Consider the following 243,793-nt stretch of genomic DNA (forward strand, 5'->3'; position numbering starts at 1 on the left):
TTCAATCTAAAGCACTGCCTTATTCTAGAATACAACTTCTATCTAAAGCACTGCTTCAATCTAGAATACAGATTCAATCTAAAGCACTGCCTTATTCTAAAATATGGCTTCAAACTAAATCACTGATTCTTTCTAGAGCACTGCTTCATTCAAGAACACGGTTCAAGAGCACTGCTCTTTTCTAAAACAAGGCTTTATTCTGGACCTCTCTTTTTTAGAACACATCTTCCTTTTGGAACACATCTTAACTCTAGACCATAGCTTCATTCTAAAACTTTACTAGAACCTTTTTTCTAGAATGCAGCTTCCTTTTGGCTGGCTTCACCCTAGAGAACTATCCGGTTTTAAATGCTGATTCGTTCTAGAACACAGCTTATTCTTGACTTATTCTAGAACTCTGCTTTATTGTAGAACATTGCTTTGGTATCCACATCTGGTCAGCTTCTCATGGTAGGACTTCCAACTGGCATTGTTCAGCAGGATAATGCTCACCCACACACAGCAAAGGAATACAGGATCTCCACTATCTATTTCCTGCCGGGTCTTCAGAGTCATCACCAATCCAGGGGACTCTACAACCTACGAGTGTAGAGCTACAGGATGTACAGGTCCAGCTGCAGCATCATCTGTGGGTTAATGAATGGAACTATATAATGTATATAATCTTTATATACACACTCAAAGTTTTATTCTATTCCATCACTTTTTTGTGTGTCTGGTTGTTGAAGGAGACTGCAGAACTGCAGTAGGTGGTCTCTTGGCCTGTTCTGTTGGCGGCGTGTCCGACATCCTTAAGTGGGCGTTTATAAATATCAAGCGTTCCCTAAAGCACAGAGTGTTAGAAATCAGCTGTGCTCAGCCTCAGGGCAGGAGAGCAGAGTGTAAAACTCTACACAGGATTATTTCTACATCTCGTACAGAGTTATTCTGTAGGAATGCCCTCAGGACAGCGCTCTCGCTCTGCAGGCTTACTACTAGATTTCATAGCATTGCTCTGAGGATTTCATTGCATTCAGTAACAGAACATGTGTTTGCTTATAACTGTGTAGTTACATGTTAACAATCATGTAGTAACATTGTAACATGCTGGTGAAGTTTGCGTCTATTTAAATTAAACAGGTTCTGTAATTACACAAACATATCTGTGTCAGTCAGAATATTTTATGTTTCCATGATCAAATCTGAATTATGATTTTTAGCAATCAAAAACAATCACAGATCTAAAACAAAAGTTTACAATAAAGTGGAGTTTCCATGTTCTCCCAGTGTCTGCGTGGGTTTCCTCCGGGGACTCCAGTTTCCTCCCACAGTCCAAAAACATGGAGATCAGGTAAATTGGATACTCTAAATTGCCCCGAAAAATGTAATACTCTAAATTGATCTGGTGTGTATGTGTAAAAAGTGTGTGGTATGTATGTAAGTTGTGTGTGTGTAAGTGTGTGTGTAAATGTGTGTATGATTATGCACAGATATGTTGGCACTCTGTCCTGGGTAAATGCTGTAGTGCTCGATGCAGTCCTCCAGGTGGACGGTTGTTTCCGGTTGAGAGTATGCTGTGCTCTATTGGCTGCCGCTTCTCACCGGTGTGTGGATGTAATGTGCTTGTGTGTAAAAATATGGAAATTGTAAAAGCGTCCTTGGGTTTCTAGAAAGGCGCTATATAAGTTGAACTCTACTTCACTAAAGTAATTACACACTATTCCTAAATTTCTTTCAGGATAAATAAAGTATCTATCTATCTATCTATCTATCTATCTATCTATCTATCTATCTATCTATCTATCTATCTATCTATCTATCTATCTATCTATCTATCTATCTATCTATCTATCTATCTATCTATCTATCTATACTATGACACATTAAAATATACTCACCTTATTAAACACTGGTCAAAATAGATGTTAATGCATGTGCAATGACTAAACCACTACATCTGTACCAAAGTGCAAGGTTACTAAAGACAATTATTATAAAGTGGGACCATTGGTTCCTTCTAGAACTTTATCTAGAACAATGCTTCCCTTGCTGCATCCACATGTGCACAACTTGCAGTAGCTTAAAGCAATTGCAGCACATATGAATATCTGAGCATGAGTGCCAAACGATCTTCATGAGTAAAGGTTGTAGATTGACTGATGTCCAAAAGAACATAATAATAGAGTACTAGGTGAAGGGTGGGAGCATCTAGGAAACTTCTAAGTTGGGTCTAGTGGAATCTTCTAGAGCTGCAGTAGTAAAAGCTATACTATTAATGGACCTAACAGCCTAACAATGGCACACCATGAGTCATTAACCCTATCCGGACGGGAATATTTTCTCAGGAGGAGGTCTGTGAACAATATTTAACACTTCTACTCAGTGATAAAACTCCTGCATCTGGACAAGAGATGAAAGAGTTAAAAAAAGGACCAGAGTGAGTTTTTTTGGCTTTCTCATGATATCATGTTCAGTAGCTCCTCCATTTCCACTCGCTGTTGTGTTTTTAACATGGATCTCCGTGGAAACAGAGCACGCCCAAAGTGTAATTACAGTGTGTGGCAGTGGACAAATAGCTATTTTATTAAGCAGGAAGTGATAAAACTCAGAGATGTGGATCCGGACGGGACTAAAATTACCGGAGTTCAGCGAAAAACAGTAGATAAATCAGCCTGTAATTTTGTCTGACAAAAACATGTACATGGTCGTTCTGGACGGGAATAAAATCACAGAGGATAAAAAGCCCCTATAAAAGAGAAAATTACCCCAGAACCCCCAGAGAAAGTAATCCTGTCCGAAAAGGGCTAATGATGCTAGAGGATCCGGTGCTCAGAGTAATGGCAGGTCCTTCAACTGGCATTTTTTTCTTTCAGCAGGATAATGCTCACCATCACACAGCAAGAGTTTACCTTGAATTAGCTGCTTTTTAGCTGGGAAAGGGAAAAGAAGGGAACAATCAGTGGAGTTGGGTCCTGAAACTCTAATTCCCAGAATCCCTGGCGGTAATCAGTGACAACCAGCAACACCTGTGCAGCGCTCTATATGAACCCCATTCAAACCACACATTCTGTCGCACCTTTGTAGAGGAGTTAACGGTAACAGAACAGAAGCTATAAGACAAGGAAAGAAAAGAAAAGAAAAGCAACTCATAAGTGTAGAGTTACAGGATCTACAGGCCCAGCTGGAACAACACCTTTGGGTAAATGTGCTGCCATTGAAAGCCATTCAAAACCTCTTTTAGAACATCTAAAACACTTGAAAGTCCATGCACGAATCAAGGTCCAACAGATTTGTTCCGCAGTGACATATTGAACTGAGCTAAACACACAAACACACACACATACACACACACTCCGTAGATCAAAGGCATTCCGCTCAACAGAAATGGAAAAGCAGGTAAATGGATAAATGTCAGTGCCTTCATGCTCACTCGACACCTAAGGGCATAATAAACATGTTTACACCACTTACAGAAGCAGAGTGCAGGTACAACACTCAACATATCCACAAACCAGCCAATCACAGCCCTCACAGCGGATTCATGCTTTCATCTAGCGCAAATAATACCTCTGAAACCAGGAACTAGTGCTGAAAGATATGATTAAAAAGCTCAATATCTCAATATGCTCATGAAAAATGGTGATAAAATGTATTAAACTCTTCAATAAATTGAAAATCGGCTCTAGTTTAGATACTGTTGGAGGTTCTAGCCTGTATATAAGATAAAATTGAGACGGTTGGGTATGGTGGAGGTTCTACAGGTTCTGTATGGATCCTGCAGAACATTTAACCACAGATGTTGTTGTTACAGCTGGGCCTGTAGATCTTGTAGCTCTACACTCGTAGGTTGAAGCAAAAGCTAGTACTGGATTGGTGATAAATGACTTGTAGATATCCAGTATTCAGTACATTGCATTTTAGATACATACTAAAATGCATCTCTCTATATAAACACCAGTCAAACCATACATTCTGTCGCACCTTTGTAGAGGGGTGATCAGTAACAGAGGGTATAAGATATAAAAAGAAAAGAAAAGAGAAGAAAAGTAACCTACGAGTGTAGAGCAGGTACTTTTAATGCATTTTGTTGATAACCAGTATTGAGTACTGTAATATTTTTAGATATTAAGTATTTAATACATAGTATTTCTTAGATACTGAGTATTTAAAACATAGTAATGCATAGATACCCCTTATTAAATACACATTGTTTTTAGATATATACTAATAAGTACTGTACACAGTATTTTGTAGATACCCAGTATTTAGCACATAGTATTAGTGCATTAGTGCAAACTCATATTTTATATAGATGTATTAAACAGAGTGATCTATTTTAGGCGTTTATTTATTTTTTATTGTTGATGATTATGGCTTACAGCCAATAAAAAACAAAAATCAGTGTTTCAGAAAATTTAAATATTATATTTAAGACCAATTTTTACTTTTGGAAGTGTGTGCAGTGTGCCAAGTCCTGCTGGAAAATGAAATCCGCATCTCCATAAAAGTTGATACCTGAAAAGTTGGACCAACGCTCAGTGGTCCCTTGATTCACAAATGAAATGTAAAATTTACTGATGATCAGTGATGGTTTGGAGAGACATGTCATCTGCTGGTGTTGATCCACTGTGTTTTATTATCAAGTCTAAAGTCAGTGCAGTTTTGTTTTCCCACAAAATCTTACAGCACTTCATGCTGAACCTCTGCTACTGACAACTTTTATAGAGATGTGGATTTCATTTTCCAGCAGGACTTGGCACACTGCCCACATTACCAAAAGTATCAATTGGTCTTATAATATATATAATATTCAAATTTTCTGAGACACTGATTTTTGGGTTTATATATAATATATGAGTTTCACATTTTAAACTGAATTACTGAAATAAAGTAACTTTTTTTAAATGATATTAAAATTTTTGAGATGCACCAGCATATACTAGGCCTTAGTAACCATTAAAAGTCATTTAATGCTTTATGAATGCAGTGCAAGCTGTTAATATGGGAAGTGCTAGCAAAAAAAAAACTGAAATATGCCTTTCATTATTTATATAACCAGATAACAGTATTTTAATTCCTAATTTCTTTTTATCTTTGTTTATACGCTCTTAAAAACCTTTTCATCACTCCGTCACCCCCTCTTTTCCTTCTCACGCATCACTCACTCTTTATTCCTCTGTCTTTTGTGCTCTGGGTGAAGTGAGTGGACGGAGGACAGCCCGTGGCTCTGGCTGTTTGTGGACGGGTTTGATAAGTGCTCAGACAAATCGGCTGGCGAAAGACCAGGACTAGAAAAAGCCCCCCTTTATTCTGCAGAGATTTTGTTAATTAGCCTCCATTAAAAGGGTTTTAATTACATGCAAATGCATTTACTGTAAATGAAAGCTGAAGTCCTGCAAACACATCACTGAATCACTGTGTCAAACTCCAGATCACATGATGCGTTTCAGTGGTTTGACTCATTAAGGAAGTGTGCAGCTTGATTTAGGGTGGGTGAGTGTGTCTTTGCTGTCATAACGATGGGAAAAGTAAAGAATGGAAATAAATTGATTATTTCGTCTTCTAGTAAAATTGTCCTTATTCCACTGGAGCAATGCAGCATAAGCCCACACTGTTAGCCTGGATAAGTTGAATTTATTTAAAACAATTTGAGGAAACCGGTTGCTTTAAAAAAGTTAAAAAAGTAATGGGTAATGAAAACTTGAGTTAGCATAACTTAAAACATCAAGTTATTACAACTAAAGGGGAAGTTGATTTATTTATAAGGGAGCCCAGGGGGGGAATCACTACACACTGATGGTGAGTGTTAGTCAGAAACTGTTGGACACACCCAGTATGCAAATAGATTGTGACAAAAGCCAATGGAAAAGAAGCTGTTCATGACAACATACTAAACTCAGTTATTATAAGTTGATTCAACTCAAAGATCTCAGTTTGAATGTATATGTGCCCACAAATTTTCAACTCAAAATATACCCAAAATTTTTGAGTATTGTTTAGAAATATCTAATTTTATGTAAAACAGACTTAAGTAATTTGAGTTCAAACAATGCATGGGTTTACAGTGCAAAGCCTGATCCACCCACCCCCATGTTTAACAGATGGGGAAATTTTCTATTTAAGAAACCAACACTCTCTTATTGTTCTTATTGTAAATCCTATCCGGATGGGATTAGTTTCTCAGGGGGTTCTGAGGTAATTTTCCCTTTAATGGGAGGGGGTCCTCTGTGATTTTATTCCCGTCCAGAACGGCCATTTATGTGTTTTTTTTCTCAGGCATCCTCTGAGAAAATGATCATTATCTACTGTTTTTCTCTGAACTCTGTGGTCCTCCAGTAAAAAAGACGCAGAGCTTTCAGACCTCAAATAATGCAAAGAAAACAAGTTCATATTCATAAAGTTTTAAGAGTTCAGAAATCAATATTTGGTTTTTAAACACGGTTTTCATGCATCTTGGCATCATGTTCTCCTAACTTTATGCTGCTTCACTCCTGCTGCAAAAATTCAAGCAGTTCAGTTTGGTGGTTTGATGACTTGTGATCATCCATCTTCCTCCTGATTATATTCCAGAGGTTTTCAATTTAGTAAAATCAAAGAAACTCATCATTTTTAAATGCTCTCTTAATTTTTGTAGAGCTGTAGAATAGCAGCAGCTGCTGAATTATTTCTTTTAATATTTTTTTTTTCTTTCCAGACTTTCCATATTATCTCAGATCTGGTCGTGTCACACCTTCAGCTGTCAGAGAAGCTGAAGGGTCTGAACACACTCACCTCCTACAGAGTCTGAATCTCCAGACTTTACTCTTTAATGAAGGTGTTCACACTGCTGTACCATTCAGCACTGACAGCCTGCAGGGCTCACAGACTCACAATATTAATACATCCCATAATAACCCCACCACCTCAGTCTATACCGTACTAACCTCTACATCTGTTCACATAATTAAAAGGTATTACTGTTACTTAAAGTAAATAAGCCAAACTTTGTCCCCAATATTTCATTGTTTAGTTGAATATTAATTAAGCAGAGAGCAAATAACAAAAAAATAATGTTTTAGACGAATCAGGACTCGACGAGACCTCCTCCAGTATCCAGCAGCCTGTACTGTCTATACACTGACTGCACTGAGGATGCACTTCACTCGTATGTGCTGAGTTATTGAGTTATAGAGTGGACTTTCAGTAGTATCTGAATTGTTTTATTGATCAGGTGTAATGTATTATTTAGCAAAGCAACAGAAACAGCTTAAACAATGTTAAACAGTAGGACACGCCCCCTCAGATGAGTACACGCCCATGAGTATAGCTGAGATTTTAATGGGTTAGGCTAGAGTCGTAACCAAGACTGCTAGAGCCGAGTCGGAGTCAATACCAAGACTTTTAATATTCGAGTCAGAGTCAAGACCAAGACCGAGACATTTTAAAAATAAAAACATTAAAGTATCTTCTCTATTTATCAAAATTACACCTAAATCAATCACATTTCCCCTCAAACAGCTCGTCACTAAGGTTAGCTAACTCATTGCTAGCTTTAATTCACTCCCTGGTAACCTTAGTATTTTAGCTAACTTGTAACTAAGGTTAGCTAACTCATTGCTAGCTTTAGGTCACTCCCTGGTAACATTAGTATTTTAGCTAACCTGTCACTAAGGTTAGCTAGCTTGTCGCTAAGTTTAGCTAACTCATTGCTAGCTTTAATTCACTCCCTGGTAACATTAGTATTTTAGCTAACTCATCACTAAGGATAGCTAGCTCTTCACTAGCTTTAGTTCTCTCCCTGGTAACATTAGTATTTTAGCTAACTCGTCACTAAGGATAGCTAGCTCTTCACTAGCTTTAGTTCTCTCCCTGGTAACATTAGTATTTTAGCTAACTTGACACTAAGGTTAGCTAGCTCTTCACTAGCTTTAGTTCTCTCCCTGGTAACATTAGTATTTTAGCTAACTTGTAACTAAGGTTAGCTAGCTCATTGCTAGCTTTAGTTCACTCCCTGGTAACATTAGTATTTTAGCTAACTCAACATTAAGGATAGCTAGCTCTTCACTAGCTTTAGTTCTCTCCCTGGCAACATTAGTATTTTAGCTAACTCGACATTAAGGATAGCTAGCTCTTCACTAGCTTTAGTTCTCTCCCTGATAACCTTAATATTTTAGCTAACTCGTTACTAAGGTTAGTTAGCTTGTCGCTAAGGTTAGCTAACTCATTGCTAGCTTTAGTTCTCTCCCTGGTAACATTAGTATTTTAGCTAACTCTTCACTAAAGTTAGCTAGCTTGTTGCTAAGGTTAGCTAACTCATTGCTAGCTTTAGTTCTCTCCCTGGTAACATTAGTATTTTAGCTAACTCGTCACTAAGGTTAGTTAGCTCTTCACTAGCTTAAGTTCTCTCCCTGGCAACATTAGTATTTTAGCTAACTCGGCATTAAGGTTAGCTAGCTCATTGCTAGCTTTAGTTCTCTCCCTGATAACCTTAGTATTTTAGCTAACTTGTCACTAAGGTTAGTTAGCTTGTCGCTAAGGTTAGCTAGCTCTTCACTAGCTTAAGTTCTCTCCCTGGTAACATTAGTATTTTAGCTAACTCGTCACTTAAGTTAGCTAGCTTGTCGCTAAGGTTAGCTAACTCATTGCTAGCTTTAGTTCACTCCCTGGTAACATTAGTATTTTAGCTAACTTGTCACTAAGGTTAGCTATTTCTTCACTAGCTTTAGTTCTCTCCCCGATAACCTTAGTATTTTAGCTAACTTGTCGCTAAGGTTAGCTAGCTTGTCGCTAAGTTTAGCTAGCTTGTCGCTAAGTTTAGCTAGCTCTTCACTAGCTTAAGTTCTCTCCTTGGTAACATTAGTATTTTAGCTAACTTGTCACTAAGGTTAGCTAGCTTGTCGCTAAGGTTAGCTAGCTCTTCAGTAGCTTTAGTTCACTCCCTGGTAACATTAGTATTTTAGCTAACTCGTCGCTAAGGTTAGCTAGCTTGTTGCTGAGACAAGACGATTCCAAACAAGGATGAGTCCGAGACGAAACCGAGACCGCTAGAATAGGGTCTTGAGACCCGACTCGAGTACTAAAACACTAGGTTAGGCCTTTTTTTATTTATTACGCCTTGAGATCCACCAGTGAAGGTCTAAGTACTTCATTATAACATCTTATAACTGTCTTATTACATGTATTATAGTGATGTAATTACATATAAATTGTAGGCTTTAGATTATATTATAGGCTTCTGCTGTGTTAAAGTTTTACCTATTTATGTAATAATTGAACCCCGTCTGTAAAGTTATGAAGCAGTGAATTCGTGCTGAAGTCTGGAGATCGGAGTCAGGATCTGCACGTTATTTTGGAAGCTCACCTGCTGAGCATTTCTGAGAACTGCGGTGGAGGTGAGGCTCCCCGGGACGCGCCGGTGATACGGTGTGTGTTCATCCGCTGGATCAAATTACTGTGAAGCACGCGAGGCCTTTCCCCACCACCCCACACCTCACAGAGAACACAGGGATCCCCCAACACCATTTTAAATAGGTTTCAGGAAGGTTAGCCTGTAACGTTACAGTAGTAATAATGTTGCAGGAAGCTTGTGTGATATAATAAGTGACATTACCAGGACTTTTGTTTAATAAAATGTTAAACAAAAACATCCAAAAAACTTTCAGAAATCTTTCAGAAAATGTTCAGAAAACTATACATATTCAGCTCTGGAAAAAAATAAGAGAGCACTTAAAAATGATACATTTCTTTGATTTTACCAAATTAAAAATAATAATATAGATAGAATAGAATATAATATAATCAAGAGGAAGATGGATGATCACAAACCATCAAACCACCAAACTGAACTGCTTGAATTTTTGCACCAGGAGTAAAGCAGCATAAAGTTATTCAAAAGCAGTGTGTAAGACTGGTGGAGGAGAACATGATGCCAAGATGCATGAAAACTGTGATTAAAAACCACCAGGGTTATTCCATCAAATATTGATTTCTGAACTCTTAAAACTTTATTTATAAACTAATACACACAGCTCTGCTTCTCTCCACGTATCCAGTATGATTCACAATTTAAATTTACCTTGAGATATTCATACTGGATTAAAGTCAGACTTTAAGGATTACACACACTGCAGACTCATAACTGATCACATTCATACTGTAAGGATTACACACACACTAAAGATTCATACTGGATTATAATTAGTCCACTCTTATTATTGTCAGACTGTACAAACAACTCATACTGGATTAATATTGCATTGTAAGGTATATGTAAGTGCATACACCTGCAATTATTATTATTAGAGTCACTCCAAAGTTCAGATTCATACTGGATTAAAGTCCGACTTTAAGTATTGCACACACTGCTACACACACTGCAAATTCTTACTGGATCAAATTAACACTGTGCAGATTACTGTTAGACTGTAAAACCTACACGCACTTCAGATTCATACCGGATTCAAATCATTCTACAGTTTTTAGTCTAAGACTGTCAAACTGCTCACACTGCAGATTCATACTGGATTGAAGTCCAACTTTAAGGATTGCACACACTGCTATACACATTGCAAATTCATACTGGATCAAATTAATACTGTGAGGACTTTTATGATTACTGTCGGACTGTATAACCTACACACACTACAGATTCATACTGGATTGAAATCATTCTACAGTTTTTAATCTAAGACTGTAAATCTGCACACACTGCAGATTCATACTGGATTATTATTGCATTGTAAGGTTTGCAAGCACCTGCAATTTATACTAGATTAGTACACTAGACTCCACAGTAATTACTTTTCTATCAACAGAGTAATTCCAACTTCATAACTGTAAAAATACATATGTACAGTTGTTATTGTAAACTGTAAAAACACAATGTAAATTCATACTGGATTACAATTACTCTATAACTCTATATACTCTATAACTGTGGATTGTGGACAGTCGAAAATAGCTTTTCCAATGTGGGATTTCTGCTATGAGCAGAGAAAAAAAAGAGTACCTGTGACAGTCATACAAGCCCAAGCCATGATGCCCCCACCACCATGTTTCACAGATGAGGTAATAAGTCCACAAGGCCTTTTTCTTCAATGTGGGTTTTTAGTGAAACTTCTGCTATGAGCAGATTACAATTACTTTATAGCTATAATCGGGCAACTAAAAATAACACACAGTCCCGATTCATAAAAATCACAATGTTTATTACTGTTTAATTGCAGATTCATACTGGATCATTTTACTCTAGAGTTGAGCACAACTGTTAGACTATAAAAAACTACACCCTGCTGTTGCTTCTTTATTTATAGGTTAGAGTTTACAGGAAATGGAGGCTTATCTCCTCCAATTATCCCAAAATAAAGACACTCACACACACACACACACACACACTCAAATCCCTGTTTCCTGACCTCTAGCCTCTAAAGTGAGTGGATGAGGTCTCTGGTGTCTTGGTTTAAATTTATGATGGCTATTTTGAGGATGTCATGAAGAATAAACAGCCTGAAAACTCAGATTATTAAACATCGAGTCCTGAAGCTCTTCAGTGAAGAACACACTGTGAAACCCTGCGTGATGTAGCCGTGAGTCGGTACGGTGAATATAATCACTTCATCAGATCCCCGTTGCAGCCTCTGCTCATTAGCGTTAGCATTAGCGGTGATTTCATTTGAATATGGACGAAAAACAGACAGAATCACAATAGCTGCTTCCTGTAGGATCTGAGAGGATGGAGTTACATTATCAACAAGCCCAAGCCATGATACCCCCACCACCATGTTTCACAGATGAGTTGGTAAACTGTGGATTATGACCAATTCACAAGGCCTTTTTTCCAATGTAAGTTTTCAATGAAATTTCTTCCTTGACAGTGAAAAAACAGTACCTTTTGCAGCCATACAAGCACAAGCCATGATGCTCCCACCACCACGTTTCACAGATGAGGTGGTAAGCTGTGGATTGTGGACAGTTGAAAATATATTTTTCCAATGTGTGTTTTTAGTGAAAGTTTTGCTATGAGCATTGAAAATACAGTACCTGTGGTAGTCATACGAGCCCAAGTCATGATGCCCCCACCACCATGTTTCACAGATGAGGTGGTAAACTGTGGATTGTGGACAGTCGAACATATATTTTTCATTGTGTTTTTTTTTTATGAAACTTCTGCTTTAAACAGTGAAAAAAAACTGTACTTGTTGCAGCCATTCAAGCCCAAGCCATGATACCCCCACCACCATGTTTCACAGATGAGGTGGTAAACTGTGGATTGTGGACAGTCGAACATATATTTTTCATTGTGTTTTTTTTTTATGAAACTTCTGCTTTAAACAGTGAAAAAAAACTGTACTTGTTGCAGCCATTCAAGCCCAAGCCATGATACCCCCACCACCATGTTTCACAGATGAGGTGGTAAACTGTGGATTGTGGACAGTCGAACATATATTTTTCATTGTGTTTTTTTTTTATGAAACTTCTGCTTTAAACAGTGAAAAAAAACTGTACTTGTTGCAGCCATTCAAGCCCAAGCCATGATACCCCCACCACCATGTTTCACAGATGAGGTGGTAAGCTGTGGATTGTGGACAGTCAAAAATATATTTTTCCAATGTGGGTTTTCAATTAAACTTCTGCATTAAACAGTGAAAAAAATAGTACTTGTTGCAGCCATACAGGCCCAAGCTATAATACACCCACCACCATGTTTCACAGATGAGGTGGTATGCTATGGATTGTGGACAATCCATGTGGTCTTTTTGGAATGTGGGTTTTTCATTGAAACTTCTGCTATAGCAGAGGTTAATGAGTTCACCAGTGCGTGGTTTCTTCCACACAGTTCCCATGGTTTGGCCAATGTTCTCTATGGGTTCTTGTTTTTCAGCCTCACAATAGCTTTTTCGATTTTCACCAGCACAGATCTTGTTCTCAGGTTGAACAAAGGCAGACTACAGACTCCAGACCTGTTTGAAAGCTTAGAAGGAAGCTTGGGTTTCTTATTCCTGCACTAATCACTCAATGGAGAACGTCTGAGTCATTTCACTAAGTGTCTCAACCTTTATGGTGGCCTGATATAAGAAAGGCTTCACTCACACAGCAGGTATTAGCAGAGCGAATCACAGAGCATCTCATGATATGATATTATCACAATCAATTGTCTAAGATAATGATATCACGATACTGTGATTATGTGAAATTGTCACGGTTGCATCAAGGAATGAGAACGGGAGGACGTAAATGCAAGTAATTTTAAAAAGAAAACTGAAAACAAACACAAACAAATCCAGAATACAAAACAAGAGAAACTGACTGACTTAACTAACAAGAGACAAAAAAAAAACAAAAGGAATAAACTGAGACAGAGAACAAGCTGAGAGCAACAATAAACCGGCATTACACACACATGACCAGACAAAAGAAAGGCTGGAATAAAGTGTGTATTCTCTATACACACAGACAAGAAACACCTGGGGAAGATAACAAAGGGACTGGGTGGGGCTAGAGGCGGAGACTATTGAGATTAAAAGAGAAAAAAAAAAATAAATGTATATATATATATATATATATATATATATATATATATATATATATATATATATATATATATATAGAGAGAGAGAGAGAGAGAGAGGCTGACAGAGAAAGATATTGAAAGAGAGAGATTGAGATTGATATTGAGAGAAAGAGATAGACAGATTGAAAGAGAGATTGACAGAGAAAGATATTGAGAGAGAGAGAGAGAGGCTGACAGAGAAAGATATTGAAAGAGAGAGATTGAGACAGATTGATATTGAGAGAAAGAGATACATATTGAAAGAGAGATTGACAGAGAAAGATATTGAGAGAGAGAGAGAGATTGAGACCGAAAGAGAGAAATACAGAAATAGAGAGATTAAGAGAAAGAGAGATTGAGAAAGAGATAGAGATTAAGAGAGAAAGAGACAGAGAACAATTGAGCTTGAAAGAGAGAGATTGAGAAAGACATTGAGAGACTGAGATTGACAGAGAACGAGACAGATATTGAAATAGAAAGATTGAGATTGAGAGAGGGATTGAGAGAGATTGAGAGAGAGAAAGAGAGAGTTGAGAGAGAAATATTAAAAAAGAGAGATTGAGAGAGACTGAGAAAGAGATTGAGAGACAGAGAGTTTAAGAGAGAGATATTGAAAGAGAGATTGAGATTTAGAGAGGAATTGAGAGAGATTGAGACTGAGAGAGGGATTGAGAGAGGGATTGAGAGAGGGATTGAGAGAGATTGAGATTAAGAGAGGGATTGAGTACGAGATTGAGAGAGGGACTGAAACAGATTGAGATTGAGAGACAGAGAGAGGGATTGAGAAAGATTGAGAGAGAAAGATTGAAAAGAGGGATTGAGAAGGAGAGAGAGAGCGATAGAGAGAAAGAGAGTAAAAGAGAGAGTGAAAGAACGGAGGGGTGTTCTGTATTTATAATCTCTCTGAGGTTCAGACTGAACAAGTTGACCATCAAATTGCAGAAATCAATCAGGCAGAAGAGCCGAGCTAATTACCATCCTCTCTACAGCCGCAAATCATGTTTTCCTTCAAACGGAGGAGAGAGAGAAAACAGAGCGAGAGAGAAAAGAAATGAAATCATCTCGTTTCAGACATCAGAGTAATTTCCATGACAACCTGCCGGCGATAACAGCCCCCAGAACTAATCCGCTCAGACGGACGGGGGAAGAATAGAAATTAAACCCGGAGAGAGAGAGAGAGACAGAGAGAGAGAGAGAGAGAGAGAGAGAGAGAGAGAGAGGGAGGGAGGGAGGGAGGTGTGGAGATCAGTGCAGGTCAGCGCAGGGTACTTTCGGGTAATATAGATATAGTGTACATGTTAGTCAGCGAGCGAAGAGTCAGTTCTCTAAGAAGATTCAATCTTTCAGCAGGATAAAAACGACAAGGGCGTTTTCACACCAGCACTATTGGTCCGGTTCAAACAGACTCTGGTTGGTTTGTACCCTTAATGCGGTTTGATTGAGCAGATGTGAAAACAACAAACAAACTAAAAAACAACCAAATTGTTGTTGCGAAACAAACTAGAAAAAAAAAAAAAACCCTGGCTTGGTTCGCTTGTGGTGAGAACGAGATCCCGTCTCAATCCGACACAGCTATCAAACATACTTCTTTTATTTGAGCTTAACTACTGATAAGCCACAGTTTAATCCGATATATTAACCATATAATGCTATTTACCACAGCTATAAACAAACGCTGTCTCTGCTGCTGCTCCATGCTGTTTACACACTCTGTGTGTGCTGCGTTCACTGCTCTCAATGCATTAATCAGACCAATCTCTGACCAATCAGAGGAGACGATGTGATGGCGTAGTTTATTGGTGCATATTTTGGTGCGTTTAGGTTTTTGTGCCTGTGTGAAAACAAACCAAACAGAGGAAGAAAAGCTCCAAATAAACAAACTCATCAACAAAAAATTATTGCATTTTACACTTCTTACATTCAATTTTTATTTACATTAAAATATTATTTTTAAAACTTTAGTCACAGAATATTGTTGTGATTAAAAAGATAACACCACTATTAAAAATGTTAAAAACATTTAAAGAACATCCAGAAAACTTGACAGACTGAATGCGATAACAGTGTTAATTATAACATTCAGAAAAAAATTGTTATCTAAGCAAACAGTTTGCATTCATAGATTGAACAACTGAGACACACTAGACAAGGTAAAATCTACCCAACATTACTTAGAACATCACACAAAAAAATATTTCTTTCCTATTGGCCCCTGGCAATATCAGCTGTTTGCATATTGAGTGAGTGTCCCAACCCTTACTGACCATCAGTGTGTAGTCTTTTCCTCCAGGACTATCTTTCTTTGGGTATTCAGTTATATTTTGTATATAATTGTTCTGGACACAGTGTTGTAGGTCATAAGAGCAAGTTACCATTTTCCAAAGATAAACCGGTCTGAACCATAGAAACTTTTAAAACTACAGGTGTGAAAAACGCCCTCAGAAACTGATGTTCTCGACAAAGCCTGGGTCAGAACATCTCCAGAACATGAGGCAGCTCTGGATGCTGGGTGTTCCCGGTACGCGGTGGTCAGTATCAGTATCAGAAAGGGGTTTGTTTGATGTGGGTTCAGCCCGGTTTGTTCCATGTGTTCCTCTCTGAGGTTCCGAGTTAAAAGAGAATTCTGCAGCTGTTAGAGAAGATGAGTCCGGAGAGACAGATGCGCGGCACTGACTCTTCCCTCAGCACTTCAAAGCGAGGCAGCAGGTAGAGCAGCGGGCCGGCGGACTGTGCTGGATCTGACGGATCTTTAAGGCTGTGATTGGAGGAGGAGATTTACTCAGACTCGTTCTGGCTCTCTGTTCCGGGCTGCGGGTGGACGTCTCGTTCCCTGCTGAGATCCGTACCGGACCTGAGGGAACGTACTGGTTCTGGTTCCGTACTGTTTTTTTTTTATTTTGTTTATGTTACTGCAGTTCACTATCCTGAAATTTTGCTTCACACTCCAGCTCAGTAGGTGGCAGGAATGCACCTAAAGTTGGTCTGCGAACCAACATTAAAACCTGAAAGAAGAAGAAGAAGAGGTAGAAGAGAGCTGACCTACAGGGACATGTATTTTTTTTGGTAACCTTCTTTTTGGGAAATTATGGGTCACAATGCTTATGCTTATGCTATGCTAACGCTATGCTAATGAGCTAATGTTATTGCTAGAATGGCTATGAGCTTAATGTTGATTTTAGTATGCTATTACTGACATGCTAATGCTATGCTAATATTAAAATGCTAATGTTAATACTAGAATGCTTATGTGCGTTATGTTGGTTTCATTATACTAACATGCTAATTCTAAAAGGCTAGTATGCTAATGCTAATCTGCTAATCTCTGCAGTGGTTTGTTTTGTTATTTGGTGTTATTCATTCTCCTTTTTTGGATGGATATTTTTCCAAAAACGACCATTTCTACAACCCTCCTCCCCGCCCAAGTCGGTCTAATGAGTTCAGATCAACTTCCAGTAAAGTGTTACTTTAACTATATAGTCTCTATGGACAGAAAGCGGAATTTGTTGTGTAAGCGGTTGCTATGGTATCCGAAGTGGTTGCTATGGTGTATAGAAAATCAGGTGGTTCAGGTGGTTTCAGGTGGTTTCTGTGGTGTAGCTTAGAAAAATGGCGAGAAAGAAAGAAAGAGAAAATAATAACTAAAGAGAGAGTGTTTTTAAAAAGGTCTAAATCTACTTTTAAGGAAACTTCAACGTCTTGGCGTTTATCCCGGAGTTTCGCTCGTCAGAATCGCTGTAAATAAGTCAAGGTGTTTTTTTTTTTTTTTGGAAGTCAGGAACCTTCAGGAAACAGAATGAGGCTGTTTCATCAACCCAGCGACGGCTGAGGGAAGCCAGTGTTTACTCTGAAGCAGATGCTGTAGAGGACGAGTAAAGCCGGCCCCTGGTAATGCAATACCCTCGACATACTGATGAGCTTTACCGCTCAACAACTGTCACACATTCGTAGCGCCTGTCGCTCGCTTGTAATGGTTTTTTAACTGCCGAGGTGATTTGTATCTTTTATGAGCTGCTCCCAGATCAGCCGTGATGGCTCCTAACAGACTTTCCAAACTGGCGCTCAGCCCTTCTCCATCGCCGGAGCTGCCAGGGGAGCTTTGGCACGCTCTCTTGTTGTCTATTTCTGAGACAAGATAATTGATAATTCCTGCTTTGCTATGGATGAGCAGAATTTTAAGAACAATTATAAGAAGACAAGGCCAAAGCAAACGTATCAAATGACGATCATGAATAATGATGATCCATCTGGGCAAACACATGTTCTTTTTTAGCTTGCCTTAAAGCTGTACTGCCTAAATGACCAATAGAAAATAGGCTACTCTTGAGTTTCTGTCATGTTTTTGTTGTGTCCATAATTAAGCAATAGACACCAGAGGGAGTGTGTTATCACGAATAACATCACGGCTGTGATTCGGTCGTAGGCACAAGCTGTAGGCACGACCTATGTTCTATTGCTTTTATACAAGTTTTTTTTTTTTTTTTTACAAAATTAATTTTGTTTTTATAGCAATACATTTCCTGAGATCAAAATATACTGTTTTACTCCAGTAATCAATGGCACAATTTACCCCAATGTATTTTCTCTAAGTTGTGCTACTTTTTTTCTTTCAAAAAGCTGTATTTCCTAAATATTATATTTCAGATCTAAAGTGACTGTTTCCAGGGAAGCACCACATCCTGAAGTATATGTACAGTATATTAGTCGGAAGCATTACTGTTATGGTCTCGCTTTAAAGTCACTTTAAGTAAAAACTGGCACAAATCACCCCACTCTCCCCTACTAATTAGTTAGCTGGGTAGCTACTATGTACTATGTACACGTCCTGTGAAATGCAAGAACACGCCAAAGCATTGTTTATCATCTAGCATCATTATATCAACCACCAAGCAATCAACACCATAGCAACCTGTAGCAACATTATAGAAACCACCAAGCGATCAACACCATAGCAACCTGTAGCAACATTATAGAAACCACCAAGCGATCAACACCATAGCAACCTGTAGCAACATTATAGAAACCAAACAATCAACACCATAGCAACCTGTAGCAACATTATAGAAACCAAACAATCAACACCATAGCAACCTGTAGCAAAATTATATCAACCACCAAGCAATCAACACCATAGCAACCTGTAGCGACATTATATCAACCACCAAGCAATCAACACCATAGTAACCTGTAGCAACATTATATCAACCACCAAGCGATCAACACCATAGCAACCTGTAGCAACATTATAGAAACCAAACAATCAACACCATAGCAACCTGTAGCAAAATTATATCAACCACCAAGCAATCAACACCATAGCAACCTGTAGCGACATTATATCAACCACCAAGCAATCAACACCATAGTAACCTGTAGCAACATTATATCAACCACCAAGCAATCAACACCATAGCAACCACCTGAAACACCACAGCATCCGTTTAGCAAAAGTTGAGCAACTGCCTGGAATGACTAATATAATTAGTCATACATATTCTGGTGCTCTCTCTCTCTTTTCTCTTGTTTTCTCTTCATTTCCTCTGTTTCTCTCTATCTGTTTTATCTACTGGCTAAAGGTGAAGTTCTCCTCAGTCCTCAGATGTTGTAATACTGAATCTGAGTGTAAGCAGGTGTGAGGATCTTCAGAACGCTCTCAGAAGTGGTGTAGAAGTTTTAAAAGTGGAGGATAAGGTGATGCTCTTGTCCTTCAGGTTCCTGCAGTTTTTTACCGGGTCTACTCCCATCCAGCTGCTGATATGTGCTGTGGGCTCTCAGCGCCCCCAGAGCAGTCATTAGCCGTAAACGCTAAACCCAGGCCTGGTTGGAAACATCAGAGACGTCCTTGTTGTGTCTGGTGAGGGTTTTATGCAGATGGAAATGGATTCAGGGACGCTGTAGAGATTTACTCGGCTCAGGGAGTCGTCTGTATCCAGTACAGAACACCAGTTTTACAGCTTTTAATTAGAGCTCTGAGTTTAGCCTGCAGGGTGAACCTGAACAATCTGAATTTACACACATATTAGTTTCCAATGTGACAAAACCAAACCAGTCAGTACACTCCAGTAATACAGCATTAATGCAGAAAAGTACACTGAGTTATTAGAGCAGCATGTGCTGCCTTCATGACCACATCTTTTATAGATAGATAGATAGATAGATAGATAGATAGATAGATAGATAGACAGATAAAATGCTTCTCTGGTGAGCTTTTGTTTACATTCCTCCCCTGTCTGTCTCTCTGTTGCACTCGGAGTGACTTTAATTTTCGTTTACTTTTCGTGACTTTAATCCCGTTTTGTTTTTTTTCACCCGTTCTTGGGCTCCCTATCTCCTTATAAGGCAGTTTTTTTCCCGGCCGTGTCCCAATTTAATACCTGGGGCAGAGGTAGTGTATTGGGCTGCGGCCCTGATGATATGGGTTGGATCCCGCGTGAGGAGCGATGTGTTTATTTATTAATTAATTTATTCCTTTCTTATTGGGTTTACCTGTTTTGAGATAAACTGTTCTGCAATTGGGTTCAACAACCCTCTGTGCTGGAGAGCTACTAGTCTGTAGCACTCCATCCCATTACACTCCATTTTCCAAAATAGATTTTTTTTGGTGGCCACGTAATGGCTTGGAAAATATCTGGCCCGCAGCCAAACTTAATTGCAGACCAATGTAGTACACTCATTCTTTTTTGTACTCTTTTGTACTCTTTACCTCTTTACTCTTTAGTTGACTTTACTAAAAAAAAATTGTGTGGGAACCCGTTGGCAGGTGGTGCAACAATTAATTATTATTGTTCATTTCTTAATTTATCTGTGATGGGGAGCTGAAATTAGCTTTTAATAACTTTGATTTTATTTTATTTTACCGTTCCACCTTAAATGCTGCCGTCTTTGCTATCTGTTGCACCATTTAAGTTAGCTAACAAGCTACTGAAACAATCTTATGAAGTGGCCATAAAACATTGAAAATGCATTACATCAAACTTTGGTAACTGATTTTTATAACTTTTAACCAGAAAAATACTTTTTTTTTTTTATCTGTGGGCTTTCTTTTTAGTGATTCTTGCAACGCTCTGTTTTGTGTGCCTTACCTGTATGTGGTGGAGTAATACATGGAGAGCTTCAGTTACAGTGCATTACTGGCTGATAACGGTACTCACAGAACACCTCTCAGCCAATCACATTGCAGGGTCAGAACTAACAGTGGTATAAAACACATTATAGCACTCCCTTTTGTGTATTAGTGCTTAGATATATCATAATCAATTTATATGCTCACGCAAATCTGGATAATTGGATTCTGGAGTGTAAACAGGTTTAAAATGCACCACATTTTTCAAGGATCCTTTCATAATATAAAATTTAAACCACCGAACAACAACTCCTCGTTTTTGGAGCACTGTTTTGGAGCCTCTGGACACTGAGTGACCCTGTGCATTCATTTATTCATCCAGCCTGCTTTAAATTCAGGAGGAGAAGAAGAATAATAAAGGAAAAATAAAGGGGAAAAAAAGATCATGGTCATGAACAGTGGGGTTCCTCTGGGTTCTCATGCTGGGGCTTCAAGCTGGGGGGACGTGGCGCTGCTACTACACCAAAAATTAGCATGCTTTCCAACACATTTCCTGCCTTATCTCACTAACAGAGGCTCTGAATTCCTGTCCGCCTGGCATACATTTGGGGTTGAGAGTCAGCCTGGGAAAAAATGCTCCTTCTGGGACTCATAAGTGCGGAACTGCTCAGTCCGTGTTCAGGCGAATCGTCTCACGTTGTGAATCTGACTGATTCGGTTCCATCGGTGGTTGGAGCTCCAGTGTGGACTGGTGGGAAAATCGTGTTAAACTCCAGAGGAACTGGGAAATCTTCCCGTCACTCGTCGGAGTTTATACCCGAGGCGGCCCTGCGGGTGACCTGTAAATAAACGAGACTGTCCTGTTCACTTATGGCTACAAGCTTTCAGCATGTCCCTCAAGAGTTCTGCTGCTGTTCTGCTGAGAAGAACCAGCGGAAGAGAGAAAGATGAAGAGATGGAGGGAAAAGGGGGGCAGTGGGAAAAAAAACAAGAGCGAGAGAAACTATGGCTCAGTACGTCTCATTCCGCTTCAGTGAACACAAATTAACAAACTATTCAAGCATCCGAATAGTTGGCCCGAAATCAAGTTTAGGAAATCACAGATCCCTCTTAAACCTGACGTATACAATCAGAAAACAGTCCAAAATAAATGGGTTGATTTAAAAAAATATATTTCAAATTTCTCTCCATGTATTACTCTGCCACATACAGGTAATCTAGCAACAATGCAGCGCTTACAAGCCAAACAGCACAGGTACAAAGTGTTTATAACCAAACAGATCGTCAGATTTTCTCAGCACAGCAGTGACAATATTTAAGCAGTAATACATGAGAGGGAGTGCTATAACATGTAATATTTGCACTGCTGTATTATTGCGAGTACGCCACAGTTCCTGGTATGTCGCTGTTTATTGAAAGATTTTAAGTTAAAGAGTTACAATAGTTCCATTGCTGCTCTGTTTGTAGCTGCGCTGTTTGGTTTGTAAGCGCTGCATCATTGCTAGGTTACCTGTATGTGGCAGAGTAATACATGGAGAGTTTCGATTACAGTGCATTACCAGCTGATAACGGTACTCATAGAACGCCTTTTCCCATTATCCCATTTTTTCCCCAATTTCCAAGTCCAATTACTTTTTTTTTAATTGCTGCTGATGCAGCATTACCGAGTATCATCACAGCGCTAACGCTCGGAGGAAAGCACAGCGACTCTGTTTTGACACATTAGCTCACAGACGCAGCCTTATGCTGACCCACATCACCCTAAGAGTGATGAGGAGATGAGATCAGAAAGAGCGCCATCTACTGTACCCACCCAGAGAGAGAGAGCAAGACCAATTATGCTCTCTCAGGGCTCTTGCAGCAGATGGCAAGCTGCATGACCAGGATTCGAACCAGCAATCTGTCAATCATAGTGGCAGCGCTTTAGTCTGCTGGACCACCTGGAGCGCCAAATGGTTTTACTAAAGCGCAGTCACATCAAAGACTGTTAAAAACGTTATAATGATGAAACTGGCATTCATCAGGACTAAGGTTAAATTCATCAGAGTTACCAGCCTCAGAAACCACTAAAACTTAAGACATTTTGGTTTGTTTAACACTGTTTTTAAGTTACTATATGATTCCTTATGTGTTCCTTTATAGTCTGATAGATCACTTCACTATTCATTTACTATGTAGGAAAAAAAAAAACATAAATTAAAACATTGAATGAGGAGGTGTGTCCAGACTTTTAACTGGTATATTTGGGCAGTTTTGGGATTTTTTTTCCCCTTTAAGAAAGTCTGCTGGGCATGGTTGAGTTGTTAAACAAGAAAATAAATCAGTGGTGATTCAGGAAGAGCTTCAGATATCGACGTGTTTTTGACGCTGTGGGTTTTGTTTCTTCTCAAATCTCCAATTTTAAAAGCTAAAACATCTCCCAGTCCGAGCGAGACACCGCGGTTCAGCCTTCCACTTCATTACTGAAGCTCTGAATTCTTAAACTCCCAGCAGCTGCTCTCAGCCTCGGGTCTTCACGGCCTTAAAAACCTCACGGTTCCTGCAATCCAGCAGCAACAGGAGCAGCAGCGGAACAAGGAACTGTCACGACTGTTCGTGCAGAAATTACAGCACCATGCGGTCCGGCCTGGCTTCAGATTGGACTTCTTTTTCCATCATCCAGCAGAGGGTTTTGAAAAACACTTGTACAATAATATATTGTACCACAGCGAGGCTGTACGAGCATAGACATCATATACATAGCACCCAAACATCCCTTTCAGACAGCTTCCTCTTACAGCGTCCACAGTTAATCCTGTTGGATGTGGTTGGTCCTTCTTGGTGGTATGCTGACATTACCCTGGATACCGTGGCTCTTGATACATCACAAAGACTTGCTGTCTTGGTCACAGATGCGCCAGCAAGACGTGCACCAACAATTTGTCCTCTTTTGAACTCTGGTATTTCTCCCATAATGTTGTGTGCATTGCAATATTTAGAGCAGAACTGTGCTCTTACCCTGCTAATTGAACCTTCACACTCTGCTCTTACTGGTGCAATAATGTGCAATTAATGAAGATTGAACACCAGGCTGCTCCAATTTATCCATGAAACCTCCCACACTAAAATGATGACAGGTGTTTCAGTTTCATTGTCCAACCCCTGTAAATAGTATATATTTGTCTTTTCTTGTTAAAGAGCATACTATAAAGCAGGGGTGTCCAAACTACGGCCCGCGGGCCATTTGCGGCCCGTTTCCTTTTTTGGAGCGGCCCGCGAGGTATTTTAGAAATAGAATGAAAGTTGGCCCGCTGTTAAGCAGGTTTTTATAATGTGAGATTCAAAGTTTAAACACTAGGTGTCAGAAACGGGCCAAAGAGTCTAAAAGCAGAGAGAGTGCGCATTTCTAGCGCAGAAAAACGGGCCAAAGAGTCTAAAAGTTGCCGTAATTAAGAGTTTAATATTAAGAGACATCATGAAATTAAACATCAATTTGAAAAATCTTAGTTTACACAACACTGTCAAAGATAAAGATAGTAAGTCAAGTAACATGGTGTGCAAATGAAATAATTAGGAAAAAAGTATTATTTTAAGTGGTATATTTCATTATTTGTTCTATTACAGAGTCTGTGGCCCGTGACTTCAAATATATTTCTCCTTCTGGCCCCCAACAAAAAAAATTTGGACACGCCTGCTATAAAGTATTTCAGTATGAAAGCACATATTTGTAATGTGTAACAGCGTCCTGAATCATTACTACATCTCTGCTGTTTGTATCAAACCAAACCGTGTGAAAATTGTGTATAAATTGGTAGAGTTGTGATTGTTATACTCCTACAACAGCGTCTATGTGTGCGAGCCCCTACACAGTGGGCTGCTGGGAGACCTGCTCTGAATGCTGAATGCTAAATGCTAATCGGGTTTCACAGCGTGCTCGTTAAAACCGCATTACAGCGAAACGATGGAAAGGAAAAACCCAACGCTGAACCCAAACACTGATTTGTTTGGTCAATTTTATTTAATTTAAACTTTATGCAGATCCAGTTGCTCCTTATTACAGTCAGTGATTTATGAGCAGCGCTAATTACTGTCAAACCAAAGCATGGAAAACATGATCATCATGAGAAGAATGTGTACACACACTCTCAGACATGCTCATACTTCACACACACACACACTTACTGGGGACTGATTACGTGAGTAAGAAGTAAAATAAACACAGATTAATGTAGTAATGTATTGTTATTTTTAGTAGTGTCAATTAATAAAAACATTCAGTCAGATTAATCACAGTAATATTCTGTTATTAACTGCGATTATTTGCATTTGTTCTTAAGATGCTTAAAACATTTTTTATAGCATGTATTTAAAAGTAAATAAAAGAATCGATATAATAATTGTAAAATATTATATGATATTTTTATTATTGGTGTCTAAAATTAAAATACTATTATATACTTGTATGTTTGAGGGCAGATAAAGCCAACGTGAGGCACCGGAATAAAGAATGCATGAAATTAAATTAGACTGAAGTTGTGAGGATTTCTAAATTAGATCTTAATCTGTTGATTATAAAAGAACGTCTTCACACCTGTAGTTGTGAAAGTTTCTATGATCCGGATCAGTTGATATGTTTGTTTATTTGAATCAGAGACTGTAAAAAAGATGGACGCCGTGTCGCCGTTCCCATTTATTCAATGAAAATGAAGCCAAAATCTTCCTCCATGTTGGCGATCCTGAAACCTTAGTCTGCGCAGTAGAGACCAGAGGAGGGAGATAGACTGTGGAGAGACAGCCTACTCATTTAAATAACCCCGCCCCTGAGAGCTGCCTCGAGGTCACAGGCTGCGGAGCGGAGCTGACGGTCTGGTTTTGTTCCCGCCCATAACCAGCCCTTTTACAATAACCACACCTTTTTTAACAGAGCTGAATAACGTTTTTAAAAAACGAATTCTGTGGGGATATAAAAATTTAACAATATAAGCAGAGGTTACACTAGCTGCTGCATTTAAATAAAGGAAGTAGAATTACAGTATATTAGAAAAAAACGTGATTGAGAGTTGTCTGTTTTGCCATTGAAACCTATGGGGGTGGGTGGGGTTACACAGCTTTCTGAAACCGAACAGCAGGGGGCGCCCGACCTGTGGTGGCTTCACTTTTGAGAGACGATGCTCTGTCCAGCTATATACAGTCTATGATTTGAAACATTTTTTCTCCCTCAGTTTGGTTTGTTTTCACTCAGGCACAAAAACCTAAACTCACCAAATTTTTCACCAATAAACCACGTGAGAACATTCTCTCGTCTGATTGGTCAGAGCTGACTGGCACTCTGGAGCAAGAAAGTAAATATATTGAGAATATTCTGTGTTTCAGTGCGTATATCTGTATATCAGTGCAGTTTGAAGATGATTTAAACACAGTGGTTTTAATGAGGTGAGAGCAGTGAACGCAGCACATTACTGCACATGTAAACAGCATGGAGCAGCACTAGAAACAGTGTTTGTTTATAACAGTATATTATCTGGCTAATATACGAGATTAAACTGAGCCTTATCAGCAGATTAGTTAAATTAAAAAGCAGGATCAGATCAAGACTAGATTGCGTTCTCACCACAAGCGAACGGGTCCATAAAAACAAATCTCAATTATTTTCGTAAAATTTGTCCTTTCAGCAATTTATGTAAAATATGAGCTGCTATACAAAAATATTATTATTATCTCCTATTGTATTTGAGCATAACTGGGCTACACACACACACACACACACACACACACACATAAATCTCTGAAAAAATGACACCTTTTTTTATTTAAATTAACCTCTGGAATATAATCAAGAGGAAGATGGATGATCAAGTTATCAAACCACCAAGAGGAACTGCTTTAATTTTTGCACCAGGAGTAAAGCAGCATAAAGTTAACTAAAAGCAGTGTGTAAGACTGGTGGAGGAGAACATGATGCCAAGATGCATGAAAAAAACTGTGATTAAAAACCACCAGGGTTATTCCACCAAATATTGATTTCTGAACTCTTAAAACTTTATGAATATGAACTTGTTTTTTCTTTGCATTATTTATGTTATTTCAGACATTTCTCATTTTCTGTAAATAAATGCTCTAAATTATGATATTTGTATTTGGGAGAAATGTTGTCTGTAGTTTATAGAATAAAACAAAAATGTTCATTTTACTCAAACATAAACCTATAAATAGCAAAATCAGAGAAACAGCACACACACAGTAGATGACAGTAAAGATGGGCTACAGAAGTAGATGATCCCTGTGTTTGGGGGTGATTACAGTCTGCAGCAGGTGAGGAGAATAGAGAAGATTACTGAGGGTCTCCAGTGGTGCTCAGTGTTCTCTGACCTTCACACAGCAGCAGTGTTCCAGTCTGGAGATGAGCTCTATACTTCAGGAGGCGGGAGGGGAGTGATGGGAGTGGTGGGAGGGATGGGGGTCCGGACAGGCTGTAGTCTCTATAAGAGCTCTCACAGTGCTCTCTATCTCTCAGACTCTCTAATATCTCTCGCATGAACGATTTTTAGAAACCAGAAAATGTTGGGACACTACCCCTCCTGTTATGTTCTGGGTCAAATTGACCCGTTTTAAAGTTTGAAGATCTTGGAAAAATAGTTAAAAGTATTTTTTTTTGCATGAAACTTCTTCTGCTTTCCTTAATTATTTTAATCAACATATTATATGAAAATGGTTAATCTCACATAATTGCAACCAACCACCCCCTGCAAAAACTAAAACTAAAACAAAACTACAATGTTATGTAGAACTGATGTGTTTAATATGTTGGTCTTTTAACATTAAAAAAGTTGGAACATGTATGTATGTAATTTTTCTATGAAAAATAATGAATAAGGCAAGAAACACCACTGCACTAAATACTGATAGAATAATGCCAAACACGCCATCATTCAGGAAGAGAAATACGAAGGGGAAGAAAAACTCTGAACACTGATTTGGAGAAACCTTTTGGGCTGGAGTTCAGGCAGCTTCAGCTCGTCATAGAAAGCGTGTCCCCCTCTTATATAAGTCAAGAAGAGATGGGGCGGTGGAGGGTTGTGAAAACTTCATGTTTTCAGGCATGTTCCTCCTCTTCATAGCAACCTCTTTTAGTTCTGCTAACCATATATTTCTAGTAGTCCAGTCCAATGTCCAGAAAAAAAGAGAGAAACCAAATTTAACAATAAATCTGGAGTGGGAATGAGTATCTTTATTTCAGTTTATTAATCAACTTTTTACGATGTAAAATTAACATTATTACTAAATGTTGGTCACTGTAGTTATTTTTTCTCCTACCTTGCTAAAACAAAAATCAGGTGTTCTCCAGAAATATTAGCTAGTACTGTTATGTGTGAATCCTGCACATTTGCTTTCAAGAATCAGCTCTGGAAAAAAAAAGAGAGCACTTAAAAATGATGAGTTTCTTTGATTTTACCAAATTAAAAAAACTCTGGAATATAATCAAGAGGAAGATGGATGATCACAAACCATCAAACCAAACTGAACTGCTTGAAAGAATTTTTGCACCAGGAGTAAAGCAGCATAAAGTTATCCAAAAGCAGTGTGTAAGACTGGTGGAGGAGAACATGATGCCAAGATGCATAAAAACTGTTTTAAAAACAGGGTTATTCCACCAAATATTGATTTCTGAACTTTATGAATATGAAATTGTTTTCTTTGTATTATTTGAGGTCTGAAAGCTCTGCATCTTTTTTGTTATTTCAGTCATTTCTCATTTTCTGCAAATAAATGCTCTAAATGACTAAAATATTTTTATTTGGAATTTGGGAGAAATGTTGTCTGTAGTTTATAGAATAAAACAACAATGTTCATTTTACTCAAACATAAACCTATAAATAGCAAAATCAGAAAAACTGATCCTTTCTTTTTTGTTCAGAGCTGTATATTTGTATTGTATTGTTGGTTTGACATCATGAGGTCACATTTTGAGAAAGTTTAATAGAGTTATTCATTACTTGTTTTGTATGGCACTTCTCTACGGTCCCTAAAGTGCAGTTCATGGTTAAGATGCAGTGTTCTGTTGGATTTTGAGTCCTAAAAAGGTTTTTCACAGGATGAAAGGTTAAGAACTCCTGCTTTAGCAGAACAAACACCAAAATCCACCAATCAGAGCGTCTCCTGAGCTGCTGGGTCTGCTGTGAGTGTTGGTGTTGAGTGGGTGATTGAAGACCCCCCTGTTGAGCAGTTTGTTTAGTCTGCGGTTTAGAGGGAGAGTAACCTCATCGTAATGTTCTCTCCGTCTTTCTTCACCTCCGTCCCTTCTCCTCTTTATCGATCGGATGGATCTGTCGTTCTGTCACATGTCTGATGGGTATCTGAAGGCTCTCGTGATGCCTACACACATCTCTCACTGGTGACACCAGCGACACCGAAGACTGACGACAGCGAGGACGAGAGAGCGGCGGCGTCTGGACACGGCCTGGAGCTCTCGCGCTGAACAGACACTGAGCGAAAGCTTCATCGCAATGTGTGTTTGTGTGTGTATCGACTGTTTTCAGACGCCGGGGGTTTTTGTTTGGACCTTTCATTCTCTGGCCTGTTACACCGAGGACCCGGGTGAGAGAGAGAGAGAGAGAGAGAGAGAGAGAGAGAGAGAGAGAGAGAGAGAGAGAGAGAGAGAGAGAGAGAGAGAGAGAGCGACAGAAGGAAATGAAAAAGATGAAAAAAACGATCTGCAGTTCAGAGATCGATACCAAAACATGCGCTCTGTCTTTCATTCTCTTTTTTCTGACTCTGAATCCCAACTGTGCACAACATAATAATAATTATGAAGACCAGGAACAATAATAAACGATTAAACATTTAAACTGATACAGATAATATTTATTGATCTACAGCACTGTGCAAAAAATTTTAGGCACCAAAGAAAATGACACTAATCCATTTATCTCAGCAATATGAGTGTTTTTACCTGAGAAAAAGGCCACATATGATTTAAAAAGATGCAAACAAAGATTAATACAGTAAAACGTAACAAGGAATTCTCATTTTTAACTAAGTAAGTGTGTTATATCCTGTAAGCCTGTGAAGCTGAAGAACAAAGTGTAGTTTTCAATATTATGTTCAGTTATATGATAAGAACTAGAAATTAAACTCTATTAAACTCAGATTAAGAGATTAGATGTTTTAAGTACTCGTCGGCTCCCAAATTATTTAAATTAATATTAATTATTTAAATAATCAAAGATTACCAATTATTTTAATGATTATTATAGCTCAGAATTATATTTTAGAATGAGTGTCTTAGATTTTAGCTGTAGGATTAATTTTAGGAACAGGATTTTAGATTTTATCTTAGAATTATCTTTAGACTAATATACCCAGCAGCACGTTTGGTCTTCAACCAGCCAAAACGGGCACATGTCACTCCGCTGCTCATTGAGCTCCACTGGCTACCGGTTGCTGCTCGCATCAAATTCAAAGCGCTTACAATCGCCTACAAGGTGATGTCAGAACAGGCTCCTTCCTACCTGCACTCGCTCCTGAAGGCTTACGCTACCTCCCGGCCGCTGCGCTCCTGCAATGAACGTCGCCTCACTTTGCCAAACACTCACACAAAGCAATCCAGACTGTTCTCATACAGAGTTCCCCAATGGTGGAACAAACTACCTTCCACTACCAGATCAGGAGAATCTCTCACTATCTTTAATAAACTCCTGAAGACAGAGCTCTTCAAAGAGCACTTACTCTCCTAACACCTCTAACAAACTAACTAATTCTAACCTCACCTCCTTCTTCCTCTTCTCTACTCCTCTATCCCATTATTTCCCTCTGACCTCCTTAAGGCCCTATCTATAGATGTTTTATTTTTAACTTCTATTATTTTTGTACTTAACCTCTTCTATTATTTGCACTTCAATATTGTAAGTCATTTGGACAAAAGCGTCCGCCAAATGTAATGTAATGTAATGTACCCCTTTTTTTCTCTTTTAGAACTACACTGTGAGTAATATATTTACACCCTTAAACAGACATTAACCTTTTATAGTTTGCTTGTAAAATAAAATACCACCTTAAATTAAATATGTGAGCCCACTTTAAATAATACACTCAAACACTCAAATTCGCAAAGAAATGAACAAAACTAAATGATACAGGCCTGGTTCGGAGCTGGCGCGCACTGTGGCCTAAAACTTAATGGCGGCTTCACTCTAAAACGAGCCAAAATAAGAGTTTCAGATTTACCTCAGAGACCGTGAATCTGAAGAGGAGCAGAGCGCTGGGTCCCGCAGCACGGAGCGCTTTCCCTCAGAGGAACTCTGTCGGAGCGGCGCTGCAGCGGAGAGTTCACGGCTAGCGCAGAGCAGCTAATACACGAGGCTAAACCCAGCTAGCCGACCTGGCTAAGCTAACAGTGCTAACAGAACTAGCTTAGAGAGATTTTCCCAGCTTTATCCACCAGCACACTGTCAGTACGGATTTCAGTGTCCTTAAAAATTACCGGTTGAGCAATTTATACTGATTATTAGTGAATTTAGCTCACCCTTAGTTCACTCCCGCATCTCCGCCGTTCTCTCTCTCTCTCTCAGCCCGTGGGCGGGCCACTTCCAATCCGGTACTCCACCCTTCACCTGTGCACTTCTCCCTGAGTAGCTCCCTTAATCACTTTTAAGTGACCTTCTTGCAAAAACACAGAAAATAAATGTATTATGTACTCCTTTTTAAAACTATTTACACCAACACACAATACATATTTTGAGCCTGTTAGTACTTTATTTTAAACCATCACTATGAATTTGTATTAATTTATTTATTACTGTATTTATTAGTGTATCTATTTAAGAACTAGGGAGTTTTACATTTTTTTGCCAGGGCTAGTGGAGAAACAATGTCAGTGGTGTAACAGTTTAGAGTATGTTACAGGTCAGTGTGTTTACGCGTTACTATGTCCAATCCAGTAATCAGATTAAAGTTACTCATTCAAGTCACTGTGCGTTACTCTCTCTCTCCACCTCACACACTCACACACACCACACCTTCCCTATCCCCCCTCCGCTCTCCCCCAATCACACGCGTCTCGCTTTCTCCCCTGTCTCTCTCTCTCGCGCTCTGTGTCTTTAGTTTCTGCCCGTTCTCATATTTCCACCAGTTCTCGGGCTCCCTATCTCTTTATAAAGGCGTTTTTTCCCGGCCGCGTCTCAATTCACTAGCCAGGGCAGCGGTCTGCACAGATCTGATTGGCAGGAGAGGAGAGCTGAGAGCGTTTGAAGATTTTACACCACACGTGATTGGTCTGTGAGTTTCCTGTGCCGCAGAGCGCGTATACCATAAAGACAAGAAAAGTTCCGGTGCTTTAAATGAACCCTGTCAGAATTAAATCCTTCTCAGTAGTTTATGGGTTTGGGTCCGTATTGGACAACGTCTGGGTCCAGACCCAATACAGTCCGCGTATATGTGATCCCTGGTCTAGACCATATACACGGTTCTGTTTTATAAAACCACTCCCTGCTGCCCTGCAGAGAACAACAAGGTCAATGTTCAGATTTACAGTGTTAAATATTTCAGGTCAAGAAAGACTTTCTTTGTTTTATTTTTTTATAAAAACAAATATTTTATTTTTATAAAATAAAAATTATGTTAAGTTAATTCAATAGAAATGGTCTTTTATTTTTATAAAAAACGTATTTTTTCAGGAAAAAGTTCAACTTTAAATGTTTAGAGATACATTGTTGCTGTTAAAAATGCATGTTCCAATAAAGGGAGTTTTGGTAAAACTGGTTATAATGTTTATGTTAAGGCGGCGGGAGGTGGTGTCTGCAGCTGCTGAAAGTAACTAATAATGTAACTTGTAAAGTAACTTAGTTACTTTTAAAATCAAGTAATCCATAAAGTTACTTTTTAAAGGAGTAATCAGTAATGGGATTGCTTTTTCAAAGTAACTTTACCATCACTGGTGAAGTGTAACAGTGTCAGTGGTGTAACAGTGTCAGTGGTGTAACAGTGTCAGTGGTGTAACAGTGTCAGTGGTGTAACAGTGTAGAGTATATTATAGGTTGAAGTTGAATGTAAACCTGCTCTTGTCTTTGGCCAGACTGCCACTAGTCACAAGTCTGTACTCACTTTCTTTTTCTTTATTTTCCTTAACAATTCATTTATCTCTCTCTCTGTCTCTCTCTCTCTCTCTGTCTCTCTCTCTCTTTCTCTCTCTCTCTCTCTCAGCAGGCCGGGGGAATGTGTTTATGTGATTATTGTGAGATGGGATGATAAAGGGTAAAGTGACGGTTCTGACGGATGAACATTAATCAAACTCCACAGCACTCCATCAACATCCAACCAGCACACACACACACACACACACACACACACACACACACACACACACACACACACACACACACACACACACACACACACACACACAGCCTCTGAAGGAGCTTCTCCACATCCACTTATTTATTGATTCTGCTTTTAAAGAAAATGATGATGATTTCTGGCAGCAGAGTGGAAATCTGAGTTATAATCATCTTTATTTATTTAATATCTTCATTAATAAGTTATTAATCAGTGATGTTTTTTTCCTGCATTAAATCTTTTTTGTTTTTTGTTTTTTAGGTATTTAATATAATAATACACGGACATTCCAAAAGTCACGGGACAACAAGATGTAAACGGATCATGAAGTATTTAGGTAAATGGGTCTGCATTCTGTGCTTCTTTTAGTATGAGAATTTTTATGAGTCTTTTATTTAGAATTACTCCATGTCTCACTGCAAGAGACTCCAAAATATCACCAGCATTCATTCAGAGATTAAAGTAAAAAGAAATAGAAAACAGTTATCTTTCCATTTTCTTACTGAAGATTAGCTTTGGATTAAAGGTTTAAAGGCTTTGATGTAAAATTCAGTTTCTTCATGGGCATTAATTTACAGAACAGCAAGCTTTATTATTCTCTGACTATGACTTAATTATCCCTTTCCCATTACTATTATTTAAGAAGTTGTGGCCACAACTTAATTATCTCATTCTCAAGCCTTAATTATCTCATTCCTATACCTTAAATATCTCATTTCCATGCATTAGGATCACCTCATTATCTCGGACTCCCCAACTCAACCCATACTAAAGTATTGGATGGAGCTTCACCATCATTTCAGACAGCGGTGCAACTACACACTTTTTGAGGTGTATGCAAACATACTATCGGCCTCCCTAAAATTATTTCTAGATGCAGAATATCAGTTATGTAATATAAAAAAACTGGTCCGTTATATTGCAAATACAGCACCTGTCCTGCACGTGCGTCACGATGGGGAAAAAAAACATGCCTGATTAGTGCTCGTTTTTGTTTTTTGCTGTGTATTATCAGGGGCGTTACCTGGGTATGTAAAAATCCAGGGCTCAGCCCAGTTTATTACAGTAGTTTATTAGCTGATCAGTTTGATCTGGTGGAAAACATACAATTTTAGGGCAAAGATCAGAGTAAAGAAACTCATTTGAACTAAGTATAGAACTAAATTCTGGCTATCCACAACATCCAGCTTCTAGCTAACTGCTTAGCGTACAGTAATCCTACAATCCTAAATTAATATCAGGTACATCAGGGCAAGTTAAACATATATAGTTTTATTTTCTCAAACCTTGATCTGTGTGTGCTGATTCAGAGACAAGTTTTTTTTAACCAGTTAACAGTTTACATGGTTAGTTCAGTTACATTTCTTTTAGAAAAATCGCAGTATATCCAGACGGAGAGATTTTCCATTCACAGCGGACAGTGGCCTGTCTCCTCACTAATAATCAGAGGTGGAAAAAGTACTAAAAAATTGTAATTAAGTAAAAGGTAGCATAACTCGACAGAACACCAGTTTCCCCAAGCGCAGCTGATCCACACAGCTTCTCTCCCGCTAACCGTAATAATAAACACTGCTGGGAAAAGTTCAGCTGCGCTGCCATGGAGAACAAAACTCAATTTTGTTTTTTATTCAGACAATTATCCCCCCCCAGCATTTAATTATTTACTCAGTAATGGGGAGTTTTCCAGTGTAGTTAAGTAAATTACTTGTGTCAAAATGGACTTGAGTAAAAACTTACAATATACTCAAAAATCTACTCAATTACAGTAATTTGAGTAAATGTAATTCATTACTTTCCACCTCTGCTAATAATACAGCTGAGATGAGTGAAACGATTCGGGGCTACTGGAAAATTATTCGGGGCTAAAGCCCCAGAAGCCCTGGAAGCCCAGGCATCGATTTGGCACCCCCTCTATAGCAGCGCCCCCTATGCGTCGCATACACTGCATACCCCCTTTTTACGCCACTGATTCCAGAGAACACACTTCCTCCACTGATCCACAGCTCAATACTGTCATTGGTTGGCATGGTGCCAGTAGGTTGATGGTTATTTATCAGCTCCAGAGAGTGCTCTTCTATAGATGATTGAGAAGCTGGAGGGCATCATGTGTTCTGTGCTGGAATGCTGCTGAGATCAGGTGAGGGATGGGTGGTGGATCTGATAAGGTAAACTTGTGAACAAACAGGTTCTGCAACCATTACAGCTCTCGGCCTGACACCTGTCTGACGGAGGAGTGATGAAAGAGTGCTGGAAGAATCGTAAAGAGGCGTTAAACCTGTCCTTAACTTTTCACCTCGTCTACACACACACACACACACACACATACACACACACACACACACACACACACTTACTGTACAAGAAGCTCACAATGTTTTACCTTTTACCCTTTTTAAGTAACCTTTGCTATCGTAGACATGGGAAAAGTACACCTTGCGCGACTCAAAACGAACTAAAGGCACATACTTATTCTCTTAATGAATCATGGGTGTGGTTAATGTTGGGCGTAACATAAAATAAACCAATCAGTGTGTCTTTTGCAGCTCATCATTCTCTTTAAGAGCCAGGTGAGCTCTGACTTTGGCAGATTGCTGACTTTAGGGAGTGCTGTTGTTGCCGAATGCAATCCAATCCTCACAGCAGTTCTGTTCCAAAATCTATTAGAAGGAATGTAAAGATAGTTACTCCAACAAAAGCAGCATAAACTCTTTTAAATACTCTTCATTTTAGAAGAAACACTAAATAATCAAGTGTGCCAATTCTTTTGTACATAATGTTTATCGTGTATTAAAAGCAGTATTAAGTGTAAAACTAAATAATTCAACTAATATTTTATTGTGTGTTTTTGATAATCAGTGTCGACAGCTTTAGATCCAACATTTTTCTCTCTCTCTCTCTCTCTCTCTCTCTCTCTCTCTCTCTCACACACTCTCACACACACACACACACACACACAGCACGCATTAACTTGTTTCTCTTGTTGACACAAAGTTTAAATCCTCTAATCCCCAATTAAACTCCTGTTTTCATCAAAAGTGCAAAAGCTGTGTGTGTGTGTGTGTGTGTGTGTGTGTGTGACTGTGTTTAACATCCTTACGTCTGTCTGCTCACTGTCTCCTCTTTCTTTCCACTCTTTCTTTCTTTGTAGTGTGGAAGGATGAACAGAGTGAAGTTAGATGAATATATGAGTGAAAAACAATGAATGATAGTGACGGAATGATGGATAATAATTAAGGATGGATGGATGATAATTATTGATGGATGATGGACGAATATGGGTAAATAATAACGGATGATGGAATGATGGATGGTGATAGTAATGGGTGGATAACCAGATGGTAATGATGGATGGATGGATGGATGGATGGTAATTATGAATGGATGGTGAGGATGGATGGATGGATGGATGATAATTATTGATGGATGAAGGATGAATATATGGGTAAATAATAATGAATGATGGAGTGATGGATGATGATAATAATGGATGGATAATGATAATGGATGGATGGTAATTATGGATGGATAAATACTGTAATTATGAGTCAATGGTGAATTAAGGGTGATGGATGATGGATGGATGTATGGATGAATGGTATTTATGGATGGATAGATGATAATGATGATGGATGGATGGATAGATGGATAGTAATTATGGATGATAGATGAATGGATGGTAATTATGCATGGATTGATGGATGGATGGATGGATGGATGGATGGTAATTATGGATGGATGATAATTACTGATGGATGAAGAATTAATATATGGGTAAATAATAATGGATGATGTAATAATGGATTATGATAATAATGGATGGATGGATGAATGGATGGTAATGATGGATGTATGAATGGATTAATTGATGGATGATGATAATGGATGGTTGGATGGATGGTAATTGTGGATGGATAAATAATTATGGTCAATGGCGAATTAAGGGTGAATGATGATGCTGGATGTATGGATGACAATGATGATGGATGGCTGTATGGATGGATGGTATTTATGGATGGATAGATGATAATAATTTATGGATGGATGGGTGAATGATAATGATGGACGGATGGAAAATAAAGATTAACAGAAGGAGAAATGATTGATGGATGATAATAGCTATAGATCAGTAAATGAGAGGTACTGCCTGGGTGAGAGAGAGAGAGAGAGAGAGAGAGAGAGAGAGAGAGAGAGAGAGAGAGAAAAAGAGAGAGAGAGACAGAGAGAGTAATAATAGATCAGACACTAGTCTCACACTCACACACACACACACACACATATGGCGGTGTTAATGTAATATTAGTATGTAAAATCACTGTATTTTGAGAGCTGAATTAATTTTTCCAGTCTGACTTTCTGCCCTCAACCATATTACTATTCTCCCACACTTCCTCTCTCTCTTTCTCTCTCTACATATATATATACAGCTCTGGAAAAAATAAAGAGACCACTTGATGAGTTTCTTTGATTTTACCAAATTAAAAACCTCTGGAATATAATCAACAGGAAGATGGATGATCACAAACCATCAAACCAAACTGAACTGCTTGAACCTTTACACCAGGAGTAAAGGCACAAAGTTATCCAAAAGCAGTGTGTAAGACTGGTGGAGGAGAACATGATGCCAAGATGCATGAAAAAACTGTGATTAAAAACCAGGGTTCAAATAGGCTCCACAAATGAATGTTTCTGACCTTGCCAGGGGGGCTCACCTCACCTGTAGAGCATTTTGGTCATCAATAAACGGTTCAGAAGAGCCGGGAGGTGGTTGACAGGCTGTACAGGACAGTTTTAAAAAGTGCTGATGGCTTTTATGGCTGTTCAGTCATTCTGTTGTGTCTTTCAGAGGAAGCTCACTCAGTTAACAATGGAAACTTGCACAGTTTAGAGGACTTTGAACCTCCGGAGGGTCTTTTAAATTCAGCTCAGGCCGGCGGTGTGGTCTTTATGTGGGATAAACTTCACTAGCTCCAGCAGAGAGCTCCGTACCTACTGAGAGAGGAGAGCCAAACCGGACTTTATACACTTTCTGGTCCATCGTTTCAACAGAAATTTTTTATATAAGTCTGTATAAATGCTGTCTGAAGACACTTGGTGTCTGGTTTAAAGGATTGGGAATAGAGGGAAGAGACATTTTATTGTGAACTGAGGTCCTTCGTTTTGTGGAAAAGTTTTTAAAGTATGGCTTTTCTTAATATGGAGAAGTAGAATCGTGAAATTTCCGTTTTCTGGCTTCTGCAGAATCCAAGGGTCCATGGGGCCTAATGGGTTCCTAATGGAAAGGATGATCCCAAACTTCTCAGAAGGGTTCAAGTAGATCAGACTCATTGATTGCCACTTTTCCACTGAAGGACTAATAGGATTACTTTGGTTGTTCTTGACCCTTCTGTACATTTTAGACTGGTTATGGTTTCGTTTTCTGCCATTTTTGGTTCTTGAAATAAAAAGCCCAAGTATGGTTTGTAAGTGTTTTTTGATGAACCTTTCCATGAGAAAAAGTGGCAATCAATGAGTCTGAGCTACTTGAACCCCTCTGAGAAGTTTGGGATCCACAAATATTCCAAATTCCACATGAAATACGATAAGTAGGATTGCTTTGGCTGTTCTTGACCCTTCTGCACTTGTTAGACTGGCTATGTTTTTTTCTGCCATTTTCAGCTCTGGAAATAAAAAAACCTGGACCTTGAAGCCAGAGATGGGGACTCGAATTTGCGACTCGAGTCGAATGGTTCTATGGTCCCAAGTGTGGTTGGTAAGGGTTTCATATCAAAGTAGACCTGACCTGACAAAGATTTACTTACTTAATATTAATCAAAGACTTCACACGCCTTGTGCAGGGTATAAGATAGGGCCAAAAGTATGGTTTGTAAGTGTTTCATGTGGAAATTTGGAATATTGTGGATCCCAGACTTCTCAGAAGGGTTCAAGTAGGTCAGACTCATTGATTTTTTTGCTACTTTTCCACTGCAGGACTAATAGGTTTACTTTGGCTGTTCTTTACCCTTCTGCATGTTTTAGACTGATTATGGTTTCATTTTCTGCCATTTTTGGTTTTTGAAATAAAAAGAAAACCTGGATCTTGAAGCCCAGTATGGTTTGTAAGTGTCCTGTAATGAACTGTTCCATGTGGAAAGCTAGTAGAATGGTTACCCTACAGATGGTAATACCAATTAGAAGATCCATACAGCGTTCAACGTCCACACCATATGGTTCTGTGATCACAAGTATAATTGGTAAGGGTTCCATACCAAGACCTGGCCTGACAAAGATGTACTTACTTCTAATCAAAGACTTCACACGCCTTGTGCAGAGAGTACAATAGGGCCAAAATTATGGTTTGTAAGTCTTCTGTGATGAACTTTTCCACGTTGGAAAGCTACTGGAATGGTCACCCTACAGAATGTAATGCTGTGCAGAAGGGTCAAGTACAGCCAAAGTAATCCTATTAGTCCTTCAGTGGAAAAGTGGCAATCAATGAGTCTGGGCTCATGAGTCTTGAACTCCTCTAGTAGGCTTGGGATCATCCCTTCCATTAGAAACAACTGAGCCCCATGGAATATCAGCTCCAAAGGCTTACTTTTAAGCCACTGATACGTGCACACAGAAGTATAAACGCCCTTCACTGCGTAGAGCCCTCTCAGTGTATACACTGTGAACCCATACGTTGTTTGAACTCAAATGATTTAAGTCTGTTTTACATAAAATTGGATATTTCTAAACAATACTCAACTATTTTGAGTTAGTTGAACATTTGTGGGCACATAAACATTCCAACAGAGATCTTTGAGTTGAACCAACTTATAATAACTGAGTTTAGTCTGTTGCCATTGGCAGCCTCTTTTCCATTGGCTTCTGTCACAATCTATTTGCATACTGAGTGTGTCCAACAGTTTCTGACTAACACTCACCATCAGTGTGTAGTGTTTCCCCCTGGGCTGCCTTACAAATAATTCAGCTTCCCTTTTAGTTGTAATAACTTGATGTTTTTATTTATGCTAACTCAAGTTTTTATTCCCCATTACTTAAAACATTTGAGTAAACCGGCTGCCTTAAAAAACGTAAGTAAACTCAACTAGTCCGTTCTTACAGTATAACAAAAATAAAAAAGTTAAATCAACTTCCCTTTTAGTTGTAATAACATGATGTTTTAATTTATGCTAACTCAAGTTTTCATTCCCCATTACTTAACTTTTTTAAGGCAACTGGATTCCTCAATTTTTTTAAGTAAATTCAACTTATCCGGCTAACAGTGTACGCATAAGCTGTGGCATAGTTTCGACGCAAAAGTGAAAATTGGCCTTTACTTCCATATTGCATAATAGCAACACATAGTCATTAGGGTATGGGTGCCAGATAACTCACCTTCAACTCCTGTAAACAGCCTGTTGTATAAAGGGGTTAGCCAGTAGAAGTACCCTCAGGATCAGGGGTCGGCAATAGGCGTTTCTCTGGTGAGGTTTTGTTTACATTCCTCTCCTACTCTCTCTGTCGAGCTCGGCGTGACTTTAGTTTCTGTCCGTTCTCATTTTTCCACCCGTTCTTGGGCTCCCTATCTCCTCATAACTTCGTTTTTTCACTAGCCAGGGTAGCGATAGTGTATTGGAGCATGACCCTGAAGACATGGGTTTGATCCCGCGTAAGAAACGATGTGTTTATTTTTTTTATTTCTTTCTTCTTGGGTTTACCTGCTTTAAGATAAACTGTTCTGCAATTGGGTTCAACAACCCTCTGGGCTGGAGAGCTACTAGTCTGTAGAGCTCCATCCCATTACACTTCATTTTACTAAACACATTTTTTTGTGGCCTGCAACGTAATGGCTTGGAAAATATGTGGCCTGCGGGCTAACCATATTGCCGACCCCTTGCGTAGGGTTTTTAATCTGGGGCCCCCAAATGTCTTGGAATGGCCCTGGACGCTACTGTCTGGATATTTCTGGTTGTTGATCTATTCTCATATACAGGTACATAACTAGAGTCTGTAATTTATTAATCTATATCTACAGAGTGCTCCTATGTTCTGCCTGCAGATTAACTGTAAATGATGATTAGAGCTCTGGTGCTGTGAGGAAGCGCTGCGCCGCTTTCAGCTCCAGCAGATTAAATGCAGCCATTTGTCTTAATTAAAGAGAATTAATCAGGAGTTAATAACACGACAGGAATAAAAACCAGAGTTAAAGAGATTTAATGGAATCTAGAAAGCGCTCAACAGAAGACATCTCCAGTAATTGAACACTGATGAAGAGTTTCAGAGTGTGTGTGTGTGTGTGTGTGTGTGTGTGTGAGAGGTCTAAAGTTCGCTTAGGTTTATTAGTCACTTCACACAATTGTGCACAACATCTGCACAACATCAAAACTCATTTTTGTAAAGTGCTATACACTCTGGTCCCTATTTAAAACACTGCATAAGGTGCATTGAGATGCTCTTGCTATCTTACACCCCACCAACAGACTGTTTTCACGCCTCCAGTCTGCATCGTTTAAGTATAGCAACAGTGCTTCTGAATATATCTACACTGATGGGCGTGTGTTCAGGTAAATTTCTGGTGTATTGCTGGTGTATCTTGACAACAGAAAACACAGGAGCTCCGCTGACTGAGTACAACCTAGACTACAGTCCTCAGTCAGATGTTTATTGCTATCTTGCTATAACACATGAATACGTGAACGAGCAGGTCAGTTTCCTCTTTCTGCTGAGATGCGTCGGACACGTCCAGGTAGCTGCGCTGTTAAAATAGCAATCTGCCAAAGTCAGAGCTTACCTGACTCTTAAAGGTAATGATGAGCAAGTGACTCTCTGATTGGTTTCACGTTACGCCCAAAATTAACCACAACCATGATTATTAATTAGGAGAATTAATACATGATTTTTTGTGTGTTGTCATGATCCCAAAGACAACCTTTTTACAAAGCAAATATCAAATATTAACTCACACCAATGGACTGAATGAATGAAACCCAAGGATGCTCTACATTCACATTTTACATGCAACCATTTACACACACAGCAGCCAATCACACAGAACTCTGAATTCAACACACACACATACCTGCATAAAAGGAAATTGGGGACGTATGACATATATGCCACTTTTGGGGACACTGCTTTCGAAAGGGTTTAGAAAGATAATGTTAACTGATCTGTATTTAATGTAAAACAAATAAAAAGAAAATAACTGCAAAATTTTGATATATGCATTATTTATAAATCTGAAATTTTTACTATATTTATTTGGGGACAAATATTATGAAGATCATAAATGAGGACATACACAAAGTGCAGACTTTACAGGACCTGTACAGGACTGGAAACCATCGATCACCTGGAGGACTGCATTTAGCGCAGATTAGCACAGAGCGCTAATCCAAATCTGAGCATCCAGTCATAACATATTAATAAACAGGGCAATTTAGAGTATCTAATTTACCTGATCTTTGTGTTTTTGAGCTGTAGGAGGAAACTGTTGTCCCCAGAGGAAACACATGCGGCCACAAAGAGAACATAGAGACTCTATCCAGATACAGTGGAGGACTTGAACCCAAGACCCCAGCACTGGTAGTTGAGTGTGCTAACCACTAATCCACCATTGGCTGGAAAGAAGAAGAGTTACTGTGTCAATTTATCAATCAATCAATCAACCTTTCTTTTTACTTGGTAAATATATTGAGGGTAAACCTCATCTTCAATGTAGCCGAGCGTACATAAAGTTACAGGGATTGAAAATTAAGTTTAAATAATAAAAACAAGCAAACAGTGTCAGATTTAATTAAGAAAACACAAAATATTTCGAAATAAAAGGATACAGAATGCAAACAGACTAAAATGTAGAGCAATAAAACAAAGAGATAAATACGTAGAATAATACAATTTAAGCCCAGTTAAAAAATATATAATAATTAAATTAAATTAAATAAAGGACTAAAATAAAAATAACCACAATTATGAAAATGTAAATGATGGAACTAAAATAAATAATAATAATAATAATAAGCAAAAAAAAAAAATAATAATAAATAAAAGGAAGAAAATAAATTAAATTAAAATGTAAAGGTCAAAAGTAAAGGTGGTAAAAAACAAATAAAAAGATGAAATGAATAAAATAAATAAAATAAAAGGGCTAAATGGTAAAACATAAAATTACAACAAAATTAAAAACTAAATTATTAAATAAATAACAAGGTAAAATAAAAACTCAACTAAAACAGTTACAGGCTGTCTGAAGGTGGTTAGATATTAAAAGTTTAAAATGTTTATTAACTTCGGCGCATGGAGAACACACCTGAACTGTTCACAGATCATCACCAGAGTGGGAATTGAACCCGTAACCCCAGAGGCTTCAGAGGTTTGGAGTCCAGGAGTGACACCTGCACTGATTCCACCAGGTAACCCAACCAATCAGCTTCAGCCTGGAGTTTTACCTGTTATTTAGAGACTGACTCTTTATATAAGAGCTCGTTAAACCTGGAGAAGACCCACATGACCTCTGAATTTAACACATACACACTTACACACACACACACATACAAACACACAAACACACACACACACACACTTACACACATTTACACACACATCTGGCAGCAGACACAAAGGATTTGTCCAGCTCTTTGTCTTGGGCTTCACTCCTGCGACTCTGGGATTTCTGGGCGTGAGTTTAATATAATTTCTCATCAAATCCGTGCCAAGAAATTAGCATATAGTAATGAAGGCCCGGCTCTGGCACTAACGAGTGACTTTTAATGACTGTTAACGAGAAGAAGAGGAACGAGGAACTGAAGAAACTGTGTGGAATAAAGCTTTAATAAACACATACGATCCTGCTGAATATTATAAATAATAATAATAATGATGATGTAATACTGCAGTATGAGGTGAACAGAAGCAGTAAATTCACTGTCGATAATCATTTCTTCTTATTTTCTATATATTTCTGTGATTTCTCTCTGTGTGAACTCATCACTCCGGTCCTGAGCTGTATCATAAAGCACTTATAGAGTCTCACAGAGAACAATATAAACACACAGATATTAATAAAATATTTATAAAATATATTCAGCTATAGATGAGAAAACATTCCACTCTACTGTTTGATTTAAATCTTTTTTTGTTTTTTTTTCTCTCTCTTTTCTCCTTTTGTCCCCTGTCCCTCCCACTTCCAGTCTTACAGTTTTTACCCTTTTCTCCATTGGACTCCATTTCTCTTTTTTCCATTTGTCCCCACCCCCTCCCTTTCTCCCTCTTTTCTTTGTTTGTCCCTATTCTTTTCTCCCTTCTCTTCATTTGTCCCATCCCTTTCTTCCTCTTTTCTTTCTTTGTCCCTGTCCCTTTTCTCTCATTTCCCAATTTGTCCCCATCACTTTCTCTGTCTTTTTTCATTTGTCCCTATTCCTCTTTCTCTTATTTCTCTATTTGTCCCTATCCATTTCACTCTCTTTTCTTCATTTGTCTTCATCCCTTTCTCACGTTTTGCTTCATTTGTCCACTTCCCTTTCTTCATCCTTTCTTCATTTGTCCCATTACTCTTTCTCTCATTTCTCCATCTGTCCCCAACCCCTTTTGCCTCTTTTCTTAATTTTTCCCAATCCCTTTGCCACTCTTTTCTTCATTTGTTGCTATCCCTTTCTCCCTCTTTTTTGTTTGACTCTATCCCTTTCTCCCTCTGTTTTGTCCTCATTCCCTTTTTCCTTCTTTTCTTCATTTGTCCCCATCCCTCTTTCTCTCTTCTGTCTGTTTTCCCTCTAGGTTTTCTCCATTTGTCCCTTTCTCTTTCTTTATTTGTCCATCTTTCTTTTCTCTCTATTTCCCATTTACCCATTTCTCACTTTGTTTATCTTTCCTTCGTTTGTCCATCACTCTTTTCTCTGTTCTTCATCTCTCTCCATTACCTTTTATTATTTTATTTTCTTTAATTTCTCCCTCTTTTTGGTCCCTTTCTCTTTTTAATCTCTTCTCTGTTTTGTCTCTGTTTTCTTCATTTGTCACTTTCCCTTCTCTCTTCTCTTCTTTCTTACTCCGCTCTGTTTGTTTCTCTCCTGTTTTATTCTGTACGTTTTCTCTCTCCTGTTTTATTCTGTACGTTTTTCTCTCTTCTGTTTTATTCTGTACGTTTTCTCTCTTCTGTTTTATTCTGTACGTTTTTCTCTTTCCTGTTTTATTCTGTACGTTTTCTCTTTCCTGTTTTATTCTGTACGTTTTTCTCTCTCCTGTTTTATTCTGTACGTTTTTCTCTCTCCTGTTTTATTCTGTACGTTTTCTCTCTCCTGTTTTATTCTGTACATTTTTCTCTCTCCTGTTTTATTCTGTACGTTTTCTCTCTCCTGTTTTATTCTGTACGTTTTTCTCTCTTCTGTTTTATTCTGTACGTTTTCTCTCTCCTGTTTTATTCTGTACGTTTTTCTCTCTTCTGTTTTATTCTGTACGTTTTCTCTCTCCTGTTTTATTCTGTACGTTTTCTCTCTTCTGTTTTATTCTGTACGTTTTCTCTCTCCTGTTTTATTCTGTACGTTTTCTCTCTCCTGTTTTATTCTGTACGTTTTCTCTCTCCTGTTTTATTCTGTACGTTTTTCTCTCTCCTGTTTTATTCTGTACGTTTTCTCTCTCCTGTTTTATTCTGTACGTTTTTCTCTCTTCTGTTTTATTCTGTACGTTTTCTCTCTCCTGTTTTATTCTGTACGTTTTCTCTCTCCTGTTTTATTCTGTACGTTTTCTCTCTCCTGTTTTATTCTGTACGTTTTCTCTCTCCTGTTTTATTCTGTACGTTTTCTCTCTCCTGTTTTATTCTGTACGTTTTCTCTCTCCTGTTTTATTCTGTACGTTTTCTCTCTCCTGTTTTATTCTGTACGTTTTCTCTCTCCTGTTTTATTCTGTAAGTTTTCTCTCTCCTGTTTTATTGTAGGTTTTCTCTCAGCGGGTGATTTAGAGATCTTGGCAGATCCGTCTCTGTGTTTTGCTATTAGAGCTCCGTTTTTGTCGGTTCCAGATTTATATCCTCATATTTATGGAGAATTATTCTGCAGAACACAAAGAGAGAGAGAGAGAGAGAGAGAGAGAGAGAGAGAGTTATCCATAAACAAAAGAGAGGGAATAAATAGCTCCCTCGCCCTTTCTTTTTCTCTACAAAACAATCAGGGTTTATTATAAGGAGCTTATTAAGGAAACAAATAGCCAGTGGGTTAGATGGGGGGGGGGGGGGGTGTGTAATGAGTGAAGGGGGTGTAGTGAGTGAGATGGGGTGTAATAGGTGTGTGTAATGGGGGGTTATGGGTAAAGGGAAGGGTTGTCACCCGAATGTAAAGATGATACGAGAAGATTGACCTGAGAGGACCTTCTTCACCCAGTTATGGATTAATAATAATATATGTGAATATAATCATTATATACTGTATATGAGTGATACATAAACAATATTAGAGTAATATAATATGTTTATTGGGAAAAACTTAGCTCTAGAAGATACAGGTTCCGTATAGCATCCTTAATCAGTTAGAAATTCACATTGCTACCTTACACCCAACCAACAGTCTATTTTCACACCTTCTCTTTCCATTGTTTAAAAAGCAATGGTGCTTCTGAATATATCTACATCACTGATGGGCGTGGTGGTCTGGAAATTAGGTGTTTTCAGGTTCATTTCTGGCGTATTGCTTGGCGTATCTTGCCAATAGAAAACACAGGTGCTCCACTGACTGATTTAAACCCTGACAACAGTCAACAGTCAGGCCTTTATTGCTATCTTGGCAACAATCTTGACTCGCCGCAGAATATAATACAATAACACAACATTGCTGTTCCTGTAGATGAGCTGATCACACACCTTTACAGTGTGAACGAGCAGATCAGTATCCTCTTCTGAGACGTGTAGAAGCGCTGCGCCAATAAAATAGCAATCCACCTTACTTCTATCTAATTTTAGAGAATCAGATTCTCTCTGGATCCAAACTGAAATAATCCCTGGCTGTCAAACTATAATGAGAGTCTGTGAATCTGCAGTCAAGAGACTGGCTGTTGGAACTTGGGAAGGTAGCAGCTTATGAAACCCTTTTGTTCAAATTAATGAACAGATTGGACCAATACTCTGGTAAATGAGGGAAATTCCTAGACTAGTTTAAAGTGATGGATAGTACTTAAATTTTAAATTAAGAGGAGGAAGCCTCTATCTTACTAGGATGATGAACCAGTGGACAATGTATAAATATTATAGATATTATTAGGAGTTAATGTCAATTATATAAAAAAAATAACAATCTGCCAAAGTCAGAGCTCACCTGGCTCTTAATGGCAATGGCAAGTGACGCACTGATTGGTTTATTTCATGTTACGCCCAAAATTAACCACACCATGATTAATTAAGAGAATAAGTTCATTAGTACGTGCCTTTTGCACGTTTTGAGTTACACTTTGAGTTACACTTTTTTTAAGGTGTACTTTTCCCGTCGTTACGATAGCAAAGACACACTGACGCCTTAAATCAAGCTGCACAGTGCACGGTTGATGGCTCCCGTATAGATCCTTTTGAAACTGACCATCATCGGATAATAAATAGAACCTGGAGAACATATTCTACAGGTCAGTATAGTGTTCTTTAGCTTCCATGAGACATGGCAAAAGTCATGGGACACTTAATATTAATTTCTGTCCTAGAACATTTGGCATGCTAATGTTAAAATGGGATGCGATAAAAGTTCCTGTAGATGTAAAGTGTAGGTTTCTTAGTACTTTCCTCAATATAAGTGTATATGCGCATCAACACAAACACACACACACACACATACGCACACTCTATACCTTGTTCTTTATTGCCGTATCCTGTCCAATACCTCCTGTCAATCAAACACACACCGCAATTTCTGCCCACGTTAATGATCTGCTTCCTCCGGACTCTCGGCGCAGTCTGAGTGGGCGCCGCGGCAGTGCATCGGAAATGTCACGGCTAATGAAAAAACAGATGAACGTCTCTACTTCCGTACCTGTCTTCCCTCTATCTCTCTTATTGTCTTTAATGCACACCTGTCCTTCCATCCTCACTGTGATCACAATAAACACAGCTGCATATAGTGTCATACAGCGTAACACACACAAACACACAAAGAAACACACACACACACACACACACTTGTTTAACCTTGAAGAAAATAATAATCTGTTTGAAATATACAGTTCATTATGTGCACACTCATTCATAGTGTCTTTTGAAATTAAGCATATTCAGACATCGCTAGTTGCAAAAATTCACTTCAGGAAGCTACCCCCCCAGAACTGGATTTGGACTCAAGTATATAATCATTTATTCCCCAGTGGATAATTCTTAAATCACTATTACAAACTGTACAGCAGGCTAAACTTTCACTCTTTTTTACTTTTACTAGACATGGATATACTTTAGAGCAGGTGTCGGCAATTAAGGCCACAAAAAAAAATCAGTTTTGGAAAATAAAATGTAATGGGATGGAGTGCTGCTACAGACTAGTAGCTCTCCAGCCCAGAAGGTTGTTGAACCCAATTGCAGAACAGTTGATCTAAAAGCAGGTAAACCCAAGAAAAAAGGAATACAAAAAATAAATAATTAAACACATCACTCCTCACGCAGGATCAAACCAGTGTCGTCAGGGTCTTGGTCCAATACACTACCACTGCCCCAGCTAGTGAATTGGGACATGGCCGGGAAAAAACGCCATTATAAGGAGATAGGGTGCCCAAGAACGTGCGGAAAAACAAGAACGAGCGGAAACTAAAGTCACGTCGAGCTCAACAAAGAGAGAGACAGGGGAGGAATATAAACAAAAGCTTGCCATAGAAGCATTTTATTTTATTGTTTCTCATTATTGTTCATTATAGTTCAAACAACCTCACAGGCCTATTGCTTTAGAGTAGTCAATGGTGAAACAAGTTTTGCTGGGAGCCATGATGCTCCTGAACGCATCCCAAAAACACCCACACTAAAAACTGATTGGCTGATTCACAGATTCTTTGCAGAGAACAGGCCAATCAGAACCCTCTCTGTTTTGCATGTGCTTCATGAATATGCAGATGAGGGAAGTGCTCTCTCTGTGTCTGTGTCACCATTGGTTCTAGATTCCAGAAGATTCTATCTGACTTGTGGGCATCAGGGAGCCGTTATTGATATGCAGTGGAGTCCCGCAACTTCCAGGAGACTTGCCAAGAGTGTATCCTGCTTTTGTTGCAGTAACTGTCTCTACGATTGCCCGGGAAAGAAAAATATCTACTGGATAATTACAGCATTGCTGTGAAGATTTGATTGCATTCAATGGCAAGACGAGCATTTGTGATGGTCAGGGTGTTGGATGATCACCACCCAACCTCTGAATCCTTTCCTAAAGTACTTTGGGTTTTCCACTGTTCCACAGCTCAATACACTCACACAAAGCAATCCAGACTGTTCTCATACAGAGTTCCCCAATGGTGGAACAAACTACCTTCCACTACCAGATCAGGAGAATCTCTCGCTATCTTTAATAAACTCCTGAAGACAGAGCTCTTCAAAGAGCACTTACTCTCCTAACACCTCTAACTAACTACCTTCTACTACCAGATCAGGAGAATCTCTCACTATCTTTAATAAACTCCTGAAGACAGAGCTCTTCAAAGAGCACTTACTCTCCTAACACCTCTAACAAACTAATTCTAACCTCATCTCCTTCTTCCTCTTCTCTACTCCTCTATCCCATTATTTCCCTCTGACCTCCTTAAGGCCCTGTCTATAGATGCTTTATTTTTAACTTCTATTATTTTTGTACTTAACCTCTTCTATTATTTGCACTTCAATATTGTAAGTCGCTTTGGACAAAAGTGTCTGCCAAATGTAATGTAATGTAATGTAATGAGTGGTTAGCAGCAGCCTATAGGCCAATAATACACACCTCTGAACTGCGAAAGAGCTAATATGCAAAATGCTAATACTGCTAATGCTGCTCCAGCCTTAGTGCTGGAGAAACTTCAATTAAAACTCACCCTTATAACGCTGTACTTCAGCAGAGTGGCTTTACTGCTCCCTAATACCTGACTGGTAGAATTCATACATAAGGTGCACTGATGATTTTTCTGAAAATGTAAGAATTTTAAAGCATTTTAAGTGCACCTTATAGTCCAAAAAATACGGTAAATTGAAGGTACAGCTGAAAACAGCTCCTCTGTTGAACCTGTTAGAACCAGAAGCTGCAGGTTGAGGCTCTCAGGTTGAGTTTAATTGACCCTGGCAGTGCCAGAGGCAGGCGGGAAGCTGCCTCAGCTCCTGCCCCGCCACCTGCCACCGACCTGCCACCACGTCCTTAAGCTAAACACCAAACTCCCTCCTTCATCTTCCTCCTGCTGCGGCTGCAGAACGCTGACCTGGACTGAACTCACTCAGAATTCATCCTGGATACAGACGACTGTCCCTCAGAATACACACTGCCTCCCATTCAGCCCGGTTCCATAAGCAGCTCCAGCGGGAATAAGAAATCCAGTGTGGGTTATCTGCCACACAAAGCCCCACCTGCCACTCAGAACATGACTGGCAGCAGGAGGCTTTGGCATGGATCGAGTGATTTACAGCCATTTAAAAAAAAAAAAAACCTCTCAGAGTTTTCTACATTCTGCAGGCTTTATATTATAATTCCTGAGCTCCTAAAGTGAAGGTTTGTGTGGGTTTTTCTATCAAAAAAGTCAAAACTCATCATTTTCTTCAGTAACGAGTTCCTAGCAACTTCCAGCACCGAGCTGAAGCTCTACAACACAGTTAAAGCACAGTCTGAGTGCTTTGTTTAGCTTCTCCTGCCACCCAGTGGTCAATCCTACACAGTACACGAGTCTTAGAACTCAGATCAGTTCATTTAGAATTTAGAATATCATTGAAAAGTTACTTTATTTCAGTTTAATTCAGTTAAAAATGTGAAACTCATATATTATATAGATGTATTAAAACACACAGCCAATGAAAACCTAACAATCAGTGTCTCAGAAAATTTGAATATTATAAAAGACCAACTGGTGCTTTTGGCAGTGTGGGCAGTGTGCCAAGTCCTGCTGGAAAATGAAATCTCATATCACATCTCCGTTAAAGTTGTCAGTAGCAGAGGTTCAGCATGAAGTGCTGTAAGATTTTGTGGGAAAACAAAACTGCACTGACTTTAGACTTGATAATAAAACACAGTGGATCAACACCAGCAGATGACATGTCTCTCCAAACCATCACTGATTGGTGGAAACTTCACACTAGACCTCGAGCAGTTTGGACTGTGTGTCTCTCCACTCTTCCTCCAGACTCTGCTCCCTTGATTTACAAATGAAATGTAAAATTTACTGATGATCAGTGATGGTTTGATAAAGAGAGACATGTCATCTGCTGGTGTTGATCCACTGTGTTTTATTATCAAGTCTAAATATCTGCTGAATTAAAAGGTTAGAAGGGAAACATGGAGACACCCTTGTTCCTTACTAGTGTCACAGAGAGCGCATTATGTATGAAAATAGACCAGAAAATAGATGTTTATTGATTGAGTGTATGTATTAGAAAAGTGAAAGAAATGAAAAAAGTGTAAAAATCAGACGAAATCCCTGTTCTTTATTGCACTCAATGGACAAACAATTTTCTATATTTTAATTTAGCATCATATGATCAGAAAATTTAAGTGATAAATGTCACACTGACATATATTTATATATATACACACACACACACACACACACACACACACATTTTAGTATCCAGACAGTGTGAGGACGGTGTGGTAGCGGGTGCAGTGTGTGTGTGGGTGTTAGTATCCGGACAGTGTGAGGACGGTGTGGTAGCGGGTGCAGTGTGTGTGTGTGTGTTAGTATCCAGACAGTGTGAGGATGGTGGGGTAGCGGGTGCGGTGTGTGTGTTAGTATCCGGACAGTGTGAGGACGGTGGGGTAGCGGGTGCGGTGTGGGTGTTAGTATCCGGACAGTGTGAGGACGGTGGGGTAGCGGGTGCGGTGTGTGTGTTAGTATCCGGACAGTGTGAGGACGGTGTGGTAGCGGGTGCAGTGTGTGTGTGGGTGTTAGTATCCGGACAGTGTGAGGACGGTGGGGTAGCGGGTGCGGTGTGTGTGTTAGTATCCGGACAGTGTGAGGACGGTGGGGTAGCGGGTGCGGTGTGGGTGTTAGTATCCGGACAGTGTGAGGACGGTGGGGTAGCGGGTGCGGTGTGTGTGTTAGTATCCGGACAGTGTGAGGACGGTGTGGTAGCGGGTGCAGTGTGTGTGTTAGTATCCGGACAGTGTGAGGACGGTGTGGTAGCGGGTGCAGTGTGTGTGTGTGTGTTAGTATCCAGACAGTGTGAGGACGGTGGGGTAGCGGGTGCGGTGTGTGTGTTAGTATCCGGACAGTGTGAGGAAGGTGTGGTAGCGGGTGCAGTGTGTGTGTGTGTGTTAGTATCCGGACAGTGTGAGGACGGTGGGGTAGCGGGTGCGGTGTGTGTGTTAGTATCCGGACAGTGTGAGGATGGTGGGGTAGCGGGTGCGGTGTGTGTGTGTGGGTGTGAGTATCCGGACAGTGTGAGGACGGTGGGGTAGCGGGTGCGGTGTGTGTGTGGGTGTTAGTATCCAGACAGTGTGAGGACGGTGGGGTAGCGGGTGCGGTGTGTGTGTGGGTGTTAGTATCCAGACAGTGTGAGGACGGTGGGGTAGCGGGTGCGGTGTGTGTGTTAGTATCCGGACAGTGTGAGGACGGTGGGGTAGCGGGTGCGGTGTGGGTGTTAGTATCCGGACAGTGTGAGGACGGTGGGGTAGCGGGTGCGGTGTGTGTGTTAGTATCCGGACAGTGTGAGGACGGTGTGGTAGCGGGTGCAGTGTGTGTGTGGGTGTTAGTATCCGGACAGTGTGAGGACGGTGGGGTAGCGGGTGCGGTGTGTGTGTTAGTATCCGGACAGTGTGAGGACGGTGGGGTAGCGGGTGCGGTGTGGGTGTTAGTATCCGGACAGTGTGAGGACGGTGGGGTAGCGGGTGCGGTGTGTGTGTTAGTATCCGGACAGTGTGAGGACGGTGTGGTAGCGGGTGCAGTGTGTGTGTTAGTATCCGGACAGTGTGAGGACGGTGTGGTAGCGGGTGCAGTGTGTGTGTGTGTGTTAGTATCCAGACAGTGTGAGGACGGTGGGGTAGCGGGTGCGGTGTGTGTGTTAGTATCCGGACAGTGTGAGGACGGTGTGGTAGCGGGTGCAGTGTGTGTGTGTGTGTTAGTATCCGGACAGTGTGAGGACGGTGGGGTAGCGGGTGCGGTGTGTGTGTTAGTATCCGGACAGTGTGAGGATGGTGGGGTAGCGGGTGCGGTGTGTGTGTGTGGGTGTGAGTATCCGGACAGTGTGAGGACGGTGGGGTAGCGGGTGCGGTGTGTGTGTGGGTGTTAGTATCCAGACAGTGTGAGGACGGTGGGGTAGCGGGTGTGGTGTGTGTGTGTTAGTATCCGGACAGTGTGAGGACGGTGGGGTAGCGGGTGCGGTGTGTGTGTGTGTGGGTGTTAGTATCCGGACAGTGTGAGGACGGTGGGGTAGCGGGTGCGGTGTGTGAGGCACTTGTCTCGGTCGATGAAGAGCGAGTTGGTTTTACAGCTGATGTTCTTCTCCAGCATCAGTCTGCTCTCCTCCAGCTGAGCCAGAGACTGCCGAGCCTCACTCAGCTGCTGCTGCAGAACCCCAACACTGCCCGAGATCTGCTCCACCTCACTCTCCAGACTGCACACACACACACACACACATTTAACCATACACCTACTGTACACTGAAAAAAAATGATGAGTAAATTTTTACTTTAAAAAGTTTCACAACTTTCTGCATTTGCTTTTTTTTTAAGTAAATTTAATTTCAGATTAATTTAAGTAACTTCAACTCAGTTTCAAGACTTAAATGTTACACAGAGTAAATCATTTCTTTTAGTAAACTTTACTTCATTTATTTCTGCTTACACTATTACCTAATTACACTTACTTAAATCATAAAATATTACTCAAATAATTTATGATACATAATATATTATAATTCCTAAAATTTAAATATTTTTAGTTTAAACACACATATTATACTGTCTCAACACATGGATGGCATGTAATACATTCTTTTTAGTATAAAGTTTAATAAAAGAAAGGATTGATTCAGTAAAAATAAATGAAGTAAAGTTTAATAAAAGAAAGGATTGACTGAAGTTCAGTTCACTTATTTACTCTATGTAACTCTATTTAAGTCTTGAAACCGAGTTAAAGTTACTTAAATTGATCTGAAATTAAATTTACTTTTAAAAAAAGCAAATGCAGAAAGTTGTGAAACTTTTTTAAAGTAAATTTTACTCATCTTTTTTTCAGTGTACATTACAACAAATACACTGACATGGCTCTGTGTCTATGCTACCTTCTGGCTCTGTGTTTTTGCCATTGTTGTGTATAAATTATTGGGTCTTTTTTTCGTCTATATTTCCAGACGAATAATGTGTTGCATCATTATTATTTTTGTCACACTGTTGCAGTTTTTTATTGACATTAAAACATAAAAGTTCAGAAGTGCAGAGTCTCATACAGAATACAAATCAGACAGATCAGCACTTATGTATAATTATACTGTGTGATTAACCTTTATAACAATGTAACTCCATTAACACATCATTAACGACAGCAGTAATGACTGTAGGCTGTTAGTGCTAATGCACAGGGTGGATGTATACGTGTGTGTGTTTTATGTGTGTGTGTGTGTACCTGATCTGCGGCTGGTCTCTGCACAGCTCCATGTTGGGTCTCTGTGCTCTGTAGTGCAGTCTGGACTGGGCCACTCGTAGCGGAGCGTCCTTATCGTACACAGCCTGCTGCAGAGTGCTGATATTACGCTCCTGAGACCCGATCTCATCCAGCACCTGATACACACACACATATATATAACATATATAACATATATACAAAGATGGTATCGTTACTTTGAAAAAGTAATTCGATTACTGATTACTTTAAAAAGTAATTTAGTTACTTTATGGATTACTTGATTTTAAAAGTAACTAAGTTACTTTATTAGTTACTTTCAGCAGCTGCAGACAGTTTTGCCAATACTCCCTTCATTGGAAAATGCATTTTTAACAGCAACAATGTATCTCTAGACATTTAAAGTTCAACTATTTCCTGAAAAAATAAGTTTTTTTTTATAAAAATAAAAGACCATTTCTCTTGAATTAACATAACATAAATATTTTTGTTTTATAAAATATGGTCTTTCTTAATTTTACTTAACATAAATACTTGTTTTTTATAAAAGAATATAAAATGAAGAAAGTCTTTCTTGACCTGAAATATTTATATTTATACATTTAACTCTGTAAAACTGAACATTGAACCTGTTGTTCTCTGCAGGGCAGCAAGGAGTGGTTTTATAAAACAAAACCGTGTATATGGTCTAGACCAGGGATCCCAGACGTTGTTCAATACGGACCCAAACCCATAAACTACTGAGAAGGATTAAATTTTGACAGCGTTCATTTAAAGCGTCAGAACTTTTCTTGTCTTTACGGTATGTGCGCTCTGCGGCACAGTAAACTCACAGCCCAATCATGTGTGGTGTAAAATCTTCAAACACTCTCCTGGGCCAATCAGATCTGTGCAGACCGCTGCCCTGGCTAGTGAATTGGGACGCGGCCGGGAAAAACGCCTTTATAAAGAGAATGGGCGGAAACTAAAGACACGACCACTGACATAGAAGTACAAATGCATGCACACACTAAAATTCCTAAATTTCCTTCAGGATAAATAAAGTATCTATCTATCTATCTATCTATCTATCTATCTATCTATCTATCTATCTATCTATCTATCTATCTATCCATCTATCCATCTATCTATCTATCTATCTATCTATCTATCTATCTATCTATCTATCTATCTATCTATCTATCCATCTATCTACACACAGCTAGGCCCAGTCCTATATCACCCCTTGGCTCCCAGATTCTTCTTAAGCTGGAGAGGTAGGGTAGCACCATTCTACCAATGTTAAAAGTGTAGTTTCAATGTTTTATGGCTAAATTCTTTATAACAAGCATAAACAAAACGCTAGTAGTTTGTCTCAGTTGCTAGCTAAGCTAGCTAACTTTCCCGTTCCACCTTAAATCGTGCAACAGAAGCAGAAGCTGCAGCATTTAAGGTGGACTGGAAAAATTGAATAAAATAAAAGCTAATCAAAGCTTTAATTTTCAGCTTTCAGCTTTTCATATCACAAAATAATTAAGGAATGTAGAATATTAATTCATTCTTTCGCTGTTCATTCTGTTGAATGGGGTGGACCCACGTCAATCTGCGGGAACGGCTGCGTTTACAGCGCAAAATGCCAAAAGTTCAGCAAGCTCGGGAGTTACAGCTGTAGAATAAAGTGGCCAAGAGATTCCTCATATTTATACCATATTTTCCCTCCAAAGTGTATATATTTCAAGTGGGAATAAAACTGACTGGATGTATAGATGGTATAGTGTGTGTGTGTGTGTGTGTGTTTGTGTGTGTGTACCCTCTGTAGCTGCAGCTCCAGCTGGTTCTTGGCCTGGCTGAGCTCCAGGCAGCGCTGGTTGAAGCTCTGGTCCACCACGGCGCACTGGGCCCTCAGGTCCTCCGCCGTCTCCTGCAGAACCCGATCACACAGCTCCCGCAGAGACACACTGCACCTGTACTGACGCTCCGCCTCCTCCAGATTCACCTGAGTAAACTTCAGCCACGCCCTCTCATCACACACCCTTAACACACAGAGAGAGAGAGAGAGAGAGAGACAGACAGACAGATGTATTTATGTATATGTGAATCTGTTTATGCATGCATTGTTGATAACAGATTAATTGTTGTTCTTTTTTAAATTAATCAATTATTTAATGCATGTTTTGGCAATACTGTAATTTATTATGGCAATAAAGCTTCTTTGCATTAAATCGAATTGAAAATTTAATTGAGAGAAATAAAGAGAGGAAAAAGAGAGACATAATGGAAAAGAAAGACAGAAAGAGAGAGATACAGAGAGAGAGACAGGAGAAAAAGAGACAGTGAGAGAGAGAGAGAGACAGACAGAGAGAAAGAAAGAGAGAAAAAGAGAGAGAGACAGACAGAGAAGAAAGAAAGAAAGAAAGAAAGAAAGAAAGAAAGAAAGAAAAAAGGAAAAAAGAAAGAAAGACAGACCGACAGACAGAGAAAAAGACAGAGAAATACAGAGAAAGTGAGTCAGACAGAGACAGAAAGAGAGACAAAGAGAGACAGATACATAGGGAGAGACACCGAGAGACAGAAAGATACAAAGAGAGAGAGCGAGAGAGGGAGAACTTATATAAATATATCTTTGATATGTTGGACAAGCATTAGAGATCTGGTAGAAATCCCATTCAACCCTTTAGAGCCTGTAATTAATATACATTACTGAAACCTCAATTAGACCTCAATTTCATAGGCCCTAAAACAGAGCCCTGGGGTTCTCCACATGATGTGGTGGAGCTGAACAAGATCTCTCTCCAGAACTGTATAACAACACTGTGTGTAACCCAAGTCAAAATCCAGTAATATTACTGGACCACCTCAGTCAATAATGGTTTTCCTGCACTGTATGATTTGTATTTACTGCGGTGGAGTAAACGTGAATTACCCTCCACACCTGTAGGGGGAGTATTACTCACTGGTCATGCAGTCTGGCTGAGCTTGGGTGGTGCTGGGTGTCGGTGCTCCTGTTGCCATAGCGACCGCACTGGTCATCCAGGATGTAGGCCTCGTGTTTATCCGACCAGTCAAGCTCAAGAGTCTGCTTAGCCTCCCTGTTCAACCTGCGGGGAAAGAGAGGGGGCGCCACTGAGTCCACAGTTGTGTTGCCAAAAGTATCCAGGTTTTTTCATATTGTTTTCTAGATTGTTCAGACTTTTCTACCAGAGGCTATCATCACCCATTAAACAATAGAAAAAGAGAGAAAGAAGAAGCATTGTGCTGAAAACTGATTCCCCATGGTAATTATGTGCAGGATCATCACACAGCAATATGGGTACAGAATAGGCTGGTGATTCTGTATCTACTGTAACTGTAGATTAACCCTAATATATACAGAAATAAAAGTAATCTAAGAATAGTCTTTTACAGTAAATCTGCACTCTAAGGGAGTCACTTTCTGGCTGAGCAGCACAATTTGGCACAACACCTGAAAAGGCAACATTCTACAAACCAATCAGTGTCAAGTATAAAGAGACTCCACCCACGTACGTGATTATGAGTAGTAAAGTAAAAAATGAACTCTAATACAGTATAAAAGTGAACAGGTATCAGGATATGTTCAGTACCTGATCTGATCAACAGCTTGTTGCAGGGTTTTCTTCAGCAGAGCCTGAACATTTCTGATGAGTTCAACTTCCTGTAATGAACAAAAAAAAAATACACAGAAACATAAAATTTAATTATGTTTGTTACAGCATGGGGTTTCTACTTAGCAAAGTGTTTTTATTTTACATACTGATTATATACTGAGTTTATTTAGAGTTTACAAAATGTTGTGTTCCTTTTGAGTCACCATAGCAGCACTCTTAATGAAGAAGCTATAACTGTAGACTGGACTACCCACCACTGCTCATGAACAATTAAAGAAGCAGCATTAAATAACCAGATAAAGTTACAGCACTTGTGAGGGATGGTGAGGATTTCACCATTCCAACTCCCTATTGGTTTATACTGTGATCCATCACACCTGCACCCCCCCCCCCCACACACACACACATTCCAGCAAGAACATAGCAGACGTATGTAGTTTAGTATGAAGTTGATCCATGCATAGACTCAAGAGAACTCCAGACAAACTCCAGTCCAACTAAAGCTTTAACTTTAATATATTTACATTCTACTAAAATACATTCATTTACAATCAGCATATATGCAGTCATGGGTGTGGTAGTGGGGGGAAAAGTGGACCTAAGTACCCAGGGCCCAAGTAGAGAGAGGGGCCCATGAAAATCCTGATTTGTTCCAGTTCTTTGTGTACTGGCATGGATAGGGGCCCACTGACATTGAGAGTGTACAGGGCCAAGAATTTGCTGCTACGCCCCTGTATGCAGTAGAAACAGGGAACAGGGAAACTATTTTGTAAACAAAATATATAAGTTCAGAAAAATCTTAAATACAGTTCTGGAAAAAAATAAGAGACCACTTAAAAATTATGAGCTTGTTTGATTTTACCAAATTGTAAAATTGTAAAACATCTGAAATACAATCAAAACCAAACTGAACTGCTTGAATTTTTGCACCAGGAGTAAAGCAGCATAAAGTTATCCAAAAGCAGTGTGTAAGACTGGTGGAGGAGAACATGATGCCAAGATGCATGAAAACTGTGGTTAAAAACCAGGGTTATTCCACTAAATATTTATTTCTACCTACACAGTAATGAATGGAGATACTTTAGGAATGCTAAATCCAGAGTTCAGACCTTCAGAAGCTCCTCCTCCACCGGGTCCTGGACCAGATCTGGACCGAACCGGTTCTCCCTGCAGGTCAGGTTATCAGTGGAGATGGTGAGGGGCAGGTCGGTGGTCAGCAGGGCTTTCTCCAGCCTCCTCTTGTGGTCCTGCAGGAGCTCCGTCTCCGCCTGCAGCCGCTCCGCGCCGCGCTGCAGCTCCGTCCTGCGGGAGTGCACGTCCTGCAGCCGGGCTCCCAGCAGCAGCGTCCCGCGGCTCTGCGCGTCCTGCGTCCCCGCCGCCGCCTCGGCCGAGAGCGCGCGGGAGGCGCGGAGGACGCGCTGCGCGTGCTGATGGTCGGTGAGCGCGCGCTGCAGCGTGGCCGAGTTGTTCTCCTGCCACTCGCGCGGGGAGTACTTGGCGGAGCGGAAGCCCGCGGTGGCGAGACCGGCGGACGGAGCCACGGGCAGCTCCCGGTCCGGGACGGTGGTGGGGTCGAACCGGGGCGCGAGCACCTGAGAGGACATTTCTGCGAGTTAAACTGGGAGATATGGGCAGACTGGGATCATGGAGGGTAGAGTTGACACTAGAAACCGGTTGCTAGGTAACGGCGGTATCCAAGGACGCATCGCACAAGTTTCTACGTTCCTACGCAGCCAGGCGCTCAGCACGTGCAGGTGTAGACGAATCAGATCTTGCGTTTCAGGGTTGCAATAAGTATTTAAACCACAAGAGGGCACACATGCTGCTTTTTTATGTTTGTCCTCAGAATCCGAATCAGAATCAGATTTAAAACACGTTTTACCTAGTGGATTGGTTTTATCAGAATTTCGCTGTAACAATCTGGCAACCCTGGTGGCTGGTCGCTGTCCACTCTGTTTGTTTGGCTGTCTGTTGCTAGGTATCGAGACCCGCAATGCATTCTGGACACATTTGAAGGACATTTTCTTCATAGTTTGGATTAGTTTAGAATAATTCTACAATGAAGAACATTTTAAATGGTGAAAAAACACTGAATTTAAGGTGTGTCTAAACGATTGACACTGGTACTCTATATATTAATAAACACTAGCATGTCCAAATGTTTGTGGACACCCCTATAAACAAGGGTATACTGTAAAGCCCCCCAACACTAAGAGCACTGTGAAGCAGTGGAACTATGCAATTGTGACTCTATGTTCTATGAAATGATGGAGCGCCAACCAATACTTTTGGTTGAGGATGAGGAAGGATATTGACCTCAACCTCAACAATGCTCTTGAGGCTGAAAGCAATCAAATCCTCACAGCAATACACGTCTTCACCTGGATGTAAGTAAGTAAATGATGTGGGGTTGGTTGATGCTGCAGTTGGTCTGCAGGTTTAGGTTCAGCAACAGTATGTGCTGAAAGAATGAGGTCAGCTGACTACCTGAATATACTGAATATAGACCAGATTATTCCATCAATGGATTTATGGGCATATTCCAAGATGACAATGTCAGAATTCATGGGGCTGGAATTGTGAAAGAGTTCAGGGTTCAGGGAGCATGAGATCATCATTTTTACACATGGATTGAGAGAGAGTTCACCACAGAGTCCAGATCTTAACCTCATTGAGAATCTTTGGGATGTGCTGGATGGAGAAGAGAGGCTTTGTGCAGTGGTCAGACTCTACCATCATCAATGCTGCTGCAAGATCTTGGTGAAAAATTAATACAACACTGGATTGAAATAAATCTTGTGACATTTCAGAAGCTTATTGAAACAATGCCACAGTGTAAAAAGGACATCCAACCAAATATTAGAGTGTGTGACCTTTTTTATTTTGGCCAGGCAGTGTATCTCCACTATCTAGTAGAAAACCTTCTTTCCTGGACAGTAGAGACGGCTACACCAAAAAAGACTACACCAATAAAACCTCCCAAAATAAAGTGGAACATTGACTTCCCTTGAAACAAATAAATGAATGTTGTCAACAACTTTAAAAACCAGTAGAACCAGTCTTAGGAGATAAAGCCAGTTTCACAGCATTCCTGGGTTCTTTTGTCTTTTGTTTGTTCTTTACAGGAAAAGCAATGTAGGCCATACTGAATCAGTCTGAGGCTTTTACTTCCAACAGCTATAACTTTAGAGGAAGTAAAAAACATAAATCTCCTACATATTAGTCAGCAAGCGAGCAGTCGTCCAAACTATGAAGAAAGACGTGGAATTACAGTAGCTTGCAAAAGTATTCACACCCCTTGATTTATTATAATTTTTTTATTTTTCAAACCTTGATGACCTTACAACCACAAACTTAAATGTATTTTATTGAGATTTTAATTCATAAATCAACACAAAATAGCACATAATTGTAAAGAGGAATGAAAATGATACATAGATTTAAAAAAAAATATCAAATAAAAATCTGAAAAGTGTGAAAAGTATCCCCCCCCCCCTATATCAATACTTCATAGAGCCACCTTTTACTGCAAATACAGTTGAAAGTCTTTTGGGGTTTATCTCTCTCTATCAGCTTTTAGCATCTAGAGACAGAGGGGCACTGGCTGATGTATGGGTTTAGAGGCGGGACAGGATGGATTGGGCGCTCAGTCCTGTTACTGGGACTCACTCCTGTTACTGGCACTCACTTCTGTTCCTGAAACTCACTCATGTTACTGGCACTCGCTCATGTTTTCTGCCACTCACTCCTCTTTCTGGAACTCACTCCTGTTACTGGAACTCACTCCTGTTACTGGAACTCACTCCTGTTACTGGCATTCACTCCTGTAACTGGCACTCAGTCCTGTTACTGGCATTCACTCCTGTAACTGGCACTCATTCCTGTTACTGGCACTCACTCTTGTTACTGGCATTTCTGTTTTCTGCCACTTACTCCTGTTACTGGCACTCAGTCCTGTTACTGGCACTCACTCCTGTTACTGGCATTCACACCTGTTACCGGCACTCACACCTCTTACTGGCACTCACTCCTGACACTGCAACTTACTCCTGTTACTGGAACTCACTCCTGTTACTGGAACTCACTCCTGTTACTGGCATTCACTCCTGTAACTGGCACTCAGTCCTGTTACTGGAACTCACTCCTGTTACTGGCATTCACTCCTGTAACTGGCACTCAGTCCTGTTACTGGCACTCACTCTTGTTACTGGCATTTCTGTTTTCTGCCACTTACTCCTGTTACTGGCACTCAGTCCTGTTACTGGCACTCACTCCTGTTACTGGCATTCACACCTGTTACCGGCACTCACACCTCTTACTAGCACTCACTCCTGACACTGCAACTTACTCCTGTTACTGAAACACTCACTCCTGTTACTGGCACTCACTCCTGACACTGCAACTTACTCCTGTTACTGGCACTTACTCCTGTAACTGGTACACAGTCCTGTTACTGGCTTTCACTCCTGATACTGGTACACACTCCTGTTACTGGCACTCACTACTGTTACTGGCACTGGTCAGCAGGGGGGTATTACTGATTGAGTGATTTGCATATTGTGATGGCTATAGCACAGTTGAACCTGAGAGGGCGCTGCAGAGGCAGAAATGACCACAATAAAAGCGTTTTTTAAAGGTTAGGAAAGGTTTGTAATCATTTTAAGCAGGACTGGTATGTTTTATTATTTCTAATGAATATGTTTCAGCTATTAATAAAAAATATATAATAGTTTGTGATTTAGTGCCTCTTTAACTCTGTTAAAGTAATGAGTGTTTTACCTTCTGCTGTAGAGTTCTTGTTTTGCAGATTAGAATCGGAGATATCATCTCTAACGTGACCTACTTATTGTTTTCTCGCTTTTGTTAAACTAGACCTTTTACATTCCACAACATTTCCAAGAAACATATGTGACATCAAACCTGCATTCCTGATCAGCGTCGCGTGAGAAAGAGAAAGACATACAGGACCTGCACTATACTGACAAAAGTATCGGGACAGATGTTCATTCACTGTTTCTTATAAAATCCTGCTTTTGTTGGAGTAACTGTGTTTACTCTCCTAGATTTTGGAGCTTTGTTGTGTGGATTTGATTGTATTCATCGAGCTCCATTATTCCATAAAACACAGTTCCACAGCTCAGTGCTCATTAATATGCAGTTTTAATAAGACATTTCCTGCAGAATGGGAGCCGAATGTTTTGTTCCCAGGAAATTACATGTATAAATGTGCACACAAAATAACTTTAAAATATTTTTTTTATTAAGCACAGTGTCTTGTACATTAGTCTAATTGCAAAAGTAAGATATGTAATTAAAACATTAATAAAAAACTACTTAGAACACTGAAAAATAGCATTTGTTACCCATTCCCCCCACTCTCTAACTATAAACTTTACCACGAAATATAATTATTAAAATCCTGCAGTTTGTGATGCATTGTCATGTGACTCCAAATCCAATCTATGCTTTAAAAATATTTTTTTTGAGAGTGTGAGCAGTGTGAGAGTGTGAGCAGTGTGAGAGTGTGAGCAGTGTAAGAGTGTGAGAGTGTGAGCAGTGTAAGAGTGTGAGAGTGTGAGCAGTGTGAGAGTGTGAGCAGTGTGAGAGTGTGAGAGTGTGAGCAGTGTGAGAGTGTGAGCAGTGTAAGAGTGTGAGAGTGTGAGCAGTGTAAGAGTGTGAGCAGTGTGAGAGTGTGAGAGTGTGAGAATGTAAGAGTGTGAGAGTGTGAGCAGTGTAAGAGTGTGAGAGTGTGAGAATGTGAGCAGTGTAAGAGTGTGAGCAGTGTAAGAGTGTGAGAGTGTGAGCAGTGTAAGAGTGTGAGATTGTGAGAGTGTGAGCAGTGTAAGAGTGTGAGAGTGTGAGAATGTGAGAGTGTGAGAATGTGAGCAGTGTAAGAGTGTGAGAGTGTGAGCAGTGTGAGCAGTGTGAGAGTGTGAGCAGTGTAAGAGTGTGAGAGTGTGAGAGTGTGAGCAGTGTAAGAGTGTGAGAGTGTGAGAGTGTGAGCAGTGTAAGAGTGTGAGAGTGTGAGAGTGTGAGCAGTGTAAGAGTGTGAGAGTGTGAGCAGTGTAAGAGTGTGAGAGTGTGAGAATGTGAGAGTGTGAGAATGTGAGCAGTGTAAGAGTGTGAGAGTGTGAGAGTGTGAGCAGTGTAAGAGTGTGAGAGTGTGAGCAGTGTAAGAGTGTGAGAGTGTGAGAATGTGAGCAGTGTAAGAGTGTGAGCAGTGTAAGAGTGTGAGAGTGTGAGCAGTGTAAGAGTGTGAGAGTGTGAGAGTGTGAGCAGTGTAAGAGTGTGAGAGTGTGAGAATGTGAGAGTGTGAGAATGTGAGCAGTGTAAGAGTGTGAGAGTGTGAGCAGTGTAAGAGTGTGAGAGTGTGAGCAGTGTAAGAGTGTGAGAGTGTGAGAGTGTGAGAATGTGAGCAGTGTAAGAGTGTGAGCAGTGTAAGAGTGTGAGAGTGTGAGAATGTGAGCAGTGTAAGAGTGTGAGAGTGTGAGCAGTGTAAGAGTGTGAGAGTGTGAGAGTGTGAGAATGTGAGCAGTGTGAGAGTGTGAGCAGTGTGAGAGTGTGAGCAGTGTGAGCAGTGTAAGAGTGTGAGAGTGTGAGCAGTGTAAGAGTGTGAGAGTGTGAGCAGTGTAAGAGTGTGAGCAGTGTGAGAGTGTGAGCAGTGTAAGAGTGTGAGCAGTGTGAGAGTGTGAGCAGTGTAAGAGTGTGAGAGTGTGAGCAGTGTAAGAGTGTGAGAGTGTGAGAGTGTGAGAATGTGAGCAGTGTAAGAGTGTGAGAGTGTGAGAGTGTGAGAATGTGAGCAGTGTAAGAGTGTGAGAGTGTGAGCAGTGTAAGAGTGTGAGAGTGTGAGAGTGTGAGCAGTGTAAGAGTGTAAGAGTGTGAGAGTGTGAGCAGTGTAAGAGTGTGAGAGTGTGAGAGTGTGAGCAGTGTAAGAGTGTGAGAGTGTGAGCAGTGTAAGAGTGTAAGAGTGTGAGAGTGTGAGAGTGTGAGCAGTGTAAGAGTGTGAGAGTGTGAGAGTGTGAGCAGTGTAAGAGTGTAAGAGTGTGAGAGTGTGAGAGTGTGAGAGTGTGAGCAGTGTGAGAGTGTGAGAGTGTGAGAGTGTGAGAGTGTGAGCAGTGTAAGAGTGTGAGAGTGTGAGAGTGTGAGCAGTGTAAGAGTGTGAGAGTGTGAGCAGTGTAAGAGTGTAAGAGTGTGAGAGTGTGAGAGTGTGAGCAGTGTAAGAGTGTGAGAGTGTGAGCAGTGTAAGAGTGTAAGAGTGTGAGAGTGTGAGAGTGTGAGAGTGTGAGCAGTGTAAGAGTGTGAGAGTGTGAGAGTGTGAGCAGTGTAAGAGTGTAAGAGTGTGAGCAGTGTAAGAGTGTAAGAGTGTGAGAGTGTGAGAGTGTGAGCAGTGTAAGAGTGTGAGCAGTGTAAGAGTGTGAGAGTGTGAGAGTGTGAGAGTGTGAGCAGTGTAAGAGTGTGAGAGTGTGAGAGTGTGAGCAGTGTAAGAGTGTGAGAGTGTGAGAGTGTGAGCAGTGTAAGAGTGTAAGAGTGTAAGAGTGTGAGAGTGTGAGCAGTGTAAGAGTGTGAGAGTGTGAGAGTGTGAGCAGTGTAAGAGTGTGAGAGTGTGAGCAGTGTAAGAGTGTGAGAGTGTGAGAGTGTGAGAATGTGAGAGTGTGAGAATGTGAGCAGTGTAAGAGTGTGAGAGTGTGAGAGTGTGAGCAGTGTAAGAGTGTGAGAGTGTGAGCAGTGTAAGAGTGTGAGAGTGTGAGAATGTGAGCAGTGTAAGAGTGTGAGCAGTGTAAGAGTGTGAGAGTGTGAGCAGTGTAAGAGTGTGAGAGTGTGAGAGTGTGAGCAGTGTAAGAGTGTGAGAGTGTGAGAATGTGAGAGTGTGAGAATGTGAGCAGTGTAAGAGTGTGAGAGTGTGAGCAGTGTAAGAGTGTGAGAGTGTGAGCAGTGTAAGAGTGTGAGAGTGTGAGAGTGTGAGAATGTGAGCAGTGTAAGAGTGTGAGCAGTGTAAGAGTGTGAGAGTGTGAGAATGTGAGCAGTGTAAGAGTGTGAGAGTGTGAGCAGTGTAAGAGTGTGAGAGTGTGAGAGTGTGAGAATGTGAGCAGTGTGAGAGTGTGAGCAGTGTGAGAGTGTGAGCAGTGTGAGCAGTGTAAGAGTGTGAGAGTGTGAGCAGTGTAAGAGTGTGAGAGTGTGAGCAGTGTAAGAGTGTGAGCAGTGTGAGAGTGTGAGCAGTGTAAGAGTGTGAGCAGTGTGAGAGTGTGAGCAGTGTAAGAGTGTGAGAGTGTGAGCAGTGTAAGAGTGTGAGAGTGTGAGAGTGTGAGAATGTGAGCAGTGTAAGAGTGTGAGAGTGTGAGAATGTGAGCAGTGTAAGAGTGTGAGAGTGTGAGCAGTGTAAGAGTGTGAGAGTGTGAGAGTGTGAGCAGTGTAAGAGTGTAAGAGTGTGAGAGTGTGAGCAGTGTAAGAGTGTGAGAGTGTGAGAGTGTGAGCAGTGTAAGAGTGTGAGAGTGTGAGAGTGTGAGCAGTGTAAGAGTGTAAGAGTGTGAGAGTGTGAGAGTGTGAGCAGTGTAAGAGTGTGAGAGTGTGAGAGTGTGAGCAGTGTAAGAGTGTAAGAGTGTGAGAGTGTGAGAGTGTGAGAGTGTGAGCAGTGTGAGAGTGTGAGAGTGTGAGAGTGTGAGAGTGTGAGCAGTGTAAGAGTGTGAGAGTGTGAGAGTGTGAGCAGTGTAAGAGTGTGAGAGTGTGAGCAGTGTAAGAGTGTAAGAGTGTGAGAGTGTGAGAGTGTGAGCAGTGTAAGAGTGTGAGAGTGTGAGCAGTGTAAGAGTGTAAGAGTGTGAGAGTGTGAGAGTGTGAGAGTGTGAGCAGTGTAAGAGTGTGAGAGTGTGAGAGTGTGAGCAGTGTAAGAGTGTAAGAGTGTGAGCAGTGTAAGAGTGTAAGAGTGTGAGAGTGTGAGAGTGTGAGCAGTGTAAGAGTGTGAGCAGTGTAAGAGTGTGAGAGTGTGAGAGTGTGAGAGTGTGAGCAGTGTAAGAGTGTGAGAGTGTGAGAGTGTGAGAGTGTGAGCAGTGTAAGAGTGTGAGAGTGTGAGAGTGTGAGCAGTGTAAGAGTGTAAGAGTGTAAGAGTGTGAGAGTGTGAGCAGTGTAAGAGTGTGAGAGTGTGAGAGTGTGAGCAGTGTAAGAGTGTGAGAGTGTGAGAGTGTGAGCAGTGTAAGAGTGTGAGAGTGTGAGCAGTGTAAGAGTGTGAGAGTGTGAGAGTGTGAGCAGTGTAAGAGTGTGAGAGTGTGAGCAGTGTAAGAGTGTGAGAGTGTGAGAATGTGAGCAGTGTAAGAGTGTGAGAGTGTGAGCAGTGTGAGAGTGTGAGCAGTGTAAGAGTGTGAGCAGTGTGAGAGTGTGAGAGTGTGAGAGTGTGAGAATGTGAGCAGTGTAAGAGTGTGAGAGTGTGAGCAGTGTAAGAGTGTGAGAGTGTGAGAGTGTGAGCAGTGTAAGAGTGTGAGAGTGTGAGCAGTGTGAGAGTGTGAGAGTGTGAGCAGTGTAAGAGTGTGAGAGTGTGAGAGTGTGAGCAGTGTAAGAGTGTGAGAGTGTGAGCAGTGTAAGAGTGTGAGAGTGTGAGCAGTGTGAGAGTGTGAGAGTGTGAGCAGTGTAAGAGTGTGAGAGTGTGAGAGTGTGAGAGTGTGAGCAGTGTAAGAGTGTGAGAGTGTGAGAGTGTGAGAATGTGAGCAGTGTAAGAGTGTGAGAGTGTGAGCAGTGTAAGAGTGTGAGAGTGTGAGAGTGTGAGCAGTGTAAGAGTGTGAGAGTGTGAGCAGTGTGAGAGTGTGAGAGTGTGAGCAGTGTAAGAGTGTGAGAGTGTGAGAGTGTGAGCAGTGTAAGAGTGTGAGAGTGTGAGCAGTGTAAGAGTGTGAGAGTGTGAGCAGTGTGAGAGTGTGAGCAGTGTGAGAGTGTGAGAGTGTGAGCAGTGTAAGAGTGTAAGAGTGTGAGCAGTGTGAGAGTGTGAGAGTGTGAGCAGTGTAAGAGTGTAAGAGTGTGAGCAGTGTGAGAGTGTGAGCAGTGTGAGAGTGTGAGAATGTGAGCAGTGTAAGAGTGTGAGAGTGTGAGAATGTGAGCAGTGTGAGAGTGTGAGAGTGTGAGCAGTGTGAGAGTGTGAGCGTGTGAGAGTGTGAGCAGTGTAAGAGTGTGAGCAGTGTGAGAGTGTGAGCAGTGAGGGAGAACCGGTTGTGGAATGCTGTTCTGAGGATGTTCTGCTGCTGCTGCTGTGTTTATCTCTTTACCTGTAACACACCTGAGATTTCCTGAGCTCAGGTACAGTCAGTCTTCCAGCAGCTCTGAGAGAAACAGCATCGCCACCGCCTCCTGCTTCACACAGCCAGGTACGTCCAGAGTGTGTGTGTGTGTGTGTTGTTTAGTGTACTTATAAAAGATTCAGTTTCAGAGTTTTTACATTTTAATATCAATCAATCAATTAATCAATCAATAAACCTTTGTTTTGACTCGGAGGTACATTAAGGGCAAACCCTCATTTTCAATGTAGCTGAGCGTTTACAAAAAACAGATTAACATGATAAACAAAATAATAACTAAATTTAATTATTTAAAAATAACAGTAAATATAAATATAAATAGAATTAGAATTTTAAAAAGCATAATCATAATAAAATTTGGTTTAATTGAGAAGTAATTAAGATCAAAAGAAGATAAGATTAATACAACAAAAACTAGTTAAAATTAAGCTAAAACTAACTTTTATACAATACAATAAAAATACAAATAAATAAATGAACTAAAAAAAATAAAAGCAGTATTAATAAAAATTATAATATAAGAAAGTCAAAATAAGTTAAAAAGCAATGATACAAAACTATTTTTAAAAATTCTAAGAATAAAATAAGGAAAGAAAAAATAGGAAATTAAGAACTACGAGAAAAACTAAAACTTAATATATATATATATATATATATATATATATATATATATATATATATATATATATATATATAGATATATATATAGATATATATATATATATAATATTAATGTATATTATAGGAAAGCTATGAAGTGTAATAATTAATTTATTAATTCATAAATTTGTATAAAGTTAATATATATTGATAACATGCTGTTTTTGGCTGTAATAATATAAATATGTGCGTTTTAATTCTGAAGATTTGAGAACTGAATGCCGTGTTTCGCCTAAATCACATGATCTCTGTTTGATTGTATCTACTCAACTCAACTCGTTACTCAAGTTTTTTTTTTACGTCACTAGAAAAAGACAAAAACATAAAAAACATGAAAAAAAGAATGAGATTTTTTTTCAAAAAACATATTAATTGCTGTGTCTTTGTTTCAGCATTTTTTGCTTTCTTTAAATTCACATTTGTTTACTGTATGTTTTATTTGCTGATCAAACAAAAAAAATTAAACATAGGAAACATATTATAAGACACCCCTCAGTGTAATGAATAAACTAAATGATTTAAAAAGGAATGATTTCAGTATGATTACAATGCCAAACGATGATTTACAGCCAATCAGCCAAAACATTATGACCACTCCCATGCATTGCAAGCCTGAAGTGACTCAAATCAAAGTGATGTTTTTACTACTTTTACTTTAAAATCAGTTTATGCATGAGTTTGTATTTATACTTGGGTCTAAAAAGTAAAAAACATAAATCCACCCATCCGTTTTCTGTGAATCAGCTGAAAGAGTTTGTTATCAAAAATCATAATTTACTTCTATGAGCTGTTGGGATGCTCCTTCCTTGTTGTGATGTCACAATAAAAAGGAAACCTCTGTGGAACTATCTTGGCTCCACCCCCATCACTTGTCAACCCCCTCCAGAGCCCCGCCCACTAGCTCAGTAGAAGAAATGCCATTTTGGTCATTTTGGTTATTTTGGTTGAGAAACTCTGACAGTACACAGCACACAGCAGAGTTAGCCAGCAGACTTCGTCTGAGGGTGGGATCTGTATCAACTGCGCTGGAGATTTACCAGAGCTTCATGACTCAGATTTTTTCCACAGAATGGTATTAACTGATGTATAGATGTTTGGGAGTATGTTTTATTTGAATTTAGCTCCTTCAACCACAGACGCAGCTCCTGTTTGTTTGGAAAACTGTGGATATAAGTTATGTGGAACCCCACAACACTCCCATCTTTTTTTTTTTTAGTTTAAACCACTGAAAACATTTTATAAAAAAATAATTAATTAATAGTTAGTTTTGTAGAACCTGTCTTAACAGTGTAAAAGGTGCATCATGATCCTAATCGCTATCTTACACCCCACCAACAGTCTATTTTCATTCTTTGATCCTGATTCATTTAAATAGCAACAGTGCTTCTGTCATTATATCTATGCCGATGGTGTATAGTGGTCTGGAAATGAGGTGTGTTCAGGTAAATGTCTAACTCACTGTATTGCTATCTTGGCAATGGAAAACACAGGTGCTCCACTGACTGAATACAACCTAGAATATCGTTGAGCTGTTAAGGTAGCAATATGCCAAAGTGCAATACGCCAGAGCGCACCTGGGACCTGGCTGGTTTATTTCACTTTACGCCCAAAACACACCCACGATCAATTAAGAGACTTAGTACAGGCCTTTTGTGCATACTTTTCCCATCGTTTCGATAGCAAAGACACACCGACACGCCCTAAATTAAGCTCTACGGTGCACACAGTGTTAACAACTCACTTAAAGATTGCTAAAATAAGGGCCTTTTTCTTGTTTGGGCAGATCTTCACATCCAGATCGCTTCCCCACTAACATGGTAACAAGCTAATTGGCTCGTTTTGTTTAATTGTATTTATTTTAAATTATAATTTTTTTTTGTTTTAAGTTAAATTTGATGCCATGTTAAGCATTGTGAGCACTATAGTATCTAGTTTAGATATGCACTTGACTTTGGCACTTCCTCATTTATGGTTCAAGGCATTTTCGGACTGAAATGTACCAAATTTTAGAAGTCTAAACATCAAAATTTTCCACTGTACCAAAAAATAGAAAACCATAAAAACATATATTGGAGGACATGATGTTGTCAGTCTGCCTGCCATGGACTCTGTTGTGCACACTAAAGACTCCAACTCCCAGCATGCACCAACACAAGACCTCCCAGACTCTGCTGATCACGTGACGCTATGGTGTTCTAACTCGCCTACCTTCTGATTACTCACACCTGGTCCTGTTTATATAAATATCTCCCTGTTTTTCTTACTATTTCGTTTTTGTATTTTTGACTACTCTTTTTTGGCTATACCTGTAAATTGGTTCCCTTTATTAATAAACGATGTATTTGTTTTTTCTACTTTATGTTCCCACAGACACAGCCGAGCCACAGCAATGTATTCCCCATACGGAAGTAAGGTAATAGTCCAGGCCGCCTCTCAACACACCATCATCCAACAACCACCAACCCAACATATAATCCAGGCCCCAAAGCCAACAGTGATTTATCAGACCGCACCTCCACCTACTATAATCCAGACGGCTCCTCCACCAACTGTGGTCTACCAGCAGCCTGCACCTACTACTATAGTCCATACCCAGGCTCCACCCACCGTGATCCAGACAGCAACGAGGGTTTACCAGACCCCGGCAGCCCCCCAAGTGGGTAAGTGTGCTCAGCTTTCAAAATCTAAAGAAACTGACCAGTGACCAGAGCAACATCCATGTACCAATCCACATGCTCCTCGAACCAGTCCCCAAAATGTGTCGTAAACGAGGTAGGAAAACTCAATTCAATACTCAGCAAAGACTGGGCCAAACTGAGGAGTATATATACACAGGGAGGAACAGGTGACACCAATCAGTAGCTCGGAGAGCGGGAACTCTGAAACACTTACGAAACTGACCAGTGACCAGAGGGGTTTTCAATAAAGTGGCCAGAGAGCTGGATCTATAAGAGAGAGAGGGGTTTCGAATAAAGTGGCCAGAGAGCTGAAGTTGATGAAGGGGGGTTTCCAATAAAGTGGCCAGTGAGCTGGAGCTTTAAAAAAAGGGGTTTCCAATAAAGTGGCCAGTAATTGTAACTAACTAACTGTACACCAGCAAGATAGAGCTACATGAGAGAGGGGTTTTCCAATAAAGTGGCCAGAGAGCTGGAGCTCTAAGTGAGAGAGAGGTTTCCAATAAAGTGGCCAGAGAGCTGGAGCTGTAAGAGAGGGGTTTCCAATAAAGTGGCCAGAGAGCTGAAGCTACAAGAGAGGTGTTTCCAATAAAGTGGCCAGAGAGCTGGAGCTACAAGAGAGGCGTTTCCAATAAAGTGGCCAGAGAGCTGCAGGCTATAAGAGAGGGGTTTCTAATAAAGTGGCCAGAGAGCTGGAGCTACAAGAGAGGGGTTTCCAATAAAGTGGCCAGAGAGCTGGAGCTATAAGAGAGGGGTTTCCAATAAAGTGGCCAGAGAGCTGAAGCTACAAGAGAGGGGTTTCCAATAAAGTGGCCAGAGAGCTGGAGCTACAAGAGAGGGGTTTCCAATAAAGTGGCCAGAGAGCTGTAGGCTACAAGAGAGGGGTTTCCAATAAAGTGGCCAGAGAGCTGGAGCTATAAGAGAGAGAGAGGGGTTTCCAATAAAGTGGCCAGAGAGCTGGAGCTATAAGAGAGGGGTTTCCAATAAAGTGGCCAGAGAGCTGGAGCTATAAGGGAGAGAGGGGTTTCCAATAAAGTGTCCAGAGAGCTGGAGCTATAAGAGCAGGGTTTCCAATAAAGTGGCCAACCTTTGGTTTGGATTTTAACAGAACTTCCTCTTCAGGTTATTAAGACTTCTTGGGCTCCAGTTTGCCTAAAATGTTATTTTTTTTGTTTTAACAATTTCTAGACTTTTAAGAACATCACATGACTTATTCTGCCATTTCTCTTGATTGTGTTTTTACAGTGTATCGCCAGTTCTTCTGAGACAAGAACCTGGAGAGCCCAGAAAATCCTGGAGAGCTTCATGCTGACACAATTCTATAAAAAACATGGGGTTTGAATGTTGGGTTTAACAGATCCTTTTATTTAAAAAAGGTCTGTGTGTAAATGTATTATATATTCTCTATATAATCTACTCTACTATAAGAGATGAGAATATTAAGATCAAGATCATTTGGGTGTTTATTATTCAATTACCACGAAACAGTTTCATCGTTCCTGCTCTTGGAATCAACAGAAGATGTTTAGAAGATGTTTAGAAGTGTTGAACTGACTGTTTACCCGTCATACTGTTCATCATTGGCGTACAAAACCGGGGGGAAATATCAGAAATAGGTGGATTTGTCCCCCGCAAAAATGATACCGCAGAAAAAGAATAAATTAATTTAAAATAAACTTCTGCACCCCTGCCATTTTCAAGAATTTCCCCCCGGGGATCAATAAAGTATCTATCTATCTATCTATCTATCATGAAAAGCACCACCTCTTGGCAGCGCATTTAGTTAAACTACTAGTTAAAGTAAGCTGTGCGGAGAGGGTGCTTTTTATGGCAGGGATGCAGATTTAGGCACTACTATGGTGCCAAATTCAGCACCCCCTCCAGAAAACGTAGAACAGTATCTTGGGTATTTCCATTTTCTAAGTAATTTTAAAGCCAATTAAGCATACCTGTCAAGTCTCCCGTTTTGGCCGGGAAACTACCGTATTTTACTCCTCTTTCCCGCCGTCCTCCCGTATTAATATTTTCCCGTAAATTTCCCGTATTATATTAAAATTAAAAAAAACTTTATTATTGAGGAGACAGGGCACTGACCGATCTGTGTCTCTTAACCAATCGTGGTGCCGGTTCAAGGAGAAAGTCTCGCCTTTCAGGAGAAACAGCCAATCAGCTTGCTGGTTTCGCGGAGCGCAGAGGTATATCAGATTCTGATAATCTAAATTTAGTGTGTAAGTGGTTCACATGTGGTTATTTTAGATTTCTTGTAAACCTGTCTTAAAATGTAAGGAATACTAAATCTTGGTTGGGCTGGTGGGACGACTTTAAGCGGACGGAGGAAAATATCCCTTATTTTTAAATATAAAACTTGACAGGTATGATTAAGTTAAAGCCAAGAAGACATTGGTGCGCGCTTCCGTGAGAGGGTGCTTTTCCTGGCGGGGGTTCTGAATTTGGCACAACACTGGCTTTACACGCAAGGTCAGTGATGAGAGCAATGAATCGCAACAATGTCAAGTTGGTATGGTATGAAGGGTAATATTGTTTTGTTATATTTTAATAAAAGACTTTATTTGATATGAATAAAAATGGTTTGCTACCACACCAACTGACTTATTATTACTATTATTTATATCTATCCATTTTTATGTCGGAATTAAAATAAGGCAGATACCTGTGTTATACAGAACTCTGCCCTTTGTTCAGATCTGAACTGACTAAATCTGTTTTATCATTTGATTGCTAGATGCCTTTAATTATACAAATCAAAAAGTTTACTAATAAAAGGGGCAAGGCTTACAAGGGTAACCAGGGTCAGAAACAATAAATCCAGCAATCAAAGGAAGCAGGCAAAAGAGTTACAAAAAAAGGTCAAAAATGAGACAATTGATAGAATGGGAAAAATAAAAACAAGAAAACGGTAATACAAATTAAGATCGGTCACAAAAACGCATCATAGAAGAGCTAGAAAAAAATACTGAGCCAAACTAAGGGGTATATATACACAGGGAAGAACAGGTGACAACAATCAGTAGCTCGGAGAGCGAGAACGCCGCAGCATCAAGTGATCTTCAGTGTGAGAGAGATCCGGTGTGAGTGCATGCTGGGAAATGGAGTTTTGAGTGACAAGTTTTGAGTTTTGAGCAAGCAGACTGACAGTAGATCAGTAAGATCAGGAAACAACTCCAGAATTCTGCAGGTTTAAAAATAAATAGGAAAAAACTAGACGACTATAAAGAAATTAAAGTCTTGGAGGACATAAACTGTCTGATTTGTATTCACTAAAGTATTGACTTTAAAATGTTAAAAAGTTTGGGAAATGTATATATTTTGACAGTTGTAGACTTACTTTAATACTTGTAAAACATTTTTTTATTATAATTACAACTCCCAGCATGCACCTACAACAGACCTTCCGGACTTTTCTTGATCACGTGACGCTACAACGCTCTAACTCGCCTAGTTTCTAATTACACACACCTGGCCCTGTTAGTATAAATACCTACCTGTTTCTCTTCCTATTTGCCTGGTATTGAATCTACTTTGTGTTTTTGTTGTTTATTGCCCTTTTGCTACTGGCAAGTGTCTTTGTATTTTTGACTACTCTTTTGTAAGGTTCAAAAACCTCTACATACTAAAATGCAGGATTTTGATCTGCTCACTGATAACAGGCTGGATGGTCCCTCTTGTATTTAATTCTCAGAACATCAGGGGTGTCGCCTGGCCTGGGCTTTCTGGGCTTTAGCCCCGAATGATTGTCCAGTAGCCCCGAAACATTTCGCTCAGCTCAGCTGTTTTATTAATGTGGAGACACGCTATTGACCACTGTGTAAATGAGAAATCTCTTAACGCCAGTGGTGCCGGTTTAAGGATAATCAGCTTGCTGGTTTTGTGCTTGATAAAATGCAGCTAGTCAGTTAGCCTCACTTTGGAATTAGCTAGAACACATATACATGTTTTAAAGGCTCATTAACCTCAACAGCTTGTTTAACACTGAACAATAAAAAGAGATCAAAAAACTTCAAAACTGTATTTTTAAAAATATATATTTCGATTTTTGGTTCATGAGCAAACACAGACATCAGACACGTCACATTAAGAAAAATAAAATACAATAGAAAATGCAATATTTACTGTATATATAAGCTCTTTAAACATTTAAAAAGAGATTAAATACATATTAGGAGATTTAATGAGTAAGTATATTAAGAATGACTTAATGACTTAACTTATTAATTAATAATTAATAACAAGTTGTATGTACATACAAATCTTACAAAAAGTGATTTTGTAGCAAATATATTGGTCCCAGCGATGATATAATAAAAGGTATCATATTTAAATGTTTATGTACTCTATTATAAGGCTCTAATATGGATGAAAATTAAAATATATAATATAATACACATATGTAATATGTATATTGATGTTATACAAAACAACAAGAGTTTACAGGTAATAAGGTAGAAGTCAAGGTAAAATGATGTGAAAGCTAAAAATATTTAGCAAATAAATGCTCTAAATGACTAAAATATTTATTTGGAATTTGGGAGAAATGTTGTCTGTAGTTTATAGAATAAAACAACAATGTTCATTTTACTCAAACATAAACCTATAAATAGCAAAATCAGAGAAACTGATTCAGAAACTGAATTACTCTCTTCTTTTTTTCCAGAGCATTTCTATAATATTTTATTGGTGCATTCATCTTTAAGTTTTGACACAATATTAAAAACTCCAGGCTGGATATATATATATATATATATATATATATATATATATATATATATATATATATATATATATATATATATATATATATATATATATAATTATATATTGCACATATGTAGCATTACTTCAGGCAGCTATAGATTTTAAATGAACTGATTTTACTTTTATTAATATATTATTATCTTCAGAGTGCAGAGTACAGTGTATGTACTGTATATACAGTGTGTGTGTGTGTGTGTGTGTGTGTGTGTGTACAGTAATGACAGGGCAGGGCTGGATCACATGCGTTTGTATACGGAGATGATGTTACGGCAGTTTGGACAGGTGTGCTCCACGTCCTTACAGGCGTCACAACAGAACGGGATCAGACAGAACGGCCAGATCCTGCAGAGACACAATACAGGAAACACTCCGTCAATCATAACATTATGACCACCTCCTTCTTTATACACCTATTACACATTCATACTTTTATCATAATAACACATTATTTTCTTTAGAGAAATTACAGATGAAGTCAGGGAGTGGTGAGTACTGTTTCTACACCTTCAAATAAAGACTCTCAGAAACTGGAGAAAAAAAAACTGCTACAGGAAGACGTCTGGCTGACCCACATGGAAACAGCAGCTTTAGCTCTTTAGCTTAACATGATTAAGGGCTAAGCACTGCTGCTGGACATCTAAACAATAGGGGAGTCCCAAAACTTTGTATATTGTCGCTGTCCAATGAAAAACAAATCTTCAATATCCTCAAAACAGCAAATTTACAGGAGAGAGAAAAAACCTTCCTAACTTTCGATGTAAGTAAATGTAAAAGAAAGTTTATTCCGAGTCATTTTGAAGAGTTTCTATTGGTCTGTTCATCAAGAACTTTTGGCACAGTGTAAGGGACACTTGTCTGTTGTCTGTTAAAATTATGTAGTAAACTAAAAATCGACAAAAATGGAGATACTTGCTTTTATATATATATATGTACAGTTCTGGAATAAATTAAGATATCACATCAGTTTCTGAATCAGTTTCTCTGATTTTGCTATTTATAGGTTTATGTTTAAGTAAAATGAACATTGTTGTTTTAGTCTATAAACTACGGACAACATTTCTCCCAAATTCCAAATAATAATATTTTAATCATTTAGAGCATTTATTTACAGAAAATGAGAAATGGCTGAAATATAACAAAAAAAGATGCAGAGCTTTCAGATAATCTCAAATAATGCAAAGAAAACTCAATATTTGGTGGAATAATCCTGGTTTTTAATCACAGTTTTTTTTTTCATGCATCTTGGCATCATGTTCTCCTCCACCAGTCTTACACACTGCTTTTTGATAACTTTATGCTAATCACTCCTCGTGCAAAAATGTAAGCAGTTCAGTTTGGTTTGATGGCTTGTGATCACCCATGTTCCTGTATATATAATATAAGATAGATAGATAGATAGATAGATAGATAGATAGATAGATAGATAGATAGATAGATAGATAGATAGATAGATAGATAGATAGATAGATAGATAGATAGATAGATAATATAAAGATGTGTGTGTGAGTTATCTTACCCAAAGATACAAAGGCCTCCAAAGACGCACCAGGTGAGAGCGCCGTTAAAGTAGCGGGTCACTGTGATGACATTATGCTGGCAGAAACCACACCTCACCTGTCCAGGTAAATCTCCCAAACTAGGCTGAACCACTGCAATGACACACACACACACACACTTTTTTTTTTACTTTTTATCCCTTTTTGAGTGACTGTATCATAACGGTATCATAACAAACAAAATGAAATGTGAATAGATAGAATCTGAAGAGACAGTAGAGGCTGAGTTGGTTCCTTTTATCTAGATAGATAGATAGATAGATAGATAGATAGATAGATAGATAGATAGATAGATAGATAGATAGATAGATAGATAGATAGATAGATAGATAGATAGATAGATAGATAGATAGATAGATAGATAGATAGATAGATAGATACTTTATTGATCCCCGAGGGGAAATTCTTGACATCCAGCAGCAGGTGCGTATAGTACACAAAGTTACAAAAAGATAAAAAATATATAAATGATACATATAAATACAACAAAATAAAAAATAAAATGAAATTATAAAAGTACAGTCTTTAGTGTGTGTGTGTGATGTAAAATGGAGGTAGTGCAGTTGAACACAATAGACAGCGAACACCAGTTGATGTGCATAAAGTAAGGATAAGGATAACTGATGTCCGCCATACAGAAAGTGCAAACACAGTTATATAATAATTTAAATTTAGCAGTGCAAATGATACGTAAACAGTAGATGAATGAACTAGTGAATGAACTACTAGTGCAAAATAGGGTAGAACTATAAAAATAGTGTTATGGGCATCAGCAAGATAGTGTGACCATAGCTGAGGGTGTGTCCATGGTGTGGCCAGAATTGCTGGAAAGAAAAGGTGTCACAGAGTCTTCAGTTTGCTGTGCTGAGATGAGTTGAAAAGTCTTATGGCCTGAGGGACAAAAGACTTTCGAAGTCTGTCTGTGGAGCAGGACTGGGACAGCAGTCTGCCGCTGAATGAGCTCCTCTGCCTGGTGATGGTGCTGTGCAGAGGGTGGTGAACATTGTCCATGATGTTCAGCAGCTTGCTGAGGGCTCTCCTCTCTGCCAGTGGTGTTAAGGACTCCAGCTCTAGTCCCAACACAGAACCAGCTTTCCTCACCAGCCTGTTCAGTCGTCCAGCGTCCCTCTTGCTGATGCTGCCTCCCCAACACACTACAGCATAAAAGAGGACGCTGGCTACCACAGACTGGTAGAACATCAGCAGGAGTTTCTGGCAGATGTTAAAGGACCCAAGCCTTCTGAGGAAGTACAGTCTGCTCTTGGCCTTCCTGTAGAGGGAGTCAGTGTTCACTGACCAGTCCAGCCTATCGTCCAGGTGCACACCAAGGTATCTGTAGGACTTGACCACTTCCACATTGACCCCCTCGATGGAGATTGACTGCTGAGCAGAGGGCCTGGACCTTCTGAAGTCTATGCACATCTCCTTGATTTTGGAGATGTTCAGCTGTAGATGGTTCGTTTTGCACCACACCACAAAATCCTCAACCAGGGTTCTGTACTCCCTCTCATCACCATTACGTACACATCCCACGATTGCAGTGTCGTCAGAGAACTTCTGCATGTGGCATGACTCCGAGTGGTATTTGAAGTCTGATGTGTACAGTGTGAACAGGACTGGAGAGAGAACAGTCCCCTGTGGTGCTCCTGTGCTGCTGATCACTGTGTCAGAGGAGCAGTCCCTGATCCTGACATGTTGTGGTCTCCCAGTAAGGTAGTCAGTGATCCAGGTGACCAGGTGCATGTCCACCTCCATCTTCATCAGCTTGTCTCTCAGCAGTAGGGGCTGTATGGTGTTGAAGGCACTGGAGAAGTCGAAGAACATGACCCTCACAGCACCTCCCCCCTTGTCCAGATGAGAGTGAGCTCTGTGCAGAAGATAGAGGATGGCATCTTCCACTCCCACCTTTTCACGGTACGCAAACTGCAGGAACTCAGCATGGTGGACCTGAGGTCTGAGGTGGTCCAGCAGCAGTCGCTCCATGGTCTTCATCACGTGAGATGTCAAAGCAACCGGCCTGTAGTCATTCAGCTCCTTCGGGTGTGCCTTCTTAGGAACTGGAACGAGGCAGGTTGTCTTCCACGTGACAGGAACTCTCCCTAGACGCAGACTCAGGTTAAACACATGTTGGAGGGGCTCACCCAGTTGAACAGCACAAGCCTTGAGCATTCTGGGGCACACTCTGTCCGGGCCAGCTGCCTTCCTGGGGTGAAGTCTCCTCAGCTGTCTCCTGACTTGGTCTGCAGTAAAGGTTGGTGGACTGGAGGAGCTGATTTGTCTGCTAGCTGATAGTGTTGATGGTGGTGACGATGATGATGAAGAAGATGGTGGGGGTGAGGGTGATGGTGGTGATGATGATGATGAAGAAGATGGTTGGGGTGAGGGTGATGGTGGTGATGAAGATGGTGGAGGTGAGGGTGATGAAGATGATGATGGAGGTGATGAGGGTGGTGGTGGTGGTGGTGAAGATGGAGGTGAGGGTAATGGTGGTGATGATGATGATGAAGATGGTGGAGATGGAGATGATGATGATGGTGGTGGCGGTGGAGATGGAGATGATGGTAAAGCTGCAGGGGGGTAGAAGGAGGGGGCAGCAGGAGCAGGACAGTCAAACCTGTTGTAAAAGTTGTAAACTGGTTTGCTCTGTCCACACCCCCATCTGCTGGGTTGCCGCTGTTGTTCTTGCACCCAGTGATGGTTTTCATCGCACCCCAGACTTCCTTCGTGTTGTTATCTTGCAGCTTTCTTTCCACCTTTTTCCTGTAAGACTCCTTGGCCTCTTTAAGACGTACCTTGAGTTGCCCCTGTACGCACTTCAGCTCTACCAGGTTTCCATCTTTGAACGCCCTCTTCTTTTGGTTGAGGAGGTCCTTGACGGTGCTGGTAATCCAAGGTTTGTTGTTTGGAAAGCAGCGTACAGTCTTTGTGGGAACAGCAACATCCATACAGAAATTCAAGTAGTCTGTAACACAGTGAGTCACCCCCTCAATGTCCTCGCCATGTGGGTGCAGCAGCACGCTCCAGTCAGTGGTGTCATAGCAGTCCCTTAGGGCTTCCTCTGCTTCAGGAGACCAGACTCTGAATGAGCGTGTGGTAGTGGGCTGCCTCAGTACCAGTGGTTTGTACTGAGGCTGTAGGAAGACCAGGTTGTGATCTGATCTCCCCAGCGGTGGTAGTGGAATAGCCCTGTATGCATCCCTCACATTAGCATACAGCAAGTCTATGGTTCTGTTCTTCCTGGTGGGACAGTCCACAAACTGGAAAAAGGCAGGCAGTGTAGAGTCCAGCGTTACGTGATTAAAATCACCAGTAATCACATAGAAGGCGTCAGGGTGCTGTGTCTGCAGCACTGCGACGGTGGAGTGGATGACGTCACACGCCGCCTGTACGTCCGCTCTCGGCTGAATGTAAACACAGACGAGGATCGCATGAGAGAGCTCCCGCGGCATGTAATAAGGTCGGAGACTCACCGCTAACAGTTCAATATCCCGACAGCAGATCACCTCCTTCACGTTTACATGTCCAGGGTTGCACCATCTGTTGTTAATGAAAAGCGCGATTCCCCCACCTTTCCGCTTCCCGCAAAGCACCGGGTCCCGATCCGCCCTCACTGTAGAGAAGCCAGGTAGCTCCACGTTAGCATCCGGCGTGTCGGGGGTGAGCCAGGTCTCGGTGAAACACAGCACGCTACACTCCCTGTAGAGCTTCTGATTCTTCACCAGACACGCTAGCTCGTCGGTTTTGTTGGTCAGTGAGTTGACATTCCCCATAACCACCGACGGAACTGAGGGTTTGTACCTCCAGCGCTTCTCTGTACTCTTAGCCTTTAGCTTAGCCTTTAGGTTAGCTCCGGTCCTACAGCCTCGGTAATTCCTCCTTAGTTCCCCCGGTATTGTGTGGACAATGCCCCCACGTCCCGCGGGTCGAAGGGCCAGCAGTTCTTCACGGGAATAAACACGATATTCCTCGCTGCCCCGCATGTTTACACTAAAAATATCCTTAGGATATAAATAAGATGCACACTAGACGTGTGTAGTAGCACAGAGACGATAAATAAACGTAAAAAACTCGAAAAAACACACAAAGGAGACGGAGCTACTGGAACAGGCAGCCACTCGCGTCGGCGCCGGAATAGATATTTTCTAGAGAAAATTGTCATTGAGTCAGATCCAGTTAACTCATCACTGGACCCATTTATTGATCGAGAATTGTATTCAGAACATGTTACAGGTGCAGCTTTATGTTTTCAGCATTCAGAGGTCAGAGAGGGCAAACAAATGTACATGTAAACCTTTTACATGTGTTTGCTTTGGGAAAAAAAGGTTCTCAGACAGAGATTTACATGTATATGCAAGTCAAAATTCACTCTAACGCCAGGCGTGGTGTCAGTCTGCCTGCTCACAATAAGGACTCCATTTCCCATCATGCTCACTCACTGGACTTCCCTAGTCACATGACGCTATGGCGTTCAAGCTCGCCAAGCTTCTGATTGCTCACACCTGGACTGCCTTGTATATATACCCCCCTGTTTATTACCCCCCTGGTATTGAATGTGTTTTCAATGTATTCAATATGTTTTCTTAATTTTCATGATTTTTCTACATTGTTAATTCAATATTAAAGACTATATCAAAGCTGTAAAGGAACACGTGCAGTATTATTTAGTAAAAAAAAGCGTTCTTCAGATTCTTCTAAGTATCACATGTATCTTTGAGGACAGATCTGCTCACTCTTGGTGAGATTTTAATCTCAGTGTCTTCATGAGGGAGAATCAACTGGAATAGTTTTCTCAGCATCTTGAAGGAAGGAGTTCCTGGAGGTGCTGAACAATAGTTGCTGCTTTTTCTTTCATGCTGTGAAGCTCCAGCTCATCCCAATTAAATCACCTCAAATCACCATCACAGTTCATCAGGTTTAGATCAGAGGATTAATGTGACGGAATAACACTTTCTTTTATCGTTTTCTTCATAATTCTATATGTGTTCCTTAATAGTTTTCATGTCTTTATAATTAATCTACAGCATTGGAAATACGTTAAATAAAGAAATGGTCCAATGGTCTAAAGCACTGCCACTATAATCGGAAGATTGCTGGTTCGAATCCCGGTCATGCAGCTTGCCATCATCAGCAGCCGGAGCCCTGAGAGAGCACAATTGGTCTTGCTCTCTCTGGGTGGGTACAGTAGATGGTGCTCTTTCCACTTATCACTCCTAGGGTGATGTGGATCAGCACAAGGCTGCGTCTGTGAGCTGATGTATCAGAACCGAGTCGCTGCGCTTTCCTCCGAGCGCACTGTAAAACTACATTAAAAAAAGAGGTGGCGTCTGACTTGTATCTACATGTATCGGAGGAGGCATGTGCTAGTCTTCACCCTTCTGGTGTTGGGGCATCACTAGTGATAGGGGGAGTCTTTGTGAATGAATTGGTCATAAATGAACATAAGTGCTAAATTTTTACTAATATTAGGGATTTATTCCTTCTCGATTCAGGGGGGTCAACAGATTTTTGGACTTTTGGACATCACTCACCCACAGGAGTTACGACTGTGACTCCCGGCTGAACCGCGGGCTGGATGACGGTTACGGATGGCTGGACCGCATGCTGGTACATGACGGGCTGCGCTGGTCCGACCATCACAGCAGTAGGGGCGTTCTGAATGACTGTCATGTCAGGCTGGACCACTGATGATATCACAATAAAACATAAAAAGAAAGAGAGGAAAATGATTAAAAGTCCTGGGACAGCTGTGTGTATATTCATTGGAAAGTGATACCTCAGGGGAGGATGGCTTGGGAAGTCCACCAGTATAAGCTGCGAGGTGTTATCGGGTGAATAGGGGTGGGAAACACAAAATCACAGGGCTCTAAAATTTTGCTTCACGGATTACAGTCAAATCAAGTCAAATTGGGGAACGGGTCTTAATATTATCCTTCAATAAAAATGTATAAATATTTTCCGCCACATATCTATGTCTATAAGGCAATGTAATTACTACATTAATTAACAAAGTTAATTAACAAATGGGGCTCCAAGTGGTCCAACAGTCTAAAGTGCTGCCATTCGCTTTGATCGAGAGAGATCTCTGGTTAGAATCCCAGTCATGCAGCTTGCCATCAGCTGCTGGAGCCCCAAGAGAGCACAATTGTCCTTGCTCTCTCTGGGTGGGTACAGCAGATGGCGCTCTTTACTCTCATCACTCCTAGGGTGATGTGGATCAGCACAAGGCTGCATCTCTGAGCTGAATCAGAACCGAGTGCTGCGCTTTCCTCCAAAAAAGAGGCGGAGTCTGACTTCACATGTGTCGGAGGAGGCGTGTTGTGGCATCACTAGTGATAGGGGAAATAAGTGGGGATACCAGTGATGGGTGGGATAATTGGCCTAGCTAAATTGGGAGAGTAATGGGGAAATATTTGAAATAGAAATGTGGTAATGATTGTGGTAATAACCGGCGGTGTCTGGCTAGAATTGGACCGAGACCAGGCACACAATACCTCCCAGCTCAGTGCAGCATTCCATAGCTTCCATGGGGCATACCAAAAGTCATGGGACACAGAAACAAAAAGTCCCATGACTCTAGCCATGTCAGTGTATTTAGAATGTACTGTATTTAGTATTTAGTGTATTTAGAATGTAGCGTATTTAGTATGTAGTGTATTTAGTATATAATGTATTTAGTATGTAGTGTATTTAGTATATAATGTATTTAGTATGTAGTATAGATAAGATTAAATGAATCTGATATAGTATACCTGTCTGTGGAGCGTACCCCGGCATCTGAAGGGGACCACCAGGGTACGGCGGGGGGAGCTCCTTCGTCTGCATTTTAAGGTTCCAACAACTGCAGAAAGACAAAATGTTAAAATTTCTTCATAATATGTTGCTTTTTGAGATCTTTTATCTGCTTCATGTTGTCAGACGGGTTCTATTTAAGTGATTTCTATGCCGTCACATCAATGTCAAAAGTCATGGGTGCAAAAATACCAGGTGAAACAAATTAACCAGCGTGTTTTAACATTTTGCGTCTGTAAATGAACTTCTTGTGAGCACAAATGTGAAGAAAATGTTGCTCTCGAGCTTCATTTTTCTCCTCTTTCTTTGATTTACCTGCAGCAGCTTGACTGAGTTTTTTGTGCTCGAGTTTTGAAAGGGGTGGTTTTGACAGTTTGGAGGCGGGGCTGGGGTCGCTGATATCTATTGGCTGATATCTCCAGGGTTTGTGCTGGACCACCTACCTCCACGAGCTGGAGGAGGGTGGAGGAAAAAGGACAGAGGGAGAGTTAGCTAACTGGCTATGCTAACATCCAAACAACCCGCTCTCCAGCGCTGTTAGCCCGGGTTTAGTGCCTGTAGTACCGGTCGCTATAAGCACTAAACCCGGGCTAACAGCGCTGGAGAGCGGGCTGTTTGGATGTTAGCATAGCCAGTTAGCTAACTCTCCCTCTGTCCTTTTTCCTCCACCCTCCTCCAGCTCGTGGAGGTAGGCGGTCCTTCACAAACCCTGGAGATATCAGCCAATAGCATTCACTGAGGGAGGTGACCCTGGCCCCGCCCCCAAACTGTCAAAACCACCCCTTTCAAAACTCGAGAGCAAAAAACTCATTCGAGCACAAAGCGTGCGAGGGAAAAAAAAGCACCCGAGAGAAAAAAAATGAAGCTCGAGAGCAACATTTTCTTCACATTTGCGCTCACGAGAAGTTAATCTACATACGCAACATATTAAAACACGCTGGTTAATTTTTTTTTCACCTGTTATTTTTGCGCCCCTGACTTTCGACATTGATGTGACGCCATAGATTTCTTGATTCTACAGATCTGGCAGTAATCTGGTCTGGTTGTTGTTAGCAGTGAAATTAAACTCATTTTTTCAAAAATCACAGTTAATTTATGGAGGGCTAACACTTTTTCACACAGAGGTAGATTGTTTAGGATATTTTTTCCTCAAAAATAATCATCATTCAAAGTTTTAAATCATCATTTAAAACTGCTTTTTATATTTAGTGAGGTTATATTTGTTTGATATTAAAGTTTGTTTAATAATCTGAACATTTTAAAGTATGGAAAATTCAAAAACACAAGAAATCTGTATGCAATTACTTTTTCTTTTTTACTTTTAGTTCATCCACTTCTCACTAAGTGCACTTCATATATTAGCCATATATTACCCGTCCCAAATCACTCCCTTGTTTTCTCCGGTGAAGGCAACAACACACAGCGCTATAGGGCAAGGATTCAAAAATTGAAAGATTTGAGGAGACTTTGTCTTTATCATTCGCATTACATGTGGAACATGAGGTAGAACGAAATTGTAATTTTATAGTCCAAGAGCAATATTTTTTTGTATATTGTTGTAGAAAAGAAAATGAAAGGTGGGTCAACACCCACCTCTCGACCGGGGTACAACTCCCCTACGTGTTCGTTTGATAGAGAGAGTCAGACAGGTGGAGTGAAGTTGAAAGCAAACCAGGTATTTATTACAAAGTACTGAATATTCAGGAGAACCCACACATGAAAGACCGTCTAACAGCCGTCCCAGCATAAGTTCTGACCCCCCTCTGATCTGACTCCATGTTTATACCCCAAATGACGTAAAGCCTGCTGATGAGGCGTTGCTAAAATCATCTCATGTTAGCATGCGTAATTTCATGTGTTAGTACTCAAGTTTCACAGGTCTGACCGGACCACTAGTGTTTGGCCTTGACTGTGTTCTTCCAGAATGGAACATCGTGGCACTATCTGTGTGAGTGTGCGTCACCCCCCTCTTTGAAGCCGCTGCAGGTTCCCCCACACACAGAAGGCCGCTTTGATCTAAAAGCCTCCTCTGTAGAAATGTAGTCTCGTACCGAGTGTACCAGTCGAGTTGATGACCGTTAGTAAGGGTCATGCAGTGAAGGAAATGCTTCAAGCATGAGCTACGCAATAGTCACACAATAGATTTCATATGTTATATGTTAATGTGTTGGTAACGCGTGGTTAGTCCGCCATATAATAAATCCTATGTGTTAGTAAATGTATCATGTGGGTTAATTTGTCATATAATAGAGTCTGTGTTAGTCACATGCCTGATCAAACAATGTTTTACTATATATGTAAAGAATATACTGTGATTATTGGTTAATCTTCTATATAATTGCGTGTAAAATACACTGTGAGTAAAAATGATCAAATATAATGTGAGTATTGGTTATGCATATTGAATACAAGGTTTCACACAATGATTATGTAATTATAGATACTAAGATAAGTAATCATAACTGAAAGATATTTGTCAATACACCCAAAGTATAATAAACAGTTACTCTTCAATTCCCGCTTTCGACGTATCAACCAGATACGTCAATATATATAATAAAACAAACTAAAATATGAATGAAATATAAATCAAAGAATAAAACAGATAAATAGATGTGAATACGAATTTTACATGGTTTTAAACAGACATGGTTTTTGGGACACAGCCAAACTTCGATGCCTTTCACGAGTAAGTAATTATATAGTGAAAAAAGGAACACTGCTAATGAAGCTTTCACAAAGGAATGAGTTGGGAAATGGGAATGCGACGTTTGAGGAAATGCAGACGTGTGCCTCCATAGGGCCTCTCACAACTAGTGCTTGTGAAAATGTCTTTCATACTCCTGTAGAACAGCATGGTCTCTTTGTAAAAGCCAAGGGTCTTTCACCAGGAGGTACACTACCCAAAATTAGCCTCTAAAACCCCGTTCACACTGTAACTCTCTCAGCCTCTGGCGCTCGCGCGTCACAGTCACGCGAGTGCAGTGTGTAAATAGCTGTGTCTCTACCGTCCTGACCAGCGGGTCTGATGGGATTTTTTCACACACACACAGATACACACACACACACACACACACACACAGAGAAACACTAGTCTGTTTGTTTATATAAGAACAGGTTGTCGGTAGAGTGAACTAAATGTCAACAGGCCTGTTCTAAAACTTTAACCCATTCAGTTCTCTATAATATACAGCTCTGGATAAAACTAAGAGAGCACTTAAAAATAATAAATTTCTTTAATTTGACCAAATTAAAAACCTCTGGAATATAATTAAGAGGAAGATGGATGATCACAAACCATCAAAACACCAAACTGAACTGCTTGAATTTTTGCACCAGGAGTGATTAGCATAAAGTTATCCAAAAGCAGTGTGGAAGACTGGTGGAGGAAGATAACATGATGCCAAGATGCATGAAAACTGTGATTAAAAACCAGGGTTATTCCACCAAATATTGATTTCTGAACTCTTAAAACTTTATGAATATGAACTTGTTTTCTTTGCATTATTTGAGGTCTGAAAGCTCTGCGTCTTTTTTATATGTTATAAACCATTAATAAGGAGTTACAACCCATAAATAGAAAGGTGACGGTAACAGTGGCCTGTCCTGTAACTAATAGTGATTCCACATTAATTTATACTGCGTATCTTACTTTATCTTTTACTTTCTGTTAATTACTTTATTCATTTAACCATAATAACATATTTAATGACATATAAAACTGGCTTTTTATTAAATATGTAAAAAAAAAAGTAATTGTCACTGTTGTTCTTTCTATTTATGTGTTAAATAAATGCTTATTAATGTTAATGTTAATTTAGAAGCATTATTAAAACTTCTTTATAAACTCTTTATAAACCCTTTATAAAGGAGCCTTATTTTAACTTGTTACCCAAAAGTGTAGCATAAGTTAAGTTAAGTTAAGTATATATATATATATATATATATATCAACTGAAAGGTAATAAATATTGGGGTACGTATTTGAAAGGTTATTATAGATGCTCAAATGACATTTAACTGCATGTATATTAAAAGCTGCTGCACTGTAATGTGACAGTAAATGATTCTCTACTAAATGTAACCATATTCTCACACTCTTACCTGAACTTTTTTCAGGTTAGGATTGGTTTTAGGGTCAAGTTTAGGGTTTATGTTAAAGTTAGGTTTAGGTTTCAGGGTTGATTCATGGTTAAGGTTTAAGGTTGGGCTTTGGGTTAGGATTAGGTTTAAGGATAAAGTTTGAGTTTAGGTTTTAGGATTAATTCATGCTTAGACTTTGGGTTAGGATTAGGTTTAAGGATAAAGTTTGAGTTTAGGTTTTAGGGTTGATTCATGGTTAAGGAAATGCTTAGGGTTAGAATTAAGTTTAAGGTTTTAGGACTAATTCATGGTTGAGGATTGGGTTAGAGACAGAATTAAGGTTAAGGTTTGATTTAGGTTTTAGAGAGAGTTAAGCTTAGGGTTTGGGTTTAGGTTTTAGGATTGATTCGTGGTTAAGAATGGGCTTAGAGTTAAAATTACGTTTAAGATTAACGTTTAGATTTAGTTTTTAGGGTTGATACATGGTTAGGTTGGGTTTAGGGTTAGAAATAAGTTTAAGATTAAGATTTAGATTTAGAGGGTTTGGTTTAGGGTTTAGGTTTTAGGGTTAATTCATTATTAAGGTTAGGCTTAGGGTAAGGATTAAGCTTGAGGTAAAGGTTAAGATTTTAGAGTTAATTCATGGCTAAGTTTGAGATTAGGGTTAGGTTTAAGGCTAATGTGTAGGTTTAGATTTAGGTTTTAGAGTAGGTTCATGGTTAAGATTTGGTTTAGCGATAAAATTACGGTTTAGGTTTGGTTTAGGGACAGATTAAAGTTTAAGGTTTAGGTTAGGGTTTTAGGGTTGTTAAATAGTTGAGGTTTGTGTTAGGGATAGGTTTTAGAGTAGGTTAATGGTTATGGTTGGGCTTAAGGTTAGGTTTAAGATTAACTTTTTATTCCACCTTAATTTGTACAGATTAAAATTGTATAAAGCATTAAAAATCAATACAAAGGCTTTTTTTATACCAATGGAAAGGTTCTTTAAACTGCAGTATTAAATGTAATATGTGTCCATATAGTTACTTTTATATTAAAAACATGTATTTTTACAATACAGTGGCTTTACAAGAGAGGGCAAAACATACATGAAAGCTATGAGTGGAAGTCAATGTAAAACAAGAGTAATTTTACAGCACTTCTATTGGTCAACTAATACAGAATTATTTACACAGTATACCGTGTACACTTTAGAATGACTTCTTAAGACCTACAAAAATTTATATTCCATAAAATAATCTTTATTTACAAAAATAATCCTTTTAACAGAATTTACTGTATTATGTGTTTCATGTGTGCTATATGTACAGAACATTCTACACAGGTTCCCATTATGAATTCATTTTTAAGGTTTTTCACTTCTAAAAAGTCTTTAATTCTACCTCACTGAAGAATTTATAACATTTTACAGTGGTAAGTAACTTTTATATTGAATTTTTAGAGATTACAAAAGTGTATTTACTGATTATTAACCAATATTAATGCTTTTCCCTCACTATATTCACTTTCTACACCAATTTAAAGAACATTTGTATTTTTAAAGGCTTCTTTTAACCAATTGCAATTTTTTCTATGGCCTATACTTTTAACTGTGTAGTTTAATTTAAAACTTCTATGTATACTTATGTTATATTCTATGTTTTTTGATATATTATTGTAGATCAGTCAGTTCTTTACATTATTGTTTGATTCTCTTGCTGTTTTTGCTTTTTGTTGAAGTATATTTAGTAACAGTAGTAGCTTTTAAGTGTTAATATTACATTTTAATCTTAATATTTACATTTTAATGGACTTTTACACAGCAGAACAACCATATCTTTCTTTTTAAAAAGCTTAAAAGCCCACAGTAGAACCTTAAGTACTGCAGTGTTTTGTGTAGAAACCTTTTGAAGGTTTAAAAAAGTGAAAATTTAGATTATTAGTGTTTCCTTTGCCAATTTAAAGATTCTATACTTAACTTTTAAACTTTAAAAACACCAATTTAAAGAACAACTACAGTGATAAATAACCTTTATATTAACTTTTTAAAGAATTAAGAGCAAATATAACTTACACACATATATGAAATAAACACACACACACCTCTCACTCTCACACACACACACGTGGGTAAGGGACGTACCTGCTGGGTCTGGAGATATCTGAGAAGATCTGAGTTATTGTTGTGTCACTGAGATACTGCAGCTCAGGAAGAGAGAGAGAGAGAGGTGTTTCCATACAGAGAGAGAGAGAGGGAGGGAGGGAGGGAGGGATGTGGGGGAGGGGGGCATAAAGCAGGGAGGGGCAACAATAGGAAAGAGTCACACAGGTTTAAGGCGTGACTTTCTACAAATAGACTCATCACATTCCATCACAAAAACATCATTATTATAATCATTAATATCACCTACATTACTATACTACAGTTTATACACACTTTATATAGATCCAGGATTTCACTTATTATTTTGAGTGATGTTTTTATTAGGGCTGTTAAATTTAAAGTTTTATCACATGTGATTCATTTGGAATCAGTCACTCTGTAACGCGGGAACCAGACGGGAGGCGGACGTAAAAGCGGGTAAGACAGACTTTAATGAATAATAAGTAAACAAATAAACAAAACAGGGGAATAACGAATATAAATAGCTACATAAACAAACAGGGAAAACCAACACTGAGCTAAGCAAAACAGAATAGAACAAAACAAGGTTAGGGAATATATACAGAGGATAAATACGTAAATATATACAAAATAAACAAAGAAACAAACAGGAAATTAACGTGACTAGAAATATACAAGAAATACATAGAGCGTAACGAAACCGTGAACAAACTATAGTTAACGTGGCGAGACAAACGACAGAGGAAGGTGCAAAGACCGACAGCAAACGTAGATTAACAGGTACTATATATACTAAACAAGAAACAATGAACACCTGGGGAGACAGGTAACGAGGGGCGGAGCTACAAATTAGACACACGTGATGGAAAATTGCAGGAGAAACACAGGGGAACAGAGCGAGACCGTGACACACACAGTATTTTTTTTTCAGTATTATTACTATTTCCAAAAAATTATATTTAAACATTATCATTTTCAAAAATTACATTTAAAAAAATACCATTACCAAAAACTACAATTTCCAAAAATAACATTTTAAAACATTACCGTGTCCAAAAATGACCATTTCAGACAATTACATTAGAACAATTATCATTTCTGACAAATACATTACAACAATTACATTACTACATTCAAAAATTACACTTAAAAACATTAATTTCCCCAAAATTACATTTAAAAACAAAATAATACCATTACCAAAGATGACCATTTCCAAAAAATACATTTAAAAACATTATCATTTCCAAAAATTACATTTAAAAGCATTAACATTTTCAAATATTTTGGAAAAATACATTAGAACAATTAACATTTCTGACAATTACATTAAAACATACACCATTTCCAAACAATACATTGGAACAATTACCATTTGCAAAAATGTTTTAATGTTTTCCACACGTAATTGTATTGCTGTTACAGAGCCTGTGCTTAATGATGTGGTTGGTTTTTTACCTTGACCAAATAATATCAGTTACTAAATATTTTGCTGATCATAATTCTATTACTGAAATATAAGCTATATTCATGGCTGTATTTGTTACAAAACTGGGTACCACTTTAAAATAAGACTACCTTTATAAAGGGTTTATAAATGGTTTACAATTAGTTTATTAATGGTTATTAATTAGGTTGTAAATGCCTTAAAAATCATTAATAACCAGTTATGTGGCTGTGGGTTCACTATTTGGCAAACAACAGGTCTACGTACATTTCTACATATGTGTTATAACTGATTATTAATGATTTTGAAGGCATTTACAACCTAATAAGTAACCATTAATAAACTAAACCATTTATAAACCCTTTATAAAGGTAGTCTTATTTTAAAGTGGTACCCAAAACTGTAATGTTACCATTCTTTTTACTTTAACATAATGTGAATCTTGTTAAACAGTTAAAATACAGAATAAAAGAACCTGGAATTAAATCATGTTCACATTTCCTTTATTTATTAGAAGCTTTTATGAATGATTACAGGAAACTCTGAGTAAGTGCTGTATTCAGTATCAGTACTGATCTGGGTCAGACCTCAGAACTTCCTGATGTGGGACACGAACAGATCAAAGGTCAATGACCTGAGTCATGTGATTAAATATAATATCATACATCATAAAACCCGTGAGGTAATGTTTTACCAGTTATAATGTTAAACTGAGCTTAGAGGTGTGCTTACTTCCTGCTTTAATAAACTGCAGTAGTTTTTATTCATTTAAAAGTTTGATTCCAGGATGCACTGTAAAGAATAAATAAATAAATAAATAAATGTCTAATTATTAAATAATTGGCAGATGGTTCGTCAGGACTGTAGTTCTATTTAACAGCACATGTATTTTAACAGTTTTTTACTTTATACTGAATCACAGCATGTCACTTTTATTATACAGTGTCTTTACTCTTTAAAATACTACACTCAATCTCCGCACCAGACAGCTCTGACCAACCAGAGGAGACTATGTGCTCTTATTGGTGTGCATGTTACAAAAACTACATTTAAAAGCATTTCCAAAAATGATCATTTCCAAAAATTACATTAGAGGTATTACCATTTTCAAAAATTACATTAGAGGTATTACCATTTTCAAAAATTACATTAGAGGTATTACCATTTTCAAAAATTACATTAGAGGTATTACCATTTTCAAAAATTACATTAGAGGTATTACCATTTTCAAAAATTACATTAGAGGTATTACCATTTTCAAAAATTACATTAGAACATTTACAATTTCCAAAAATTACATTTGAAAACATTATCATTTCTAAATATGACCATTTCCAAATATTACATTAGAGGTATTACCATTTTCAAAAATTACATTAGAGGTATTACCATTTTCAAAAATTACATTAGAGGTATTACCATTTTCAAAAATTACATTAGAGCTATTACCATTTCCAAAAATACATTAGAACATTTAAAATTTTCAACAGTTACATTTAAAAACATTACCATTTCCAATAATTACATAACAACTTTACCATTTCCAATAATTACATTAGAACAATTACCATTTCCAAAAAATCACATTAGAGAAATTACCATTTCCAAAAATTACATTTAAAAACATTACCATTTACAAAAATTACTATTTCCAAACAAATTAAATGTAAAAACCTTACCATTTACAAAAAATACATTAGAACAATTACTTTTTCCAAAAAATACATTTAAAATGTTAGCATTTGCAAAAATTACATTAGAGCAATTATAATTTCCAAAAATAACATTAGAACAATTTCAATTTCCAACAATCACATTAGAACATCTACCATTTCAGAAAATTACCTTAAAACAATTACCATTTCAACAACTTATGAACTATTTATACTCAGGTCTTGTCAGGTGCACTGTGCTTCATCTGAGGGAGGGATCTATACCTACTGGAAATGTAAGAACTTTCAAATAATAAGATTTTGTGCTTCTATCACTGTTAAGCATCAACTAGCTCCTTCATGTTTTGGTATTTAAACATGGGGTGTGGCCAGCAACAGCTTATTTGCATAACAATGACAAAGCCCTTCAATGGCTCGTTCTGAAAGGGACTGAAACTGGTAAGAATAGAGCTGGTGAGATCTTTATCTTTATCTTTATCTTTATGTGAGAGTGATATTGCGGAAAGAGCTTTAGTGTTTTGTATAGAACATAGACCTGTTCTCCTATTCTAACTTGTGTAAAAAGAGATGTGATATATCCCCTTTAAAGCTTGTAGATTCCTTTAACAATAATGTAATATAAAATCTTATCTTATATGAATATAATATGACATTTTATGAATATTATCAGTATTATCTGATGTGGGACAAAGAAAGTCCTCAATCAGAACAGTCATTTCAGATCAGTAAAACTCAAAGGTTAATGTTTCACCACTTATTATTTTACTGCTTATACAGAACTCATGATTATGGGTGTGGTTATTACAGTTTATAATAGATTGTAAAGTTCTGTTAAATTATGTTTCTGTTACATAAAATACATGTATTTGTGCCATAATATAACCTGACAGTATTGTTATATGGCATGTTCCGCAGAATCTATGCCGTTTCTATGCACAGGAAATTACATGTATAAATAAAATAAAATAACTTTATAATACATGTTATTAAGCATAGTGTCTTCTACATTCATCTAATTGCAAAAGTAAGATATGTAATCAAAAACATGTAATAAAAACGAGTTAGAACACTGAAAATATAACATTTGTTACTCATTCTCCTCACTCTCTAACTATAAATTTTACCATATTTTTACAGCTACAAGAGTGAGTGCCAGTAACAGGAGTGAGTGGCAGTAACAGGAGTGAGTGGCAGTAACAGGAGTGAGTGGCAGTAACAAGACTGAATTTTAGTAACAGGAGTGAGTGGCAGTAACAGGAGTGAGTTCTAGTAACAGGACTGAGTGGCAGTAACAGGAGTGAGTTCTAGTAACAGGTCTGAGTGGCAGTAACAGGAGTGAGTGCCAGTAACAGGAGTTAGTACCAGTAACAGGAGTGAGTTGCAATAACAGGAATGAGTGCCAGTAACAGGAGTTAGTACCAGTAACAGGAGTGAGTTGCAGTGACAGGAATGAGTGCCAGTAACAGGAGTGAGCTTCACTAACAGGAGTGAGTGCCAGTAACAGGAGTGAGTGGCAGTAACAGGAGTGAGTTCTAGTAACAGGAGTGAGTGGCAGTAACAGGAGTGAGTTCTAGTAACAGGAGTGAGTGGCAGTAACAGGAGTGAGTTCTAGTAACAGGAGTGAGTGGCAGTAACAGGAGTGAGTGGCAGTAACAGGAATGAATTCTAGTAGCAGGAGTGAGTGCCAGTAACAGGAGTAATTGCCAGTAACAGGACTGAGTGCCAGTAACAGGAGTGAGTGGCAGTAACAGGACTGAGTGCCAGTAACAGGAGTGAGTGGCAGTAACAGGAGTGAGTGGCAGTAACAGGAGTGAGTGGCAGTAACAGGACTCTAGTAACAGGAGTATCAGGAGTAAGTGCCCAGTAACAGGAGTAAGTGCCAGTAACAGGACTGAGTGCGAGTAACAGGAGTGAGTGGCAGTAAGAGGACTGAATTCTAGTAACAGGAGTGAGTGCCAGTAACAGGAGTAAGTGCCAGTAACAGGAATGAGTGCGAGTAACAGGAGTGAGTGGCAGTAAGAGGACTGAATTCTAGTAACAGGAGTGAGTGCCAGTAACAGGAGTAAGTGCCAGTAACAGGACTGAGTGGCAGTAACAGGAATGAGTGGCAGTAACAGGAATGAGTTTCAGTAACAGAAGTGAGTGGCAATAACAGGAGTGAGTGGCAGTAACAGGAGTGAGTGGCAATAACAGGAGTGAGTGGCAGTAACAGGAGTGAGTGGCAGTAACAGGAATGAGTTTCAGTAACAGGAATGAGTTTCAGTAACAGGAGTGAGTGGCAGTAACAGGAGTGAGTGGCAGTAACAGGAGTGAGTGGCAGTAACAGGAATGAGTTTCAGTAACAGGAGTGAGTGGCAGTAACAGGAGTGAGTGGCAGTAACAGGAGTGAGTGGCAGTAACAGGAGTGAGTGGCAGTAACAGGAATGAGTTTCAGTAACAGGAGTGAGTGGCAGTAACAGGAGTGAGTGGCAGTAACAGGAATGAGTTTCAGTAACAGGAGTGAGTGGCAGTAACAGGAGTGAGTGGCAGTAACAGGAGTGAGTGGCAGTAACAGGAGTGAGTGGCAGTAACAGGAATGAGTTTCAGTAACAGGAGTGAGTGGCAATAACAGGAGTGGCAGTAACAGGAGTGAGTGGCAATAACAGGAGTGAGTGGCAGTAACAGGAGTGAATTCTAGTAACAGGAGTGAGAGTAAATTAGAATTAGTCGACTTGCTTTTAAACATGCTTTTTAAATGTTGCATAAGTTTAGTAACCATCTTTGGATTAAAAACATTGTAAAAAATGAATAAAGCTGCCTGTGTTTGAGCAGTACATGTTTTGAATAGTTAAATATATGTGTTATTAGATTCAGAGTTACAAAAATATATAAAAAGTAAGTTTAATTTGGAAGAGTTACAACAAACAAATGGCACCCATTCAATGGAATGACTCATTTTTGGTATATTATATCAGAATTTCATGATGATCAGACCTAGTGCTGGACGATATGGCCAAAATTTATATCACGATATATTCCTTAAATTTCGGTCGATACGATATAATTTCGATATCGATAAATACTTTGAAGGCCTCAGAAAAAGAATCCCTGCAATCTCTGCAGCTTGCACTGCAAATTTAAATTATTATTTAACTGTGTATTTGCACTTTTTATATCAATCTATCTAATGGAAATCTGTACCTACTACTGTATGAAAATGTTTTTTAAGTCTTTGAAACCTCCTTTCACAAAAACTTTAATACTTTAGAAATAAAAGTAGTCAAAATAAATCAATGCTCAATTTTATTTGCATATAGCAAAATAATAACATGACATCCCTGTCAAACATAAGCCTATATAACTATTACAAATAAAAATAACTTTAAATGACAACAGAGGCAGAGCTTCTTATTCATTGTAAACAAATTTAACAGATTAAAACAAAAGTGTTTTAACTAGGATATAGAAGCCTTTATATACATAAAAGCAACAAGATTTTCCCGTCAAATAAACAAACCTATAGGATTTTTCAACTATAAATAACTTAGTGACAACATAATCTATTAAAGTGCTTTAGTCAGAATACAAGAGGTATTCAACATGATATCAACGGCAAATAAACAAACCTAAAGGATTCATAAACTTTAAATAACTTAGTTTCAACATAATCTATTAAAGTGCTTCAGTCAGTATAAGGAAAATATTGTATGTAGTGAAGATGCTTGAGGTGGTGGAACAGATTAGATGTATTAACGTTACGCTGCTTGTCGGCTCCACTCACCGGCACAATTTGCAGCAAAGCGGCAAGCGAGCGGACCCGCGGCTGGGCGAGCGGAGCCGCGGATGAGCGAGCGGAGGCGCGGATGAGCGAGCGGAGGCGCGGATGAGCGAGCGGAGGCGCGGATGAGCGAGTGGACCCGCGGCTGGGCCAGCGCAGCCGCGGATGAGCGAGCGGACGAGCGAGCGGCGCGCGAATGGGCGAGCGAAACAGCGGCTGACCGAACCGAGTCTACCCTAGCCTTGGATCCGCTCGTCCCGGCTCCGTTTCGAGACATTTTAGATGCGTAGCGGAGCGGACCTGAACCTAACCTATCCTAGCCTAGCCATTTTAACCTAGCCTAGCCTAGCCTATCTGGCTACGTGCCTGTGTGATTGCGTCATCACGCACTGAGGTAGCACAGCTATGGGGGCTGAATGTGTTTGGCTCTGCGGCGAGCTGACGCCAGTAAAAAACGCCTGTCCGTGACAGATTCTGTACATAATACATATCGATATACCACAAAAGTGATATCACCGTTATTGAAACATTTCTTATCGCGATAAATACCGATATCGAATTATTGTCCAGGCCTAATCAGACCATTAGAAATGCTCTAATGTAACTTATAAAGATACACTGAATTTTTATTATTATTATTAATAATAATATTAATATGAAATATTCAGGGTGTTTTCTAATTAAACAGGAGGGTAAAACCCAGATGCTCTTTACTTCCTGATGTGGAGGAACTGAGAGATCAAAGTTCAGACATGAATCACTACAATTTAAGTAATAAAACTTTCTCAGCTCAGTAAAACTCAATGGTTTTATAATTATATTACTGATACAGAGCCGACGTTTAAAGGTGTGTTTATTTCCTGTTATCATATGAATATAATAAAGTAGATCATTGTTCCCATATTTCACTATTTGACACAATGTGAAGTGATCCAGACTATGAAGGAACACATAAAGGAATCATGTAGGAACTTAAAAGTATTAAACTAAAACCAAAATACTCTGTGAAGAATCATTTAGACGCTCTTATCTGTGGATCTGTTAACTTTTAGCAGTTTCTTTGACTGGAAACTGTGATAAACGTATCCTGTAGTGGACCTGATGAGTGCCAGTTTCACTATTATAACATTTTTGATGGTCTTTTTAATGCGACTGCACCTGAGGGTACTTTCGAAGTTCTTAAAATTCTTCTTTTCAAACTGACTGAGTTTCATTATTTTTTTATTCTTTATTTAGTTGAGTAGTTGTTGCTTCTCATAATCTGGATTAGAACATTCCTCAAATATTCACTATTCACTGTATACCTGTAACTCTACCTCTTCACTACTTTACTTTAACTGATGCTCTCAAACACTTTATTAAGAGACAAGAAATTCAAGTAATTAACTCTTGATGAGTTCAGCACAGCTGTTAACTGAAAGCCTGAACTCCAGGTGAATCTACCTCATAAAGCTGACTGAGAAAATCCAGCAGAGATGTACAAAACTGTCTAATCTGAGCAAGAGGTGCTGCTTTGAAGGATCTAAAATATAAAATGTTTTCTGCTTTTTTGTTTAATATATAATTCAATAGTTTTGATGATTCTAGTATTAATCTACAATGAAGAAAATGTTAAAATAATGAAAAAACACTGAACTTAAGGTGTGTCCGAACTTTTGACTGGTACTATATAGTAGTAGTGTGCCATATCGTATCATACACAATAATATCGCTAAAATTTTTAAATATCGTAAACAATATTATACCCTGAAATATCGTATCGCCATATCATCCACCCCTACTTATCACATCAGGCTACTATTTTTCTACTGTTTTTAACAAAAGAAAAATACACACTGTTCTCATTATTTCCCATTATATTACATCTACTAGAGACAGATTATATCTGTCCTGTATCATTTTACTTTAATCCTGGATATATGGAGATATTTGGAGTGCATTATTATTAGTATCATGATATTCTGGATCATTGACTTCTGTTACAAATCTGATCAAATTCTTGTATTTTTAAAAATGTATCAGTTATGGGTTTGCCATATCATATCATATGCAATAATAAAAATATTTTTCTTAATTTTGTTCTTGAAATTTCTATTTTTTGATTCAGTGTTTTGTTGTATCGCAAAGAGTATCATTATCGAGAAAATACCTTGAAATATCGTGATATTATTTTAGGGCCATATCGCCCACCTCTAGTGTATAGAAAGCATAGCAACTCAACCAACAATTTTAAGGCTAAACTTAATTAATTTAAAATGAATGAAATGATTAAATATAATCTGTTACAGATAAAGAAAAAACATCTTCTATATATATTGTGAAGTCAATCACTGTGTACATTAATTTTGGTGATTGATTAAACAGTATTATGATAAAAAGATGTTATTTCAGGTAATTTTGGAGAATTTCTATTGGTCCATTCATCGTGACATTCTGCTACAGTATAAAAAGAACATTTGCCAGATACTCATTTTAATATATAAAATTATTTTTTAAGTTATGTTCAGTAAAGATAGGAGTCACAGTGCTGTTAGTAAATCTGTGTATTATACTGGGTAAACCCTGTGTGCTGAACACATATGCAGTATATTTGCATTATGTTTTGCATCTCAAAACTACAGGAAAAAAAATGCAGCCCAGGGTCACTTTAGAGTACTGATAACATAGTAGGTCTATTCATATACATATACTTAATGCATACATAATAACCAATACAATAAAGTGAAGCCAAAACTTAAATTAACAAATTATTTAAAGAAATAAGGGTTACACTTTATTTTAAGGAACACATATTAGGTGCTTATTAATGTCTTATTATTTACTTAATAAAGCCCTTATTAGACATTTGGAAATGATGTATTCACTACTTATTAGGCTTTATTCTGTGTTATAAGTGTTATTGGTGCTTAATTAGGGGTCTGTGATTGATTAAACATTTATTCAGTATTTATAAATATTTATTCAGTTCTTTTTAGTGTGTAATTAGTGATGAACAGAACCTCACTTTAGAATATGGTGCACATCTTGGTTTATTAGTGACTTATTAACCCCTTATTAACTCTTAATAAACTCCAGCACAGCCATAACCTTTCCAAACTCACATAGATCAAACTGCTGCCAATTATAATAACACTAATAACATGTAGAATTAGCTAATAGCTAATGATTAATAATCTGCTTACCAGGGTGCTGACATAACTGTTTATAGTGCACTATAAGAACTAATACAGCCATTATTAATCATTTCCACATAACAGACCCCTAATTAAGCTCCAATAACAATGATAAACACAGAATAAAGCCTAATGAGTAGTGAATAAATAATTTACAAATGTCTAATTAAGGCTTTATTAAGCAAATTATAAGACATTAATAAGCACCTAATTTGTGTTCCTTAAAATAAAGTGTTACCGAAATAAGGAATAAAAATGTACAAATATGTCAAGAAAAATACCAGAAACAAACCCATAAAGAAATAAATTAAATAGCTAGTATTTGTATATGTTTCTTTTGAATTGGTTAATTTTCTGTATTCTATTTCTTATTTTTTTTATCTCCATTTCTTTTATTTTTATTTATTTTATCCCATTTTCTCCCCAATTGTCAAGCCTAATCAAATCATTAGGACTCCCTCTATCTAAAGTGCTGCCACTATGATTGGGAGGTCGCTGGTTCGAATCCCGTTCATGCAGCTTGCCGTCAGCTGCCGGAGCCCTGAGAGAGCACAGTTGGCCTTGCTCTCTCTGGGTGGGTATAGTAGTAGATGGAGCTCTTTCCCCTCATCACTCCTAAGGTGATGTGGATCAGCACATGGCTGCGTCTGTGAGCTGATGTATCAGAACCGAGTCGCTGCGCTTTCCTCCGAGAGCTAGTGCTGTGATGATACTCGGCAATGCTACAGCAACAGCAGCAGTTCAAAAAGAGGCGGAGTCTGACTTCACATGTATCAGAGGAGGCATGTGCTAGTTTTCACCCTCCTGGCGTTGGGGCACCTTGGGGCGACAATTTGCCAAATAGAGATTTAATTATTTGAATTTCTTAGAGGTAGAGTTACAGGTATACAGTGAATAGTGAATATTTGAGTAATGTTCGAATCCAGATTATGTTAATAAATACTTAACTAAATAAAGAAAAAATGATTTTAAGAAAAAAATAATTTTAGTCAATCCGAATTTCAATGAATTTCAATGAATTTCAAGAACTCTGAAACATTATATAATAAACCATCAAAAACATTATAATGATGAAACTGGCACTCATTAGGACCATGTAAGAGTTCACCAGCAACAGAATCACACACTATCCTGTAATTATGCTCTAAGGATATTCAATATATGTCATGAGTTAAGGAGTTGAAGGAGTTGCTTTGAGAAAAGATGAACTCAGCTCCACCTAAATCAGATATGAGAGCTGAGTCATGGAAACATTCTGAATGCATGACTGCAGTTTAACGCATTTACCTGGCATGCAGTAGAGCTGCGACATCACTGCTGATGTCACACACTGCTGACACCTTCCCACGACCTCTGCTTCAGGTGTTGTGCTGAGTCACGGCTGCAGGACGAGCTTTTTAACCTACCTTCTCTCTATATACTCTATATACCTACACTACTATCCTGGAGAGGCCCAACCCCACAGATGTCTTGTAACGTGAACTCTTATTGTGTCCCATGAGTTTTGTCCATGTCCTATGGAAGCTAAAAAAAACAACGAACTGACCTGTAGGATATATGGGAAGTTGCAGTTCTTCTGCGTTGAATGTGTATGTGATTTTATGCACCAATGCAGCACATTTTATGTATGTTTTGGGTCATTGTCTTGCTGGAAGACCCATGACCAAGAATGTGAACCCAACTCTCATGGGCCCTGCATTACATTGCAACACAAAATCATTCTGCAATTTTGAATTTCTTGGGAACTTGATTACTGGGGCTGCTTAATTTTTTTTTCACATTTTATTCAGTCATATGAAAAAGTTTGGGCACCCCTATTAATCTTAATCATTTTTAGTTCTAAATATTTGGGTGTTTGCAGCAGCCATTTCAGTTTGATATATCTAATAACTGATGGACGCAGTAATATTTCAGGATTGAAATGAGGTTTATTGTGCTAACAGAAAATGTGCAATATGCATTAAACCAAAAGTTGACCGGTGCAAAAGTATGGGCACCCTTATCATTTTATTGATTTGAATACTCCTAACTACTTTTTACTGACTTACTGAAGCACAAAATTGGTTTGGTAACCTCATTGAGCTTTGAACTTCATAGCCAGGTGTATCCAATCATGAGAAAAGGTATTTAAGGTGGCCAATTGCAAGTTGTTCTCCTATTTGAATCTCCTCTGAAGAGTGGCATCATGGGCTCATCAAAACAACTCTCAAATGATCTAAAAACAAAGATTGTTCAACATAGTTGTTCAGGGGAAGAATACAAAAAGTTGTCTCAGAGATTTAACCTGTCAGTTTCCACTGTGAGGAACATAGTAAGGAAATGGAAGACCACAGGGACAGTTCTTGTTAAGCCCAGAAGTGGCAGGCCAAGAAAAATATCAGAAAGGCAGAGAAGAAGAATGGTGAGAACAGTCGAGGACAATCCACAGACCACCTCCAAAGAGCTGCAGCATCATCTTGCTGCAGATGGTGTCACTGTGCATCGGTCAACAATGCAGCGCACTTTGCACAAGGAGAAGCTGTATGGGAGAGTGATGCAAAAGAAGCCATTTCTGCAAGCACGCCACCGAAGCTCTCCATGTATTACTCCGCCTCATACAGCTAACCTAGCAACGATGCAGCGCTTATAAGCCAAACAGCACAAATGCAGCTACAAACAGTGCAGCAATGGAACTATATTAATTCTCAGACGGTTTATAATCAAACAGATCATATTTTCTGCTCCTCTTTACCCCTTTAAAATCTTTCAATAAACAGCGATACTGGAACTGTTGTATAATTACAATAATACAGTAGAGGTTTGTGCTATAATGTGTCATGTCGCATCTAAGACCGCAGCACAGCAGTGCAAATATTACACATCATAGCATTACCTCTCATGTATTATTGCTTGCTTAAAAAACGTATTTCTAACTTTGTTCAAATTGTTGTTTCAGGTGATTAAAATGTTTTTATTTGTCTTAAAAGAATGGGATGCTCATTTACTACCTAGTGATGCTGCAGCATTGATTGGCAGCAGTTGGAAAAAAGAGGCGGAGTCTAACTTTAAATGTAGGGGAGGAGGCGTGCACTGGTCCTAAACTTCCTAGTGTTTGGGGGCACTGCAAGTTATGGGGTGAAGTTCATATGACTGTAATATAAGAGCAGGAAAAGTTGATGAGCATCCATAACAGCAGCCAACCAATGACGAGGCTCTCACAAAACCCAACCTTCTGGTTAATGCACTCGTGAGCGCGAGTGTGAACAACACTGAAGTGTATTGATCTAATCCCCTGTCTCAGAACTGTTTTGCCTTTCACCTGATGACTCTACATACCGACAAATTCTTGAATTCTTGCATCTATTTAGAGAACTTTAGAGTTCGAGTGTTGAAAACCTGCAGGTTTTCATGAGTCATCATACAGAACTGTGGAATTCACCAGCATGACTTAGCAGTTCTGCTGCTCAGAGTGGGTGGAGCTGATCAGCATGTGGAATTATTAATGATAAGGGTGAATTATAGAGTTTTAACAGACTGCTATCATTTACAATCCTTTAAAGATCTAATTTCATTGTTTTTTATTCATTTTAAAATGTCTAGTTGTGTCTCTAGTATGAATGAATCCCATGTGAGCTGTTTTTTGTTCTGGCGTTTCTATTTGGCCATGCTTTAGTTCACTGCATTAGTGGTCTCTGAAGAAAGACAGGATTTGCTCTTGCTTATAAAGATTTATAGATGCAAATATATCACCTCTGACTGGCTCACAGCACTGCAGCAAAGAACGCCTACCTGCTGCCGTCCCCCCACAGTCAATTTTACAGATCTAAAACTCAAAGGACTAAATGTTTTCAGAGATACTTTAGCCTTAGTTATAAAGATACAGCACTGAGTGTTAGGTAAAGTTAACCGGTGTTCTATTGAGTTGAGCTGCTATGTCAAACCCGTGCTCCTATAGTGTTTATTTAAGGTCTCGGTAAAACGCAGAATCAACCGGAGATCCGATTTAAACCTACAGTTTCTTACACAAGATAGCTAACGCTGACTAGCTCTGAAAACAGAGTAAACAGAACTGTTAGCTCCTCCTTAGCTATAGCTCCTAATGCTGTATCCCAGGTTCATCTCCGTCTGTGGGCGTTCCTGAGCGTCCTGAGAGTCGACACTCTAACATCTCTCTGATCAACCCGTATTTCTGAGGATTTTCTTTTACCAGCTGCTGCAGACAAGTGAGGCTGAAGAAAAGTTTCATGTGCAGCATCATAAACAACTCAGAGAGACCTATAGTTTTTCACAAAGAACAAGAAAAAGTGGATTTTAGCAGAATAACATATTTTATAGGGGTTGGCGATATGGCTCTAAAATAATATTACAATATTTCTTGGTATTTTCATGATTGAACTAAAAAGAATATAAAAAAAAATAATTATTCTTGCACACTCCTAACTAAGATATTAAAAAAGTACAAGAATTTTATCAGATTTGTAACAGAAGTCCAGATCCAGAATATCATGATACTAATAATAATGCACTCCAAATATCTCTATATATGCAGGATTAAAGTAAAATAAATGATACTGGACAGATATAATCTATAATCTGTCTCTAGTAGATATATAATGGGAAATGAGAACAGTGTGATTTTTTCTTTTGCTAAAAAAAACAGTGAAAAAGTAGTACCCTGATGTGATAACTAGGTGGGGGGGGGGGGGGGGGGGGGTTATGTGGTACAATATTTCAGGGTATAATATCGTTCACCATATTCAAAAATGTTGGCAATATAATTGCAGGTGATACATAACCCTTTTTCTATGCAGTAAAATAAGTTTACATTCTGAAAACTTTAGATTTAGAGACTCTCCAACAGCACACTTTACACACTCTCTGCCTGTTCACACTTTACTCCACTTAATCATTTTAAATCAGTAAGATCAGGGATCAACCCAAAAAAAATCCTAAAACTGAAAATAGAAACATACACATAAATCTAGACTGTAATGAAACACAAGGTTTATGAAATGTTTGAAATGTTTGATTTGTATTTACTAAAATATTAATATTAAATTAGGAAAGTTTAGAAAAGTGCCAGTTGTATCATTTTTATTCATTATATTTTGCAGATCTACTTCATTTTTTAATACAATTGTAATTAGGATTTTTATTGTTTCTTATTAACCCTCCTGTTATGTTAATTTTTAATTTTTAGGAACAGCAGTGGTGTTCAAAGGTAATGTTGATCTGCATGTTTAATTATGCAAAAAATGTCTGAAACCAAAAACATCTGGTGAATATTTCATTAATAACTCAAATAATTTAAAACTAATTCTTCTATTAATATTTAGAGCTATGGTGTTTCTTACCTCCAACAGGTGATGATTTAATTAGGATAATTAAACATATAACCAGAGGTGGAAAGTAACTAATTACATTTACTCACATTACTGTAATTGAGTAGATTTTATGAGTAATTTGTAATTTTTAAAGTAGTTTTTAAAGTAGATAATTTAACTGTTACTCAAGTTCATTTTGACAGAAGTAATTTACTTTGCTACATTGAAAAACGAATTGTCTTAGCAGCTGAATTGTGCAGCGCAGCTGAACTTCTCCCAGCAGTGTTTATTACGGTGTTTATTAACATTCTTTTGTATGTTTTCATGTTTTTCATGATAATTCCTTACGTTTTTATTAGGAACATTAAATCTCCTTGAATGTAAAAAAAACATGTAAATAGCAGTTAAAGTGTAAAACTATAAAAAATACAGTTTATAGCCACCTATATGATCATAACTTTTTAACAGTAAAGAAAAAAAATGGATCATAGAAACCTATGCTACTTGTTCTTGAAAATGTTTTATAGGGTGGTCTGAACAAATACTGCCTGAAAGATCCAAATTATTTCACTTAATAATTATTTAATTTATGATTTGTATTTCTTTTTACATCAAATAATTAAAAGTAACTATGTAACTTTTACTCAAAGTACATTTTAAATTGAGTACTTTTTTACTTTTACTCAAGTAGATTTTTAAATGGGTACTTTTACTTTTACTTGAGTAGAATTTTAGCAAAGTAAAGGTACTTTTACTTAATTACAATTTTTCAGTACTTTTTCCACCTCTGCATAGCATTTGTAAGGAACACAAATTAGGTGCTTGCTAATGTCTTATAATTTGCCTAATTAAGCCTTAAATAGAATTTGTAAATGATTTATTCACTACTTATAAGGCTTTACTCTGTGTTATTATGAGTTATTGGTGCTTAATTAGGGGTATGTTATGTGGAAATGATTAATAATGGCTGTATTAGTTCTTATAGTGCACAATAAACAGTTATTATAGTTATAGCACCCTGTTAAGCAGATTATTAATCATTAGCTATTAGCTAATTCTACATGTTATTAGTGTTATTATAATTGGCAGCAGTTTGATCTATGTGAGTTTGGAAAGGTTATGGCTGTGCTGGAGTTTATTAAGAGTTAATAAGGGGTTAATAAGTCACTAATAGACCAAGATGTGAACCATATTCTAAAGTGCAGTGGCGATTGCTCTAAGACTGCAAGGGAAGCTCAGTTTCCCCTAAAATGTCAAAAATAAGTGATTAAATATATACTGTTGTGTGTCACTGATTAAATATGCGCTACACCGCGCTGAACTTAGTTCAGAATCAGCTTCTTATCACTGGTAACGCCGCGGCTTTCCTCTCACTCATTCCCGCAGCTTCACAGCGCTGCTTTAAACAGTGCGGACGCTGAGCGTCTACAGACTTCAATAGCGGAGCAAAGCGCGCGGCCAAACGAGACGAGTCACTGGATAAATGCTGGGATTTGTCCCGTCCATCGGACGCTCATCGTCTCTGGGGGTCTATGGAGCAGTGGGCTGGCCTCGGCCGGCCCGGACGCTCAGCTTCTGCATGATGAATGAATGATCTGTCTGAGGCGGAGCCCCTTTTTGATTGACAGCGAAATGAGCGAATCAGCGATCAGGGAGCATTTTCATTCTGTTCTGAGTCGAACCTGAGACTTTTCTAATCCTTATAGCGGCATTTTCTTTATTAAAAACGACTAGCGACAAATCCAGCTTCTATTTCTGGTGCTTTTCTGATTAATTTGGTGTAAAAGGTGGGGAAAAGTAACAGGTATTTTCAGCTGTTCTGGGATGATAAAGTGAGCTGGTTGACTGGAAGTGCTGTAACTAATAAAATGTACTGATGACCATTCCTCTTTATGTCTCAGGACATAAATAAACAGGGGCCAGTAGTAAGTATTGTGTTATCATTAAAAATAATCAAAATAATAAAAAATAATAAAGGGATTATTCAAGGAAATTAAAACTGTCCAAAAAGGAAAAAAAATTACCAGGATTTTGATTCTTTACCAACTTTAAAGGTTTTGCGAAATGTTTTTTTTTACTGATCATTTTATGTTTATTCATGTCATAGCGTATTTTTTATGTAATTGTTCAATGTAAAGAATGGGTACCTTTCTGTTGTGTAGTGAAAACTTGAAAATAATGCCTTTTGTTTACAAAAAAAAAAAAAAACATCTCTGGGAGAGTAGAATTTTTGTATAAATAAAACTACATATGTTAAGATGTAGGCCGAAATTGAGCTTCCCCTACTTGAAAGACCAGCATCTGCCACTGTTAAAGTGAGCTTCTGTTTGAAAGAAGCTAATAGTTAATGATTAATAATCTGCTTAACAGGGTGCTGACATAACTTTTTTATAGTGCACTATAAGAACTAATACAGCCATTATTAATCCTTTCCACATAACAGACCTCTAATTAATCACCATTAACACTTAATAACACAGAATAAAGCCTAATATATAGTGAATAAATCATTTACAAATGTCTAATTAAGGCTTTATTAAGCAAATAATAAGACATTAATAAGCGCCTAATTTGTGTTCCTTAAAATAAAGTGTTACCGAAGTTTCATACTGAAAAAAATACTTTTAACTGGTCAATTTAACCCAGAACATAACAGGAGGGCTAAAACATGAACCTCTCGATTTAGGTGTGTAATAACCAGAGGTGGAAAAAGTACTGAAAAATTGTAATTAAGTAAAAGTACCTTTACTTTGCTAAAATTCTACTCAAGTAAAGTAAAAGTACCCATTTAAAAATCTACTCGAGTAAAAGTAAAAAAGTACTAAATTTAAAATGTACTTTGAGTAAAAGTTACATAGTTACTTTTAATTATTTTATGTAAAAAACTAAAAACAAATAATAAATTAAATAGTTTTTAATGAACTATTGTTCCACATAATATCTTAAATCTTTCAGGCAGTTTTTGTTCAGACCACCCCATAAAACATTTTTAGTAGCATAGGTTTCTATGATCCATTTTTTTTTCTTTACTGTTAAAAAGTTATGATCATATAGGTGACTATAAGCTGTATTTTTATATTTTTACAGTTCATTATTTTTTTAAACTTGCCATTGCTGTGATTTAACTGATATTTACATGTTTTTTTTTTGTTTTTTTTTTTATTTAAGCAGATTGTTTAATGATAAAAGGCCTCATGCTTTCTCAGGTTTGATGTGGAAGTTTTGAAAGCTGACAGCTCTGTCTGGCCGCGGCACATTTTGTATAGCATGAGGACGTTACTGCCTCGTTATTCCACACGCGAGCATCCGTGCACCGGCGCATCCATTTTTAATTCAGACAATCGGTTTTTTTCCAGCATTTTATTTTTTACTTAGTAATGGGTAGTTTTCCAATGTAGTGAAGTAAATTACTTGTGTCAAAATGTATTTGAGTAAAAGTAAAATTACCTATTTTAAAAAACTACTTTAAAAATTACAAATTACACATAAAATTTACTCAATTACAGTAACTTGAGTAAATGTAGTTCATTACTTTCCACCTCTGGTAATAACAGGCAGGACTGTAGCAGCTACTCTCTGTGCTCTTTGATTGACAACATCAGATATATTTATGCAGTTTTAGCCATGACCACTAGTGCATTAACCTCCACATAAAAACACTATACAGACACTAACTCCCTCTACTGTTCTGAAAAAGCTTTACACTGGATACAACACTGCTGTAGATACAGCTCTGGAAAAAATGAAGAGAGTAATTCAGTTTCTGAATCAGTTTCTCTGATTTTGCTATTTACAGGTTTATGTTTGAGTAAAATGAACATTGTTGTTTTATTCTATAAACTACAGACAACATTTCTCCCAAATTCCAAATAGAATATTGTCATTTAGAGCATTTATTTGCATATGTATTTATACAGCTCTGGATAAAAGTAAGAGACCGTTTACAAAATGATGAGTTTCTTTGATTTTACCAAATTATAAACCTCTGGAATATAATCAAGAGGAAGATGGATGATCACAAGCCATCAAACCACCAAACTGAACTGCCTGAAGGAGTGACATAAAGTTATCCAAAAGCAGTGTGTAAGACTGGTGGAGGAGAACATGATGCCAAGATGCATGAAAACTGTGATTAAAAACCAGGGTTATTCCACCAAATATTGATTTCTGAACTCTTAAAACTTTATGAATATGAACTTGTTTTCTTTGCATTATTTGAGATTATCTGAAAGTTCTGCTTCTTTTTTCTTATTTCAGTCATTTCTTATTTTCTGTAAATAAATGCTCTAAATAACTAAAATATTTTTAATTTGGGAGAAATGTTGTCTGTAGTTTATAGAATAAAACAATAATGTTCATTTTACTCAAACATAAACCTATAAATAGCACAATCAGAGAAACTGATTCAGAAACGGAAGTTCTCTTATAATTTTTTACAGAGCTGTATATATTTTCTATTAAAACAACTTTTAATTTAAATCATATTGCTTAAAAATACATTTTATACAAAATGTATAGAGAAAGTATTTTTAATTATTATTAAGTATTTTAAATTGAAAATGTACTTTTAGTATTCTTTACTTAATTTAAACATACTTTAATGCTCTTAAGTATACTTCCTTTTTTACAAGGGACATCATAATCAGAACAGGACTCATTAGTAAAAATATTAAAATAGTATGTTTCTGAACATAATCGTTCCTTTGCTCTACTGTCCCTCCCTCCCGCTCTCTCTCTCTCTCTCTCTCTCTCTCTCTCTGTTTCTCACGTTCTTTCACTTTGTGAAAGTTTCTATGAGGTGCGAATGCGGCTGTTTCCTGTAGGGTGTTTTAAACTGAATGAATTTACAATCCCGATCTCCTCGAACCTCCAACAAACACAGAGATGGCAGGTGAGTAAAATTTAATTTTAAGCTTTTATTGCGCTGTGGCACTAATTAATTACTGTGTGTGTGTGTGTGTGTGTGTGTAAAAAAAAACATTGACATTAAAAATACTTTTTTTTTAAAACAGCAACTTAAATGTTAACTTTAATCTTAATGTTCAATACAATTTGATAGAATTTGGTGTAAAATTAATTTTAAGTAGTTTTAGAGTTATCCTATTTGCTCATTCATCATGAAATTCTGAAATATATATATATATATATATATATATATATATATTCTATATGAATAGAATGTACAGTATAAGATTGTAAGAATACCTACAGTATAGTATATTAAAATGTATATGAATCTTTCAGGAGAGCACTAGAAATGCTTCAACAGTTCACCTGAAATACATCTACTAATTTACTCTTAATTCGTGTCTTAATTTGTATCTACTGTAATTATTATTAATTATTATTAACAACTTTTGTGCATGCCACATATTGTTTAATACAATTATTATTATATTTCTCAGAACAAAACGGCAAAAATTGTAAAGCAGTAACGTAGTAAAAGAAGTAAAATGCAGTAAAATGTATTAAAATGTATTAAAATGTCATCTTTATAGAGGACCTGAGCTAATTTACATTCAGAACATACAAAACACACAACATTTAACCAGGGGTGCCTATACTTTTGCACGTGACTTTACACACACTTCCCCTCCTCACTCATACACTAAAATATGTACAGAAATATTCAGTCATTCATCACTCTGACCTAAATGCCACCAGACCCGTCAGGACAGTACAGATATACAGATATACAGATACAGCGAGACTGTTCAATCTGTCTGTCTCTCTCTCACACAAACACACACATTCCTAGAAGAGTGAGACAGAGTGAGATAAAGGGTGCTATCTTACACCCTGCACAAGGTGCACAGTGATGCTCATTCCCAAAAGAGTCTATTTTCACACGTTTCACCTGCATCGTTTAAATAGCTTCTGAATATATCCACACTAATGAGTTGGATGGTCTGGAAATGAGGTGTTTTTAGGGCTGCAACTAATGATTATTTTGGTAGTTGACTAATCTGATGACTATTTTTTCGATTAGTCGATTAGTCAACGATCATTTCTGCCATGTACTCCATCTCTAAAAACGATAGAAACTGATGAACATGAGATTTAAAAGGTATTTAAATGTGTAGATGTTATTTAAACATGGAAATTAACGATTAGTCGACAATGAAGTTTGTAGTCGACAAATTTGAATAATCGACATTGTCGATTATAATGACTAATCATTGCAGCCGTAGGTGTGTTCAGGTACATTTCTGGAGTATTGCAATGGAAAACACAGGTGCTCCACTGACTGAATACAACCTAGACAACAATTAATATACTTTTTTTTCCTCCCAAATGTACCCAACCCACTCATTAGAACTCCCCCTATCACTAGTGATACCCCAACACCAGGAGAGTTAAGACTAGCACATGCTTCCTCCGATACATGTGAAGTAGCATCACAGCGCTAACACTCGAAGGAAAGCGCAGCGACTCGGTTCTGATACATCAGCTCACAGACGCAGCCTCGTGCTGATCCACATCACCCTAGGAGTGATGAGGGGAAAGAGCTCCATCTACTGTACCTAACCAGAGAGAGCAAGACCAGTTGTGCTCTCTCGTAGCTTCAGCAGCAGATGGCAAGCTGCTTAACCAGGATTTGAACCAGCAATCTCTCGATCATAGTGGCAGCTCTTTAGTCCACTGGGCCACTTGGAGCCCCACAAACCCAGCTTTTACGTTACCAATAAACAGAATAAAGAATAAAATAACATTGCTGTTCCCGTGAATGAGCTGCTCACTACCTTCACAGCGTGAACAATCAGATCACTTTCCTGTGCTGAGAATTTCAGCACTGCGCCACACTGACATACTGATTGGTTTATTTCACATTAAGCCCAAAATTAACCACACCCATGGTTAATTAAGAGATTTATATTGAGCCGTGCAATGTGTACTTTTCCCGTCGTTATGATAGCAAAGACACACTCACAATCAGCAAATCAAGCTGCACGGTGCACGGTTGACCGCTTGTCTATAGATTGCTAAAACAGGGCCCACAAATCTATCTCTAGAAAACTCATTCTTACCATTCTACCATAGCAACCTCCAAAGAGTTACCAAACCAACCTAATAGCAACCACCTGATAGCTGCTTAAGCAACTGATTGGGATACCACAGCAGCCATCTAAAAGCCAGGCAGTAGCACCATAGAAGCCACCAAAGGAATACAGCACCAACCACATAGCAACCACCGGATAACTGCATAAGCAACTGCTTGGGATAACACAGCAACCATCTAAAAACCAGGCAGTAGCACCATAGCAACTGCCAAAGGAATTCCACACTAACCACGTAGTAACCACCTGATAACTGCAAAGCAACAGCAAAGCAAAAAAACAGGTAGCAACAACATAGCAACCACCAAAGGAATACCACACCAACAACATAGTAACCACCTGATACCAGGAGTACCGTAGCAACACCAAAGCAACCACTTTGGATACCGTAGCAACCATTTAGAAACCCTAGAGGAATGTAAATTTGGTGAACACTAAAGAAAATGAAAATATTACATTAAATAGTGGACTATTCATAAGGCACCATGTTTCTTCATATGATTTCTCTTGTGTTGTGTTGTGTTGTCTCATTTTGTCTTGTCTTGTTCTGTCACAGAGATAGTCATGTCTCCAGTAATCCAGCCTTACCTCCAACCGGGGATGACCATAGTCCAGCCAGATGCCATGTCTCCAACAATCCAGCCTGAGTATCAGCAGGTGATGACTGTAGTCCAGCCAGATGCCATGTCTCCCACAATCCAGCCTCAGTATCAGCAAGGGATGACCATAGTCCAGCCAGATGCCATGTCTCCAACAATAATCCAGCCTCAGTATCAGCAAGGGATGACCATAGTCCAGCCAGATGCCATGTCTCCAACAATAATCCAGCCTCAGTATCAGCAAGGGATGACCATAGTCCAGCCAGATGCCATGTCTCCAACAATCCAGCCTCAGTATCAGCAAGGAATGACCATAGTCCAGCCAGAAGCCATGTCTCCAACAATAATGCAGCAGCCTCAGCCTCAGCAGGTGATGACCGTGGTCCCTCCAGAAGCCATGTCTCCAACAATAATCCAGCAGCCTCAGCCTCAGCAGGTGATGACCGTGGTCCCTCCAGAAGCCATGTCTCCAACAATAATCCAGCAGCCTCAGCAGGTGATGACCATGGTCCCTCCAGACGCCATGTCTCCAACAATAATCCAGCAGCCTCAGCCTCAGCAGGTGATGACCGTGGTCCCTCCAGAAGCCATGTCTCCAACAATAATCCAGCAGCCTCAGCAGGTGATGACCATGGTCCCTCCAGACGCCATGTCTCCAACAATAATCCAGCAGCCTCAGCAGGTGATGACCGTGGTCCCTCCAGATGCCATGTCTCCAACAATAGTCCAGCCTCAGCCTCAGCAGGTGATGACCGTGGTCCCTCCAGACGCCATGTCTCCAACAATAATCCAGCCTGAGCCTCAGCAGGTGATGACTGTGGTCTCTCCAGTCCAGGCCATAGTCCCACAAACTCAAGCAGTGGGTGAGTGTTCAGCATGTCTATTTTTATTAAATTTCAGAAAGACCTAACCATTACAGATCCTCTCTTGATTTAGGGCATGTCAGTGTGTTTTTGCTATCGTAACGACAGGAAAAGTACACCTTGCATGTTTCAAAACATGCAAAAGACATGTACTAATTCTCTTATTTAAAGCCGATGTCCGTAAGTTTTGCGATTTGGGGGATTTAGGGCCCTCTCTGGTGAGAATAGGTAATTGATCCGAGCATGTGGAAGAATCCTTTTAAACTCAGCGGGCATGGTGCAGTCTCCTTTCTGAGTGCATGAATCTGATTCCAGGTTATGTTCAGCCAGAGAAAGAGTAAGTGCTTAGTCAGAAACTTCACTTCAACTACACACTATGAGTAAATGAGCCCTTCTGAAGTCTCCATTGCTCCGCCAACTGCTGTGCATTCATAGCGCAGAAAACGAGTCAAAGAGTCGATAAGCGGCGACAGTGTACAGTTGTAGCGCAGAAAACAAGCCAAAGAGTTGAATAGTGGGGAGAGTGCACAGTTGTAGCGCAGAAAACGAGCCAAAGAGTTGATAAGCGGCGATATTGTACAGTTGTAGTGCAGAAAACGAGCCTAAGAGTTGAAAAGTGGGGAGAGTGCAGAGTTGTAGCGCAGAAAACAAGCCAAAGAGTTGATAATGGGAGACAGTGTACAGTTGTAGCGCAGAAAATAAGCCAAAGAGTTGATAAGGGGAGACAGTGTACAGTTGTAGCGCAGAAAACGAGCCTAAGAGTTGAAAAGTGGGGAGAGTGCACAGTTTTAGCGCAGAAAACAAGCCAAAGAGTTGATAAGTGGAAAGAGTGTGCGGTTGTAGCGAAGAAAACAAGCCAAAAAAATGTAAAAGAGTGTGCATTTGTAGTACGTAAAGACGTGTGAAGTGGCCAGAAGTAGAACTCCTGCAAAAAGTGACCCGACACCCCAGTTTTTAGAATGAATATATTAGGCTTAGCAGGGATGGTGGTTCCAGCTCACTGTTACCATTAAACACTATATTTTATCCATATTCTTCTTTACTAAGAAATGCTTCTGTTTTCAGCTTAGAAACAAAACTAAGCTGGTTTATTTCAGGTTTTGGACGTAGCATGAAATAAACCAATCAGAGTGCCACTTGACATTCCCTTTAAGAGTCAGGTGAGCTCTGACTTTGGCAGATTGCTATTTTAATGGTGCAGCTACTTGGACTTTCAACTTACCAGCTCGTTCACGCTGTGAAGGAGCTCCAGCAACTCATTTATGGAAACTGCTGCGTGTTCCTGTGTGCGTAACAAACAAAGATATATGTGTGTTAAAAGATGACATCTGTTTTGGTAGTGTTCTGTCAGTGGAGCACTGGTGTTTTGCGATGCTAAGATAGCAATACGCCAAAAAATGTATCTGAACACACCACATTTACGGACCTCATTTCTAGATGTATTTAGAAGCACTGTTGCTATTTAAATGATGCAGGTGGAAGGTGTGAAAATAGACTGTTGGCGAGGGTGTAAGATAGCAATGAGCACTGCAACGCAGTGCATAATGTGTATAATGTTTTTGTGTGTGTGTGTGTGTTGGCAGTGACTCAACCTAATCTGAGAGATATACCAGCGAAGTTCACGTGTTCTTACTGCCTTGTGGACATCATCACGGTGACGCGGTACATGGCTGACCCCACGGTGAACTGCGGCCTGTTCGGGAGCAGCTGTACATTTAAGTAAGATCAGTCACACACACACACACACACATCATATAACACTCATATCAGCCCACACACAATCAGGTTCACTAATAATCACACTTCCTCTGTTGTGTCTGGGCAGCGTCTGGCCGTGGTGTCTGGTCCCGTGCAGGTCCTGTACAGATGTGGAGCACAAATGTCCAAACTGCCACAACGTCATCTACGTCTTCAAGCGGCAGTCGTGACGCAATGCATCATGGGAACTTCAGGAGACTTTCACTACTGTGAAAATGTTGAAATTAAGATTTTGGGTGCTGTATCAAATCTCAGAGCACAGTAATAAATACTGTAGATACTGTAATTTCCGGGCTAAAAGACACTACTTTTTTTACATGCTTTGAATGCGGATAGTTGATTATTTTATACATTTTTTTTTACGATCTAACGAGCTTCATGCCGCACAAAACATTTAGTCACATAAGTGAGAATTTTGGAAATCTAAGCTAACTGTAAATAAACTAAAGTGCTTTACTCACCCAAATAAACAGTTTTTCAGGAGAGAAATGTGTGTAGATTATTATTATTTTTATTTTTTTTTTTGGTGTCCACCAGCAGCAAGAATTAGAATTAGGGGAGTTAGACATATTAACATTTACATATTAACTTATATTAACTGTTAAAAAATATAAACCTTGAAATCCTTTAATTTTCCCAAACATTGACAGTGCATTTTATAATCCAGTGCTCCTTATGTATAAATTCTACCAGTCAGGTATTAAGGAGCAGTAAAGTAACTGAAATGATTTACAGAGTATAAGGGATTATACTTATACTTATACCGTTGCTGGCTAGCATTCCTAATCAGAGCTGGCTACGCTGCTAACCATTACTGACTAGCGCTGCTTACCAGGGTTGACTAGCGCTGCTAACTAGGGCTGGATAGCATTGCTAACTGGGGCTGGCTAGCAATAATAACCAGGGTTGACTAGCGCTGCTAACCAGGGCTGGTTATGCTGCTAAACCCGGCAAGCTATCACTGAAAACCAGGGTTGTCTAGCACTGCTAACCAGGGCTGGCTAGCACTAATAATGAGGGCTGGCTAGCACTAATAATCAGGGCTGGCTAGCACTGCTAACCAGTGTTGATTAGCACTGCTAACCGGGATTGGATAGCACTGATAACTGGGGTTGACTAGCGCTGCTAACTGAAGCTGGCTATGCTGCTAAACCCGGCTAGCTATCACTGCAAACCAGGGTTGACTAGCACTGCTAACCGGGGCTGGATAGCACTAATAATGAGGGCTGGCTAGCACTGCTAACCAGGGTTGACTAGCGCTGCTAACCGGAGCGGGCTATGCTGCTAACCAGCGCTGGATAACGTTGATAACTGGGGCTGACTTGCTCTGCTAACCTAGGCTGACTATCACTGCAAACCCCCCTGTTTCTGTTCCTTGATGCTTTTCTCTTTGTTTTTGCCATTGCTTCCGACTCGTTTTGTATTTTTGACTACTCTCTTGCCTTGCCGTCTTTATTGTATTTGTTTAGACGTCTTTTTTGCCTTGCTCTGTTGGTGCTCCTGGTATGTTGTTGTATTTTGCTGCCCTTTTGATTTTAACCATGCCTGTCCAACGTACAGTAACTCATGTAAGTTTAATAAGTATGTTAATAAACTTTATGTTAAGTATCTGCATATGTCTACCTCACGTCTGACCCACGTGACATGGTCACTATGGTCAATATTAAGGTCTATAAAAATGATTGAGATGATCTTTTTGCAGCTCAAAAGTATGTGGACCTTTGGTCCCAGGTGCTGGATTTTATAAACCTTTGGCAAGAGGAATAATAAGAACAACTGAATTTATTAATGAACCCCTTAAAATGCCTTGTTCCCGTGTACAGGCTACAGGTGTAGGTGATACAAACCCTTTTTTTCTGCAGTAAAATAACTAATAATAATAATTTACATCCTGAAAATTTGAGGGTTTGAAATCTTCTACAGGACACTTGGAGTAGCTGCATGTTTTCTCTCTAATTCGCTTAATAATTGCAGATCAGTCACAGGAATCAACCTGTCAAATTCTGCAGGTTTTAAAATAGACTTAAAAACGAGTGAAACAATACGAAACTATAGGTTTGGAGGACATGAACTCTTTGATGTGTATTCAGGAAAATATTGATTGTAAAATGATGCTCAGAAAAGAGACAATTTTATGATTTTATTAATTATATTTTGATATATTAGCAGATTTAAATAAACATTGTTTTTATATTTTCTATGACACATACAATTACAATTATGCTTTTCAGTAATGTTCCTTACTAAACATGAAGCCTTTTTAACTAATGCTTGTTAACAATTGACAAAAATCCTGTCATGTTAAGGGGGTAACTAATGTGTTACATTAGATGTATTGCAATTTTACATTAAAATGATTAACACTCCAAATGTAACTGTTAATAAAACATTGTATTTACCAAAATGTACATTTTCATTTATACACAAGATTACTGTGACTTTTTGTGGCATATGTTTCTCATGAAAAACGCTGCCCCGGTAATACAAGAAGACGTAAGAAGATGAGGAATGAAGATAGCGTCCGGAGCGTTACATTGTGTCCTTTACGCTCTGTTATCTTCTTTATCTACTCATTCCTTTAGAGCCTTTTGATCTTATGTTGAAACATCCTGTAGTACTGGTTTGAAGCCAAGGCTGTTGCTAGGCTGTTGCTATGCGGTTGCAATAGTACTCCTGGTGATGCTTATGACATTTGTTGCTGTTTACTATGATGTAAATTAGGCTACGTTCACATTACAAACCAAATTGCTCAAATCCGATTTTTTGGCTCTTCACCGTTCACATTCATAAATGTAAGTGATCTGTATCTGCACCTGTATCTTTCACATTACCAGGCTGAAGTCACTCAAATCAGATTTTTGGCTATGTGTGTGTGAACGTGCCAAATCAGATTTTTTTCTAATCAGATTTGAGTCACTTTCATATGTGGTCCTAAATTATATACGTATCCGATCCATGGTCATGCGATATGAATGTGAATGGTCAAATCTGAATTCATGTGTCTTTTTGCTTTTACGCATAAGCATCAGCATTAGCATTAGCGCTACGTGCTTCTTTCTCGTACCCACACATCTCTTCTTGGTGCAGCTGTGCAGCTATAGCTGCAAAAAAAACAGCAAAAGCAAACCGCCTGGCCTTTTTTCACCTCCTCAACCTGGGCATGAACTTCAGACAGCTGTTTAGAGATGCTGCACATATGAGCTGCAAACTCATCCATTTCCCTTTTTAAAACTACGAGTCTCTCAGCTGTTCACATTTTTTTTATTATTTGTTCACATTACAAACAGATACATATCAATTCCATTTGTGAATGTGAATCGTCAAGATTGTAACAGCCAAATCTGATCGGAGCAAAAAGTCAGATTTGAGCAATGTGGTTTGTAATGTGAACGTAAACAAAGTGAATTGGATTTGGCACGTTCACACAGCCGTATATATTGTCCTGAATGATCTTTTATTGATATGGTGCTAATATGTATATTTTTTATAATTTTTATTAAGTTTGTTTTCTAATCGCTGCCTTAGAGAGGACACTAAACTGCATTTCACTGTTTTAACATTGTTCTTAACTTTATTTTTTCAGCGAGAATAAAACTCTTCTATTCCATTAAAAAATCAGATCTGAGCTACACTGAGCAAAAAAAATCAGGTTTGAGTCAGTGATTGTTTACCGGTTGTTAACAATGGATACTAGGTGATGCTAGATGTTGCTTAGTGGTTGCTATGGTATCTAAGGTGGATGCTATGGTGTCCCTAACTGGTTACTAGGTGGTTGCTAAGTGATTGCTGTGGTATTCGCAGCACAGTGGTGGTGCACACTTGACGGCTCGTCTATAGATGGTTAAAAAATGGCACATCGAGTTTTGCTCCTGATAACAAACAACAACCAAACCTGTAGAGCAGCTCTTTGAGTTCTATCTGTCTGCAGTCCTTCATTCCTCTTTCAGTTTCTCTCACAGGAGAAGAACCAACACCACCTGCGCTCAACACAGGTACGGGACTGTGCCACTACTACTACATTATTAACTATAATCATTAAATTACCTTCATTTTTAATGTTGTAATACTAAACAAACAAGGGTAATCAGTTAAGAAAAAGTGGGTAAAAGTTAATGTTTTAAATTAAAAGTTCATGAGTTAACCCTTCTGTTATGTTTATTTGAAGGATGTGCATGTTTAATTATACAAAAAAATGTCTAAAACCAAATAATTCCTAACAAGCAGTGTAAATATTTAATTACTAACTCCATTAAAATGTATTATATCAGTATTTAGAGCTATGATGTTCCTTGCATCTAACAGGTAATGCTTCAATTAGGATAATTCACTCATTTTTCATAAAAAAAAATACATGCTTAAACATATTTTAATGTTTTACTACTTTGTTACTTTTGAAAGACCAACAAAAATACCAGCAAAACACAAAAGCTTTACATAACATCAAAACATAACATTGCAATTTTGTTTGAGTTTTTTCATTTTTGGAGGGGGGGGGGGTTGCAAAAATGTGAGATTAACCATTTTTAAATTATATGTTGATTACAATAATTAATGCAAACAGAAGAAGTTTCATACTGAAAAAAAACTATTTTTTCTAGATCTTTAAACTTGTAAACAGGTCAATTTGACCCGTAACATAACAGGAGGGTTAATGGTTATGCATTAACTGTTAAAATTAAATTGTTTAAGAAGTTAAGGGTAAATAGTTTTATGGCTAAATGTATGAATTAAGGATTGAAGATTAAAGGGTAAGCAATAAGAGTTGATGGCTAAGACTTAAAAGTTAAAGATTTAAAGGACTAAAGGTTTAAGAGTTAAGTATTGATGGTTGAGAATTCTGGGCTAATGGATAAGAGTTAGAGGTTAATGAATGAGCACAAAGGGTTAATGGTTAAAAGTTAAGGGTTAAGAGTTGTGGTTATGAGTTAGGGGTTAAATGTTAGGGGGGTTATTGATTACAAATTAGTGGTTAAGGGTTAAGAATAAGGGGTTAATTGTTTACAGTTAAGGGTTACGAGTAAGGGGTTAATGGTTAAGAGTTAGTGATTAATGGGTTAAGGGCTAAATGTCAGGGAGTTAAGTGTTATATGTTAGGGGTTAAGGGTTAAGAGTTATAGGTTAAAGGTTAAAAGTTAAGAGTTAGTGGTTATGGGTTAAGAGTTAGTAGTTTATGGTTAAGTGTAAAGAGTTAAGGGTTAGGAGTTAGTTGTTTAGGGTTGGGAATTAGGGGTTAAGTGTAAAAAAATTAAGGGTTAAAAGTTAGGGGTTAATGTTTAAGAATTAGTGGTTAAGGATTAAGTATTAGGGCTTAAGTGTAAAGAGTTAAGGGTTACGATTTAGGGGTTAAGGGTTAAAAGTTAGTGGTCTAGGGTTAAGAATTAGTGGTTTAGGGTTAAAAGTTAGGGGTTAAGGGTTAAAATTTTGTGGCTAAGAATTAAGTATTAGGGGTTAAGTGCAAAGAGTTAGGGATTAAGGGTTAAGAGTTAGTGGTTAGAGGTTAAGTGTTAGGGGTTAAATGTTAAGGGTTAAGAGTTAGTGGTTAAGGTTGGGGTGTTGGGGTTAATAGATAGGAGCTAATGTTTAAGTGTTAAGGGTTAGTGGTATAGTGTTAGGGGTTAATGTTTTGAGTTAGTGGTTAAGGGTTAGGGGCTAATAGTTAGGGTTTAGTGGTTTAGGGTTAAGTGTTAGGGGTTAATGGTTTGAGTTAGTGGTTAAGTGTTAGGGATTAGTACTTAAGTGTTAGGGATTAGTAGTTAAGTGTTAGGGGTTAGTGGTTTGGGGTTAAGTGTTAGGGGTTAGTAGTTAAGTGTTAGGGGTTAGTGGTTTGGGGTTAAGTGTTACGGGTTAACATTTCAAGTTAGTGGTTAAGTGTTAGGGGTTAATAGGTAAGTGTTAGGTATTAGTGGTTTGGGGTTCAGTGTTAGGGGTTAATAGTTAAATGTTAGGGGTTAGTGGTTTTTGGTTTTTAAGTGTTAAGGGGTTAATGGTTTGAGTTAATGGTTAAGTGTTTGGGGTTAATAGCAAAGTGTTAGGGGTTAGTGGTTTGGGGTTAAGTGTTACGGGTTAACATTTCGAGTTAGAGGTTAAGTGTTAGGGGTTAATAGGTAAGTGTTAGGTATTAGTGGTTTGGGGTTCAGTGTTAGGGGTTAATAGTTAAATGTTAGGGGTTAGTGGTTTTTGGTTTTTAAGTGTTAAGGGGTTAATGGTTTGAGTTAATGGTTAAGTGTTTGGGGTTAATAGTTAAGTGTTAGGGGTTAGTGGTTTGGGGTTAAGTGTTAGGGTTTAATAGTTAAGTGTTAGGGATTAATGATTTGGGGTTAAAGGTTAGGGGTTAATAGTTAAGTGTTAGGGGTTAGTGGTTCAGGGTTAAGTGTTAGTGGTTAATGTTTTGAGTTGGTGGTTAACTGTTAGGGGTTAATAGTTAAGTGTTAGGGGTTAGTGGCTTAGGGTTAAGTGCTAGGGGTTAATAGTTAAGTGTTAGGGGTTAGTGGTTTAGGGTTAAGTGGTAGGGGTTAATGGTTTGAGTTAGTAGTTAAGTGTTAGGGGTTATTGGTTTAGGGTTAAGTGTTAGGGGTTAATAGTTAAGTGTTAGGGGTTAGTGGTTTAGGGTTAAGTGTTAGGGGTTAATGGTTTGAGTTAGTAGTTAAGTGTTAGTGGTTTAGGGTTAAGTGGTAGGGGTTAATAGTTAAGTGTTAGGGGTTAGTGGTTTGAGTTAGTAATTAAGAGTTAGGGGTTAGTGGTTTAGGATTAAGTGGTAGGGGTTAATTGTTTGAGTGAGTAGTTAAGTGTTAGGGGTTAGTGGTTTAGGGTTAACTGTTAGGGGTTAATAATTAAGTGTTAGGGGTTAGTGGTTTAGGGTTAAGTGTTAGGGGTTAATGGTTTGAGTTAGTAGTTAAGTGTTAGGGGTTAGTGGTTTAGGGTTAAGTGGTAGGGGTTAATAGTTAAGTGTTAGGGGTTAGTGGTTTGAGTTAGTAATTAAGAGTTAGGGGTTAGTGGTTTAGGATTAAGTGGTAGGGGTTAATTGTTTGAGTGAGTAGTTAAGTGTTAGGGGTTAGTGGTTTAGGGTTAACTGTTAGGGGTTAATAATTAAGTGTTAGGGGTTAGTGGTTTAGGGTTAAGTGTTAGGGGTTAATGGTTTGAGTTAGTAGTTAAGTGTTAGGGGTTAGTGGTTTAGGGTTAAGTGGTAGGGGTTAATAGTTAAGTGTTAGGGGTTAGTGGTTTAGGGTTAAGTGTTAGGGGTTAATGGTTTGAGTTAGTAGTTAAGTGTTAGGGGTTAGTGGTTTAGGGTTAAGTGGTAGGGGTTAATAGTTAAGTGTTAGGGGTTAGTGGTTTAGTGTTAAGTGGTAGGGGTTAATGGTTTGAGTTAGTAGTTAAGTGTTAGGGGTTAGTGGTTTAGGGTTAAGTGTTAGGGGTTAATAGTTAAGTGTTAGGGGTTAGTGGTTTAGGGTTATTTGTTAGGGGTTGATAGTTAAGTGTTAGGGGTTAGTAGTTTAGGGTTAAGTGTTAGGGGTTAATAGTTAAGTGTTAGGGGTAAGTGGTTTAGGGTTATTTGTTAGGGGTTAATGGATAGAGGTAATTGGTTAAAGGGTTAAGAGAAAACCCCTTAAGAGGGTAAGGAAGCGTGAGCTCCATTACTTGTTCCTATTCGCCAGCTGTGTTAGCATTAAAGAAAATATCTGGCCAATCACAGCCCAGACTTCCTGCATCAGCTTATACTGGCCTCCAGAATCCCAGTACAGTACAACCAGTAAAAAACCAGCATCACACCACTGCTCAGGTCAAACTAAAGAGGGCAGTGTTAACTAAACCTGTAGCTTCAGAATCTGATTCAGCATGTACTGAACCAGATTCAGAGTCAAATATAAATCATTCAGTATCTGCTATTAATGATTCAGTATCTACTATTAAAGATTCAGTATCAACTACAAATGATTCAGTATCTGCTATTAATGATTCAGTATCTACTATTAAAGATTCAGTATCTACTATAAATGATTCATGATCTACTATTAATGATTCAGTATCGACTCTTAATTATTCAGTATCTACTTTTAAAGATTCAGTATCTACTATAAATAAATCATTATTTACTATGAATTATTCAGTATCTACTGCAAATGATTCAGTATCAACTGTAAATGATTCAGTATCAACTGTAAATGATTCATGATCTCATAAGAAATATTCAGTATCTACTATTAAAAATTTAGTATCTACTCTAAATAAATCATGATGTACTATGAATTATTCAGTATCTAATATAAATGTTTTAGTATCTAATTTAAATTATTCATGATCTACTATTAATGATTCAGTATCTACTTTAAATGAAACAGTATTTATTATTATTATTATTATTATTATTATTATTATTATTATTATTATTATTATTATTATTATTATTATTTATTACTACATTGTTTTTTACTTACAGGGAAATACATTATCTGGCACAGTCATCTTTGGTCCTCGACCTACAAACAGCGGTATGTATGTGCGTGTATGTGTGTGTGTGTGTGTGTGTGTGTGTGTGTATGTGTGTGTGTGTGTGTGTGTATGTGTGTGTGTGTGTGTGTGTGTGTGGCTAAAGAATTAGGTCACACATCCCTCAGCATTCGTTCACATCTTTGACATTCCAAAGAATTACGAGAAACACAGTGACGCCTCACCTGTTAGAGAATGAGGATGAAAGAGAGAGTGAATGTGTTTACAATATTCACCTTACAACAGAACTTTTTATTTTAACTTTGCTTAAACAGCAAGCATATTACATTTATTTTTTATTTCAGAAATCTACATCATTAATTAATTATTAGATCAATTTATTTTTGCATGCATATAATTTTTTGTGCAATTTCTGGGTCAAGTCTCATGAATATTTGTAGAATGTGTAAGACTAAAGCGTCTCATCGTAGAAAAGAGAATAAAGACTTTTAACGTCACTTTTAACAGGATATCCCTCTTCAGAGTTCATTATGTATGAGCACAGGAACACAGCACAGTGAACAGCTGTGACTACATGCAACAGCAAACAGTTGCAGACCACATTTAACCATTATATTTAAACTAATTGGGCTCGATTTTAGTGATATATAGGCAAATGATTTAAAGGTGGAAGCCATAAAAATCGTCTGCTGGTGGGGTGTAAGATAGCAATGGGTATTAGGATGCGCAATTGCGCACCCAAATTCAGCAAATTCTCCACATCTTCTGGTTTGAAAATAGACATAAAAACTAGACAAACTAGACGAAACAAAAAAATGGAGGAATTTAACTCTTTGATTTGTATTTTTAGGAAAGTACTGATTTTAAAATGAAGTTCAGGAAAGATTATATCTTTTTTTGCAATTTCTGAGTCAAGTCTCATAGACGAAAAGAGAATAAAGACTTTTAACGTCACTAACAGGACGTCCCTCTTCAGAGTTCATTATGTATTAGCACAGAAACACAGCACAGTGAACAGCTGTAGACAACATATTTAAACTAATTGGGCTCGACTTTAGTGATCTATAGGCGAACGATTTAAACAATGCAGGTGGAAGCTGTGAAAATCGACTGTTTGCAGGGTTTAAGATAGCAATGAGCATTAGACAGTTCTTTAATGAGATTGATTCCACAAAGAATCAAAAACTACTAATACGCTTGCTGAGAAAGGTTAATGAGGCATTTGTTTTTTTTGTAAATGTTAAGTAATTTTATTTGTGTTATATAGCAAAGAACATAATTGATTTGTTGACAAGTTAACAGATACAATACAGTCTATATATTTAAAAAATATATTTGAAATAATACTGTTGTATTAGCACTGTACTGAGAGAATTATCTTGTTTTCTACCCACTGAAAGAGAACCGGTTCTGGAATGCAGTCGGACATCATTCTGTATCTGTCTTTATCGGTTTATCAGAAACACACTGACATTTCCTGTCTTCACTTACAGCCCGAGACAAAACATTCAGAAGAGAAGAATTCAGCTCAGCTCTCACGCCTCTCAAATCAGGTACATTACTAGTTTCTTTCATTTCACACAGACCTAAAAAAGACCTCAGAAATCAGCCAATCAAACAGCAGAAAACTAAAAATCTGCTCACTGAAGTAAAGCATGGTGGCATCCCAGCTACAGTAATATTACAGTAATATTATGATTTAAGCATGTGTTACTGCTTAGATTGATAGATAATTTGTGAAAATATATATTAAAATATATTAAATGTTTGTAGAATGTGCTATTAAATATTTTTTGTTCCGTTGAAGTTTTTTGCTTTTTACAGTGTGTAATAAATAAAGTGTATTTGTGTTTTGAATCATGCAACAATCGTGCAACACTAATACTAAGCCTACCTGCATGTTATGTATTTACTCACTTTAGTATTTATTTAGTATTTATTCACTTTTTTCTCCTGCAGCATGCAGCCTCCAGCGTATTCCCTCGTGGACAATAGTAGTGCAGTGCTGATGCCTCCACCATACCCTGGCCCACCTGTGGCGTCAGGCGGCTATGTACAGGAAGTGATAACAGGTCTGTACAGCCGGAATATATCAAATAAATAATTAAGCTGTGATTGACTGTTTCCTTTAACAATTACATGTATTTAGTAGTAATTAGTAGTTTGCGTATAACTGCTGTGACGACTCCCCTGAGTATAGGGGCGTGGCCATTGTGGACACAAGGATTTGGCCAAAACGCCCTCCACAACACCCAAAAAAAGCAACATTATGTTAGCCCAGTGGGGCTCCAGTCTCTTTACTTTCAGTGTTCAGGGTCTGTTCTGCCTTCTTCTTCTTTTTCTACCTCTTCTTCTTCTTCTTCTTCTTCTTCTTCTTTTTCTACCTCTTCTTCTTCTTCTTCTTATTTTTCTACCTCTTCTTCTTCTTCTTCTTCTTTCATACACCATTAGATGGCCAACTTGGTGTCATGCAGCCACACCCTTGTCTCTGGGTCCAAGTCCAAAGTCCACAGTCAGTAAATATATGTTCGGCAGTCTGTTCAGGTTTGCCACACTCACACTTAGCTGGATTACTGACTGGGCCAGCACCCAGGGGCCCTTGAGGTCAGGGGGCCCCGGGAGGTCCCTGGCCCAAAACATTTTGTGATGCCTATCATCATTTATGATACAATATATTTTTATTTCCGAGGGCCCTCCATTTAATTGATCCTCTAAGGACTTTGACCACAGGGCCTCTTGGGGGCCCTTGCCATGTTTTTGGGCCCTAGCCATGTTTTTGCACCTCGTTGTGGCACTGCTCTGACTTTGACTTCTGGCTATTAGGGGTCGTAAGAAAGAGGGGGGCATATTTTTAGAGGACCCTGGTTATGAGAGCCCCTACCAGGGGGCCCTAGAAAAGAGCAGGGCATACCATCAGAGGGCCCTTGATCACAAGGGCCCCTGCCCCTTGACTTCCAAAGAAGACTTCATGACTTTCTAGGGACCTATAAAATTGGCAGGCAAGCTACCATATTTCATAACAGATGTTTTGTTGCAAATATGCGATTCAGGACATTTATTTAATGTTCCTGAATTTGTATTGTTTAAAAATTATTATGATTAACTTCTCTTAAGTGCAGAGACAGCACAATTTTGATTTGGTGGGGGTGTGGGGTTCCTGGGCAACTCTTTGCCCAGGGGCCCAGACTATCCTTAATCCGTCCTTGCACTCGCATGCTGCACTATTGGTCAAGCCCCACTTCTTTAAGGATGACTTGAAGTGGTCGACCCCAGTGCGTAGACGGTTCAGTGAGGTCCATAGGTGACGTGGCAGGTCTTCTCCTTTTACACCACTACCTGGTCCCTGATGAATTGTTGGATGCAGGAAGGCCCAGCTGTCTCCCACATCTGCTTTCAGGATGCTGCTTGCCAAGCATCCCTGGACAGATCTGCCTCAGCCTTCCTCCGACCATCACTGTCTCTCTCGAGTAAAGGCTGAGGCTGGGTTTTTATGCCGGTCCCAGCTGACTGCTCAATCAGTCCAAATGCAGACCAGCTGGGACAAGCCAGGGCTGCGAGTCACAGTGTAGGATGGACCCATGGCTCCTCCGCCTTAGAATGTTACATCCCCTCCCCTATTTATAAGCTTCCAGCCACCAGGGTTGAAGGTGAGGCGTTTTCTGGTGACTTGGGTGAATGAAGAGCGGCGGAGTGAGGAGGGCAGGGTATTCAGTTAAGTTATTTTGGCCTCCTCTCTAAGGAGGGAGCCAGGCAAAAGTCCAGGCACCTCCCCCTATCCACTAGTGGTTGCGGGTCCTGAATGGAAGGTGGGGAGAGAACCCATTGCTGGAGACCAGGCTGGAGGGCTTGATGTCACTGACATCAAATAGGTTGCCGAGCCCATCCTCCTTGTACAAGAAGATGCAGCAGCAGCCATCTGGTGGGGGTGTAGGTACACTCTGCCTCTTGGTGCCTTGACTGGAGGCACCCCTTCACCAGCCAAACTTGGGGCAGGGGAATCACTGCCGCTGCAGGTGCTCCTCGCTTGCCACATTTCTTTCTCTTCCTTTCTTTCCTTTCTTATCTGGCTTCCTGATGGATAACTCTTCTTATGAAGTTTCATATTTTGCCGGCTGCAGGAATCACTAACCTGTCTGGCTACTGTAAGCAACTAGTGGGAAGGGCACCCTTGAGGGGGATGTACAACACAGTTGCTGTACTTTACTGTGTTGACCATCACAGAGCTTAGGGGCACAGTTTGCTGTTACATTCAATTCATAACCAGACATTCTCTTACGTCCCTAGGTCAGCTTGGCACCCTAGGAAAGGGATTTGGAATTGGTTTGCTTGCTTTGTTGCAGTGGGTCTGTGTGTAATTGCACTTAGCATGTAGAAGAGTACTTATAAAATGTGTGTTGTGGTGTACCCTTTAAATATTTTACTTGATATATATTTAACATATATTTGAGTGTCTTTATGTTATCTTCCCAAACACAGAGAAAAAGGAAGTTATATTCCAGCCTGGGGCCCAGACTACCATGATCCAACAACCGGCCCAACAGGGGGTCAGTGTAGTCCAGCCCGGGGTCCAGACTACCATGATCCAACAACCGGTCCAACAAGGACTCACTGTAGTCCAGCCTGGGGCCCAGACCACCATGATCCAACAACCGGCCCAACAGGGGGTCACTGTAGTCCAGCCTGGGGCCCAGACTACCATGATCCAACAAACGGCCCAACAGGGGGTCACTGTAGTCCAGCCTGGGGCCCAGACTACGATGATCCAACAACCGGCCCAACAGGGGGTCACTGTAGTCCAGCCTGGGGCTCAGACTACATACATCCAACAACCGGCCCAACAAGGGGTCACTGTAGTTCAGCCTGGGGCCCAAACTACCATGATACAACAACCGGCCCAACAAGGGGTCACTGTAGTTCAGCCTGGGGCCCAAACTACCATGATACAACAACCGGCCCAACAAGAGGTCACTGTAGTCCAGCCTGGGGCCCAGACTACATACATCCAACAACCGGCCCAACAGGGGGTCACTGTAGTCCAGCCTGGGGCCCAGACTACATACATCCAACAACCGGCCCAACAAGGGGTCACTGTAGTCCAGCCTGCGGCTCAGACTACATACGTCCAACAACCAGCCCAACAAGGGGTCACTGTAGTCCAGTCGGCAGCCCAGCCTGCATTGGTCCAACAAATGTCCAAACTAGCGGTCAGTGTTACCCAGCCTGCGCCCCAGACTACATACATCCAACAACAGGTCCAATCTCCAGGAGTGGTTTATCAGTCTGCACCTCAACCACAAATTGTGTACCAGCAGTCTCGGGTTCAATCCACTATAGTCCAGCCTGCAGCTACTGTAATCCAGCCCCAGTTTCTACCCACCGTGGTCCAGCAAGCAAGTGTGTACCAGGCCCCAGCAGCCTCCCAAGTGGGTAAGTGCTCATACACCGCATCACACTGAAGATCCAGTCCTAAAGATATTTACAAATTTGTTTAGCTCTCAGTAAAAAGAACAGGAAACAATTAAAATTTAAACTGTAGATTAGAGTTCCTAATGTTCCTCCTATGATAATTTTTTAGATCCATGCAGTTTTAGTATTTTCACACAGTTCCTGCAGATGGTGCGGTAGGGCAATTGGAGTCTTGATAGAGCATCAAATAGTATCCCACAGACTTTCAATCAGGGATAGGTCTGGAGATGTAGCTGGACATGGCATAGCATCTCTAGTGTCTTCAAGGCGACACTAAGACTTCTTGAGATGTTAGCAGCAGTGTGTGGATGAGCATTGTCCTGTTGGACCACCAGTGCAGAGTATGCAAAGTTCAGAAAAGGTTGAGCGACTGGTTGCAGGACCTCATTTACATAATGCTGGGCTACCAAGATTACATTCTCGGACAGCGTCTGGGCCTGTTTGATCACCTTTTTCATATCAGCCTTAGTCATTTGGGTGCCAAGTGGTCCAGCGGTCTAAAGCGCTGCCACTATGAGCGGGAGGTTACAGGTTCGAACCCCAGCTCATGCAGCTTTGCCAGCAGCTGCCGGCGCTCAGAGGAAGCAAAATTGGCCCTACTCCCTCGGGGTGGGTAGATGGCGCTCTCTTTCCACATCACTAAACAGTGTTGTCCGCAGCACAGGGCGTGTGTGAGCTGATGTACCGGAACCGAGCTGCTGCGCTTTCCTCCAAGCGTGCTGGCTACTCGGCAATGCTGCCTTAGTCACTTCAGACTGGCCCCTACATGAATTACTACCCTCGAATATCTTCTTTTCCCTAACAGCCTAAGGTTGCCACTAATGTCTGGTGCTCTGGCTCCCGGTAAACAAGTAACTGTTGTCACTGGTGCCCCTAAAGGAGTAGCTAATTTCACGTGTCGGACAACAGAGTTTCCTATCACCAGAGCACCTGGGGCAAACCTGTTTGACATGTGAACTGGGGGAGCATGGTGTTCAGGTGGGCTGGCTGTGGCCTTTGCAATAGCATTAGCCTTAGCCTTTCGACTATGCTGCCGAGACATTACCCATTCCCCCCGCTCTGAGGGCTCTAAGGCCGGAGTCGAGGGGGTACTAGCTCTCCCTGAGACACCAGGGACTGCTAACAGTGAATCCTGCTGTCTATCCTTTATTAAACCCCAGATGTGCAGTTCTAACTTATTCACCTTATCCACCAAGGTGCTAACAATCTCACACTTATTATAAATACCACTATTATTACCAGTATCGGTGGACACAGGGTCTAAGCTAAACATGCCACAGTCTACACAGGAGAAAACCTTAGCAGTAGCCATGGTAAAAAAGCACACCATGTTTCATTGAAGTTAGAAACTTGGGTCCAGGTGTATAATTATAATCACAACATGATCAGAAACACTAATTTACAACTCATTCAGCACACTATACCACATGCAAAATGTGTAAAATGGGATTCACACACTCACCAATCTATACACACTGCAAACAAAACACAGTCGATAATTATATCCACTTTATGTGGCAATGCACACCCGTCAACCAGTTCTGGACAGAAGTTGTCATCCTCCTATCTCAGGCCCTCACCACCCAAATCCACCCAACACCACCCAACACATCACTCTGCCTACTAGGAGACACATCAACAAAAACAATAGATTAATCTGTTAATTAATGTCGCTCGTCATCACCAAGAAAATCATCCTCAGTAACTGGAAAAAAAACATAACATTAACATCAATCACTGGAAAAATCTACTAACAAACTATCTCTCTCTAGACATGCAGAACCCACCAAAAACACAGATTCAAACCCAATTTGGACACATGTAATTTAAACATTACAGTAAATCACAATAATCCTAAACCGTAGCAAAATCATTAGTTAAAATTGCACATCATGATTCTGTTTTCTGTTTAACTATATATTGGTATATATGTATATATATATATATATATATATATATATATATATATATATATATATATATGTGTTTTTGTTCTTTTTTCTCTCCCCTTCTGCATCTCACTCCCTCCAACCCTGAACCCCCCAACTGTCTCCGAAGAGGGGGGGTGGTGGTGGGCCAAAAAAAAAAGAAATTTACACAAGCAAACTACAGCAGCAAACAGCTAATCCAGCAAACCTAAAGAAAAACGTCTATAAAAAGTAGACTGAGAGTGGATTTACGTCAAGAGTAAAGCAGAAGAATAAAATCTGAAGAGTAGAGCAAGCTAGCAGCAGCTCACCAGCAGACCAGAGTAGCAGAGTTGATATAGTATAGAACATTCCCTCAGATACCAGGTTTCTGATACAGTCTGATATGATATATGTTAAATATTTCTGATTCCAGAATGCAGGACTTACACTGCTGTGTCTCTCTTGTCTCTGTACAGTGTATCGCTATATGTGATCCCATTCCCATCCAGCTGGAGGACACCATCAGGAGAACCTGGAGGAACCCAAAGAACACGGAGAACTCCAGCCTGCGTCAATCAATAGTACAACATGATTTAGATACATATATTCTTCAAAATCTAGGGGATTTAAAGTTATCTTATGGAAAAAATATATATTGTATTTTAAAGGAAAATCAATTTTTGGGCTTTTACAAGAAGAAGAAATGTTAAATAGACGTGTATATTTGGTGACTGGATTTTTTTATACAGCTGCTTGCTTGATATAATGTTTAAAAAATGTTTAAAGTACGAAAGTCCGAAGATGCCATGAGTTGATAATATATAGATAAATATATATACACACTGCAAAAAATCCATTGGTAAATTAAGACAAATATGCAAATTAAGACAAGTATATGTATATTAGCCAAAAAAATCTGCCAATGGGATAAGCAAAATTTTCTTAGTAAGATTTCTTACAAAAAGCAATGGCAAAGTCTCAAAATGAGTAACACCTAAATCAAGCAAAAAAAGTCACTGTTTTTGGACACAAGAATCAGAATAACGTAATAAAGTAAGAATAATTAAGATAATTATCCCTAAAACAAGCAAAATAATCTAACACTTACAATGCTTAGGAAGACAAATGTGACGTGGGGATGAGACGGGAGGCGGATTTATAAGCGGGTAAGAACAATACTTTAATAAATAACAAATAAACAAATAAACAAACAGGGGAATAACGAATAAATATATATACATAAACAAACAGGGAAAACCAACACAGAGCTAAGCTAAACAGATAAGTGGCTAAACTAAACAGATAATAACAAAACAGGGCTAGGGATATATACAGAGTAAAAATAAGTGAAAAATATACCAAACAAAGAAATAACGTGACTAAGAAATATACCTGACAAATAACAGACTAGAAATAAACAATAGCGTGTAAATACAAGAACATAGAAAGAGCAATAACGTGACGTAGTAAACAATAGCAAACGTGGCGAGACAAACGACAGAGGAAGGTGCAAAGACCGACCGAGGACAAGGTGGCAGAGGAGGGCTATTTATAGTAACACCTGGGGAAGGGGCGGAGCTACAAATTAGACACACGTGACGGAAAATTACAGGAGAAACACAGGGGAACAGAGCGAGACCGTGACAACAAAACGTTTTATCAGAGAAGAAAATAAGATTTATTGCCTTAAATTTAGAAAATTTTACTTGCTAAGATTTAGTTTTTTGCAGTGTAGTGGTTTCTGGTTAAGAGTATGCTGCGCACGATTGGCTGCTGCCAATGTTGAATGGTGCTATATAAGTGTAACTGTATCTCGTAGTGAGTAGAGTAGAATGGATTTGGGACACAGCCCTTTGTAAGTTTGTCAGTTTGCATGCAGTTTAAGAACGCAGTGTCGATTAGTGAACATCCACAGATAATCTTAAATAATACGAGAAATCATGTTTTTGATTAAACGTAATTTAATAAAAACCTAAGGTTAGGCTTCATCATATGACCTCTATCACTGGTATCAGTGATTAATTGTGGTTTAAATAGTGCTTGTGATAATCAGCATAGTGAAATCTTGATTAAGAGCTATACGTATGTACAGTGTGAATGTGGAATGGTGGGTTAAGGAATGCAGACTGGGCAGAAACCAGTAAATCTGCTCTACACAAAAAGCTCATTGTACAACAATCACAAAAATGCCCTCAGTTCTGTTTTATCTTTATTACAATGTGCAGGCTAGGATTCATCTGCTCCAGATACACACTGTGCATCATCTTTTATCATATTTAAAGAGAAATAATAACTGATAAATAACTTTAAAAGGTCATTGTGAATTCTCCTGTACTGACTGTACTGTACCTGCGTTGTACACTGTCTTTGTGTTGTAATGACTCTGAATTAAAACACTTTAAATGCATGTTTGGATGTTTATTTATTTATTATTTATTTATGCATGTTTTGTGATCAAGTTTATATTTTTATAAGTCACAATATAGTTACCAAACGGTTACCAAAATATAATAATACAAAAACATACACTTCAGAAAGAACATACAAAATAAGAAAACCCTCCCCATTTCCTGCATATACAGTCTAGACCAGGGGTGTCCAAACTTTTTTTGTTGGGGGCCAGAAGGAGAAATATTTTTGAAGTCACGGGCCACAGAATCTGTAAAAAAACAAATAATGAAATATACCACTTTAAATAATACATTTTTCCTGATTATTTCATTTACACACCATTTTACTTGACTTACTATCTTTATGTTTGACAGTGTTGTGTAAACTAAGATTTTTCAAATTGATGTTTCATTTCATGATGTCTCTTAATATTAAACTCCTTAATTACGGCAACTTTTAGACTCTTTGCCCCGTTTTTCTGCGCTAGAAATGCGCACCCTCTCCGCTTTTAGACTCTTTGGCCCGTTTTTCTGCGCTAGAAATGCGCACTCTCTCCGCTTTTAGACTCTTTGGCCCGTTTTTCTGCGCTAGAAATGCGCTCCCTCTCCGCTTTTAGACTCTTTGGTCCGATTTTCTGTGCTAGAAATGCGCAATCTCTCCGCTTTTAGACTATTTGGCCCGTTTTTCTGCGCTAGAAATGCGCACTCTCTCCGCTTTTAGACTCTTTGGCCCGTTTTTCTGCGCTAGAAATGCGCTCCCTCTCCGCTTTTAGACTCTTTGGTCCGATTTTCTGTGCTAGAAATGCGCAATCTCTCCGCTTTTAGACTCTTTGGCCCGTTTTTCTGCGCTAGAAATGCGCACTCTCTCCGCTTTTAGACTCTTTGGCCCATTTTTCTGCGCTAGAAATGCGCAATCTCTCCGCTTTTAGACTCTTTGGCCCGTTTTTCTGCGCTAGAAATGCGCACTCTCTCCGCTTTTAGACTCTTTGGCCCCGTTTTTCTGCGCTAGAAATGCGCTCCCTCTCCGCTTTTAGGCTCTTTGCCCCAATTTTCTGTGCTAGAAATGCGCTCCCTCTCAGCTTTTAGACTCTTTGGCCCATTTTTCTGCGCTAGAAATTCGCACTCTCTCCGCTTTTAGACTCTTTGGTCAGTTTTTCTGCGCTAGAAATGCGCACTCTCTCCGCTTTTAGACTCTTTGACCAGTTTATGACACCTAGCGTTCAAACTTTGAATCTCACATTATAAATACCTGCTTAACAGCGGGCCAACTTTCACTCTATTTCTGAAATGCGTTGCGGGCCGTAGTTTGGACACCCCTGGTCTAGACTCACCAACTTACCACTCACCAACCACTTTATTAGGTACACCTGTCCAACTGCTCATTAACACAAATGTCAAATCAGCCAATCACATGATAGCTCAATGCATTTATGCATGTAGACATAACCAAGACGATCTGCTGCAGTTTAAACCATCAGAGCATCAGAATGAGGGAAGAAAAGGTGATTTAAGTGATTTTGAACGAGGTATAGTTGTTGGTATTTCAGAAACTGCTGATCTATTAGGATTTTCATGCACAACCATCTCTAGGGTTTACAGAAAATGATCAGAAAAAGAAACATATCAATTTCTATTAGCAGTTGCAGCAAACATGTGGAAGAATGTTCTGTGGTCAGATCTGACCAAAGTTTAACTTTTTGGCCTAAATATAAAGTGAAAAGGAACACTGCTCATCACCTCGAACACACCCTCCCCACTGCACTGTGAAACATGGTGGTGGGAGCATCATGCTGTCGGGATGCTTGCTTTTCTTCAGCAGGGACAGAGAAGTTGATGAGAGATGATGAAAATATAGATGGAGATAAAACAGGGCAATACTGGAAGAAAACCTGGTGGAGGCTGCAAAAGACTTGGACCTTCCAGCAAGACAATGACCCTAAACATCTGGCCAGAGCTACAGTGGAATAATTTAATGGTTTAGATCAGAGAATATTCATGTGTTAGAATGTCCCAGTTATAAATCCCTCAGAGCTTCTGTGGAGAGACATGAAAACTGCTGTTCACAGACGCTCTTCAATCAACCTGGCTGATCTTCAACTGTTTTTTCTGTTATACAGAAGAATGGAGCAAAAATCTAAAATCTCAGTCTCTAGATGATCAAAGCTGGTAGAGAATTACCACAAAAGACCTGCAGTTGTAACTGCAGCGAAAAGTGGCTCTACAAAGTATTGATATAGGGGGGATAAATAATTTTGCACATCACACTTTTCAGATTTTTATTTGATTAAATTTGTTACATCTATTTATCAATTTCAAACCACTTCGCAATGATGTGCTATTTTGTGTTGGTCCATCACTTAAAAAGTTTGTATTATGTTGTAAGGTGACAAAATGTGAAAAAGTTCAAGGGGTATAAATACTTTTGCAAGCCACTGTATATATGCTTACTTGTCCACTTATTTATTTATTGTATACAGTAAGTTTTCAGCATCATATCTGCTCCTAATTCCAAATAGTAGCATACATATTGGGTGTATATAGTGTATTTTCTGTTCTGCAGGTGTTCTGGAAGTGAGGTGTGTTCAGGTAAATTTCTGGAGTTTTGCTTATTTATCTTGGTAACAGAAAACACAGGAGCTCCACTGACTGAATACAACCTAGACAGACAGAGTCAGACGTTCATTGCTATCTTGGCAACACAGATTAACCTCACTTGTTTACTTTTTTATAATTTTTACAACTTTTTTCCCAAGGCTAAGAACCCAACCAACTCATTAGGACTCTCACTATCGCTAGTGATGCCTCAACACACCAGGAGGGTGAAGACCAGCACATGCCTCCTCTGACACATGTGAAGTCAGACTCCGCCTCATTTTGAACTGCTGCTGATGCAGCATTACCGAGTACCATCACAGCGCTAACACTCGGAGGAAAGCTCAACGACTCGGTTCTGATACATCAGCTCACAGACGCAGCCTTGTGCTGATCCATATCACCCCAGGAGTGATGGGGGGGAAAAGCGCTGATTGTGCTCTCTCAGGGCTCTGGCAGCTGATGGCAAGCTACATAAACAGGATTTAAACCAGCGATCACCTCTGAATTCTTTTAAATCTTTATTTAAAACTCATCTATTTAGAGAAGCTTTTTTGTTGCTAGTATACTTTTACTTGGATACCTTATTTTATGTTATTACTCATGTTTTTTTTACTTGTTTGCATTGTACCATCTGTCTATGGCTGTGTTGTTAAGCATTTTGAGTTTTCAGGAAAGTATAAAAATAAAATTTTATTATATATTATATATAATATTATTACTATTATTAACAACAGACATAATACTAAATAAAATAACATTGCTGTTCTCGTAAGTAAACTGCTGGAGCTCCTTTACAGCGTGAACCTCTGCTGAGGTAGCTGCGCCATTAAAATAGCAATGCACCAAAGTCAGAGCTCACCTGGCTCTTAAAGGGAATGATGAGCAAGTGACACACTGATTTATTATATGGTTTATTTCAAGTTACATCCAAAATTAATCACACCCATGATTAATTAAGAGAATTAGAACATGCCTTTTTTTGCATTTCGAGCGACGCAAATGTGTACTTTTCCCGTTGTTATGATAGCAAAAACTACGGTGGCCGAGAAAGCCCAGCGCAGTGCAAATTGAAAAGCGCTGCAAAAGCACAAAACACATCCATCAAAAATACAACACAGGCGCAGCAAATAGAAAAACGCGCTGCAAAAAGAAAAACGCGCTGCAAATAGAACCACAACACAACGGAAGTGAGTCACAACACAACGGAATTTTCCCGGGGGACCTTAAAAGATGCTGTACCAGCTGTATACATAGGACAATAAGTGGCAAACAAGCTTCTGAAAAGTAAGTTATGTTTATTACCTGTGATTACCACGGTTGTGTGCATATTATTAAAACTTCTGCTTCACAAAACGCCTTGTTTGCCACTTATTGTCCTTTGTACACATAGTGAAGTCCGAGACGTTACTGAAGACGCAGCTTAGCTGGTACAGTATCTTTTAAGGTCCCCCGGGAAAATTCCGTTGTGTTGTGACTCACTTCCGTTGTGTTGTGGTTGTATTTGCAGCGCGTTTTTCTATTTGCAGCGTGTTTTTCTATTTGCAGCGCGTTTTTCTATTTGCTGCGCCGTGTTGTAATTTTGATGGATGTGTTTTGTGCTTTTGCAGCGCTTTTCAATTTGCACTGCGTTGGGCTTTCTCGGCCACCGTAAAAAACACACTGACACACCCTAAACCAAGCTGCACCACTATAGATCACTGAGACAGGGCCCTGAGCAATGCTGCTGTTCTGGATTCTGAGAACATACGAGCTGCGACTGTAAAAACAGGTGAGAAATGTAGCTTTTCCGGCGCTGCTGCTGCTGCTGTCGCTGTTTTGTGAAAGCGCTGTGAAAGGTATTATCAGTGTTCTGCTTCCTCTACCTCTCAATTTCTCTTTCTCTCTCTCTCTTTTCTCTCTTTTCTCTCAGGGGAGAGGAGGAGCAGTCTGAGCTTTCTACTAGTCTAAGAGTAACTCTCCCACGGAGCGGACAGGTAAGGTACTTCAGGTGTGTGTGAGTGTGTGTGTGTGTGTGTGTGTGTGTGTGTGCACTTTTCTGTTAATATACAGGTTTTAGTTTACTAACAGTGTATATATGTGTATATTTATTTGTATATATTCTATATATCAGCTGTGTTAATCTGAACCTAATATAATTATCAGTAAACCTGATGTGACCTGATATAATAGTTTTGTATTACTGTTTTTTTAACTTATTTTGATTATTTTTTTCCTATTAATTATTAATTTATTTGTATTTGTATTGTGCTATGCAAATGTACGTTTTAGCTTAATTGTAACTTTTTGTATTAATCTCGTCTTTTGATCTTAATTTCTTAATTAAACTTAAAAAAAATAGTTTTTATTAAATTATATCATTATTATATATATATATATATATATATATATATATATATATATATTACATTACATTTGGCAGACGCTTTTGTCCAAAGCGACTTACAATAGTCAAGTAATAAACATATATATATATATATACATTATATACATATTATTATTTTTTTTACGTTATTTTAAATTGAGTAAATCTAGTTATATCAGAGTTAAAATAAAGGTTAATTGATTGATAATAAGTCGCTCCTTTATGGTTTTATATATATATATATATATATATATATATATATATATATATATAATGTGAGTCAGCAGTGAGTTGGGTTTGAGAGAAATTTGGAGAAGGTTTTAATAATAGTATATCGTTGCATTTCGAGAAAAAACTAAGATTTATCCATTTCTGACTTTTTTCCACTTTTCTCCATAATGTGAGTCTGGAAGTGGTTGAGTGGTGCTTAAATCATGAGTGAACCAATAGAAATGCTCCAAAATGACTTGCAATAAAACCTGATTATGGATAAGAATAGTCTTTTCCTGTAAAGCTGCAGTTCTGAAGGGATCCAGCAGTGATGAGAATTAAACTGTAGACTCTTTTAAACAGCAAATCAGAGGATTTGTTTAAAAAGATATAAATTATCTCTAATATTCTTTGGCAAAAATGATATTTTTTGAGAGTAAATGAGAGAAGTACTGCTGTATTTATCACGATTCATCTAACAATAGTGTTCTGCCTGCATAATGTTGCCCCAAAGGCAACAAATGAAAAAGAAAAAACACAGTTTTAATAAGCTTACAACAAGAATGAAAGAAGGAATACCTTATATATTGCATACACGTATAGTTATAGTTATATCCCACTTATATGTCTCATGGTATTGGACATAGTTATGCCTTATAACATTATTTAGAAAATAAATAAACCAATACATACATAATAAACAATGTAGGTGCGGTATGGCGTAATAACCAAATATATAGTAACCATATACTATCAACTATCAGTCGTTATCATTGTTATTTCTATTTCGATTAGAGAGAGAAGGAAATGTTGAATTGCACTTTTAAATCTTTAAAAATACAGAACACAGAATACATTAGTAAAGATTAAACACAGTTAAACACAGTTGTCCACGAGAGTCAACCTTCTGACACTCTTACCTTTATGTAAATTTGTGTGCAGGAATGAAGAAATGATGTTTTAATGATTTAAAGAATAAACAGAAAACAGACTGCTGCACATTCATATACAAGTTAACTGATTTTTTACTGAGAGACAAAACTTTTACATGTTGTCAAAATATGGCCTTTTTTATATCAGGTGATGAGCTATTTTATTTTTTGATTTGTGTTACATTTATCAAATAATTCGATTTCTGAATCCTTTACAGGGGAGAGATACAATCTTTGAATCTTTCAATGGAGGTCAAAATAAAAAGAGTTTATTTCAGGTCATTTTGAAGTGTTTCTATTGGTCTGTTTATCAAGCAAGTTTGACACAGTGTGTGAGAGACAGTTTCTCTGTTTAAATAATGTAGAAATTACAAAAAATCCACAAAAATGGAGATACTTGTTTTTGATTGGACAGTGGTGATGACGGGTCGTCTGTGTGTCTGCTGGTTACAACATATATACAGTCTATTAATCTCAGCTTCACAACCACAATCTGTACTTTCCCCATTCTTAACCTGCTTTAGCACTAGTTTTCTACTTTATCCCTCTCTCACACACACACACAATTACACACACACACACACACACACACGCATGCAGAAACTCGTATCTGTGGGCGCAGCAGAATGTAATGAGGGCTGACCGGCTCCGGCTCCGACTCCGAAGTGCTCAGACCTTTCAGTGTTAATGATGAGATTGTAGTAAACACTGATTAGGCAATAACAGTAATTATTAAGAGTAAAACACTAAAATTATAATAAATACAAATACAGATTATATCTGTATATCATACATACAGCTCTGTAAAAAATAAGAGAGCACTTCAGTTTCTGAATCAGTTTCTCTGATTTTGTTATTTATAGGTTTATGTTTGAGTAAAATGAACATTGTAGTTTTATTCTATAAACTACAGACAACATTTCTCCCAAATATTTTAGTCATTTAGAGCATTTATTTGCAGAAAATGAGAAATGACTGAAATAACAAAAAAGATGCAAAGAAAACAAGTTTATATTAATAAAGTTTTAAGAGTTCAGAAATCAATATTTGGTGGAATAACCCTGGTGGTTTTTAACCACAGTTTTCATGCATCTTGGCATCATGTTCTCCTCCACCAGTCTTACACACTGCTTTTGGATAACTTTATGCTGTTTTACTCCTGGTGCAAAAACTCAAGCAGTTCAGTTTGGTTTGATGGCTTGTGATCATCCATCCTTTTTCAATTTGGCAAAATAAAAAAAAAACTCATCATTTTTCATTTATTCTCTTATTTTATACAGTGGAGTGAAAATGTATTTGGCCCACTACAGATTTCTTGTGTTTTTTTTTGTCCTACTCAGATTTGACAGATTATTAGACATATATATCATACAAAGATGACCTGAGTAAATATTTAAAAAAAAAACTTTTTATATGATGAATCTAGCCCTGTGTAAAAAAAAGTGTTAAGAGTGATCAATCAACTTTTTGGATTTCAGTTTCACTCCTAACCACAACCAGACCTGTAGAATCAAGAGATCACTTAAACAGAACCTGTCTGATAACATGAAGCAGATAAAAGATCTCAAAAAAGGTTACAAAGTCATTGATCGTCTATTAGTCAATTACTCCAAAAGGGCATGAAAACTCATCCAGGAGGTCCCAAAAGAACTATGCTATGCTAAAATTCCTTTGAATTTTAATAAATAGATGCAATGATATAACTTTAGAAAAAAATGAATAACATTTATACTGAAGTATGGATAATCTTGTTCTTATCTCTCTCTCTCTCTCTCTCTCTCTCTCTCTCTCTCTCTCTCTCTCTCTCTTTCAAATACAAACACATGCACACATTAAAAAAAAAGTATCAAATCTACCTTGATATATTAATTATATATATTACCACTAATATTTATTAAATAGCTACATTAATCTGGATAAATCTGTTTGATTTTCTGCAAGAGGTCCATCAGAACCAGTTGAGACTGATCCCTTCTCTCCTGCTCACAACATGGCGATGATCCTGCAGCCCATGCCTGAACCGGTAGTAGTGATAGAACCCCAACCTGCAATAATCCAGCCTGTGATGCAGCAGCAAGTCATTTACCAGGAGCCAGCTGTGATCCAATCCGCCCCTCCTATAACCGTGGTGCAGACGGGTCCTGCTGTGGGTGAGTATTCACTACCGCAAAAAAAACACTAAATATTCACAGAAATCCCTTATAATGAATGCATTCAACTACTGCAGTTTACACTGGCTCAGAAAGGCACATCACAACAGAAGATGACAACGCAACTACATTAAGAAAACAAAGCATTTCAGAAACACTACATTAAAGGAAAGCAAATACATTTGCCACACCGGGATCTCCGGGGGATTCCGTATTTTACCGAAACCTTAAATAAACACCAGGGAAGCACAGTCTGACATTGTATCTTTATAACTAAGGCTGTATCTCTGAAAACATTTTGTCCTTTGAGTTTTAGAGCTGTAAAATTGACTGAAAGGGGGAAAGGCAGGTAGGTGTTTCCTGCTGCAGTGCTGTTAACCAATTAGAGGTGATATATCTGCATGTACGAATATTAATGAGCACGAGCCGAAATCCTGTCTTTCATCATAGACCTCTAATCCAGTGAACTAAAGCAGGGCTATACAGAAACACCGGAGCAGTTTTTTTTCACAAACAACAGATGGCTCACATGGCATTTATGAATACTAGAGACACAACTAGACATTTATTATTATTTTTTTATATATTATTTTTTTCAAATTTTTCCCATTTTCTGCCCAATTTACACGGCCAATTACACAACCCACTCATTAGGACACCCCCTATCACTAGTAATGCTCCAACACACCAGGAGGGTGAAGACTAACACATGCTTCCTCTGATACATGTGAAGTCAGCCACCGCTTCTTTTCGAGCTGCTGCTGATGCTTTAGCATTAGCGAGTAGCATCACAGCGCTAACGCTCGGAGGAAAGCGCAGCGACTCGGTTCTGATACATCAGCTCACAGATGCAGCCTTGTGCTGCAGACATCACCTTAGGAGTGATGTGGGGAGAGAGCACCATCTACTGTACCCACCCGGAGGGAGCAGGGCCAATTTTGCTCCCTCTGAGCGCCGGCAGCTTGATGGTAAAGCTGCATGAGCTGGAGTTCAAACCTGTGAAGCGCTTTAAACCGCTGGACCACTCGGCGCCCCCAACTAGACATTTTAATATGAATGAAAAAACAATGTAATGAGACCTTTAAATGTGTGTGTGTGTGTGTGTGTGTGTGTGTGTGTGTGTGTGTGTGTGTGCAGTGGTCCAGCCTCATCTGGGAGAATCCCCTGGGCGGATGAAGTGTATGTACTGCCAGCAGGAAATCGTTACAGTCACCAAACCCGTCACTGGAATTCTGACCTGGACCATCTTCGGAGTCCTCCTCGCCTGCCTGTGAGATATTACTACACACACACACACAAACACACACACAAACACACACACACACACACACACACAAACACACACACAAACACACACACACACATACAAACACACACACAAACACACACACAAACACACACACACACATACAAACACTCACACACACACACACACACACACACAAACACACACACACACAAACACTCACACACACACACTATGTGTTACTACGGTATAGGTTTTGCATAAAGTTATCCAAAAGCAGTGTGTAAGACTGGTGGAGGAGAACATGATGCCAAGATACATAAAAACGAAAACTGTAATTAAAAACCAGGGTTATTCCACTAAATATTGATTATTTCTGAACTCTTAAAACTTTATGAATATGAACTTGTTTTCTTTGCATTATTTGAGGTCTGAAAGCTCTGCATCTTTTTTTGTTATTTCAGTCATTTCTCATTTTCTGTAAATAAATGCTCTAAATGACTGAATTTTTTTTTTTTTGGAATTTGGGAGAAATATAAACCTATAAATAGCAAAATCAAAGAAACTGATTCAGAAACTGAAGTGCTCATTTTGTTTTTACCAGAGCTGTAAAGCTATAAACATGCCCAGCCGTTATGTTCTGATTTATTGTAATATTACTGTTATTTACTGAGTAAATAAGCCCTTTTTTTGTTGTTTCTCTGCAGGATCTGGCCGTTCTGTCTGATTCCGTTCTGTTGCGCTCCCTGTAAAGACGTGGAGCACACCTGTCCATACTGCCATAACATCCTCTCAGTATACAAGCGCATGTGATCCATTACCCTGAACCCCAACCACCCAAAGAACATCATTAATAACTGAGAATATCCACGACACTCACGCTTCACTCTGTGGTGAAAAAATAGCACTCGAACTCCAGCTTTTACTTTTAGAATCAAGTTTTCTTAAGATGATCTGAACAATCTGTGGTGAAACGTTTACTCAGAAGTTGAACACTTCAGAAAATCATTTCTCCTCTTCCTGTTTCAGTTTTAACATGTTCTTTTATGTTTTTCTTGTGAAGAGTATTTTTTTAATACTTTTTCACACCAACCCACCTCAGTTTCCCATTAAAGAGCTTCTAAAAAAACACTCTACAATTACTTTTAGCTATTGTCTCAAATAAAAAAAATAAGATTTAGTAAACTAAATTAAACATACAAAACATACTGCATTAACTAAGTGTTCAGTAAACAGGCACACTGCACTACTATACTATATATACTATACTGTATATATATACTCATCTCATTGTACTATATATAATATCTCAGTGTAATTGTGATGTTTTATTAATTGGAGTGTATGATTGCATGTGTGTGTGTGTGTGTGTGTGACAGAGAGAATGTGCAAGAGTTAGTTATGAGATTCAATCCAATATAAAAAAAAGTTTCAGTATCAATTAAAAGTAATCCAGTTTGCGTTTTCCCACGCTCTGTAAATGTGTGTAAAAGTGATGAATTTGCCTTTAAAAAATAAAAATAGTTGAAGTTTTCAGACTAATTTTATGTGTTATTGTGTTCACATTGACTGCACTAGTAAATAGAAGGTATGTGACTTTGGTTGGTGTTAAAAATGCTCACATGCAGTTTTGCATGACTATGCAACTTATTCACTGAGTGCCAGTAACAGGAGTGAGTGTCAGTAACAGGAGTGAGTACCAGTAACAGGAGTGAGTGCCAGTAACAGGAGTGAGTGTCAGTAACAGGAGTGAGTGTCAGTAACAGGAGTGAGTGCCAGTAACAGGAGTGAGTGTCAGTAACAGGAGTGAGTACCAGTAACAGGAGTGAGTGCCAGTAACAGGAGTGAGTGTCAGTAACAGGAGTGAGTACCAGTAACAGGAGTGAGTGCCAGTAACAGGAGTGAGTGTCAGTAACAGGAGTGAGTACCAGTAACAGGAGTGAGTGTCAGTAACAGGAGTGAGTACCAGTAACAGGAGTGAGTGTCAGTAACAGGAGTGAGTGTCAGTAACAGGAGTGAGTACCAGTAACAGGAGTGAGTGCCAGTAACAGGAGTGAGTGTCAGTAACAGGAGTGAGTACCAGTAACAGGAGTGAGTGTCAGTAACAGGAGTGAGTGTCAGTAACAGGAGTGAGTACCAGTAACAGGAGTGAGTGCCAGTAACAGGAGTGAGTACCAGTAACAGGAGTGAGTGCCAGTAACAGGAGTGAGTGTCAGTAACAGGAGTGAGTACCAGTAACAGGAGTGAGTGCCAGTAACAGGAGTGAGTGTCAGTAACAGGAGTGAGTACCAGTAACAGGAGTGAGTGTCAGTAACAGGAGTGAGTACCAGTAACAGGAGTGAGTGTCAGTAACAGGAGTGAGTGTCAGTAACAGGAGTGAGTACCAGTAACAGGAGTGAGTGCCAGTAACAGGAGTGAGTGTCAGTAACAGGAGTGAGTACCAGTAACAGGAGTGAGTGTCAGTAACAGGAGTGAGTGTCAGTAACAGGAGTGAGTACCAGTAACAGGAGTGAGTGCCAGTAACAGGAGTGAGTGTCAGTAACAGGAGTGAGTACCAGTAACAGGAGTGAGTGTCAGTAACAGGAGTGAGTACCAGTAACAGGAGTGAGTACCAGTAACAGGAGTGAGTGTCAGTAACAGGAGTGAGTACCAGTAACAGGAGTGAGTGTCAGTAACAGGAGTGAGTACCAGTAACAGGAGTGAGTGTCAGTAACAGGAGTGAGTACCGGTAACAGGAGTGAGTACCAGTAACAGGAGTGAGTGTCAGTAACAGGAGTGAGTACCAGTAACAGGAGTGAGTACCAGTAACAGGAGTGAGTACCAGTAACAGGAATGAATTTCAGTAATAGGACTGAGTTCCAGTAACAGGGTTGCGTATCAGTAACAGGACTAAGTACCAGTTACAGGACTGAGTAACAGTAAAAGAAAAGAGTGCCAGTAACAGGAATAAGTTCCAGTAACAGGAGTGAATGCCAGTAACAGGAGTGAGTATTGTCCCCTGGTTTATTGATTTATTATTGTGAATATTAGTTATGTTTGGTTCATCATTTATTCATTTGTTTAATAAATTGCATGATAATAAATTTGATCAATTTCAGGTTTGGATCCTCTTGAAAAGATTAAAATGGGTTTGCATCTTATAGTGTTTTTTTGTCATAAATATCAATTATTTGAACATACAGTCAACCATTTCCTTAAAATACAGTGTTCAAAGTAGTTTTTATTAATGTTTTTTTAATTACATATCTCACTTTTACAGTTAGGTCAATGTAAAACACACTATTCTTAATAATAAAATGTATTTTAAAGTTATTTTGTGCGCACGTTTAAACAAGTCATTTCCTGGAAACAGAAGTGGCACAGATTCTGATTTTGCTATTTATAGGTTTATGTTTGAGTAAAATGCACATTGTTGTTTTATTCTATAAACTACAGACAAGATTTCTCCCAAATTCCAAATAAAAATATTTTAGTCATTTAGAGCATTTATTTACATTAAATGAGAAATGACTGAAATAATAAAAAAAAAGATGCAGAGCTTTCAGACCTCAAATAATTTTCATGCATCTTGGCATCATGTTCTCCTCCACCAGTCTTACACACTGCTTTTGGATAACTTTATGCTGCTTTACTCCTGGTGCAAAAATTCAAGCAGTTCAGCTTGGTTTGATGGCTTCTATATTCCAGAGGTTTTCAATTTGGTAAAATCAAAGAAACTCATCATTTTTAGGTGCTCTCTTATTTTTTCCTGATCTGTATATATTTACGGATATATTAGTTTTACTTTTACTTTTACACTTTAAGTAGTTTTGAAACCAGCACTTCTTTTAAACACTTTTACTTAAAGAGTAAAAAACTTGAGTTGATTCTTCTTCAAATTCTACAGACGTATTTTACTAATCCCTAGTATCTGCAGTAGTACTGAATGAAGATACTTTTCACACCTTTGTTTATTTACCTAAAAAAAAAACCTGTTCCAGTATCAGCAGTGGTGATTCTGAAAGCTGTAGAGCTCCATCTACTGACCAATAATGTAGTTTCACAGGAGGTAAGAACATTTTAAGCAGCGGATGAGGATTAAAATTATGTTTTAGTGGACCTGTCACTATAATGACTTTAATAAATTATTTTATACCAATGATATAATAATAATATAGGATAGTAATGCAATTATTCGTTCCTAAAGAGCAACAAACATGTAATCTAAAAATGCACAGGGATATCAGAAGTATATCAGTGTCAGCAGATCATTTTTGGCATTGATCGATGCCAAGATTTGGCCAAAATTTCAAAACTATATGTGTTGATGTATTTATTATATGCTGGAAAAGAATTAAGCAATGCTGTCCACACTACTACAACTAGCCATGCTACTTTAAAATCCATTGATTTAAACTAATATGTATTTATTTACATATAATATTGTGGTGTTTTGTCTCTCTGTTATAAGTTATAAGTGTGTATATAGGATATCGACATCAGCCCAAAAATCAGTGCATCCCTCATTTAATCCCTAATAATATAATCCAGACACTGGATTAGAATATATATATATATATATATATATATATATATATATATATATATATATATATATATATATATATATATATATATATATATATATTACAAATTCTAAATAAATAATTCATATAATAAAAAAACAAGTAAAAAAACATAATGTGCAACATTGAGGTAAGCAAAAGCGGTCTAAAGTGCTGGCACTATGATCGGGGGATTGATGGTTCGAATCCTGGTCATGCAGCTTGCTATCGGCCAGAACTGTTTCTTTCAAAAACAAGGTTTTGTTTAAGTAACTGTCTCTACTGCCTACAGTCCCGAGAATCTGCATTTCAGAGATTTTAATTTGCACTTAAACAATTGAAACCCCCACCACCATGTTTAACAGATAAGATGGTATGTATTGAAACTTGTATGAGATATTTAAATGTTGGGATCTATCTATCAGTCTGTCACTTTTAAAACTAATTTAACATTTTTCCAAAAAGTTATTTTCCATTATACAGTATGGACAAAAGTGATGGTACACCTGTTTATTCGTTGTTACTTACAAAATCAAGGGTATAGAAAAGAATAACTGCCTTTACTGTCCAGGGAAGATTGTAGAGAGGTAATAAATAAGATGTTGCCCTATTGAATTATCACAAAACTGAGAAGAGATTTCTAAAATAACAGATAATTAAGTGTAATTCTGAGAAAGTTGGATAGAGGGCAGTCTAACGATGTTTAAAAATTTCAGAAGTCATTTATTATATGGGAAATAAAGTGATAGGAAGGAAAATGCTGTTCTTCATCATTCCTTGCTGGAGAAGGATCTGTAAAGGGATTGGTCAGCTTTGTCTGGTTTTAGTTCAATCAATCAATAGTATGACTGAATATTTTTGAACTTTAGCGTTTGGTATTTGGTATTTTTAATGCAGGTACAGATATAATAAGATATAATGGTAAAATAATAACAGTGTGTGTAATTGTGGATTTATTTGTAATAAAAGTATTTTAAAGGTAAATCTCAGTGCAGCTCCTGGTGAATACAGTCTGAATGCACTGCTAGCAGTTCCTGAAGATCTGATAAGCTGGTTCAGCCGGGTTATCTGAAGCCTGAAGATAAGCTCTGCAGCAGATCAGGAGAACGGCCCACTCTGTAAAAGTCCTGAGTAAATCTGTACCTGCATACAGATACTAATAGCCATACAACACCCCATACATAAATACTGATATATGTGACGATTATAAATGCAGTGTAACAAACAAAATGTGGATTTTTTTTATTTTAGTATTTATCTAAACATTACACTTTATTAATAAACACACCATCAAATATCCATCAAATCTAAACATCTACCTGATGTAAATCATCAATTTTTGTCAACTATTATTTCTATTCCATTCATAGTCCTTTTTATTCTGTGCCAACACCATAGTAACTATGTGGAATACCATAGATGCCACCTAGCAATCACTTAGCAACACCAAAGCACCAATTAATCAACACCATAGCAACCACCTCAGATAACATATCCACCATGAAGCAAAAATCTATCTGTCTGTCTGTCTGTCTGTCTGTCTATCTTGCAACCACTTAACAACGCTATAGTAACTATCAGGGATACCATACAAACCACCTAACAACACCAACGCACCTATTAATCAACACCATAGCAACCATATAACCACACCATATCACCAATCTAGCAACACCAAAGCAGCCACCTAGCAAACAATGGCAACAACTTTGGATACCACAGCAACACTATATCAATCACCTGTGTACCACAGCAACAATTTAGCACCGCCCCAGCAGCCACCTAGCAAACAATGGAAACAACTCTGGATACCACAGCCACACCATATCAATCACCTTGTGTACCACAGCAACAATTTAGCACCGCCACAGCAGCCACCTAGCAAACAATGGCAGCAGCTTTGGCTACCACAACAACACCATGCCAATCATCCTGTATACCACATAAACCCTTTAGCAACACCACAACACCCAACTTGCAACACCACAGCTGCCACTTCACAAACAAAGGCAACAACTTTGTATACCACAGCAACACCATATCAACCACCTTGATACCATTTATCAACACCACAGCAAATACTAGCAGTTAGTCAGTGTGGGGAATTTAGAACAGGAGTATTAGATAGATATCAGGAGATAATCAGTGTATTACTGTAGATAATCGAATCTCCACTTTAGAGCTATGGTATATTCAGCGTAGTGAAAGTGGTGCAGTATAGTGATAGTGATAGTGATAGTGTAAGAGCTCCTCTGTCCTCACACACACCTCTCCTCTGGCGCGAGAGCGTGTTTATACTCAGGGTAGAGTATGTTAAGAGTGTAGTGGGCTTAGTTGGGATAATCTCCTTTCAAACCTACGCACAATCACCAAGTGTGGGCTAATCGTGGAGAAGAGCTGCTCAGCGAATTTCTAGTCAAGTCACCACGGTGAAGACACTGTGTCACTACTGGATCAATAGTGAATTTATTACTGTTTATACAGTTTATACATATAAACTCACTATATTCACTAATACCACTTACAACTTTACTGTACACAACACAAGCCATATGTTCACCATGTCCAGAAGCTCCGCCCACTTCTCTACTGGACTGGGAGGAATATGGGATAATGAACCCTCACACAGTGGAAACATGGTGTATCATGGTCAGACCAATCAGCATTCTTCTCTGGACCAACAACGAAAAATAATCATTAAGCCATAAAAAAAAAAAAACGTAAAAAGCAATAGAACACTCGAGGTTGTATGTTATCGATATATTGTCTCAGATATTATTGCGATAAATGATACTGTTTGCATTTTAAGAACATTAAATGGCACTAATATAATGATAATATAATATCATAACAAAGGAATTACACCCTTTTAAAGACAATACACTTCCATTCCTGTTCCTAATTTTGGAACCTGAAAAGTTGCCAGCTTGAGCCATATATATATATATATATATGAACTTATATATGAACATATATATATATATATAAATACACACAATGCGAAGTGCAGAGGCAGGGGAAACATAGATTTGCTCCACACCATGATGTGCAGCCCCGGTCTGTCCCAGCTGGCCCACGTTGGACCAGCATAAAGACCCGACCCTGCCTCGGCCTTCACTCGAGAGATACACTGATGGTGAGATAAAGGCTGAGGCAACACAAACCTACGAGACACTAAAGTTAAGCAACTAGAGTCGTGCTGGGCCGTTACTATGTTTCTTTAAGATTGTTTTGGGTGTTGATGGAGGCCATTTTTCCTAATAAAGGTACGTTTTGAGTTCATTCTCTCCCTGTGTCTGTGTCTCTCGTTGCTTCTGCACTACTGGGTCACGGTGGCCAAGCCCACAGTCACAATATATGTAAGTGCATTTTGTAAGTGCAAACACAATGGACGATATTACGATTATTAAAAAGATTGAGGTCATGTCCATTTACTGAACAATTAGGTGATAATGTAGCTATGGTGACAGGCCTTCCTGAAACTCCTCATCACTCGGTATTATCAGAACCGGAACATATTTCAGGTGTTATGAGAAGGAATTGCAACATTACCAAAACGGTAAATGCTTTACCATCACCAAAAATGTTACATTTACAAATGTGCTCATGCTGTTCCAACTCTCTCTCTTATTTGGGGATGTAACACAATAAAAGCATGAAGGATCTGGATGAAAGGAATAAAAAGAAAGTGTATGGAAGTGAAGCCAGAGCACACAGTTCCCCAGGTCACCTGACCGCTGCAGGGAGGAGAGGAGTAGAGGAGGGAAAGAAGATGAAAGGATTTGTTGTGTGGGCTACTTAAAAGGACAAAGCTACACACACACACACACATTCCGCTCAACCACACACACACACACACTCACACTCACACTCACTCACTCGGCTAAAAGCTGAGACACAACGTCTAACCCTATTACATAATCCACTCCGGGATGTCCCACGTGGACACACACCTGGGACTGTGTCATCTTATAGAATGTGTGTGTGTGTGTGTGTGTGTGTGTGTGTGTGTGTGATGCTGGTGGTGATGGTGAAGGAGTTCACCAGCAAGTCACTTGAATTAAATCTGATTATTCTTTTCCTCCTGCACACACACTCTAACCTGACAGCCCGACACACACTCTCAGAGACGAGAGAGAGAGAGAGAGAGAGAGACAAAGAGAGAGAGAGACAGAGAGAGGTAGAGAGAGAGAGAGAGAGAGTGAGTGAGATAAATATATGAAGTACCAGTCAAATGTTTGGAGACATCTCGTCTCATGCAATGTTTTGCTCTTTATTTTTTTATTTAATTTATTTTCTACATTCTGCAGATTAATATTAGACACATATGGAATTACATAGTAAACAGTAAAAAGGTGTTTTAATCCTTCACATTAATTCGCTCAGCACCTCCAGAAAATGACTAGAAAAGGAGTGTCCCAAATGCAGGGGAACTGTGGGTTTGCTCCACACCATGATATGCAGCCCCAGTCTGTCCCAGCTGGCCCACGTTGGACCGGCATTAAGACTTTGCCTAAGACAACACAAACCTACTCTACACTAAAGTGAAGTGACTAGAGCCACACTGGGTCATTACTATGTTTCTTTAAGTTTGTTTTGGTGATTTTTCCATATGTCCTAATAAAGGTACGTTTTAGGTTAATTTACTCTCTGTATCTCTGTCTTTCAATAAGTCAATCATGTAATTATTGTGACAGGCCTAATATATATATATATATATATATATATATATATATATATATATATAGAGAGAGAGAGAGAGAGAGAGAGAGAGAGAGAGAGAGAAAGAAAGAAAATGAAAGGTAGAGAGCTACAGTAAAACAGATACAGGAAGATGAGAGAGAGAGAAAGAAAGAGAGTGGTGAAAGAGAACAAGAAAGAGTGTGTGGTAAAAAACAGAGAGGGGACATAAAGGTGAAGGACAGAGAGAGAGGTTAAGCAGACAAAGAGAAAGAGAGAGAGAGAGAGTTAAGCGAGGATTAGAGAGAAACAAGTAGCAATGCATATAAATATAGACAGATAGAGCAAGAGAAGAAAGGGAGAAAAGAAGAGAGAAAAGAAGAGAGAGAGAGAACGAGAGAGAGAGGAAAAGGAGAGGGGTGAAGGACAGAAGCAGAGAGAGGTTAGACAGAGAGAGCGTGGGTGGGTAAGAAAGAGACAGTAGCGTGTGAGAGAGATAGAGAGGTAAAGAATAGAGAGGCTAAGATGAAAGAGAGGGAGAGGTGGAGTAGAGTGAAGGAGGGAGAGTGAGCAACTGAGAGAGAAAAAGCGGGGAAAGATTGTTGAAGCTGAAAGAGTTTTAATACAGCAGTGGTGAGAGTGAGAGCAGAGCAAGAGAAAGAGTGGTAAAAAGAGAGAGAGATAGAGTGGTGTAGAGAGAGAGAGTAATCTATTCCGTTTTCTTTCTTTTAAAATCCAAGCTTTGGTAAAACAAATGTAGCACTATTTGTCCTGCCAATAGAAGCATCCTGAATTCAATTAGAGAGAGAGGGAGAGAGAGAGGGAGAGAGAGAGAGATAGAGAGAGAGACAGAGAGAGAGATAGAGAGAGAGAGAGAGAATCTGAGTGTAAATGAGTGAAAGAGATAAAGTGGCAAAGCAGAGAGAGGCCAAGGAGAAAAAGAGGGGAGAGAGGGATTAAACAGAGCAAGAGAGTGCCAGAGAGCTAAGAAAGAGAGATAGTGTGGCAAAAGAGAGAGAGGAGAAAGAGAGGGAGACTGACAGAGAGAGTAGTAAAGAACAGAGAGAGAGAGCTGTGAAAGGAGGGAGAGTGTAGTAAAGCGGAGAGCAAGAGAGAGGGGGAGATGAGTGGTAAAGGAGAGATAGATATAGAATAGTAAAGCAGATAGAGAGAAAGAGGGAGAGGAGCGAAGGAGAGAGTGGTAAAAGAGCGAGAGATACACACATCCATAGAAAGAGAGATGAGTGAGTGAGTGAGTGACAGAGAGGGAGAAGTGAAAGAAGAGAAAGTAAGCGAGAGAGTGGTAAAGGAAAGAAGGGTATAGAGTGGTAAAGCAGAGAGATAGAGAAAAGAGAGAGAGTGATAGTGGTAAAGGAGAGGTACATATAGTGGTAAAACTGTAGGAGAGAGAGACAGAAGAGAGAGAGAGGCAACAATTAATAACAAAGAAAGAACAAGAGGGGTAAAGCAGGAATAAATAGATAGAGAGAGAGAGGGGTAAAGGAGAGAAAGAGAAACAGAGTGAAGAAGAGATACACATCCACAGAAAGCAGAGAGAGAGAGAGAGAGAGAGAGAGAGAGAGAGAGAGAGAGAGTAGCAGCACTATATTAACCCTTTAACAGGGATGGAACGACAGATGCAGATGGAGATGAGTCTCTGACGTCTCAGGAGAGAACAGACAGCTCAGTGGTGAAGAGAGAGAGAGAGAGAGATAGAGCAGTACAGGCAGAGAAAGAAAAGGAGATAGTGAGGAAGAGAGCATTACAGAAAGAGAGAGGCAGAGATCAGTACAGAAAGAGAGAGAGACATAGTGAGGAAGAGAGGAAGAGAAAGAGAGTACAGAGAGAGAGAGAGAGAAATAGAGGGAGAAAGGGAGATAGTGAGAGTAAGAGAGCGAGAGCAGTACAGAAAGAGAGAGAGTGGGAGAAAGAGCAGTACAGAAAGACAGGAAGACATAGTAAGGAAGAGAAAGAGAGTGAAAGCAGTACAGAGAGAGAGATAGAGAAATAGAAAAATAGAGGGAGAGCAAGGGAGATAGTGAGAGTATAAGAGTGATAGCAGTACAGAGAGAGAGAGAGAGAGAGAGAGAGCAGTACAGAAAGAGAGAGAGAGAGCAGTACAGAAAGAGAGAGAGAGAGAGCAGTACAGAAAGAGAGAGAGAGAGAGAGAGAGAGAGAGAGAGAGAGAGAGCAGTACAGAAAGAGAGAGAGAGAGCAGTACAGAAAGAGAGAGAGAGAGCAGTACAGAAAGAGAGAGAGAGAGATAGTGACATAGAGAAAGAGAGGGAGGTAAAACAGAGAGAGCAGTACAGAAAGAGGGAGAGAGAGAGAGAGAGAGCAGTACAGAAAGAGAGCGAGAGAGAGAGCAGTACAGAAAGAGAAAGAGAGGGAGCAGTACAGAAAGAGAGAGAGAGAGCAGTACAGAAAGAGAGAGAGAGAGCAGTACAGAAAGAGAGAGAGAGATCGCGAAATAGAGAAAGAGAGGGAGGTAAAGCAGAGAGAGCAGTATAGAAAGAGAGAGAGTGAGAGAGAGAGAGCAGTACAGAAAGAGAAAGAGAGTGAGCAGTACAGAAAGAGAGAGAGAGAGAGAGATAGTGAAATAGAGAAAGAGAGGGAGGTAAAACAGAGAGAGCAGTACAGAAAGAGGGAGAGAGAGAGAGAGAGCAGTACAGAAAGAGAGAGAGAGAGAGAGAGCAGTACAGAAAGAGAAAGAGAGGGAGCAGTACAGAAAGAGAGAGAGAGAGCAGTACAGAAAGAGAGAGATCGCGAAATAGAGAAAGAGAGGGAGGTAAAGCAGAGAGAGCAGTACAGAAAGAGGGAGAGAGAGAGAGAGAGAGAGAGAGAGCGAGCAGTACAGAAAGAGAGAGAGTAATAGAGAGAGAGAGAGAGAGAGGGTGGTCTTCTCTGGTTGTAATGCACTCTCAGCAGACGGAGGACGGAGGAGCTCAGTGACAGAATGAGCTTCACTCTGAGGATCTGAATCCACTCAGCAGGTGCTGCTCTGGGAACCGTCCCAAACTTCAGGTTCTGGATATGTTCCGGTTCTGTATATAATCATATATAAGGAGAGGAATCCACCACTTCTGGACCTGCTGGACCTGCTGCAGCTTCATTCTTCATCATAAGGTGAGAGGATTGATCAGAGTCAGACAGTAGGGGATGTTATTGGTTGTATCAGAGCGCAGAACTTAAAGGTTCTATATATGAGAACCTGAATATTGAGGATATAAAACTGGTTTATATATATATATATTTATATAAAGCGTGCAGAGCTGCTGTGCAGTGTGCTTTATTACTGATGTCTATCTGGATTTGTGTATATGTGTGTGTGAGTGTGTGTATATGTGTGTATGAGTGTGTGTATATATGTGTGTGTGTGTTCATGTGTGTGTGTGTGTGTGTGTGTGCGATCCTCAGCTGGTTGTCACAGTGATAGCTCCTTATATAAACTCCATGTAGGCCATCCCACGCGTGCCTCTGGTTGCTATAGGAACTCGTTTGGACCGGTGCAGCAGGCAGGCCTCACAAAGCGCCAGACCCAACAAAGACATGACGTCACCGGTCCACTCAGAGCCCGCGGGCACCGCACCAGAACCTCAGCACCCTCTAACTGCTGAACAGAACCTCAGCAGAACCGCCACAACACATTATTCCATTATCCGCTTTCAGTGGCACCCATCAGGGGTCGGATGTAGGGCTGGGCGATATTCTAAAATCATTAAATATCGGTATTCGTCACATACATAAGAGCGATTCTCGATTAAAATATCAATTTGTTTAGTCCTTACGTAACTGAAACTGATCGTGCTTAAACAGCTCTGGAAAAAAATAAGATACCACTTAAAAATGATTAATTTCTTTGATTTTACCAAATTAAAAACCTGTGGAGTCATCAAACCAAACTGAACTGCTTGAATTTTTGCACCAGGAGTAAAGCAGCATAAAGTTATCCAAAAGCAGTGTGTAAGACTGGTGGAGGAGAACATGATGCCAAGATGCATGAAAAAAACTGTGATTAAAAACCAGGGTTATTCCACCAAATATTGATTTCTGATCTCTTAAAACTTTATGAATATGAACATATTTTTTGTTATTTCAGCCATTTCTCATTTTCTGCAAATAAATTCTCTAAATGACAATATTTTTATTTGGAATATAGGAGAAATTTTGTCCGTAGTTTATATAAAAAACACATATATAAGAGCGATACTCGAAAAAATAATTTTTGCACCAGGAGTGGCATAATAAAGTTATCCAAAAGCAGTGTGTAAGACTGGTGGAGGAGAACATGATGCCAAGATGCATGAAAAAAAACTGTGATTAAAACCAGAGTTATTCCACCAAATATTGATTTCTGAACTCTTAAAACTTTATAATTATGAACTTGTTTTCTTTGCATTATTTGAGGTCTTTCTGCAAATAAACACTCTAAATAACAATATTTTTATTTGGAATTTGGGAGAAATGTTGTCTGTAGTTTATAGAATTAAACAACAATGTTCATTTTACTCAAACATAAACATTAAAATCATTTTTACAGAGCTGTATATATGAAGGAACACATAAGGAATCATGTTACTAAAACTAAACAAAAATACTCTGTGAAGCATTTAGGTGCCCTTATCTGCTCTGAGGTGCTGATAACTCTGATGAGTGCCAGTTTTATCATTATAAAGTTTTTGATGGTCTTTGTGGTGACTGCCCTTTTGAGGATAATTTCAAAGTTCTTGAAATTCTTCTTTTTGTATTTACTGACCTTCATTTTTTCTTTTTTTATTTAGTTGAGTAGTTTTTGCTTCTCATAATCCGGATTAGAACATTACTCGTATAGAGCTATTATTCACTGTATACCTGTAACTCTACCTCTTCACTACTTTACTTTAACTGATGCTCTCAAACACTTTATTAAGAGACAAGAAATTCATGTAGTTAACTCTTGATGAGTTCAGCACAGCTGTTAACTGAAAGCGGTACTGTATCTGCTGATGCTCATGTTGATAGAAACATGATTTTTGGCTTAAAATCATCTGTAGCTGCTCCAGTTTTGGCCAATAATACAATTGGCACTGCTAGAATTGACCTGTAATTACCTTAAATTGGTTGTTTTTGGTCTAAAATTGTCTGCTACTTGGAGAGGTTTGTATAGTATATATAGTGTATATAGGTCTGATTTAAACCATAAAACACTTGCTATTGCCATAACTTACACTTACTATTACAATATATTTTACAATTCTCTTTTTTGGGTCGGTTTGACCCCCCTTTCTAATGTTCTGTGCACTTTTTGCATGCACCAGTGTTCTCTGACAGGTGAACTTGAGCCCAGGTTGTTTTAGCCGTAAAAAAACATAAGTAATATTCATATTTTTAGATAATTTTGAATAATATTGAGGTCACTATAACATACAATTTTATACACATTGAAAAAATGTTCCTCTGCTTTAGGAGCCTAACTTAACACCACCATACTTGGTGTTAAGTTAGGGTCCTAATTTTTTACTTTTTTTAGTCTTTTTGCTGGGGTAAAATTGAAATGCATTGTGTTGCATTGTGATTTGTCATGTTACGTTATGTTGAGTTATATAACCTTATTTTACCTTATATTACATAACAATAGAGTTTGTTAACACTTTATAATGCAGTCCGTGTTTTAGAGGGTAGGTTCCCTTTACTCATGGTGTAATTTCTCTGGATGAATCAGAACATTCAAAATACTTACCGGGTCCTTCAGGTACTTAACTGTATGTATAAATAAAGTACACCCAGGAACAAAAGTGTAACAATTAGGTAACTTTCTTACTGAATCAGTAAATACAAAATACTTATAGGCTTCTACTTTTAAACAAATGTAGGTACAAAAAAGCACAAGAAAACCCTTACTTGCAATTCCCCTAAACTTGTGATGCAGTTTTCATATAAAATAAGATATAATCATTTTGCCCTTTGTTCATGGCAGTTATGAAGGCTTCATTCCAGTCACACTGCGGGGAATTATTATTATTCTAATAATTTTATTATTAGAGTTTGAAAAAGAAGTTAAGAATTTGATTTATGCTTTTAAAACAAGCAGAAAGAAAACGTATAGTTTGTATGTTATGTCAAGACTAAAATACAATAATATTTATATATCTTCAATAAAACAATCAGGAATGCTGAGATTTTAAAGAAATTAATAATTCATTAATACACAGAAACCACAAAGTTTTACATTAATGGTTGATAAACCCACACCTCATCTGATTTCTACTGTTCTTACTCTCTAAATACACATTAATTACTCAGTAATTAGTAATTAGTAGTGTACAGTTTTTTTTTACCATCCTTACTTTGTAAGTACACAGTGTTTACCTTGTAAAATGTGGGCTGTATTATAAAGCGTTACCCAGAGTTTAAAGTGTTATTGGTCATTTATGGCAATGTCAAGTGTTTTGAGGGCTAAAACTGGCTCAGCTGTAGAGGCCACTCCAGATTACAGACCATGTTTGGACCAATTTAATCAGTTATGGTTCTTAAAGTTCTCCTCTGAAAATAAAAATGTGCTCATGTCCAAAATTGATCCAGCTTTAAAATGTATTACTATATTTAAAGGCTTAAATGACAACAATCACAACACTACAAGACCTTCCACCACAGTTCAGGATGTTCACTTTTAAAGCGTTGCTGTGTGAATTGATGGTGAACAGATGGGGACGAAGCTCTGAAAAAAAAGCAAACACAGGCCTCCACATACAGCAGCAGAACATGGAGGATTTTTTTAGTTTGGCGAGTAGAACACAACTCCCCAGTTCTCCCAGCACAACCACCACCTACACTCCCACACTTTGTGCTCTGGGTTTTATTACATAAAAAACTAAAGTACAACATTTTATTACTACAGGGTTACAGCAAAAGCAGACTGCATGACTATGTGTTTAATTTTATATGCCATATATATTTTGCTATTTGTAGGTATATGTTTGAGTAAAATGAACATTGATGTTTTATTCTATAAACTACAGACAATATTTCTCCCAAATTCCAAATAAAAATATTTTAGTCATTCAGAGCATTTATTTGTAGAACATGAGAAATGACTGATTAAAACAAAAAAAGATGCAGAGCTTTCAGACCTCAAATAATACAAAGAAAACAAGTTCATATTCATAAAGTTTTAAGAGTTCAGAAATCAATATTTGGTGGAATAATCCTGGTTTTTAATCACAGTTTTTTTTTCATGCATCTTGGCATCATGTTCTCCTCCACCAGTCTTACACACTGCTTTTGGATAACTTTATGCTGCTTTACTCCTGGTGTAAAAATTCAAGCAGTTCAGTTTGGTGGTTTGATGGTTTGTGATCATCCATCTTTATCTTGATTATATTCCAAAGGTTTTCAATTTGGTATTCGAGAATCGCTATTATATATATACGAGGAATATCGAGTTTTAATGTTTTTAGAATATCACCAGCCCTACATCCGACCCCTGATGAGTGCCACTGTAAGCAGATAATGGAATAATGTGTTGTGAAGGTTCTGCTGAGCTTTAAATAATAATAGAAAACAAGTTCATATTCATGAAGCTTTAAGAGTTCAGAAATCAATATTTGGTTTTCATGCATCTTGGCATCATGTTCTCCTCCACCAGACTTACACATTGCTTTTGGATAACTTTATGACTTTATCACTCCTGGTGCAAAAATTCAAGCAGTTCAGGTTTTTAATTTGGTTAAATCAAAGAAACTCATAATTTTTAAGTGGTCTTAGAACTGTATATTATAATGTATTATGTAAGTACTTTTCCTTGTAACATTTTCCTTCTCTTCTTTGCAGCCATGGCAATAAGCCCCGCCTTCCTCATCCTCCTCAGTCTGATTGGCTGCAGCGCTTCTAAGGGTGTGGCTCAGGAAGAAGCTCCACCCCCTCCTCGGGGTTGCGGTTTGAGCGTCGCGCCGGCCTATCGTGTCCTCTGTGATCTGGAGTCGGTGTGGGGCGTGGTGTTGGAGGCGGTGGCCTGTGGAGGCGTGGTTACGTCCATCATTCTCGCCACGCTGCTGCTGGCGAAGCTGAAGACGGTGACGGAGCAGGAGCGCCGCTGCGGGGTGGGTCCTCTCCTCCTGCTGCTGCTGGGCATCGTGTGTCTCTTCGGTCTTTCCCCGGCGTTTCTGGTTGGGCGTGGCGAGGTGCTGTGTGTGGCGCGCCGCAGTCTGTTCGGCTCGCTGTTCGCTATGTGCTTTTCCTGCCTGCTGGTTCAGGGGGTGCGACTGCGCCGCCTAGCGGCCGGAAAAAGGAGCCCGTCTGGAAGTTCTCTTTCCCTGCTGGCACTGGGGCTCACGTCGGTGCAGGGCATGCTGGCGGGCGAGTGGCTGCTGCTCACGGTGGCGCGCGAGGGCCGCACTGCCTGCGATTACCTGCCAGTGGACTTTGCGCTGGCAGGAAGCTACGCTCTGGGGCTGCTGCTGGCTGCCACGGCCCTGTCCCTGTGCGTGGTGCTGTGCGGTGGACGGGGGGGCGAGGAGGCGAGTAAGAGGCGGAGGGGGAAGTGGAGGTGCAACGCTGTGTGGCTCTTCCTCGCCTGCCTCGCTTCCCTCCTTCTGTGGGCTGGCTGGCTCGCTTTCTATCTCTATGGCAACGCAGCCTCAGCACCCCGAGCCTCCCGTCTCCGCGGCAGTGCTGCAGCCGCCGTAACCGGGGCGACGGACTGGGATGAGCCGGCGCTCGCCCTCGCTTTGGTAACGGTCGGCTGGTCGCTCCTGCTGTTCTACGCCATACCGGAAACACACCTGTGCCTGAGGCAGCCGGCCAATCAGAGGAGCGACGAGGCTGGGCAGGATTCCTACTATGACGCGCGCCAGCCACCCACAACCTCGCAGAGTTACCATGACGATGAGGCACCTGCGTCCAATCACAGGTCGGGGTACGCAGAAAGGCAGGCCTTCACTGTGGAGGAGCAGCACACCGCAGGTATATGCTTTTTTTTGGCCCAAAAAAATTAAAAAGGCATACACTGTTCAAAATCACTGAGTACAACACATTTACAGGGAACCATAAGTTAAATTCATTTTAAGAGTTCCATTTAGGCGTATAAGAATCATGGTGCTTTTCAGTAAACCCCACATTTCCACCAGTTTTAGTGCACAGAACAAACGTTTCCTGGATCCGAAATCTACTTTTGTTGGTGGACACATACTGTAGCTAACTGTTCAAAATTAGGTTTGCAAACCAGGAAAAGCACAAAGTGTACCAGTGACAGCACAAATAAAGTAAAATAAGCTGCAAACATATTAAAGCTGCATTTAAATACTTTCACTCCACTGCAGTAAATACAAATCACCTTATGAAAAAAGCCCGCTTAAGAACAGTTGTATACATGCATTTCTGGGCAAGCTGAGAGATCCAGAATCAGCATCTGAAGTAAGAGAATAATGTGGACAGGGGCAGTAGGGTAATATTTCAGGAAAATGCTGTTTTATTGCAGAAGCAGATAATACCAAACGCCTCCAACTGCAGGGGGAGCCCAGTAGCAGACAATACCAAATTCTACATGCTGTAAAATTATACAAGCCATCCATAATACATTTTATACGATTCAAATGTGTATAAATATATATTCAGATCTTTTCCCATTGTCTTTGAAGTTGACTCTTGTTGGCAGTAATAGTGAAAATTGTGTACATCGATGAATCAAGCAAATATTAGCAGATATTGATCAACACTGAATCCAACACAATATTGAACAGAAGATAAACCGGTGGTGATTATATCTCATGATTAGCAATTAAATGAATTACGCATGTTTGGAAAAGGTTTTGTCGATTTGTTTATCTCAAAATTTGGGGAAAAAATGTAACATTATAATATTCTAATGAACTGTAAATCAAATTTGATGTTTTTTCTGAAAATATTTTGTTTCCTGTTGATATTTTATATTGTATATGGAAAAAGGTAAAGTATAAATATATGTATGTGTGTGTGTGTGTGTGTGTGTGTTACAGCTGTACAGGCTGGAGGGTATCATGCTGGAGTAATAAGGCCGGTGCTTCCATTCCGGAGTCATGTGTATCAGCCCACTGAGATGGCTGTGCTGATGAACGGAGGAGCGGTGAGTGTGAGTGAAGTTATAATATTATATTAAATGTTAATGTTCATAATATAATTTGGGATTTTGCACTAGGCTGTTCCCTGTTTCAGCTGCACGTATGCTGATTGTAAATGAATGTATTTTATATAGTAGAATATAGTAAATATATTAAAGTTAAAGCTTAGTTGGACTGGAGTTTGTCTGGAGTTCTCTTGAGTCTCTGCACGGATCATCTTCATACTAGACTACATACGTCTGCTATGTGCTTGCTGGAGTGTGTGTGTGTGGGGGGGGGGGTGTGTGCAGGTGTGATGGATCACATTATAAACCAAATAGGGTTTCGGAATGGTATATGTTTATACTTCTCTACATCCAATCACAATCAGATTCACTCTATCTGGATGGGGATGAGATATTATAATACAATAAAAAATGATCTAATCTGTCAGACCTAACCCACACTACACTATTATTACTGTCCCCTCACAATAATACAGAAAATAATATGTTTTTAAGTGATTGAAACCACTAATATAAATACATTTTTTTAATTTTGCCAATCTATTGCTGATCATTCTTAAAAAGAACTCTTTAAAACTGAAATGCATCCAGCAGTATGCTTAGTAGGGTTGCCAGGTCCAACAAAAATATCCAGCCCAAAGTCAGTCTAAAACCTGGCCTTCAGAAGCTTAAACTAGCCCAAAATATATATGTGTCATACCTTAGAAGCAAATGGCAAAACAATTATGGGTGTACAACTTAGTATTTAGTTTATAAGGGGTTTATTATCACTTTTCCAATTAAGTGGCATTAATAATTAATTGTAACATTAGTGTTTTAATAGTCCTTTTATAACTTATTTTATTATTTTTTACATCCCAGTCAAAAACATTCAATAGTAACATAATTAGCAAAAAAAAAAAAAAGAACTGATTTTTATTTTTTATTTACTCTTTTCTGTTCTTACCCCTCCCTTTTTTAAACGTCTGGTGGTTTCTGGTTACATTGTGATTTTTTTTGTTCGTTTTTGGCAGCCATGTTAAATTTTAAAAGTAGCACCAAAAAAACGCATCCCACCACCGCTGAATTTTCACCCGCAACTGGATTTTCAAACAATCCCAATTTTGCGGAAAAAACACGAACCTGGCAACTCTGATGCTTAGAGAAAATATTTGTAGTTTAGGCAGTTAAAGTATTTTTTTTGTTCTTGTTCCTACAAAATCCAGAAAGATCTTAAGTGTTTCATGGTGACAGTATGAGAATACTGAGATTACTATGTTGACTTATAAATAAAATGTTTTTTTGAGAATAATTATCGCTTTTTGTATTTTATTGGTTAGAATTTTTAAAAAGGTACCAAAAAAGTATCACTTGGGTTTCGATACTAATACCGGTATTTAAACTTTTTAAACAATACCCAGCCCTAAGCTTCAAACCCAAACTAAAGCAAATCCTACACTGATCAGGAACTTTGCTGGTTAACCAGCCTAATCTGCATTAATTATGATCTGTGCTTTTCTTTTTTTTATCTCTCAGATTCCCACCGCTCCCCCAAACTACACAGGACGGCATCTGTGGTGAAACCAGCACCACCAAAACTCAGCCCACCTGTACCTGGACAAAATGCACCTTAGCTGAGATCACAGAGGCGAGAGGATGCGTGGAGATGATCTAATCGATGTATTCCAGTACTCTTCAAGCTGTGCCCAAGAGCTCTTTAATATTGTAATAATTACCTGTAGATGACGTACAGTATCTGGACATGAGTGCTGTGTTATTCAGTGTTGATGAGGCAGTGATGATGCACTGGATGGTCATGGTCACTGTCGCTTCTCCGCAGTGAGAGATAAGAGAGATGACTCTGAGACGAAGGTACTGTATTGATATTTTAATCGAGCCATTTCTGCCTGTTTTTAAAAAGCACTATTTGGGATATGTTTACCAATAATTCTTTGGGATACAATTAGGGATACACTTACCAATAATACTTTAATAATGACATACGTTTAATAATATTGATTAATAATAATTTATATATATATTTTTTTCTCTTCTCAAACATTCTGTTTTTGGCTTATTTGTTTATATGAGTAGTTACAGTGGTGCTTAAAAGTGCGATTTTCTAAAAATCCATTTGGATTTTTCTGCATATTAGAAAGTTAGAGACCCATGGGTTCAGACCCATGATACTTCCACCACCATGTTTCACAGATGGCACTTTATCGCTAAGGCAGCCATATTGACTACGGCCCCAAACTGCATCACGATGAGGCTGAGTATGATAATACTGACCCATCAGGAAGACACTAATTATCCAGCAATAAACAGCAAATTGTCTCCCATCACCTACCCCCAAAAAATCCAAAGATCTATTTTAGCCTTATTCTACTCTAGTTTTACTCTAGTTCTTTTTTTAAAGAAGCATCCCTTATTTGCACACAATTTACATTAGTTGTTCTCCTGATTTGTGATAAAGGCCTTCAGTTGCTTAGAAGATACATTGGGTTCCTTAGGGACCTCCTGGACTATTACACAGCTTGCTTTTGCTGTAATATTTGGTGGTCTATAACTCATCCTGGAATAATGGTCTTAAATTTCTTCAATTTTTTCACAATATGCCTGAACATGGTTTTCACTTTTAGGACTTGTTTAATTTAAGGTCAATTTAAGGACATTTCTGCAGAAATATTGACATTATTCGCAAACTTTCAAGCACCACTGCAAATCTGTCTATTAGTGGCTACTTAGTTATATATTTATTAATCTGAAGATGGAAACATCTTTCTCTTGTTTACCAGCATTTTTTTACCCTCTTTAACTCACATCTCTTGATCTGTTGCTTTTGTAAATGGTAAATAGTCATGATCATTGATCATTTTTGATAAGTCTGATGTTTTTTCTCAATTTTTTCCCCCTGTTGTTGTTATCATGTACTTATGCTCTTCAGGGATGTGTTTATGTGCACTTTAAGATGAAAGATGATGCTGTACCGCAGAAATCTGTCCATTTTTTTCCTCTTGAATAGTGAATTTTTTAACTGGATGAAAGTGAGACATTTTTAAAACGTTTGTAGCTATTTCGTGAGTAGCCTTTCGTGGTGTTCTGAATAATCCGCAGGCTGTTTTATGGTACAGGAAAGTGAGTAGCACTTTAAACAGACGTTCACGTGTCTCGTCAGTGCTATCGTGGATAATTTGATAGTTTGATCACGTGTCAGCGGTGTATATTATATTCGCACGCTTCGACGAAGACGAAGACGATGGCATGGGGCTGCTGGACGTTGCTCTGGGCCGTGATTGGTCCACTGAAGATCTGGATTTAGACTCACAGAGATTAAAGACTGGTGAGATGTTGCTTCACAAGGTTGTTTTTTCTGTGGCAAATAGTTTTAACTTTAGTGATGATAAAAGACCTGGTTTTGAGTTGTTGTATAAGTAACATAAGCATTCAGAAAAGTGCTGAATGCGATTGTGATTAATAAACAATGCAGTTTATTTGTTTTTGATGTGTCTCTTTTTTTATTGTATAGTATTTTAATTCAACTGCACACATTTCAACAAATTTCTCTCAATTATGTTCAATTTAGAATAAAACTAGATAAGGGGCACTATGTCACTATGATCAGGAGATCGCCTGTTCGAATCCTGGTCATGCAGCTTGTCAGCAGCTACCAGAGCCCTGAGAGAGCGCAATTTTCCTTGCTCTCTCTGGGTGGGTACAGTAGATGGCGCTCTTTCCCCTCATCACTCCTATGGAGTGAACCAACATTATACTTATTTTATGTCTTTTTCATAGGATTTTAAATAATAAAAATAATAAATGCAAAATCATAAAAATTAAATAATGACAAATATTCAATCATAAGAATGATAAAAAACAAAATACTTTCAAAATCATAAATATAAAAAAGCATAAAATATAATAAAGCCAAAGTATATTATTGTTAATTTGAGCAGAAAACATTTAATATTTAATAATGCAAAAGCTGAATAAAAAAAAACAAATAATAAACTAAAATAAAAAAAACAATAAATAATTCTGTAAAAAAAAGCTGCTAATTTTTTTTTGACTGTGTAAATATACCCGGATTATTATATATTTTTTTGTTAGTTTTTTCTGTTTTTGATTAACATGGTCGTAATTTTGCTCGTTTTTAAATACAGTTGAACTACAATTAAATGTAGTTTAAATGTTAAAAACAGAAAAACAGGTCTATATAATCAATAAATTAATAAATTAATAATATATTAATAATAATACTGTTGTTGGGAGGGTTGGGAGTTGTTTACGTGCTCGTTGTGAAGGGCTCGCGCTTCCGTTGCTAAGGAAGCTCGAGCGCTCAAGCTCTTCCGGGTCGGGAGAGCACGTGTCACAGAGGAGTGTGGACCCACGAGTTTATTAGGTGAGTTTAAAGCTTATATTTATTATTTCGGTGTGTTTATAACAGAGCTCTGCACTGATACAGGGTTATATACCCAGCGCTGCAGCTTTATACACCCTGTCTCTATATCATACAGCTCAGATTCACTCTATACTACTGTATATATAACTATAATAATAATATATATTATTACTGTGTGTTTATAACAGAGCTCTGCACTGATACAGGGTTATATACCCAGCGCTGCAGCTTTATACACCCTGTCTCTATATCATACAGCTCAGATTCACTCTGTACTACTGTATATATAACTATAATAATAATAATAATAATAATAATATATATTATTACTGTGTGTTTATAACAGAGCTCTGCACTGATACAGGGTTATATACCCAGCGCTGCAGCTTTATACACCCTGTCTCTATATCATACAGCTCAGATTCACTCTATACTACTGTATATATAACTATAATAATAATATATATTATTACTGTGTGTTTATAACAGAGCTCTGCACTGATACAGGGTTATATACCCAGCGCTGCAGCTTTATACACCCTGTCTCTATATCATACAGCTCAGATTCACTCTATACTACTGTATATATAACTATAATAATAATAATAATAATAATATATATTATTACTGTGTGTTTATAACAGAGCTCTGCACTGATACACGGTTATATACACAGCGCTGCAGCTTTATACACCCTGTCTCTATATCACACAGCTCAGATTCACTCTATACTACTGTATATATAACTATAATAATAATAATATATATTATTACTGTGTGTTTATAACAGAGCTCTGCACTGATACAGGGTTATATACCCAGCGCTGCAGCTTTATACACCCTGTCTCTATATCATACAGCTCAGATTCACTCTATACTACTGTATATATAACTATAATAATAATAATAATAATATATATTATTACTGTGTGTTTATAACAGAGCTCTGCACTGATACAGGGTTATATACACAGCGCTGCAACTTTATACACCCTGTCTCTACATCATACAGCTCAGATTCACTCTATACTACTGTATATATAACTATAATAATAATAATATATATTATTACTGTGTGTTTATAACAGAGCTCTGCACTGATACAGGGTTATATACCCAGCGCTGCAGCTTTATACACCCTGTCTCTATATCATACAGCTCAGATTCACTCTATACTACTGTATATATAACTACAAAAATAATAATAATATATTATTATTGTGGGTTTATAACAGAGCTCTTCACTGATACAGGGTTATATACCCAGCGCTGCAGCTTTATACACACTGTATCTATATCATACAGCTCAGCTTCACTCTATACTACTGTATATATAACTATAATAATAATAATATATATTATTACTGTGTGTTTATAACAGAGCTCTGCATTGATACAGGGTTATATACCCAGCGCTGCAGCTTTATACACCCTGTCTCTATATCATACAGCTCAGATTCACTCTATACTACTGTATATATAACTATAATAATAATATATATTATTACTGTGTGTTTATAACAGAGCGCTGCACTGATACAGGGTTATATACCCAGCGCTGCAGCTTTATACACCCTGCCTCTATATCATACAGCTCAGATTCACTCTATACTACTGTATATATAACTATAATAATAATAATATATATTATTACTGTGTGTTTATAACAGAGCTCTGCACTGATACAGGGTTATATACCCAGCGCTGCAGCTTTATACACCCTGTCTCTATATCATACAGCTCAGATTCACTCTATACTACTGTATATATAACTATAATAATAATATATTATTATTGTGGGTTTATAACAGAGCTCTGCACTGATACAGAGTTATATACCCAGCGCTGCAGCTTTATAATGGGACAGTCCCATTACAATATGATAGAAAACATCTGGAATATAATCAAGAGGAAGATGGATGATCACAAACCATCAAACCAAACTGAACTGCCTGAATTTTTGCACCAGGAGTAAAGCAGCATAAAGTTATCCAAAAGCAGTGTGTAAGACTGGTGGAGGAGAACATGATGCCAAGATGCATGAAAGAAAACGGTGATTAAAAACCAGGGTTATTCCACCAAATATTGATTTCTGAACTCTTAAAACTTTATGAATATGAATAATGAATCTTTGCATTATTTGAGGTCTGAAAGCTCTGCATCTTCTTTTGTTATTGCAGTCATTTCTCATTTTCTGTAAATAAATGCTCTAAATGACTAAAATATTTTTATTTGGAATTGGGGAGAAATGTTGTCTGTAGTTTATAGACTAAAAAAACAATGTTCATTTTACTCAAACATAAACCTATAAATAGAAAAATCAGACAAACTGATTCAGAAACTGAAGTGATCTTTTATCTGTTACTGCAGATGACAGCAGAATCAGCTTCCAGCGTAAATGTTAAGGATAAAGAGAAGGAAATTGGTGAATCAGACCAGAAGAAAAAGACAAAGAAGATCAACAACAGAAAGGCGGCAAAACTAAAGAGGAAAGAGCGAGAGAGGAAGGTCACCATCTCCATGTTGGAGAGGTTCCTCAAGAGGGCGAGGAGGTTATCAATGGAGCGTCAGAAGCAGGAGAATGGTGAGAATAGACCTGCAGAAAAAGGAGGAGAAGAAGAACAGGCCGACAGCGTGATGAACAGAAAGACAGCTGAGAATGAGGAGAAGAAAAAGATGAAAAGGCTGGAGAGGAAAATGAAGAAGAAAAAGACTAACGAGGTCAAAGAAGAAGCGATAGAGGAGGGGATCAGCGAAGGAGGTGTGGAAACGAGGGATGTGGGAGTTCCAGAAAACAACAACAAGAAGAAAAACGCAAAAAAGATCAAAGAAGAAGTGATAGACATCAGTGATGGAGAGATGGAAACGAGGGATGTGGGAATTCCAGAAAAGAAGGAGAAGAAAAACGTTAAAAAGATCAAAGAAGAAGTGATAGACATCAGTGACGGAGAGAAGGAAACGAGGGATGTGGGAGTTCCAGAAAAGAACAAAAAGAAGAAAAATGCTACAAAGGTAAAAGAAGAAAAGATGGATGTGAGCATCAGCGAAGGAGGTGTAGAAACAAGGGATGTGGGAGTTCCAGAAATGAACGAGAAGAATAAAAACTCTAATAAGGTCAAAGAAGAAAAGATAGATGTGAGCATCAGCGAAGGAGGTGTGGAAACGAAGGATGTTCCAGAAAAGAAGAAGAAAAAGAAGAAAAACACAAAAAAGAGGAAAGAAGAAGTGATAGAAATCAGTGATGGAGAGCTGGAAACGAGGGATGTGGGAGTTCCAGAAAAGAAGGAGATGAAGAAAAAGAAGATAAAGGAGGAGACGGAGGAGAATGTGGAAACGAGGGATGTTGGAGTTCCTGCAAATGACAAGAAGATAAACACCAATATCAAAGAAGAAGAAGAAGAAGAAGAAACAGGTATGAACACTAGTGAGGGAGGTGTGGAAACGAGGGATCTGAAGGAGAAGAAAAGAAAAAAGCCAAAAAAGAAAAAGGAAGATGAAGGGATGGAGGCCACTTTAAATGAGGAAGAAGAAGAAGAAAAAGAAGAAGGAGGGACTCAGAGCAAACCTAAGAAGAAAAAGATAAAGAGAGAAGCTCCAGAAGATGAGAAGAACAGAGGAACGAATGGAGGAGAGGATGGAGTGAGTGGTCCTCCAAAGAAGAAGAAAAAGAAGAAGGAGAAAGCAAAGGATGGAGAAGTGGAAGTGGAGAAAACTGAAGTGGTGATTAGCGAAGAACCTGAATCTTTTCCTCCTGAAAAAGTGAAGACGAAGAAAAAGAAAGAAGGGAACATGCCTGAGGAGAACGGGATAAACAGAGCTGAGGGAGAGGAAGAAAACGGAGAGGTGGAAGTTAAAGAGAAGAAGAAGAAAAAGAAGAGGAAGATGCTAGAGGAGCAAGAAGACGAAGCTCAATCTGCTCTGGAGGATGGAAGGATTAAAAAGAAAAAGTTAAAAAAGAGGACAGAGGAGGATGTGGCAGTCGAAGAAGAAGAAGACGAAGAGAAAGAGAGAAAAAAGAAAAAGAAGGAGAAGAAAAAGAGTCCAGACTCCATGGAAGATGCAGAACTGAGTAAACAGAAACAGAGCCCAAAGAAAACGAGTAAAATAAGCTCCTCCCCCTCTACCTTCTCCTCCAATAAGAATATAAGAATAAAGACGGAACCTGTGGAGTTAAACGATGAGATGAATCTCTCTGTTCCTGTTAGTAAAGAAAAGCAGAAAAAGAGGAGGATGAATCAGACGGATGAAGAAAAAGCAAAGGCTGATGCTATGCTAGTAAAGAAAGTTATCAGAGTGAAAATGGAGAGAGAGATGGAGGAAGAGAAAACAGAGGAAACCGTGAGTAACTACAGTTCCTATAATCAGACGATTTAATAACTTAAGTTCTTTTATTATATATAATACTTTCCAGAGGACTCCAGACTAAAGTTTTCAATAATCATCCTAGAAACTGTCGTCCTGAAGCTCTACAATGTTTCTGTTGTATTTATTTTATAATTTTTTCCTATTTTTTTCAACTGCTGCTCGTCGTAAAAGAGCAGTTTCCCTGATTGCTGTTGCCACTTTTGAAGTTCCACAGTTGACTCACATGCTGATCCAACAATTTACTTAGAAAAGAATTCAGATCAGTCAATCAAAAAGGAAGAATTTCAAGAACTTTGAAAAGGGCAAGCACTGCAAAGACCATCAAAAACATTGCAAATGATGAAACCGCCCCAGTAGCGGAAGAGCAAGAGTTCCCTCTGTTGTACAGGATAAGTTGATCAGAGTTACCAGCCTCAGAAACCCCAGAGTATTTTGGTTTGTTTAAATCTTTTAATTTACTGCATGATTCCTTATGTGTTTCTTCATAATCTAAAAAAAGAGCAGGTTCCCTGATTGCTTTTGCCGCTTTTGAAGTTCCACAGTTGACTGACATGCTGATCCAATGATCACCACAGTTATTTTTCCTTTAGGGGCTTTCCACTTTCAGGGACACATTGAGTATGATCCTTTTCTGAACCTAATTTTTATTTTTGATTTAGTATGTGTGATTCATTGCGTAGAATTCCGTACTACACTGATTTGTTCTGTTGTAAATAGTTCTTCAATACACTTTTGTGCATGGTTTTTTTAGTACATATGAGTCATTTCACTGTTTAAATGATTCTTTATTACTTATGACAATGAAATACATAAAGTATTGTATTAAGATGAGTTTTCTTTTATACATTTTTGGATTTATTTCTTTTGTACATTCAGCAGAATGTGGAATGATCTTCTGATTCTCTTCATTATCATAAATATGGTTCTTTACCTCTATTTGATTTTGTATCATATGTATAATTAATCGTTCTGATCAGTAAATGATTCTCTGTGTGTGTTTTTTTTGTGGTTTTGTAGCCCAGCGATGTCGTGTTCCTGTCCGCACGGCCGGGAAATCAGGATGAGATTTCTATAGATCAGGTAAAACTCACACAGATCACTATCCGCTCACTGTAATCTCTGATGGTGATCTGATGGTTATTAATACTCGTTCTGCAGGAGCGGAGGTTAGCCCTGCAGAGAGACGTGGACGAGGAATCTCAGCCCAAGGCAGTGGTCAGTATCTACACACACCTAATTCAGTTACTTCAGTCATCAATTATAAATATATGTATGTATGTATATATATATATATATATATATATATATATATATATATATATATATATATATATATATATATATATATATATATATATATATATATATATATTGCTGAGTAGCATTACAGCGCTATCGCTCGGAGGAAAGAGCAGCGACTCGGTTCTGAGACATCAGCTCACAGATGCAGCCTTGTGCTGATCCACATCACCCTAGAAGGGATGAGGGGAAAGAGCGCCATCTACTACTGTACCCACCCAGAGAGAGCAAGACCAATTGTGCTCTCTCAGGGCTCCAGCAGCTGATGGCAAGCTGCATGACCAGGATTTGAACCAGCAATCTCCCGATTATAGTGACAATGCTTTAAACCAGTAGACCACTCTGAGCCCCATTTGAATTATATTTTGGGGAGAGAAAAAAAAATCACTCCACTATTTGTGAGATTTTTTTTCTTTGGAAGTTTTTTTTTTTTTTGTATCCCAGACAATGTTTTATTTTGATTACAAACGGATTATTTGAATCTCAACTGCTTTATTGTGTAGGCCCCAACAAAAGTGATTTGCATAATGTTGCCCAAAGGCAACAAATGGTAAAAAAAACTTGTTTTGGTTTACAACAAGTTTACAAGAAGAATGTAAGAATATAGTTAGAATAGGAACATCCAAATATATCTTCACATATATATTATTGCAAATATGCATATTTTTTGTACGCTGCAGTGTATTGTACATAGATATGCCTTATAACATTATAATACAAATAAAATAAATAAATACAAAATAAGTTACAGTATGGTATAAAATGGTGTAATAACCAAAAGATGGTTTGTTGCCTGAGGGCAGCATCATGCCATATATGGTAAAGATTAGTCTTGGACTATAAACTGCATTTTCAATAGAGATTTCCCATCAAAAGGACTTTTGTTTAATCACTGTCCAGGAATTCCAGAAATATATATATATATATATATATTTATTGAACATCAATAACAAGGAAATTTATTTTTGGACATAAAAAATGTCCAAAGGACAACCCCGCCTGCATTGTAAGCCTGTAAAAATAGCTGTATTTCAGCATGATGAGGGTGAAAGGAGATGGGCTATTCAACAAAAGTTAATACTCGTTATCAGGTTTTACTACAACCCAAGTCCATTTAATATCAGATTTTACCTTTAAAGAAGCACTAAACCCTAAATCATATTTTTTCATTAATAGCTGAAATGTGTTTCTTTATACATACCAGTCCTGCTCAGAAATTTAGAAACAATTCCTAACCTTAAAAAAAACGCTTTTATTGTGGTAATTTCTGCCTCTGCAGCTCCTCTCGGGTTCAGCTTTGCTATAGTTGCTGTCACAATGCTGCTGCCGCAGCTCAGCCAATCAGCTTTCCCTCCTGCCCCGCCTCTAAACCCATACATCACCCAGTGCCACTCCCATTTCCTAAGAATTTTTTCAATTTGAACTGAGGCTGGAGTCAGCTAAAATCAGGCGGTTTAGTGCCCCTTTAAGCCTCATTTTAGTAGTATAATAGTACATATATATTTTTTTTACAATAGAATACAATCTTAATTGAAAATGCTGTTTAGTCCGAGACTAGCTTTACTCTCAGTTTACTAGATTTTATTTTCTAATGTTGCATAATCGTACTTTTTCTTATTTATTAGTAACTAAAAGTGTATTTATCACTTGTTTTATTTCTCCTCAGGCATTTGGTCAGTGGGGCACGGCGCAGTTCGAGAGCTCGGACAGGCAGATGAAGTTCCTGAGGCTGATGGGCGGATTTAAGAAGGGCGGTCAGCCAGTCGCTCAGCCGGCCGCTCAGAGCAGCAGCAGCAGCAGGTTCAACATGGCTCTGGGGAAGCAGGACCAGCAGAATCTGCAGCAAGGCCTCATGGGACAGTTTGAGCGCGCTCAGAACCGGCGTATGGACGTTCAGAACCGGGGCGTGGGGCTGGGGTTCACCGCGCCGTCCAATAAGAAGTTCGCCATCGACGTGAACGCGAGGAAATCTGTGAAGTTTGACGACTGACTGAAGTGACGAAGCATGACTGTACACATGCTTCTGTGTTTATTTATACTTCACTTTTTATGTAAATGATGTTCCTCCAATCATGAAGACTGTGGATTGGACGATGCCATGAGTAAATATATGTTAATAGGCTAATGATTAATGATTGATGCTTATAATTCAACGTAGATTAAAACGCAGATAAAAGACTCCCTTTAAGGTGTTAAAGAGGAAATCCATTAGTATTTTTTAAATGTTATTGCTACTATTATTATGTGAAAGGTAAAGAATGCTGCATTGAGTTGTGGGTAATGTGGGCGGGGTCTCCTGCATTGAATATGTATATAATATTTGTGCCAGAGTCACTTGATCATATGTTCATACGGACATATCTAGCCAGACACAGCCGGTCCTGATACGATCTTTATTACCACCTGCTGCACTGCATTGTACTGCACTGTCCACTGTGGGTGGTAATAATATTAGCCTTCTGTGATGTATTAAGATTAGTGTACATTTCTGATCCGATTTGAGCTCAATTAATTTGATTAATATGAAATGTGAACATGTGAACATAAGCCCTATCTGGACGGGATTAGTTTCTCAGGGTATTCTGGGGTAATTTTCTCTTTTATGGGGGGTTTTTATCCTCTGTGATTTTATTCCCGTCCAGAACAACCATATACGTGTTTTTCTCAGACGTCCTCTGAGGTAAAAAATTACATCTATTGGTTTTCTCTGAACTCTTTTCGTGGTCCTCCGGTAATTTTAAGCCCATACGGATCCACATCTCTGAGTTTCGTCTCCTCACATTTAAAAAAAAATAGCTATTTGTCCACTGCTGCGCACCGTAATTACACTTTGGGCGCGCTCCTTTTCCACAGCGATCCATTTAAAAAAAAAAAAACACACAACAGCGAGTGGAAATGGAGGAGCTACTGAACTCTATGTCACGTGACCGAGAAAGCCTAAAAAAAACTCACTGGTACTCCTGTTTTTTCAATTGCAGTCCAGAAGAAAAAGTTTCAAATCTCAACCACTAAAGTATGGAGATTATTTCTGTATATCTGTTGAAATGTGTGTGAAAGCAATTCCGCAGGTCAGTCGTTTGATCACTGTAAATGTGTATAAAGTATGAACAGTTGAAAGTGGATTATTTTTAAGAATAAACACTTTATTGAGTCTCTTGTAAATACATGAACTCTATGTACAGAAATGAAAAGAGGGGGGAAAGAATACAAAGCAGGACAAAAACACGTTCAAGAACATCTTTGATATCGTCTCTGATCATTTTGTAAGCGGTTCATGTGTTTGACAGAGTCTTGAAAACAGTGCAGCCAAAAAAAATGACCAATACTTCAAAATCCCGTTCCGGAAGGCTAGCTGTCCTCAGTGTGTGTTTTTAACAAATCAACATAAAACATCAACGACACCAACTCGTTCTCCAGTTTACACCTCTAGAGGAGAAGACTCTATAGGAGAAGACCAGGGATTCTAGAACAAAAGTCCAGAGGTTCCAGAATGTAGCCCTTGGTATTTTAAATTGCAGCCCCAATATCTCAAATCCCCAGGATTCTAGAACAAAACCCAGTAATTGGAATCTCTTGGTATTCTAGAAACTAGCCCTAAGAATAAAGCCCAAGTATTCTACAATGTAGCCGTAATCACTGACATTCCTGGGATTCTAGAACAAAGCCCAATAATTCAAATATCTTGGATTCTAGAATGTACCCCAGTTACTGTAATCCATTGGGGTTTTAGAATAAAGCCCCATTAATTAAAATCTGTTTGAATCCTATTACAGAGTCACAATATCTGGAATCCCTGGGATTCTAGAATGCAGCCCTTAGAACTAGAAACGCAAGGATTCTGGAATGTACTCCGAATGTACTCCCACTTAATTAACTGGAATCCTTTGGGATTCTAAAGCATAGCACTAAGAATTCAAACCCCAGGATTTCTAGAACAAATAAACGATACCTTGGGTTCTCTAACATAACACTACAAATTAAGATTTGAGAATTCATTCCCAAAAAATGCAATTCCAGAATGCAGAACCAAAAATTAGAACCCTTGGGATTCTAGAAACGAACTAAAATCCCTGGGATTCTAGAATGCAGCCTTATTAATTAAAATCAATGGGATTCTGGAACAAAATTTCACAATTGGAATCCCTCAGATTCTGGAATGCAGGGGATTCTAGAATGCTGCCCTAGAACATTAGAACCACAGGGATTCTAAAACAAATTATAAAGTACTTACAAAAACTAGAATGCATTTCCAGAAATTGGAATTCTAGATCGTAGAACCAATAATAAAACCCCTGGAATTCTAGAAACTAGCCCCAAGAGAAATATAACAATTTGGATTCTAGAACATAGTCCCCAGAACTATAATCCCAGGAATTCCAGAGTGCAGCCTTAATGATTAAAATCCATGGGATTCTAGAACAAAACAATAATACTTTGAACCCCTCAGATTCTGGAAGGCAGCCTCAAGAACATAACCTGAAGAATTAGAAGCCCTGGGATTCTAGAACGCAGCCCCAATAACTGGAAACACGGAGATTCTAGAACACAGCGTCAAATGGTGTTCTAGAATCCTGCGGAATGGTGTTCTAGAACTCTTAGTTCATATACAAGTCAAATGTTAGTTGAAGCTTACAGCTAACTGGGGGAACTCTAGCCTTTTTCCAGTCTCACTCTGGACCACACTCGTGGGACCAGTGTACGAGTGTGTGTGTACGAGTGTGTATGAATACGAGTGTGTGTGTGTGTGTGTGAAGCTGTGTGTTCCGGGGGTAAAGGGTGGAAAGGTATGGGAGGTCCGGTTCAGGCCTGCAGGTACTCCGGCTGTACCCGTGCCACTTTGCGGAACTCTTTGTTGTGGGTGCGTGGGCACTGCATCTCACACCAGCTGATGGGCACCATCTGAGCTCCTGTGGGGCAGAAAAGACAGAGGGTCAGCATTAGCCAATCAAACCACTGCATCTCTAAAACACCAAGGGCTTTATTACCTAAAGGTACATGAATACATTGCGTACGCCATATTTCACGGTCAGATGTGAAAAATGTGACGTGAACATGAGAACGTCATTTCAGGCGTATTTATGTTTTTTGTACGCATGTATTGTGTTTCTCATTTGGCGACACTTAGAGGCGATGCATTCAAATTGCAACTATTAAGATATATTTTACACATACATTGTGGTAAAGCCATTATTGGCTAAAATAAAGTCAATTAACAGATAGTTAAACAGTAAATAAATCCGCCAATTTTATTGGCTTACTGAAATAATCGTTCAACGTGTTTCTGCTTATCCTAGATTATATAAACATGGTTGCGCTCGAGTTGTTGGAGATGGCGGCGTTAGCATTATTGGATAATATTTCTAACGGCCGAATTTATCGAAAGTGCGTTTCTGTGACCATTATGATTTTTTTGGCCCATGATAATGACTGGCTTTTAATCCGTTTCAGAATTCCAAGAGCCTGGTTGGGTTGGGATAGGATTATAAGCTGATTGCGTGAGGGGTGACTTCTGGCAACTCATTTAAAGCATTTAAATGAAGACATTCATTATCCAGCTTAGAATAATTAATTTAAAACATTCATAATTATTAAATTACTTATAAAACAGCAGCTACGCTACACACTTTAAACACTTTCTTGACAGGCATATTATACTCTAATATTATTATTATTATTATTATTATTATTAATAATAATATAAGTTTAATGTGCTTTACACTCCCCCAGCCCACACCTGGCGTTAGTGGGCATTACGGTACCAGTAGGTCAATGTAGGTCAATCTGCTGCCGGCAGTCCTAATCTATTGGCAGTTAGGGGTTAGGGTTGTGTTTAGGAAAGAACCTGCCGATATATCAATCATACAAGGGGTCACGATACAAGGGGTTATGATTCAATATATTGTGATATTGTGAACAAAAAATAACTGTCACAATATCAAACAATTTTAAAACACCATCATATTTTAAAATTTGAGTAAAAGAAAAATGTATCTTTTATCCAATCAGAACAAAAGATTTAACAATATCTAGTGGACGGGGTTTAAACCTTAAATCTTTACATCTAAACTAACAATTAGAAATTAATAGCTTTTCGGAAAGTCAATACAGTATTGCAAATCATAATATTTTCTTATATCCCTGTAGGCAATACTTCTCTACATAAAGTAGACAAGCTGTGTGTGGTTTGTGCATTTGCACATCTGTGTCAGCAGTGGGGCAATTTAATTTTAGTATAAGTAAAATTAGCTAAAATAATTTATTTTGTATTCTACTATATTAAAGTTACGTTTACGAAAAAGACAAAGGTTTATAGTTAGTTTAAATATCATATTTAAACTAAATAAATATTATTTATATTTGTTTTGTAGCTGTACTACTTTCTTATCATTTAAAATCTATTTTGTCATATCGCCAAGAACATCATTATCGTAAAAATACCGTAAAATATTGTGATGATATTTTATATTATTATTATTATTATTATTATAATTCTAGAATGTAGAGCCAATAGTTAGAACCCCTGGGATTCAAAAAACTGACCACAAAAGAAATAGAACTCTTTGGATTCTAGAACAATAGAGTACAGAATAATCAAGTGTCTACTGATCACCTGCTTCACTGTGGGCCACGACCACACCCAGCTCGTTCTCCGCTGTGGTCAGCAGGTAATTCGACTGCACGTCTCCCAGCGAGATCTAGCCAATAGGATCAAGGATCATCAGAGAAGCATTCAGAGGATTATTAATTCAGTGGGCAGAAGGAGGCTGTGTGCCCAAACCATGAGTTCTACTACTAAAGGCGAGGAGATGCTGCAAATTAAATCGTTTTTATTGAAATATGATGCATTCTCTGCATATTTTCCCATCCTCCAATCATATTAAAGGATACCACTTTGGCGAGGACGATGTCACCAGGCCTGAAGCTTTTATACGTTTCCACCTGCAGAGACAAACAGACAACAACAGACAAGAATAATTAAAAAGTATACAGATTCATCTTTAAAAAACTCAATATCACTGAATAGTTACTTTATTTCAGTAATTCAGTTCAAAATGTTACTTTCTTTTATTGTTGATGATTATGGCTTACAGCCAATGAAAACCCAAAAATCAGTGTCTCAGAAAATTAGAATATTATACAGTATAAGACCAATTGGTACTTTTTTGTCAGTGTGGGCAGTGTGCCAAGTCCTGCTGGAAAATGAAATCTGCATCTGTATAAAAGTTAAAGTCAGCAGAGGGAAGCATGAAGTGCTGTAAGATTTTATACTTTATAAAACACAGTGGATCAACACCAGCAGATGACATGTCTCTCCAAACCATCACTGATTGGTGGAAACTTCACACTAGACCTCAAGCAGTTTGGACTGTGTGTCTCTCCACTCTTCCTCCAGACTCTGATCCCTTGATTTACTTTAAATGAAATGTAAAATTTACTGATGATCAGTGATGGTTTAGAGAGACATGTCATCTGCTGGTGTTGATCCACTGTGTTTTATTATCAAGTCTAAAATCTTACAGCACTTCATGCTTCCCTCTGCTATTGACAACTTTTATAGAGATGCAGATTTCATTTTCCAGCAGGAAAGTTCAAATGAGACTTCAAATGTTTGTCGTTTTTTTAATTTATGTGAAAAAAACAGATCTGATTCCCCCTACAGTGTGAACACAGCCTAAAAAAACTGAATTAGTGAATTAGGTTCTCACCTTATCTTTCTCGGTGGCTCTCACGTCTTCTTTCCTGTTCAGAGAGAGAGAGAGCAGAGTGAAAGTGTGAGATCATGTTTCACCATCCTGATGAGACACATTCAATTCCTGTGGTTAATCTGGATTCAATCCAGACTCTTTATAGTGACATCAAATCAGACATGAACTGCATACAGTCTGCTGCTACATATATCATTACCCAGCATTACTGCACATTACTACACTAGATAAAATATGTAAAATATATGTATATATATTGGAATAAAGGAATAAAGGGAATACTTTTACTATCTGTTTTATGGTTTGCCTGTTTATATAGTCAGTACAGGTATTTGAAATTAATTATTAACTAAATAAACTGTATTTAAAGGCAGAACCTATAATAAAATAAAATACAATAAAACTCCACGTTCGTTCAACATTTGTATATTTATTCTGATTATGTTAGAAGTTTGTCATTTAACAATAAGAGCAAAAATAAAGATATTGTTTTGAGAATTTTAAATGTAATGTAATTCAATGTACTGTAAATTTAAAGTTCACTGCTATTAAAAGTAATATAAACCTAGTGTATTGTATTGTAATATTATTTGTTGTAATTTAATGTTTTCTTTTTAGAATAGTGTGTAGTGTGAATGTATAGTAATTTAGTGTAATGTAAAAATACTATTCTGTAGTGTACTGTAGCCGTACTGTAATTTGATGTACAGTAAATTTATTGTAATTTAGTGTACAATAAATTAACTGTACTGTAATTTAGTGTACTGTACTGAAAGTTTAGTGTATTTCAGAGTGCTATAAAATGTCAGGTACTATAATAAAATTGTTCATTATCATACATTTATTGTACTGTTAAATTTGTATAACGTATTTTATTGTACTTTAAGTTTATTGTAATTTACTTTACTGTTAATTTAATGTACTGCACATTTAGTGTACAATACTTATTATAAAACTTATTGTACTTTACTGTACTTGAGACTGTGTGTACTGTGAGACTTCTCGTACATGTGTAAGGTGTGTAAGGTGTGTAAATCATGCAGTGAATGCTGTGAATGTAAATATGTGTGTGTGTGTGTGTGTGTATACAGTGTAGTGTGTTCTCTATAAGTGAGTGATGACAGATTTCCTACAGCTGAGCTTTCTCCTGCCCCGCCCAGCCCCGCCCCCTATACATAACATACCATACACTCACTATAAAGCAGCCTGGGGTGCAGTGTGTGTGTGTGTGTGTGTGTGTGTGTGTGTACCTGATGGTTCCTCTGAACCGGTCTTTAAGGGGGGTGGAGCCGACGTAGAGGATGTGCACCTTGGCAAACCGCGGGTTAATACTCGTCACCTGGGAATAAAACAATATTATAAATAAATAGTGAAGTGATCTATCAGACTATGAAGGAACACATAAGGAATCATGTAGTAACCTAAAAGTGTTAAACAAACCTAAATACTACCTTTCCTGGGGCGGTCCTGATGAGTGCCAGTTTCACCAGTACGTTTCAGTTGTTCTTAGTCATTTATGGATTAGAACATTCCTCGAATATTCACTATTCACTGTATACCTGTAACTCTACCTCTTCACTACTTTACTTTAACTGATGCTCTCAAACACTTTATTAAGAGACAAGCAATTCAAGTAATTAACTCTTGATGAGTTCAGCACAGCTGTTAACTGAAAGCCTGAATTCCAGGTGACTACCTCATAAAGCTGACTAAAACTGTCTAATCTAAACAGGAGGAGCTACTTTGAAGAATCTAAAATATAAAACATATCCTGATTGGTTTAACATTAAAAAAAAAAAAAAAAAATTCTGTTTTAGTATTAATCTACAATGCAGAATATTTTTAAATAAAGAAAAAACAATGAATTCACTGTGTCAGGTAATTTAGCAGAATAATAAATCCTAACTTAATTACCCTTAAAACAGATTTTATGATATCGTAAATGGCTGGTTCTTAACATTACAGTACAATTTTACCGCACTGGCTTGTGACACACATTAACAGATAGTTAGAATATACTGTTTAATGTTTAACGAACAGTAAAGTTCCTGCTCACCTTGCAGGTGACGATAGCGCCGACGTCAGGCAGGAGCTGTGCTTCTGTTTCTCTGACGACAGAAATCACAGGAAGCTGCAAAAACGATAATAAACAGGTAAAAAAAAAGGTTTAAAAACTATGATTTCCCTTCTGATGTGTGTTAAGCTCCAGTTTGGTTTAAGAGACGTAAAGTCAACTGAATTTTTAAGGGAAAACCCTCAGTCAATTACCTACATTACTTTCAGGGAGACCCTTGCTGTGTGTGGGCGAGCATTATCCTGCTGAAAAATCCTCAAATTTATTGAAACCTCCTTTCTGCTTCCCTTAGTCTTATGATGTGCCCACCTCAAAATCTGTAAATTGAGCAAAATAGCGGTCTAGCAGTCAACAATCTCTCACCAAGAGGTGCACTACTCAAAAGTAGCCTCAGAGAGCCTTTTTATAGGGCATTTTCTCATTTATTTATAATTATTTTCTTAATTTTCTCCCAAATTTAGATAAGCCAGATATACATCACTAGTGATGCCTCATAACCAAGAGGGCAAAGACTAGTATGTAAATTCAGACTCTGACTCTTTTTGAAAGAAAAAGCGCAGCGTCTCGGTTCTGATACATCAGCTCACAGACGCCTTGTGCTGATCGACATCACCCTTTTGGAGTGATGAGGGGAATAAGCGCCATCTACTGTACCCACCCAGAGAGAGAGCAAGGCCAATTGTGCTCTCTCAGGGCTCTGGCAGCTGATGGCAGAGCTTGATGGCAAGCTGTATGACCGGGATTCAAACCAGCAATCTCCCGATCATAGTGGCAGAACTTTAGACCCTTTAGAAGAGTGTCTAGTAAGAACACATCCGTAGTCTTTTTTTTTTTTTACACTGTCAGGACTGTGATGTAACAGTTTTGGGATTCTGGAATCAGCCTGTTTTCTCACTTTCATGTACTGAACTCTCATTCATCTATACTAAGATTAAAACACTCTAGGGCCTGTTTAAAGGCATTTTAACAATATCATATTTTAATAGCAATCTGTCATTTTGAAGACGTACAGACATACCATCCCACACCACATACTTAAAACAGGTGTGTGTGTGTGTGTGGTTGGGTGTGTGACTGAGATCAAACCTACAGAAATATGTCCAAACCATTTCGCAATACCGATTTGCATACATCTCCACTGTGCTACAGTAATATTAGGCGCATGCCTCGATTGCGCAACCAGCGTTAATCCCTGCAGGTTCCTCACCTCCTCGCCCTCGTTCCTCCTGAGCACGTATCCAGCGAGCGAGGCGAAGATGTAGCCATGCCTCAGATACGTTCCTGCCCCGGGGATACAGTCCTCCGTACTGCACAGCCTTTCACCTGCAACACACACACACACACACACACACACATATATATATATATATATATAAAGCTTTCAGCTAAAATTAACTATATACCCAAATACATACAAATAAATGCATTCAGATACTTTAATAAAGTTCCACCCATTGGAAATCCATGCAATAGGACTATTGGATGACCAAATTGGGAGAAAACGGAAAAAAAAATCAGAAATCAATTATATAAAAAAAAAAAAGAATAGGACTCTCTGGAGAACATATACATAAACCTACTGGCACCATGCCATAAACCAGCACTGGGAGTCTGGAATGATGGAGCTCCACCCAATACTTATCCTTTTGAGATGAATTACCCAAAATCCTGACCTCCTCACTAACTCTTGGATTGTGGGGCTCAATGCAATCCAAGCCTCACAGCAATGCTTTAATCTAAAATATAGTAGAAGGTCTTCTCTAGCTGCGCTTTCCTCTGAAAAGAGGCGGTGGCTGACTTCACATGTATCAGACGAGGCATGAGCTAGTCTTTACCCTTTTTTGTGTTGTGTCATCAACAGCTGAATGAGTGGGAAAACTGGCCTAGCTAATAAATGCATTTATTAGAACGTGTGTCCACAAATATTTGGACATATAGCTATATTTACAGTTATGCAGTGATGAGCACTGATTAGCATGGTGGTGGTGTATAAAGTGTTAGTGTGTATTGTGCTGCTGGTACAGTGAGTGGATCAGGCAGTGCAGCAGTGCTGCTGGAGTTCTTAAACCAACACAAATCTAACAGCGGCACTGCAGTGTTACTACAGGTCTTATTAATAAACGTGTTAACCTGAGAATGGCACTGGAAGTGTGTGAAGCCTGTGATCATGTTAAAACACATCCAGCAGCAGCTTTTACACGAGGGAAACACGAGGGAGAGAGAGCTGGAGCTGAAAGTCAAAGTGGAATGTTTGGCAGCTGCTTGCCTGAGGGGTGGGCCAGGCTCACCAAACGAGTTAGAGTGAGTAAAAGTCAGTCAACAACACACACACACACACTCATACTGCACTATATACCTATTATTATTATTACTACTTTACTTATTACTGCTGTTATTATTATTTTAAGCATTATCAATTATGAATTTCTTTGATTTGACCAAACTGAAAACCTCTGGAATATAATCAAGAGGAAGATGGATGATCACAAACCATCAAACCAAACTGAACTGCTTGAATTTTTGCAACAGGAGAGAATAGCATAAAGTTATCAAAAAGCAGTGTGTAAGACTGGTGGAGGAGAACATGATGCCAAGATGCATGAAAAAAACTGTGATTAAAAACCAGGGTTATTCCACCAAATATTGATTTCTGAACTCTTAAAACTTTATGAATATGAACTTGTTTTCGTTGGATCTATTTTGTTATTTCAGCCATTTCCCATTTTCTGCAAATTTATGCTCTAAATGACAATAAATTTATTCGGAATTTGGGAGAAATGTTATCTGTAGTTTATAGAATAAAACAACGTTTTTTTTTTACTCAAACACAAACCTATAAATAGCAAAACTGAGAAACTGATTCAGAAACTGAAGTGATCTCTTAATATTTTCCAGAGCTGTATACATATAGACGTATTATTAAAATAATAATACTGCTGCGGTTGCTTCTATCCGTACTACTGTTATTGCTGCTGCTGGTACTATTACTTATTACTGTTATTTGCACTACTGATGTTATTAATAACCAATAAAACCCCGTTATTAGCTGTAAAATAGTCCATATATAAATTATAACCCATATTTAAATGTTCTGCAGTCATGTGTTGCTACACATCGAGCACGTTTTCACTCCTATTCCCCGTTAAAACCACTTTAAAACTTTATTAAAACCTAATATTTACCCCACACCCCGCCCACAGCCCGCACAGCATCCCCCCTCTTTTAAACTAAGCGCTAATAATCTGATTTATCGCTAAATAAAGCGCTAAACGCGCTAAAAAGACTCGCCTACCTGGAACACACAGCTTCATGGGCGACATGTTTTCAAGAAGAGAAGGGAGCGTGCTGATTGGTTGGTAGTAGCAGAGAGCGCGGCCTGTGATTGGCCGCTTACGCGGAAGTGAGCTAAGTCATGTCCAGGCGCCATCTTTGTTGTGGAAGATCTGGAAGTCGTGACCTCACTTTTAAAAGTGCATGTTTTTTTTTTTAACAAATATATTAATTAATCAAATTAAAAAATATATATATAAAAATAATAATTATACAAAACATAATAAGTGTAAATTAATTTAATTTAATATATACATATATTATGACAAAAATACATATTTTTATATTTATATTTGGAGATAATAAATTAAACATATACTAAATCAAAGAATATAAAATAGAGTAGATTTAAAAAATTATATATTTAGGATGTTGCAAGCTATAAAAGTGCAGACCTTAGAATGCATAATTTAATTAAATTTAATTTAATGTTTTACATATTCGGGATCTAAATTCTATTAATCTGAAAAACAATATTATAATATCCTTTAAATTATTTTTTACATTAAAATGGAAGTTTGAGAGGAAGGTTGTTCCTTGTATAATTGCAACATATGCAAACAAACTGTATTGTATTTTAAATGAAATATCTGTAAAATAATTAATGTCAAATCAAATCCATTATTTTATTATTTTATTTATTTCAGTAATTCAGTTTAAAACTCATATATTATATAGATATATGGGTTTTAATTGGCTGTAAGCTATAATGGTCAACAATAAAATACATCAACGCTTAAAATAGATCACTCTGTGTGTAATACATTATATATAATATATGAGTTTCACATTTTCAACTAAGTTACTGAAATAAAGTAAATTTTCAATGATATTCTATTTTTTTAGATGCACCTGTATATACACATATTTGACACCAACTTTAAAGAAAAAACAGTGCAATTGTTTTTAGATTTTTGTAACATTTATTAGTGATTGCACACAAACTAGAGGACAGTGCCATTCAGTCAAGCATATAATAAATATATTATCAACTCATTTTTCTTTAAATAGAAATTAGGTTTACAATCAGACAGGGAGAAACAGCCGTTTCATGTTATAATACCTCAGAACATTAGGAACACACAGACTTATTATCTTTAGTGGACTCGAGCAGTGCAGAAGCTCTAAAACGCATGTGATCTCTCCGGCTGTGTGTGTGTGTGCGTGTGTGTGTGTGTGTGTGTGTATGGGGGGTATTTTAAGTGCTGTACTGTGGGCGTCCAGGCATGTAGGACACCGGAGCTCAGCGTGAGTCATGGAGTGATTTGGAACGCCGTGCATTTAGTCTCCTTCCTGTAAAAAATAAAAATCACTAATTTATCCGCTGCCCCGTCTCTATGAATGCCGTTGCCTGGATACGGCTGGCACTAAAGCTGCCACTAAAGAGCAATGCCAAGTGCCTTTCACTCTAATGTTCATACAGTGGCAGCAGTGCTGGAATAATCCTGCAGAGTCCTCACACTGAGCACACTCAAATATGGGTTGTAATATATTTATTACAACCCAACAAATGGCAACTCAACAATCAGCAAACCAACACACGCCAACCCAATGCAGGCCAATCCAGCGCACACCAACCCAACACATGCCAAACCAACACTCGGCAATCCGACACATACAGCAACCCAACAAGTGGCAATCCAACAAATGGCAACTCAACACAATCAGCAAACCAACAAACGCCAACCCAACACACGCCAACCCAACGCACGCCAACCCAATGCACGCCAATCCAACACACACCAACCCAACACATGCCAAACCAACACACGGCAACCCAACACATACGGCAACCCAACAAGTGGCAATCCAACAAATGGCAACCCAACATACACTATCCCAACACATGCCAATCCAACAAATGGCAACCCAACATACGTCATCCCAACACATGCCAATCCAACAAATGGCAACCCAACATACGTCATCCCAACACATGCCAATCCAAAGCACGGCAACCCAACCCAACACACGACAACCCAAAACATGCCACCCCAATACATACCAACCCAACACATACAGCAACCCAACAAATGGCATTACAACAATTGGCAACCCAACACCCGCCAACCCAACAAACATCTATTTTCCTTCCAAATTAATGATGCTCTAAAATGACTTTCTCTTATTAACACTGTTATGGAATATTCTCCAACCAAATAAATGCTATTCTAGAATGTTCTCCCTCTAATCAGTGTGTCAGTAATCATTCCCTTTAAGAGTCGGGTGAGCTCTGACTTTGGCGCGTTCGTATCTCAACAGCGCAGAGCTTTTGTGAGTCTCAGCAAAGGATACTGACCTGCACATCCACGCTGTGAAGATACACCAGAAGCTCATTAAGAGTTGATGGGGAGTAAGATAGCAATAAGCATCACCATGTGCCTTGCATAGGGTGTATGATAGGGCCCTAAGACTGTGTTTTTTAATTATTATAACAGTATTGTTCACAATAGTGGGCATGTGCTGATAGAGTGTAAAATCTAGAAGCTGATAAATAAAGTGAACTATTTATTCTCTTTCTCTCTCTCTCTCTCTCTCTCTCTCTCTCTCTCTCTCTCTCTCTCTCTCTTTCTCTCTCTCTATTTCTTGGCCTTGCCCTGAGCAGCGACGGCCTCCATGGCCTTGCGGACGGTCTCCTCGTCCCCCAGGAACTGCATGGGCTTCACTGGTTTCAGGTTCTTGTCCAGTTCGTACAGGATGGGGATTCCGGTGGGGAGGTTCAGCTCCATGATGGCCTCCTCCGACATTCCTGAAACAATCAGATCCAGATCAGAAAATGTCCAAATTGCTTAATGCAATCAAATCCTCACAGCAATGCTATTAGATGCCAATGTCAACATCTATTAGAAAGTCTTCTCTGGACAATAGAGACAGTTACTCCAACAAAATCAAGATAAACTCGTTTTAATACCCCTGATTTCAGAATGAGACACTGTGAATGAGCAGGCGTCCCAATACCTACAGCCTTGCAAAAGTATTCGGCCCCCTTGTACTTTTCAACCATTTGCCACATTTCAGGCTTCAAACACAAAGATATGAAACTGTAATTTTTTTGTGAAGAATCAACAACAAGTGTATATTTTAAGCTTTTTTTAGAAATAAAAAACTGTGAGTGTGAGTATGTTCATATCATATACATGTATCTGCTTTAATGTCTCACCCTCCAGGTGCTTCACGATGCCACGGAGACTGTTGCCGTGGGCAGCGATCAGAACCCTCTTCCCGTCTTTGATCTGCGGTACTATCTCCTCGTTCCAGAACGGCAGGGCTCGAGCGATTGTGTCCTTCAGGCTCTCACACGCCGGCAGCTGGTCCTCTGTCAGGTCGGTGTACCGGCGGTCCTGTAACCACAGAACCCAGAGAAGATGGAAATCATTTTATGGAAAACTAACAACTTCTGATTTATTGTTTTCATCATGCAAAAATGTAAAAATCTTAAAAACATAAAATTTACAGGAGAAGGAAAAAACATTCTTATCTCTTAATGGAGATCAGTGGAAATAGATTTAATTCTAATGCATACTTCTAAGGCATTTTTGTACAGGCTGTACCTGGCTGATGGTGGAGTAGAAGTCGTGGTCGGACTCCATGGGCGGAGGAGGCGTGTCGTACGAGCGTCTCCAGATCTTCACCTGCTCCTCTCCGTGCTTGGCTGCAGTCTCGGCCTTGTTCAGTCCAGTTAGTCCGCCGTAGTGCCGCTCGTTCAGACGCCAGGTCCGGTGCACAGGAAGCCACATCTGATCTATACTCTCCAGAACCAGCCACAGAGTCCGGATAGCACGCTTCAGTACCGACGTGTAGCACACATCAAACTCATACCCCGCCTCTACAGCAGAGAGAGAGAGAGAAAGAGAGAGAGAGAGAGAGAGAGATAAAAGGATGGAAGGAATGAAATCATGGAAAAGAATGAAAGTTAATATGTATTGCCTTAATTTTCTACCTGTTTACACATGGACATTAACATGCATTTAATATCTGAACAGTATCTGGATCTATTTTAGCTGGATCCTTTTTTTACCTTACACGAAAGTGTGATTTTCTTTAATGTCCAAATAATATATGCTTATGACATAAAAATCACTCCTGTTACTGGAACTTCATTCCTGTTACTGGCACTCATTCCTGTAACTGGAACTCGGTCCTGTAGCTGGAACTCACTCTGGTTACTGGAACTCACTTCTGTTACTGCCACTCATTCCTGTTACCGGCACTCACTCATGTCACTGGAATTCACTCCTGCTACAGGCACTCAGTCCTGTTAATGGAACTCACTCCTGTTAATGGCACTTATTTTCTGTTACAGGTACTCATTCATGTTACTGGCACTCATTCTAGTTAATGGCACTCATTGTTGTTACTTGTACTCACTCATGATATTGGAACTTAATCCTGTTACTGACACTCACTCCTGTTACGATAACTCACTCCTGTTACTTGTTATGTTTTAAGTAACAGAAATGAAAGTAACAGGACTGAGGTTTTTTTTTTAGCATAGAATTAGCAAAAACATGACACATAGATAAATGGCGGCTATGCTATAAAGTGTCCCTAGTAAGCTGCCTCTAAGCTTCAAACCTCATCTTTAATCCATCCACAAGTACACACACACACTGTACACACACACACACACACACACACACACACACTGTACACACACCTCTGAGCGCCTCTCCTCCTCTGCGGGCTTCCTCCGCTCCGGTATCGCTGAGATCCGCATCGAACCAGCCGCAGAATCGGTTCTCCCGGTTCCAGCAGCTCTCCCCGTGCCGGATCAGAACCAGCCTGTAGGCGGACATACTGCTCTCAGAGCGCGGGCAGGAGGAGCGCACGAGCCGCCGGTCACTCACCGACTTGCTGGAGATACACAAACACACACACACACACACACAAATAACACTCACACACACCGGAATATCACTGCGAAGTGCTAGAGGGAGCCCGCAAGCGAGACCAAAATGAATAGGAGTGAATGGAGTTAAACGGATTAAAACACAAATTAAATTTACAAACAAACTACTTTCCCAAAATATTCATTTAGTTTAGGGTAGTAAAATAATGTATTTTACTGTACAAATAAAGAAAACATACCTATACCCACACACACTAGCACCAGAGCTGGTTTATGGAGAGACAGCACACTTCATATCTTCCCTTTTATACCAGAATAGCACTGCAGAATTGAGCTAAACGACTAAAACACAAATTAACAATATTAACTAACTACTTTCCCAGAATATTCATTTATTTTTGGATAGTAGAATAATGTATTTTACTAAAATAAATAAGCAAACCTGTTTAACCACCGTTTAAAATGGTTATATCTAGAATATAAAAGCCTTATAAATAACGTTAATTCCTGAAATACTGAAACATTTGATATTGCTCTGTGTTGAGAAAATGAGAACATTTCAGTATAAAGATGATTAAACATATATCAGCTATAGGCTCTGAGTGGTCTATCGGGCTAAGGTGCTGCCAGTATGAACGGGAGATTGCTGGTTCGAATCCCATTCCTGTTACTGACACTCATTCCTGTTACTGGCAGTTAATCTTGTTATTGGTACTCATTCCTGTTACTGGCACTCAATCCTGTTACTGGAACTCACTCCTGTTACTGACACTCATTCCTGTTACTGGCAGTTAATCTTGTTACTGATACTCATTCCTGTTACTGGCGCTCAGTTCTGTTACTGCCACCCATTCCTGTTACTGCCACTCATTCCTGTAACTGGCACTCATTCCTGTTACTGGCACTCAGTTCTCTTACTTACACTCATTCCTGTTACTGTCACTCATTCCTGTTACTGGCACTCAGTTCTGTTTCTGCCAGTCTTTTCTGATACTGTAACTCACTCCCGTTACTAACACTCATCCTGTTACTGGCACTCACTCCTGTTACTAACACTCATTCCTGTTACTGTTAGTAACATTCCTGTTACTAACACTCATTCCTGTTACTGGCACTCAATCCTGTTACTGGCACTCACTCCTGTTACTAACACTCATTCCTGTTACTGTTAGTAACATTCCTGTTACTAACACTCATTCCTGTTACTGGCACTCAGTCATGTTACTGGTACTCAGTCCAGTTACTGTCAGTCATTCCTGTTACTGTAACTCACTCCTGTGACTAACACTCATCCTGTTACTGGAATTCACTCTTGGCACTTATGTCCATAAAATTGTACTTTTTATTGTTTTGAAGTATCTAAAAATTTTGTTTTCACTTTGTTAGTGTGGGTTATTAAGGGTATTGACAACTTTTAAAGAGACAGTGCCCTATTTTACACCCTGTTCAAGGCGTGTAGTGATGCTCATTGCTATCCTACACTCCGCCAACAGTCTATTCTCACACCTTTCTCCTGCATTGTTTACATAGCAACAGTGCTTTTGAATATATTTACACTGATGGGTGTGGTCTGCAAATGAGGTGTGTTCAGGTAAATTTCTGGATTATTTCTAATGTATTTCTAGGTTGCTGCACAGTTAAAATAGCAATCCACCAAAGTCAGAGCTCAACTGGCTCTTGGTTTATATTATATTATGCCTAAAAACACATCCATGATTAATTAAGAGAAAATGTCAAGTTGTGCTAAGTGTACCTTTCCCGTCGTTATGATAGCAAAGGCACACTGACACGCTCTAACTCAAGCTGCACGGTGCACGGTTGGCGACTTGAATATAGATCACTAAAATGCAGCCTGTAGTGTTTTTAATACACCTGCATTGTTGCAAAAATAGCTTGGTCATCACCTCACCACACACACACACATACACACACACACACACACACAGGTAGAGCATCACGTTCAGCTTTATTAGGTGAGGTCTGTCAGAAGCACTACAGTACAGAGCAGACACTGCACACACAGCTATAATGTAATATGATGTGATGATGCAATGTGATGGGATGGGGACAAGGCCGACTGATGGTCACTGTTAAAATCGTGCCGTCCTCTGCTGTGATCTGATTGGCCGTCTGCTGTGATGCGGATTCTTTTTCCTGCTGAATCGTTGAAGCTGCTCCCTGAAGTCCTGATGACGCATGGGGACATAATTGCAGGGATCACACAGATCCTGATACACAGAGAGAGAGAGAGAATAATGAATGATTGACAGACAGAAAAGAATAAATTAACAGATATACAGTATCTTATATACGGCTCTGGAAAAAAATATTTTCTTGAAAACCTCTGGAATTTAATCAAGAGGAAGATGGATCATCACAAACCATCAAACCACCAAACTGAACTGCTTGAATTTTTGCACCAGGAGTAAAGGAGCATAAAGTTATCCAAAAGCAGTGTGTAAGACTGGTGGAGGAGAAAATGATGCCTTTTCTCATTTTCTTCAAATAAATGCTCGAAATGACAATATTTTATTTGGAATTTGGGAAAAACAGAAAAAATAAGAGACCACCTCAGTTTCTGAATCAGTTTCTCTGATTTTGCTATTTATAGGTTTATGTTTGAGTAAAATGAACATTGTTGTTTTATTCTATAAACTACAGACAACATTTCTCCCAAATTCCAGATAAAAATATTTTAGTCATTTAGAGCATTTATTTGCAGAGAATGAGAAATGGCTGAAATAACAAGAAAGATGCAAAGAAAACAAGTTCATATTCATAAAGTTTTAAGAGTTCAGAAATCAATATTTGGTGGAATAACCCTGTTTTTTAATCACAGTTTTTATGCATCTTGGCATCATGTTCTCCTCCACCAGTCTTACACACTGCTTTTGGATAACTTTATGCTGCTTTACTCCTGGTGCAAAAATTCAAGCAGTTCAGTTTGGTGGTTTGATGGCTTGTGTAAAATCAAAGAATCTCATCATTTTTAAGTCGTCCTTTTTTTAGAGCTGAATGTACTATATAGAGTAATTAAATATACATATAAAAATGAATAACTGTATGTGTGTGTGTGTGTGTGTGTGTGTGTGTGTTACCGGGTAGTGTGTGTAGAAGTGTTTGTATCCTCCCTGCAGCAGGTAGAGTTCAGGATAGAGCAGTAGAGGATAATTCTGAGTATTTACAGCTCGATCCAGCTCCCTCAGATACTGACACCTACAGACACACACAGGAGCATCTTCACTCAGTATCATATAAACATATATAGTTCATTATTTAATGTTTTTATATTTAATTTTTAATTTCCCCTACATAGTAAATGAATGGTGAAGTGATCTATCAGACTATGAAGGAACACATAAGGAATCATGTAGTAACTTAAAAGTGTTAAAAAAAAATACTCTGTGAAGAAGCTTTTGCTCTTTTCTGGGGAGCTGTTAACTTTTAGAAATTTCTGAGGCTGGTAACTCTAATAAACTTATCCTGTGGCCCTGATGAGTGCCAGTTTCATCATTATAATGTTTTTAATAATCCTTGTTTTGAGGGCACTTGAGAAAACTTTTAAAATTCTTTTTTTTTTTTTTCGGATTAAATGACCTTAATTTTTTCCTAAAGTCATTTTTTTCTCTATTTAGTTAGAAGTTCTTGCTTCTCCTAATATGGATTAAAACTCTACCTCTTCACTACTTTACTTTAACTGATGCTCTCAAACACTTTATTAAGAGACAAGAAATTCAAGTAATTAACTCTTGATGAGTTCAGCACAGCTGTTAATTGAAAGCCTGAATTCCAGGTGACTCTACCTCATAAAACTGACTGAGAAAATCCAGCAGAGATGTGCAAAACTGTCTAATCTAAACAAGAGGAGATACTCTGAAGAATCTAAACTATAAAATATATTCTGGTTTGAGTATTTTTTTTTGTTACTAAATAATTTCATATGTTTTTCTTCATAGTTTGGATGAGTTTAGTATTAATCTACGATGCAGAACATTAAAAAAATGTTGCTCTCTCACAGGCGTGGTCCTCTCTCTGATGAAAACTCGCAGTGGAAAACGATCAGCTTCCTGGGAGATGATGATCCTCCATCTTTAATCTCTCCTGATACTGCTGATGACCGGGATCCACCACTGCCCGGACCCTGCACTCCCCCCACAGCGCCCGCCTCTGGACTACGAGGGTCCTGCTGAGCTCCTGGAGAAGTCTGGAAGTTGGAGAAGCTCTGGAGGAAGGCTTGGTGGATCTGATGCTCAGTGTACAGGTTCACCGCTCCCTGCAGAAAAGACCAAGATCAGAACCAGTAAACTAAACTATAACTATCTAAATCAGGGGTGTCCAAACTACGGCCTGCGGGCCATTTGCGGCCTGTTTCCTTTTTTGAAGCGGCCCGCGAGGTATTTTAGAAATAGAATGAAAGTTGGCCCGCTGTTAAGCAGGTTTTTATAATGTGAGATTCAAAGTTTGAACGCTAGGTGTCAGAAACGGGCCAAAGAGTCTAAAAGCGGAGAGGGTGCACATTTCTAGCGCAGAAAAACGGGGCAAAGAGTCTAAAAGCAGAGAGAGTGCGCAGTGGTAGCGCAGAAAAACGGGGCAAAGAGTCTAAAAGCAGAGAGGGTGCGCATTTCTAGCGCAGAAAAACGGGCCAAAGAGTCTAAAAGCGGAGAGGGAGCGCATTTCTAGCGCAGAAAAACGGGCCAAAGAGTCTAAAAGCGGAGAGAGTGCGCATTTCTAGCGCAGAAAAACGGGCCAAAGAGTCTAAAAGCGGAGAGAGTGCGCATTTCTAGCGCAGAAAAACGGGCCAAAGAGTCTAGAAGCGGAGAGAGAGTGCGCATTTCTAGCGCAGAAAAACGGGTCAAAGAGTCTAAAAGTTGCCGTAATTAAGGAGTTTAATATTAAGAGACATCATGAAATTAAACATCAATTTGAAAAATCTTAGTTTACACAACACTGTCAAAGATAAAAATAGTAAGTCAAGTAACATGGTGTGTAAATGAAATAATCAGGAAAATGTATTATTTAAAGTGGTATATTTCATTATTTGTTTTATTACAGAGTCTGTGGCCCGTGACTTCAAATATATTTCTCCTTCTGGCCCCCAACAAAAAAAGTTTGGACACCCCTGATCTATATGCAACACTTCAGCTAAAAACATCATTATTTTAAACATATATTTACACTAATTAATAAATGTGCAGGTCTAAATCTACACACACTCATAAAACAGAAAAACAGTGAGGGGTGTTGGATTATCTCTAATATACTTTTGTGTATAAAGCATATTTCAGGCTTTAGGATTAGAAGATTTGAAGATTAAGTCTTGAAGTTTATCCAATGCTGTTCTTTAGCATTCAGTTTGGGTAGAAAAGCTATAATACAGCTAACGAAAGCTAATATTATTGATAAACTGCTTTAATCTTAAATTTCAAAAAATTCAGGAGCATTTCAGAACAACCTATACAGGACAAAATATACAGCTCTGGAAAAAATAAGAGAGCACTTAAAAGTGATGAGTTTCTTTGATTTTACCAAAATTGAAAACCTCTGGAATATAATCAAGAGGAAGATGGATGATCACAAGCCATCAAACCAAACTGAACTGCTTGAATTTTTGCACCAGGAGTGAAGCAGCATAAAGTTATCCAAAAGCAGTGTGTAAGACTGGTGGAGGAGAACATGAAGCGCTGTCTTCATTTTACAGTGGACATCATATATTGCCTTATTTTTTCAAATGTTTTGTTGCACGTTTGTTGTTTTTAATCAGAATATACTATAAACGAACCAATGAAAACATTTCTAAGCCAATTAAACAATAGCTTAGCCCCGCCCACTGCACTGGAAAAGAACAAACAGCACTAGGGCCAAAGAGGCCAATTAAACGAGGTTATATTTTACTAATTGTATGCAATTTAAAACACTTTTCCATGTTTATTTTAGTGTTTATGTGTGGTTTTTGAACAAAAAGGTCAATATCAGATCTACAAAAAATATGTTAAACTGCTTCCAATCCAATAGACATAAAAAAACTGTTACTTATTTTAGTTAACTGGATTTAATGTTAATATAGATTTTACATTATAATAGTAGAGTCTTCCTTTGTGTGCATCACACATAGAAAACAGCATTATTTTTATTATTGATTTTTTTTTTTAAACACTGGCACAAAATTCAGGTCTGAAGGGGTTTAAATGGATTAAAACACAGACTGTTCCAAAAACCACTTGATCAGATCTATTTGAGATTAATGAACCCCTGAAGGGGTTATTGATTTAGACAGGCAGATTTGCTAAGATTTTTGCCCTGTTATTAACGTTAGTTACCTTAATGTGTCCTCCTTTAAACTCGTATGGGTACCGACAGTCTATGATGAGGAAATCTTCCACCACAGCGCTGAACTGAGCAGTGATCAGACCCGCCACCTGCAGAACACCACAGAACATCTATATATTAGTCCAAATCAATATATAGCACTTCAGTTTCTGAATCAGTTTCTCTGATTTTGCTATTTATAGGTTTATGTTTGAGTAAAATGAACATTGTTGTTTTATTCTATAAACTACAAACAACATTTCTCCCAAATTCCAAATAAAAATAATTTAGTCATTTAGAGCATTTATTTGCAGAAAATGAGAAATGGCTGAAAAAACGATGCAGAGCTTTCAGACCTCAAATAAGTTCAGAAATCAATATTTGGTGGAATAACCCTGATTTTTACACAGTTTTCATGCATCTTGGCATCATGTTTTCCTCCACCAGTCTTACACACTGCTTTTGGATAACTTTATGCTGCTTTACTCCTGGTGCAAAAATTCAAGCAGTTCAGCTTGGTTTGATGGCTTGTGATCATCCACCTTCCTCTTGATTATATTATAGAGGTTTTTAAAATCAAAGAAAGTCATAATCGATTTTTTTATTGTTTCGTTTTTTTTCAGAGCTTTATAATATATGTACAGTATATATATATATATATATATATATATATATATATATATATATATATATATATATTCAGAGTGTGTGAAGTGTGTGAAGTGTGTGGAGTGTATTTTACTCACAGTCTGAGCAGAAACACAATGAAGCTCCTGATAACCCACACGCTCCACAGGAAGCACATGATGCTGTAAAACATCAGTACATCACTTATTACAGTTGTTTACAGCTCGGTATATATCCTACATAATAACACATATTAATATATTAAACTGTAATAACTGCTGTTAAAGCTCTGCAGTACTGATGGTTTATTACAGAGCTGATGGATATCATTCTGTTATTTATAACACACAGGTATCAGTGTGCTGTACCTTACTGAAGTCTCCAATCAGGTGCTGGTCAGTGACGGTTGGCTCAGGGATGTGTGTGTGAGCAGATTTCCTCCTGGACCTCAGTCTTTGGAAGAGTGCAACCGACTGGACAAACAGAGAAAAGGATTTAATTCCATGTAATTACATTTTATTTCATTAAAAAATATATGTATGTATATGTAAGCTTGTAGTAACTCTTCACAATTCTTGTTGTAATTAAACTTATTTTTCTCTGAATCTTATAGTACACATATTTAACTATTTAAAACATGTTTTGGTCAAACTCAGGTCGCTTTACTTAATTTTTTACTAAGATTTCTAATCCGAAGATGATTACAAAACTAATGTGACATTTAAAAAGCATGTTTAAAAGCAAGTCCACAAATTCATTTGATTTTCTCTCAGGGAAGTCTCTATTTAAAATAAATCGACTGCATGTTCAAATATTTGATGTTTATGACAACAAAATTACTCCTGTTACTGAAACTTACTCGTGTTAATTTCTATGTTTTGAGTAACAGGACTGAAAGTAACAGGAATGAGTTTTCAGCATAGAATGATCAAAAACATGAAAAATAGCTGAGCACATTGTAGTGATTTTCCCAGAATTTGTATTTTCACAATAAACAAATAAGATAACAAGATAGGTAACAGGAGTGAGTGTTAAGATTGAGCTCCTCAGTCATTGTTACAATAAGACCAAATATACAGATAAACTAATGATGGAACTTAATTTGGTCTTCCCACGATCTTCAGAAGAACCAGCTGATGTCACTTCCTGTTGTAGATGTGACTTGTTGTTTCAGATGATCAGGGTAATGTGTAACGGTAACATGTGTAATGTAACCTAAATATTATGGATTTATTATGGAAAAAATGTTCAGCTGGCAACACATTATTCAACCCTAACTCATGCAGGGAGTAGCTTCTCACCATACTGTGGTCATGGAAAAAATGTTCATCTGTTTTAGAAAGATCAAATTATTGGCATGTTAACAAACACAATTACAGCCAAAAATAGTAAAGGTTAAATAAAACTCATTGCTGTACCTCTGGATCAGGTGATTGTGGTTGGCTGTGGTGAACAGCGCCCTCTTGTGGAGAGCTGTGATTGGGTCTCTTCACTTTGCTCCGCACCTCCTCCTCAGAGTCAGGACTGGACCTGCTGAACAGCTTCACCCGCACTCGCTTCTGCAGCACAGAACACTACCTTACCCACAATGCACTACATTACCGACAATACACTACATTACCCACATTACATTACCAATAGAACACTACATTACCTACAATACACTACATTACCCACATTACATTACCAATAGAACACTACATTACCTACAATACACTACATTACCCACAATACACTACATTACCCACATTACATTACCAATAGAACACTACATGACCCACAATACACTACATTACCCACAATACTCTACATTACCCACATTACATTACCAATAGAACACTAAATTACCCACAATACACTACACTACCCACATTACATTACCAATATAACACTACATGACCCACAATACACTACATTACCCACATTACATTACCAATAGAACACTACATTACCCACGATACACTACATTACCCACAATACATTACCAATAGAACACTACATTACCCACGATACACTACATTACCCACATTACATTACCAATAGAACACTACATTACCCACAATACACTACACTACCCACATTACATTACCAATAGAACACTACATGACCCACGATACACTACATTACCCACGATACACTACATTACCCACAATACACAATAGGTTAACCCTGTAATACTGACGCGAGTGTGTGCACTCTCATTCTCCTTCCCATCTTCATCACCTTCATCATCATCATCTCCTCGTATACGCCTGGCATGCCGCCACCGCTACACACACACACACACACACACACAGTATATAAACACATTATACAAAATAAATTTAGATTCATTAGATTCATTAGATACCACTTATCAATTTCTTGGTGTTATTGTTTTTTAATGAATAATAACAGCACTAGAATAAGTATTATCAAAGTATAAAAAGTTTATGGTACCAGTTTTAATGATGGCCACTGGGGTGAGGACATTTTACTGTAGGAGAAGAATACAGATTAATATCTGTCACACTGACAACACACTGAATGAACACCCAAAACATTAACACACTCACCTCTGAGGTGTCCTCCTGCTGACTGTAAGCACACACACACACACACACACATGCAATATGATATCAGAGTCATAACAAACATAATGGCTTCAGATCAATTTATTAGCATTCATTCTCAGGTTTATATTTTATGTTTTGTCATAAGAAAGCTATAGGGACCAGTTGTAATAAGTAGTATAGGGGTCACGATATTTAAACAAGCATATATATATGAGCGGTTCAGGCAAAAGTGTGCTTTTCTTCTGTGTGTGTGTGTGTGTGTGTGTGTGTGTGTGTGTGTGTGGGCGTGTCTGGACCTGTTGGCGTCTCTGGTAGTTGGTTTCTCTGGTCTGTGTGCTTTCTCTCAGGACTCTTCAGCTCCAGAGACACTTCACCCTCAGGACTCAAACTACTGCCAAAATACATAATACATACATTTATATACTGAATCATTTATAATAGTAAATACAGAATCATTAATACTATGTATTAAATAGTTTATAGTGTAAATACTGAATCATTTAAAATAGATACTGAATCATTTATAGTAGTAAATACTACATTTATAATTAGTACTGATTATTTTATAACATACACTTAAGCTTTTATAATACACACTGAAACATATATACTGCATAATATATAATATATACTGAATCATTTATAATATATACTGAATCCTGTATACTTGTAAATACTGAATCATTTATAATATGTACTGAATCCTGTATACTAGTAAATACTGAATCATATATAAATAATATCTAAAAAAATAAAATTGGTACATGCTAAATATTTTGTATTCCATTCCAACTAGATTATATTAATTACTGACCACTTTGTAGTTATATAAATATATGTATACATATAATACATATAAATGAACCAAAAATACTGAATACTGATTCAAAATTAGATGTAGAGTTGTGAGTAGAGCGGCTGTTTACGCTGTGATTCACATATTCATATACCACAACAGTAATCTGCCTGAGAAATGAAAAAGAACATGCACTATATTTTTGATTATTGCATATTAAATATAATATCTGGACGGATAATCGTACCTGTGCTGGGAGAGGAGGCTCTGCATGCAGGTGGAGAGCTCTGATACCGGTGAAAGTTCAGAAACCGTCTCCATTCAAACTCCTCAGGAGGTTAAAGGTCAACTATTAATACAATAAAACACGATGTGAGATTCATCCTGACCGATCTGATTATAGATTTAATGAACAGACGCTGGTAGAGTCTGGCACCTCTTACACAGTGTCAGATACTAACGCACTGCAACTCAAACAAGGGTTGTTCTCTATTATGGGGAACCTGAGCTAAACGTTATATGCAAATCATGTTTCAGATTTTATCAGAGACTATGCAAATCAAGCGGATCAAGCAGCATATTAGTTATATAAATTATGCAAATCATATCATTAATTACCGTATATTTATATAAAATTCTAACATCCATCTGTGTGATGGTTGTTGCTTAAAAAAGAAACTTGCATTGTTTGACTTAATAAACTAATAAGCTAATAAACATGATTAAATCAGTTGATCAGCTTTTTTTCTCTTACCTGAAAGTCTGATGAAGAGCTGTTGAAGAGCTGATGAAGAGCTGTTTAGAGAGCTAATGAAGATCTAACACAGACCTGCTGAACAGCTAATAAACAACTGCTTAAAGATCTAGTGAAGAGCTAACAAAGAGATGATGAGCTGATGAAGAGCTAATTAAAGACCTGACAAGGAGGTAACTAAAGATCTGCTTAAGAGATAATTAAAGATCTGATGAAGAGCTGACAAGGATCTGATCGAGAGCTACCTAAGAATCTGATGAGCAGCTGATGAAGAGATGATGGACAGTTGATGAAGAGTTTCTTAAATATTTGGTGGGTACTTGAAGAAAAGCCTAGAAGAGCTGATAGAAAGAAGAGCCGTTAAAGAGCTGATAAAAGATTTGATGAACTGCTGATGAAGAGCTTTCGAAGAGCTGATGAGCTATTCAAGATCTGATGAAGAGCTGATGAGGAGCTTTTGAAGAGCTTTTGAAGATCTGATGAAAATCCTTTTTAGGAGCTGATGAGGAGCTTTTGAAGATGGATAGGTGCAGTCAGTGTGAAGAGTCCTCCTGTGTCAGCTGTGCGCGCGCATGGGCAGTATTTAACACCCCGCCGGAGTTTGGCCACGCCCCCTAGAAACATGTGTTACTACAACACGCGCTGCGGGATCAAAGCAGACAGGGAAGCGTGTGCGGTTCCATGGGCACCAACCCTGACAACAGCCGCTAGCGCGCGCTGGTACTGAGATTATATATTATATATGCACAAAAGTATTGGGACACCTGAATATTCACTGTTTCTTTTTAAATAAAGGGTATTAAACATAATGTATTCTGTTTGTGTTGGAGTAACTGTCATTACTGTCCAGAGGAAGCTCTCTACTAGACAATGAAACAGCATTGCTGTGAGGATTTGATTGCATTAAGTATTGCAATACTTCTCTACCAGGAGTAGACAAGCTGCAAGCTGTGTGTGTGTGTTTGCACATCTGTGTCAGCAATAAGTGCAACTCATTTAAAGTAGCTGAATGCAATCATTAAAGGAGGTGTCCACAAATATATGGACTTAACGTGTGCATAGCCAGCTACCTATAAGAGCTAACAAAGCTTAAAAAATGTCCTACAGAAGAGCTGTGACTGGTTCTGTGCACGGTTGATCACTGGTGGATTCACTGGTGGAATAATGATCTCTTAAGTTAGAGTTAGCCAACTCTTGTCAATTTTAGAACCCTATGGATTTTTATATTGCATTATTCTTATTACTCTAAAATACTACTAAAGTGGAGATATAAAGCTCTCATAAACTGTGGTTTGTGTAAGTTTATAAACACACTACCAACTGAGAGTCTCTGTCTCTAATCGAGAGGAGAATTAACACGTCAGAAACGCTTTAAGGTTTATGTGACCACAAGGGGGCGCTCCACAGTAAGTCCATGCAGTTATAGAGTTTATAATTGTTTAATACATTTTATTTTTTTTTTAAATTAGGCATTTTCTAACATACAGAACAGAACAATACCAAACTCGCAGCTTCAGGGCTGCAGATATGTTTAAAGCTTTACAAATTATAAATTATATATACATAAACCTGAAATTAATCAGCACACAGTAGTTAGCAGTAATATATAAATAGTATATATATAAAAAGTATATATAAAATATATAAAGTCTTTGTGTTTATAACTAAGTTTTTTTTTGTTTCTTTAACAAAATAAATCATTCTATTTCCCACAATTAAAATATTATTCTAGACAAGTGGATAGTTAGTCTTTTACATTTTTTGTTTTTAGAATTTAGCTAAACAGAACTAAATCAAATGTTTTATATTGCAGGAATACTTTTTTAAGCTTTTTAAACTCTAGTTCTACTTCAAATTAATCAGAACACAGTATTAAGCAGCAATGCTAGTGCCTTTACTGCATAAAGCTCGTTTACTGAAGTATGACTAAACCATATAAGGGCGTTTTATTTGTGTTTATAGTAAAATAATTTATTCTACTTTCCTTAATTAAAGGAATATTCTAGAAGAATGGAAAGTTAATGTTTTAAAATTGTGTTTTTAGCAGTTTAGCTTTATTGACTCCCTTTCATTTAGTCTCGCTCGCGGGCTCCCTCTATCGGTTATATTGATTTTAGCGCTAGAAAGTGGGCGGTCTCTGTATAAACGGGCTCCGCTGCCACCGTGTTGTGTTTTGTCACGTGCTTGTTCTGTTGCCCGTGGGGCGGTGACAGCCTCAGCCAATAGCGTTGCGCGTTTGCCAGTCAGGCCTGCTCTGATTGGCCGGCGCCCCCCTGCACGTCACCGGTTTATTCCGGAAGCTGATGATCAGGTGACGGTTTTTGTGAGGAGTCACTTTGTGACGGTGCACCGCTGCTGTTGTTATTAGATTAGCCGGGAACAGGCCGGGCAGTGTCCGCCGTGCTCCCCGCTCCTCCCGCTCTCCCGCGCCGCCATGGACGAGACGAGCCCGCTGGTCTCGCCGCTCCGCGACTCTGCCGACTTCAGCTACCGCCCGGCCGAGCCGCCGAGTCCCCGCGCTCCGGGCACCGTGATCCGCCTCCCCGCGGGCAGCCCCAGCCCCAGCCGCAGCCGGGAGCGCGAGCGACAGCCGCTGCTGGACCGGGACCGGGGCGGCTCTCCGCGGGACCCGCACAGGAACGAGTTCTCGGAGGACCCGGAGTTCCGGGAGATCGTGCGGAAAGCGGAGCGCGCCATCGATGAAGGGATCTACCCGGAGCGGATCTACCAGGGATCCAGCGGGAGCTACTTCGTTAAAGACTCTCAGGGGGTGAGAAACCGCAGCAAACACGGGGGTTTAATCACTTTAAAACCTTCAAATAAACCTCTGTGTCCGTTTACAATCAAATCCAGCCTAAAATAACCCAAAAATCCTCCTTTATTCACTTGAAACTGCAGGTAGGGTTATAGCTAGTTAACAGTTAGTTAGTTAGCTGGCTGTTGGCTGGCAGGTGACGTCAGGACCAACTGGCAAAGACCCGGATGGTGAAGGACAACAACTGCAACAATAAAAAAGAAAGTGATTATAATAGTGATATAAAATGTGTTTAAAACGCATATAAGTGTAGAAAATGTGTACATACGAGGTTCAAGCGTTCTTGGATCTTATGTGAAGTGCCAGCTTAAAGCTAAATACAAAAACATGCTGTTTATTTTTGTCTTCACGAACTTCCATCAGTACCTGGCTGGACAGGTGTTCCAGGTGAGCTAGGAGCCCCTTTATTTACATAAAACTGCAGGTAGGGTTAGCCAGCAGTTAGTTAGGTGGCTGTTAGCTGACGTCGGAACCAACTGGCTAAGACCCGGATTGTGAAGGACAACAACTTCAACAATAAAAAAAGAAAATAATAATTATACAAAGTCTGTTAAAAACGCTAACAAGTGTAGAAAATGTCGAGACACAGGGTTCAATCCTTTTTCATTGGTTTTGTTTCTTCATGACTGTGCCACTTTGCAGTGCTAGCTTGAAGCTAAAAACAGAAACATACTGATTGTTTTTGTCTTCAAGAGGAGAGCTCATAGTGGTGGGAGGGTTAAAGTAGTGTAAGTAGCGTGAGGCAGGTAGTAGAAGCTATGTGTCGGACAGCTAGCTGATCTGTGGCAGGTCACAGGAGAACCTGAGGGTCGGAACATACATCAGTGTCAGGTCAGACAACAGGTGGGTATGTCTGTGGCAGGTGATAGTACAGAATGATAGTAAAAGTACCTGTAATCATCATTGTCGTTTGTAAGGAAAGGGTGAACGACTAGTCCGAGGCAGGTAACAAGTGTACCCCCAGTGATTGAACTTCCATCAGGTAGGCAGGACTTTGTTAGGTGACAGGGGAGTCCCAGTGGTCTGTGGCAGGTGATTGGTCAGTCCAATGGCTGAACTTCCATCACTGTCAGTCTGAACTGGTGTGCAGGCTCGTAGCTGGTGAAAGTGGAAGCCCCAGTGCTCAAACGTCCATCAGTTAGGCGGTAGGTAACATAGACACGAGAGCACCCTAAAACACTGACATCCACCCACTCCACTATCAACAAACCTAGATAATGGCATTCAAACTGTGGAACAGCAGCACCAGCATCTTAGTTTACCACACTTCCCTGTTTATGTGAACCCCTGGATAGCAGATTAGCCTTTATCTACACGCTAAACTAAATAAGTGCATTTTAAGAGCTTTCTCATAGATTTATCCTCACATTTTGCTATCTATATTGTTATTTAGGTTTCCTGAGATAACCTCATGTTGTGTAAGACCCCCAGGTGATTGAGTTGCTTAGTATAATTAAGTCAAAGCAGCTGGTCTTGGACTATAACCCTCTAGATTATGGGGTTGTTTGGTTTCTTAGATCCAGAAGTTTTTCCATTGGTTTAATCCATGTCTGGGAAACTGGCAGGTGGTGATGGGTACAAGGGTCGCTGTAACTAAATCACAGACGTGAACATTGTTTCATTCAGTATTTAAATCCACCAGTGATCCTACCACCACCATGTGTTGTTTTTTTGTTTGTTTCTTAAATTTATATGTAATGGTAATGATGTTAAAAGAGTGGCAAGATGGAACTATTTTACCATAGAGTAATCTCTATGTATCCTTCCACCAAGATAATTATGGTTTCTTGGCCAAAACCTTCTCTACTATTTTAATACTGTTATTTATAACCATTTAAGGTAATATATTTCTGTAAAGGAGGCATTAAACTCTTGTTAATATCTGTTTTTAAGTCACCATGAACACTGTGAGCTATTAAGACAAGTTTACAAGTATTAAAATTAGTCATTTGAGTAAATTAGAATTATTTATTTCACATTAAACCACTCTGAATGTTGTTTGCAACTTTTACAAGTATTATAGGATCAGATTCCTCATTTAGTGGTCATATGATCTCCTCTCTCTGTAGTTTTTAGTGCTATTTACTCCCCTTTGAACCTCATAAAGTGCCTGGTAATGAGATGATGAATTGAATTAAGTCTGTTTCAGCAGGAAAGTAAAGGAATGTGCTGGAGAATGTTTGAAATTTAGTGTGTTTTAGTGTTCACATGCACAGAATTTTAGTTTAGTGGTAGTTTAGTACTGATTTGATTGATTTGATGCGTAAATGCAGTGGTTTTAGACATGCTTATACAAAGGTCCTCTCATTTTATTGATTATGTAACACAATTATGTTCTGTTTATCATACTGCTGGTATAAAAAAACCTATAGGAACCTAAACCATTGCCTCCACATTTGCTATGTCATAGTCTGGAGTATCCCCATTCATTACTCTTGTTGTTTAATTCTATAAACTACAGACAACATTTCTCCCAAATTCCAAATAAAAATATTTTAGTCATTTAGAGCATTTATTTTCAGATAATGAGAAATGGCTGAAATAACAAAAAAGATGCAGAGCTTTCAGACCTCAAATAATGCAAAGAAGTTTTAAGAGTTCAGAAATCAATATTTGGTGGAATAATCCTGGTTTTTAATCACAGTTTTTAATCATGCATCTTGGCATCATGTCCTCCTCCACCAGTCTTACACACTGCTTTTGGATAACTTAATGCTAATCACTCCTCAAGAAAAAATTCAAGCAGTTCAGTTTGGTGGTTTGATGGCTTGTGATCATCCATCTTCCTCTTGATTATATTCCAGAGGTTTTCAATTTGGTAAAATCAAAGATACATATCATTTTTAAGTGCTCACTTATTTTTTTCTGAGCCTCCAGAGGTTAGTGCTTAGTATGAGTACACCATTAGTGAGCAACACTGATGTTCTATAGTTTGGGGAAGTTTGTGGTCCAGGATTTTTCCATAGGTCACCACATGTTTCAGTTTTAGGAGAAGTTCAGTCTTTAATAATGTTGGACGTTGGCTGTCTGCTGTTGCCCACTTCTGCTTCATGTGGCTGTGTGAGCTTTAGTTTTTGGAGAATGGAGCCGTAAATAAGTCACATTGCGGGAGGTGCGATGTCACTTAAGGAAATTAAATCAAATACGTCATGTTGCAATGTTTTGATTCTTGAAACAAGTAGTAGAGCAATCCAAGCAATCCAGACTGTTCTCATACAGAGTTCCCCAATGGTGGAACAAACTACCTTCCACTACCAGATCAGGAGAATCTCTCGCTATCTTTAAGAAACTCCTAAAGACAGAGCTCTTCAAAGAGCACTTACTCTCCTAACACCTCTAACACACTAACTACTTCTAACCTCATTTCCTTCTTCCCCTCCTTCACTCCTCTATCCTATTATTCCCCTTTGACCTCCTTTTATCCCTATCCAAAGATGTTTTACCTTTAAACTTATTTTACATTGTACTTGACTATTGTAAGTCGCTTTGGACAAAAGCGTCTGCCAAATGTAATGTAATGTAATGTAGTAGATACACAGCGCTGTCTCTGTGTCTGTGTGAGTGACAGCTTGCTGCTGCCTAAGAAGCACGAAGGGGGGGTGGGGGTGCAGGAGTAAACACGAGGTGACTGCATGGCCTCCCTCCACATAATTCAACATGTGCTTGTAAATGTGAGCACGTGTGGAAAGCTGTGCACCTCAGTCCAGCACAGTTTAGCACCGCAGATATTTCCTGTTACAGCTGAATTCATGCTTTTAATCCCAGAAAAACAAACGCTCTTATTCACCTTTTAAAAAACTGTGTAAATGCGTGATTAATGGGCCGATTACTGTTGTTTTGCTGTTTTTCCTCGGGTTTTGAGTTGAGCTCAGCGCTGATACAGCTCTTGATTGGTTCGGACGCGAGACAGCGGGCTGGTGGGGGCGGGGCTGGTGACGTCGTGGGCCCAATATCGTGCAGCCCAAGTATAAACTTTTCCTAACCTTTTAAAACACTTTAATTGTGGTAATTTCTGCCTCTGCAGCGTCCTCTCTGGTTCATTGCTACGGGCGAGGATGATGTGTACGCGAGGGTGCGCGATATGGCACTAAAATAATATCGCAATACGATATAACGATATTTACGATAACAATAACCTTGGAGATATGACAAAATACTGATTTTTTTTTTCAAGAATACACTACTGCAACAAAATGAAAACTAAATTTTTAAATAAAATGTATTGCATAAGATATGATATGGCACAACCCTAATTGAGATATTAAAAAATACAAGAATTTTATCAGACTTGTAACAGAAGTCAATGATCCAGAATGTCGTGATACTAATAATAATGCACTCCTCCATATATCTACATATATCCAGGATTAAAGTAAAATAAATGATGCTGGACAGATATAATCTGCTAAAAAATGTTAAAAAACAAAAAGTAGTACCCTGATGTGATAATTAGGGGTGGGTTATGTGGCACCATATTTCATATATGGCTCTTCCTTCTGCCCCACCCCTAAACCCATACATCACCCAGTGCCATTTTTTTAAGCCTTTTTCAAATTTGAGCTGAAAATCGCTTTTTTTGTGCCTCTTTAACCCTTGATTGGATTCTATTGATGTTTCTAGTGAGGTTTGTTTGTTCACTACCTTCCAACACTATCTAAAAAACAGGACACAACCTCTTTACTGCTGTCCTGAGTGAAACTTTACCCAGTACTGACTGGAACTTGAGGACTGGTGCTGATAAGCCTTTGGGCAACCGACTTTTTCTTTCACTTCTCGCTTTCACTCCCTCTTTTTTTTATACAGTCGAAAGAAATTCTGGAACCAGGTAGAAGTTCTGGAGCTCTGTGTTATAGATCTCTGGAGTCCAGTCTTCACAAAATAGAACAACAACCCGTAAAATACCTCAGGCAGATCTGTGATGTGCTTTTGCTTCTTTTTAATGAGTTAAAGAGATTTTTTTACCCAGGATTTATGATTTCTGTGAAGTTGAGTGTGAAAGGTTTGGTTTTAAATGTTTTTTTTTGTAGAGGAACCTACTGACTGAAAGCAGTAAAGAGTCTAAAGAGTGATGAAGTTCACTGGGGACAGGTTTGCTCAGCATGAATGTTCCAGAATCCAGAAGAGAATGAATGGGGAATAGTGGTTCACCAATACAGTTGTGTTTGTGGGTTTTGGATAATGTGTTTTTATTGGTGTTTTTTGCCCAATGTTTGACTCTCAGAGAAGGTTTGATTGTGGCTTTTTGGAGATTTATTGGAGAAAATATGGATTAGTTGGGGCTTTAATGCTGGTAGAAAATGATTAAATAATTCAGGGGCTGTTATGAGGTTAGAGGGTTTGTTAGGAATAGTTTGGTTTTGTTGGGGAAAATTTTTTTTTTTGCTGTTTCCAAATGTGTGGATTTGTTTGAGAACATTTAGATTTGCTTTCTGAGGGTGTGTTGGAGAAAGCCTGGGTTTATTATTTGGCAAAAGTCTGGAGTCTGTTGAAGTATGATTTGTTGGAGAACGTTGGGCTTTGTTAGTGTTTGAAGATGCTTCAAGTTTTTGTTAATTTTCTGTCTTGTTAATTAGTTAGTTTGTTAGTTAGTTCTTGTGTAAAGGTTTGGAGTTTATTGGAGATGGTTTGATTTTGTTGGGCTTTGTTAGTTTTTGAAGACGTTTCAATGTGTTTTTTGTTTTTGGTCTTAAAAAATGATTTTGTAGGAATGTGTTGGCAATAGAGAAGGCTTGGAATTTGTGGGAGTAAATATGGATTAGTTGGGGCTTTTATGCTGGGAGAGAATGATTAAATTAGGTAGGGGCTGTTAGGGGATTTTTTGGAAATTGTTTGAGTTTGCTGGAGAAGATTTGGGTTTGGAAAAGGTCTGGGGGTTGTTGAAGAAAGTCTGGGTTAGTTTTTTAGAGTTTGCTAGAGAATAGATTTTTTTTATTATTTGTTTGGAGAATGCTTGGAGTTTGTTGGTGTTTGGCAAACATTTATTCTTTGTTGAAGGTTTGCGGTTTGTTTTGATTTTTTTTTTTTAGGGAAAGTTTAGGATTATTAAGGCTTGGGAAAGAACTTTGTGTGATTCAGAAGGGTTGAGTTTGTAGGTGTTTGTTGGAGAGGGCTTGATTGTTAAATAAATTGTTTTGGTTTGTTTTTGGCAATGTTGTGTTAGAGTTTTTAGATAGTTTTATTGGGAACATTTACATTTGTTGCTCGAAGTTTGGAGTTTGTTAGAGTTTTTAGTTTTTTTGGTTAGTTGTTGTTTGGTTTTGCTTAGGAAAGTTTGGGAAATGTTTAGGATAAGTTTCTCAGGGGGGTCTGGGTATTTTTTTCTTTTATGGGGGGGTTTTATGCTCTGTGATTTTATTCCCGCCCGGAACGAACATGTCTGTGTTTTTCTCAGATGTACTCTGAGAAAATTACAGGCAGAATTATCTACTGTTTTTCTCTGAACTCCTTTTAGTCCTGTCCGGATCCACATCTCTGAGTTTCGTCTCCTCGCCGCACACCGTAATTACTCTTTGGGCACACCACAGTTTCCACGGAGATCCACGTTAAAAACACAACAGTGAGTGGAAATGGAGGAGCTACTGAACGTGATGTCATGTGAACGAGAAAGTTTAAAAACTCACTGGTCCTCCTGTTTTTTCAATTGCAGTCCAGATGCAAGAGTTTTATCACTGAGTAGAAGTGTGAAATATTTTTGAGTAACGGATCCCGTCAGTTTGAGTTTGTTGGAGAAGACAGTAATGACAGATCTGTCTTAATTAATTAATTAATTAATTAATTAATTAATTAAGACTTAATCAATATTTCTAACTCTTGCTGATGGATTTATTGACCTTTCTATCAGCCCACAGTTCCCATATCAGCTCACTCTTCCTTGGGGATGTGGGTCAGTGTGCTTTTGGACTCACAATCAGCAGAAGACCTGTATCATCATCATCAGTTTCAGGACTGGACTGCTGTAGTTCAGTAAACCCGGCTGTGGTTGGGTAATGAGATCAGTCCTCCTGCTTTAGCCGAGGCTAATTTGAATCCTGCTGCTTTTACTAATCAAATCTAAAGCAGTCTGAGGGACTCTCAGGGTTTCTTTGTGCTTCCTGGGCTCAGTAGGGAGGTTGTAACGTGTGAGGGTGGGTGTGTGTATGTAGTATAGTGTAGTATAGTATGGAGGAGTCACATGGGTCTTGTGGTACAGTTTAGGCAGTGTGTAGGCTAATCCCCTTACACTACAAGCCTCCATTCATGCCTTTATGACCTGTGTGTGTGGGTGTGTGTGTGTGTGTGCATTAAGGGTCATATGGTTGATAGCAGAAGCAGGACTGGTATAAGTGTGTGTGAGTGTAACAGGACGTGTTTTCACGAGTACTGTAATCGTCAGGTTTACGACACACTGATGAAACAGACAAATGAACTGTTAAACAGATAAGAACCAAAGAACTTCCACACTTCCTGAGAAGAACCTTCAGTTCCTCATTTACAGGACTTTTTTTATAACTTAAACATCTCGCAGCACGCCTAAATACCCTGGTACCCTCTCTACACCATGCAATATCCTGTAGGCAAAGTCTTGTGTGGAACATCCTCTGGGTGGCATCCTAAGGAGGATTGCCCTGTGAGAAACGTCCTGTGGGTGGTGCCCTGTGTAAAGCATACAGTGGGCAGTGTCCTGTAAGCAGCAGTCTGTGTGCTGCATCCATTGGGGAGTGTCCTGTGGGCAGTGTCCTGCTAGCAGCTTTGTGTGGGCGGTGTCCTGTGTGGAGGATCCCGTGGGCGGTGTCCTGTGTGGAGGATCCCGTGGGCGGTGTCCTGTGTGGAGCATCCCGTGGGCGGTGTCCTGTGTGGAGCATCCCGTGGGCGGTGTCCTGTGTGGAGCATCCTGTGGGCGGTGTCCTGTGTGGAGCATCCTGTGGGCTGTGTCCTGTGTGGAGCATCCTGTGGGCTGTGTCCTGTGTGGAGCATCCTGTGGGCGGTGTCCTGTGTGGAGCATCCTGTGGGCGGTGTCCTGTGTGGAGCATCCTGTGGGCGGTGTCCTGTGTGGAGCATCCTGTGGGCGGTGTCCTGTGTGGAGCATCCTGTGGGCTGTGTCCTGTGTGGAGCATCCTGTGGGCTGTGTCCTGTGTGGAGCATCCTGTGGGCTGTGTCCTGTGTGGAGCATCCTGTGGGCGGTGTCCTGTGTGGAGCATCCTGTGGGCGGTGTCCTGTGTGGAGCATCCTGTGGGCGGTGTCCTGTGTGGAGCATCCTGTGGGCGGTGTCCTGTGTGGAGCATCCTGTGGGCTGTGTCCTGTGTGGAGCATCCTGTGGGCTGTGTCCTGTGTGGAGCATCCTGTGGGCTGTGTCCTGTGTGGAGCATCCTGTGGGCTGTGTCCTGTGTGGAGCATCCTGTGGGCTGTGTCCTGTGTGGAGCATCCTGTGGGCTGTGTCCTGTGTGGAGCATCCTGTGGGCTGTGTCCTGTGTGGAGCATCCTGTGGGCTGTGTCCTGTGTGGAGCATCCTGTGGGCTGTGTCCTGTGTGGAGCATCCTGTGGGCTGTGTCCTGTGTGGAGCATCCTGTGGGCTGTGTCCTGTGTGGAGCATCCTGTGGGCTGTGTCCTGTGTGGAGCATCCTGTGGGCGGTGTCCTGTGTGGAGCATCCTGTGGGCGGTGTCCTGTGTGGAGCATCCTGTGGGCGGTGTAATGTGTGGAGCATCCTGTGGGTGGCGGTCTTTGTAGGGCATACTGTGGGTAATGTGTTGTGTGAAATATCCTGTGGGCAGTGTCCTGTGTGGAGCGTCCTGTTGGGCAATGTCCTGTAGGGCAATGTTCTGTGGGTTTCGTCTTATGTGGAGCAGCCTGTATGCGGTGTCCTGTGTGGAGCATCCTGTGGGCAGTGTCCAGTGTAGGTCATACTGTGGGCACTGTCCTGTAGGTAGCGTCCTGTGGGCAGTGTCTTGTAAGCAACATTCTGTGGGCGGCGTACTGTGTGGAGCATCCTTTTTGGAGTGTCCTGTGGCAATCTTCCTGTGGACTATGTCCTGTGGGCAGTGTCCTGTGTGGAGCGTCCTGTTGGCAGTGCCCTGTAAGCAGCATCCTGTGTGGAGCGTCCTGTGGTGCAGCAGCTGTAGGTAGGAGTGTATAATAGAGTGGAGGACAGTAAGAGAATAAACACAGTGTTTAAAAACTCCAGCAGCACTGCTGTATCTGATCCACTTACTGTACCAGCTCAACACACACTAACACCTCATACACCACCACCATGCCAATCTTATTTTAAAGTGGTACCCAATAAAGTATGTAGAGAAACAGATTACAGTCTGTAATTTTATTATTATTATACAACTACAGAATGTCCTGTGTGAACAGTGGAGCTGAAAATAAAATAAATAATGGGTGTAGAAACGAGAAGGTGGTCATAATGTTCTGCTTGATTAGTTGTTTAACAGTAAAGGTCAGGTGTGAGTATCAGTGGGCAGTTGTGACACTTCTCAGAAGAGTTTAGTCACAGATCACATGATGCATAGATTTCTCAAGTCGTTCACACTTCTTCCCCTCATTTCATGGTGACTTTACACTATTGAGCATTTTGGAGCTTTTCTATTGGTCTGTTTATGATGAAATTCTGATGCAGTATGAATAACAACTGCCAGATTACATCATACTGCGTCCAAAGCTAAAAAAAAAAACAGAAAACAAACGGAGATACGAGCTTCTTTTTTTTTTTTTAAACATTAAGTTTGGGTATTTGGCCAACACACCATGTTCATGTTGCTACAGTGCAGTACATGCATGTTTTATGTAATTTAAATTTAAGCTACCATTTAAGATTAGTACACAGTATACACCCATAAGCCAAAACAATATAACCACCTCTAAAGGGGTCTTGTAAATTTTGGCACCTAGACTAAAAAACAGATCTGAAAAATATGGTAATAAAAGTGCCTGTATAAAGATTTGGAACCTGTAACTCAGAAGTCTCAGAAATGATTTTTTTTTTATTGTTATTACCTTATTGCAGGGGTCTGAATAAAGTTTGGCCACGGGCCAGATATTTTCCAAGGTGGCGGGCCACAAAAACAAATTTGGAACTAGTTTTGAAGACTAGACCCAGAGGGTTGTTGAACCCAATAGCAGAACAGTTGATCTCAAAGCAGGTAAACCCAAGAAGAAAAAATAAATAAATAAATAAACTCACCGCCCCTCAAGCAGGATCGAACCTGTGTCGTTAGAGTCGTGATCCAATACACTACCACTGCCCAGGCTAGTGAATTGGGACACGGCCGGGGAAAAAAATACCTGTATAAGGAGATAGGTAGCCCAAGAATGAGAGGAAAAATAATCGTTTATTATAGATCAAGATATACTATATAGAGATATATAGTATATATAGATATATCGATATATAATATACTCGTAGAAATATATTTTTATCTAATATAATTTTGTAATGATCTTATGTAAGGTGATATTTTCCTCTTTATGCTGCTGGAGATTAAAGACTGGCATGATTAAAATGCTTGGCCCCCTGTTCCGCTGTTCAGCAGCACAGCGGTATGCTCATATTAAAGTGATTAACTGGATTCAGCTGTAGAGACGTCCAGAACTCTGATTACTGCAATAAACCCCACCCCCTGGGTCCAGAGAGCTGATTGGCTGAAGTGTACTGATTAGGGGTGGGAATCGATTACTATCTCACGATTCGATTCGATTCCGATTTTGGGGGCCACGATTCGATTCAAAATCGATTTTTGATTCAAAACGATTTGAATTATAAAAATTTCTGCTTCTGGCTTATGAATCTTATTGAAAAAAAACCCCTCCATAATATACACTGGTCCTGGAGAAGGTAATGTGTTACAAAAACAATAAAATGTGCAGGAATGTGGGTCCTCAGTGACAGAGGAATCACTGGGATATCACAATGACGTTAATGAACAATAAATAAATAATAAATAACACTGCTTTATTATAAGGCTACTAGCGGTGGTGTGTAGGTGACGCTGCTGGGCTGATGTGATGATAGCAGTGGAGCGCTAAAGTTCAGGAGCAGCTGCTGATTAACTAGTTAATTTAAGGTCGTTGTATTTCTTCAGAAAGGGGGCAGGAGGTGGAGAAATTAATTCATATTGTCCATTCCTTAATTCCTCTGTGATGAGGAGCTGAAATTAGCTCTGATTAGCTTATTTTATTTTTCCGTTCCGCCTTAAATGCTGCAGCCTGCTGCCACCTGTAGCGTTATTTAAGGTGGAACTGGAAAGTTAGCTTGTTAGCTAGCTAACAGTTACTGAAACTAACTACTAGCGATCTTTTTTATGCTTGTTATGAAGCATTCTGCCATAAAACATTAAAACTACACGTTAATCTAAGGTAATATAGTGCTTGTTCTGCCATCTTACCGGTGATTCTCAAACACCTACTACGCTCTGTGTGGGTCTGGAAGACCTCGGTTTGAAGGGACAAGCGGGTTGCCAGGTCCAACAAAAATACCCAGCCCAAAATCAGTCCAAAACCCGCCCCTCAGAATCGATTTTGGGACATTTTAAATCGATTCTGAATCGTAGTAAATGAGAATCAAGATTCTTATGTGAATCGATTTTTTGGCACACCTCTAGTACTGATGCTTTTGTTACTGAATACAATCAGATTCTCACAGCAATGCTCTTTTCTATGCAGTAGAGACAGTTACTCTTCAACAAAAGCACAACAGGCTGAGCTGCTTGAATTTTTGCACCAGGAGTAAAGCAGCATAAAGTTATCCAAAAGCAGTGTGTAAGACTGGTGGAGGAGAACATGATGCCAAGATGCATAAAAACTGTGATTAAAAACCAAAGTTATTCCACCAAATATTGATTTCTGAACTGTTAAAACATTATAGACGATAATTGAAGCATTGAAGGCCGTGTTCTGAAGCCGCTGTGTTCCTCTCTGTCCTGCAGAAGATCATCGGGGTGTTTAAGCCGAAGAACGAGGAGCCGTACGGTCAGCTGAACCCCAAATGGACCAAGTGGCTGCAGAAGCTGTGCTGCCCGTGCTGCTTCGGCCGGGACTGCCTGGTGCTGAATCAGGGCTACCTGTCCGAGGCTGGAGCCAGCCTGGTGGACCAGAAACTGGAGCTCAACATCGTACCCAGAACCAGAGTCAGTCTCACTCATTATCGTCCTTATTTTCTACCTCTCTCTCTCTCTCTCTCTCTCATTCTGCCTCCGTCTCTGCCACTCTCTACCTGTCTATTTGTGTACCTCTCACTATTTCCCTAGTTCTCAATCTTTATCTGTCTCTCTCTCTGTCTCTCTATGTATCTCTTTCGATGTATCTCTCTTTACCCTTCTTATCTGTCTGTCTCTCTATTTATTATCTCTAGGTCTTGCTGTGTCTGCCTGTCTACTGTTCTTTCTCTCTGTCTGTCTGTCTATCCTACACCTCTTTCTCTCTGCTGTTTTTTCTATACATCTGTACCTACTAGGGCTGAACAATTAAATGTTTTTTAAATTGAAATTGCGACTTGATAATTGCAGAATCTGAGATTTGAACTAGCCAATAGCCTGCAAGTGTGTGTGTGTGCGCCATGATGTCACCGTGTTTGTAGTCCGTAGAGTGCTGGGGATTGTAGTCTTTGGGCTCATAGTCACTCCCATGCTCAGCAGGAATACCAGGAAGCACAGAGTGAACCATGGCTGGCTTGACAATGTCTTAATATTTATTATTTAGTCTCATCATTTAGTTCTGTCCAATAGTAAATAAAAGCTGTAAGACTGTGATAAATGTGGTTTGAAGAGAAAGAAAATAACGATTAATAGTTAAATGCATATTGTGTATATTGTGTATGTACACACAAATTTCCTGAAACTCATAGATATGTTAACCACTAATACAGTTTCAGGGAAGGGCTGGGCGATATGGAAAAAAATCTTATCACGATATAGTTTTCCATATCAGCCGATATCGATATGTATCACGATATAGATCAAATCACTTTCATTTGCTTCAAGTTAAGTTCTGGTCAACTCTCTCGCGTCGCTCAAACCGCCCGCTTTGCATCGCGTCGCGTCGCTGCCTGTCGCCCAGTGTCGCTCGCTCTCATTGAAAATGAATGACTTCCGGCTGCTTATAACCTAAATACTTATAGGTTTCTTTTTACTAACCGTGCGTCCACACCGAACGCGACGCGAGCGACAAAGCAGCCGGAAGTCATTCATTTTCAATGAGAGCGAGCGACACTGGGCGACAGGCAGCGACGCGACGCGATGCAAAGCGGGCGGTTTGAGCGACGTGAGAGAGTTGACCAGAACTTAACTTGAAGCAAATGAGCAGCGACGCGCGGCGGCGACTACCAATCAGAAACAGATTCTCATATGTTCGGCCTGAAATCGCTGCTCTGATTTTCGGTTCCTACTGAAGATTTATTCCGCCAGCAAAACGGAGAGAACAGAACTGAACTGAGCTGATCTGAGGTAAAATACTCCACTACACCAGCAGCTACCCCACTATAGTACTATCCTTACAGAATTACCTTATTTAATAGAATACTATATATTAAAACTGAGGAAATTATTTATTAAATTAACAGATTTATCACAACTAAGGGAATATTTTTTAAATTAACAGAACCTTTTATTGAAACAAAGGGAATTATTTATTAAAGTTAACATAACGATTTATTACAACTGAAGAAAGTATTTAATACATTTAACGCAACGATTTATTCAAACTGAGGGAATTATTTATTACATTTTACAGAAAGATGTATTAAAACTGAAGGAATTATTTATTAAATTAAGAGAAAGACTGTTTATTAAATCAAGAGGATTATTTAATATATTTAAGTAACCATATTAATTACATCCAAGGAATTATTTATTACATTAAGTTAACAATATTTTAAATTATGGACAAATATATTTATATTATATAATATATATTAAGAGAATGATTTACAACATTACGAAAAATAATGTATTATATTTAAGTAAACCCATTTATTGTAATATGAAATATTTTTGTTAAATAATTGTACTTAATAATAGTTATAAAATATCTAAAGATTTATTGTTTGTGAAACGTCTGTACGACTGTTTATGGTTTAGGAATTGTGTAGATAGGCTGAACCCTTGTTTCTGTAGGTGCCGTTAGGAAAACGCCCACCAGCGACAGCTCGTTCTGAGTGAGACACGCCCCCAAGCGACTCATCGCCTGTTGGACAGGCGACACAGAGCGATTTTATCGCGTTCGGTGTGAACGTACAATAATAAGTGACAGAAAAAGGGAGTTATGGTCAAGCTCACTAGCAGACTCAGAGCCTTGTGGACAGACACAAGGATATAACAAGTACAAGGGGACAAGTATATAAACTATAAGTAAAATTCAGACCCTTTACATTATTTGCCTGTTTAAATTAAATTGCAATAGCACTTGGATTTTTAAAAAATATATATTTAATCAAAGGATTATTTCCCTCCCTGAATGCAGGCAACTACATAAAGCAAAATACATGAGTATATCAGTGTTAATTTTGAAATGTGATTTTGATACAGATTAGTCTTAGTCTTTTGACTAAAAAGTATAATAGTTTTAGTTACATTTTAGTCTATTTGATATTATTATTTTTAGTCACATTTTAGTCTAGTTTTAGTCTAATAAATTTTGGTCATATAAAAATGTTTTACTGTCAAAGTCAAAGTGGTTTTTATTGTCATTTCAGCTATATACAGAGTACACAGTGAAACGAAACAACGTTCCTCCAGGGACCATGGTGCACATAAACACAGTGTAGACAGAACAATAGTGCAACAGTACAAAAGTGCAGACAGACAATACAACACAATACAGACAAAGAATAATAAATAACAAGACAGTGTGCAAATTTTGCAGTGTGCAAAAAGGACCAGGTGAGGTAGTAATTACTCTATTACACAGTGTGCAATAGAGTACAGTGAGGTAGTAGGGTTTTTAGTGCTTTCCATTTTCTGGGGTAAGTGGGGTAAGAGTGTGTGTGCATGTACAGAAAAACCATCAGTTCAGTCTCTGCAGTTAAGGAGTCTGATGGCTTGGGGGTAGAAGCTGTTGCAGAATCTGGTCGTGCTGGACCGGATGCTGTTTTTCTATTTTTGTTTTTTTTGATTGTTTACTGCTAATGTTTAATAAAATAATAGCCTTTAAGTTTTGTTGCATTTAGATTATGCTACATTTAAATATTTTAAAGCAAGTGACCTGTAATGGAGGTGGGACGAATAAAGTCAAGTTTCTGAAATGATACACTTCTACTGCAGTACAGATTTATACTTTTTTTTAATGGGGGGAGGGGGTGTGTGGCAGAGCATGCAGTTCAGCGCGCTGCCTGTTCGCGACGCTACTTAAACGGAAAATAGAAAATAAAGTTTATCGAATCCTATCGTCCGGCTTATCATAGTTATCGCGATATATATTTTCCTCGATAACTTTTGATATCGTTTTATCGTCCAGCACTAGTTCAAGGTTTAATAGATGAAAAATAATAACAATTTAAATCGCAATATTCTGTAGAAAAATAGCCCTACTACCTTCTCTCTCTCTCTCTCTCTCTCTCTCTCTCTCTCTCTCTCTCTCTCCATCACAACAGTGTGTAAAGGTTAATAGAGGCATGCCTCTGCAGGCTGGTGCTGAAAGCTTCTTTCCTTCTGTCTGCTCTTTCATTTCCTGTTGTTACCCTGAACATTTCTGTGTAACTCTGTACACACACCACAAATATACCACACTGCTGTTAGTGTTAATATGTGTGTGTGCGTGTGCATGTGTCTGTGTAGGTGGTGTATCTGGCGAGTGAGACGTTTAACTACAGTGCCATAGACAGAGTGAAGTCTCGGGGGAAGCGTCTCGCTCTGGAGAAAGTGCCGAAGGTCGGCCAGCGCTTCCACAGAATCGGCCTGCCCCCAAAGGTTAGGTTCATTCCTTTATTCTGTGTGTTGGTGTGTAATCACAGATTAATACTCCTAATGCAGAAATACATAATCACTGATTATTCCTTTATTAAAAAAATAAAGAGAGCACTTCAGTTTCTGAATCAGTTTCTCTGATTTTGCTATTTATAGGTTTATGTTTGAGTAAAATGAACATTGTTGTTTTATTCTATAAACTACAGACAACATTTCTCCCAAATTCCAAATAAAAATATTTTAGTCATTTAGAGCATTTATTTACAGAAAATGAGAAATGGCTGAAATAACAAAAAAGATGCAGAGCTTTCAGACCTCAAATAATGCAAAGAAAACAAGTTCATATTCATAAAGTTTTAAGAGTTCAGAAATCAATATTTGGTGGAATAACCCTGGTGGTTTTTAATCACAGTTTTATGCATATTGGCATCATGTTCTCCTCCACCAGTCTTACACACTGCTTTTGGATAACTTTATGCTAATCACTCCTGGTGCAAAAATTCAATCATCATCATTAAGTGGTCTCATTTTTTCCAGAGCTGTACTTCTGATTAAATGATGTGTGTGTATATATCACTACCTGTGCAATAATAAAGAAACAGCACCACCTGCTGGTGTGGAGGAAAATGACTTGTAATAAACATTACAGAATTGAATGGCTCTGGTTTCTGTGTGTTTGCTGGTTTTAGGTGGGCTCGTTCCAGCTGTTTGTAGACGGGTATAAAGATGCTGATTTCTGGTTGCGGAGGTTTGAGGCAGAGCCGTTACCGGAGAACACAAACCGGCAGCTCCAGCTGCAGTTCGAGAGACTGGTGGTGCTGGATTACATCATCCGTAACACAGGTAACCACATCCACGGGTCCAGCTAGACTGACTGAAGCAGGGGTTTGACACACCATAATAGTGCCTGTGTATTTAGAATGCTATGGAATAAAACTCATGTACATGTCTGAAAACGTTTGAAATTGATGTGTTTGAGGGTCTTAATGCAGATTAATGTATATTTATGGGTTAATGGGTTAATCTGATTAATGCAGATTAAAGGAAAAGGGGGACAGACTCCACACTAACGCATATAATATATTAGAATGGAATATCATAATAGCACAATTTGTGAAGGTCAGTTTTACTCATTACACTTAATTCTAAACTTATTTAAAGTCAGATTGTATTTAAATGGCCACTAAGCTTAAAGGGCCACCCTCACCTTAAATTAGAAAAATTGGGTGATGTATGGGTTTAGAGGCAGGGCAGATAAGAGAGCTGATTGGCTAAGCTGCAGCAGCAGCAGCAGTGTGTCTCTTGATAGCGGTGACACACAGATGGTTGCACGTCGTCAGGGCTTAAATTACTGCAATAAAAGCGTTTTTAGAGGTTTTTAAGCAGGGCTGGTATGTTTTATTATCTAAAAGGAACACATTTAAGCTATAAATGAAAATAAAAGTTGCTTTAGGGTTTAGTGCATCTTCAATGTTTAATTTTTTTAAATGTCTGCAGATCGAGGCAATGACAACTGGCTTATAAAATACGACTGTCCTATGGACACATCAGGCAACAGGGTAAGATTTATGTATATATATATATATATATTTATTTATTTACCTCTTCACTCCACTAAATCCAGAAAGGAAGTCGTTTACATATATTGAGTTTATTAAAGCGGTGTCTTTGCGTGTCTCACAGGACACGGACTGGGTGGTGGTAAAGGATCCCATCATTAAAATAGCAGCCATCGATAACGGCCTGGCCTTCCCCCTCAAACACCCCGACTCCTGGAGAGCATGTAAGCCAATCACCTGACCGCCTCAGTATGGAAACAAATGGAAAATGTATCAATTATTAGCTGGAGTTTTTGCAGTCAAATCTCTCATATGAATCAGTTATAATCATTTGAATTAGATGAGATCCATTAATGTGTCCCCTTGTGTCCTGTAGACCCGTTTTACTGGGCCTGGCTCGCTCAGGCCAAAGTCCCGTTCTCTCAGGAGATCCGGGAGCTGGTTCTGCCCAAACTGTCCGACCCCAACTTCATTAAAGACCTGGAGGAGGATCTCTACGAACTGTTTAAGGTGGAGAAACAATCTGATTAAATAAAAAAAAATCATTAGTGCATTTAAAAAATTAGAATATAATTAAAATTACTTTATTTCAGTAATTCAGTTCGAAATGTGAAACTTATATATTAGATAATTGTATTACACACAGAGTGATCTATTGTAAGCGTTTATTTCTTTTATTGTTGATGATTATGACTTGCAGCCAATGAACACCCAAAAATCAGTGTCTCAGAAAATAAGAATATTTATATAAAACCATTTGGTACTTTTGGCAGTGTGGGCAGTGTGCCAAATCCTGCTGGAAAATGAAATCCGCACCTAATGTTTGGGTACTCACTGTTACTCTTTGTCCTGCAGAAAGATCCAGGTTTCGATAGAGGACAGTTCCACAAGCAGATCTCAGTAATGAGAGGACAGGTCAGTTACTCACTTTTCTCTTTCTTTTATTTTTTATTTTCAGCTCTTTCCCCTTACTTTTGTCCAGACCTGCTGTTTGAGGTGAAAAAGGGGGACCGACTCCGCACTAATGTTTATGGGTTTAGAATGGAATAGTGTAGATCAGAAGCAAATATCTGGCCTGTGAGGTTGTTTGAACTATAGTCTCGGTTCGTACGGGTGCTTGAAATCCTGGGAAATGCTTAAATTTTAACATTCTGTCTTCCTGGCCTGGAAAGTGCTGGAATTTTGAAGAAACTGCTTAAAAATGCAAAAAAGAGTCATCTCTTTTTGCCCCCAGATGCAACATAGTTTAACCACTGTGTTTTTTAAACACGGGCAACTAAAAGCCAAGCTTTGGATTTATCTAAATAATAACAGTATATTGTACGTGTAACCCCGGATTATTACTATTAACTGTTAACGCGGCGTCACCATCCTCCAACCTTTTTTTTTTTTTTCCCTGTAGCATAGTCGCTGTGAAGTGTGGAGAATAATTTTGCAATATATTGATTATCGCTGAATCGCAGTTTTAAGAAATCACCGTTATCATTTATTTACCACAGCTGAAAGGTGCTGTAAAAACTTGAAAATTGGTCTTGAAAGTGCTTGAAAAGTGCTTGAATCTTACCTTGTAAAAGGTGTATAAACCCTGTATAATGAACAATAATGAATAAAAAGCTTCTCTGGTGAGCTTTTGTTTACATGCCTCCCCTGTCTCTCTGTCGCGCTCTGCGTACTTTAGTTTCCGCCTGTTCCCGGCTCCATATCTCCTTATTAGGGTGTTTTGTTTTTTTTCCGGCCGTGTCCCAATTCATTAGCCGGGGCAGTGGTAGTGTATTAGATCGCGACCCTGACGACACGGGTTTATTTTTTTCCCCATTTCTTCTTGGGTTTACCTGCTTTGAGATCAGCTGTTCTACAATTGGGTTCAACAACCCTCTGGGCTGGAGAGCTACTAGTCTGTAGCTCTCCATACCATTACACTTTTGTTATTCGATGTAGAGTAAATGGAGAGGCAGTAAGAGCAAAAACTGTCCCTGTCCTGTTGCTGCTGTCTCGCGACACCCACCTACTGTCCCGTGACACTCACGTACTGTCTCGCGACACCCACCTACTGTCCCGTGACACTCAGGTACTGTCTCGCGACACTCACGTACTGTCTCGCGACACTCACGTACTGTCCCGCGACACTCGCCTGCTGTCCTGCGGAGCTCTTTAACTGGCCTGAGAAGCTCAACGACTGTCCTGCGAAGCCTTTTAACTGTACCATGGAGCTTTTTAACTGTCCTGCGAAGCCCTTTAACTGTCCTGTGGAGCTTTTTAACTGTCCTGTGGAGCTTTTAACTGTCCTGTGGAGCTTTTTAACTGTCCTGTGGAACTTTTTAACTGTACCGTGGAGTTTTTTAACTGTCCTGTGGAACTTTTAAACTGTCCTGCAGTTTTTTTGTAGACCTAATAAAGCAGATTAAATCAAATTATACAATGCAGACGTGGCAAGCAGTTATCCAACACTTATTAAACAAAGTTAAGTTATTACAATATTGTTGTAGATGTATCATGTAATTTTGCTTGACGTTTACTTTAGGAGTTCAGGGGAACATGTTTACCTCGGTGGATGAAATGCAGAGATGAGTGCAGGTGTTGCTGTGAATTCAGAGGATTTAAAATACAGTAATCATGCTGATAAACTGTGTGTCTATTACTATTTCACCCAGTATCATTTGATCTCTCGCTATACCTCTTTAATTCTGAGAACACAGCGGGAAAAGTTTTAACCAGAACCTAAGAAAAGTGGTTTCCCCACTGTTTATTACAGCAGGAGAGGATTAAAAGCACAGTAGTTGCTCAGGTGACCAGCCAACGCCGCTATAGCCAAAAAAAGTTTGATCAATAAAATACTAAAAATATTTAAAATGAATAAAAAAATAATTAATATAAAATAAAAACTCATTTAAAACACAATCAAAGGCTATCTAATAGTACGCAGAATGATATCTGTTTCAGTTTCAAATAATTGAAACAGCTCACCAAAACCTCAACCTATCCTTTATATTTGATTCAATTTATAGGTCCTCACTCATCTTAATTTATTTAACTAAACTGAGTTTTTATTTTTAGCCTCGCTCTGAATTCAGCTCCGCGCTGAGAGAGAGAGAGAGAGAGAGAGAGAGAGGCACGGCGCAGCGCATTTTGCCTGATATCTCTTGATTAAATATCAATAAATATGTGAATTATTTTTGTAATAATAATAGAAATCTAGCAGGCGTATTATATTTGTGTGAATAACATGAAATGTTTAAAATGAATACAGACATGTAGAAAAAAAACGAAGACAAGCTGTAACCTAGATATAAATAATTATATCTTAATAATAATATAATAATAATATAATAATAATAAATAATATGATATTGTCCATCGGCACAACCCTAATTGTAACTAATACAAGTACACAGTGATGGGATTTTGATGGAATAGGCCAGTGTTTCTCAACCCTGGCCAAGGAGGCCCACTGTCCTGCAGTTTTTGGAGTTGTCCCTGCTTCCAATACACCAGACAATCAGCTGTCAATTATTGTGTTAATGTGGGGCTGTCAAAGTATGACAATTAATAAAATGTGCAGGGCAGTGGCCCTTAAAGACCAGGATTGAAAAACAGTGTAATAAGCAATAGAATAGGCTCTATCAAAATACCACAAATTAAACGGTGTCACTGAAATCGTTTCATACCTACACTGCAAAAATCTAAATATCAGCAATTGAAATGATATTTTACATTATTTAAGTAATTCAGAGCCCAAAACAAGCACATACGTTTTTTTTCATGATGGTGATTTATGATGACTGATTTATGAATTTAAGTGTAACGCAAACACCTAGATTTTATTGATTATTTTTAAAGAAAATTTACCAAGAAAAAAATAAGCAAAATGCTGTGCAAATGCTTTAACTAAAATTTAGACTTTTAGACTTAATTTAGACTAATTTAGACTTTAATAGAATGTAGATAAACAATAATAAACGAGAATATAGCAAAAAAAAATAATTTATTAATTAGACTGTTCCAGGAACTTATATACAGACACACATAAGTACACACACATCAGAAAAAAATTAATAATAAAAAATATAATTATACCAGAATGTGATATAGAATATAAAAGAGATATATGAGTGTGATAACTGTGAGATTAGGCTAAATACACATGTAATGTATGTGCAGACATGAACAAGGTCGTTACCTGTGTCCATATTAGTTATTAATTTAAAGTCATACTATTTTTGATATTTAATATTTTGTATTATGACACTGGAAATATTATATAATAGATTTGATGGTCAAATCTAGGGGAATTATCTCATAAGTCTTAAGTCGTCTCAAAAAAAACTAAGATAAGACACAATGTATCACATTGCGGCACAGTTAAAAGCTCCACAGGACAGTTAAAAAGCTCTGCAGGACAGTTAAAACAGTTAAAAACCTCCGCGGTACAGTTAAAAACCTCCGCGGTACAGTTAAAAAAAACTCCGCGGTACAGTTAAAAAAAACTCCGCGGTACAGTTAAAAACCTCCGCGGTACAGTTAAAAAACCTCCACGGTACAGTTAAAAACCTCCACGGTACAGTTAAAAAACTCCGCGGTACAGTTAAAAACCTCCGCGGTACAGTTAAAAACCTCCACGGTACAGTTAAAAAACTCCGCGGTACAGTTAAAAACCTCCGCGGTACAGTTAAAAACCTCCGCAGTACAGTTAAAAAACCTCCACGGTACAGTTAAAAACCTCCGCGGTACAGTTAAAAACCTCCACGGTACAGTTAAAAAACTCCGCGGTACAGTTAAAAACCTCCGCAGTACAGTTAAAAAACCTCCACGGTACAGTTAAAAACCTCCACGGTACAGTTAAAAACCTCCACGGTACAGTTAAAAAACTCCGCGGTACAGTTAAAAACCTCCGCGGTACAGTTAAAAACCTCCGCAGTACAGTTAAAAAACCTCCACGGTACAGTTAAAAACCTCCACGGTACAGTTAAAAAACCTCCACGGTACAGTTAAAAACCTCCACGGTACAGTTAAAAACCTCCACAGTACAGTTAAAAACCTCCACGGTACAGTTAAAAAACCTCCACGGTACAGTTAAAAACCTCCACGGTACAGTTAAAAACCTCCACGGTACAGTTAAAAACCTCCACGGTACAGTTAAAAAACTCCGCGGTACAGTTAAAAACCTCCGCGGTACAGTTAAAAACCTCCGCAGTACAGTTAAAAAACCTCCACGGTACAGTTAAAAACCTCCACGGTACAGTTAAAAAACCTCCACGGTACAGTTAAAAACCTCCACGGTACAGTTAAAAACCTCCGCGGTACAGTTAAAAAACTCCGCGGTACAGTTAAAAACCTCCGCGGTACAGTTAAAAACCTCCGCGGTACAGTTAAAAACCTCCGCGGTACAGTTAAAAACCTCCGCGGTACAGTTAAAAAACCTCCACGGTACAGTTAAAAACCTCCACGGTACAGTTAAAAAACCTCCACGGTACAGTTAAAAACCTCCACGGTACAGTTAAAAACCTCCACGGTACAGTTAAAAACCTCCACGGTACAGTTAAAAAACCTCCACGGTACAGTTAAAAACCTCCGCGGTACAGTTAAAGAGCTCTGCAGGACAGTAGGAGAGTGTCGCAAGACAGTAGGAGAGTGTCTCGGGACAGTAGGTGAGTGTCGCGAGACAGTAGGGGAGTGTCGCGGGACAGTAGGAGAGTGTCGCGGGACAGTAGGAGAGTGTCGCGGGACAGTAGGTGAGTGTCGCGGGACAGTAGGAGAGTGTCGCGGGACAGTAGTAGAGTGTCGCGGGACAGTAGCAACAGGACAGGGACAGTTTTTGCTCTTACTGCTGCTGAGTAAATGTGTAGGTGTCTCAATATGTTTGTCATATTTAGATATTACAGATAATAATTCTATAACGCTCACTCCTGTGCAGATTCTGAACCTGAGTCAGGCTCTGAAGGACGGTAAAACCCCCCTGCAGCTGGTGCAGATGCCCCCCGTTATCGTGGAGACGGCGCGGGCACCACAGCGTGCCAACACTGAGTCCTACACACAGAGTTTCCAGAGCAGACGGCCGTTCTTCACGTGGTGGTGAGGAACCGGAGTGTGTGTGAGAGGATTAATGGGGAGGTACTGGTACTGTACTGCACCACAGGGGGGCGCCGGACCGGATCAGAGAAGAGGAAAGTGGTGGGATTGATTGATGGATCTGATCTCTGCTGTTTATGGAGATACTGGTACTGGAAACTCTCTCGCGCACACACACACACACACACACACACACACACACACACACACACTGAAGAGTGACCCACTAAGAACTCGAAGAAGAACCGTTCTACTGTAGCCAGACTCGCGCATGATGTCCATGCGCATGATTTGCCACGCTGCAGTGCTTGCTCTCGCGCTGTGCTCTGTTGCCCCCTGGCTGTGTGAGGGAGGAACTGCAGGAATTTATATAAACAGAAACACAGCTGCATGTCTATAAACTCCCTGCCTCTGCCTCTATAGACGAGCTGCGACTGTGCATCCGGCCAGGATTATACACTCGTTTATTTCACTCACACAGTCTCTATCTATCTATCTCTAGTTCTATCTCTCTATCTCTCTCCTGTTCTAACACACTACCCTCCCACAACACCCTTCTTCAGAAAATCTGCTCGCTAATGAAGACTGGAAGAGATTTTTCCAAAGCCTTTTTTACCATTTATTACTGTTCATTTTGGGTTTTTGTTTTTTGTTTTCTGTTTTGTTTTGTTTTTCTTGGGTGGAGTGAGCCTCCTACACTTGGTTGTAGCTTTTTTGTTTTTGATTATTGATTTTTTTTTTTTTGTTGGGGAATAATTTGTACAACATATCTTTCAAAAAATATATTTAAAAAAAAATAGACAAAGTAGACAATTTGTATTTTTATTGTCCATGCCTTTCTTTCGTTTGATTAATTTCTAAGTTTAGGTGTTAAAAATAATAAAAATTATACATAAATAAAAAAGGGGTATATATATTTTGTTTGGTTTCTGCAAATGTTATTTTTCTTTTTTCTGTTGTTCTTTTCTCTATTTGCCTTATTTTTTTTTATTTTGGATTTTTTTTTTGCACAAACTACCTTTTGCAAAAACTCTACTCCACTAAATTTCTTTAATTTTTTTCCCTTATTTTTTATTTTGTGGGGGGTCCAGCTTCTGTATTTTGCATTTTCAGCCTCATTAATGTTTGGTTCCCATGTTAACCTTTTTTTGTACAATTCTAATCTTTACTGCATCTTCATTCTCATTTTCTTTTCCTTTAAACTTCATGATTTATTGTTCTGATTTGATTTTTTTTTGGATTGTTTTGTTATATTGCGCACATGCGTCTTCAGGATGTATCCAGTCCATTCAGAGGGCGCAGGTCTGAACTGAGCATGTGCAGAAACACTGGAGCGATCCATTCTCAACACTGGGGGTAAAGAGGATGCGTTGATGATAAAACATTGATAGACGCGGTACAACAGCTACCGTCACTCTTCCCCACTCTGCTGCATCTGGAACATCTGTTTTGTTTTTTCTTTTCTTTTGTTTCATTTTGTTTAATGTTTATTTTTATTATTACTACTATTTTTTATTAACAGATGTCAACTGAACTGACGTTAACGTGTCTTGTGGCGATGCACTGTATAATTTGTATGTAATGTAATGTATGTACTGATAAAGATAAGCTATAATAGCAACGATATTCAATTAAAACAGTCGTGACTCGTGTTTTTTTATTATTTTAAATAACACTTTAATCAGGAATTGTGACATTACAACACAAACAAAAAAATAATATTTTTGTAGCGTTTTTATACAAATACCTCTTTTTATTCATACAACACAGAAGCAGAGAGAAGAATCGACTGGTGTTCTAAGGCATTTTATCTGTAAATAGTGTTATTGATTTCACAACCTCGGCTACATTCCTTAATCCTAATACTAAAACTAGTCTAATTCAAGCTTTATACAATACTTACTGTATTCAGAGAGGATAATCGCCAAAAACAAAAAACAACAATCAACACTGTAAATTGAAAGAACAATGAAATTGATTGATTGATTAATGTTTTTTTTGTTTGTTTTAATGCTGCATATTTACCATCCATAGCTCCATTATTATTTATATATTTTTAATCCGTTCTATAGGCTTCATAATGCTGGAGTGTATATTCATATATATATATATATATATATATATATATATATATATATATTGCTAACATGCTACTGAGTTAAGACAATGTGCATAGCAGCTCAAGTATTACCAGGCAGTCTGCCTCAAGCTGTACATTCTCACCATAAGACAATAATTATGTGTATTTTTTTATAGTGTATATTTAATATTTTATAGCTCACTGAGACACCAGGTGTGTCCAGGTTTGATTGGCTTTGATATGTCAAATATCTGAAGATTTTTTTCTGCAGTTTTACACGGTAAAGAAGCAAAGAAGGTAATCCAAGTATTGGAAACGTATCATCCAGATCCAGCACTATATCTCCTCTACATGTAAACACACCTTTTAATTAATTCAGCATTAAATCAGCTACTGTAAGATGCACACGCTGCTGACACAGATGTGCAAATGCACACACAGACACAGTTTATCTAGACTCTGTAAAGAAGTATTGCCAACCGAATAAACAAACCTATTGGTCAGTTTAGTGTTTATCAGTTTGATTTTCTGATCACTTGAAGCTTTAATAAAATAAAAAAAAAGAGTAGAGAAAAATAGTTGAATTTTGCCATTTTTCCAATTTTTTGTTGTGTTTTGCCTTTTCTAAACAAATTTTCTGAAAAATAACGAAACGAAAGTAACAAAAATCTGATGGTATAATCCAAATTACATTTGTTACAGGATTCAAAAATGGAACAAAAAAATCTGAAAAAAGACAAGATTTTTGCAGATATGAAAAATCTGATGATTATTTTAGACCCAATTTCATATATTTAAATGTATCCTTAAGTGATCAGAATATTGATTACTTCAGACATTATTCAGTTCAATTTTCAGTTTGAGGCTAAATTCCAATTTTATTCATCTAAATTTACGAGAAAAAAAAATCTTTATTCGGTTTTCTGATTTTCTCCCCTAAAAAAAATATATAGAAAATTAGTGAATAAATTAAAAATTATATATTTTTATATTTTCTCCTTTTATATTTCTCCTAAATATAAAAGGACAAAGAGCAGAAAAAAACTAGAAATTGGGAAATTTAATGAAAACTCAATTCTTCATTACTTTAAAAAGTAGTAATTAAATGTTAGACGTAATATTCAATTTTTGCAGCTTCTAACAGTCAAAAAAAACTTCCAAAACACTCAAGAATGAGGTGGAATCCATTAACATGATTGACTTTAGCTTGTAAGAATCTTTAATGTCACTATTGTAGATGAATCAGTGCAGTAGTGTATTATGGCTGTAGTGAACAGTGGCTAACAGTAGTGAACAGGACACGAAGGGCAGCAGCTGATCAGCGGATTAAAGGAAATAAATTAGTAGAATTCAGCAAGAACAAGCTATAGCTAATGTTTCCACTGACTTTCTAAGGTGCTAATATAAAAAAAGGTGTACTATATATTTATTAATAGATAAATAGAAGTGACCCACATTGTCACATGGCACTAAATTAAAGTGCAAAAGTATTTTCACTCATAAAATACATGTTTCTAAATCTTTGGGTGGAAACATACCTTGTAAATGGAAGCTAAAGAAATGCTAACTTGCCTATGCTAATTTCTCAGTCAACAGAAGCTAACTAAGAAACGATAGCTCTTTTTTCTTAGTGAAATGAAGCGAACAAATACATTTTAAGTTCAGTTTATCTTTAAACAGATGAGAAGAGAAGCCAAAACCTATTTTTAAGTGAAAGAATGCTAACAGGAAAATTATAACTCCCATTAATCAACAAATGGATGCTAACATTTAAGATTAATTCTAGTTTTTCAGTGAATAGCCCCTTTACAAGACATGCTAACTCGATTTTTCTTACTGAATGGAAGCTAAATTCCTGGTTTTTAGTGAGTGGAAGCCTTTAAACCACACTAACTTGTGTTTTTTAGTGAATAATTCCAGTTTCTTACTAAATGGAAACTATAAAGAAGATACGCTAATGTGCGTTCCTCATGAAAAGGAAGCTTTAAAAGGAGTACAGCCTTGTATCTTGTGTTTTTTTAGTGAGTGAATGCTAACAGGTTTTGCTAATACCAGTTTTGTCAGTTAACGCAAGTCAACAAGAACTGTAAACTTTGTAAATATATGGTAACATCTATATCAGTATAAGTTAAATATTTTTTTTTTTTTACTTTTTTGTCACTGAACGAAAGCTAAAAGAATGCTAACCTAACTATTTTTCTCACTGAAAAGATGCTAACAAATGTTGCATAGCAGTTTCTCAGAGGACGGAAGCTAAAGAAATGCTAACTGCTAGTTTTTCAGTAAACAGAAGCTAGCTAAGCTCTTTTTCTTAGTGAATAGAGAATAACAAATAATGCTAACTATGTTTATCTTATTGAGTTGAAGCTAAGAACTTAATTCCAGCTTTGTCAGCCAATGAATTCTAACAAAGACTAATTCGTGTTTTTTTTTACTAAAAGGAATATAAGAAATGTTAAATTCCAGTTTTTTCAGTGAATGCTAAAAGACATGCTAACTAATTTATGTGGAAGGGTTACAAAGGAGCTACATTTCCTCAAAGTTTCTCAGTTAATGGAAGAATAAAATATAATGCTAACTTTTGTTTCTTAGTGAGTGGGAACTAACAAATTGTTAATTTCAGTTTCTTAATGAACATATTTCCCCAAGACAAGGCTAACTTCTGTTTTTATGTGAAGTGAAGATAAGTTCACTTCAAGTTTGCACAGTTAAAGTCATGTAAACTTGCCTATGCTAGTTTCTCAGTGAAATAAAGCTAACAAGAAAATGCTACCTCTGTTTTCCAAGTATGGAAGCTTATAAAGTAATGTTGCATTGTAGTTTCAGTAAATAGAAGCATAAAATAACATGCTAATTTTTTTTTTTAGTGAGTTGGAGCTAACAAAATGCTAATTTCAGTTTCTCAATGAATGTATTTCCCCAAGACAATGTAAACTTGTGTTTCTTAGTGAGTCAGAGCTAACAAAATGCTCATTTCAGTTTATTAATTACTGTATTTTCCCCAAGACAATGCTAACTTCTGTTTTTATGTGAAGTGAAGATAAGTTCACTTCAAGTTTGCCAAGTTAAAGTAATGTAAACTTGCCTGTGTATGCTAGTTTCTCAGTGAAATAAAGCTAACAAGAACATGCTAACTCTGTTTTTCAAGAATGGAAGCTTAAAAAGTAATGTTGCATTGTAGTCTTTCAGTAAATGGAAGCATAAAATAACATGCTAAATTGTTTTTTTAGTGAGTCAGAGCTAACAAAATGCTAATTTCAGTTTCTTAATTACTTTATTTTCCCCAAGACAATGCTAACTTCTGTTTTTAAGTGAACTGAAGATAAGAGATCAAGCCAAGCTAGTCATGCAAACTTGCCTATGCTAGTTTATCAGTGAATGAAAGCTAACAAGAAAATGCTAACTCGGTTTTTCAAGAATGGAAGCTTAAAAAGTAATGTTGCATTGTAGTTTCAGTAAATGGAAGCATAAAATAACATGCTAAATTGTGTTTTGTAGTGAGGCGGCAATAACAAATGGATACTTTTTAGTTTCTTAATGAATGTATTTCCCCAAGACAATGCTAACTTCTGTTTTTAAGTGAACTGAAGTTTTCAGGTCCAGTTTCTCAGAGAATAAAAGTTAAGAAAAGCTAAAAAGGTATACTAACTTAAGTTTCTTAGTGAATTGATGCTAACAAGAGTAATATTTGTCTCTGTTTGAAAAGCAAATCTAACTGCTAGCTTTCATGTCCTGCTGATATCACTGTTAGCCACATTTGCATTTTTGTTTTAATTGGGGCAATTGTTTCTGTGCGTACAACTACCGTAAACATGAGAAGAATCAGATCTCAGAGCAGCTAATCTAAGTATCTATATAACATAAGAAAAAGTGTTTTAACATGGGTTGGGTGAGCATTCGCTAGCTCTGTAGTGCCACTCCAGTATAGTGTCCCAGAAGGTTTCCATAGCTTCCAGTAGAGATGTATCCAGCTATTTTGGTAGGATTAGCGTTAGCTTCTCAGGAAACGTGTGGTCCATGGTTTTTAACGTTACTTCCTGTGCTGCTCTACCTATCCTTGCACTTTAATAGATACAGTACAGTAACTAACTGTAGCCCAACTTTTAGATATGCATGTTAGGTGGACTACACTCAGGCAAATGTTTACAATAAACTGGCCACTATGGGTATTTTTAGTGAGTATGTCCTGCTGTGCCCTGGCAGACCCAATATCCAATCCCAAGGGGATATCAGATTATTGTCTAATCTCGATCACTCCTGATGTGGTTTGAGTGTTGAGATTTGTATTGGTTTTAAATGCGTCTAATCTCAGACCACCTCCTTAATCGGTTAGTCTCAGACGATCTCCTGAATTAGTTAGTCTCAGACCACCTCCCCATGTGGTTTGTCTCAAACCACCTCCTCAAGTAGTTTGTCTCAGACAGACCACCTTCTCAAGTGGTTGTCTCAGACAGACCACCTTCTCAAGTGGTTTGTCTCAGACAGAACACCTCCTCAAGTGGTTTTTCTCAGACTATGTTCTCAATTGGTTTGTCTCAGACTATGTTCTCAATTGGTTTGTCTAAGACCACCCCCTCAAGTAATGTGTCTCAGACAGACCACCTTCTTAAGTGGTTTGTCTCAGACAGACCATCTTCTTAAGTGGTTTGTCTCAAACAGACCACCTTCTCAAGTGGTTTGTCTCAGACAGACCACCTTCTCAAGTGGTTTGTCTCAGACAGACCATCTTCTCAAGTGGTTTGTCTCAGACAGACCACCTTCTCAATTGGTTTGTCTAAGACCACCTTCTTAAGTGGTTTGTCTCAGACAGACCACCTTTTCAAGTGGTTTGTCTAAGATCACCCTCTCAAGTTGTTTTTTTCTCAGACAAACCACCTCCTCTAGTAGTTAGTCTCAGAACACCCTCTCATGTGGTTTGTCTAAGACCACCTCCTGAAGTGGTTTGTCTCAGACCACCCCTGGAAGTGGTTTGTCTCAGACAAGCCACTTTTTCATGTTATTTGTCTAAGACTACTTCCTTACGTTTGTCTCAAACAACCTTTTGAAGTGTTTTGTCTCACATCCAAGCATAAAATCTCAACAATAAATCAGATTTCAGAATCAGTGTCACTCACCTGGACTACCTACTAACTGTAGGTACAGTAAATGACTGTAGCCCAACTTTTGGAGACGCATATTAGGTGGACTACACTCAGATAGAAGATGTTTCTAATAAAGTGGCCAGAGTAGAGTGTAGATACAGGGTAGGTGTTTCCAATAAACTGGCCACTCAGGGTATATTTAGTGAGCATGTCCTGCTGTGGCCTGGCAGACCCAACCAGGGTTGGTCATCAGATTATTGTCTAATCCCGCTCTCTCTCTCTCTCGGTCTCTCTGATAATCCCGCAGTGTTCCGGCTCCTCCGTCAGTGCCGTATACGGTGGAGGTAGCGTTCTGGATCCTTCTCCACAGCACCACTCCGACTCCAAGATCCTCGAACCTCCTCTTCTTCATACAGGACGTCCCCTGAGTCACATGACCCAGCGGTGACGGGATCCTGCCCACCACAGGCTCCTGCAGCGGCAGCATCATCTTCATCAGCGGCAGCTTCAGACGACTGTCCTGGAGACCGCTCACTAAATCTAATGGAAGATTAGGAGAAAATAGAATTTATATACGTTTGTTTCACATGTGCAACATGAAATTGCAATATTTTGTTGTCAATCATCCAACATGTCATAATATTATTAATGCAACCTGTGTATCAATGATTAGAGTAAAACAGATGGTATTGACAGATGGTAAAACAGATAAAACAAATGGTATTGATGGTATTGAGTATTGAGTATTTTACTCAAACATAAACCTATAAATAGCAAAATCAGAGAAACTGATTCAGAAAGTGCTCTCTTTATTTTTTCAAAGAAAAAAAAAAAAAAAACCAAGGCAATAGCCATTTATTCAATAATCAATAAAGTCAATAAAGTTATCATCGTAACAGGCTTTTGTGCATGTGTGTACTGCAATATTGATGCTAAAACTATAACTAAATATACTGTGCACATTTTTTGTTTAAAACTTTTCTATTAGAAACAGGTCATGACTGCTGGCAGGTATTTAACATTTCAATAATTTTCTCATGCATTAATCAGACAAAACATGAAATGTCTTTGGTTCATGCTGTCCGCAATCAAATAAATTCAACATGTTTTTTTATAAAGGTACTATAAAAGGACTTTTCCACTTTGATTACCAGCATTAGTTGTTTTACTGCAACCTTTGTTAAGAAGGTCATGCTTAACCTTCTGATTAACTACTAAAGGGTATGTTTTTACCAAGATGACCATGGATGATGTTGAACCACCTTGACCAGCTTAGACCAGTTAATTTTAACCAGGTACCTGCCAAAGCTGGTCTTGATCTGTGTTGTTTTTAGATGCTTGTAATCAGTATTAAACGGTTGGAGGCCAGATTAAAGGCACAGTTGATGCTGAAGTTGGAAACAGAGCAGATACAGGGTGCTGCTATGCTGCTGTTATGCTGCAGTGTTGTTTGTGTAATGCAGGGCTTTACTGGACCAGGAAACACCTGATTATTGTGAAAGGAAGCCTAAGCTTAAGCTTCGGGGCTTTAATAATAATTTCATGAAAAATGATGATGATCATCCCCTAATGCAATCCTCTCACATCCCACAGATTTACCCAATCACTCCAGCACCTTTTAATTCCTTCCGGATTTTCTCTGATGTATTTTTTTAGCTTCTATTATAAAAATGGAAGCTAGGATGCAGATAACAGGTGCTCATCATCACATCTACACAAGTCTTCATATCTGATCTGTTTTAATGCGTCTTTAACCACCACCTAAAGTCGTTTGTTTTAGACCACCTCCTAAAGTTGTTTGTCTCAGATCACATCCTGAAGTGGTTTGAGTGTTCATATTTGTATCTGTTTTTAATGCGTCTCAGACCACCTCCGAAAGTAGTTTGTCTTAGACCACCACCTTAAGTGGCTTGTCTCAGACCACCCACTTAATTGGCTTGTTTCAGACCACCTCTTGATGTGGTTTTTTCAGATAACCTCCTGGAGTGGTTTGTCTCAGACCACCTCCTGAAGTGGTTTGTCTCAGACCACCTCCTTAAGTGGCTTGTTTCAGATCACATCTTGATGTGGTTTAAGTGTTCAGCTTTGTATCTGTTTTTAATGCGTCTCAGACCACCTCCGAAAGTAGTTTGTCTTAGACCACCACCTTAAGTGGCTTGTCTCAGACCACCTCTTGATGTGTTTTTCTCAGATAACCTCCTGAAGTGGTTTGTCTCAGACCACGTTCTGAAGTGGTTTGAGTGAACAAAATTTATATTTGTTTCAAACGAGTCTTTAACCACCACCTAAAGTTGTTTGTTTCAGATCACCTCCGAAAGTAGTTTTTCTTAGACCACCTCCTTAAGTAGATTGAGTGAATAGATTTGTATTTGTTTCAAATGCATCTTAGACCACCATCTAAAGCAGTTTTCTTAGATCACCTCCAAAAGTTGTTTGTCTCAGACCACTTACGGAAATGGTTTGTCTTGCAATCAAGCATAAACTCTCAACAATAAATAGGATAGTGTCTCTCTCTCACCTGGAGTGTCCAAATGCCCGAACCCCTCTGGTGGCGGAGACGCCGTCGCTGCGATGAGGTTCTGCCCGGATTCCGCTGCGGTTTCTGGCTCGGACCCTCAATCCCACCAGTGCCTGCGCCAGCCTATCTTCATCTTCCCCCTCCTCTTCGTCCTGCCCGCCGTCCTCCCCCTCAGCTGCCCCCGCTGTCCAGTCGCCCCACACCATTCGCGCTCGCTGCTCAGCGTCCGGTTCCCCGGCTGACCGGAACAGGCGCCGCAGCTGGCGCAGATTCACGCCCTGGAAGATGTTGGCGGAGCCAGACTTGCGGCTGCGGCGCTCGGAGGCCGCGGGCCGGCAGAACGTGGGCTGGGACGGGCCGGGCAGGGCCGGGGGGGCAGCTGCCACTTCCTCCATCTACAGCAGCTCTGACGGGTCAAAGGAATGGAAAGTATTTAATATATAAAATGAGTATTTCTACCTTTTAAAAGGAATAAAAGCTTACTTTAGTTAACCAAAACAGGAACCAAACCAACAATACAGCCTTACAACGCTTAGACAGTTGTGCCACTCAAGACTCTGGAACTTGTTCATTTTTCCTGCCTTACACATTAACTAAAGACCCAAAGAACTGACAGTTTACTCGCTGTCTAAATCTAAGGTCCCACCTCCTGACAGAAGAACCTTTTGACCACCTGTCAGTGGTTCTAATGTTCTGGCTGATCAGTGGCTGATAAGGTATTGAGCCAAATTGTGAACAGGGGGAAAGAGGGAGGGACATCCTATCTACCAATAAAAAACAAAGCCAGAATGCTCTCTGTGGCCAAACGATTTAAAACCTTAATCAAGATGAACATCATGTTTTTCTAAGCACTACAGCCCCGTCACCACAGTACATTCCAGAACACTGGATTACTGGATTTTCCAGATGCCAAAACATTAAGAATGCGGAAATTAGGTTTTCCCAGGTTCTTTCTATATTTCAGCCCTGTATCTGTTTTAAAGCTTAGATTGGGCAAATTCTGCCCGAGCCTGACCGGAGCAGGGCGTTAAAACTGGGCTTAAAAAAAATTTTGGTCTGTTTAAATTAGCGAAATCTGTGCTGTTAACATTGAAATTAACATTGCAAAACTGAAGAAGCATATACCTGTTATTTAAGAAAAATATTTATTAAGAACAGAAGATCTCCGAAAGGTTAAAACACAAATGCGAACAATGATCCACAGACCTAAACATCTGTAAATTAGGCTACAAGAATGATGTCTGAATGACTTTTCTCTAATCTAATATAATTTAACATGGTTTAAGAATATGAAATAATTTCTAAAGAAACAATTTTTTTATATTGAGCTCATAGTCTCATGTGGGAAAAACACAAAAATGTGGAAAAAACACAAAAAACAGTAATAATAAGGCACTGCACAGTGCTGCAAGTCATGTGGGTAATATAGATAAGTGAAGTGTGCACTGCGCATTTGTACAACATTTTTTAAAACACAAGTTGGTTTGTTACTTTGTGGTTTTGATTGTCATCTCATAGCTTTATATAAAATAAAAATAGCATTAAAAACAGACGTCTACATCACACAGACTATTTTCTGAGGAAAGTGGTGGAAAATCAGGTCGAGTTGGGGCAGAGAATCTAAGCTCAATCTGTTTATGACTGTATCTTCAGTCATTCACTGAAGCCGTTTATCATCTTTACCCCCAATTACTTTATTACATTGTGTACAATAGAGAGTGTGTGTGTGTGTGTGTGTGTTTGTGTGTGTTTATGTGTACAGTGCCACTGTGAGAGCATGCGTCAGTGGAAACAGCCCATTAACACTTCCCTGCAGCATCTAATCATTAACCTACTGACCCAGACACAGCAAGCTCCAAAGCCTTTTGCCTGGAAAACAACAACTTGAGCCCAAGATTAATAATGCCCCCCAAAACTCACACAAACACACACACACACACACACACACACACACTTACAGTCTGCTGGGCCTCATGTGATAGCGTCTGACTGTACTAAACCCAATAACAAACGTCAACAGAGACAATAAATCAATGCATCATTCATTCTTTCCATATTTACTATATATGGAATGATGGTCCTACTTTATCCAGTACTTCTGGATGTGGTCAGGTGATCATCATCCATCCAAACTTTTGACATTACAAATGTCTCTTTTCGCTGAATAAAATCAAATCCTCATAACAATGCTTTAAATGTAATAGAGACACACTAGTCATGCTGGGTGTGAGTCTTAGAGCGTTTTCACAACTGTACTTGAAGCGTTTCTCCCTCTGTTCGGTTGGGTTTCACACAGGCATAAACCAAAACGCACCAAACACCGTGTTTTTAATGGAACATGCAGCGCAGATGTACACTTAGTAAACAGGGTTGCGCAGCTGCAAGCAGTGAACGCTGCACAGACCACGCTCTTAGTGTAAACAGCATGGAGCAAAAACAACGATTGTTTATAGCTGTGGTAATTAGCGTTATATGCCTAATATATCAGATTTAACTGCACCTTATTAGCAGTTTAGCTCAAATTAAACATACCCTATACTGAGTATATAAAATCTGTTTCACCACTTTGCTGTATTGTCAAGCATGATAGTCACATGCCAGTCACTGATGAATTCAATCAAATCCTTACGGCAATGCTGCACAATGTAGTAGAAAGCCTTTTTGGACAGTAAAAGAAAGAAAAACCCTTTTAAAACCCTTCATTAAGCTGGTGTCCCAATACTTTTGCCCATTTAACAAAGAAGCAATGCAGCAAATTCAACAGTGCACCTTCTGCAATGCACAATCACTCATAGAAATACATTAAAATCATATCATTACTAAATATTTGATTAACACCAATGATTGGGCTTGTTTTCGGGCCCATTTGCATATTGCATTTACATATGTCTCAATAAGACTGCATATAAATCATATAGTGTAATTAACCTATAGTATTTCAACTATATATAGCCTTCAACTATATTATTTTTTTGAATGATAAACACAGAAGAGCATGACCTAGTATGTCTTGCTAGTATGTCTGGTTTACCTGTTACTCCAATAAAAGCAAGATAAACTCTTTTTAAAACCCTTAATTAAGCTGGTGTCCCAATACTTTTTGCCCATTAAACAAAGAAGCCATGCAGCAAATTCAACAGTGCATCTTCTGCAATGCACAAATAGCTATAGAAATACATTGAAATCATATCAAAACAAAATATTTGATCACAGCCAATGATTTGGCTTGTTTTTGGGTCTCATTTGCATATTGTACATTTACATATGTCTTAATTAATAACACTAAAAAACCTATAGTACATACTGCAGCCTTTAGCTAGGAACTGTACAGTAACAGTAGGTTATAGACTTACGTTATTATGTGGAATCTGCAGCACCAACCACCATAACTTATCTTCCTAGGTTAGACATCATTAGATATCGTTGAATATATTAATAAATACAGAATAACACGCTCAGGTCTGGTTGACCTGTTACTACAACAAATAAAACCTTTGATTAATCTTGTGTTCCAATCCTAGACTGCCTTTTTTTGGACAGTAGAGACAGTTACTTCAACAAAAGCAAAAAAAAAAAAAACTCTTTTTAAAGCACTTCATTAAGCTGGTGTCCCAATACTTTTGCCCATTAAACAAAGAAGCCATGCAGCAAATTCAACAGTGCATCTTCTGCAATGCACAAATAGCTATAGAAATACATTGAAATCATATCAAAACTAAATATTTGATCACGGCCAATGATTTGGGCTTGTTTTTGGGACTATTTGCATATTGCACATTTACATATGTCTCAATTAATGACAGTAAAACCCTATAGTACATACTGCAGCCTTCAGCTATAGGAGGAGCTGTACAGTAACAGTACGTTATAGACTATAGTGCGGATTCTGCAGCACCAACCACCATAACTTATCTTTCCAGGTTAGATATCGTTAAATGTTGTTAAATATAACGATAAATACAGAATAACACGGTCAGATATTATTGCATGCTCAGGTTTACTGGTCTGTGTGGTTGACCTGTGCTCCATTTAGCTCCAGTATGGAGTCCTATCTAACTCAATCATCTGACCACAGCAGCAGTAAAAACCTCCATAAACACGCTGAAACTCACCTTCCCGTCCTCCACACGGATTATAATCCTCTCTAACTCCTCGGTTTCATCGATAAACGCCTCTATTCTCCTCTAAACCGCTAAACGTAGCGAGATTCGCGCGACCAAAGCCTCTCTGCTTCACCGGTGACAACAGATCATGCGTGAAAAAAATAGTTTCGCTCGGTACACGTACAGTACGGCGCTGACCAATCAGAGAGCGCGGCTTCGCCCTAATCCCCGCCTTTTGCGCTAATTCGCCCAATCAGAGCGAAGCTGTCTGAAAAAAAGGGACGTGTCGTTTTTCATTGACGTCAATGCTGTTGTTCAGTGCAGTGTGTGAGAACGTCAATAGCGTGTTTTATCTCTGTGTGGAGACCTTAAAAACCAATTATGCGAGCAAATACTTTGAATAATTGCTTTAAAGAAGGGTAAAATAAATAAAAACGTCTGTAATTAGATGTTATTCTCGTGTATCGTCTTGAATTTCAACGTAATGACGTAAAAAAACAAAACAAATTAAAGCTATTTTAGGCATTTTTCTTAAAATAGCCTAAAAAGAGCACATTATTGTGGGTTTATCTCATTTAAAGTAAAAAAAACACCGTTATACATGATTGTACAGTAAATATATATGTATATATAAAGTCATGCAGCTTTATATTGTACATCCTTGTATAGGTTGTACAAAGTCATGTGCTATCAATCAGCACCGACAGATGTCGCTGTGGTATTTTCTCTCTTTATGTATGTATATGATATAGAATATCATTGAAAAGTTACTTTATTTTATTAAGTAATTCAGTTCAAAAGGTGAAACTCTTATATTATATAGATGTATTACAGTATTACACACAGAGAGATCTAAAATTCTAAAATTAGATTAATATATTAGGCCAGTAGGTGCTTTTGGCAGTGTGGGCAGTGTGACAAGTCCTGCTGGAAAAT

At 38.7% G+C, this 243,793-nt stretch overlaps 13 protein-coding genes and 1 long non-coding RNA gene across 27 annotated transcripts; 8 read left to right on the plus strand and 6 right to left on the minus strand.

Annotated features, from left to right (window-relative positions):
• Positions 1-21,200: 21,200 nt before the first annotated feature.
• LOC125785599 (uncharacterized) lies at positions 21,201-52,402 on the plus strand. The gene is made up of 3 exons (XM_049469487.1): positions 21,201-21,408; positions 51,627-52,118; positions 52,227-52,402. The coding sequence occupies exons 1-3, from the start codon at positions 21,201-21,203 to the stop codon at positions 52,400-52,402; spliced, it is 876 nt and encodes a 291-aa protein (XP_049325444.1).
• tekt4 (tektin 4) lies at positions 52,237-59,898 on the minus strand. The gene is made up of 6 exons (XM_022674506.2): positions 59,278-59,898; positions 58,145-58,215; positions 57,497-57,640; positions 56,353-56,575; positions 54,567-54,721; positions 52,237-53,556 (listed from the first exon to the last, which is right to left on the minus strand). The coding sequence occupies exons 1-6, from the start codon at positions 59,770-59,772 to the stop codon at positions 53,343-53,345; spliced, it is 1,302 nt and encodes a 433-aa protein (XP_022530227.2). The 5' UTR covers positions 59,773-59,898; the 3' UTR covers positions 52,237-53,342.
• Positions 59,899-68,399: 8,501 nt separating this feature from the next.
• LOC103047803 (uncharacterized) lies at positions 68,400-74,375 on the plus strand. The gene is made up of 3 exons (XR_002650565.2): positions 68,400-68,508; positions 71,470-71,759; positions 73,020-74,375. It is a non-coding gene; the product is annotated as an uncharacterized LOC103047803 (long non-coding RNA).
• Positions 74,376-75,801: 1,426 nt separating this feature from the next.
• Positions 75,802-91,178, minus strand: LOC111193505 (lipopolysaccharide-induced tumor necrosis factor-alpha factor homolog). Its single transcript, XM_022674505.2, has 5 exons — positions 91,097-91,178; positions 84,853-84,941; positions 83,632-83,784; positions 78,064-78,196; positions 75,802-76,889 (listed from the first exon to the last, which is right to left on the minus strand). The coding sequence occupies exons 2-5, from the start codon at positions 84,923-84,925 to the stop codon at positions 76,784-76,786; spliced, it is 465 nt and encodes a 154-aa protein (XP_022530226.2). The 5' UTR covers positions 84,926-84,941; positions 91,097-91,178; the 3' UTR covers positions 75,802-76,783.
• Positions 91,179-111,187: 20,009 nt separating this feature from the next.
• On the plus strand, positions 111,188-117,198 carry LOC103034798 (cytadherence high molecular weight protein 3). Of its 10 annotated transcripts, none has more exons than XM_049469210.1 (6): positions 111,188-111,322; positions 114,046-114,584; positions 114,651-114,710; positions 114,771-114,951; positions 116,535-116,670; positions 116,777-117,198. In XM_049469210.1, the coding sequence occupies exons 1-6, from the start codon at positions 111,316-111,318 to the stop codon at positions 116,877-116,879; spliced, it is 1,026 nt and encodes a 341-aa protein (XP_049325167.1). In that variant the 5' UTR covers positions 111,188-111,315; the 3' UTR covers positions 116,880-117,198. The 10 variants fall into 10 exon arrangements, with proteins under 10 accessions (XP_049325167.1, XP_049325168.1, XP_049325162.1 ...); XM_049469211.1 differs by having other exon boundaries at positions 114,834-114,951; XM_049469205.1 differs by having other exon boundaries at positions 114,046-114,710.
• Positions 117,199-120,603: 3,405 nt separating this feature from the next.
• On the plus strand, positions 120,604-134,937 carry LOC103021528 (paternally-expressed gene 3 protein). The gene is made up of 6 exons (XM_007229512.4): positions 120,604-120,701; positions 125,144-125,195; positions 126,648-126,707; positions 127,114-127,226; positions 129,631-130,581; positions 133,007-134,937. The coding sequence occupies exons 4-6, from the start codon at positions 127,115-127,117 to the stop codon at positions 133,021-133,023; spliced, it is 1,080 nt and encodes a 359-aa protein (XP_007229574.3). The 5' UTR covers positions 120,604-120,701; positions 125,144-125,195; positions 126,648-126,707; position 127,114; the 3' UTR covers positions 133,024-134,937.
• A 4,453-nt stretch (positions 134,938-139,390) lies between these two features.
• On the plus strand, positions 139,391-145,957 carry LOC111193504 (lipopolysaccharide-induced tumor necrosis factor-alpha factor homolog). Of its 2 annotated transcripts, none has more exons than XM_022674502.2 (4): positions 139,391-139,488; positions 142,963-143,169; positions 144,307-144,439; positions 145,123-145,957. In XM_022674502.2, exons 2-4 carry the CDS (start codon positions 143,010-143,012, stop codon positions 145,226-145,228), a joined length of 399 nt encoding a protein of 132 aa, XP_022530223.1. In that variant the 5' UTR covers positions 139,391-139,488; positions 142,963-143,009; the 3' UTR covers positions 145,229-145,957. The 2 variants fall into 2 exon arrangements, with proteins under 2 accessions (XP_022530223.1, XP_049325179.1); XM_049469222.1 differs by having other exon boundaries at positions 139,407-139,502.
• Positions 145,958-156,408: 10,451 nt separating this feature from the next.
• On the plus strand, positions 156,409-167,190 carry gprc5bb (G protein-coupled receptor, class C, group 5, member Bb). 2 transcript variants are annotated; one of them, XM_007229513.3, is made up of 4 exons: positions 156,409-156,765; positions 161,449-162,579; positions 163,611-163,723; positions 165,233-167,190. In XM_007229513.3, exons 2-4 carry the CDS (start codon positions 161,451-161,453, stop codon positions 165,275-165,277), a joined length of 1,287 nt encoding a protein of 428 aa, XP_007229575.1. In that variant the 5' UTR covers positions 156,409-156,765; positions 161,449-161,450; the 3' UTR covers positions 165,278-167,190. The 2 variants fall into 2 exon arrangements, with proteins under 2 accessions (XP_007229575.1, XP_007229576.1); XM_007229514.3 differs by having other exon boundaries at positions 163,611-163,717.
• An 802-nt stretch (positions 167,191-167,992) lies between these two features.
• knop1 (lysine-rich nucleolar protein 1) lies at positions 167,993-176,924 on the plus strand. Its single transcript, XM_022674500.2, has 5 exons — positions 167,993-168,098; positions 170,469-172,436; positions 173,481-173,543; positions 173,622-173,678; positions 175,429-176,924. The coding sequence occupies exons 2-5, from the start codon at positions 170,469-170,471 to the stop codon at positions 175,750-175,752; spliced, it is 2,412 nt and encodes an 803-aa protein (XP_022530221.2). The 5' UTR covers positions 167,993-168,098; the 3' UTR covers positions 175,753-176,924.
• On the minus strand, positions 176,885-186,934 carry exosc1 (exosome component 1). Its single transcript, XM_022674499.2, has 8 exons — positions 186,835-186,934; positions 184,750-184,865; positions 183,525-183,599; positions 182,719-182,807; positions 181,469-181,502; positions 180,651-180,701; positions 180,373-180,457; positions 176,885-178,669 (listed from the first exon to the last, which is right to left on the minus strand). The coding sequence occupies exons 1-8, from the start codon at positions 186,860-186,862 to the stop codon at positions 178,563-178,565; spliced, it is 585 nt and encodes a 194-aa protein (XP_022530220.1). The 5' UTR covers positions 186,863-186,934; the 3' UTR covers positions 176,885-178,562.
• Positions 186,935-187,772: 838 nt separating this feature from the next.
• On the minus strand, positions 187,773-191,757 carry pgam1b (phosphoglycerate mutase 1b). The gene is made up of 4 exons (XM_049469217.1): positions 191,530-191,757; positions 190,424-190,698; positions 190,033-190,213; positions 187,773-189,621 (listed from the first exon to the last, which is right to left on the minus strand). The coding sequence occupies exons 1-4, from the start codon at positions 191,666-191,668 to the stop codon at positions 189,452-189,454; spliced, it is 765 nt and encodes a 254-aa protein (XP_049325174.1). The 5' UTR covers positions 191,669-191,757; the 3' UTR covers positions 187,773-189,451.
• Positions 191,758-193,668: 1,911 nt separating this feature from the next.
• On the minus strand, positions 193,669-203,447 carry cdc25d (cell division cycle 25 homolog d). 3 transcript variants are annotated; one of them, XM_049469202.1, is made up of 13 exons: positions 202,760-203,447; positions 202,253-202,354; positions 201,506-201,597; positions 201,210-201,231; positions 201,094-201,130; positions 200,837-200,923; positions 200,073-200,213; positions 199,023-199,127; positions 198,774-198,836; positions 198,039-198,137; positions 195,738-195,994; positions 194,820-194,937; positions 193,669-193,949 (listed from the first exon to the last, which is right to left on the minus strand). In XM_049469202.1, the coding sequence occupies exons 2-13, from the start codon at positions 202,324-202,326 to the stop codon at positions 193,812-193,814; spliced, it is 1,233 nt and encodes a 410-aa protein (XP_049325159.1). In that variant the 5' UTR covers positions 202,327-202,354; positions 202,760-203,447; the 3' UTR covers positions 193,669-193,811. The 3 variants fall into 3 exon arrangements, with proteins under 3 accessions (XP_049325159.1, XP_049325158.1, XP_049325157.1); XM_049469201.1 differs by having other exon boundaries at positions 200,073-200,210; positions 201,506-201,600; XM_049469200.1 differs by having other exon boundaries at positions 201,506-201,600; positions 202,760-203,446.
• A 1,627-nt stretch (positions 203,448-205,074) lies between these two features.
• pi4k2a (phosphatidylinositol 4-kinase type 2 alpha) lies at positions 205,075-230,712 on the plus strand. The gene is made up of 9 exons (XM_022674496.2): positions 205,075-205,529; positions 217,479-217,679; positions 221,322-221,453; positions 222,140-222,293; positions 222,948-223,009; positions 223,134-223,233; positions 223,386-223,519; positions 223,865-223,924; positions 228,921-230,712. Exons 1-9 carry the CDS (start codon positions 205,194-205,196, stop codon positions 229,080-229,082), a joined length of 1,341 nt encoding a protein of 446 aa, XP_022530217.1. The 5' UTR covers positions 205,075-205,193; the 3' UTR covers positions 229,083-230,712.
• Positions 230,713-236,502: 5,790 nt separating this feature from the next.
• On the minus strand, positions 236,503-243,023 carry avpi1 (arginine vasopressin induced 1). The gene is made up of 3 exons (XM_022674497.2): positions 242,867-243,023; positions 238,755-239,160; positions 236,503-236,776 (listed from the first exon to the last, which is right to left on the minus strand). The coding sequence occupies exons 2-3, from the start codon at positions 239,147-239,149 to the stop codon at positions 236,560-236,562; spliced, it is 612 nt and encodes a 203-aa protein (XP_022530218.1). The 5' UTR covers positions 239,150-239,160; positions 242,867-243,023; the 3' UTR covers positions 236,503-236,559.
• Positions 243,024-243,793: the final 770 nt, after the last annotated feature.

The sequence above is a fragment of the Astyanax mexicanus genome, chromosome 21 (assembly GCF_023375975.1).
Source record: "Astyanax mexicanus isolate ESR-SI-001 chromosome 21, AstMex3_surface, whole genome shotgun sequence".
Taxonomy (NCBI): Eukaryota; Metazoa; Chordata; class Actinopteri; order Characiformes; family Acestrorhamphidae; genus Astyanax; species Astyanax mexicanus.

Coding starts and splice junctions, on each gene's coding strand:
- LOC125785599 (XM_049469487.1), top strand. CDS start 21,201: ATGCTCCTTCTGGGACTCATAAGTGCGGAACTGCTCAGTCCGTGTTCA. Junction 21,409..51,626: donor GGCGGCCCTGCGGGTGACCT/GTAAATAAACGA, acceptor TGTGGGTGTTAG/TATCCGGACAGTGTGAGGAC. Junction 52,119..52,226: donor ATCCGGACAGTGTGAGGACG/GTGTGGTAGCGG, acceptor AGTGTGAGGAAG/GTGTGGTAGCGGGTGCAGTG.
- tekt4 (XM_022674506.2), bottom strand. CDS start 59,772: ATGTCCTCTCAGGTGCTCGCGCCCCGGTTCGACCCCACCACCGTCCCG. Junction 58,216..59,277: donor TGGAGGAGGAGCTTCTGAAG/GTCTGAACTCTG, acceptor TGTTCATTACAG/GAAGTTGAACTCATCAGAAA. Junction 56,576..57,496: donor TCAGCCAGACTGCATGACCA/GTGAGTAATACT, acceptor CTGTGTGTTAAG/GGTGTGTGATGAGAGGGCGT.
- LOC111193505 (XM_022674505.2), bottom strand. CDS start 84,925: ATGCAGACGAAGGAGCTCCCCCCGCCGTACCCTGGTGGTCCCCTTCAG. Junction 83,785..84,852: donor GGGGTACGCTCCACAGACAG/GTATACTATATC, acceptor TGATATCATCAG/TGGTCCAGCCTGACATGACA. Junction 76,890..78,063: donor GGAGGCCTTTGTATCTTTGG/GTAAGATAACTC, acceptor GTGTCTCTGCAG/GATCTGGCCGTTCTGTCTGA.
- LOC103034798 (XM_049469203.1), top strand. Junction 114,952..116,534: donor CCCACAAACTCAAGCAGTGG/GTGAGTGTTCAG, acceptor GTGTGTTGGCAG/TGACTCAACCTAATCTGAGA. Junction 116,671..116,776: donor GGGAGCAGCTGTACATTTAA/GTAAGATCAGTC, acceptor GTGTCTGGGCAG/CGTCTGGCCGTGGTGTCTGG.
- LOC103021528 (XM_007229512.4), top strand. CDS start 127,115: ATGCAGCCTCCAGCGTATTCCCTCGTGGACAATAGTAGTGCAGTGCTG. Junction 127,227..129,630: donor TGTACAGGAAGTGATAACAG/GTCTGTACAGCC, acceptor TCCCAAACACAG/AGAAAAAGGAAGTTATATTC.
- LOC111193504 (XM_022674502.2), top strand. CDS start 143,010: ATGGCGATGATCCTGCAGCCCATGCCTGAACCGGTAGTAGTGATAGAA. Junction 143,170..144,306: donor GCAGACGGGTCCTGCTGTGG/GTGAGTATTCAC, acceptor GTGTGTGTGCAG/TGGTCCAGCCTCATCTGGGA. Junction 144,440..145,122: donor GGAGTCCTCCTCGCCTGCCT/GTGAGATATTAC, acceptor GTTTCTCTGCAG/GATCTGGCCGTTCTGTCTGA.
- gprc5bb (XM_007229513.3), top strand. CDS start 161,451: ATGGCAATAAGCCCCGCCTTCCTCATCCTCCTCAGTCTGATTGGCTGC. Junction 162,580..163,610: donor GGAGGAGCAGCACACCGCAG/GTATATGCTTTT, acceptor TGTGTGTTACAG/CTGTACAGGCTGGAGGGTAT. Junction 163,724..165,232: donor TGAACGGAGGAGCGGTGAGT/GTGAGTGAAGTT, acceptor TTTATCTCTCAG/ATTCCCACCGCTCCCCCAAA.
- knop1 (XM_022674500.2), top strand. CDS start 170,469: ATGACAGCAGAATCAGCTTCCAGCGTAAATGTTAAGGATAAAGAGAAG. Junction 172,437..173,480: donor AAGAGAAAACAGAGGAAACC/GTGAGTAACTAC, acceptor GTGGTTTTGTAG/CCCAGCGATGTCGTGTTCCT. Junction 173,679..175,428: donor AATCTCAGCCCAAGGCAGTG/GTCAGTATCTAC, acceptor ATTTCTCCTCAG/GCATTTGGTCAGTGGGGCAC.
- exosc1 (XM_022674499.2), bottom strand. CDS start 186,862: ATGTCGCCCATGAAGCTGTGTGTTCCAG. Junction 182,808..183,524: donor GCGCTATCGTCACCTGCAAG/GTGAGCAGGAAC, acceptor TTTTATTCCCAG/GTGACGAGTATTAACCCGCG. Junction 178,670..180,372: donor CGTGGCCCACAGTGAAGCAG/GTGATCAGTAGA, acceptor TCTGCCCCACAG/GAGCTCAGATGGTGCCCATC.
- pgam1b (XM_049469217.1), bottom strand. CDS start 191,668: ATGTCCGCCTACAGGCTGGTTCTGATCCGGCACGGGGAGAGCTGCTGG. Junction 190,699..191,529: donor AGGAGGAGAGGCGCTCAGAG/GTGTGTGTACAG, acceptor TCTCTGCTGTAG/AGGCGGGGTATGAGTTTGAT. Junction 190,214..190,423: donor TCTACTCCACCATCAGCCAG/GTACAGCCTGTA, acceptor CTGTGGTTACAG/GACCGCCGGTACACCGACCT.
- cdc25d (XM_049469200.1), bottom strand. CDS start 202,326: ATGGAGACGGTTTCTGAACTTTCACCGGTATCAGAGCTCTCCACCTGC. Junction 200,214..200,836: donor ATGAGAGTGCACACACTCGC/GTCAGTATTACA, acceptor TCTGTGCTGCAG/AAGCGAGTGCGGGTGAAGCT. Junction 194,938..195,737: donor TCAGAGAGAGGACCACGCCT/GTGAGAGAGCAA, acceptor GTGTGTCTGTAG/GTGTCAGTATCTGAGGGAGC.
- pi4k2a (XM_022674496.2), top strand. CDS start 205,194: ATGGACGAGACGAGCCCGCTGGTCTCGCCGCTCCGCGACTCTGCCGAC. Junction 221,454..222,139: donor GAATCGGCCTGCCCCCAAAG/GTTAGGTTCATT, acceptor TGCTGGTTTTAG/GTGGGCTCGTTCCAGCTGTT. Junction 223,010..223,133: donor TGGACACATCAGGCAACAGG/GTAAGATTTATG, acceptor CGTGTCTCACAG/GACACGGACTGGGTGGTGGT.
- avpi1 (XM_022674497.2), bottom strand. CDS start 239,149: ATGGAGGAAGTGGCAGCTGCCCCCCCGGCCCTGCCCGGCCCGTCCCAG. Junction 236,777..238,754: donor CGGGCATTTGGACACTCCAG/GTGAGAGAGAGA, acceptor ATCTTCCATTAG/ATTTAGTGAGCGGTCTCCAG.